This window comes from Aquila chrysaetos, chromosome 2, assembly GCF_900496995.4.
Source record: "Aquila chrysaetos chrysaetos chromosome 2, bAquChr1.4, whole genome shotgun sequence".
NCBI lineage: Eukaryota > Metazoa > Chordata > Aves > Accipitriformes > Accipitridae > Aquila > Aquila chrysaetos.
This window is the reverse complement of record NC_044005.1, coordinates 14,696,859-14,950,535: the sequence shown is the minus strand read 5'-3', so window position 1 is coordinate 14,950,535 and position 253,677 is coordinate 14,696,859. Positions and strand designations below refer to the sequence as shown.

At 43.2% G+C, this 253,677-nt stretch overlaps 4 protein-coding genes and 2 long non-coding RNA genes across 22 annotated transcripts; 4 read left to right on the top strand and 2 right to left on the bottom strand.

Moving 5' to 3' along the window:
* Positions 1-23,743: 23,743 nt before the first annotated feature.
* Positions 23,744-44,898, top strand: HHIPL1 (HHIP like 1). Its single transcript, XM_030040987.1, has 9 exons — positions 23,744-24,023; positions 28,891-29,537; positions 31,843-31,986; positions 32,271-32,599; positions 34,572-34,698; positions 35,577-35,722; positions 38,773-38,854; positions 40,698-40,780; positions 43,388-44,898. Exons 1-9 carry the CDS (start codon positions 23,748-23,750, stop codon positions 43,987-43,989), a joined length of 2,436 nt encoding a protein of 811 aa, XP_029896847.1. The 5' UTR covers positions 23,744-23,747; the 3' UTR covers positions 43,990-44,898.
* A 9,789-nt stretch (positions 44,899-54,687) lies between these two features.
* On the top strand, positions 54,688-70,588 carry LOC115352583 (cholesterol 24-hydroxylase). The gene is made up of 15 exons (XM_030040998.2): positions 54,688-54,874; positions 58,414-58,491; positions 58,795-58,876; positions 59,430-59,503; positions 60,188-60,274; positions 60,945-61,083; positions 61,690-61,800; positions 62,587-62,743; positions 63,067-63,129; positions 64,223-64,295; positions 64,731-64,815; positions 66,685-66,795; positions 67,056-67,144; positions 68,041-68,107; positions 68,994-70,588. Exons 1-15 carry the CDS (start codon positions 54,747-54,749, stop codon positions 69,153-69,155), a joined length of 1,506 nt encoding a protein of 501 aa, XP_029896858.1. The 5' UTR covers positions 54,688-54,746; the 3' UTR covers positions 69,156-70,588.
* Positions 70,589-77,702: 7,114 nt separating this feature from the next.
* On the top strand, positions 77,703-86,305 carry LOC115338402 (extracellular tyrosine-protein kinase PKDCC-like; the record flags this gene model as incomplete). The annotated part of the gene is given in 8 exon segments (XM_030006980.2): positions 77,703-77,789; positions 77,791-78,198; positions 78,412-78,534; positions 80,655-80,926; positions 82,065-82,144; positions 82,236-82,340; positions 83,858-84,034; positions 85,437-86,305. Coding segments are annotated over 8 exon segments (1,356 nt in total), but the record flags the coding sequence as incomplete, so codon positions are not given.
* Positions 86,306-121,496: 35,191 nt separating this feature from the next.
* On the top strand, positions 121,497-252,529 carry EML1 (EMAP like 1). 17 transcript variants are annotated; one of them, XM_030030912.1, is made up of 26 exons: positions 121,497-121,706; positions 196,269-196,451; positions 201,929-202,061; positions 207,739-207,789; positions 210,705-210,722; positions 211,089-211,223; positions 215,535-215,563; positions 217,023-217,049; positions 219,219-219,449; positions 220,260-220,389; positions 224,536-224,685; positions 226,564-226,633; positions 228,547-228,657; positions 231,049-231,144; positions 231,676-231,810; positions 233,189-233,288; positions 235,384-235,538; positions 236,717-236,842; positions 237,102-237,233; positions 241,414-241,481; positions 243,059-243,147; positions 243,679-243,776; positions 243,902-243,989; positions 244,176-244,271; positions 250,557-250,687; positions 250,962-252,529. In XM_030030912.1, exons 1-26 carry the CDS (start codon positions 121,679-121,681, stop codon positions 251,085-251,087), a joined length of 2,736 nt encoding a protein of 911 aa, XP_029886772.1. In that variant the 5' UTR covers positions 121,497-121,678; the 3' UTR covers positions 251,088-252,529. The 17 variants fall into 17 exon arrangements, with proteins under 17 accessions (XP_029886772.1, XP_029886712.1, XP_029886781.1 ...); XM_030030852.2 differs by lacking the exon at positions 121,497-121,706 and adding an exon at positions 144,537-144,764; XM_030030859.2 differs by lacking the exon at positions 121,497-121,706 and adding an exon at positions 144,538-144,764 and having other exon boundaries at positions 207,742-207,789.
* Positions 193,610-196,274, bottom strand: LOC115348396. Its single transcript, XR_003925809.2, has 2 exons — positions 196,192-196,274; positions 193,610-193,862 (listed from the first exon to the last, which is right to left on the bottom strand). It is a non-coding gene; the product is annotated as an uncharacterized LOC115348396 (long non-coding RNA).
* Positions 236,994-241,055, bottom strand: LOC115348393. The gene is made up of 3 exons (XR_003925808.1): positions 241,000-241,055; positions 238,166-238,258; positions 236,994-237,214 (listed from the first exon to the last, which is right to left on the bottom strand). It is a non-coding gene; the product is annotated as an uncharacterized LOC115348393 (long non-coding RNA).
* Positions 252,530-253,677: the final 1,148 nt, after the last annotated feature.

Here is a 253,677-nt window from a genome sequence, read left to right as displayed (position 1 = left end):
TAGGAGAAGTTGGTAAACAACATGCTACAGATTCCCTTTTGTTACATCTGGCCATGGGGCCTTCTGCAAGCTGCCAGTGAAAAGCACTTTTAATATGCATGTCATCTTAAGCTTTTGATGCCCATGTAAGGCAGCATCAAAGCCAATCCCTTGCATTGAATCAAATGGACACTTCCACCCTCTTCAGTCAGGGATGAAATTTTAAAGCGAATTATAGCATGATAAGAATTTTAGAAAAAAAACGACAACCTGCTGGGTAAAATTGCTCTTGATGTTAACTCCGGAACTCGGCAGGTGACGCAAAGAATGAATTTGGTCCCTGATACAACACAGCGATACACAGCCTCATTGAAGTCTTACCAAAGCATTCCCTCTACAGGGCTACATTAGTATTACAGAAGATGCCACCACGGCTCAGGTCTATGCTACTGCTTCCCCCCCACACACACACCAAGGGGAGTGGCTCTCCCAAAGCCCACTCATCAGGTGTGGGAGTGGGCAGAGGGGCAGGAGGAATCCCGGTGGGATTCTCCCAGGACCTTGGTTTTTCAAGGCAGCCTAGAAAGTACACACCGCTGAGTGTGCATCAAGGCCATGCTCCAGTTTATACGTGCTGAGGACCCATCTCGTAAAACATGTACTCCATGAATCATTTACATGGGTTATAAATCCTCTGTGGCATTGGTATTTTCTCATAGATCAGCACCAAGGACTAATCCTTGATTAATGTTTTGAAATACACCATCCAGATTGCAACAGTGGGAGCTCTGTTTTGTGCAACAAAGCTGTGCGATAACAAAAAAAGTGCAATGCTCCTAATCTCTGCTATCAAGATAGGTACCTCGCTTCTAGCCTGATTAAGCAGTATTTTCAGCCAGAACATTCTTCCAGGTAGCAGCTACCTGAAGAACTGCTATGTGTCATTCTTCCTTCTTTTCCCAGATCAGCTGAACCTTCCTGTGAAAAACCTTCATCCCTCCATTTCCCCATCTGGCTGAGCTTTGAGGAAAAAGCAGTTTCTTAGATTATGCAGCACTCCTTAATGCTGGCTTCCAGCAATATAACTGGGCCATCCAGTTCATTCACTCTCCTTATGAAAGTAGTATGTTTTAGTGGAAGGTTTCATCTTGTGTCCACAAAGCCTTTTTATTTTGTGCCCTGAAACTGCTAGTAAAATTCTAAAATGCACCAACTTGTTTGAAAGCCTTCAGGATATTCAGAGAAGAATTATGGCTGTGACCAGCAAACTCTTTGCCATGCCAGAAAATCAGGTCCTCCAAAAGACATAAGCAGTAGCCTCTAAACACCGCTACAAAAAAAAGCATCCAAACTGGACACCAGGGGAGGTGGAGAGCTGGTCACTGAAGGAAGGCATGGGACGTGTGTGTGCTCAAGGTGTGCCTTAAACTATAACTATTTTCCAGTCCCATTTCAAAGTGTCCTGCATTCACCCAAGAGCTCCACATTCACATGTTGGGTCCAGATCTGCTCCATGCAAGCACCCTTACAGGGCTGTTGGAGCACTACCAAGTCGGATCTTTTGTCTTAGTGGCAGCTACAGGGTAGGCATACGTGGCATGTTTGAGTCAAGTAGAAAAGAACCCATAAAAATCCCCTCACCCACAGCGTTCACCAAAACTTCATTTTCACAGAAGTTTCTAACCATTTCTTACAACGCAATGAAGTTGTTTTCCCTCATCCCTAATCTGTGTGTTTGTAAAGGACTGGAAGCTAAATCCTAAGAAGCAATAGGCATATGCTGCTCCTAGCTGGGAGCTGCAGGTGATTGACACTTCCCAAACTCATACATAATAGCTAGAGCAAAAATTTCACTGCTAATTTAGTGTGTGATGGGGATCCAACTTCATTGTGCAGTCAGAAGGTTGCGTACAATATCAGAGCAATTTTTTTCAAGTAATAAGAAAAATCCCCGAACTCCTCTTACAATGTTTGAATCACCAGGATCGCCACGTGCCTGTGAGCTGAGGCCACGTGCTGGTGAGCTGAGTTACCTCCTCCACCATCACCTACCCAAAGAGGAGTGCCACTGAGACCCTGAATCCAAGTGTGTGTCAAGAAATAAAAAATTGACGAAGCTTCTTCTGAATAGGCAAGAAATCAGCCAGTAGCAGGAATAGGGAGGCAGGCAGATTGGATCAGAGGACTGGCCCCTGTATTGTCTCTGCCAGTGGCAAATACCAGATGCTTATGAGAATACTGTGAAAAACCTGCCCATAGGGTGAGTTTCCTCCTCTCTGCCATCTGGTACCGCTTGGCTTCTTCCCAGAAGCATTAAGGTTTACATCCCTTCCAAAAATATTTACCATCCTATCTAACATGGGAAGAAGGCCAGAGGTAGCTTGATACATCTTTGCCTTTTGTAAATACTCCATTGTAAACACAGGTGGTCCAACCAATAGGTGGGAGAAATGGAAGGTAAAGTTTTACATCTGTCTTGGCATCACTAAACTGCACCCTTCAGTTACCCTGACATCAGAGTACATCACTGAGGACAAATCCTGCCCTGAGTTACATGGAGTCCTCACAGGAGGGGGCTCTATGTATCTGGGGGCAGAACTTGGTTTCCACAGCCTGGAGGTACTTGCAGGAGGTTGTTCCGCAAGACAAAAACAGTCCCAGGTTTTAGTTTCGTCTTTCCTGGGTGTGCAGCACCCAGCAGCTGCACAAGGCCCAGGAAGCTCTGGGGATTTAGACCTGCATCATTTAAGCCACTGGTGATTTAAACACTGGCTTTGCCAGGAGTATATTCATATTACGTGCGTGGTTTTTTTCTCTCGCTGCCTCTATTTGTGTTTTCCTTAAGACTCTAACAACCCCTCGCAGATGTTCTGGGTGAGGCAGAGTGAGTGCTGTTCCATCTGTGACAGTGAATTTAGACCAGTTTCAATTGAATTATCTTTGTCATCACTGGTTTAAAAACAGAAGAAAAACACAAAGATGGAAAAATATTAGTGCTGCTCCCAGGGAGCGTTCAGTTTCATGGCGAGCGGTCGCAGCCTGATCAGCCTCCGAGCTTGGCAGGTTGCCCCCGAGCAGCCCGTGCCCTGGGGGATGCAGCAGCCCCCCGGGCTCTTCTGGGTTCCCCTGCTGCCGCTCCACACCACGTACATCCTCCTTTTCCCTGGCACAGCTCTGTGCTTGGGCTTGGCACTGGTGGCTACAGAACAGACACCTCGCTATTCAAGCAGACGAGGCCATTGGTATTAGCAGCATGAGGCTGATGAATCCTGAGCAGTTCTGCAACAGAGAAAATAGACAATGTTACACTATCCCCTGTCCTCGTTACACTCTTATTTCTCATTTCCAAATGAACGAATGACCTCTTAAATGTATTGATGCACCAGGGACATACAGGCTTTATACTATAAGCTAGGCCTGTTGGTACCCTTCACTCAGTAGTAAAGCGTATTTTCTGCTTGCAAAACAGCAATGCTGCTGAGGACCTGATTTTGCCTTTTATAGCTCACTGAAGCCACTGGGATTTTATAGCACATGAGAAAGGAGAGTCATGCCCTAAAATGCTGACACCACTTCTATATATCATAGAGATATCTGAATAATTCATAGTGTCAAGCAGCGCAAGTTAAAGGAACAGTGGCATAAGTGACAACATCCACTTTTAGTACATCCTACGCAAAAATAAAAACTCCACAAATTTCTTTCTTATGCAAAAACCATCATCAGTCTTTCCAAGGAAGAACCACAATAGTGTTACAAGATGTGGGGTGATACACCAAACACAGGGATTTCCTTGTGATCGGGCACATCACCTTTAACCTTTGCCTTGTGTGGTATTTAAAACAAAATGAAATTGGACCCAGACTTGAAAAAGGGACAATGTGTCCTTCCCCCACACTCATTCTAATGCAGAGAGGTTGCAGAAGACCCCAGGTTGCTGTTGCAGGTCTTCAGGCTACGGCTCACTTTCTGTTCTGATAATGACTGCCTTTCAAAACAATTAAGTCCAAAGCAAAGGCTGGAGATAATCTGTTTATGGTGCTGGTGCATCAGAGATCCCTGGATTCTGAGGATGTTTTGGATCAAAGCCAGACTCTCCTTCTTCCAAAGGGCCCTCACCGTCACACCGAACTGAGAGAGAAAGCCCTCCAGGAAATCACGCTTGCAATTCAGGTATAAATGTAGCACTTCCAGCTCATCTCTTCTTGCACATGTGAAAATAAGAAATCCCCTGGAGTTTGCAGATCTGTTTTCTACGCTACGCTTCCCACTCCTTAGTTTGGACCAGTGACCCTCGCTAGGTCTGATATTTCAGGCCGGGTGCTGGGGAAGGGTTGCCTTGCGAACGCCGACACCTTGCCAGCAGCGTGGCATGGGGCTGAGGACTGTGCGATGTCCATCTGCAGACTTGAACCCAGCGGGAAGGCGGTGTCATTTTAGACCTCCTAACCGGCGCTCCTCTGGGTCGATACACCCGCTGGCTCGGCTGAAATCCCCTCCCTGGCCTGGGTGACCACAGCGGGTCCTGGCAGCAGGTGACTGCCGCCTCTCTGCATTCTGCCCACGTCCGCGGCCGCAGCCGGACAGGGACACCGTTACCAACGGGGATGCCATCTGAATACAAAGCGGAGGCAGGACACCACGCTCTCCCCACCGGAGCCCAAGGGAAGCCCAGGTGGCAGAGGGGTAATCGGATTGCCACGGCGAGGCTCGGCGCCTTCCCCAGCATGGCGCTGCCTGTCATTAAATTTCCCGCGCCCCTGTCACCAGCGTGATGCCGCTTGGCGTTGCCTTCCCCCCGAGCTCGGTGGGTCACAGCAGCGCTGGCCTGGCTTGGGCTTTTCCCTCCAGTTAGCAGGTTGCCGTGCCTTCGTATTCGCCACTCATTCTCCGCCGGGAGGTTGTTTACCTCCGCTCTGAACCCTCCCCTCTCGCTGACCCACATTATTGTCCGTGGCAATCCTCATTGCCACAGAAGTAAAGCTCTGAAAGTGAGGAATTAATTGCCTTAGGGCTTTGATCATTTTTAACGGTGCGGAGATAATCTGTCAGACCCAGGAACCACTCTAGTGCCGAGAAGCCGGAGCAGCTTCTCCGGCATAAAGGTGCCCATCTTTATGATCTTATTTTTAGTCTCTTCCCTTCGTTTCCAGAGCAGGCAAACTTGAGGATTCACATTTTGGGTACAACTCGCGTTTTGCTCTGCAGATACTACTTTAAACCATGATGTACATAGATTTTGATAGCATGCAGAATGTACCAGGCTTAATTGATCAGTTCTGCTTGCACATTTGAGCTTATTTGCCATACTCCCTGCTTTGCCTTCATTAGAAGTGAATGTAACGCTCGGGAAAGTTTCCAGAATTAACAACTCCGGAAACCAAAGTTCCAGCTGAACAGAGCGAATCAAAGCAAATTTATTATGCCCGTGTGCTCCCTGAGGTTTAACCCCATGTCCTTTAGGTCGGCCTTATTGCTGGGATCACCACCAGCACTGCCCGTGAGGACCAGCCCTATGGGTCAGGTTGCTCTGGTCTGGTCACCTGCCTGTTAAAATGTGCAGTGGCTTGAATAGCCCTCCTGCTGCTTCCAGCTGGGCCCTGTGGACTCCTGCTCTCTGCTGACTGATGTAACTGGTCTGCTACTGAGCTGGGCTGGCTTTCAACCAGTGGCTCAGGAATAGAAAATGTGGCAGGATGGTGGCAAATGCTGCAGTGCCAACAAGGGAGTAGCACACATTGCCACCAGCAGAAGATTGGATCCAGTTTGTCCATAAAGCTCTCAAAACTTTATCTTAACAGTGTTTATTTTGATAAGTCTAGCTTTGGATATTTGATTACAGAAACAGTCCCAAGCAATGAATTCCCCTGTGTCAAAAAAACAGTAATTACCGCTGTACATGGCACTTCTGTTTTGTTTGCAGCTGAGGGACCTGCAGAGGACAGTGAAGGAGAGAGGCTGTGGCAAAGGGAGTTTCATGCTACCTGAACTGGGAGGCACATTTTCATGCAAACCCTGTGTAAGTAATGAAAAGAGAGAGGGATGGGAAAAAAAAGAGGGGTAAGTTCACCCAGCAGGCAGTTTAGGGGAGGGGTCTAGGTTAGGTCTAACTCCATCACAGGGAGCCAGGAAAATATCCCCCAGAAGCCAGCCCAGTGCCTGGGGAACAAAAATAAGTGATCAGAGCCTCTCCTGATCCTCCTGTGCATGGGACAGCCCCTTCAGGCACTTGGTGTTTGCTCATCCCCTTGAGCCTGTCTGCTGCTGGCTGCTCCCAGAACCACGTCTGTGCAATATCTGTGATGGCACAAGAGCTGCACATCCCTTTCCTACCCCCTTGATGGCTGAGCACATTGATGTCTTGCACAGTTTACTGTACAGAAGGATTGCTGTTGCTGCTCTTGCGCAAATAATCAAGAGCAAGTAGTTCCTAGATGCAAGTCCGGTGTCCTTGAGAGAACTGCTGATCAGGGGAGGAAGCCTTTCTGCAGTCAGTGCTGTTACCCTGCATGGGCTGGAGTCTGCAACTGCGGACCACAGAAGCGACTGTCATACAAATTGTAATAATAATAATAATAATAATAATAATAATAATAATAATAATAATAATAATAATAATAATAATATAGAGAAGCTTTCAGAGACATGCCAACTCCTCTTCTCACTTACATCTCATCACCGACATCAGCAGCATTTCCTTAGATTCAACCCCTGAGCAAAGGTCTCTCCTTACTGCTGGGTGCCAGGACAAAGGCAAGGTGGGCTGCGGGAGCCTCAGGTCACTGCTGCCGCCCCTTCCCCTTCCCGCACACAGTCGTGCTTTTGTTCTTTGCTTCAATTACCTGACCTGACAGACTGGAAATGCTGCTGTGGAGCCTGGGAGGGGATCCTGCCCGCCATCGAGCACCAGCCCTGCTGGAAGCAGCATCCCTACCAGGGCAGGAGCTGTTCCTTTCCATCGGCAGAGCTCAGCATCGCCAGGTTGAAAGCTGGGGGGAGGGAGAGAGGAAGCTGCAAGGGCTATTTTTACATGTAATTTCTTCAAGTAATGGTTTATTGCCATTTCTATCCCAGGAGGAGGCTGTTTTGGGCCTTGTAAATACAGCCCGGCTAGTGCTTGCTGCTGAATACTAGCTGGATCAGACTCCTGATAAATTGAAGCCAAAACCAAAGTGCGTTCGGCTGCTGCTATTTTCATGTATATTCTTAGAGGCAGATTATTTTGCAGTCCTTGTACTTATCAGATATGTTAGACAGGTAAGCCTAGTCATTTTAGTTTCACTGGGTAAGCTGAATCCTCTCTCGGGATAAGTGGGAGCAGCTGGGCTAACCTGAATGGACTTCATACTTGCCTATGATTTGGTCCCCCTGCCTCTGTCCCCCAGCTATTTTAAAAGGCCACACATAGTGGTCTTAATAAGAATATAATAAAGACTTAAAGCCCTTTTCCCATTTGGAAGTACACTGGGTACTGGGATGCAAAGGGATGTGGGAGCACAGGAGCCCGCGCGGGGGATAGAGCCTGCAGGACGTCCCTGACACCCGGCAGTCTGCCCCAGCACTTTTCGGGTGCAGGACGGTGCTTTTAGGTGCTGGATAGATGTGTCTTTACAAACTTCTTCCAGTGCAGGTTTTCAGACACATGATTACCTCTTTTTGACTCTAATGCAATAGACATCTGCTGCGAGGGAATCGGGTGGCTCAAGGGACCGGCAATAATGAGATAGGAGCCCTTTGTCTCTGGGTTACTGGTTCAAACCCAGGCGAGACAGGCAGTGACTGGGAGTCATTACTGCCCGACAGCTGCTAAATAGCTGGTGTCAATTGGGTCGGTGTCCTTGGTCAACTTTCTCATTAACAGGTGTCTGCATCTCAACACCACAAAGAGAACCCAATTATCAGTCTCATCCCTGACTGTGATTTAGTAGATATAGGGAGACATGAATTACTTAGTCACCAGGATGAGCTTGGAAGTATGGTCCAAGCCAGGAGTGGGGTGCGCTGATGGAGGAAAAATGGTTTATGCTAAACTGCCTCTTCCCTTCGCTACCCCTGGGATAAACAGAAGGGTTAAGCCTGTGGAGGTACCAAGCCTACACTTTTCAACAACTTCACACAGTTGTTATTGCTCCTGCTCTTTACTGTGATAGTGCTAAAAGACTCTAAAAGTCAAATGTTTTAATGTCAGGGAAACTGTCCCTGCCCACCAAGAGTCTTCTGTATAAGGCAAGAGATAGCAGATCTGTATCTACAGCAGCCAGACAAAGAGAACACAAACTAAGGGGACTTTTTTTGATCAATCACTAAAGTGCTTTAAATATTAGGCTAATAGTTTTATTTAAAAAAAAAAAAAGCTAGAGGTTTAAAAATCTCAGAACTGCAACTTTTATATATTTGCATTTGACAACTGAAATGCAAAAGGCTTGATGCAGCAAGAAATGCAATTTAGGCTTAAGCGCACTGCAAATATTCCTTTGGATAAGTAAGAATAGGACTTGCTTTCACTCACAGCATGATCAGTATTAAATGAATCTTAAATTCATAGGTGGGAAAAGGTGAAATTAGTTTGCAGTTGATAAATGAGATCAGATCTTTTTAATGAAAAACTTTACATTAACCGGTTACATCATCATATAATACTAAAATTATGATGAGAGGGCAACCTGGTGCCTAAGAGAGCTTAATATTTCCCCTTCTCAGACCCTGTCTTACAATCCTGCATAACTTTGACTATGAACCCAACACATAGCAGTTACTGCAGGAAAAAACTGGACAACTAATGAAAGCTGTTGCCTATCCACATGTTACTTCATTAGCAGAATTCATCAAATGAGATCCAGGCTTCAGGTCAGTCATTGTCTTTCACCTACATTGTATGAGTGGTCAAACCTTGCTGAAGAATTGCAGGAAAGTGTCTCACTGGCAACAGGCATGGTTGATGGGTGATATTTAAAAGCCCGCTGCCCCTGAGCTGGGCAAAAGCAGTCCATCATATAGGGGCAGCCTAGGTGGACTGGATGATTGTTGTAGGTCCCTTCCAAATGAAATGTTCTATTCTATCACATTTTGCACATACCTGTAGCAGAGGTAGCTTGTGTCCAATGCAGGAATAATGTTGAACTGCTCAAAAGCACTTTTAAAATAAACTTTTTCTAGAAAACTAGGGGAAACGTTATTTCTGTTACAGAAAAATTAAGGAGGAGTGAAAGTAGAATGACCATTTGTACGTAATTTGTACAGCCCCTTTTTTTTTTTTGTCTTGTTAGCGGGAGCTAAGAGCAGTACTCTTGTTTTTAAATTGCTTAATCACTTAATCACTGCTAAGGAGGGCAACTTCCCCATAACTGGCATGGCCAAAGGAAAGCTGAATTCTCTGTGAAAATGTGGGCTTAAAGGAAAATAGAGCAGGGTGAGGGGAGAGGGTCTGTGTTACCCGAGGCATCTGGAGAAGAGGCACACTGAAGCTCACTTTGCAAAACAGGCTCCAAAAAAAAATAATCCTAAAGAACAGGCCAGCATGTGGTGCTGGCAGCACAAGGCCCCTGCATCACCATCCCCCTCATCCTCGTTCTCATCCTCACCACCCCGGCTGCACCGGCAGCCAAGCTTGGGGAACAAGACCCTCACCTGCAACTGGGGACTAATGGGAAAGTTTCCAGTTTGGATTTTTTTCTTTTACACACTACTGACGGTATTACTTCAAGGCAAATTGTCATTTTCTGCAGCCTTGGCAACACTGTATTTAGAGTGATCATAATACGATTATTACTGTATGAGAACATGAAATCAGCCATGAACCTGATGAGGTTGTTATCAGTGTCCAAGCTGATTATGTTATAACAACAGCACAGATAGGGAAAAACATACTTGGCTTTTTTCAAAGTGATTTATTTGGTATGATTTAAATTCTCTTTTTTGTAGTCTTAAAAGAAAGGCAAGATTTTTGTAGCTACAATTTTTGTCTTCAGTAGTGCATAAAATAATCCCTAATAAATTCCTTATTCTTCACAAAACCCCCATACTGCTAATTGGGTAATCAGATAAAATTCTTACTCACCTACACCAAAACAACTATAAAACCAATTTATTTACAACTGCAATGATATTAAAATTAAACTCAAGCGTGAGAGCTGCTTCTTTCTGAAGGTCTCTAAATGTCCTTCAAGTTTATAAGTAATAAGTTCTCATGGGACACATGAATTCATGCCCTTAATCCATTCTGACTTTAAAAGTCCAGCTTCTTTTATGCAATGTCTCATTATACAAGCTCTTGCTTCAGCAAATGCACTTCCATCACTTTTCTCTGAAGTCTGTTTAATATAACATCTTCTGAATTATTTAATGGGCAAACATATGGATTAAATAAAGCAAACACATCTACCAGAGCTTCTATATGCCTAAGAAACTTTTGACCAAAACTTTCCAAACATTCTACAGCTCACATACAAAATCCCTAAGCCTCAGACCTGGGCAGCATTATGGTCTCTGTGCCACGGCACAACCCTCCCTAAAGCTGTGGCGACAGGTCCTTAGTGATCCCTTCCCACTCCTGCAAGAGGGGCAAATTCCAGAAAAGGACCAAGTCAGGGGTCAGACTGAGGGAAACTGTCCTGAGGCTAACGATGGCATCAATTAGAGCAGCTTTCAGATTGCGCCAGTGCGTGATACAGATTGGCCGAGTACACTCAGAGTTCATGTCCACCCGTTTTCCCTGCCCCATTGCTCCCCAGTAGCCGCTGTCTGGTTTTCACCTTCAATCACAGCTTTTTTTCACTAGTTTACATTTTGTTCACCACTCTGAAATTCAGTTCTAGGTTATATTTCCGCGTTTGGGAGTGATATATAGCCCACGGTGAATATTTACCCATGTAAGTGTAAGCCAGTCTAGAGTCTGTCTCTGATTAATTTGAATTTAAATCTGCATTTCATTTCTCCTGACCTTTGAAATCTCCCTCATGACTACTCATCAGAAAACCTTGATATGATAAATTAGAAATTCTTTTAGATCTTGGATCAGATTGGAATAATAATCACCCTGCTTCCCAAATACCCATCTGAGGCTTTGTTAGTTTGTTTCCAGAAACTGTGGATAGTCTAAGTCACAAGAGTTGCAGAAATTAAACTGGGAACATTTCTACATGTGAATTTAAGTGTTTAAGTGTAGAAAAAATTAGCCTCCCCCTCCCGTGGCTCTCTCAGACTTTAAAATCCAGACATTCCGACCACAGTTTTAGATTATTAGTGACCCTTTTCTGAACTGTTCTGACACCGTGGCTTCTTTACATACTTTGATTAGTTTTATTCGTAGCTGAAACTGTGAAGTAAATGCAGCAGCTGGATGTGTCTGTTAAAGCTGAGAAATTGAACCGGTGTTTTATTATTCATAGCAATTTAGGTGCAAACCAACCAAAATCAAATAAAAAACATCCCCAAAGTAATTGCTGTCTGAGCCAATTATCAGATTTATTTGTTGGTGCTGAGCAAAAAAACTAGCTCAAAGTTTGACAAGGTATAAACTAAAACCAGGTTCCAGCCAGAAGGTGTTGGAATCTGAGCAAGATGGGCACAGAGCGGCCAAGAGGCTTGGGAACCTCTGGCAGCAGAACAGCTGATATTTATCTTAAGGTTGAGGGGAGCGGACAGGTATCCAGGAGGCACGTGAGCGGTATATGCCTTTTAAATGATGTCTTTTCCTAGTAATGGGATGTACTGTTTAGGAAGAAGTCTTAGAGCCTGTAGCCGATTACCACTAGCCATGTTGTTAATGCTAGGTTGCGAAATGGGCAGCGATACCAGCAAAAAAAAGACTTGCACAAGTTTAAGGTCTCATTAACTCCATTAACTAGAATAATTTGGATTCCCATTCATAAATAGTCCGTTAATGACAGAAGCATCTCAGTCTCCCAAACCGGGGGAGCTATGATCTTGTCAGTGACACTTCCCCCAGGTGCCAGCCCTTCCCAGCATCTTTGGCCTGCAAATTCGTGAAGGAGAGGTCAGGCTGTCTGCTGGCACCAGCAGCACATCAGTGCTTTGCTCTATGTCCTCTGCAGCCAGATCTTCAGTGTTCGGGCTCGTGCGGGGCTGGGATACCACAGAAAAGGGAGAAAGATGAGTAACGCAGTGCTGCCGAGCACAGCGCAGATCCCTGAGTCTCTGCTGAAGCAAGCCTGCCTCTGGACTAGCTAATGGCGAGCTGGAGCTAGCAAATCTAGCCAGACCTGAGCCTGAGATACCCAAAGGCTCCAGCACCACGGTCCCAACAAAGTGCAAGGGGCCAGCTGCTCCCCAGCTGGTGGAACCACCGCATGGAGGAGCCTGGGGCTGCGGGCTGAGCCTCTCTGCCCCCTTCAGCACCCACGGATGGCGGCAGCTGAGGAGGGATGTGCCATGCAGTCATGCAGGACCTGCATCTCGACCCTGTTTGTTGAATTAATGCTTTTTCATCTGTTCGTGCAGATTACTTTTAAAAAGCCATTATCTTCCTTAGCGCTCCCTTCTGCAAACTCCGCCTTGAATGCTCTGGGAAGGGTTATTTCCCACTCCTCCCAGTGTCTGCTGACCCAGGGAAAAGCAAGAATACTTCTGAATCCCGTCTCTGATAGCTTAATCAGCAGAGCTGCTGGGCAGGGCGGGGACGCAGCTCTGGGCTTGCTTGCACCACCAACCTGCAGCACCTACAGCATTTTCTCCTGAGCCCGTGGGCCCCCCACCCGCGTGAACTGCTGGTGCTCCTGTAATGTTTTCTAGGGGTATTTCAGCCCCACCGTTCATTTCATTTAAATGCTGCTCATCACCGCACATACATTGTAAAAACTCTTCCTAAACCCCAGTTTATGCCTGCTTTAATATTCTCTTTCATAACTTCCTTCCTGTCCACCACAATTAGGTTTAATATTTGGAGGCATTGCAGTAGCACCTGGGATCCATCCCTGGGAACTGGGGCCAGCTGTGCTGGGTGCTGAACAAGCACCCAACAAATGGCTTTTGGTCCCAAGGAGCACACCGGCCAAATGGCTGCGCTGTGGTTTGGAGATAGGAGCTTTGGCTTATGAGCTGTCTGTAGTATACAGCTGTACAGTCCATTTGAGTGATGCACCCTGGCTGCATTATCCATGGTCTTTTCCTTTCTTAGTGTGTTATTTTAAACTTTCTCACTTGCAAGCTCAGAGGACAAAATATCCTGGCTGAAATTCTGGCCCAAATGAAGTTGGGGGCTGTGCTGCCATTGACTTACATGGGTGAAGATTGTGTCTCCATGATCAACAGAAAACGGGTCTGAGTTCTCACTGTATTTATTTTGGATTTCTTTTCTTGTTCGGTGTCAAAATAATGGAATTATACCTGTGTTAAACAAGATGTTGGCAGTCCTTCATGTGGGTATACAGGAGACAGAAAATCATTTTCCCTCTAAGCGCCATGAAACAAATTTTCATAAATATATTTCACAGGGCACTCGGTTTAGTTTCAGCAAGTGTTCACGGACCACTTTGCTAATGAACTGTGCTATACAATTAAATTTTATCATGTAGAAGACCAGGTCAGCTCCAAAATTTCCCCTGTTAATACTAAGTACACACAATGAGCTCCTTAGAAATTCAGCATTCTTTGCCTGATTTGCCAACTAACTTTGCATCTCTACAAAGGCGGCTACGAGTCCAACATCCTGGAATAATGCAAATAATAAGAACAATTTAATTTGGAAGCTGTTAAAAAAGTAACTTCAGTTGATTTGCATCTGTGCTTGCAGCTAAGACATTTCCCATTGCTTTTGCAGCAGAAGGTTGCTCCTTTCTCACACACAATTTAATATTTTACTTTAATGTTTTAACAGTCATTTATTTGACTCGGGCAATTCCAGTCCCACAAAATACAGTGAAAAGGCAGATTTGAAAGCCATGTTTGCATCTTTGAGCTCAGTAGGAGTTTTGCAATAAATGTCATGGATTGGCAGTGGAGCCTTCAAGGAAAGACAGTATAACAATGTATTGTATTTACACTGCAAAATTAGCCAATTACTCAAAAAGGTAACTTCAAGCATTTTAATGTATTTTTTATTTTTTCTATTTTCTATTCTATTCTACCCTATCCTATTCTATCCTATCCTAAGTATTTTTTATCTTTCAGTGATATGGTGGATTCCTGTACCTTGTTAAGATCTAGTCTCCTGGACATGACAAATTTTTGACCCGGGTTGAGCAGATTGGGAGCCTGACTTGCATTTTATGCCAAGGTCCTAGTCCTGGAGATTTCTGATCAGCAATTATAAATGTTATAGAAATATTATGGAATTACTGACTGCATCAAAATTGTATCCACCACATGGTTTAAATTCATTCCATGGGGCTACAAAGTCTTTGAAATGGCCCTAGGTGATCTAAAAGCTTGACTCTGCCAAGGTGGCAGAGCTCGTGTGACCCAGTTTCAAAGGCTTGGTGCTGTGACAGGGCGGGAGGAGACTGGCGGAGCCTCCTTTCACCCAAGCCCAGAAGAATTCCCTTTGCACGGGAGGAGTTTCTCACATATAAAGGATGGCTCAGACGTATAAGCAAGAAGGATGTGAAATTAATAGGGGGAAATAGGATGACAGGAAGGGAGCGTGTGTTCATGTGCATGCATGCCCACGCGCAGGAAGGAGCGTGCTGGCTTTATCTGCAATTTTGAAGCATTGCTCTAATAGCAACAGACAAATAATCCAAGCATATATTACTGCTCCTCTGCTGTGTTGCTCATTGCACAGACAATGTGGTGATAAGCAGGGAAAAATGCCCAGGGAGAGAAATGCAGCAAAAACCCAGTGTCCTTTCCTACATTCACATCTATTCGGCAGTATTAGCCAAAGCAGACAGATGCCCAGGCATCACCCTGTATCAGCCCATCCAGTGATCTCAGAGCAGCGCTAACAACACAAGAGTAATTGTAAGGCACGAGGATGTTTTGTTTTGCATGGAGCGTATCTCCATTTGATAGTAACCATTTTAAAGTCTGGAAGAATTTTGCACTCACTAAGCTGATTTTACAAGCAAAGAGAAGTGCTTGTCAGCAAAGGTTAATGTAGCTGTCCCTGCAGGAGAGCCCTGTGGGTAGAAAGAGTCTCATCTGGCTGTTTTTTAAAGGGCAAGAGTCATCACTGTGAAGGAGGAATTTTTCCGTTTCTAGGAGCTTTTCACATCATTGTAGTGAACTGCTGCATAAGTTACCACTTCTCTATAGCTTCCCTATTTTCATGATTATCAATATTTGTTTCTATTACTTGTATTTTAAAGTCTTATAAGATGTTCTTGTCCAAAATGAATAAAATCTTTATTTGAAAAGATGAAAAGAGAACTACTGGGTGTTTTTATGGCTTGCACTGGTACAATATTAGAGTGCTGTGAAGTAGGGAAGGACCGTCTCCCCTCTTTACAGGTGGGAACAGGGGCAAGGAGAGACTAAATGCTGAAATTAGACTATGTGCTCCAAGTTCCTGCCTTGCATGTCACAAGCACCTTTAATACATGGTGGTCTCATTATGAGGGAATTGAATCCAAATCTTCATCATCCAGGCTACCTCTTCACCATTGACCAGACTCAACCTTCCTTAAAGCATCAAAGGTGAGATCTATGCAGGTATGGGGTAAATACCCCTAACTGGTGTATAGCAGTTGTAACAGAGAGAGGTTTGGCCATGTCAGGCTGGCCTGGCCATGGGAGGGTCTCGCGCTGGAGGCATCCAAGCCCTGAGGTGAGCTCCCATTTACATCCCCAGGATGTCACCAGCATGGCCAGGGGACACACGCGCTCCGTGTAACAGGAAAAGCCCAAGTGTGATCCTGAGACTCCCAAATAGCACCTGGCTTTATTTACCCCTGGTTGCCAGGAGATGGAGTCATGCAACATGAAGTATAGATGCAGACAACATTTTGCTTCATAGACAGGATCTTTAGTTGAGATATTCAGGAAATCTTCTCTCAGAGCTTCCAGAGAAGAAAGCTGGCAATGGTGCACACTTGGATGGAAGGGAGAACGCTAAGCATGGGCTCTCTCTCTCTAGTGAGGACGGTGCTGTGGACGAGCCAGTTGCCCATCTGCAGCAAGCTAGAATAAAGGCTAATAAAGATACCATTGGATACACCTCACATGGCAGCTCTTTGTATGGTAACAGCTCTTGGGTGTTACTGAACTAGATTTGAGGCAAAGACTCCAAGGTGAAACCTGGATTTTGATCCACGAGAGACCAAAACACTGTACACATGTTGCAAAAAGAACAGAAAAAAAGCACTAATACTTGACCCAGATCCATCCCTTTAGCTCTGCCACATCAGATACAGAAAATATTCGTATGGTAGCAGGCTATGCATTTTTGGGCATCTCCACAACCTGCCTGAGACTCTGCTGACAGAGGTGGTTGTATGCTGATGGAGCTTCATGCATGAAAGCTCAGCATGGCTACAAGATTTGCATTATCCCAACAGGTCAACCATGTTCTCTAGTGGCATCCGTAGACAACCCATCTTGGAGCACCTCAAGGCCTGCCTTGGGCTTGAAGTGACCCTGCAAGGCCACTTTCTCTGCTCCTCAACAAGAGCATTTAGGAGTAGTAAAGAACTGAGGGCCCCTGAGAAGCTGTTCTCAGTCAAGGGATAAATAGTGGCTGTTTCATGGACCATTGCCTGGGTTGCATAAAACAGGGTCAGCGTTTAGAAATGGCACTGGATCCTCCACAGCTGATGAATAGCCAAAGCACCAGGAGCAGAGATGCTTTTTTCACTGCTGATGCTTGCTCAGAGGGGATTTCCTTCTGCTCCTGACCCAGATGTTGGTACAGTGAACTAGGCTCTGCTCAATGTAGCTTGGATTACTGCAGCGTGCCCCAAGGGCATCCAGAAATAGCAATGCTGTGTGATCTCTAGTGACCTCCCAGTTATCTCTGTGTGTAATTCAGGCTGTTAATTTTGACATATATTAGCTGTAGTTAGTTCAAGACCTCCTTACCTGACCTCCCCCTTGCTTGGCTGTTGGGGCTGCGGGAGGTGACCAGACCATCAGTTCCCAGCTATGACCTGTTCAGGGCTTGTGGCAGGTCGCTGCTGGGGAAAATCCCGTCGCTCCTGAGCTTTGCTCCTTCCTGCCTGCAACGGCCAAAGCTGCCAACCCCTGCCACCCGTCAGGCCCCCGCTGAAAATGCTGCAGCCAAGGGGAGGCCAGGGAAGACCCAAGGGTAGAAACTACTTTAAACACACATACTGCTTCAGCAACAGATACTATTGCTTATGAATTAAACAGCAAATAAATATAGTTCTTATTTTTTAGTTATTTCTAAGGGGTCTTAGAAAACTCTGCAAAAATAAAAATTCTGTACAACACCTAGAGTTTGTACCTGAGCCTTGGACTGTTGTAGTCATGCCTTTTTGGCTTTCCCTGCTATGTTGTTGCATTGCTTGTAAGTGCCACATCTCTTTTAGCATTTTGAGCTACATCAGGTTGACTCATCAATCATAACTGATATACAGAATATGAGACTTTTTGATTATGGGAAAATAACTTTAATTGTCTAAAAATGCCATTTTAAAAAAACTTAGGGTTTAATCCCATGATTTAAGTCAATAAGAGTTTAGAGCTGGATTTGCAAAAGTCTAGAGGCACGTACGGCCAGTAAGAACGCCAAAGATGCTGAAGCACGTCAAACACTGAGCCCGCGTGGAGACCAATGGAAGGCAGGCACCTAACCCACTTGAGACTCTTCGTAAGAGGCTTTTAGTGATGAACTTCTACCAGAGTTAGGCTACGAGAGAATTTAACTGTCTACAGTACTGTTGCAGCCCCTTCTGCAGGGCAGAGCAGCCAACAAAAAGGGAAGCAATCTGAACCTGTTCAGAACTTCCCTCGAGTTGCCATTTATTGCACCTAGAGCAGGTTTTGTGTGAGGCTACGAGCCCCTCTGAAGCCAGTCAGCCCAGCTCTGCAATGTCCCCAGACCACTGTGGTACTTGCTGCTACCAGGACTGATGCTTGATGATACCCTATGGTGGCAGATAGCAGGTCTGGGGTCAAAGCCCTCCTCAGCTTTGGGGAGGGAAATGATGACACATGTTTCTTCTTGAATTTGCCCAGAGAATGCAAAAGAAAAGGCACCAAATCAGTGCATGGAGGAGCGTGATCCCCTTGGCCTTCTTTAAATGCCAAACTTCTCTAAATAAACAGAAAATTTGCATATTCTTTTAGCAGAAAATGTCGTTCCTCGCGTATTTCATGAAGACACTGGATTTGATTGGCAGCCAGTGGCAGTGTGGTTACCAGCTGCCTGCTAGTACTGGGACAGTTATGTAAGGGACAGAACTACTCCAGAGCTGCCAGCTTGGGTCAGGAATCTCCAGGGGTCCTACACTATGCATAGTCTGCACTTACATGGTCCCTGTCCCTCCAGAAGAGAGCCCGCTAGGTTGTCCACATGGACTTGTGTAACTTCTGCTTCTTTCCTTCCTCATTTGTCCTTCCTGAAAGATTGGTTGGTCCTCGGATATGTCTTTTATGAAACACGTCTGAGGGCGTGGTACAGCCGACAACATTACACGCCTCACTGCTCAGTCAGAAAGATTTCAGAAATACTAAATTTGCAATCTCTGTTTCTAGACCAGCATCTGTTCTCTTTTGCTGCAAGAACTGATTACTTTGGGGAAGAATTTTTCAAGTTACAGCTTGCTTTTATTGGCTATAACTGCTGTTTTCAGCTATTAGAAGATATCCGAACAACCTGTTTATTAGCTCCTTGTCCTTCGATAGGGGTGGAGTAATGGCAGCATTGGCTGCTGCTACCTTTGTTCCATAAAAGCGACATTTTTGTGGTTGTTAATCAAAAAAACCCCTTATTCTCTTCAAACTAGAGATGGGACTGAATGATCCTGGGACAAAGGCATGGATCCAAACTGGATTTTTCCTTTACAGTATGAGCTCAATCTACCATTAATCATCTTTTCTTTCAGTGGAATATACTTGCTTCTGTAAGTGAGCTTTTTCACCTCTCAGAGGGAACTAAAAAAGCAGGGTATTTTATTATGCCTTGAATCACTGATGAGGAAAGGCTCATTTGTACAATTCAGTGAGCAAGCCTTTTGGTCTATTTCTTGTTACAGACAAATTATATGGTTATATGTAATCTACAACAGAAAGCATTCAGATGTTACATAAAATCAATACAACACTTTCTGAAAAGGAACATACATTTTAATGCCTTTATTATTTCTTTTGTGACCAAAAAGAGGAAAAGATCCATGAGCTGTAAAATAGACAGAAGCCATTCAAGGATTGTTACTTATTGTTCTATTGCTGTTACTGCAGGGAAAATAGTAGTAATTTTTAAAAATCATTTCTGCATGATCTGCTGTTGTGTGAGCTGATAAGAAAATATGTTCTTTCTGTACGTGTGACACATAAGGAATGTTTACTGCCCATATGGTCTCTTTAGGGCCCTTGCAACAGAATTTCTAGGGTAGCAAGTTATGAAGCAAAAGAAGTGAGGGAGTTATCTGATTGCGGTAAAACTGTGATGTTTACATCCTGCCTGTGTATAAAATGAGCATAAGAAGGACAGGAAAAGCATTTAGCAGCGTGCCGCCTATATGGGAATCCTGGATATCATATGCTACGGTTGAGTTCTGCTGATTTACACTGTCTGCGGGGCTGCCCCAGTGTTTTGTACAAACATTCGCTGTGACATATGACACAAAGCCCAGGAATGTGCACGAGAGGGTATCGCTAAAGCAGGAGGAGGTGCTTCATCACAACAGGATTAAAGGATATGAGGGACTCGTGTGGTTCCATTACGAGGAGAAATCAGGGCTTCAGTGCTGCAGTGGTACGTTTCATTCCACATCTGAGTCATCCCAGCATGTCCAGAGGCAGCGGGATTTCCGCTTATCAAATCCTCTGACAGCATTCTCGATTTAGCACGTGATATCGCCTGCACTGGGCTGGCTCCTTGCGTTTCTTGCATTAAATGCTTCTTCAATATCAAAATGTGTCGGTAGGCCTATCGCAGCCAGCATGACTTCAGCTACTGCTCAGCACATACTTTTGTTCCTTCACAAATCACCTCAAATGAGAAGATGCCCCTTTGGTTTTGACTATGCTATAAAACTATTCTTCTTGCATCTTTCCAAAGGCTTAATATATTGTTTTCTATTGTTCTTGTAGAATACTAAAAGCTGTGTGAATGAGCATTCTCCATGCCAGCGGATCACTTCCACACTGCCTAGCATGGATTCTGTTCTCTGAAAGGCAGGCGTTACCTTGCTCACATCTGTGGGTTTGTGTGTATGTGCTGTGTACATGCACACACACATCTTTCTTTTGTTCTCATAATATAATCTGTTCTCAGCATCTCCGCCAGTAAGGAAAATAAAAAACTTAGAAGACAAATGGGGAACAGAAGGGTTTTACGATCAGATGCATAATGAGAAAGCAAAGCCTAATTTCCTCTACCAAGAGTTATAGCTCTGTATTTAATTCCTGACTGTTATGTTTTTAGGGATGATGTTCACAGTTGGCTTGGGTAGGAGCAGTACGTCCTTTGGCTATTAAAGCTTAGAGCATTAAACTCCTTGCTGTTGGCCCAAACTGCACTTGAGGATGGAGTTCCAGATACTGGGCCAAATATTGGTCACTTGAACAAATGCAATTTGATCACAATCCTAAGCAATGTGCCCACATTCCCTCTGTCCCACGAATGCTAACAAATTCTAATGTATGCAGGAAGAGTGAAAAAATCTGGATGCTGCGCATTCAAAGAGCTCATCTTGAGGGATATAAGACTGCCTTTTTGAGCTGCAGAGTATCTACAACTATCGGTTGCTTTAATTGTCTTAAGAATTTCAGGTTTGGTACCCCAAATCAACTGACATTTTTTAAATGTAGGCTTCTTCTGCCTTAATGTTGTGTTGTTTGCAAGCAAATACTGCATTTTCACACCTGGCTTCTTCAATTTCATCCATCAATGCAAACACTGATTTTGAGAATGAATTGAAGTTAACTGGTAAAATTCCTATGGACTTTGGCGGGAACAGGAGCAACCCAAGATCTTAACAAAAAAAAAAACCCAAAACCAAAACCAAAAAGACATGTTTCAATAGCTGATATACAGCACAAAATATTCAATTGATTGATTCAGGTTATTAAGCACAAGGACGAGTGTTCAAATTATCCATATTAAAAATGGGTCATTTTAACACAAAACCTCCTGTGTGGCAAGTTCTCAAACTACCATGGGATCTTGGTGAACACTGCCTACTTCAAACCCCATCCCCATTCTGTAACGGCTCCACACATGCATGTTATTGCCCTCAGGTAGCAACAAGAGCAACTTTAAATTTAGCACTTCAGGTCGAGGGCAACAGTTCCCCTCCTAAGCTTAGTCTCTAGCAATGGCTTGGCAGAGAACTCATAAAGAATAACAAAACAGTGATTAAAAATACCGATAAACTATACCTTGAAAGATTGCCATGGGGTGGGTGAACACGGACTATCCTCATTTTACAAATGGGAGGATACAGGCAGAGAGATAGAAACTTGGGAATGATCATGCAGCAAGTCTCCAGGCAGGACTAGAAAGAAAAGCTAGAGCTGTGTGCTCCTATCCACCGCAGCACAGATCCCTCACACACGGCCCATGAGCTCCTACCTGTGGTCTGGGAAGCCTCAAAATACAGCTCACAACAAGATGTAAAATACGCCATCCTTGACAGAACTAGCTCATTATTGGGCCGAGGCAGCTATGGTCTCGGTTTCAGCACTGTCTTGCCCATTAATTGCTGTGCAGTCCCCAGCCTGAGGGGTAACCAAAAAATTGCCCTGCCTGAATGAACAAAACACTGGGAGCTCTGGCATGGGGGCATGTATTGTAAATGCATGCAGAGGACTTCCCAAAGGGATTTTTATGCCATTTTGCAGTGACGAGCAGCTCGAATCTATAGTTCCTGTTCTACAACTCACCGCTAAATATGCGCAGCATTTAATTTTTGTTTCATTTCTGAAATGTTGCATGGATGCCAAACTAATCAAGAGCTGTAATAGCAAATCAAGAGGCTATAGGATAAATCCCATTATCACAGAATATGTTTGGTTACTGCGATCCATTCTTTGTATATTAAGCATTGTTGCGATGTTAATTAACAATGGCTAAAAATCATTACAAAAGCTGAGACAACAGCCAGTGTTAACCATAGGAAAAAAAGATTAACTGAGGTGAAGAGGGAGATGCCTTTACATCAGTTGTTTTTACACAAATATGGGATTGCATAACTGCATACTCATTTTTTTGCGTGGCATGCAAAGTTTTCAGGGGCAGCGGCTAGATCACGTGCTTTCCAACACGCTTATGAAGGTCATCCTTGAAAAAGTGGTTTTAAATGACCAAAAATAAAAGGGCAGAGAATTCTCAAGTGAGATCATCAGGTATTTTGGTTGCCTGCACATACGCAAAGTTTTTAGTGACCTTAACAGCAGTTACATAAGCATATGGAGAGAAAAACAAACTCGTATTAAATGCTGTAACCCATATGGTCTCCTGACAGGGTATTCCAAGCCATGCACTGATTTTACAGTCCATATGCACTGTGCAGCAGTTCTTTGGTCTCAAAGCAGGAGTCAAAAATAGCGTATCAGCATGAACTCCACATTCTTTGTCTTTTATGGGCAGTCTCTGCGTTAATATCGAAATACATAATACACTGTGGCTAGCTGCGTTTAACAGCAAAAAAATGCCATCTACATGGGACTTGATCTTACTAGCTGACAAGGTCACATATATGCTATATGATGTGCAAAAAACCAGCATTTGGAGTAAGTATTTTTCTGGGGTATGCCATGAAGGACTTTAAGGTAAGGAAAGTATCGTCAGCAGTTTTATTTTGTTTGGGCAGGGAGTGCCTGGACAGCACGGAGGGAGCACCGTTCTCGATGGGAGGAGCATCTTCCTAAAGGGGAGCATGTCGCCTGGGCTATCCAGGGCCACACGGCGTAGAGTCCCCACGCGCCCTCTCCCTTCCAGCCTCAAAGCTGAATCTAATCAGAATCTCAGCCCGGGATGAGATTGCCAAAGGATGGCCAAAGGATGTAGAAGCACAAGCGGTACCGACGCCGAGTTTTCTTGTTTGAAAATATGCCCGTCAGCCGTATAAACTCAAGAGTGCTATGCTCTCCCATGTTTTGCTCTTAGGAAAGACTGAACGGCAGAACCGAGCCCAGCAGCCAACACTCGAGGAGCCAGTCTAAGGAGCCTGTTTCCAGTATGACACGTTCTGGCCTTAATACCCTCCGCTGTGACCCACCCCCGGTGCCGATGGCACAGCCAGGGCCTGCCAGCCCGCGGCCCGGGTGGAATGGAACCTAACCCGCCTTTCCAAATCCACCACCGGGACGCGAGCGCGTTTGTCGTGACCGAAGCGGCGTCCCTCGCGGCCCGGCGCTGCCCAGCCGGCGCCCGCAGCCCGGGGCCGCGCGTCCCCGGGGCTGACCTCGGCGGCGGCGGCGGCGGCAGCGGGGGGACCGCGGGGCGGGCGCCGCGGGGCGGCCGCTCTCCGCGCCCCTTCTGCCGCGGGGCGGGGGGGGGGGGGAGCGGGGCGGGGGGCCGGCCGAGCCTCCGCGCAGCCGGGCCGCCCGGCAGCACCCCCCCCCCCCCTCCAGCCGCCTCCGCGCCGGCCCCGCCGCCAGGCTCGCCCGGGGAGCAGCGCCGCGCCGTGCCGCCAGCCCTCCGCGCCCGCGGAGCGGCCATGGGGGGGCTGCGCGGGGCGGCCATGGGGGGGCTGCGCGGGGCGCGGGCGGCGCTGGCGCTGCTGCTGGCGGCGGCGCTGGCCCCGGGGCCGGCGCGGCCGCACCCGCAGTGCCTGGACTTCAAGCCGCCGTTCCGGCCGCCGCGGGGCCTCGCCTTCTGCCGCCGCTACGCCGACTTCGGCTGCTGCGACCCGCGCCGCGACCGCGCCCTGCTCCAGCGCTTCTACCGCCTCAGCGCCCGCCTCGACGGGCCCACCTACGCCGCCTGCGCCGGCCACCTGCAGGACCTGCTCTGCCAGGTGAGGCGGCGCGGCGCGGCACGGCCCGGAATGGCACGGCACGGCACGGCCCGCCTACCGCACGGCGCTCCCGCTGCACTGGGGGCTTCCGCCGCACACGGGGATTCAGCCCCTGCCCCGTGCTTTGGTCCCGCAGGGTGCTCTGGCCCAGGCGTGGGCGCTTCAGCCCCGTCACGGCACTTTGGCCCAGGTGTGGGTGCATCCACCCGTGCAGGGCTGCAGCAAGCCCAGGTATGGATGCCGCAGCCCAGGCACGGGTGCGTTGGTCCGGGGGGGGTGCCCTGGTCCAGGCACAGGTACTTTGGACCTCGCAGGGCTGCGTGAGCCATGACGTGGGCACGCCAGCCCGGGAGCGCCTGCATGCACCCGTGCAGGGCTGCATCAGCACAGGCACGGGCGCTTTGCACAACCCAGGGGTGCGCGAGCCGTGGCGGTAGCGCCCTGCCCAGGCAGGGGTGCGGGGACCACCCCACAGGTGCGTCAGCCATGGCATTAGTGCCTGCGCCCAGGCACGGGTGCTTTGGCCCACATATGGCTGCACCAGGGATTAGTGCAGCAGCCTAGGCAAGTGCTCCCAGGAACCGCCGGGAGCGACTGTCCATCATCAGGTGTCCCAGTGGACTCCTTGTCCTTCGGCAGGTGTCTGAAAGAGAAATAGGGATGTTGCTCTGCTTTAATTTATGAGATGGGTATGCGGGCAGTTAAAATTTGCAGACTCCCCTCACCCTCGCAGGGTTAGATTGCTGGACCTGGTGAAGACCCCCAGGAGGGGACCTGCCTGCGCAAAACATGCTCCTTGTTACGCCCAGCTCCTGGGATCAGGTGTTTTTGTGTACTGGGTTACAGCATCCTGAGATGCTTTTAGCGTGTGCCAGGTGCTAACAGTCCTGATGATGGGTGCCGAGTAACGCCCGAGGACGTGGCCTAGAAACCTCTGTGGTGGCCATCCTGCACAGGGGAAATTTCCACTCAGGGTTGATGTTCTGTGGCCAGATATGATAACAGGATGATCACAGTCTGTGCAGAGCAAAGCATCTGACCCTATCATCAGCGGTGGCCTCGTATGTATGAAAATGCCCCTGAGACACAGCAGTGGCAGCTCTGTGCTGTGCAAGTGTAAATCTTAAATTAATTCAGACAGTGGAGTCTCGTCTGCTGTGCTCAGATGGGATCAAAGTGGCTTTTCAGAAATCCTGCTCTTAGCATTTTGCAGGGTACCTCTTGTGTTCCTGAAAGCGTGAAGAGAAAGACAACCCTTTTCCACATCAGCTTCTAGAGATATGACTTTTATTTCCTCTCACATTGTACTGGAAGCAAAAAACCTTTGAATATATTCCTGAAACAAGTGGTGTCCAAAAGTCCATTTGCAGATAGGAAACCAGTTAGCAGCGCCTGCTAAGCACTTCTTCTGCCTCTGGAAGCGACTAAGTAAGTCTCCTGCGTACATCAGAAACCCAACCGTTGAAAATTTGTTCAGAAGCAGTGAAATATTTCAATGTGGGAAAAATGATTCATTGAAATGTTCTGATGAGCTCAGTGCATCACCAGCCCAGATGCGGCTACAAACCACCACCTTTGGCCTCACAAGCATGAAATGGAAGTTCAGGCTTTGCAAACACTCCAGAACACTCTGCTTCCATTCATTCATTTCATATACAATTTATATCTTAGACCTGAATTAATTAGTGGGTTTCCGTGACTTATTCGGCATGCTTCTGTCTCTTTCTGCTCACAATTTGTGATTTCTCTCAAATGTGATCAAATTATTTTGACAAGTGTCTCAACTTGTACTTGCGGTGAGGATCCCTACCTTCTCTTAAATTGTGATTTGCTACGTGGTGCTGTTTCTGTTCCCTGTGGAAGGGCAAGTGGAAGAGCAGAAACATCCTCCCCTCAGTGCTGCCCATGATCCCCCAGCCCCAAAACAGGGTCTCCCCCCACCCAGAAGCAGGCTGAGAGGATGCCTTTGGCCGTGGGGGAGAGGAGGGCTGCGGTGGGACATCGCCCTGCCTGCCCCACAGCCTCAACACCCAGGGGGAATTTGGCGGGAGCAGGAGATCTCAGGGGACGTGTGTGGGTGTGGATTATTGTGCGGTGGGATACAGGACTCAAACTGCGGGAGAGCAGATGCCTCGTTCTGCTTCTCGGGGAACAGCTTGCTTAAAGGCTTGAGTTTCCAGATGGAGGTGGACAGGGAATGTCAGGGATTACGTGAAAGTTAGATGGTTTCCTGAAGAATCCTGTTGCTTCCTCCTGATAGCAGCAGTAAATAAGCCGTTGTTTGATGTGGGTGTTCGTCCACATTCAGACTGTTGCAATTCCTCAGATAAGTAGCTGCCACTGAATTCCTGGAACAGATGGGATATATTTGGCTAACTTGTCTTAATGTTACTTGTTTTATTTTCTGTTGAGTTTTTTTCATGGTGCGAGCTTGTTCCAGCCCTACTGAAGTCACTGATCGCCTGCCCGTTAGTTTCCTTGGTCTTGGGACCACATCACAGTTTAAAATGAAGGAACAGACCATGTCATTTGGAAATGAGAATTTAGATCTATTAGTGATACTGGGCTGTAATGAAGCGTCAAGTTTCTTGGTGTTTTGAGTTAGTGAATGTGACAAGACAATGCAAAGCGTGAAGGACCACAACATTTGATTCAGAAGCAGAGAAATTCAGGATCAGGCATCAGCCTCCATCTCTTGTGGAATAAAAGTTGGAAAATATTCCACATGTGTCTGGAAAATACCCTAGACACATGCTCGGGTACTGTCTGGCTAGTGATAGATCTCTGTACATGATCGCCAGTGTAATGCCACTGTAAATAGCCGTATGCCACCAGGAAGGTGGTAAGGAGTGAAGGAGCCATCCACAACTGCTATTCAAACACACCTAAGGCCGGGGTGAGCAGCCCGCAGCGGCAAAGGGACAGGGAAACCATACCTCTGTGCTATTTTTAATTCTGATGCTGAGGCCAGGACGTTGCTTTATAATGCATAAGATCACCGCTTGCTTTGAAAGAGGCTTTCAGAGAACCAGATACAGCCTGGTACTCAGGTGGTGGGCCTCCTCTCTCTGAATGTGAAACCTCCGTAGGCAGCGACAGACTGAGCTCTCATCCAGCCCTGCCTTCAAATTCCCTTTCTGTCTCATTTCAATTTGTCTTCTGAGGCCAAATTTTCAGTCATAACAACTGCATCGGCAAACGCTCTGGCTCTTTCTGTCCCTGGCACACCTCGTGTAACTGAGTGCCTTACCCAGTCTGCCCGTGTAATTTCAGTGCTTTGTGTCACGCGCAATCTCCTTTTTACCACATTAATTGCTACTCATTTGAAGGCATAATAACCTTCATTTTGCAATGAATGGCTTGACATTCCAGGAGGAAAGCTTATTGTACGCTAATGATCTGTTATATGGCCTCTCAGTTTATTATGGTATGTAATGGAAAATAAAATAAAAATTAAATATTGTGTGTACTTATCAGCTAATTTAAATACTTCAGTATCTCAGATGTTATATCTTTTCAGCTATTGAATACTGCTGTAATCTGCATTAAGAAATAGCTCCCTAGAGACTTAGAAACAGCTCCCTGTGTTGTTTTTTTTAACTAACCTGGTTTTGCTTGGAAGAAATGCCATCTAGGAATTAAAAAATGCAGAATTTATTCAAGAAGGATAGTTTCTCTTTCTACCTTTCTTCCCTCAGTTATTTATCTGCCCTGTGAAAATAACTGAGCCTCCACTGACTCACGTTACGTTATTTGGAGAGCACTTTTGAGATGCTTGTCAGAAAGATGCATTACAACTGGAAAATATTTTGTGTTTATTTCAAGGAAAAGCCATTGCAAAGCAGAACTGAGCCACTTTGGTCAGTTTGTAGTTTACAGACAGTTTTACTGGATTGCAGTGGCTTTTTACATAAGGAAAATGTGCCTGTCAGAGTTCTCGTAGTGGAGAATACAGTGAACTATGTGAACTTGATTCAGTCTTTAGGTAGATTTCCGAGGCTGCACCTTCCAGAAACGAGGGTTGTGCTGCAGCCCACTCCCAGTGGACCTTGCCTGGATTATGGCCATTTGGTGCTCACTGTCTGAAATCCTGCAGCCTGAGCATCCTCCGCAGAACTTGGTGGCCAGTGTCATGATCGTGAGATACATTTCACCGCTTCTGCTCAGGTATATAAACTGTGTGTAGGCAAAGATCCACCAGCAAAGGCAACTGGACCGGAGCGAAGATGGTGTATGCAGTGATAGCATCCCAGGGCTGGGTGCATTGTGCGGTACTAAGGATGGGTGTCCTTCTCCTTTCCTCCTACACTTTCTCATCCTGCTCCTTCCAACCTGTAAATCACATCTGTGTTTGAGGTGCGTGTCTGGATTATCAGATAATGAGGTATGAAAATTGCAGGCTTTGGCCCTGACGACCTTTCCCATTCCCTCCTCAGCCTGGAGATGCAGGACCTCAATCTTCTCAGCTAACTCTTTGGGTTCGCTTCTGTCCTGTGATGAATCTGCTCATTATTTCATAGATAAAGTCAGAGCATCCAAGATAGAAAAGTCTCTTTCTCCCCAGTACAGTCTACTAGGGTAATGTAGCAAGATACGTGTCATTGCTGGTTTCCTTGAGTTAGTGCTACGGTTGGAATAAATGAATAACAGCATGAGGAAGCCAGCTTTCACCAGGAGCATTGAAGATCATTTCCGTGAATGCTGAGATAAACCAACTTTCTAAAATCTTTTCCTCTGTTAATATATCTTCAGAATAAACCACAACATATGTTACAATTAAGGTGAAGTTTCTCCAATTAATATTGCTGCTCAGCTGTTTCAAATCTGATCCAAGAAATGGCTTGAGGCTTTTTCTCTCTCCCTCTAGGAATGCTCTCCATATGCAGCTCACTTGTACGACGCCGAGGATCCCTCCACCCCCGTGCGGACGATACCAGGACTTTGCCAAGACTATTGCCTGCAAGTGTGGCAAAAATGCCGCTCCATTTTTCGCTATCTGTCTGAAGACCAGGAGTTAATTGCACTGGAGAACAACATGGCAAAATTCTGCCACTACCTGTCCTTGGAGGACACAGACTACTGCTTTCCACACCTGCTGGCTAACCAGAACCTTAACCAAAACCTGGGGTTAGTGACCGCTGACGCGGAGGGCTGTCTCCAGCTCTGCCTCGTGGAGGTCGCCAACGGGCTGCGCAATCCCGTTGCGATGGTGCACGCCAACGATGGCACCCACAGGTTCTTCATTGCGGAGCAGGTTGGCCTGGTGTGGACCTACCTCCCCGATCGATCCAGGCTCGAAAAGCCGTTTCTGAACATCAGTGAAGCCGTACTTACTTCACCTTGGGAAGGAGATGAGAGAGGTTTTCTAGGCATTGTCTTCCATCCTAAATTCAAATTTAATGGTAAAGTGTATGTCTACTATTCAATTGAAGTTCGTTATGAAGAGAGAATCCGAATCAGTGAGTTCAGAATTTCTCCTGCTGACATGAATGCTTTGGACCATGGTTCTGAAAGGTACTGTACACACGTTTCTCTGGCAAATGTATTTACGATCGCAGAGCGTAGCTTGTGCATTTTTAAAGGCTATTAATGAATGAGACTTATTTAGCTTAATATTCTTCTTGCATGCCAGTGTGCTAGCATGTTAGTGCAAGTCCATGTCTAGCATATTGAGATAGGCAACACGCATGACCTCCGTGGATGAACTGCAAGTGCTCAGGGATAAAACATTTACATTTCTCTGTTCTGGTATGTCAGAAGATTTAACTGAACATTGATTAAACATTATTTACAGTTAATGTTTCAGTGGGGGGGGGTTTGGTTGGGTTCTTTTTTGGTATTGTAATAATTACTCTTTAAAATAGACTTCTGCAAAGCATGAGTGAAATTCATTCCAAAGCCAAAGGTTTCCAAAATCAGTATAAACAAACTCAGTGATACTGAACCAAAGATGGATTTGGCCCCACATTTCTTTATCTGAATGACAGCTCAACTCTGTGATATTACAAATTTAATAACAAATTAAATAAAATGCAAACCACTATGCTATTACTGAGTGCATTTTGACTGGAAATTTCATTTGTTTGAGTCTGATCCTGCAGTTGATCCACATTAATATGCACAGATAATTAGAGGTTTGTTTGTGGAGACAGTCTATAGAGTTATAACCTGGTGCAGAACCATGTAATAGAACCACTGGTTTAAGAGACCCTTGAATATTATTAATTTTAAGATTTTTGCTTTGTTACATGGATTATATTAGGGCTTTGCAAATACTCAGCAGTGGATGATTTTAGCTCAAAAATGCACATAGCGTAATGATAGAAAGGGGATGCTGGTTTACAAAGCAATGACAGCGATTCAGTGTAAGCAGCACTGTAGATGACAGGTAAGGGGAATTTAAAGGTGGTCCTCAGGAAAGCAAGTCAGGAGTTTAAACCTGCAGATGTCAAGGCCCACCAGCTCTCTCATTTAAAAATCCTCAGGCTCTATGCTTGTAACATTTTCTGTGCTTATTTAGCTGATGGTTAGTACAGCCAAAGCTAAAGAAAACAAAATTGTGGTCCTGTTGTGCTTGTGTAGGCATGGCTCCCACTGACTTCATCCTGAGATGCTGCCCAAGAGGCAACTTCAGCTGACACATGGTGTGCGTTGGCTTAGCAGGAAGGCGTATGTCTGTTTGCCTGCAGATTTTTGCTCAGTGTGTTTTGTTTTCTTCCATCTTCTTTGGGAGGTTGAGGAGGATTCACCTTTGGGTCCGTACAGGATCCTCCCTCGCTCCTTCTGCCGCCTGGAGTCTGTGCGTTGGTGCACAGTTACCGTATGTCGGAGGTGGTGACATTTAGCAGCAGGTGACAGAATAATTACATAGTTGTGTTCCTTCCCACAATTTACAGTCTGATCACAAACTATCAGTACTTTCAGAAGGGAAAATAACTTGCTAAAAATGAGGTGGTATAAGTGATTATTATAATTTAGTTTTGCAGGTATTAAGAGGCACCGTCAGCATGAAATCTGGACTTTTTTAGAAGCTGGATTAAAATAAACTTCAATTATTATAGCTGGGAACCTCCACTGCGTGTATTTGTGGCTTTACCTTTCTATAAAGTTATACTTTTATATATTTCATGCTTTCCTTATTACAAAAGGGATGCCAGGTACCTACAATAAACAGATAAAAGTAAGAGAGAGTTAGGTTTTCAAATTAAGGTAGAAGTTGTTGGTACTGCTTTGAATAACCTTTGTCAAAATGTTAATTTGTTGGTGGGGCTGCTTTTAACCACTCTTTAAGCTTGTAAAGTCGTGTCTATGTAATTATCATTTAAGGATTCTTCTCTCTTTAAGAATTTAACTATTACTTAATGTTTGAAAAGTTTTAGGTTCGCCTTGAAAGTGCCTGTCAGAATTGTGCCAAATGCTGTACAGATGCACAGATGGACTGGCGTCCTTTCTCTTGCAGTTTACAATCGGATTTAAGCTGAGATGCCTTTTTCTTAAAAAAAAAAAAGTTTAGCAAGGAGGAAGGAACAATCAGAGGAAAAGTACAATTAATTAAAAGTATATTCTGTTATGTGGTTTCCCAGATTTTCCTTATTACACAATTTGGCATTTCTGTAATCTGGAAAATGTGTTGGAATTATTTAAAGTTAGAACATCAGCTATGCCCAAGTAAAATTCAGTAACGTGGATATGGAGAAATTTGCATCAGACCTGTTCTGTCGCCATTTCCATGTGTCAAGGGCAACATTGGTGTGACGTTGCTCTGCCCTTTGCTTAGGGCTTGTGCAGCAGGTAATGCCTCCTCCCTGTTTTTCCTTAGGGTGATCCTGGAAATAGAGGAACCCGCTTCCAACCATAACGGAGGAGAGCTGCTCTTTGGAGATGATGGGTATCTCTATATATTTACTGGAGATGGAGGCATGGCTGGGGATCCTTTTGGGACCTTTGGAAACGCCCAGAACAAGTAAGAGCGAACCCTTCCCTACGGCAGCTCCAAGCCACCAGCATGTGTCTGCAGGGCAGCGGGTTGTGGGAAGTCGGTGCCACCTGAAGGCTGTTCGGTGGCCCGAGGCAAATGAAATCATCTTGAAATGGTTGTTTTTTCAGAGATATTGAAAGGCTTGTCTTTTCCAAAACAGAAAGAATGAAACCCTAGACTTTTCCAGAAAAGCTATCTCTGATGTTTAACCAAGGTCTAGTTTTTATTTCTTTTTTTTTTTTTTTCTTTCCTTTCTTCTCCCAATACAGATCAACCCTGCTGGGCAAAGTGCTGCGGATCGATGTGAACAACAACGACCGCGGGCCTCTGTACCGAATCCCTCCCGACAACCCTTTTCTTAACGACCCTAAGGCTCGCCCTGAAATCTATGCGTACGGAGTGAGAAATATGTGGCGCTGCTCTTTCGATAGGGGCGAACCTCACACCAAGGAAGGGAAAGGGCGGCTCTTCTGCGGAGACGTGGGGCAGAATAAATACGAAGAAATCGACATCGTCGAGAAAGGGAAAAATTACGGCTGGAGGGCAAGGGAAGGGTTCAGCTGTTACGATAAAAAACTTTGCGCCAATTCTTCAATGGGTAAATAGATGTGCTCTCTAAATTGCCTGCGTCTCCCACTGTGCAGTTTTCTGCACCATCATTTTTAATTCCTGCCTTCAAAGCTTGGCTGCCTGGTGGAAAACATACATTTTTGAGATGGAAATCTATACTGTTTTAGTCTAGAAGAGAACTGACTTGGGAATAAATATTGAAAGTCCAAATGTTACCATTTTTGAGTTAGGAGCAAAATGAAACATGCTAGCTCTTGTTTTTCTAGGCGATCTGTGTTGTTTGTCAAATTGCTTGGTGATTCTGTGATTTAGGGAGACAATTTCATCTTTTTCACATAAAATAAGCTTTCCTGCAGAAGAAAGAAAAATTTGGAGCAATTGTATTTTTCTCCATAACTCACAAGTAGTGTCCTTATTTAAAAAAAAGAAAGAGACGTATTGTGTAAGCTGGTCAACCAGTATGCACACTGCCTGCTTTGCAGGTAACTGGATGTATAGAGTATTGTTGTTTCTTTTAGCTATGCCAAAAAGGAAAACCTTAATTTTTTCTTTTTTCTTTTTTTTTTTTTTTTTACTTTTCAAGCCTGGATTCAGGGTATTTTCTGGCTGGCTAAATTCCAGTGCACGTGTGAAGTTGGAGTGTATTGTGTTGCGAGGTCTGACGTGGACCACATCTTGTGCTGGAGCATCTCCCCAGAGATCCAGGGGGGCAGTGGGCTGGCACTGATTTGCACTAGCTGAGATTCTGATTTTTTTCTCTTCTGCATGCTATGTGGTGTTGTTTAACTTCCTTCCTTTTATTAACTTAGTTTAACTTCCTTCCTTTTATTAACTTAGCTACAAGTACAGTGGTAGTGATTAAGTGTTTTTTATAAAAATTTCAAGAGCAGGGAGCAGAATTTTTGCACTCCCTTTGCTGAAGCAGTTGTCAGAGAGCCCGTTTAGTGCTCTCCTGTGTGGCAGCGCCTGCGTGAGCGTTCATGGCAGGCACTTTACTGAGGTCCCCAGGGATTCAGAACAATTTCTGTTGCCTTTAGAGACCCTTTTGTTAGAACAGTGAAATGTCACAGCCCCTTTAAAATGATAAGTGCAGCTGAAGTGTAGAAAACGCCTGCTTTAGGTGAAATGACCCTGGTGCAAGTTCCTCACTGGCAGAGCTGCCGGGTTTGCTACTTGAGGCATCTGCTACATGGGCAGGGAGAAAGGCTGTGAGGATGAGGAGGGGTGGTTACCACAAGAAGATACCTGTGACCCAGGAGTTTCAAAAGAAATGGGAGGAAGCATCTAATGGAGACCCTCAAAATCAGGGCATCTCCCTCTGTTTTGCCTCTGTCTTGTGTTTTAACTTACATTTTACAATGAATATGCCAGTACTACATCTTGCCTGTGCCACACCATAAATATTTGATGGCCCTTTCAGGTTAAGCTCCCCTGTCTCAGAGAAACGGAAGCTATTCGTGCTGACATCTGACATATCTTTTCATCAGTGCCTGCAGTCTGGAGTTACCTGTCTCTTTTTTTCCCTTTCACCACCGAAACAAAGCTGCATTGGACAAACACCTCCTTCATGGGTGCAGCGACTCTAAGAGGAACCTGCAAATTCACATCAAAACCAGCCAGGCTGTGTGGAAATGGGCCAGAAGCGGCTCTAACAGAGCTGGGTTGTGGCAGGAGGAGAAGGGCTCCGGAGGATGGTGAGGTGTCTGGGTGACAGAGAGCACTCAGTCTTATCAGGGATTCAGCTTATATTCCAAGGGAAACACTGACCAGTCTCGCTGAGCAAGCTTGTCTTTGGTTAGAACAGCCAGCTAGGCAGAGCGATCAAACATGGTTCTGAAAAGGTGAAAATCAAACTAAATTACTCCACTGGCACTTCATTTAATTAGAAGATGCTCAAGTGAACCTGATTGTATCCTGCTAGTCTCAGAACTATCTGGCTAAACAGCTATTCTGCATCATGTGTAAAACAAGGCAAGTCAGAGATCTTTTCTCCCCTACAGATGATGTGCTTCCAATTTACGCGTATCCGCACCAAATGGGGAAATCTGTTACGGGAGGCTATGTCTATCGGGGTTGTGAGTCTCCAAACTTGAATGGCCTGTACATATTTGGTGATTTTATGAGTGGGTAAGTAAATACTTCAGATAGATACGCATTAAGCTGTACCCCCAGCCAAAGTCCTCCAGCGATACTACATCTGCCTGCAAGTGCTCATGCAGTCTAACAACTGAGGACATGCTGCTCCTTGTTGGTTGCAAGTACTGTGCAAAGCCTGACTGCTCATTACAGAGAGCTCACGTGGCATGTTTTATATAACCTTTATTCCATGGTGCTGTGCAGGAATGCAATGTTTGCATTCCAGCAGCCCTTGATGTTGCTGATTCATATTGTGCCAATACAAACAAAGGGGCTATGATATGATGTTCATTTAAAGTCCTGGAAGTGGTGTAAAAAAGCATTTGAATACATCCTAAAAAACCCCCAACGCTCTGATGCAATGTTTCCAGACACTGAAGATATTGAAAGAAAAAAAATTGTCCAGCAGTGAGTCTGCTTCAAACCTGTGGTGAGGCAGGCATGAGACTGCTTTGTTTTCCCCCCACCTCCTCTGCCTTTGCTGCATCTGCATCTCCCAGGCCTCTCGCACGCAGCCCCTGCACCGCCTGCCCCAGCTGATGCACTGGTCCTGGGTGCAGGAGAGAGGCCACAGAGCTGCAGTGAAGCCAGGTGCTCTGCGTCTCTGGCAGGGTCCCCCCGCAAATAGTCTGAGATCCCTTAAACCCTCCACTATTGTTTTTTCATGTGCTTGTGTTGCCCTTGAAAGACAAGGTGTTGCGGGGGCATATATTTGTTTAATATTAACAATCCCATCATTTTTCAGAGGCACTGCAGTCCTATTGCAGCTAGTGTGGGTAGGAAGCATTAAACATCCTTTCAGGTGTCCTCATTAATGTTCATAAATTGTCTCCTTGGTTGTGTTGTGCAAGTGTTCTTTCGCCTTGCAGACGCCTGATGTCTCTGAAGGAGGATCATGCTACTGGAGAGTGGCAGTACAGTGAAATCTGCATGGGGACAGGACAAACGTGCATGTTCCCTGGGCTTATCAATAACTATTACCAATACATCATCTCCTTTGCTGAAGATGAAGCAGGTAATCTTTTAACTTTATGTCACACTGAATGGCATGCTTGTGGTTTCTCTTCGGAGTAAAACACCAGAGAAGGGGTTAGAGGGGGCTCCTGGGAGGCAGCGAGTGGTGGGGAGGCAGAGCGTGAGTCTCTCAGTCTTTAAAATGGTGGTGGGTGAGATTCCCAGCATCTCCCAAATATCAAACCAAAGTTACAATCCTAATTTTGAGGCCAGCGTGCCACACAGTGCCTGCAGGACTGAGTCTGGGTGTGCTGGGTGTGCTGCTGCCTGCACACCTACTTTCCGGAGAGATGGGGAACAGCGGGGGGCAAATACAGTAAAGCACACCTTAGAAAACAAACCTCATTCTTCACGATGCCATGCCATGGGGAATGCAGGCCCTGAGAAGCTGAGAAGGCGATACCCAAGTGAGAGCAAGTCTATGCTCTTGGCTAGTCAAGAAGGCTTTGAGCGTTATTAATGGATACAGGGAAGCAGATGTAATGAACAGTATTTATGAACCTGCTCACCCTGGCCTGGAATATTTGTACCTCTTGAGGTGAAGCAGAATGAAAGCCCTACATTATGTCTTGAGTGAGGCATTGGCAAAAGGCTGCTTAAGTCCATATTTTATTAGTGCCAGCTGGGATTTTGCCTTGCATAGAACTGAAGGATGTAGTCTCAGTGGAGCTTTGCATAGCTGTGTTTTAAGATTGGAGACATTTTGCTTTCTAGAAGGGAGCTGCTGCGATTTGAAAAGGAGGAGATAAAGAGTCCTGGGGTGAAAGCTGGTGGTTGCGCCCTTTGTTCATACAAGGGTATGGTTAATTGCCCAGCCCTGCAGTGGGGCAGGCAGAGCATGCAGCCCCTGGCTGGGAACAGGGAGTGGATGAGCCCTGCGATGTTTAGCCCCATTGTTAATTAGCCCCGTGTGCGACTCAGCAATGCAGGAGTTTGTGTTCTGCCCCATTGCGGGGAGGTTCTGGCTCGTGGTCACAAGCACCCACTTCTAGAATGCACAGTTTTTAAACATCTGTTTTTCCTGCAGATTATGTCAGGTGTGGATGTTGCACAAATGCAGCATCCGTTGCATATCATATAAATGCAGATTTTATCATGTACATGCAAATCATCCAAATTAAGTATTAGCTCGAAAGTTTGACTTTGGAATTTTATCTTTTTTTGAGTTAAAATCCATTTTCTTTGATGGTTAATGTTCATGGGAGGTAGAGCTGTTTTGCAGTGCTGTGCTGAGAAGGATATCTTACCCTAAAATCAGAATAACTTAGTTTCAATCAGCTTTATGCCAATTCAGAGGGCTGCCAAATGCAGTATCAAGCTGTTAATTGCAGCCCTTGCTCATGCACCTGGGGAGCGGTGTCTGCCTCGTCCTGCACCTGTGGGCAGAGTCTGTGGGAAGGGGGGGTGAAACGCTGCCACCCTTCTGCCCTGCACTTTTCACGCGTACTTTGCGTAAGTATAATAGAGCTGGGTGGAAATTTGGGCTGGAGTCTGTTCTCAGGTAGTTATTTGCCTTGTGTTTGCTTTATTACAATGGAAATAAATCTGTTTATAACAGTGTAATGAGGTTGCTTTATCTGCAGTGAACAGTCTTCTCTTGCACCTTTTTGGTGTGCTGGGAATCAGGTTTTTTACAAGTTTATCACACAGTTTATTTTAACAAGCTTTTCTTCACAGAAGCCTTTGTTTTTTGGGGTTGTTGCTCTGATGAATGTTAATTTTGCTGGTGCAGTGGATGTGTTCATGCAGTGGGGACACCTATATTTTTGGCTCATTGCACAGCCATTATAAAGCCAGCAGGCCCATGCCCTGGCAGCTGAACGTGTCGGGAACATCCCAGGCCCTGCGCTATGTCTGTGGGGTGCACATGTGATAGCCTGCGTGCTTCATGGCCTGAGCATCCATAATTCTACCCGATAATATCCAGGAAAGAGGGGTGGGATGTAAAGCACACATCACTGCACTGCAAAACACAGTGTCAGGTGTTTCCCGTCCCTGTTTGGACCAAGGCTGCCTCTGGCCTGTGGTTAATGGAGCCCACCAGAAAAAGAAAGAAACCAGCCAGGGGTGGCCAGAGGTGTCTGCCCTGGGAGAATCCGGAGGAGCTTGGCCTGCAGCAGCGCAGGAGAGCAGGGAGGAGGAGGGAGGCTCAGCAGCCAGCAGAAGCTGCGACCAACTGCCTGCACCTTCCTTTGCCCACTCTGACGCCCTCCACCCCTTCCCCTCTTCCCCTTGGGGTACCCATAGGATGCCCAAAGAAATCTGCCTTACTCATTAAAAAGATCTCCATTGTCTCTTTTTCTTCCTTTTTTTTTCCTTTTTGAAATACTGCAAATTTATTTTTCCATCCAGATCAGCTCTCTGATCCTTTTCATTGCACCACTCAAGCATTTGAGCTGGCAAAAGAGAAAGGAGAGGGCTGGATGGACTGCTTCTCCTGGCCTCCCCTGCACAACAGGAGGAGGATGGAAATGCAGTTAAGAGAAAATACGTCGAATACATGGTGATGGAAATTGTCTGGCTGAAGTTCGAGCCCTTTCCTATGTGGCCTGACAGAGAATCCCAATGCCTTTCTCACTCACTTTGTGAGTGTGCTAGAGAAAGCAAAAGCAAAATCTTGTTCTGTAATTCACCCCAAACGAGTGCTTCATCCAAAAGAGCAAAAGATGGTGTGAACAGTCTTAATTTCCTTTCATTTTGTTTCAGGGTTGAACTGTTTTGCGTTAGTGAAGTTAAAGGACACAGATCAGACTGAGATGACAGCTAAAGTCTGGGCAGCTGAACATGCAGTGGAAATTTGTCAAGAGTATTTCATGACAATATGTAAAAGCTCCCACTCACTAAGAGTATTTTATGCCATTGGACTGCAGATGAATGCTCCTTACAAACCCAAACACAACCCTGCATTGTTTCCTCCCATAACCAGATCTCTATGTCAGTCCTGGGTTTCCTGATGCTCTCTGACCTGTGATGCAGAGTTAATGCCCTTGTGCTGTACAGGACAGGAGCTCCACGGAGAGTTTTCATGGCTGTGTTTTGTTTTTTTCCCAGGGGAACTTTACTTCATGTCTACCGGCGTACCAAGTGCCACGGCTCCCCATGGAGTGGTGTACAAAGTGGTGGACACCTCGAGGTATGAGATGTTCCTGTTGCAAAGCCTAAGCGTGGTGCACTGTGTCCGGGTGTGGATGTGATGAATGATGCTGACTGACTAACTAGCTCTTCTCCCACACTGGGGCCTTCTTTGGAGCTTGATCAAGGGAAGCCTGGAGCAACCCGTTGTGGGTCTGCTTTTCTCCCGCAGTCGTCGGAGTCTACGCTGCCTGGTGATAACCAATTTGTTTGTTATGGGGCCTGTTGGTGTTATGTGGCTTGGGAGATTTGTTCCAGAAAGCTAAAGGAGTATTTTATGGGTGGCTTGTCTTTCTTGAACAAAGTTTCTCTAGATTCCTGCCCAGAAGGAGGCACTTTTTCTCAAGGTGTTTATTCTCAGTTCCTCTCCATCCCTTGTAGCCGGCTGCATCTCCTGTAAGAGCCCTGTGCCCAGGCAGCTGCAGCCAAAGCTGACCCAGCATGACCTGCAGTGCTTCCTCGGGCAAACCAGAAATGAATGTCAAAAAGTACGGGGGTTTTTGTGTTTTAAAGAGGAAAATGGCTTGGACAAGGAAATAAGACCATTATTACACCTTCTGGATCCCACGTGCGTGTATCTGAGACTGGGCAAGGCAGGGAATAGCTGTGTTTTATAGGAAGACTTATAGCTGTTTTTTCCATCTTCCTGGTTTTTAAGCATTACTGCTATTGGCTAAACGCCAGACTACTTTCAGCCAGACATGTAGATTGAGGCTTTTGTAGCTTTTATTTTTTTTTAAATGGATTAAATTTACAGCTTTAGCTATCTGAGCATTTTGAACCAGACCACTTGTCTGGTTTTATGTTGGAACCGGACTCCAAAGTTAAACAGCCCCCAGAGCTGCCACGTGTTTTCCTCCGGTTCTCCTCTGTCAGAAGCATTTTCCATTATCTAACACAGGGGAAGAGTTCCTGTAAACTGTGTATTAAGAGGCTGGTATTACGCAACCTTTGCAAAAATAAAGAAAGCAGAAGTCAAAAGCAAGTCTTAGGTTTAAGTTTAAAAAGAAGTTTCATGTGTAGAGTACAGAAGAAACTCACAGGAAAATTCATAAAAGTAGGGAACATCCCTGTCTGTAGTTGAGAGAGAAGTTCTTTGCCTTCCACAGAAATGCAAATGCAGACAATCCTAATTACAAAGGAGTTATACCCTCCAAATGCAAACATCATGCATTTTTTAATCAGTTTGAAAACCTCTGAAGAAGTGTGCAGATTAACAAGACAGGCGTCACAGGAAAAAGTGATGATGAAATGGATGTAACTTCTCAGATGTGAGATATACCTCCATGGCAAACAAATTTGTGTCAAAATAATATGCCATACTAAGAGGGAGCCTCTGTAGGAGACACTTAGAGCTCTTGTTTGAAACTAATGCATTTTTGGTACTACTTTTGTAGTAGTTAGTCTTTTGTTTGGGCTTTATGTATGAATAACAGTGTATTACTTTGCCTCTCTGAAGACAGCCTGAAAACTTACATGCACATAACCTTTATGTCAGATGTTCAACATATACTGTCTAGTTTTGTAATTTTTATTTTCAGTTTGATTAATCTCTTTCTGTAATGCTTGAACCTGCCAATGTTTTATTTCCTTAATGGATTCAGCAATGGCAAATGAAAACACAGCCAGAGGACTCCACGGCCTCGTGAATGTTTGGGCTTTGATCAACGGAGATATGTTTGTTTAATTATGTTTTCTACTGTAAGAGATTACTTGGATCATTTAAACAGACATTTTTTTTTTCCAATGAGCATTACATTCATAGAAAAACAATGGAAAGCAAAGGCTCACTATGCCAGGGGAAAGGAATTAATTGTGCACTGTATGTGTCCCTTTTTTCGCAGGAGAGCACCACCAGGAAAATGCGGAGTTGAGCCGTCGCCAGTGAAAGTAAAAAGCAAGCGCATCCAGTTTGTGCCAAAGGAGAGTAAGTGTCACTGTTGCTGTTTATTATTGGTGCATGTTAGCTGGCAGTAAATACAAACTCCAGGCTCACACTATCTCCATATGTGTGGAGACCACCCAGAACTTGACTCTTCAGAGTATCCTCAAAATTAATTCTTACCAGCTGTTCTGGATCTGAAGAGTTGGTTCAAATAAGGCATAAGATATTTCCCCTCTCCTGGCCATGTGAAATCTTCTCTGTAGTTTCTGCCCTTGTACATTTTCCCTTTTCCATGCTACATCGTACCTTTTTCATTACCACCAACTTGGTTTCCCCGTAACTGTTTCTGTACTGAGATTCTGTGCTCAATGGAGCTTTTCAGTGATAAGTGATTTTTTGCAGTGCCTTCAGGTAGTGAGGAGCACTTCAGGAGCTGAGCAATATGCCGGCTAAAGGGTTGGGAAATAGCTCATTGAGGAAGATGAGGGCTGAGTCATTGTTAGTTTTAAGTGAGAGAATGTGGGATGAGAAAACACTCCCAAAAGAATCGGTGTGATCAGCCATTCAGGTGACCTTTTGGCTTATCCAAACCCTTCAGGGCTTTTTGATTGCTTCATACTGAATGAAGTATTGTACTGCTAAAGCTGGAGTAGTCAACGATGTAGCTCAATCTGCAGCAAGCCAAGTACTACTTAACGTTAAGTGCAAAAACCTAAATACACTATTAGGATCTCAAAATTAGATTAGGCAGCATCACCTTTCTTTTCCTCTGTGCATTTTGCTTACATGTGTCAGTACCTAAGCAGTACTCTACCAACTTTTTCATAACGTTAATATTACTGCCTCTAATGTCAGAATACTTTCATTTAATTTTTCATTACATTAATCATGTTACACTGCATTTGAGTCATTGACAGTTCCTACAGCTTTGACTTCAGGGAGGAATGAGGGCACTCAGCACCTTGCAAGATTGAGTCTTTAAGATCTAAGGCTAATTATTAACTGTTGACATGCCTCAGCACTCAGCAGGTCTTCAGAAACATTCTCCTTTACAAGCTGTGCACGCACTTTCCAAACATTAGTAACTTGGTTCGCGTTCAACCAGTTTTGTCTCGGTTCCTGCTTATGCATTATTCTCCATGCAAGTCCGAAGTTCGGATTTTTCAACTATGCATATAACTAAATCTTTGGGTTTGTTTACAAGGTAGTTTTCATCATAAATTAAAACTTAGAAATGGTGGGAGAGATTCTGCTAAGTGTCTCAAGAACTAAATTCACTTTTAGGTAAAACCAGACATGAAAATTTCGATTCAGAAGCATGCAAACAAGGACGTGTAGCTGTAAATGTTTTGCTGTTTTGGTTAGTGTTTAGTGTGAATGTAACAGAACTGCCAATGCACGTGGCTTGCATTAGCTGGATGCATGCATTTGTTGGAAGTGTATTTAACAAATAGCTTGACAAAGAGTAATATATAACAACTTGATTCAGTGAGGTGAAAAGCACTCCCAGGTGACTACTGGCTTTCATGCAGTCCTACATATGAATTCCAGGATTTTTAAGTGCTGTGCCAGGTCAGGCTCTAGCAACTGAGGTGTGCACAGGTAAAGCTTTCACATCTATTTATTGCCTTCAGAACCTCAGCTTCCAAAGAAGGGAAATATTTTCATGCCATAAATACAATTCCTTTCCAAAGAGCGTTATTTGCAAGAACTGGACCACTGCAAGGGTTTGTCTTTTGGGGACAGTAGATATTAAGTATACATAAGACAGTCATATTTTAGCTCATCTCCGTACTACAAAGCAAATGATGAATGAGAACGGATAAATCTAGGATATAATTCAAAAAGTTCTGATGTCTTTGCAAATGTCTGTGACACTGTCCCAGCTCAGTTGATTGTTACCGTGAGCAATTCTGAATTGCTTCTTTCTGACAAGCTAAAACTTATTTTTAAGCTAAAAATAGAGCACATGTGAATAAGCAAGTCCAGTAATGCCTGGAAACTGTGACGGCAAGGAATTTTCAGCTCTTCAGAATTGAAGGCTCTTTTATTTTTTTTCATAAGGAAGAAAAAACCCAACCCCAAATCCTGTTTTATGTGTTGTCCTGGCAACTCTGTTCCTTTTGCACATTCCAGTTGCCAGAGAGAATTGATTTTGAATGTTCCTGATTTCAGCTCCTCGGAATAAAGCATCTGGCCCAGTGGGGAGGCCGGCGCTCTGGCTCTGGTAACAATCCAATCATTAGTAATGAAGAGAAGAGCAGAAATAGTGCCTGTCTTTAAAATGCTTTCAGCAGGGGAGAAGGGTATGGTGGGGAACTCCTCTTCTGACCGTTAAACTCCAGCGCCCACCCTGTAATGGCCAGGCTGAAGTTTTGCCAGTAAACTGCTTGGAGTTTCCTTCTTGGGAGAGGCTTACTTGTTGGCATTAAGCCCCGGAGTCCTCTCTGCTAACTAAAAGCAGCCGACATTTTTCGCTGAGGAAGTATTGGCTCACCGGGAGCGTTGTCGCTTCTCAACAGAACCAAGTAAGCGAATTCCAACAAAGGAATTAAGCAGTCAAAACTCAGCGCTGGTTTCGTATAGCTGTCTTCAAACACCGCCCGCAGAATGACAGACTCGTGGTTTCCCGGGATTTTCCCCCCACAGAGCTTATTGTGAAAACTCCGACGCCGCGGCCCCGGCCGAAGGCCACGACCGAGGCCCCCCGGGGAGGCGGGCCACACCCCGAAAGCCCCGGCGCGCCGGCTGCGGACCGGGCGGGCCGAGGCCCGCCGCCGAGGAACCGCAGCGGGACGCCCACCGCGCCAGCGCCGAGGGGCAGGACCCCCCAGCCCAGGAAGGGAGGAGAGAGGAGAGGGCAGCGCAGGCAGAAGAAACCCGCCGGCGCGGCCCCGCCGCTGCGGAACGGCGCCGTGCGGCTGACGGGGCAGCGGGGCCGCGGCCGGGGCCGGGGCCGCGTGGAGGTCTACATCGACGGCGAGTGGGGCACGGTGTGCGACGACGGCTGGAGCTCGGCCGCCGCCGCCGTGGTGTGCCGCCAGCTGGGCTTCCCCGACGCCGTGCGGGCCAGCAAGAAGGCGGAATTCGGGGAAGGGACTTCCCTCCGCGTTCTCCTGGACGACGTCCGGTGCTCCGGGCAGGAGAAGACGCTGCTGGAGTGCGCCCACGCCGACGTCGGCACGCACAACTGCTCCCACGAGGAGGACGCCGGCGTGGTGTGCAGCCGGGAGGAGGCGGCGGGCGGGTGACGGAGGGGCTGGGGGCGGCAGCGGCGGGGCTCGGAGCGCGGCCCGTTCTTGCCCGACCCTCTCAACCGGCGTCAGCGCCGGGGAGGGCGTGCTCTGCCCCGGGGACGCTGCGTCTGTTCGGAGTAATCGTGCGGTTTTCTTCGTGTTCATCCCCACGCATCTGCCTTGGAGGGAAAGAAAAAGTAAAACGAAGCGGCGACTTGAGCGTGTCGTGGGCGGGGACTGCATTTGTACAGGGCTTTTTTAAGAAGAAGAAAATGCCAGACATCAGCCGTTACAGATTAGAAAAGAGACGCACCCCGTTGCCCTTTCCCCCTTTGAAATACAGCATTCCCCAGCTGTGCTTCACAATGTTTTGCTGAAAAATAAATTCCCAAATGACCGTGTTTTGCTCTTACGGAAGTGCTTTGCGTTGTTTGGCTTGCTTTGCCACCTGCAGCTCTGAGTGGTCGTTTCTAAGTATGCGTAAATCTGTGCCTTTCTTTGCAGAATACAAAGCAGATTTTTTTTTTTTTTTTTTTTTTACTTTCCATGCACTAGTTTAAAAGAAAATTATTCTTCTGTAACACCTTTATTGGTATAAGCCTATTGGTTATCAAAGATAACTGTGTCTAAGCAAAATCAGGTAAATTAGAAAAAGTCTTAGCATACTGCCTAGAAAATATTTCTGCAGTTTACACTAGCCTAAGTGAAAAGAAAATCCGGGCTTTTTTACAGGAACCGGATCCTTATCCAGCTTAACCCTGAAGATACTTTGTACATGCTTCTCCGCTTTCCCAAACCTTGTGAAGCCACGTGTTTCTGCATTCAGTTCCCAGTTGTGAATGACTAGACAAGAGGTAATGACTGGGGTAATAATCCTGTAATATTTACCCCTTTTTAAAGGATATTAAAAAAAGTCAAAACTCATTTTGTCTGAAATGTGTTTTTCACCTGAGTGGTGATTGGAGACACATGTTCTTGCCTTTCGTTGTCTCTCTGCACTTGATAGCATTTTGCCTGGTTATTTTTTTCCCTGACATAATCAGGATAGGTTTTATCTTGCTGCTCACAAAAGAACATGAGAAATACAAAATGAAACAAACGTAAAATGACTAGTGCATCCAGAAAAGTTCACAAGCAAAACCTTGTATCTAAAGCTCTTACTGTGGATATTTATTTTAATTCCCCAATTTTCAAGTTGACAGTGTCCTCTTAAGCCTAAACCATTGACGTATATGGTAAATAAATTAGTTTTAAATATTTTTCCTGAACTTTCTGATATACCCATTAAATACTTTTGGTATTAAAAGAACACCTTCACTATACAAAACCAGACAATCAGAAAAACGGCACTGTCTCCCTACTTCTTATTAAGTATAAAGGGGAGAACAGACATATAAAACGCCTTTGGCAAAATACTACTTTCATTTCATCGGAAAACCTACAAATACCATCAGGCACCAGACTGTCATTAGGCTTTTCCCATTGCAGTGAAGGTGCAAACACATTTGTTTAAACTGCAGAAATTCATTTCAGGCACATCAAAACATTCAGGGAACAAGGGATTCCTTTGTAAATTCTTCTGTTAAAAGACTTGGCACCTGTTGAGCTGATGGGACTAGTGGCCGGGAAGAAAACAGAAAGTGGAGATACAATCTTTCTTCTTCCAAATTCCTCTTCTGCTTCTTTTGGCTCCTTAGCCAAATTTCAGCTAGCTCTAGCTGTGAGATTTTAAGGAGAATCCTGGTTGTAGTTATGCTTAAAAACTTCTGGGTAGAAAAAAGACCTGCACAACAGAAGTTAGTCTAAAGGAATTGAGATGATTCAAGGATGTCTGCCATAGACCAATTAGACAGGAATTTCACCATCATCTTCCGGGTACTTAAGTATTCTTTTTCTAATTTAACTATTGGTTACCCTACACCTGCTTTAGCCCATTTGAACCTCCTGAGCATAAGCAGAGGCCGCCTAACTCCTGCGTGTTGCTGGTGGTGACTGCCACCAACCCCCGGCTGGCAGCCACTCAGTGGCACGCAGTCTCTGGTGACAGCTAAAGGCATATGGAAACCAGCCCACGAGGAGCAGCGAGCTGTGCCGTGGCTCAGCTGACGGCAAACACAGAGCCGTACACCCCCGGTGTTTGCTGTCGGTGTTAACGTGGGTGCCGCCAGCTTCACAGGGGAAATATTTATCGGCAGAGGAAGAGACGAGACTCGCAAATAAGTTTTTCCCCCCTTATCCTTTTTCCCAGCCTACACTGAGTGGGGAAAGCATTCAAGTAGGTGCGTGCCAGCTCAGTATGTGTGGATGTGTGTGCATGTCTGTGCCTGCCAGCTCAGTGCGTTGGTATGATGCTGGGAAGATATTTCTGACCATTGTGGTCCCTTCCAAGCTTAAAACGTATCTGTTCTAAACCCTGGTATTTGTCAGTCTAGTTCCCTGGTATTTTAATGAGCCTGTACTATTCAAAGCACAGAAGTACATGGGCATTTAAATACCTGATAGATCATCTGCTGTTTAATAGGATTCCCACTGATAGCTTTTTTCTTCATTTTAAAATGCACTTAGATACCAGGATGTCACACAAATTAAGCTTTAGATAAACAAATAAACACTGCTGCTACATTTGAACATGCCAGTATACCGCCTGGATGCTGATTCAGGATAAAGGTCTTAAAATAGCCCAGAATAATGCTGGTTACCACAGTGCAGCTGCTCTTCTGCATGTGTTATGTGGCAGTCCCAGACTTTTGTCTAGTAGCAATATGGTTTATTGCCTTCTCTCCTGATTCACCTCTGTGACTGAGACTGGAGCATCTGCATTTTTCCTTACACATTTTTCCTTTTCTTATGTTAGCACAGCTGCATCACATGGAGGACCAGCATATCTCTAAGGGAACAGTGTAGACCCAGCCTTGCTACCTCTTTTTCTCTACCTCCAAGGCAGAGTAGCTCTGTGCAGAGCTCAGGGTTTGGGATTTTTTTTCATTCACATTGGTTCTGGTACCCAGCAGCCAGCCCGAGCAACATCACGCTGTGTTGCAGTCTGCGGTATAGACATTATCTTCAGGCCAAAATCATTTGAACTTCCCATGTTCTTTCCAAGGTGTCCGATAGACAAATCCTCCCACGAGTATCTGGGAAAAAAACTTTAGAGCTTGCTGCCAAAGCAACGGAGAGATAGTGAAATAGGGTGTTGCAGCGGGGATGCTCACTCAAATGCTGGCAAAACCCTTCTGGGTGCTGAGCCCTGGATGGAGCATGCCGTGAGGACACCCCCCGCGTGAGGGGGGCTTGGGCTCTGCCCGGCTTCTCTGTGTCAGGTTGCAGGGTATGAATAGCACGAGGCACATATATCACATTACTAAGCACAGCGGCCTGTAATTAAATAACGCTGAAGCCATGACTCGAGTTCAGAAAGCTCAGCGGTGGCACTGTGAGCGACGCTGGCACCGGGTGCAAAGATGAGCCTGGGGGCCCAGCTTCACATGCTGCCGTGGCGTTTCTCCTGCTTTCGTCTCCCCTGCCAGCCTCTCCCCCACCTCTCACCGCTTGTACCTTCATGTGGGGCCTCACTCAGCATGGCCAAGGCAGAACAGCAGCTCCTGTACCTCTGCCCCGCAGCCCAAACCCAGCAAAACACTCCCAGGAATGCACCGAGCAGAGCCTGCCTCTTCTTTAACCTGTTAGTGTCGATACGGTTTTATGGGGGGGGGTCCCCAGTACAAATCTGTCCTGCTGTGCCTGAGCTCAGCCTGGCACTGTTTGGTTATGATCAACATAGAAATTCAGAAGTGCAGAGGAGAAAACCAGTCACAACATAGCAATATCCAAGCCTGCTTTTCCTCTCTGAAAGATGCCAATAGACCTCTTTAAAAGGTCAGCTTGGTATGTGAGATGCACCGGCCTCCCTTAGATACTTTCAGACATAAACACTCATTTTCCTATATGAAAAGAGATGTAAGCATCATTTGATAACTAATAACTGCATTCCAAATTTAAGTTTTAAGAATTCATAGTTTTTCCTCTGTAAACAAACAAGATCTCAAGCCCATTTGACGTGTGTCCATACCTTGCCGCCTTCTACATGACTTTCCCATGTCTGGAAGGGCATGAGCGGTACGGTTAAATCTTCAGAGCAGCCCCCAGCATGCCTGTGGCCCATGCTGACCTGCAGCCTCCCAGATCACTCTGGGCTAGGTCAGGAGTCACTACCAGTTGGCCTTATAACCAAGGAATGACCCTGTTTCGTTTGCTAGTGTAGACAAAGCCTTTGTGAAATCTAAACCCAAGGTGGCTGGTTTTTCTAAAGGACTGAGCTTCCCATTGCAAGACCACGTAGGTCTTTTGATAATTTGTTTTTCTAGATGATGATGCAGAAATAAACATCTCTTTGGAGCTGATCAAAAGTAGAGGGAGACAAAATGATGGTTTTATTTCAGTTTTTTTCACCTGCTTTTGAAACACAGTGAGTATATCACTAGTATCTGCACCACTCACGTTTTTTCCCCCTTTTACCATGTACGGTGTATTGTGGTTTTAGGGACATGCCAGATGAGTTGCAGACCGCAATGTATTTCATTCCTATGTGTGTAGCAATTCTTTAAACCAAGATTTTAGACCATTTGTGCTGTGCCCACCTTTCCAGTATGCCACTTAAAGACATCTTAGAGAGAAAAGGAGCTTCTGGAGGAAGCAGCGTGGGCTGTTTTGGGAGCTGTGATCCCAGAGGCTTGTGCCACGCACAGGTTAACGGGGAAAGTCCTGAACTGCGAAGGTTTTCGAGGGCATCTGGAGTTCTGTATAGGCAGGTTGAAAAGATCTTTCATCACCCGAGGTTTTCTTTTGGAAGAGCGGTGGGAAAGGAAATTATCCTTTAAAATTTATCATGGAAGAAACATCTCACTTCAGTTTTTCACTTGCCTTTTACCTGCATGCCATAGCTTGTGACATGCCACAGCATGCTGTCATGCAGTCTCATCTCACACAGTCCCCTTGGCTGGAGATGTCCTCCAGCCTGGCCCAGCCACGGCCCTTGCACCCCAGCAACCACTGCTGGGGCAGCGGTTGAAGGTGCTCTGGTCTGCCCCAGCAGGTTTTGTGACTTGGGACTCTGTGCTCAGGGAGCTGATTTTCCCAGCCATCCGACAGAAGGTCAAGTGTTTGTTATTAACTTGAGGCCACTTTTCAATTTCCTGTTCCTTGATAATTAGATTAAAATAATGGCTCATTTTCTGTTTCCAAAAACATTATAACTGCCTTCACTAGCTTTGGCTTGGCTGGATTTAATTATTATTTACACTGATACAAATAACAGCAAAATTGGCCTACTGCTTTATATTTTATATCCATATATATATATGTATACATATGCTGAGGGAAGTTATGTACTTACTTTTGAACAGAAGTAACATTTTTCTTTTATTTATTAATAACTGGATTTAAAATAGGGTCACATTGAATTGTGCTGGTAACACAATTTAAGTCCCTATTTTGTAGAATTAGTTATAATATTGTAATTTGTTTGATATAAGAAAAATAACCAAATGTTTACATTAAAGTATGATTTTTTTTTTCCTTTGAGCTGGTGTATGAATGAATGCAACCGTAAGTACACAGCAGCAAATATCTCCCCATACCTTGCAAATTACTAGTAGCAGAGAAGCAATCATGGACTGTTTAAGGGGAGGGAGGTTAAGGTAAATGTCTCTCCTATATTTGGTAAAAAATTCTGTATGGTCTTACTTTAAATAAGTTCATCTGCCTCGCTACTTTTCACATTGGCTGTCATAATGATAGTAAAAACCCAGAGAGATCAGATATTATTACCTGGCCGTCAGAAGAACAAGGTGGGTTTTGGAGGTGTACTTCAATGAATATTTTGAAATCTGGCTATATTCCTCTGCCGGTGTTGCTCTGAGCCGGATAACAGCCTGCTGGCATCCCAGTGTTCGTATCCTGGGTTCAAAGATACGCAAAATATGAATTTGTCTGAACTCTCAGGCTATGGTAGATTCAATGGTAAGCTGAACTGCAGTCATGCAGCAAGAAAGCTTGAAAATACATTTTCTGTCCTGAACTTTCCAATCCTTGGAGCAGAGAAATTTATCTTTTGCACTATTAAAAGGAAATGATTATTTGCCACAATATAGCGATTACATGAGATGATCAAACGGAGGAAGGTGAAGGCACGCTGCCTACAGCCACAATGAACGCGTGGGGGACAGTGCTTCATGTGGAGTTGCCCACATGTGGCAGAGCTGCCAGAGCCAGCAGAAGGACCGAAATCCCTGAACAGCAGTCAGTGCTTGGATTCCACCTGGACAGTGTTTCTGCCTAGGAAAGGAGGAGATGCCTAGTAAAACCAGTCCTGAAGTTTGCATTTCTGCTGGAGATGAAGTGCAGTGCTCATGCTAGTCCCAGACCCCCACTAGTTCCATATGGACCTTTAGGCAGGGGGTGAGGTTTTAGACTGTAAATTCTCCAGGAGAAGTACTAATTTAATCACCAGCTGCACTTAACCAGTAGCACACAACAGATGGAGACATTTGACAACAAAATTAAAAGCTCTTTATTTAGAAATGTATTTTATTGGTAAGTTCAGACTGCCCCAGGACACCCAGCCCTCTGGCTAACTGCGTGCTGCAGAAGGCATTTCCCAGCACAGGAGAAATGTGCCTTCTCGTTGCTGTCCTCACCTACAGTCTATAGCATGCTGGACCGCTTGAGAGAGAGCAGTAAATGTTTTCAAATCTAAATAGCTATGAAAAGACAAGCAAAAGAAAGCAGGAGTTTGGACTAACCCTATGTCCCATCAATTTTTCAAATTCACCTTGTAACTTCACACCAGTCAATGGTTCCCAGCTCTCTGCTCTTCTGTTCCGTTCCCGAGTCTCTCTTGCTCTTCGTGTTTATGGGAATGTGCAAGTTGGCAAAATGTCCACGCGATGGCAGTTCAGTCCCCAGCAGAAAGGTGACAGACGGGGAAGTTCAGCGTGTCCAAGCCTGCACTCCTTCCCTCTTAGTGCAGTGTGGGGTCCCAGGCAGATAATAAACGTAACAGTGCGGTCCCTTGGTAGCATGTCCTTCACTCAAGGGCATAGAAACACCTTAGAATACAAACAAAAGTTGTTATTAGAGCTCGTTAGAATACAAACAAAAAGTTTTATTAAAGCTTATCTTTAAACCCTGAAATAGAAGGTAATTTATGCAATCTACCCAGGCTGATTACATAGGGAAGGGGAGTTACATCTGCATGAGATTTATTCTGAGAGCTTGCCCGTTCTAGACAGGGATCAGAACTAAATTACATGGCCTCTCTATCCCATGAAAATGTATAAAATGCCAAATATTTTATCGCCTCCCTTTGAGCTGCTCACAAACAAGGTACAAGCAGGAATTTTCCACAGGAATTATTCTGAGAGTGATTTCAAATGAAAGAACACCTTACAGGTAGTTACAATCTATTCTTGAAGTATGCTGAAAAAAACATTGATGAAACTCAGAAAATCAATGTTTCATCAGAAAGTTCACTGAGTGGCTTTAAAGATGGGGTTTCATTAGCTAGCTTTAGTTTTTAAGCACTTTCTCAAGGTGATGCTATTCTTGTGATTAGCTGTAGCTTTCCTAGTGATGGGTGTTCATATAATAAGATCATGATATATATTGCCTGACCAAATGGGAAGGAATGTTAGCTTTTTTCTGAAAACAAGAGGTTATAAAACCCTACCCGTAACAGGCAAAAAAAAAAAAAAAAAAAAAAAAAAAAATCTAGTTTCAATTAAGATAAACAGAAGTTAGATAATATTGTTGGTCTTCGAGAATATAACAACAATGTAATTTCCAGATTAAAAAAAAAATGTGTGTGAAAGCATGTGTACCCAAAACAGAAGGGAAAATCATTCCAGGGTTGTTACAACTATTTTGAACTAAAGAAGGAACTACCGGCTCAAGAAAAATCAATGTTAAGATTCAGTGTAACAGAAATCCAAACAATATTTTAAAATATACAACCAGTTTTTGCTCCATTCTATACTGACAAATGGTTTCTAACATTTTGTACCATTTGACTGTTATCATGAGTCAGTGTTTCTCTGAGGTTGTAATGTGGCATTACCACCAAACTCCTGTGCTATGCAATGTGAAGCCAGAAAAGTGATGCTGGCCACCAAGTATGCCCAGCAGAGCAGCCCTGCCCACCCCCGGGCTGGAAGTCCATGGATGAAATGATCAGGTGTATTTGTTCTCATAGGGAGCATCAGGTGTCCTTCCTCCCCTCTGCCGAGCATGGTAGCCACCTAAAAGTAAAAGCCCAGGAGCTCCTAACAGGCTTCCACAGCTTGATGACAAGTCTCTGGTCCTTCTGCCTCCCCGGGGACTCACTGGGCTGACGGCACCCAACCCCTGCCCTGCTCAGGCCGAGAAACCCAAACGCGGGCAGGCTTTGGCCATGCCTGCCGGGAGAGCTGCCGGTTCCTGGTGACTTCAAAAGAAAATCCCTGTCATCCTCTAGGGTCTGCAATACCAAATCTTTCTTTAGCCTAGCTCACATTGTAAAGCCAGTGCAACTTCTTTCATCTGCCTGGTTTTCGAGGATTTTGTGATCTCTGTTTCCATGGCAAGTTTAGCTGAAGTTGGTCAGTAGGTGTTAGCCACTAAGTTGCTAACGAGGGATACGTGGACACGCATCCACACAGGAAAGCAGTGTAAGTAAGACGCAGTCGCGGCTGCTACAGGTGCTCTTCAAACTCCCCTTCATCACTGACTCCATGCTGCCTCTCTGTCATTAACAGCCCATTCAAAATTATTTATAGTTTGAAACAAAAATGCAATAGAGATAAAAATCCCTCACCTTATACCAGCATGTGCTGTTGTTGCTTTGATAGCATTCTCTGCTCTCTCTGATCTGCTAGGCTCAAATGCAAGCAGAAATGACACAAGAAAACCAATGAAAACCTGCAGATTTTGTCCTTTTAGCACAGTCATTGCTTCCATTTGGAAACTGAAGTGAGCTGACCCTTGGAGGTGCCTGGCAGATGATTGCTGCATCAGATGGACAAAACCAGGGGGTGCCATGAGTTACATCCTCTCCCTCCTGCTGCGGAGAGGCACGGCCATATGGGAGCTGCCATAGGAGGGGAGCAGGGGAAAGGCACCCCATTGGAAATGGCAGGGATGAAAAGTCCTGCAGCAGCCTCATATGGTGCTGAGAAATGTCACAGACCCACAGGCAGCAAAACTGACATGCTAAAAATCCAGGTAGTTTAGTATCCTCTCTCCAGCCGGTTGAGTAAAGCTTGTATGGAGAAAGAGCGCATGAATGGAGCTGTCTTGTGAAAGCCTGACAGGCAGGTGGTATGCTGCTTTTCTTTAAAGGGCAGCAGGGTGTCACACTTCTCCTTCCCTTGCCGCAGTCAGAGCCATGGGGTCAGCGCAGAGGAGCGTCTGCTGCCCTGCGTGCAAGGTGGGTAACCTTCAAAGGGATGGAGTGGGCACAGGATCCAGCAGACAGGGGCTGCAGCATGGGGAAGGGGCCTCCATCACTTTCCCTGGCTCCTTGCGAGCCAATTTATTCATTTAGCCTCCACAGCAGCCTGTTGCAATTAGTTCCTCCATTTAACACTTTGTTGTAAAAAATCTGTTCCTCTTCTAGACCTGCGGCCTGATCACTTCAGTGGGTGCCTCCCTGTTCTTGAGGGACTTACACAAAGTAATGGTTAGTTTGTCCCTATTCATCTCCAAACCACTGATGGTTTTCCAGACCCCTGTCATAACCTCCCTCAGTCATGCTTTTTCCAGTTTGGAGGCCTAATCTCTTCCGTCTCTACTTCTGCACCTCTGCTGAGCTGGGAGGAAGAGCACATGCGGTATCCGCACACAGTGGGTGTGCTCTTGATCATAGAGTCTTCTATGCACTAACACAGTCAGGCATCTTGTTTTGCTCACTCTCCCATTTCTAATCACTGCCTATGCTCTGCTTGCTTCTTTGGTCTGTACAGAGCATTAAGCCGACGTTTCCTAACAGGTGCCACCACTGAATATATATAACTGGGTGGGATGTATATACATAGTTTATCATTCCCCATGCATTACTTTTCATTTACCAGAAATGCATTTTCACCATTTATGGCTTGGTCCCTTGCGCCCTGCGATCCTTATGCAATTTGTGGCAGTTGGCTTTAGATCGCCTATTTTGAATAAAACCGTATCATCTCTCATTCCTATGTCTGGATGACGAATGAGTACGCTGCATAACACAGGCCCCAAAGCAGACTGCTGAAAATCTTCATCTATTTATTCCTATGGGCACCAACAGTATGCTCCCTTTGCATCATGTATTGTAAACCCTTAAAAGTCAACACAGAGCCTCTGCCTTCCTTGTCTTGTGACAGCTTACTTTGTCTAAGAGCATTTAAAACACGTCTGTAAACAAACACGTGAAAGAGCAAAACCCTTCCTGACCTCCTCACGCACTTGTGCAAAGCACCACCTCCACCCAGGAAAGGATGCATGCATACACACACACACACATATATGCGTATCTATACACACTCCTGCCAGGCAGTTACCCCGTGTGGGTGTATTCGGACCTGCAGCGGGTCTCTCACCCCAAATTCCTCCACCCCCCTCGCTGCCGCCGGGCCCTTTAATGGGGCGGCCCCGCCCGCAGCCCTCCCGCAGCCGGGGCCTCTCCCGCCCCGCCCCGCCGCGGCCGGCCGCTGCCCGGGGAGGGGGCTGCTGGGGGCTGCTGGCAGCCGCCCGCCCGCCCGGGGGCGATGGAGGCGGTGGGGGCCGCGGGGGGGCTCCTGGCGGCCCTCGCCCTCCTGGCGTTCGGCCTGTACTGCTGCTACGTGAAATACATCCACGCGAAGCACGACCACATCCCCGGCGCCCCGCGGGAGAGGTAAGGGGCGGGCAGGGCAGGGTCGGGGTGGGGAGGTGGGGACACGGGGACCCGGGGCCGGTCCGTCAGGCGTCCGCAGAGCGATTCCCGCCGCGGGCCTTAGCCCCGGCGGCCCTTCCCGTGGCCGGGCGGAGCGGCGGACCTTGCACCCCGGCCGCTCTCGCTGCCGGGCCGGAGCCCTGAGAAAACGTCGGAGCGGAAAATGAAGCGCTCCAGCCCGCCTCTCTGCAGGGCGGCCTGCCGGCACGGGCCAGGACCTTGCCGGCGTGGGCAAGGGCAACGGCGAGGAGGCGCCGCTGGCTTGGAACAGCGCCTGCTTCCCGGGAAGGGCTGCCGCCTCCGGGCACGGCAGGGGATCCCGCTGCCCGGTGGGCTGCCGCGGTGGGACGCGCTGACCGGCGTCGCGCCGGCCGGTCGCCCCGGGCGGCCGCGGCAGCGCGGAACGAGCGGTTCGGAGTTGCCCGTCTGGGCCGCGCGTTTGCTTATGGTGCCGAAGAGGGACCCGACAGGCAGCAGCGGCCGTGCAGGAGGGGGTCTCTGCCCTGGACCAGCACAGCCTGCCGTCCCGCACAGCTCCGGGAGGCACGCTGACACTGACTCCGCCGGGCTCCTTCCCTGCTCTCCCTCATGAGCTAGGTGTTCGGTTTCCACCAAAAAAAAAAAAAAAAAGGTCATAAGTGATAAAGGGCAGTGAGAAAGCTGCCAGTAAGGCAGTGGTAGTGCTGTCACAAGGAGACGTGGTTCTTGCAGGAGTGTGGGGGCTTCCCATTCGACCTCACCTTTGGGTGCACGTGCCCTCCGTAGACGCCACACCGGCACGCTCTTACACAAGCAGTTCTGCAGGGACACTAAGCTTGGCCGCCTAACTCCAAGTCTCAGCCTACTTGTGTAATCAGGGTCAGATACTAAGCTCAGAGAGAGGATGGATCTTGTCATACCTGAACCTGCTTGTCCTTAGGTTCGTTTCTAGGTGTGAAGTAACACCCTAGAGTAATGGCAGCTTGAGGAACCCTGTGGCTGCTTTTCCATCCCTTCTTCGGGGTTTGAGGCTTGATGTTGACTGATCATCAGCCTAGGATCCCTCCCAGGAAGGTTTCTAGTACTGGTATGTCTAGGTGGAGGCTTGTATGTCATGCGAGCCCACGGTACTTGATAGCTTTGCAAAAGTGTAAATTGCCAGGGACAGTCTAAAACCCCCACTTCGGTACCTGTTGCACAAACACTTCCACTCCTAAATGTCCAAGGTAAGGAAAATCAAAGACTTCCAGCTCTGAAAAGTCATTTATTAAAAAAAAAAAAAAAGTAAAGCTGGGTGCTGTGTGTGGTGGTGGTCTCCCCGGTACAAGAAGGACATTGACACATGGGGTCAAGTCCAGCGGAGGGCAGCCAGGATGCCCAGGAGGCTGAGAGCTGGGCTTGCTTTGGGTGGAAAAGCATCTGCTGAAGGGTGGAGGGGATCCACTGGCTGTTTTCAGCTACCTAATGGGTGGTTATGAGAAGACGGAGGCAGACTCTCCTTGGAGTTGCAAAATGAAGGACAAAGGGCAACGGGCACGAGTTGCCTAAAGGGAAATCGCAGTTAAGTGTAAGGCAAAACACCTTCAGCATGAGGGTACTCAAATGCTGGCACAGGTGACTGGGTGAAGCCCTGAGCCATGTACCATAGCTCTGACGTTGACTGGCCTGGAGCAGGGGACTGGACCGATGGCCTCCAGAGGTCCTTGCCAACCCAAATTACCCTGAAATGGGTTTCATCCAAATCTGAACACTTCTCAGCTGAGACTGTATCTGGTAAACTGAAGAAGAGCAGCACCAGAAGCAAAGCATGGCTTGTGTCCAGCTTGCTGCCTACTGGGACCAGCCCCCAGGTTGTGGTCACCAGATCTGCTCCCCAGCCTGCCAGTCCACAGCCCGCATCCTTTCAAGGTGTTATTCTGTCCCAGATGCATGACTTTCCCTTTGCCCTTGGCTCTTTCCCTTTGAGAAAAGCTTAAGGAAGCCTTAGTTTGGGATGAAGTACAACAGGATCTTATAAAAACCTCAAGCTTTGTCTAAGGTCTTATGGCCACATGATGACAGGATTACATTAACGACCTTGATTTCCTGGGTTGCTTTATTTTATCAGAACTAACGCAGGACATCTCTAAAGGAGACTTGTGCAGGACAGGCTGGAAAGTGAGTCTTCGTGGCTTTGTGTCATTTTTACTGCATGAATGGCTCACCTGTGACAGGAGGAGGTCACCTCTTCAAAGGTTAGCTTCATATTAAAGATTTAATAGCAAGAAATGGGCAAAAGGGATTTCTTTGCAAATACATGTTTTCAGATTATAGTGTCACATAGTTATATATCCCCAAACAAGCCCTTGCTTATTTTTTTTCATGGCATGCAGTAAGTAATTGGGACTTCTCATTAGCAGATGAAGGATTTAGGCCTGTTGTAACACCTGCCTTAATTGGGTAGTGATGGGACAGGGGATGAAAAACATCTCTGAGAGTTCATGTGTCACACAAGAGGAGCCATGAGTGGGGCCTTGCGTCATGTGCTGCAGATAGAGTGGTTTCCGGAGCTTTAGCTAATGAAGGACTCATCTGTCATTTGGGGCTTTCACATCTTTTTGGAGTCCAGTTACAATGGAGGAGTCGAACAAGTGAAGGATTAAAAGTTTTTGTCAATATTGGGTAACTTTGTTGAGTGCTTGTTATTTTAAGCACGTCCTGGTTCCAACAGAAATAAAATAAGAGCCTGTTTTTCCTCTATAGTTGTTTATACCGAAAGGGATGATAGCACGGCTGTCTGTCTCTTGAATGGAAAACAGTTCTCGAGCACAGCTTGCTTCATTTAGAGAGGAGCTTGGCCAAACCTTCCTTCAGATGTATGCAAAGCCAGTGGGAATTCACTACTCGCAGTTGAAGGAAGGAATTGATCTCTAACTTTTTAATACAGCTATTGTATTTGAAGAGTTAACCTTTTTTATTAATTTCTGTGATTTCCATATTAACCAGTGATTATCCTTCTAGGTTGTCCTCTTTTTCTTTTTTTTCAGCGTTTGAGGTGACATGGCTTTAAACAGAAGGAGACCATTCCTAATCTTACTCAGTTTAACTCCATTGACAGAACTGAAGTTACGCTTACCAGGGCTGAGCATGTATTAAAGAATATTTAATGCAAGTGTCTGTTGCATGTACAGAAACATAATAGTTGCAGTCAAGATTCAGTCAGCTAGGCAAAGAACAAAAGAGTTTGCTGGGAGCTCCCACCCAGATCCAGTCATCTGCTATAATACAGCAGCAAAAGAGACTTTGTCCTGCGTCTCTGTGCTGGTCTTCCTGGCTGCAGGAGTGCACCAGCCTGACCCTGGTCCCCAGCTTACTCATGTGAGGGCTGGGCATTGGCACAGCTCGGTGCTACTTTTATCTTTCCTTGCAAGGAGGAAAACATGAGCAACACTTGTGTTGCGTCACCGAGCCACAAGGATTGTGATCCATACAAAACTCTATATTGGCATCCTCTTGACACTCTTAACCTTCATTTTCTGCAGCTTTTTATTTGGACATCTGCCAATCTTGTGGAGAATGGTGAGGAAACAGGAGTTTATTCATGATCTCTTCCTGCAGTGGTAAGTTGAGACACATCAATAACATTGAATGGGGTAGCCCTGTAGCACAAATTGGGAAATCAAGGCACAGAGGCCCTGAATTACATATTTAGCATCATTCAGAAGGTCGGTAGAAGAGCTAAAGAGAGAGCATTGATCTTTCTCTTAATGGCTTTATTTGCTGAAGACTGCAGTAGTTCCCAGTACATGCTGCTTTGGTCCTTTGAGGTTATTAGGTCTGAACTGTTATGTGTTGGTGGTTTGTACCATAATTCTCTTGTTTGTTTTTTTTTGTTTGTTTGTTTTTCCCTTCTCTTCTTGTAGGGCAGAGAAATATGGACCTGTTGTACGGGTTAATGCCTTTCACAGAGTCTCAGTAATGATTCTGAGTCCTGAAGGAGTGAAGGTACTGCGAAGTAAAGCCATATCGACAGTGGGGATTGGCCCATCCCTCCAGAAAGAGAGAGGTGGTGCCTGATGTTCAGGGCAGCGTGGTGCAGCCAGTCTGTGCCTGCGGAGAGGGCGGCTCTGGCCGGGTTAGGAGGGTGAGGTGCTCTGCTCTCCGGACTGTCCTGATTTATTTTCTTCCTTGATCAGTTGATTTACTTGGTTACCATTATTTAAACAGCAGATAGAGCAAGCATCCACCATTTCTGAAAAGCAGACTCTCTGCAAGAGCTTAATATCTCAAATGAGCGAGGCGCAAGGGACTGAGTTTCTTCCTCTAAATCTTTGCAGTAATCACAGAGTGAGATTTTGGGTCATTGGACAAAAAGTGCTAGAGGCATGCAAAACAAGCTAGCAGCACGGGAACTGGGGAATCAGGGCACGCCAAATAATTCATCTAGTCTTCAGAATATTGCTACAGGAGGAAAAGAGCAAACGTATGAGTGGCTTTTTATGTTTTGTCTGGGAAATGGATTGCACTCACTATTCACTGACCTGAGATTTGATTTTAGGAGTTCTTGATGTCACCACAGTACCCAAAGGATCGGCTGGTGTACGGTCGCATGTTCAACATATTTGGTGAGAGGTAGGCAAAACCCATCTGAAACCATTGTGATCTGAAAATAAGTGAAAGATTAATAACATCACAGGCATGGCGCTTACTTCAACTCAGACCATTTACCTTAGTGTGGGGATTAATGACTAATTCCAGACATATATAAGCAGCATGTACCTATTAAATTATGTGTCAAGTCAATCTCCTCCCTGACTAGGAAGACATTTATGTTGGATTTTTTTTTACCTTGATCGTTTTCCCCCCACCCTGCCCGTGGATGTTCAGTTAGTCTCAGAATAGTTTGGTCAAGACCATCTTGAAACTTCTTACTTAGATTTTAGAGCACTGAATTATTCCTTAATGCATGTGCGTTTCCAGCTCCTAAATTCAATAACAAAAAAGGTTTTTTTCCTCTGTTAACCTGAAGCTTTTAAAAATATAGTAGTCCAGTTATGATATTAATTATTTGCATAACAGCTGTAATGGACCAGCATCTTATTGGACTCAGCAGTCCACAACTACCAGGCAAAACATCTGCAGTGCAGTCGTTGTCCACAGTGATGCAACAACTGTGTACTCAAAGCAGCACAGTGCTCCCTACACGTGGGAAAAATACAAGAAAGTAGATGTGGAAGAGTTATCTTTGTGACTACATGGGGTTTGGCTGGCTCCCTTGCTGAAAACTGTTCCTTTCGTTGTTTTCCTAAATGCTAGGTTTCTAGGGAATGGCTTGGTAACAGTTTGCAACCATGAACATTGGCATAAGCAGCGGAAGATAATGGATCCAGCTTTCAGCCGAACGTAAGGCAAATATCTCTGGAATGATCTGGCTGTTATTTCTACTGTATTTGCACGATTCTCCCTGTCATTGATCCATTACTTGATATTTAGAAAGAGAAAAAAATCATTTAGTGCCGAAATCACTTTTTACTTGGAGTCCAACGCACCATTTCCATGACAAGTACAATTTGACCAGACTTCCTATGGGGCAGTGACACGCGTATGAGCTCAGCGATGGCAGAAAGGTCCCGGGGTTGCGTATCCAGGAGTGTGGTGATGGCTGCCTTATCCTGCCAGAAAACAGACCTTGGGGATTTGACGTGGGCAAGCCTCATCGTTCACCTGAGTGATTCCCTATGGGTGTGATTGTTAAACAGGGAGTTGGTCTGGTTTGCTCGTGTCTGCCTTGACGCATTGTGTTTAGGGTCTGAAGATAAAGTCCATTTGCTTCAGCATGCACAGGTCAAAGTCCTTTGCCACGACAGCCGTTGTTTACATGGCAGGACGGAGCAGGGCTGCTAGAAGAATTTAGCCATTATATCTGTTCGCTTTTTAAAGTATTAAAGCAAATTTATTATAAACAACAACAAAAAATCTTTACAATTTTCTGTGGAAAATAATGAAGGTAACTTTGCCTGAGCAAATATGTCCTCTCCAGAGCCCCCATCACTCATTTTTATTGATTGTTCAGCTACCTGATGGGTCTGATGGAAACTTTTAATGAAAAAGCAGAGGAGCTGATGGAGAAGCTAGAGGAAAAGGCAGATGGAAAAAAAGAGTTTAGCATGCTGACGATGATGAACCGGGTGACTATGGATATCATTGCAAAGGTACCAGCTGTCCGCTTTCTTGTTTCCTCTGCAACTGGCAGGAAGGAATGGAAGTAACGGGTATCGGCAGCAGGATGGGATCAGTAGCTGGAGCCAGGGAACAAGACCTTTGCCCAGCAGTGCCAGAAGAGCTGAAGGACTCGTTGTGCCACTTCCATTTGGGCTGAGCCATAGGAAGGGGCAGTTAGGGAAGGGTCTGCACAGCACAGGTGTGGCCTGCAGGATGGGCACCCTTTGCAAAAACCATTACAGCCTCATACCTCCCACCCCTCCATGGCTGAAGGGCACACCAGTGCTCATTCATGTGTGGATGGTGTATTATTACCATTACGTGTCAGCGTGAAGTCTGCCTTATGCTGGCTTTTCCTTTCTCTGTGGAAAACAGTTTGGGATGAGTGGAGAGTAATAGTAAATTATTAATCCCCCCAATAAGGAGGAAGCATAATGTAGATATTGCCCTTCCCTGGCAGCCTCCTGCAAGGCAGGATCTAGCTTGAGGTATTTTTAGGGGAAAAGGTGGTGGTGTGAGGCTGTTCTGCTCTTTCACCCCAGCCCCAGGGAGCCAGGAGGACGCAGCGAGTTGCCTTTTTCTCTCCTGTTCCTCAGGTAGCCTTTGGCTTGGAATTAAATGCACTGAGCGATGACCAGACACCTTTCCCACGCGCTGTGACTGTGGTTTTGGAGGGGATGACCAAGAAGCACATCCCCCTCATGCAGGTCTGTATGCTCCTCACTTCGGTCCCCTCCTCCTCTCTGACTGGAGCCTCTGCTCCTGCATGAGTTAGGGGGCTGGAGCTGTGTAAGGCCAACATACGATGGGGAAAGCCAGCAGCAGCTCTTTCCCTCCAGTGCGCATTAAGATAAAATTCATTAGTACTTTAAAACACTTGCAAAATTAACATTAATATTTAATGCTTCCTTTATGTCTTTCTGCCTTCTCTTCCCCCCTGCATGTGTTTTACACTTTCACACCCATCCCTGCAAAAATTGAGATTTTTGCTATTTGTCCAAGAAGGATGGCAGCCTTCACTCAAGATAGAAGAAATTTGAACTTTTACCATAAAAAAATTACACTTTCGACCCAAATTCATATACGAGGAAATTATAGATGTAATATGAAATATTTAAGTTAAAAATCATTCCACAGTTTCTCATGAAAGCTGTAGTTCAGGTTTTTAGAGCTCCCGTTTCCCTTTTTGGGCCCGGAGGTGAGATCCTGTATTGCATGCTGCAGTTTCTTTCTGTGGAGAGGTGACGAATTTTGCTCACGGTGCCCAAAACATCAGCTCTGACAAGGCAGGACATCAGCATGCACAGATTGAAATATTTCTCATTTCAGCCCAAACCCTTCACCTTGGGGATGTTCACTTTGTTCTGTGGAGAGCCGATGTTTTTGTGACAAATGTCATTTAGCAGAAAACAAGGTGCTCGCTTGAAAAATAACACTGGCAATATTTTTTACCAGCAAAAGGAATAAAATGACTGAAGAAATTCTATGTTCAGTACATGCCAGGGAAACAGAAGCTGGTAAAGGAGGTCAAGGAGAGTGTGAGGCTGCTGCGGCGTGTGGGGAAGGAATGCATTGACCAGAGGAGAGAGGCCATGCAGAACGGGAAGGAAGCCACGCTGGATATTCTCACGCAGATACTGAAAGGAGATGGTAGGGGACACGTTGCTGTTTGAGTGAATTTCTCTGTGACATGTTTTGCCATGAGATTTGGGGAGGATTTTTTTGGGGATCTGAACTTTGATCCTCCTTTAATGTCTTTTTCACACTGAAGATAGTGAGAGTTGCTTTGAAAATTCCGTGTTTCTTTGTGTTGGATCAAATACTGGTTGCAAGTCACCGCTGAGTTGCTCGCTCAGCATCCCCTCCCGATGCCACCTCAGACAAAAATGTGCAAAACAGGGCAGAGCATTCTGGCTGTTCCAGCTGGAGCCTGGGGATGTCTTCTAATCTTGTTTCCTTTTCTCTCTTGACAGCTCTGGAGGAAACTAGAGATGATGAAAGCATTCTGGATAACTTTATCACTTTCTTTGTTGCGGGTTGGTAGCTATTTTAATGCTTGGATATGTCATGTGGGAAGCTGTACTCGTTCTTGGGCTGTCTACAGGGTCGTGATTAATGTCCTTGCTCACTCCGTGTGGTGCTGCTGTAACCAGCAGTCACTTGGAAGACAGCAGTATTACGCTGGCCTAGGACCAGCTGGGCGAGGTCTGAAGAGAACTCTTAGTTTTCTCATAGGCAAATGATATGTTATCCTCCTTCAGTCATATCAACACAGCAAATCATGCCAGGCCAGTGGTTTCCAGCCTGCGGTGCAGAGGGCAGCGCTGCCTGCTGGGGTGCAAGGCTATTCTTCCTGGGGTTCTGGCCCTGCCTCCCAGATCCTGCTAAACCCCACTGAAGGCATCTTTAACATATTCCACATGTCTTCACGTGACCTCACCCACATGAGCAAATGCCATTCTTGCTGTAGGAGCTTGGCAGGAGAGGGCACTGTCAAGCCTATGAGATAAAGCAGGGGCTGAGATGGTATGTGAGGTAAACAACGTAGAAAGATAATCTTGCAAGTCAGTAGGATTTAGGTTCCTAAGAAGGTGACATTATTGTCAAGAATAGACATTATTGCAACAAATACCTCTTTGCAGAGGTCTTGTTTTCTGTAAGTCTTTAAAATAATGTATATGCTTAGCCATGAAAAAATTAAAACTATCCACATAAAGCAGATATTTCAAAGAAAGACAGCTAGAAGCTCTGTTTTCCCTCAAAACCAGTAAATCCTCACTTCTCGGCAGAACCGTGTCCCCCATAATATGACAAGGCAAATACTGAACCTCACTGGCCCTTCTGTTAGGGAGCTCATGACCAGTAGGTGCCGTATGCAGCCACTGCAGCTTTGAGTTGAGCAAGGTGGCTCATATCTTTGCCAGCTATGTCTTGTTCTTGTCATTCTTGAAAGCTCCTTACGTAGAATTTACATCCCTTTTAGTGTTTCCTTTAATTTCTAGCATACTTGAAATAAAACATTTGGGCCCTGACGCTTAAAGTTTCATGTTCACAATCACACTAGTAGACTGTCTTTGTATCATGTTATTATTTCATACTAAACTTTAAACCAATTTTTTTTGTTGTTAGGGCATGAAACCACTGCCAATCAGTTGTCATTTACAGTAATGGCACTGGGTCAGCATCCTGAAATACTGGAAAGGTATGTGCACTCCAATTTGCAAACCCAGCTTGCTGTTAATTTCAATGTGAACTTAATTATAAGGATTATTAAAAAGCTAGGATCAATTTGCAATAAACTCTAGCCTCCCTTCCACAATAGTTTCATAGTCCCAATATATCTAAAATTTAAAACAACCTTAAGATGAATTATTTCAATTCCATCTAGGTGATTTTTTTTCAAAGCCCTTATACATACTGGTCCTGAATCCTACCTGATTCGGCTGCACTGTAAGCACGTTGCTCCATCCTGATACAAGGCACAAGTTCAGGCAGGCTAGCTGGGAATCAGTAGGCATTTTGCCTCGGGATGGGAGTCAAAGTCCAACTCAGTGTCTGGAAAGTAAAAAATATAATTTGTAAACTTGCCTAGCAAGAAATAGGCATCTGCAGCTAACATTTTTTAATTTAACTGCAGGGTTCAGGCCGAAGTGGATGAAGTTCTTGGTGCCAAGAGAGACATCGACTATGAGGATCTTGGCAAATTCACCTACTTATCACAGGTACTGTAGGAGTGAGGTAAAATACCAGTCAGAGCTGTTTGGTAGCACCTCTGCCATGTTGTGGAGGAGCCCCATGCTTTTAAAATTTTAAGACCAATGCCAGTATTTGATCCTGATGGTGTTTGTCCCCAGAAGGTCAGCAAGCAGGTACCGTGAGCCGTTTGCAGCAGCCCAGCCTTGTTGGGAAGGATGCTCCTCAAATTTCTTTCCAAAATGTCACATGATTCCTTCACTGCTTTCCTTAATAATTACCAAGCTGGGAGTAGAGAGGAGTTGCTTAATCCCTACCTGTTTAAGCTGAAACCAGAGCCACATTTTAAGGAGGGTTTGCAACTTCGAGCCCCAACCTGTGTGTGAATCCCACGCACTTCCCAAACTCACAGGTCTATTTTTGTTGGATTATTGTTAAAGCATTTCCAGCTATGATCTCACTATGTGAGATATTTATGTGCCATAAATTCAGTGGGATTAGAGGGCATCCAAAAATAATGGCTAGTTTTTTTGTAATTTCAATTTTTTATTATTCAGCCTTGAAACCCTCTTCAGTCACCTGGGGGGGCAGCGTAGGGAGGGAGTTTGGTCCTGTGTATAGAAATGCCAGTTGCTGATGAACTGCAAAGCCAGGGCTTGGCTACTCACCAGTGTTTGTGTGCGTACCCTTTTTTACACGATGGGGGACACCAGTAGCCCTCAGGAGAGACTGAATCACAGTCCTGGCAGTTATTCTCCTGCTTAAATTTCCCTGTGTTTTTAGTAGTCTGCCACGATCGCTTTTCTCTTAAATTGCCCTGCCAAGGTGGGTGTTGGTATTTTACCGTTTGCCATATCCCATCCCACAAATCACTGTGCTTTGACAGCGGATAGATTTCAAAGGTGTATTTCTCACAAGGAAAAGGCGTCTCTGTGTGATTACAGAAATCAGCGGGTTTCCTTAGCCTTCTGCAAACACCATCACAATTATACCACTCCAATTAGGATAAGGTATCTAAGCCTTTCAGTTTTAAGACAGATCACATGAGAGCCTCTCAAAGCAGACCGTTTATTTAACAGAACAAGCTTGGATCTGTACAACCAAAATCACAGTCACCCTTGGTCAGAGCCAGTCCATCACTGGAGTATCAGAGACCACGGGACTCCTCTCCTGTCACTTGGGCAATTCTGAATCCTTTTGTCCATGCTTCTTTTTCATTAATCCACTCGTGCATACATGCTGCTAATTGCACTTGCAGTGCAATGCTAACGTGCACTGTTAATTAGGTTTCACTTTGATGAAATAAGCCATTCTTACAGCTCACTGCCACCAAAAGAAATGGTCTCATTCCATTTTTTCTCACTGTTCCCTATTCATTTTCCTTTGCCAGGTTGTTTTTTGTCTTTTTGGTGCTCTGACCTGGCTCAGCTCCCCGAGCAGCAGAAGCAGGACAAAGGCAGGAGTGGGAGCACAGTGCTGAGAGTGGGAACGAGGTGGGAGCAACCATCCATCCTCATGGCAGCTGGTGCCAAGAACAGCTCGTTGGGAGCATGAGATTTCACCCTTGGATATTCCCTTTGAATTTGCTTCCCAGTAATTTTTCACTTAGTTGTTGACCTGACTTGAGGTGTTAGATCTGTTCAACACATAGGATCTCTTGTGGTTTTTGCTTCTTTTTCTCTGTATTTTACCAGTCATAAGAAAGAACCAGGCCTGAAGGAGCTGACTTAGCCATATATTTTGCCCACAGGAGTCCAAGGCGGATACACCAGCATCTGTTCTGCAAGTCAAAAGCTCCCATTTAGCCAAAGCGAAAGGCCAGAGGGAGGTAATTAATTTTATTTCTGCTTCCTACGCTGTATTAACTAACTGACCTTTTGTGCTTTTCGCTGACACAGGTCTTGAAGGAATCGCTGCGGCTGTACCCGCCTGTCCCAGGGACGGTACGCTGGATGGAGAAGGAGCACATCATCAACGGCATCAGAATTCCTGCAAACACGACGCTCGTTGTGAGTCCCATCCACCATCAGCAGCTTTTAGCTGTTGCAGTCGATCCAAATATAATGGATCTGTGTATCAGAGGGCCAAAATCCTCCCTGAGCACATTTCTACTGGCCTGTCTGAAATTTTGGCCAAAACTGGGGTATGAATTGGGACTCTGGATTGTTTTTGCCTGGGGGAAGGCAGTTATGGTTTTGTACCTGTGACAGTGAAGAGGCGTTTTCAGTGTGCTGCTCCTGACTAATGCAAATAAACTCTCTCTTGACAGTTCAGCACTTATATAATGGGAAGGATGGAAAGGTATTTCAAGGATCCACTCACTTTCAATCCAGACCGATTTAGCAAAGATGCACCTAAGTGAGTTTCTTTGTACTCCCAGGTTATTAAATATGTAATAAGGAACCATTACAGGAAGATTTCAAGGGGAAAAAAGTAGACTAAAACTATTTTTCCATTCAAGTATGAGTAACACTAAATCCTTATCTAAATGCAAATAGAGAGCAATAATGTGCAGCTTTTGTTCAGAAGTTCTTTAGACCACATGATACCTTATAAAAAAGACCAGTACTAATGTTGTTTAATGTTTATATTGAGGTCAAAGCTTTGGGCCAAAACCAGGTTGAATATTTGCCTTAGTGCAATACAAACATTTAGTGTGTGGCAGCCCTGGCCCCAGGATGCTTGAAGTGTCTTCACATTAGAGAGGGGACAAGGGACTGAGGGACAGAAGATGCTGTTCAGCCACGTGGGCAGGCAGCCCAGTCTAATCAGTAGGCAGGAGTGCAAGAGGAGGGACCAGTGACCCAAACAGTTGGTGCTGATCCCTACATCTAACTACTTCATGAGTCAGGGGTTTTACTTCAGCCTGGAGTTTGTCTGGTCTCCTGAACCAAACACCCCCTCATTCACATAATTCAGAGCTGCCCAAAGGAGCAATAATTGGATGGATCGTTACATCTTCATGACAGGCTGGAGAGCATTTAGAGTACACTTGACATTCAGCTTGGAAATAAGGTTTGCATGCATCAAAACAGCTCTGTCAGCTGAGCCATATAAGTGGAGATGATAAGGAAACTTGCTGCAGAGCTGTATTGCTGCTGTGGAGCAAAAAAATGTTAATTTGGAGATGGTCTTAACAAGTCAGCTAGGTGAGGTCGTGGTTAGACCATTTTCTTGCTGCCATGATGAAGTACTTGCTTGTTTCTTTACAACCAAGCTGTCAGAGTGACAGTTTTGAACATTTTCCTTTGCAGGCCGTATTACTGCTATTTTCCATTCTCTCTGGGACCCCGGTCCTGCATCGGGCAGGTGTTTGCACAGGTAAGCAGAGGCCTGGAAGGATACTTCATTAGCGAGCAATGGGCCAGCTCAGGGTGTGCTGGCCATGGCTGGTGGTGAGGGACCAAAGGCCACGCTGATGGTGCACTGACCCTCTTCCCTCTAGAGGGAAGATCCCCACCATGCCCATGACGGGGCATGTCTCTCAAATGCTATCACGTGAGCGGACATACATGTACCAAACTGGTCCCATGTCACCCGTGCACACGTGCAGCCAAGGTGCCTGCAGGGGAGAGGGCAGCAGGCTGTTCTCCCTCTGAACCGTCCTGGGTCACCCTGCTTGAATGCAAACCCCTTGGTGGGAATCGCAGTCAACATCCCTTTGCCAGCCGAGGTCAGACACACAGGGCTGTGCAGGGGCTCTTAGGGACTATCCCGTGGCTGTAGCTGGCAGACTCAAGGCAAGGAAAAGATCAGCTGGCAGAAGGGCACAAGCCAGGACTGGCACTGAGAAGGTGAGGAGGGGGCTGCGTGGATGGGAGGAACAATTTAATAAAGTATACAAGCATGGCAGAGACCGTTTCAGAAGGACAGTAGGAGGCCAGCTCTTTGGGTCTGTGCTGCAAGTTCATCTAAGCACCAGTGCTCAAAATCTTTGGATTAAAGTGCTTAGTTTTACACTCTGATTTCCACAGTGGGGTTAATGCATAAACACAAGGACCGATCTTAGTGCCTGTCAGTTGTCTTCAAATCCAGGAAGCCCCAGGCAACTCTGTTCTTCCTGCCCAAACTCAGCTGCATTAACAGAGTAACATTTAACTTTTAAATCTCTATATTGACAAAGCAGCATGACATAATACACTGACTTTTAAGTAGCTGAGTCCAAGCTGTATTTGCTGTCACTGACGATGAGTTTGCTTCTTAACAGATGGAGGCGAAAGTGGTGATGGCAAAACTGCTGCAGAGGTTTGAATTCCAGCTGGTACCAGGGCAGAGTTTTAAACTCTTGGATGCTGTAACCTTTAGGCCACTAGATGGAGTAATGTGTAAATTAAAGCCAAGGAGCCTTGCAAGAGGCTGCCAGGCATGACTCATGACTACTCAGGAAAGGAGCATGACACAGTAGTGCTAGCATTTCTTCTGACTGTGAAGATCTTCACACTAATCGAAGGCTAGATTTTGCAGGCCCCTGTAGAGGATTACTAGACTGAAATTATTCCTAGTCTTCCTCATCATTTACTGAAGAAAATCTTAGGAGAGTCACTCTAGATATGTTTGAGCATCTTCGATCTGGAAGCGTACCTGGAATTGCAAAGCCTGTTATTTTCCTGGGGGATTATTTGGTTCTGACCAGACTTGGAAAAGAACATCCTTTCACTGGAGTGTCCCTGGAGCTCCACGCAAACCTGAACTCAATTCCCAGCTGGTAGTTTCCACTAGATTTACAACACAATGTGGGCAAAGTAAGCCCGTGTTAGGGGAATTTCATAGTAGAGCTCAAGATTTGGGCTGAACGTGGGAAGAGAGGTTTAGAGCTATTCTCTTGGTCAAAGCAATTTTCCCATCCTTCCTCTAAATGAGAAGAATAATTGATAGGAGCAATCTGAAACAAAAATCAGAGACTGTGGCCACTACTTTTCCCTGTTGCTTCTGCCTCATTTTTCTTCAGTCTCTCCTACTTCCAATATTTTTCAGAGTGTAGATTCCCAATTCATGCTGTAGAAGGGGGCTTTCCTGCTTCCTCCTACCCCTCCCCATAGCCCGTGCTCATTCTCCTGAGATGCTGTTCTTTTGGGCAGAGTCTTGCTGGGTTCGTTTTAACGTGGTTCATTTTCCCCATCTGTCTCATCACAAAGCTACATGAACGCTTGGACCAGATGGTCTAGTAGGTACAGCAGGGTTGGAAGTAAGTGCTTGGAACCAAATGCTGCTTAAAATTATATTGCTGCTGAAGAAACACCTGTGCAACTTGAGCCAGAGGCAGGAGAAGGTCCTTCATCCCCTTTTTCTGCAGCTGTGCCAAAAATTCCTTGCTGCATGCAGGCTTGCAGCCTGGCTGCGCTAGGGAAAAAACAATCATGTGAAAATGCCACCTTCTAGAAATAGGTAGATACTTAATATGAGTTTGGAATACAGGGAATTCAAGACATTTGGTGCTGCTACTGTTATTTCTTACCTTTTTGAATTAAAATGGCAAGAACCTGGTCTGTACGTGGACAAGTTCCCGTGGTAGTTTCCACGCCAGGAGAGTAATGTCCTAGAGCTTTCCCTGGTTCTGCTACTGTTGTGCACCACCTCCCTCAGTGCAGCAGTGGGATAACAGGGCGATAAGGTTGATGTGGCTTTTGATAACATAAGCAATGTCATACAGTGTATTAATATGACTTATACCCAGAGGTACCAATACTTGTATTGCTAGGGAAGGTTTAGTCTATCTATTGGTAGACCAGCTCTTCGATGCCTTGCACTGGAGATCTGCTTATATCCTCCTAGACATTAATAAAATCTGATTGAGAAAACTGAGGACTGTCCAGCTGGTCATGTGTTCCTGAAAGCTGATGTGGTTGGGAGCACGATGCTCAATGCCAATTGAGCTAGATGTGCTGGTGGCATAACAAAAGGCTGAAGCCTGAGAATATGCCAAAGGGAGGGAGCTATCTCAGCAGTGCAGGGAGTGGTGGGGGAGGCTGTGAACAGCATACAGACAGCTCGACGGACATGCTGGCAAACCCTGCTGTGGAGATGCAAGACACCACCATGTCAACTCTCTGCTCTGCCCTACTAATGAATGAGTCAAGATGCATTAATTGCACAAACACTCCCTTCTGCTACCTCTGCGATGGGGATGGGCACCTCCAAGGAGGGCTCAAGGGAAGTGGTAGCACATTAAAACCCTGCAGTGAATTTTGTCATACCTCATCTGCTCGAGACTGGTGCTTCTTTCCCTCAGAGTATGCTCTTCCTGCTCTCTCTGCAAGCCCAAATGCCATCCAGCTCTCCAGGGACCGCTGACACAGGCCTTTCTTCTGTTCCTACCTACACCCAAGAGCTCTTGCCAGACTGTTGCCTGTCAGTGCTGATTGCTTTCCAGCAGATGGCAAGCTCTCCTTGTCCATCCACCCAACAGGAGCAGCGTTCCTGAGCCTTGACAGCTCCTCTTAGGAGACAAGCCGTCCTGGCTCCTTCAGGGCATTGTACCACAGGAGTAGATGATGCCCTGTGATGTTGTGTAAACATCCTGCAGTGTTCCCGTGGTTTCGTCTTGCACCCCCAGCCAGGAGCTGATCCCTTGTCCGCCAGAAAAAAAGGAGCAGGTTCAGGAAACCCTGTATGCCAAGCAGGTGCCGGCACAGGCTCTGCCAAACCCTACTGAGAAACTTCAGGCCAGAAGTGCCCAGGGAAACACAGCTGTGCCTGCCATGGGCTATGAAGAGACCTGGGGGCTGCAGCTTTCTTGGACACCACAGAAAAGGACAGTTTCTCCTTATTCTGCGGAAGAGAAACATGTTATTTCACTTCTGGGGCAAGCAATCTTTATCTGCCCCAAGCACTCTGCTAGGGATTGTGGCCGGTAAGGCAAAAAAGCAGAGTCTGTCTCCCAAGTGCTCTTCCCAGCTGCTTGTAGGAAAGTATGATACATGCAGCTAATTTTCTTCTTATCCTTTTCCTGGCTCTTGGGCAAAGCAAAGAAAAATCTGGAAATGGCTGGTGGGGTGATTTTTCCCTGGGTGCCACCCAGGCAGGGCCCAGCGCAGCCCTGTGTGGCATGCCTGGAGGCTGGATGCAAAAAGGTTTCTCAGCTGAGATGGAACTGCAAAGCCAGGCTGCTCAGTATGGCTCCTGCCCTGCACCCTGCAGGTATGAGCCTGCCCTCCAGCAGCTCCTCTTGCTTTCACCCTGCCCCAGATGTGCACACTTGCAGACAGAGAGGAACTGTCTGGAGGCAGCCAGAAGCTCAGCTGGCAAGAGTGAAGGTAAGCAAGCAGCTGCCCCCAAAGGTGAGGGCACCGGTGGTGACACTCATTCCCAAGAGTCCTTATTAGAGGTGTCTAAGTCTTCCTCCTGTTCTGACGGATGGCTGCTGCAGGTTTCTTTAATCCCCCTCACAGACCTATAAACTCTTTGCCTCCCTCTTCTGGATTGATGCCCAGGACTTTCATGTATGTGCTCAGAGTCAGGAGTTCCCCCCTGCCAGATTTCTCCCCAGGTTTTTTATGCTAACCCAGGAGCTTGATCTTACCCCTTTTAGATCAGCATCATAGACAAGAAACAGGGAAAACGCTGCTGCGCTCTTGGGTCAGGAGAGAACCAGTTAGGGGAAATACACCCAGAGGAGCCTCTGACTTTCAGAGGAAGGCAAATTCCTTCACCGCTGGCATGGGAGAAGAGGGTGCTTTCTCACCCCAGCTAGTCTGGAGCACAGGAGACTCCCAATTTTGCATCTACACCTCATGTACAGACTCACCTACATTTCCAAGGAGGAGCCCAGCTAGCAGTGCCAGTAGGGAAGTGGGAAAAATAATCACAATTTTGCATGAGAGGAATCTCCTCCTAGCCCTTGCAGGAAGCCAGGAGAAGCTCAGAAGCACAGGATTCAATCGCAGTCATTGCAATTATAGCACAGCCTGATAACTTCTGAACAGTGGACAGCCTTCTGCTCCATCTATAGCCTCTGGGAGAATGAATCTAGGTAAGAAAGCATAAGATACTGTCCTGTATTGCTGGAGCCAGGTATGCAGAGCAGGAATTGGGATATTTCATTCCCTTTCAGGCTCATCTGTCTAGCCATGGCCAGCTCCTAGTTGCTTTCTTTACCACAGCAGCTTTAGAGTGCTGTGCTAGGGGTGTGCAGTACATGTAATCACTGTATCTTCAGAAAACCTGGTGCTCCTAGGACATGGTGGGCCTAGTGCAAGCACACAGGTTAACCATAGATGCATTTGCACTCGATCTGGTTATACGATGAGAGCTGCAACAGGAGGCCTTCCCTGAATCTAACATCTGCTATTGAGACAAGACAATCACAAAGCAGGTGTGCAGAACACACACCCAACCCATCTCCTCCACACAGTGCTCACATGCCAGCAAAGGCAATAAAGTCAGGCAGAACTTCCTTCTGCTGTGTGACAAGAGAGGGATGGGATGGGATGGGATGGGATGGGATGGGTCTGGCAGGGCTGTTGCATCTCCTGTCAATTTCCCCCCCAAATTACAACATCTTGTGTTCTCCTGGACTTAAGGATAAAAGAAGCACTTTCAGAGAAGGAATAACATTTCCTCACTGAGGCAGTGTGCCTGCTCTTCTTCATTCCTTCAGTGGTATCGGAGACAAGGGAGGCACCAGTGCGGTGGGCAAACTGCCTCCGTGGGACACTACAATCCTGCCAGCATCAGTAGGATCATTTTAAAGTTTCTCCATCTTCCTGCCCATGCCAATGCTTTGGTCTGCTCTGCAGGAGTCCTGATGACATTATTTGTAATTAATCACTGCCTGTCTGTTTTGTGATAAGGTTTCGAGGCTGCACCTGGGTGACACTGAAGTCGAAGGGGGGCCCTTTACTCTGTTTTACTCCCTGTGAGCTCTGTTTCTTGCTGTAGACTCAGCCCCTCAGCTGCAGGTACTGTGAGTCAGGGAGGCTCCGAAAGTGGAAAATAAAATGATGTAAAGAGGTCAAAGCTAGCAAGCTCAGAAAAGTTTTTACAATGCCTTCCCTTCTCATGTAAGACCTCCGTGTGAAATGTTTGGTGGCAAGCCCTGCCCTGCTCACCATGCCCACGTGTGCCCGTGCACAGGTCCATGCGAGGTAGCGAGTGAATCAGTAGTGATGGGTGTTTAATGAAATGGGAAGTACTGACTTGGGTATTTCCAATTCAAGCCCTGAAGTGTCTCCTGGCCTTGTCTCGCTCCACTATCTCAGCAGGCTCCGGAGTGGACATGGTCAAAGCTATCATCTGCCTTCCACTGTGGGGAGCACCTAGATTTCTGCCTGATGGGAGTTTGCTCTCTCTACATTTGGCACTTCTTTGCTCGCTCCCAGGGCCTACAACACACACGAGCTCTGCTCTGAACTTCTCCAATGGTTTTGCACCCTCAGAACAAAGCATCTTTTGATCCTCCTTCTGGTTCAGCCAGCACAGGCCCCCAGTGCTCCTAGGAGCAAGAGAGTGCTCAGGAGCAGGACCTCCCCCTCTTCTCAAGGACTGGTACTGTTTCCCCTTCTCGCTTCAAAACACTTAGGTGACATCTATATTAATGAAGGAAATATGCCCCAGACCTTTCCCTGGCACTGAGGTGGACTGGTACAGAACAGCCATGTCTATTGAGTTCTCTCATCCTTCAGAATGTGGTGATCATGTGCAACCTGCGTATCAGGAACGGTCTCTGGCACATCTTGACTCCCAGATCGTACCAGGAATTGTCAGGAGAGTGCTAGTGCCAGGGGCTGCTCTAATGGGGGAGATGAAGTGCCAGTGCCTAGGAACATAGCTGGCATCTCAACTTTTCCAGCCTGTACTAGTCTGAAGACCGTCTGTCTTTAGACCCAGTCTGTACTGGTAGGCTTGCCCTGCTAGCAGACTGTTTTGCTCTAATAGTGAACTTCTGCCTATCCTCCTTTAGCTCTATGCCCTCCTTCTCTCAGCAGTGCTGCTTTCCACACATCCCCCCTCTTCCGCTCTGGATACATCACCACACTGATGTCTCACGCTCCATCTGTCCTTCTCCTCTTTGATCCATCTATAGGATTTGCTTCCTATCTATAGTGCCCCCATGCTGAGATCCTAGCTGGGGGTTTTGGACTGTTTACCTCATGCCAGTGTCCTCACTGGACTGGTGCCGGAAAATTTGTTCCTCCAGTAGAGACCCATTGTAAAAATACTGAAGAACTGCTTCCTTCTTTTCAAATGGACTTTATTTAATTAAGCCTCACTCTCACCCTGTTTCCTCAGAAGATCACAGCGCTGTAAGCTACAAGCAGACACTGGAGCATCTCCAGTGCTTGAGGCACCAGCGGCATCCAGTGAGAGATGATGCTGGATCCACCCTGAGGATCCTAGCAGGGGATACTGGTGCCAAGCACCAGGGAAGACTCCAGTTCTGTGGGGTCTTTTCAGCTTTTCTGGTAAGGGTTGATCCTTGTCTCCCTCACCTTCCATCTCTTCCCCCGTTACCTCCTCTCCCCTCTCTTGTTTGCACAAACCCTCCAAGGAACTAAAGGACACTCAAATGACCATGTACTCCTCTGCTACGTCCTTGCTGCAGCACTTTGCTGTGTTTCCCATTCAAGGTGTCAGCTCTACCAGGCGAGGCCACCTCTTGCGCCGTTGTCTGCAAGAAGCCTTGCACAGCAGAGCCGTGATCTTGGCAGGAATCCTTAAGTGCTACTATAAAGCAAATAAATAATCAATCATTATTATTTTTATGTATCTGTGAGTCTTCTCTAATAGGTCTTGATATTATTACGGTGCTGAGGACAGGCTGAAATTAGATAATACTACACTCAGCTGGCATCTATTCCCTCGGAAACACAGGTAAAAATGCATTTAATAGCTCTCCAGTGACAATGAATATTCATTAATATGACACAGATGTATACTTGGTTTGAAAATAAGGACAGTAATTAAAGAGCTATTAAGGTTAAAAAGCAACGAAGGAAATTCAGCTACTGAAAGAGCTGTTCTGGGATCAGCCTGTAACCTATACGTGCATGGATAAGCACAGGCAGACTGAGATTTTCTACTTTATTTTACATATTGGCAGACCATGGGTTCTGCCTTCCCTCCCCCGACTCTGTCATCTGGAAATGTCCTGAATTCAGAGATGAATTCAGAGTTCATTTTTCCTGCTGTCCTACAAAGCCACTGCACTCCGCTGCAGTGCTGCCGCTCACACCCTATCTCACAGGCTGCTCCAGTGATGCTGAACTGACAAGAAGTGGAGGGGAAACTTTCTGCAGGCTTTTGGGAAGTAAGCTATTTATAAGGGATCGCTTACATTCATTATTTCTATTAAAATAGTCTTGGGGATCACCGGTCACGATAGCTGCTTTGCTGTAATCTCTGAAAATCTCCATCCCGGGGCCAGTGATATTAAAGTCGAGTTTCTCAGGGTGGTTTTACAAAGGTTGCTTTGCAGGGGTGGCTCAAGAAAGCGACCCGAGCAGCGCGTGCTCTGTGTTACGGGTGAGTCAGGAGAGAGGCAGTGGCACCGCTGGCTGTACACGGAGGGAGGCAGGGAGGAACGGATGTGTCCAAGGGCAGCGACAACACTGCAGGAGCGAGTGGTCCCACTGCTTGATCGTGGCCAGGACAAACCCTGTGTAATCTCACCCACCATGTCCCGCCAGTCTCCTCCTGGTGCAGGCAGAAGCTGCAGGCTCTCAGCAGAGCTGGGTCCCTCAGGGACGGGGCAGTGGTTGGGAAATAGCAGCTGCCCCGGCTAGCAGAGGAAAAGCGAGGTGTGCGTCCTCCGAAGCCAAGTGTGCTGTCAGGAGGAGGTTCCCGCATGGGCCGTGCATCACCCCGCTCCCTTTCTGGGGAGCGTCTCTCGGGCTGGTTATGCCATCAAAGATACTACGGCAGAAACTGAAGCAAACCAGGCGGAGAGGCAGACCATTACTTTAATTTCTAACCCAGTAGCATAAAGGTAAATAGAAAAGTGAATCAACCCATTGGGCTGGTGTTTCAGGCCACTCGGTGAGGAGAGTTAACTGTGTATCGCCTAAATTTGAAGCAGATAATCCGCATCTGCCTTTGCCCTAAGCTAACCCGACTGACTTTCTGCACAGCAGCGCCCGGTGCAGACACGGGTACGAGACGGGTGACAGAGCCGAGGCAGGCACCCCGTCCCGCTGCCTCGCAGCCATCTCGGCAACGCTTTCCTCTTCTGGGCAGGTACGCGTGTCGCAGAAAGCAGCCCTGAGCTGGCTGTGTGTCACCAGGCTGATCGATTTCCTCACAGATAAATGATAAAGTTGCGTTTTCTGCCTGGATTGGCTGGTTTTGGTGGAGGAGGGTTTTGGTGAGGTTTTTTTCTGGAAACAATTACAAAATTCCGTGCTTTAGCCAGTGTATCGCTGTTTCAACCTAATAGCCTTCTAGTAAGAGAGACTGCCAGCGTTTGCTTTTCTGAGAAAGCTAACCCGAGACTTTTCGAAGGCACGGGAACGTGGCATCTCGGTTCTTACTAATTGTAATCCCTCGGCTGCGTTCCGCAGCGACTTCAGCAGGGCTGACGAAGCTGACGCCCGTGAAATCGGCGTGTTTTGCTATAAACGGCCTCCGTCGGAGGGGCGGGCGTCTGCGGGGCTGCACCGCTCACTCCCGGCGGCTCCGATTCCCACCCGGGCCCCCTCTCCCAGAGCCGCTTCGGCTCCGCCGCCGCCGCCGCAGCCACCTCCCCTCCCCGGGCGCTCGGTGGTGCCGCCGCTGCCCCGTGCTCCCGCGGGCCGCCCTCGGGAAGCGGCAGCCGAAGGGAAGGGAGGGCGGGGGGGGAGGCGGGGGTGGGGAGAAGGAGAGGGGCGGCCGCCGAAAGAAAGAAAAGAGGAGGGATCGCGACGCGGGGAGCGCGGGCGGCAGAGAGGGCGAGCCCGCGGCGGCGCAGCCCCGACTCCCCATGGCGGCGGCGGCGGCGGCGGCGGCGGGGCGGGCGCGGCGGGGCGCCCGGCTGAGCGCGGCGGCGCTGCTGGCGCTGCCGGCCCTGGCGCTGCTGGCGCTGACGGCCGGCGCGCGGCGGCGGCGGCGGCGACGACGAGGGGCAGCCGGGCTCGCCGCCGCCGCCGTTCGCGCTGCCGCCGGGCTTGCGGGAGGAGCTGCGGCAGAGGCGGCGCGACCTGCGGCGCCTGGCGGCGGCGGGCGGCGGGGAGGCGGCGGCGGCGGGCGGGCTGGGCTGCGGAGACCTGAGCCTGGCGACGGGCGTCAGCGTGCTGGGCTGGGGCTTCACCAAGGTGGTGGCGCGGGCGGCGCTGGCGGGCGGCGGCGCCGTCGCCCTCAAGTCGGTGCACGGGGCGGGCCGGGAGGTGCGGCAGTGCGTGCTGCGGTACGGGGCGCCGGCGGGCTGCCGCCGCCTGGCCGCCTACAAGCTGCTGAAGGAGGTGACGCTGCTGCAGCGCCTGCGGCATCCCGGCATCGTCCAGGTACGGCGGGGCGCGCCGGAGCGGGGGGGGGGCTGCGCGATGTGCTCCCTCGGCACGGAAGTTTGGGGTTTGGGGGGGGGGGGCTCGGCGCCGGGGCTGAGTCGATCGGCCCGTGTTGCCCCCCCCCCCCGCCCGTCCCCGTTCCCGGGCGGCCCGGACCCGCGGGCGCTGGCAGCGGCGTCGCTCTGAGAATGGCTCCTTCCCTCCCGGCAGCTGCACGGTCAATGCTATGATAATAGCGGAGATCCTGAAATACGGGTCACGGCTATGCTGGAGCTGGGATCCCCCCTGGAGATGATTCAGCTTCTGCAGACCCCCTGGGAGGAGAGATTTAAAGTAAGAAAACAAAGCAAAGGGCGTTTTGCCAGTCGCTTTTAGACCGCAAACTGGGTAAATGCGACGAGCCCGTGGTGGCTGCTGGGCCAAACGGGATTGTCGTGCTGGCTGACGCCCTGTTTGCTCCCGCAAGTTGTCCTTAAATCGTTTTGCTTTCGCTCCTTTTAAATCACGTTAAAATAGCCCCAGCCTGGCGTCTCACAGTTCTATTCCTTCTCTCTAGAGCGGTGTTAAAAGAGCTGCATCTGGGAGGAAATGGACACAAAACCGTGCTCAGGGCTGGGCTGGTGTTTAATACCCAGTATTACACTGTGCTGCCGGTTTTCCTTCTATATTGCTCCACTCCACCGAGGGGCTTTTGTAGCGAGGCCCCTCAGCAGGCTGGGTCTGACTCGGGAAAGCCACCTCGCCGCGCTACGAGTCTCTTGTTTTCTGCATATTGCCTGTTCTAGGCAGCAAGCTGAGCAGCCTGTCTGTCACCACGTGTTTGTATGGTGTTTCTGATCTTAGCCCGTTAGGTATTACTGTAGTACAAACGCTACTAAATTGCTTTCCTCCTGCTGTAGGTGCTAGAATCACATCCCCGTTAGTGAGATCTGCCTTGTCACCTAAGCATCCCCCATAGGGACTCTTAAGCTCCCCAGGAACATAAATGACTTGCGACATGGCACTTATTTTGGTTATAGCTTGTATTACAGTTTGCCTCGAGGTCTCAGCTGGGGGTTCACTACTACTTGTTTGGTTCCCAGGAGGAAAGAGAGCATCAAGTAGAAGCATGGGTGCCTTAATATCAATGAGAAATGCTTTGGGAAAAATAAAAACACAACAGAAGTCCCAAAATAAAATCCCTGCCTGCATGCGGTCCTTAATGTTAAAGAGGAGCCTTGCCATCCAAGCCAGAGGGGGAGTGTGGCAACTGTGCTTGCTCAGCTGCGGGACGTGAAGCTGGGATTCTTACGATTGCTTCACTAATCAAGTTAAAATAGCATCAGAGCTTCCAGAGTCATTTCTCTTGGCCTGTGGAGTTCTACTTCTGCTTACAGACTATTTCATACTGGCTTCTACGTAGCTTTCCCAGCACCTCGTCTTCTCAAATGTGCCAAAGCCTCCTGTAGAGCTAGAAACCCGTGATGCTGGATTAGCTGGTGGTAAGGTCTGGTGTGGTGGCATTAAGGTTTTAATAATCTTTTGACAGATGAAGACACTAATTCAGAATTTACACTGGTACTGTCTGGTCCTGTTTCCTAATTAGGGCGTCTAAACGGATGGGATTCCCCTCTGATGAGCCACATCAGATACCAGCGATTCTGTGAGCTGTTCCAAGTGAACAAACCCTCGCGCCTGCACAGATCACTATCGGAGGCAGCGAGGGGTGGTGCGGGTCTGCCTGGCACACCTAGCTGATGATACAGTTTGATGCCAGGGCTCCTGATAGTGAATGAAAACTGCTGCAAAAAGCTACCTGAAAAAAGTGCTGGCGCAGTATAAATGCGCTCTTCTAGCTCTAGTTTGTTCAAAAATTGTTTACCGAGCTTTCTGCTGGATCAGGTATTGTCTGACCTTTCCCTGCTGCCAGAAAGTTGACATAAAAGCAGAAAAGCTGGCAATAAATACATTGCATGCTTTGGCTAAGTCTTCAGAAGCATGATTGTGTGCCCAAATTCATACTGCTGAGTGATGCAGCAAGGCATGGATCTGGTATTAATGACCATGGAGCCTCAGTCTGTGTGGAGCAGCATGGGGGAAGGGAGGGGAATGTATTAATTCTATGCCAGAGTGGGAAAAAACCCCTTCTGATTTCAGCTAGCAAATCAATATAGCTCCTGAAACATGAAGGCTGCTATTGTTTTCCTCACAGCTTTCTCATCTAGTTCCTCTAACTGCAAATGTCTCTTTTTGTATATGCACGTTTTTAAAAAAATGTTGCTAAACTACTTACCAGTCAAATCCTGTGGCAACGTTGATAATAAATTTTGTAGCGTACATGTAATTACCTTTTAAGTACTATATGCTTTCTTTTTCCTTTAATTTCATTGAATGCCCTCTCCTTTGTTCTACTTCCAATTTAATAGCTGTTTTTCATCTGTTTTTCCCATGCATATTCATCTTCTCTTTCTCAGATTTGCCTGAGTCTTGTGAAACTGCTGTTTTACTTGGCACATTCCCCTTTGGGTTCAATAGTCCTCTTGGATTTCCAGCCGAGGCAGTTTGTTATGGTGGATGGAAACCTAAAAGTGACAGACATGGATGATGCCAGCACTGAGGAACTGTCATGCAAGGAAGATAAAGACTGCACACTCGACTTCCCTACAAAAAGCTTCCCTCTCAAATGCTCTGCGGTTGGGAAATGTGAAGGAATAAATGAAAAGAAGAATCTTTTCAACGCATATCGGTATGTCCAGTGAGACTGGGGGGAAAATCTGGGGTGGTTGAGCTCACATACTGCCACGTAGCCTCTAGCATCTTGCGTTTCTTCCACGCAGTGATTCCTCCTCACCTCTGTCAAAGGGTAGTTAAGGATCGCTTTGAAGCAAGCTTATTTTCCTTCTAAGGCAGGAAAGTAGCGTATTTGTTGTCTGGTGAGAATGAAGGCATCTTTCTTCTGCTGCTCCCTTTCCCCAACGCCCTCTAGAAACTTGCCCCAAAGGCTGCACCTGTGAATTTATTGTTTGCCAAACAAGCCCTGGCACTTGACATCCATGCGCTGCGTTTGCTGAAAGCACTGGCAGCGCGGGCTACCTGCCAAAGCCCACCAGCTTTGAGCCCCCGTTGTTGGGAAGAGGCTGGCTAACTCTGCCCTTGAACTCCGAGTCTCCCTATGGAGACTATGGGCACCTATGGAAGAGCGATGAAACAGGTGACGGGCAAGGGGCCGAGACTGCTGCAGCACTTTGTGTAGGCCACCAGCTGAAAGCACGATGGCTTCCACTCACCGTTGATGCTTAGCACGTCATGTACAGGTGGAAGTCTTGGCAGCTGGCTGTTTACACAGAAGGACTTAGTAAGGGAGCCTGAATTTGCAGGACTCGGTGTTAAAGGGCAAATCCCTGCATAGATTATTGCAGCCTTGCAATAACGCACTTGTCTCTTGTAGAACAGGAATCTTCTAGAAGGTTCAGGGAATGAGTAGTCCTGCCTTTCCAGGGCTAATAAGAATGCCAGACTTTTTCAGGGCAAGGGAAAGGTCTTGCATGAGTTGTCTTTTATATAGGTCTTTTTTTGATGGGAAATGCATTGCTTAGTGCACAAAAATGGCCCTGGGGAATGAGGGAAAGCTCCACTGCGCGAAGCCTTTGCAAGATAGATTTCACGCCGCGCTTGGCAGCATGCTGTACTGCAAGGATGAAGCTTTCAGCCCAACTCACAGGAGCGGTCTGTGAGATGCCAATGAAGTGCTCAAACGTAACTTAATAACCAAAGCAGACTTACTAGTTCATATGGATAATCGAGTCATGGGAAAATGTGGACAACTTAAATCGCTAGGGAAATTAAGCAACTGTATTCTAATCAGTCTGTGGGATTTTTTGCAGGTATTTTTTCACCTATCTTTTGCCACACTCTGCACCACCAGCTTTGCGGCCCTTTTTGGGCGATATTCTGAATGCAACAGGTACCAGCTAAGAGTCATAAACTTCGTTAGAAGTCTCTAAATGGTATTTCGTGGAATTACTTACCTTTGTCATCTTCTTCTTTAAATGTAGGTGATTTACGTTATGGAATAAATGAAACCCTGAAAGCTTTTGAAAAGGTTTTACATCTGTACAAGTCTGGGCTCTATCTGCAGAAAAGACCTCTTCTCTTAAAAGGTATGTGATTTTGAATGCTTTAAGTAAGTAACTACTGAGGGAGCAAGGAACTTGGTAACTGGTCAAATTCTGATCTCCCATATGTTCAGGCAGTGTATAGTCACTAGGAAAAGCACCAGAAGTATCTTTTTTTTGAGCAGCCTTTTGTTTTTTCATGGGAGCTATGCATGATTGCATTGTTTTGCAAAGTAAATGCAGTGCAGGCAATCTGGCCTACATATGGACATATGTTTGCACTGCTTCTAAATACTGTCCTCATAATGTGCATCAGTGTTTCCAGTGAATATATTTGGGATAGCTTAAGCAACTAGACCAGAGCAGCAAACTAAGTGTCTCCTATCTCTCTTCGGGGTCATCTTATCCTAGGGACCAATAGGTCAGTTTCCTGGGCTGATATTGAACCTTCCCGTTTCACTTGGTGGCTTCTGACTGTTGAGCACAGGTTATTATGGGAACGTACAGTGGGGAGGTGACAACACTGAAATGAGTGTGGCAGAGTAGCTGGGGCCTTGGTGCCCTCTAAATTTATTTTTCCTGAAGACCATCCTATTGGACCTCTGGATGGGTAAATGAGCCTTTATAAGGTGCATTCCTCTGAAGAGGACCCATTTGTTGGTAGAGATGAGGCTAATCAAAAGGCAGCTTCAAAAGTCCAGCGGTTACTGAAGCTTACATTTTTGTGAGCATCCACTTGAGATGGTGGGGTGGTGACGGTGGCTTGCGGAAGGAAATCTCTTTACGTGTGAAAGAACTGGAATTTGCACCGTTATAAACAAAGATATCCAGTCATTTGCACTGAAGGACCAGCAGCTTTAATAGGAATTACTAGTATTTTCCAACAACACCTGCCTGTTGGCTTTGCAACTGGCCCAGCAGCAATGTGCCAAAATGCTCACCATCCTAGAGCTGTGGGAAGGTGGGGAGAGACTCTTTGCAGTCAGTGAACAATAGCCTGAACATCGCCTGCTCAGGCTTGTCAGGTCTTTTGTATCCCACTGGAGGAGGGTCTGGCCTCCCTTTCCCCCACTGGGGTTCCTGAATCTCCTGTACCTGTGGGTGACACCATGATGGCTGGGTCAGCGCCTGCCACGCGTAGCTCGGTGCTGGATCTGTGATGAGCTCGTTCTGCTGTTGGGGCTGAGGTGTAGGAAGGGCCGTTGTGAGGTTGGCTTCTCTCGAGAAGAAGTGGAAGGTCTGTGGGTCTGTACAGCAGTCTGTCCTTGTCACCCACCCCTGTGGTTGCTCTCCTGTCCCTTCACCCTTGAGAACTCTGCCCCCTCTCTTATATCCTTGGCGGAATTGCTGTCCAGTGCTCCATAATGGAACCAAAAGTCAGGATTTGGGTTTCTTATAACTTTGCAGCTCCACCCACTCCATCTAAGCAGGTCAGTTCAATCTATCACTATCGCATTTCCTTTAAGAGTTTCACTGAAGTGCAACGTACCAAGTGTGTAGTGTAACTGGTCTCTGAAAGTGCACTTAAAAACTTTCCCTAAACACCCTCCTTCCGTTCCCAGACTACATCTCCCTAAAGGGCTTCCGAACGGTGGAAGGCGAAGACTACAAGTGCTGGCCCTCCTACAGCCACTTGGGATGCCTGCTCTCTGTTCACAGTGCCGAGGAAGCCGCCGCAATTTGTAACTCCCAATCGCAGTGTCAAAGTTTTATCGTCACCCAGCGGAGGACGTGGACAGGTGAGCTTGGGCAGCTGTGACAGGACACTGCCATGGGGTGCCCCTGCTTCCTCAGGCGCGAGTGGGGACGATGCTGCTGCCCTCCGCCGTAGTGCCTTGAGTCTATGGGTGCGTGTAAAAGCTGCTTTCCTTATTCAAGATCGGGTGGCTGCCATGGTGGGCATCCAAGGATCCCCTGAGTATTCGTAAAGAGACACAAGAGAAATGATATTCTCCTGCGCCTTCTTTCCTCTACAAATTTTGTACTGGACTGCTAGGTATTGTTAAACAGTTACTTGTTTCATGCAGAGATGACTTCACTTTGGTGTGAGGCTAAACAATTCCTGTGGTATATATAGCTTTCAAAAAGCTGTGGGGTTTTTAGAGATGAAAGAAGCTATGTAAAAGAAGGTGGTTACTATTGTTATAATTAAAAGAATCATAGCTTACAAGTTGTTATCCCCTTTATCAAAACTAAAGCCCCAAACCAATGGATTTCCAAAATGTCCCTGTAATTAGCTCTGATTATAGCCTCTTACAGTTAGCATGTTTTCAGAATTACTATAAATTACCTCATTTAGCTGACACTTCAATCGTGGGCTAAATTGTTCCTTATAAAGTGAAACACCAAATGAGGTAAATGAGTGTTTTCAGCAGTGGTGCTGAAGAATCACATCTTGTCGGCTCACATGACATTTAAAAAAAAAAACCCAAACTACCAAACGCACAGCTTTTCCATGGATTCGTGTGCAATTGGCATGTGGCTAACTAGTGACATAAGAGCGCTTACACGGATGCAACATAAATCTCTTTGAGCCGGTTTCACACCAACAGTGGATTGTGTGAGTTGTGCCTAACGCATCACATCTGGCTTCCTTACGGGACGGCTGTTGGTTGCTGTGTTTCGTGCCTGGCTGGAAGGAACCCCGCTTAAAACAGTGGTGGGGATGCAGAAGCAGCACACAGGACAGAAGACCTTTTCTGCAGCACCTAGCTCAGATGCTGATCCCTGCCATCCTGCACCGTGCCTGCGGTCTGTTAAGGTTTCCCTTCCTGACATTTTTCTTCCTCAGATTTGTACAGGTTGTCTTTGCAGCCAAAGATGTCAAAAGTGTGTGGCTGAAATGCCGAGTGCCTACCTTTGCCAGCTGGGTTAATGAGAGCTGTGTGAACGTGCTAGTCCCTCTTAGGGCAGCTCTGTATAGCAAAGCAAGACGTAAAAGCCTCTGGGGCTCGATTGTGCATTCCTTGTGCACACTTGGTGAGCATCTGGAGTTTACTGGGAGTGTAAAACACTTCTATGGCAGGGTGGAGTGACCCTCCGCTGAGCAAGCAGTGTATTCCTTTGTCTTTTGCAATAAGTAGCATGGGTCATGGTGAACCTATCTCCTCTATTAAACTTGCATTTTTATTTCCTTTCCAGGACGCCCACTTGCCTCGTTTCAGAGTAGCCTGACTGACTTAATACCAGATGCTAATGCTGTAGTCTATATTAAACGATCGACTTCCTCAGGGGAAAGACTTTAAAGACAATGAGATCACATAAAATGATCCTGGGAGGAACAAACCACTGGGGAGAATTTCATCTGCTGAAAAGAATGGCATACTTTATTTTGCTTTGGGATGGGATCTTCCTGCCAGCTCAGATAGAGTCAAATGCTGCTGTCTCCTTGATCAAAGCTCAGATTTCTTACTGCAACCCCGCTAGCTTCTTTATCTGTTCCCACGCTGCTGTTCCGCATAAACGCTCCCAGTTTTAGTCAAATGGTGCTAGACTGTGCAATACCTAGCCTTGCTGCTTTGGTAAACTGCTTGTCAGCCAAGAAATAGAAATAGCTGCAAGGGATCCGGCTTGGGTAGGCTTAGTTCAGTCACCTCCAAAAACCTATGGATAACACACCTTGGAGAAGGCAATGGCTCCTTCTGCAGCTGCTGACCAGGATTTCATACCACTGCAAATGTAAAGGACTGGATTTCAGCTATGGGGCCAAAGTTGCAGGATTGGGATCCATAACCAGAGGTTGATGATGGGGGTGGTCTTCCAAGGAGGGTCCTGATTCAGTTCCTTCAAGGGCAGGGGAGGGAGGTGGTGTATAGGTCAACTCTGGAACCAGATGTCTGCATGTTTGGATGCAGGATTTGGCTTTGACCCTATGTGATTTGTAATGTCAGCTCCCATGTATCAACCTTGAAGGTTTTTCTCTGTTACTTTCCGTGAAAGAGCGAGACATTCAAATTATTTATGTGTAAGGCGTGACTCTGTATGATAAAGAATGACTATGTTTATTCTAAGCATGCTGTGAAAACTTTTTCTCTTTAATTGTCTAAGTCTTTACTGCAACCAAATGAACAAATGGAAGTGTTTCCCACCTTCAGCTCACCTAGCATCATTACCTGCTCCTGAGGACAACCTGTGAGTGGTCTAAGCAGTGTATGAATGTGCCCAAGCCCCTTGGACCCTTAGGTCTTTGTTGTGGTTTAACCCCAGCCAGCAACTAAGCACCACGCAGCTGCTCACTCACTCCCCGCCCCCCCAAGTGGGATGGGGGAGAGAATAAAAAAAAAAAAAAAGTAAAACTCATGGGCTGAGATAAAGCAGTTTCATAGGACAGAAAGGAAGAAAATAATAATAATGACAATAATAAAATGACAATAATAACAATAATAAAAGAATTAGAATATACAAAACAAGTGATGCACAATGCAATTGGTAACCACTTGCCGACCAACGCCCAGTTAGTCCCTGAGCAGCAATCTGCCCCCCACCCCAGCCAACTCCCCCCAGTTTATATACTGGGCATGACATCACATGGTATGGAATACCCCTTTGGCCAGTTTGGGTCAGCTGTCCTGGCTGTGTCCCCTCCCAACTTGTTGTGCCCCTCCAGCCTTCTTGCTGGCTGGGCGTGAGAAGCCGAAAAATCCTTGACTTTAGACTAAACACTACTTAGCAACAACTGAAAACATCAGTGTGTTATCAACACTCTCATACTGAACCCAAAACACAACACTATACCAGCCACTAGAAAGAAAGTAACTCTATCCCAGCCGAAACCAGGACAGTTTCCTAGTGCAGGATCTCACCTTTCAGCTCGTTAGTACTCTGTTAACCCACCGCAATGCCATTGCGTGGGGGCTTTCTCATGCAGTATAACCCCTGCTGCTTACACTGAGGCTCGGGGACTCTGATAGTGATATCAATTAATGAGAATTCCTAGTTAGCACAACAAGAAGGCTCTTCTTAGTGATGGCCACACTGCTGCAGGCTTTGTGAAGGCAAGGCTTTTTAAATGGACGGCCACAGACCACTCTCTCCATTACAGTGGGTCCTGTGGCAGGGGTCCGCTATTGTTTTACATCAGTCCCACTGAGCAGGGCTTCAGGCATCTGCTGTGTGGTGCTTTACATTAGCAAGGGGTAATGAGAGTTTATTCCATATCTCTTGGCCTCCTGAGATACAAACCAGAAGTACATTCCCCAAAGCAAGGGCAAGGGCCAGCCTGGGGTCATTTCAGAGAGGAAGAAACGGAATGCAAGCATTGAAGTGATTCCAGTTTGTGTTAGAAAGATCTTCCCGTCTTAAAAATCTCTCCTGGTAAAAAAACACTGTGTATTTTAGTCATGTGATGCTCCTTTCACATTGCAGGTTTTTCCATCAAGTTTTTATTGTATGATTGCCTGCCAGGCAGTCAGGTCCAGCCCCTCGGCAGATGGTGCAGGGTATGGCAGTGTTGCTTGTGTAAATGTAGGTTCCAGCATCAAACCTGCAGTTAGAGCCTGGGAGCAGAGACCATATCATCGTGCCTTGAAAGTTTTGAGCAGATGGTGCTTAACTAATAATAACAATAATAATACAATAAAAAGGGAAGCCAGGCTTCAAAGAATCCCAATGCTCAGTCTGCTGTTGCCACAGCAAGTGGCTTTTGTAGGACATTTAGACCACCCCCTGCAAACGAGCAGGTACATTCTTAGAGCCTGGACCCCCATGAGCACATTCATCAAGCTGGCGCAAACAAATAACTAGGGCATAGGCATACATTTATGTCCAATTCTGTTCATGTGCTAGAGACTTAGAAGATGCCACAAATATGCTGGTAAACATGTATGCACTGATTCTTCTCATACATCTGTGCAGCTCCCCATGGCACATAACACCTGGTGGGCATGCTGGCTTCAGTCTGATTTGGGGTCACAGCCCACTGCAGCCCAATGGTGCCTAGCAAATGCTGGGTGAGGAAAAATGTTTTATCAGCCTGCTGCATCTAGAGTTATAGTCTGACATGTGTTTGAGGAAACACAGGTACTGGAAAAAGTGGTTCCCACCCTGCTTTTTCCCAGCTTCTTGCTGTTATCGTCTGCTAAGAAACCTTTTCCAATGGCCATGCCAGTTTAAAAGCATGTAGAATTAATTGTCTCCTAGCCTACAGTGAGCAGCTTGTGACTCCTAAGCTTCAGGCAGCTCGTGAGTGGCTCAGGTGCAGCTTCTGTGCTGGGTCTGTGTGGAGCACCCAGGCTGCTCACAGCCTGAAGGGGAGGCTACGGGAGCAAGCATCTTCTCTACAGCTTTTGGGCCTGTGTGGCTGTTTTGTAGTGCACTATCTTTATGTCCCATCTCACTCAGTCAGTCTTTATTCATTCTGTCCTTTTATTAAATTATAACTGCCTCAAGCAACTTTAGACTTTCAATGCCAGTGAAAATCTCAGTGCACGCCTAAAAACTGTATTTCAGTAACTACGGTACGTACAAAACTTGAATATAAACATTTGCTGCCCTTAAAACTCCCAGTTGCTGGAGTCAATTTGTCTTTGCTATCACTGATCAGTATTTCAGCCACCATTGTGGAATATGTAACAGAGGAAAGTGCTTGGAAGGAAACAGCAGGGGATCAATTGCAATGGAAACCATGTGTGCTGGAGGAATAATATTTACCTAAATGTGTCTATCACATCTTCCCAAAGGATGCTGCCATTAGGAGAGAATGGATATGAAAATGTTGCCTCCATAGATAAAAGTTAGGAATACCATTTTTTTAAACACAAACTTTAATATTCTTAATTAATTCCATATTGTAGTAACAGAGATAAAGCCACATCCATGAAGGATAATACCGTGTACTCCAAAGATATAAACCACAGTTTAATAAATAGCAACAGATGCCGCATGACTCATGTTCAGTATGTTTGCGCAGGCATTTACATGACTGGTGACTTCATGGCCGATTGAGGAGCAGAGTGAGGGGGACAGAGCCCAGTAAAGAAAAGGCAACTCCTGGTGCATCAGACAAGGTTCACATCACAATGAAAGTCACACTTGTATTCTTACATGACATATTCTGCAAACTTCAGTGATGCTCTAAGCAGCACTCAGATAGATAGATGAACTTTCAGGTTAGTTTTGGGAAAAAGCAGGAATTTATTACAGGCAGCTCTAGGCCCAAATCACACATCTGGGTTAACATTAATTTCTGTAAGTTCTCCTATAAATTCATGTACCAAGCACTGATCTTCGTGGCTAGAAGTCAGAGCACTTTGGTCCTACTGGGCTGAAAAAGCTGGTTTGGGTTCCAGTTTGAGGAATTAGTGAAGTATAACTCCAGTATCCAGAATAGCCCATCACGATGGCTTGGTAGGACTTCAGAGTGAATCTTCCCCCCTAACTATAGCACTTACAGCCATCTTTCTCCTTGGTTCCATTGTCCCAGTGTACCAAAGTGCCACCAACAGCAGTGTGGAGATGGTGGTGGTGAAGGAAAATTCACAGAAGAGACTTTTATATGAGAGGTAACCATGAGCCCCTCTGCCTCCTCGGTAGCACGTACTGAGTCCAGGATGGTGGTTTTGCCCTGAATGATAGTTCTTGGCTAACGGGAAAATGTATCAGATTACATCAAACAGGTCTGGGTGCACCAAGGAGGGGTGATAGCTGGAGGGAATGGCTGCCAGACACCTCGGCTTGAAATTCAGCTCCTGGCTCTCTGTGAGAGCTCCAGGCAAGGGCTTGTGCTTTGGAGCCCGTGGACCCTCAGCCCTCCTGGCTGGCCAACCCAGATGGCAAAGGACTGGGTTTACTGGTAGGGGACACTTCTTGATGTAGCTTTGGAGGAGATGGAGATGCCGACGGCTTTTTAAGAAATGTATGCTTGGCCTTTCTGGGCACCAAGTTACGTCCCTGCACTGTACCCGCTACAACTGCCCTAACCTTACCCACTCCCAAGTACCGTAACCGCTGTTCTTCCCCACCCCCAAATCCATAGCTGATGGCTGCACACTCAGGTCTCTCCCTCCTGTCATTTACTCACCACCCCCCTCGCCATGTGCCAGCCCAGCCCACCTGCTCGTTAAGCCCTTGTAGACCCACACCCTCTATATTCACGCACGGCCCCACGGCCTCTTACCCTCATAGCCAACACATAGGTGGTGGTACGGCTGCGGAGCCCTTATTTCGATACTGTCAGAGGCAAAATAGTCCTGCGTGTAGCAGGAGGCCACATCTGAAAGGTGTAACCACAAGATCAGCCTGCCTTTGATTTGTAACCTCTCTTTTCATTTACCATCCATGATTTCTAGATTAGCAAGTGCTAAATACAATGTAGTAATAGCCTCCTGCGAACAACCGGTGTTAAAGCTGTGCATTAAAACCACAGTGCCTTAACTACATTGTGTTATTCACATAGTGCATCACACCTTCCAAATCCAAGTCTATACAAGGCTTAAGAAAATGCAAATTCCTACATTATGTGACGTTTATCAGTATTTATCCTCAAACCCCATCAAAATCAATGCGAGTCTCTCATGGACTTTTTGGCTGAAATCTGTTGCCGTACTTACAGTACTGGAAATGTAAGATCCAGCCTCAAAATGAAGTAAAACATCAGCAACCCCCAAAGCTACAAAACAAACACCCAAATTTCCAAATTCTTGTATCTGTAAGTTGTATCTCCCACATAATGTCTTTAGCAAGTGAATTGTTTTTCTTTGCTGGGAAAAACCCTGCTGCAAATTCCCTCACTACTTCAGATGACAGATCAGAGAGTTCAGGCTTAGATTAAAAGCTTGATAATGAAACCTGGGGATACAAGTTAATCATCACATTGAGTAGCCAGAGAGGCGGTTTATGAATGTCTTGGGGACACCAGGGTGCAAAGGAAATTCTCTCAGACCTCAGATGGAAAATGCCAAGAAACATTTCAGCATTGGTGCTGTGTCTTGTCCAGTGCTGTTCCTCATTCACTTGGAGAGGGAGTTGTGAACTCCCACTCCTAATTAATCTCGCCCTTGTTTGTTTCTTCTGATTCTTTAAATACACAAGAAACAATTCACAGTCCCTCCCAGTGAAGTTAATGCCCTGGTTTGCATTTTTCAGGGCTTGACTATTTCACTTTGTCTAGCAAAACTATTGTTACATGACTATGATCATTAACATTACCTCTGAAACAAAGCAGCTGCACCAATTCAGTGCCTAAATTCACTTGTACTCCAGAGCAGCGTCAAACCCCAAAGCTTTATTGGCACCGCTAAAAGCCAGTTCAAGACGTACTCTGAAAATTGCCTAATCATTGCAATTGGCTTGTTTGTTCATTTGCTGTATGGTAACAACAATTAAAGCCTCTACCGAGAGACCCTTATAAATCAGCAAAATATTCTTTGCTTCACCCAGGGAATCCTAGGTAGAAGCTGCTTCCAGCACAGAATAACTAACTTTTCCTTTTAAAAAAGAGTAATAGTGTTTAAGAACTGCATCTCATTAAATAGTCTTTATTTTATTTTAACCGAGTGCTTCACCTTTGAAAGAAATCAGTGACGTGTTATTTTAACAGTGCTTCCTCCATCTTACTAAGATAACACGGGAGCATAAAGATTAGTCTCATCCTCACCTTCTCTGTTTCCCTGCTGATAGCAGCTGTCATTCAGCGCTAATGGAAAAGCCCACGTGCCCACGCCGGGGGATGCTGCCAGGGAGAGGGAGGACGGTCTGCAAAGCCTCACTGTGAAACACCCTGCAGGATGTCACCAAGGCTGTCAAGGGAGCTGCCAGCCATAGGCAGGGGAGATGGACACGGCATCCCCCTTGTCACAGCCCCTCGCAGCATCACCCTGACACTGCCCCACCAGGAGATGGGGCGGTGGCTGGGGCAGTGGCCAGTGGCTGGTGGCCGGTGGCCAGCGCAGGACTGTGCAGCAGGCTGGCAGCGCTCAGGTGCTGCCAGGCTGCATCTGCTCATGGGAGTAGGTTGGAGGCACTGCACGGAGCACCCGTCGCTGTCTCTGGCAGCGTGTGCGGAGGCAGAGCTCCAGCACCCGCAGACCCAGACTGGGACCAGCTCTCCACGTTTTGACATCTTTCAGCCCATGGTCTGAAGCATCGCCGTCCTCGGGCTGGACCTGAAGGTGATTTGCTAAGAAGTGCAATGGCCAACGTGTGCTGTAGCTTCTGTTTTAAACACAGGTATCAAGAATTCTTTGTATGGAGCCATTGTTTAGCAAAGGAGCTTCAGTCCTGCCAGTCTGTAGATGAGCTGTCTTGGGAAAGGGGAATGGTTTCCATGCCAGGAACTAAATCAAAGTTATACCTTCACCCTTAGAAGTGCAGGTTTACCTTGCCTGACCCTACCATCCTCCAGAGGACCCTGAACTTGACAGGATGGGCTTTGCACGTTCATGCACAGGAAAAGAATAGGGAGAACAAACAAAACACCCCACCCTCTTCCACTTATGTAAGATCAGAAGGAGAGTGTAGGCTAAGCCCAGAGGACTGGATTTATGGATTCAGAAGAACCTAGTTATTAAAATGTTATGAAAGTTTTCCTCTCCTTTAAATGCATAAATATGCAGATGAAAGGAGCCATGTGATCTGGCCACTGGCCATGCTGCTGCAGGCTCAGCCTAATTATCAGCTGCCAGCTCCGTTGCTTTTTAAGTGGTGAACATGATTAAAGATGCACAGACAATTGAAGAAAGTTAGATCAGTTCTTACAAGGCCTGCTTCTATTTTATAACCACATGGCAGCTTGGCCTTGAGACTGAATCTGCCCTTACAAGCTGAGGGAGAAAAGTTCTGCTGATCAGACGGTTTATTTTCAACCACAGGCTCCACGTGCTCTTGAATTCATCATTTTCATAGCAAGCTATTTGCCAAGGCAAACTGCTTTCCTCACCCCCTCTGAGAAAAAGGGGGGTCTGAAGCTGGGGGAGGAGGCAGGTAGGACCAGGGGGGGGGGGGGTGTCAAACACTGCAGAAGCTTGGCCCAAACATTCAGACTCTCCCAACCAAAGAGGTGCTAACTTGTTCCAAATGCATTGCGAAAACAGCATTTTCCGGGCCTTGTCCTTTCTCTTGGGACGGGAGATATCGTCAAGAAACCCAGATGGCCTCATGCGTTTGGGGGAGAGCCGCAGTCCTGCAGGCAGGACAAAGAACTGGGACTCCTCTTCCAGAGCTGCCCGGTTTCGAGTCGAGTTGCGTTGCTGTTGCAGCAACAACAAGGCCAAACAGTCTGGCAGCATCTATCCTTTTGTCATCTGTATTTGCTGGGGGACGGAGCCTGGCTCTGCGAAGTGACAGACCCGTCAAGTCTCACACGCTGGGTGTGAACCTCACACCATGGGTTTTTGTCTCAATGCCTCCCACAGCTACAGCTGGGTCTTGTGCCTTCCCCGAGCCTTTTCCCCGTCCCAGGGCTCAGCGCCGTGGATGTGACTGCTTGGCTCTGCCTGGGAGCCACTGTCAAGCTGCATCATTGCCCAGGGGCTTGAAAAGTGGCAGACTTCTGGGGAACTTGTTTTACTGTTGATTTATGGTTTTCCAGAAAGACACGTTTTTCCAAAAGACGAAGATTTGGCTGGTTTTTAACACCACCGTGTAGTGTGTCACGCAGCTACCCCATGTGGTCCTGGGAGAGAGTCGGTGTCTGCACAGCCACCGCTGGAGTCACTGCACGCCTGCACATCCCTTGGATGAGCACAGCAGCTCCGCGCCACCTCGACCCGCCGGGGCTGTGCATGGCCGATCGGTGCCCGCGCATTCGTCATCTCCAGAGGAGGCTGTTTCTTAAGCTGGCCAGGTAGCAATTTGTGCTGGAAGGGTGCACCCTCCTGCAACCTAGTCAAGAAATCCTGTTTCAAGCATGTTCTCCTACTGCTTCAGCAGAGCCCCAGTTTCAGCTGGGATTTCAAGATGCCTTGGATATGCGGTGACTACCTGTGCTCCCAGACAGCAGGTTCCCTGAAGAAACACCCTGCCCCGAGGCACCACGTGCGCTCCAGCTCCCAAGCAGCCACCGTGGTGCTCCCACGAGCTTGCTTGGCGAGGGGCACTTGCTCGGGTGCCACCGTGCTGTGCCCCGGGGCGCTGCCACCTCTGCTACGGAGCTGCGGTTCCGCACGGCCACGCGGCCGCAGCCCCGTGCCGCAGCGGCGCCAAGCTGCCGGCACGCGGGATGCTGCGCCCAGCCACCTCTGCCAGAGGGGTGAGGTCTCATCCAGCGTTTCGTGAGTGGCTGCAACAGAGGCAGCAGTCTCAGCTCTCTTTGTAATCAACAGAGAGAAACAGGCCCTTTCTGGGGCAATGCGTTTGACCTCTGTTAGATATCTACTCCTGCACGGGATGAATTACATCCTCAGAGAACCTGTTGATTATAGAAGCAGCCCAGGGTGACCAGTTCAGACACAGACATGTGAAATGAATCCTACTCAGGGAGCCTGGTGCCGATACTCAGCTGTGTAAGCTAAGAGATACGGGTGGTGCGCTCCGTGTGCTGCTGGAAATGTGACTCTATCCTTCTGCTGAGCTGAGGTCTTCACGTCAGAGGCTAGGGAGAGGGGAGCCAGGCTGTCTCCTCGCCCCCCTGATTTACGAGCTAGATACTCAGAGTCACTTCATCCTTTGAAAAGGAGCAGCAGCGCACAAATGAATGTAGCTCTATCTTTCCAAGATTAGGGCCTCCTCCAGTTTCTTGCTGATTTAACCATCTTCCGACGGATAAATCGATGGGAGACAAAGCTGGAAGATAAACCTGATTATTATGTCTCATACCTGGGCAGCCCCCGTGGCCCCCTGCCCTACTGTGCTGGCTTTGGTTTTTTAGCCTTCTTATGTCATATTATATTTGTCAAGACATAAACCAGTTAAAGAAATGTAGCTCCTCTGTGCCAAAGCTATGCCTTAGGAAGCCCCACTATAATTTTGTGTTCCCCTCAAATGTTTCCTGTTTCACTGGCAAGACTGCAGCACTGCTGTTGTGCCCCGATATCCAAGGATCCCTAAAGACCCAGTTGATGATTACAGATTTGCTAAGGTGGAGATTTGCATTTTCCCTATTATGCTTGCCATGCACTTACCAGATCACGTTCTCTCTTTTAAGAATAAAGCAGTGTTGGGCACTAACTGCTCATTAGAGCTATTTCAAAACATAATCTCTTTCACTGTTTGACAAAATAAACATGCCTCATCCTGGAGATTATTCTATTGCAAAAGATAAGCAAAATGGGCCAGTTATCAGTGCTAATTATCCTATAAAGGCCACTCCATACTGATCCAATATATACAGTCAGGCCACGGAAGTCTGTTTTTTTTTTAAAGCATTAATAATGCATAAGCATGCTGCTCTTTCTAGTCTCAGCCAGATGCCTCTGTATTATAAGCCCACTCTCACTAATATATTCTCTGGTAGAGGAAAAGAGGATTAATCACATGCAGGGAACGGCAGGAATATATATATTTTAATAATTCTCTGTTTTCTGTTCCTGGCATTTGTTTGCATTTAAACATGAGGACAGGGATGGGAAGGAGCTGCCTGTCAGCCTGCTGGCTCTTCTCTCTGCTCCTCCAGGGTTGCTCCTGAGGTACCGTACAGCCGAGTGTTAGGACTTCTGAGAGCCTCTTCCCCACAACCGGCTCCCCTGAAGTCAAATGTTATCTGTAGATTTGCATCTCAACCCTGATATCAACTCACTATTTATCCACACTCCAGCCATATAATAGCGTTCCTTTTGGGCTAGTGAGCTGTTAAATGGATTGGTTCGGTGACTGGGAAAAAAAATGTGATTACATTTACAAGCGCAGTTCACATACCCTTTTAAAAACCTCCAATTTTTATCAGTAAAGTGCAGGAAAGAAGGCAAATAATTAAATCAGAGAGTGAGAACAAACAGGAGCATCTGATTCTGGCTCTGCTAAGCCAAAGCAGTGTCTCACCACTGCCAAAATGGTCTCACAATCTCCTTGCCTGCCCCTGCCTCTGTGCTTCTGCCAGGTACCTTGAGCTCCTGCTACCTGGAAAAACCAACCTCACCCACTAAAATGGCAGAAAACTTTCCGAGCAAAGAAATGAAAATGTGTACGCGAGGTTAGTGAGAAAAAGCTGGCTGGATAAGTGCCAGAGGAGGGGAGAGGTTGCTGAGGAGTTAGCATATAACAGCAAGGAAAGGCTGGAGAAGGGGCGGGAGGATGTGGAAAGGACAGGAGGAAGGGCAGAGCGGTGGCAGGGGTGGCTCAGGGCACCATGGTACAGGACCATTGCCTGTGTGGTTTCATGCTCTACTAAAGCCAATGCGAATATGTGTTTCTGGAAAAGCTTTCCCACCACTTCCCTTGCACCATCCCCTACAGCGGGGCTGCTTCACAGCCAGCCAGACCAACAGGCATTAGAGAGCCAGAAACTGACCTGAAAAATCTATTAGTGTTAAGTCAGGGGAGCTCCCTGATGTGGAGCATGTGGTTGCATGAGTGTGGTCAGGAGGCCAGGGAGGCAGTGAGAACATGGCTGAGAACCAGGGAGCTCCACAAAACCCGCTTTTCCATCAATCACCAGTGCAGACTGAGGCTGACTCACGTTAATTAAGAAACTGCACTCTGGCTCTCCACCCCGGCGGCTGGGGCCTTCCACCCTGAGGCTCCTATGCTTACAGCTGCTTCTGAACTATATTTAATGGGACTTTAACACAGAATCACAGAACGGTTGAGGTTGGACAGGAGTTCTGGAGGTCATCTTGTCCAACCTTCCTGCTCAAGCAGGGCCACCTGCAGCCAGTTACACAGGACGATGTCTAGATGTTTTTTTTAATATCTCCAAGGAAAGAGACTCCTCAACCTCTCCAGACAACCTATTTGCAAACACAGTGTGAACAACACAAGTGCACACGCAAGCTCTCTTCTACAAGGGGTTTCAGGGAAGGCCTCAAATTTTAACATGTGGGATACTCCATTTTATCACGATGCCTCGACTCCTGTGTCTACTTGTCCCTTTATACGACAGGGCAACAGAACCTGCTCTGACATATCATTTCAAAATTACTTTGGTCAGCACTAGGCTGGTCCCCCTCCCCCCAAATGAAGACACGTCCTCCACGCCCTGAAGGGCACTCCCCAACTCCCTGACCCTGCAATGAGCCAGCTCAAGAGCTTACCTAGCAGAAGGCAGTTCTCTTTTTTTTGCCAGGTCAGTTTTCTGCCAGTTTAGTTTCCTGAGCTGACTTACCCCATGGTCAGATAAGCATCAGCGCCAGCAACCAAGCACACAGGAGGGACTGGGAAAGCACACCAGATGAAACACCCGGTTAGGGATGCTTAACTATTGTGTAACTACAGCTTGCGTATTCAGGTGACTACTAGTAAAGCTCTCAGCCTCAGAAAACCCCAAACCACTAGATATAATACTGCACAAAGGGATTCCGCAGACCCATTAACCTGTACTGTGAAAGCATGGGGAGGAAGGCCAGGATGATGGAAGTGCTAAATATTTCGCATGACCCCAGCTATAGGAGGTTGCGTGCATCTTTTCTGTATTGACTCATGGCCTGGTTACCGATGGCAGCATTCTGCTCTCTCACAACAGCAGCAAAGGCAGCCATGCTCTTCCTCAGCTTCCCCAGCTGTGCAGGGGCTCTGCCAGGCTGAGGTGATGGCTGTTGGGGACGGGGCTGTCACGTGCTGTCCTCGGTGAGGCCCCAGAGGAGTTTCCATGTGCCTTTGGATGCTTCATGCACTGGCTATTGTATTGCTCCGTGTTGCTGAGAGCTTTCTTCTGAGGAAGGGCTGTGTTCTCCACAAGTCCTTGGACTTGGTGGAAAGAGCCAGGCATACGGCTTCCAGAATCATAAGTGTCCTTTTGACTTGTTCCACCCCTTGGTCACCTCTGCCGGTGGCGGCTGGTGGGCAGCTTTGTCACCGTGAGGCTTCTTCCGAAAGCTGGTCCCAGGGCTGAGGGCGGCTAAGGCTCCCCAGAGAACTGGTGTGCTCAAAGTCACTCACAATGGGTTTCATTTCTTCACAAGACATTTACAATTTGGGTCTGTGTGACACACAGTAAATTTTAAAGGGATAAATGCGTGACAGGTATAAATCATTTTGATTACCCAGCTTTCTACCAGAGATGAATTCTTCCCCTCATCTGAGTCAGTAGAAGAGAATCCACAGCCATGACTCAAGCCCACAGCTAAAAATTGTGAGGGAAATATTCAGCAGTTTAAACAGGCAGAACTCCAGGTCCTTCTAGTATTTTCTGGGGGAAAAAAAAAAAAAAAAAAAAAAAAAAAGGAAGACTAGATCACAGGGTGGTGCCAGGACAGCTCTGGACTAATGGTGGTGGACCAGCTAAGACCTGGCTGGTAAGGGAATAGCACCTCAAAAAAGTTGTAAAACTGAAAATAGCACTCTATGCAAATGAGAGAAATGGGTGTTGGCAATGAATATATGGCAAAAAGGCACTGGGATTTAGGAAGAACTTGTCTTGCATGCCCTGTTTTATAGCCCGTCTTGCAGTAATGGCACCAGGCTTCCTTTCAGTGCCGATGAAAAATTTTAATGTTTCCTTTGTGTTAACAAAGGACACCTTTTAGGACAACTTCCAAGAAGACTTGCTGGGATTTCCAAGCTTTCCTTCTGGCATCGCTGGCGGAGGCGATGACCCCGAGCTGCATCGCTGTGGGCTCCCCTCCTCGCCCGGCTGGTTCAGCCCCACCTCGGTGGAGCTGGATGGAGCTACGCTGGCTCCGTGCTCTGCTGTTGTCTACACAAGGAAAATAGTGCCTGCTATGAACTGATTTTAAGCTGATTTAATTAAACTGATACCAATCTCGCTAATGTAAACACAAAACAAGAAAAAAATGTATCCCTGCTTTAGATCCTGTGTAATGTAGCAAATGGATGGTAAACAGAAGGTCGAAAGAAGGGTTAGCTGGCTTGTGCATGTTTAAATTTGGAGGCTGCATTTAAGTGTTTGATTTAAAGGCAGGCAATGTAAACTGCCGCCTAGTGTTGCCAGAAGGTAGGACAGCAAAAAGACAAATTTGCAACAGTGAAACCATTCTTATTATTCCTGTTGAAACTGGCAAAATTAAATACTCAATGGATTCTAGTGTGAAATTAGAAAGTTACCTGGAAAAGGTGGGAGAAGAAAAGAAGATGGTGCCTGTGCTGATTTAACTGCATTTATCCTCAACCTGAGGAGCACAGGCAGGGCAGCGTAGGAGGAAGCCTGCGGAGGAAGAGCTGCCGTGGAGCAAGAGCTGGGGCTGGGAAGCGGCAGGAGAGGTAGGGACAGGGCAGCGCTGGCGATGCTTTGGGGAGAGGCTGGGCTGCCTGAGCTCAGGAGGTGGCATATTGCCGGCGGGAAGGATGTGGCAGGAATTGCTGTTGTAGATCCATCCTGGAGGTGGTCAGACTCTCGGAAATGCTACTCATCTTGGCCTCAGGTGCTGGGCTGGGTGAATATTTCAGGTATGTGAGGTCCCTCTCTGCAGCTCCCCTGAGATCACGGAGACTCCGGTAAAAAGTGCGTATGCAGAAGTGGAAAGCAGACACTCGCAGACTTTCTCCTGCACTGTCTGGGATGAGGTATTGTGGGAAGCAACCACATCTTGCTCCTCAAAGACCATCTGCTGTGCTCTCCAGACAGTCTCTTCATGCCAAACGCACCATATGGAAGTTTGATTCATCGACCAGACGTGCTGGGAAGTGGGAGAGGCCACAGGACAGGCTTCCCTGCGAGTGCTGGGAAGGACAGATTATTACGTGGGCCGTGCCACTGGTGTAGAAGTCGGAGGAGCATGCGGGATGGGTTGAGCCTGTTTGGTCAACAGATTTCCTTGCTGTTCATCAAATTGAACTAATTCATAGCGCTCATTACTTCAGGTACTGAAGCTATGCTGATGTTGGTTTTGCTGGCTCCTGCACGCCATGTCTCCCGTGGAGCTCTGGAGGAGGAAGAGGATGCTCCAAGGGGGCTGCACTGTGGGCTCCCAGCACTCAGCAGCTCCTTCCTTCTGCTGCCGAGGGCAGTGCCAGCATTGTCCATTGCCTGGCCACCTTACTAAGGCCTAAGGTGGAACTACAGTGTGTATCTCTCACCAAGATAAGCCTCACCTGATTCAGTGGACAAAGCGGTGCTTCCTATCCTTATTTTCAAGTCAGATTTGGCAGATACAGCTGCCACGTTGCTATTAGCTCATGACATACCCATATGAAAATCCAGAATCAGAAATGAGTTGCTGCATAGTCCAACCAAGGAGAAAAGGGGGGAGTTTGGGGCACTTTCTTTAATCGCTATAGAGAGTTAAATACTATGAACTGAAAATTTACTTGTTCAGATGATCCTAACTGGTCTAGCCAGGCACAAAAACCGAGGCAGCCACCTACCATCACTGACTGAATTCATAGCAGAGCTAGATATAAAACACTAAGTGCCTGAAGGTATTTTTGCTGGTGTTTCCCAGGCTGACTATGAAAAGGGTTTATTAACTTCAGCACAGAGCAGTGCTGGCAGTGGCTGCTCAGCTCCTGACATGGAGCCACCTTGTATCCACACAGCTTGAGCATATCCCCTGTGGCACAGAGAAAACAAATCCATCTACAAAAGATTGGACAGATACGACAGATTTCTGGTCTTGCACCTTATCTGTTAATTTAGGTTTTATCCCCATTGCAGGTGGGGTATTCAGAAGACCCTGATATTGTCGGTAAACTAACACTTGAACATGTACTATCATAACTGGTTACGCTAGAGAAGAATCATACCTTATCCTGCAATAAAATATGAAGACAGTATACACGCTGGGGAAGTCATATGCTTACTTAAAGTCTAAGCAGTAGCACATCATGGGAGTCGTACAATTAAAAGATTTCACTCTTTCCACCTTCCATTTAGCAATCAATGAAAGTTCTTCCTCCAGGGAAAAGCTAGATGAGGGGGGAGCGCTCAGCCCATTGTTTTGCCTGGAGTGCCAAAAAGAAATACATCATAATTTATATGTTAATGAGTAATTCTCGTTAGGCAATGCATTCTGCAAGGTGTTGCAATGGGGGACTGGGAGGTTGATCCATCAGAGGAAATTAATTCATCATCAAAGCAAGACAGGGAGCTCCCTGGTGAGAGCTGTAAATAGGGCACTGGGAGAGTGACAGAGTGCTGGGTGGCATGTCCCCCCTTAGCGCTCCCATTGACAGTCCCGCCACCGCCCGCTCTCAGGCTCCAGCTCATGCACGTTATTTATAGAGCATTTCACATTCCTGGTCGGTATCCAGTCGATGTTGGTTTCAATTAGAATAAATGCTTATTGATTGAGAGGAGATGGGCCGGCTGATTAGCTCCTTGGGAAACAGAGCACGCTTGGCAGAGGGCAGGCTGGGCTCCTCGCAGAGGCAGGAGTGCGTGGCGCTCTGAAAATCTGTCATGGAGGAGAAGTCTTCTAGATTAAATCAATTCATTGAAGAGTCCATCTAATAAAGATAAATGGCTAACTTCATTAGGGAATTAATGATAGGCCTGATTAAAAACCCCAGTGGGAGTCCTGTTGACTTCAGTAAGCTTCAGATCCAGCCCAATATTTGCCCTGAAGCAGTGGTTCCCAACCTTTGTTTAGGCTACTGAAAGATAACGTGCCTACAACCAGGCAGTAATCAGAGCAGACACACTGTGCCTGTGCTTGAGCTGTGGATGGAATACTGTGGAGGGAAACCAAGCATCTAGAAATGCCTACCAAAAAAAAGACGAACATCTTTCTTCACGTTAACGAGGAAACATTTTTTTAGATACTACGGGGAAGAGTCTTAGCTGGGTAAATGCTCCAGCAGCATGAAATCACAGCACATTTTCCCCTCCCCAGTCCTGCACGCGTTATCACGAGCACAGCAAGATCTAGACGCCGCGATTGACTTTGCTGCGTGTTTGGGCATCTGAACCACATTTAACTCGCTAACAGTCTCGTGCTACGTACGACACACACCGCTGATCTGATTACACACACTTCTCTTGCTCAGAATAATAGCGGCGGGTCGCCTGCATTTATTCAAATCATTTACACGTGATTAAGCTATTAGGATCTTCACCGGTGTGCTCTCGGGGATCTGGGGGTCCGCACCCGGCCAGCGGCGGGGGGCGGCCCCGGTCCCCTCCGCCCTTCCCGGGGGCGGCCGCAGCCTCCAGCCGTGCCCCCACGGCGGCGAAGGGCCTGCGGGTACCGCCTCCGCTTTCCGTACGGAGTGACTGGGGAAACCGCCGGCTGCGTGCTGCAGCGTTCCCCTCCTGTGGCCGCCATCGGCCGGTGCAGGCAGAGCTGCCTGCGCAGGGGCTGGGGCTGCCGCCGGGGCAGCGGCTCTGAGCGGGACGGGCAGGGCAGGCAGGGCAGCACCGGCAGGGCATGCAGGCAGGGCAGGGCAGGCAGGGCAGGCAGGCAGGGCAGCACCGGCAGGGCAGGGCAGGCAGGGCAGGCAGGCAGGGCAGCTCTGAGCGGGGCAGGCAGGGCAGGCAGGGCAGCACCGGCAGGGCAGGGCAGGCAGGGCAGGCAGGCAGGGCAGCACCGGCAGGGCAGCTCTGAGCGGGGCAGGCAGGGCAGAACAAGCAGGGAGCACGGGCAGAGCAGGCCCGCGGGGTAGCTGGGGGTAGCAGAGGAGGCCGGTCTGGGACCCAGGGCGGTACAGGGGCTGGATGGGAAAGAGGGCTGAGGAGGAGATGGGGGGTCCTGCGGGGCCCCGGCGGTTGTGTCCTGCCCCGGGGGTGGAGAAGAGGGTGCGGGACGGAGGGAGGAAGGGAGAGGACGTGCTGGGAGGGCAGTGGAGAGGAGCGCGCTGAGGAGACAGAGCACCGAGAGGTGATGGATGGAGGGACGGTTACATTTTTAAACATGAGTTTTCTTTTTTTTACTGTCACTTTCACATTTCCTTCTGTTATTCGAAGAGTGCACATCCCTTTGGGTTCACGGCCAGTCTGTACTCGGACCAATGCTGTGATTTGTAAGCTAAGGCAGGGATGCCGAAGCAGCTGAGCTGTGGGCTGCGAAACCTCCTCCCTCTCCCTGATGAGACTTTCCCCGTCCTAGGGACACTGTGACCTTGCCGAGCACAAAGAGCAAATGCTCAGTGGGATCAAAAGAGAAAGACTTCGGCATGAGTCTCTAATACCAATGAATCCACAGGAACAGCAATTCTGTAAATGATTAATGAGGCCCTGCATTATTCATGTCTGCGTCAGGTGCTGCCAGGGAAAGTCTCATTGCAATCCGCCATTGCCTGCGTGCTGCCTCGCCAGAGCTGCTGCTGCCACGTGTGCAGGTGCTTGTGGGATGTGGTGTCTGTGCAGTTTCGCTTTGCCAAATGCCAGATGAAACATCAGTGGCACAAAAGTGCTACTGAGACACCACTGCCTTTTTATGGGTCTTTTTTGCCATAGGCCATTAGTGGATAGGTTTCAAGGTTTAAGACGGTCAGGCACAGAGGCTTGTGTTATAGCCATGCAGCATGTTATGCAGGATGATAAACTGAAGGATGATAATGATGTTTTCTAGTGGGTAAAATCTAACAAAAGTCTCATCTACCATTCTGTCTGTGGCCAGCAGTAAGGAAGGAAATTCCCTTGGAGTCCACACACAGAAGAGAAGGAGTCAAATCACTTGAGCTGGACTTTCCCTCAATCCCAGGGTTTTCACATCTGGCTTAAGCCTCTGGAGATGAGGCTGGGATGCTCTGCCCAGGAGGCAGGCTCACAACTGACCTCCATGGCTCTCGTATCCTGCAGCCAGAGCTCTAATTACCCACATCATTATCTCAGCCTGCCCTGCTGGAAGTGTTATCAAGGAGTACGGGGATTCACTAGGAACACTCCTTCCGATGTAGGACGATGTAATTATTACTGCCATCAGAGAAGGGAATGACTAATAAGGACCTTCAGAGAGTGTTTCATTCATCCTTTACTCCATGGCTTCAAAGACAACTTTAAAAGGCATAATTAAGTAGCTCAAGTGCTAAAACTGCCTTGGCTCTTTTAGTTAATTTCTTTCCAATATCAAGACATAAAGTGGACAATAATTTCCCAGCAGGCCAACATCTCCACTCTTAATGAGCTAAAGGAGCTTACATCTGTCTGCTCTCCCATTTTGCTCTTGCTGTGCATTTCTACCTGTTGTTCACTTTTTTCCCCACTGATTCCAATGATATCGCCCAGAAGAGGCGACTGCCCCATTTCCATCTCCAGTGTCTCTTTGTGGAGTAGCTTCTCACACCCACCCATGTTTTTTGATGACCATTTGCATCTGCACGAAAGATTAGCCTGATTTGGGAAGAGACTTGAATGAGCCAGAGTGTTCATCACTCAGCACCGGCTTTTTCACCAGTTTGGTAGAGCATGGGATGTTTTTCAGTCTTTCTGTGCCTGCAGAGGGAAAAGCTAGACATCAGCATGGGTGACTATGGCAATTGCTCCCCCGTTACCTTGACCAACCATCTCTGACGTGACCCCATGAGCTGACACTGTTACACAGGCTCCTTTGCTTAAAATATTCTACTTACAACATTTCCACACAGTTGAGAGTTGGGTTATTTTTCTGTGAGGATGACTAAAACAGGGAGAAGTCTTATGTAACACATCTATCAGGCTCTCAGAGCATGACCATGGCGGCCTGCCCCTTCCCAACTCACCGATGTTCACACCATCAGCTGACACCAAGTGGCTTTCCCAGCACAGCCACTGTGTGGGTGGAAGCAGGGAAAGGGCTGCATCTGTTCTCCCATCCCACGGGTAGCAGCATCCCTGCCTCTGTGCCTCTTTTAACAGGGAATGAATGATTGCAGCTCATCCCTGCTTCTTCTAGTGAATTTGTCCTTGTAGCAGTCCCTGTAGTATCAATGCCAATTTTTTAAAAGCATGCATAAACCTAAGACACAGCCAGGCCTGTAATTCTCATTGAATTAAGTGCTTTCTAGTAGAAATTCTCAAGTATGATGCTTTTTTCTGTTAAAGCAAATCCATCTGCTTTAGGTTCTTTCTTCAGTAAAATGCCTTAAAATGAGTTACTGTAAAAAAATTTCGAAAGGTTAAAAAAAAAAATTAAATAAACCCACAGATGCTTTTCTGACCTTTCTAGATTGAAGTCAGCTTCTAAAAATAGCAAAGCAGGTGTCTGGAATTCCTTTATACCTGCGTGTGTCAAGGGAGGCTGTTAAAATTAATGGAGTAATACCGACATAAAGGAGGGATAATGAATTTGATTAGTTTTATTACTTCCTCCAGTGCTACTGAGAGATGCCAACCTGTTTGCAGGAAATGTTGTGACACACTTTCGGGCGTTTAAAGACCTCAGCAAATGCAATACTGGATATGGGGCAAACCTAATGAGCTTCCTAAATGACTAACTACACATCCTCTTTCCCACACTGGAGACTAATTAGCGACAGCAGACATTTTCATAGGTAGTCAAAACTGGGCCAGACATTTTGATCTGAGGGGTAAACCCGACCTTTCTGCTGCACGGCTGTGGGTAGGTGAGCTGTGCTGCTGTAAGATGTTACAGCCCTGCTTTTGCCTTGTTCCTCCATCACACGATACCAGTCCTGTTTTAAAGTGGGTGGCTGTTATGTCTGTTCCTTGACGCTGTAATGCCCAGCCCAGCAGCAGCAGTGTCGGTCAGTGCAGCATCGGTCACCGGCGAGGGGGAGGCTGAGCCTGCAGCCAGCCCCCCCCCCCCCGGGACTCTGCTGGGCAAGGTTTGTGCAGCCCAGGCAGCCACTTCAGTGAGGATGGAGCTTTGTGCTATGGGTTGCCTTTGAAATCTGCCTTGGCAAACAAATTTTCAGATGGGAGCTTTCTGAGTTGCCCAGAAGTAAAGCTCACCTCCACACAAAATGATAATGCTTAGTAAAAACAGTAAGAAATTTGCTGCTCTTGGTGATCTCTGACTACCTGGCTGTAAGGAACTCTTTAAAAGTGAATTTGACAGAAACCAATACACTTTTCTGCACTCCATTAACATTTATAAAAACATTAATTTTTTTTTTTTGTTAAACCCCCCTGTATTAATTACTTAGTTCTTTACAGACAGCCAAATTCTGTTTATGCTTTGTGATGAAACTCCTAAAAAAACAGGTGGTAACTTTCAAAAGCACAAGAAAGCTAGGTGTATCCTTCATTTAAACTCAGTACAGTCATTGCTATGTCATTGTCCAGGTGAGAGAGGGAATGTACCTTAGAGACAGGTGTACCTGCACCGGTTACTAAAATGCTTTTCAGCAAATCTAGTGATATGATAATATTGGTAGCCGAAAAAAGAGCAGGTACATTTATAAACTACTGCATGAAAAAGAGGTAAATCAATTATAACCATGCACTTAGAATTGCAGAAAATTCAGGTATATGTGCCTTTGGTTCATATATATGTATGCCTGCGTATGTAATATACATAGCGTTTAGATTATATTTATGTGTTATATACATACGATATACATGATGTAACTCTAAAACAGCAAAAAGTGTAATTTCCTTAGGTCTAACGTTCAGCTGGTTGGAAGAATGCACTAGCAACTCCATCATCTTCCAGGAGAGGGCAGTCATATATGTCCACAAGGTTTATAAGGCGTTTATAAACTCAGAGCATACCTGGAGAAACGGGTCATCTAAAAAATGTGAACATTTATTTCTGCTTTCAGGGCCTTACTGATTGCAGTGCTGCTCTCAGACTAAAACACGTCCCTGAGCTTTCTGAACCACCAGCCTGGGATCAAAAATACTCTCCCTAATGCTACAGCCAAAGTTTTCACAGACCTCCTGAACAAAGTCTCATTAAGCAACTGACAGATATTAAAGCACTGTATAAAGCTCAATATAAATACCGCAGAGCCGGTAGTCAATGGACATGTCCCCTTAGCATTGCTTCTTTGGGAAGTCTTGTGCTTGTGGAAGAAGGACTGTGTTGCACCTTCCCTGCAGCCCAAGCATCCCGGCAGCAAGTCGGTAATAGTCAAACAGCAGCTACATCACTGGGAATCATCTGAAAGGTGTTATTAGTCTCTTTTGTTATGCTAATGCCAGGTGGAAGTCAACACAAGTATTAATTGCAAACCTGTTCAGTCGAAGTGCTTTGAGCCAAGCAGGCATCCTAATACAGCTGAGAAGCTTTGTGTTTTATTTTAATTAACTCAACAAGAAAGGCAATTGAAGTGAAATGTTTTCCGTTGTGTTCTTCAGTGCTAATCAGCAGCTCATTATCTTTAATCACACCGGCATTGCTGTTCTTTTCCAGCGCCGTGATAGAGGGATGGAGCGCTGGCAGGCTGCAGGTGGGGTGAGTGCAGCAAGGAGGGGGGGAGAGGGGAGCGAAACCCCGTGCCCACGTGGAAAGAGCCGAGCCCCGTCACCAGATCCACAGGCACCGTCACTGGCACCCACCAGGCGAGCAGATCCAGCTGTTCTCCTGCCGTTCCAGCAGCCTGTGCTGCAGCCGTGTTGGGCTGAATGGTGAGCGTGCTCCAGCAGGTCGTGTGGGGCCGTGCTGCCGCCAAGAAGGGGGGTCCTGGCCCTCCCTCTCCCACTTCATCCTCACAAGGCTTTCGCCACTCTACGGGTGACGCTGCACTCACAGAGATGCTCAGATCCTAATGCATGGTTGCAAAATGCTAACTCACCTTTCTAAGGGCCGGTCAAGGCAAAAGGACCTGGTTTGGCTGCGTCTCCTTTCCAGGTCCCTCCAGGCCTGCAGCGTGCAGCATGCTTCAGGGTATCAGCACCTCCGGTCCGCCCAGGAGCAGACCCGGTGCCTAAATAGCTCAACGGTGCCAACCCTGGGGAGGCGATGGCAGCTCCGGGGCTCTCTCAAGGCTCTAGCCCAGTGCAAGGGGCCTCTTTCCCTCTGTGCACCATGCAAGGGACCTCCTTGCCTCTCCAGCTGCAAGGCCAGCATCCCCGGGCCGACCAGAGCCAGCACCCACTTATCTATAAAAATGGGAGGCTTTGATTTCTTAAGAAAATATTTATAGCTTGTGACTGCCTCCAGTTCATTATTATCCTTCATCTTCCTTTCTCGCCAGCACAAGGTGGATAACTGGGAGAATGACAGCTCTGGTAGTTCTTTCAGGTTTTGGGTACCAAGCCCAAATGGCCTTTTCTATCTTGAAATCATGGCTTTCTGTTGCCTTGCTTCTCTGTCCTCTAAGAACCCCATGCCTGATACTGATGTGTCTGTCTCCTTTACGTTTTCTTCATCGCTGATTTAATAACCTGTGCCACCTCACCATAGAGTTGAGTAGTGCCCATGTTTTGGGAGTAATTTTGGAAACATCACGTACCTATATGAGTCTCAGAATTTCAAGGTTTGATTGTTTCTCTCATTCTTGTGTATTGCCAATCTTGCAACATTTACTACAGATAAATTCAATGATGCTACTCATAAAAGGACTATTTGTAGGGCTGTAGATATAAGCATGAAGCAATATTTTGCAGTATTATATTATATAGTAAGAGAGATGTAGGTAGTGGATACCAAGCTGTAGATAAATTACCCCAAAGAATGAAATCCTTGTTTGGAAGATCCAAAAGCCAAATTAAACTCAGATGCAATCTAGAAACAGAGCCAGACAAAAAGCCAAGTTTTGGCTATGGTTTTATAAAACCTCATCCAATAGACTGAGTTTGCAGAGCCATCCCACCTCTGAGTTTTTATATATCTGGATCACTGATAAGAAGAGCTAGCAGTGTTAGCTGTTGCCAGATTCCAGACGAAATAATTCAATATAGAACAAATGCAGATGATCAGCAGGGTAAACCTTTGAGCCAGAACACAAAATTCTACTTTTGGGTGTTAAAAGTGCTCAGGGGCATGGACAAAGTCTATAACCAAGCTGTAAGTATCACAAACTATTGGGTGTTGGCCCGGTACCCTGCGAGCTGATGGCAAAGCTCCCACTGACTTCAGTGCTGCCGAAGCAGGTGCTGTGCGGCTGCCCGGCCCCTGGACGAGCAGGAGCAGAGTCTGTGCAAACTGTCTGCGCCGAGCCTGGAAACAGTCCCTGCCACGATGGCACGTGTCCCTGCGGAGAGCTGCTGGGTAACACTGCAGTGCCGCATCTCCCCTCGAACAGAGAAAACGGGCTCAGCAGCTTCAGCTTTTAGATGCTACAAAGCCCAAGGAAGAAGCGAAACCAAAATTCTTCCCTGCTCATAGCCTAAGATCTGTCACTCAGTGTCCGAAAGCCTTTGGGATCCTATGGTTCGTATCACCTCGGTTCTTCCCAGAGTTAATGTCTGTACGTCTCCATCTTGCTGCAAGCTGATTTGCTTTGTGATGGATTCAGTACACATTGTATGAGCATGTGTTACATTGGGCTGATCTTGCATAAAGGCTACCACTTTTTTTTTCCTTTTTTCTTTTTTTTTTATTCCCATTTGAATTGGTTAGAAAAAATACAGCTCATCCAATATTTAATAGGTACATAAACCCAACTGCTTTATTGTTCCTCATATTTTCAGAGAGCCATAGAGGTGAAGGTAAATGACCACCATCATTATGAAAAGTATGGAGGTAAATGACCACCAGAAATATTTATCGGGGATGACAAGGTCTCAAGAGCTAACAACAAGGTACATGCGTTAGAGCACCAGCCACAGACAGAACACCCATGTTTGGATGCGTGTGATGTATTTCAGGTTTCCTGGCTGTACTGTTAAGATGCCATGTAACTCTGTGGGTCAAGTTGACTCCTGGCGTAAGCTCAGTGAAATCAAATCATCTGCCTTTGGGTTACTGGTGCTGCACCAGGGACTCACTTGGCCCATGGTGTTTAATTTCGATCGTATTCAGTTTGAATTAGCATTGGTTATTTCACACAGCAGGCAGGCTTTACAAACAGGAGTTTTTTCTTCACCTCCTGCTGTGTGTGTCCCAGTGCATCTTCTTCCATCTTTGAAAAATTATTCTCTTTAGACCCATTGTATCTAAGGGAAGTATTCATCAATGGAGAGAGAAACGTGGATTAGCCCCACATCTGCTCGGCTCTCTGCTAAGGAGTGGGGCAAAGCTGAGGATGACTTTTGCCAAGGGAAACAGTAGCAGCGAGCACTGTTGATGTAGATAGAAGTAAAGAGTCTGCCCTGAGGACAACTTGTCAAATGAAGCCTCCTGTGCCATTAATTACAGTTCCAAGGTGCAGATGAAATATGTATGTGATAGAAGAGGTTTGCTTTTTAATGTATTGTTTGAGCAATTTTTTTAAAGAGACAGCATCAAGCCAAGTCTTCAGCTCATACATAGTGGGTTTTCTTTTCTTGTTGCTCATAGACTCTTGTCATTTCATTCCCAAAACACAGATGGTAGCTCTGGTTACATCTCCAAAGGCTGACTTCTTCCTGGGGAATCTATAAGAAGGACCCTAAGACTGACAGACTGTCTGTGGCCACATCAGCTCTCACATCAATATTTAGAATTGTGAGAGCAATCCCAGAGTAATTTTATTTGTCAGGCAGTTACAATTTGAATGGAACTCCATACAAAATAGAAAAGCATAATGTGAAGAATTATAATTCAGCTCTAGTTAGTATTTTTGTATTTCATACCAAAAGCGTAACAAGACCTTTAATGAAAACGTAACAGAAATGTACTAATTATAGAAGTACACCAACACCTTGGCCAGGACAGGAGGTCCAGTGATAGGCACAGCGTAAACAAGCAGTATAAACCAGGTCCTGCCCCAGACAGGTTACAAGGGGAAACTTTGCTATCTACAGAGGGAAACTGAGGCAGGGAGAAATTTAATCTTTGATTAGTGTCACAGAGGCGATCCCTGGCAGAGCCAGGAACTAAACTTAGCCTGCCAAGTCCTGGCGGCAGCAGCCCTTTCCCCGGGACAGGCTGCATTCCTCCCCTGAATATCGCCGAGCAATAAATAGCAGCGAGTGGGGGAAATGGAAAGGAGAGCTGGGGGCTCTTGCTCTCCGCTGAGGTTGGTGGTGACCTGGCGAAGCAGTGAAATGGCCAGGGAGAATTTGCAGCTGGGAAAGCTGTGCCTCTTGCCCTGAGCGCTGCCGGGGGGTGGGCGGTGGAGGGGGGAAGGTCGGGGAGGAAGGTGAAGGTGATGAAGGTGACTTCCAGAAACAAAGAGATGTGTTTTCAGTTTCCTCCTGAAAGGGCTGAGCCCTATGGGGATGGGTTTGAGGCCAAGGGCAGCCCTGCTGGGTGCAGGGAGTCGGTGGGCAGCGCGCCCTGGGCAGGCAGCCTGCCGGGATGGGAACAGCCCCTGCACCCCTGGAGTGCTAACGAATGCTGGCTTGCTATGAATTTTTTGTCCTCCCTATTTTTCTAGCTGCAGTGACAGCTGTTTTTTCCCCCCAGGTTATCTGTAGCATCCCAACCACATCACAGCATTCTCCCACCACCGCTCCAGCAGCCTCCGCTGCAGGTCTGCCTGACAGCCCAGCCGCCCCTTTCGGGTCCCCACCTTCCTCCTATGTCCCCATAACCCTGCCCGTGCCGCTGGCAGGGATGGAGGTGGCACACACGGCAGCCTTAAACTAGTCCAATCTCTCCCCTTTAAGAGAGTTCCAGATGTTTTCTGGAAACTGCAGGAACTTCAACGCCTTTTGGACCTCATCGTTGCTTGGGACTAGCTGGTGGGTTGAGGATTTATTACTGAAGGGACTGCGCAAATCTTGTTTCTTGAGGAAACAGCGATGAAAAGGAACATTAAACTGGCAAGAAAGCACCGGGCCAGACTCTGCCTGTAGATGGGTGGATGCGAGTCTTGGTTATTTCAGTGCCAGCAGCGTGTGCCTTTCCAAGGGCTTACTTTAATCCAAGGAACCTCACAGAAGAAGAATGGAGACCTTAGGAAGGAGGGACTGGTGGCCAGGCTGTGCCCACGGGGAGGAGCAGGGAAGGGAGCCATAAACTTTTAAAAATGAGCAGCCAGGTTTCTGAACGCCTGTGTGCTGAAAGGAAAAGCATACTTTGCTTTCTCTCCCTACCCTTCCCCCACTGAAAAACTTGGCTCAAAGGAAAAAACTTCTCTCCAAATGGAAATACGATTGCCACATTGCCCTTTGCAAAAGAAACAACTTGACATTTGACCATACGTGGAATTTCCTTAGATGTGGGCTCTGCTGCGAGACACATTTCTTTTAGGCTTCTGCTGCTTTCTAAATTAAAAGAAAAAAAAAAATCAATGGTGGTTTAATTTTCAGCTCTGCAGCCTTTGGGCTTCTCTGGTCCGTTCCATGCAAGTTTAACATCTCATTATTAATAAGGTTTTGTAACCTTTACGTATAATTTTGTGATAAAATGTAACTAACTATACACTGATACCGTACTTCAAGAATGCCAGGATCCCTGATTAGTCCACATTAGCTGCTGCAGTGATGGCCGGGAGATAGCACTTCAGCACATCTGACTCTGCTCTGCACAACATAATGATGATTTTATGTGCAGGGCCTGTTGGTTAGCTGTATCCCAGGGTTTCAGAGGCAAGCCTTCACCTGCTACTACTAATTCATGTTATTTCTGTGGATTAATAAAGTGATAGGTAAGGAACGGGTCCAGGATATAGCGGGAATACTGACTTGGGTTTGTGCCGAAGGGGAGTGAAGGCACGGTGCGGACAAGGCATCACTGAGAACTGCAAGAGGGGCCCCGGGGGATGTGGAGAGGCAGCAGCAACCCTGGCTCTGCCCTGAGATGGGAGATCTTGGGTTTGTTTAACTGCATGTGGAAATGCTGGGATCCTCCTAACTGCTCCTCTCCAGGAAGGGTAGGATGCCTGTGTGCAGAAATGGCAGCAGCAGAAATTCAGTCCCCAGATTAGCCCTGGATGAGAACTGGAGAGTGAGAGGGAAGAAGCAGCTCCATGCATCAAATTAGGAAATTGCAAGAAAGCTTATCCCTACAATTTTAAAGCATAAAACGTTCGGTCTGTGCTTCCTGAATGCCTCCAGCTCCCAGGGCAGGCTGGGACATTTGCTCATATATTGAAGGAAACACTTGCTGCTGGACTATTAAGTTGGTTGAGAGAATGGTTGTAAGATATTTCGGTCGCAGAACTGACTGCAGCTTACCAGAGAGCTGCCCCAGCCAGGTGGACACAAAGCAAGTCACAAAGCTGCCCCAGCTCTGTGGCAATGCAGCCAGCTGCAGCCGGGCTGGTGAGTGTACAGAGGGGTCTCCTGGACTAGTTGCATCACTTCAGTACACTGAGGCAGGGGTTTTGGTCAAGTGAAGGGATGTCACATACTTAAAGCCACGTTTCTAGCAGTCCTGCAGCAGCTGTTCTTAACCCAAACCCCAAGAGATCAGTGCCAGGTGCACCATCAGTCTGGCACACAAAAATATTTTTAGATTCATTGAGACTTTTAATAAGAAAGAAAAATAAAGATTCTCATGTTTTTCATGAGCACTGAATGGAAATACAGATTTTTTTTCTCTTCCCTTTTTTAGATAACAATAAGAAAATTAGCGTTATTGAGACTTTCCTGTTTGCAAGCAGCACTCCAATTTGACAGCCTGATTTAGTGAATTCTCCTGTTTGCCCCTTGCCCACCGTGGAGCAAGGACCAGGCTCCCTTGCCACCATGCCACGGCCTCGCAGGGTGACCCTGGGAAAGTCACTTCACCCCCTTCCAGGATTTCTTCCTCTCCATGCTGGCAGGGGGGAACATCAATTCCCCCGAGGGTCTGAGTGTCTGTCACCCTGCACTGCCTGGCTCAGCACCGAGGCACTGCAGCCCCCGCTGTGCGCCTTAGCCCAGGCTTCCCAGCACTGGAGCTGAGAGTCTAACCACACCAAGGCGGTCTTGAATTTCTCCTTGAGGCAGCTGGAGTGGCGTGTAGTGAAAAACATCGATATCGGAGAACCTAAAACAAATCCAATCCTGTTTTCAGAGAAAACTTCTTGGAAATACTACTTATGTGCTATTAAAGTAGTCACAAGCGAGCTTTCCTTTTGCCCCAGAAATGTGCCTCACCCCTGATGTGACTTACAGAGGTCACTCACGTGGTAATAACCTGCTTTATTCACTGTTCCCAAGGAGTCTTGTCCTCTTTGCAGAAATTGCCAACAAGGTCACCGCTTCCGTTAATTGTGACTGTGTTTATTGTAAGACGGAGGTGGCTCCAAATGACTAAGAATGAAAACTCCTCCCATATCATTCCTGCTGTCAAACACCAGTGACGAACATTTGCAAAGAAGCAAATGAAAGTGGGTTGTAAAGTACACCACATTACAAGTTTGATAGATATCCTAATGAATAATTTCCCCCGCTGTTCAACTCTGTTTCCATTAGCAATTCCTTAATTAATTTTGTCTCCTAGCACAGCAGACTTTTGCTTGGTGTTGTGGAGACAGCAGTTGCTTTGGTAGAGAAGATCAGCTGGACAGATGATCAGCTGGAGGATTATCAGATCTCTCTCGTGCTCTCTTTCTGCTGCCAGTCATTTCCAAAAGCATAGTTTGCTCCTGTTTCAAGTTTGGGATGAAACTCTGATCTTTTGGTTACCTGTTGTGGCTAACCTTGGCCAGTGACAATTTTAATGATGTCTTTTCAGCTTGGTGAAAGCATGTTGCTATCCTTGACATAGCACTGAGCAGGGAGAAAGTCTTGGAGATGAGAACGGAAATGAGATGTCAGTTATTTGAAGGCAGGACTGTGTTTGGCTGTTGTAAACATTCTGCATTGGTAATGTGCTGTCTGGCCCTGGTTTTAATAAAGGCTGAAGGTAGGTGAAGGTGTGGTCTCTCTCTGGCCTGCGGTGGAAGGAGGAGGCTTTCAGTTCGTCAAAACACATTTCAGTGTTCACAGGATGAGCCAATAATTCAGAGTGTCTGACACCTCACCTTCCTTTATCACCAAACCGATATCCTTGATCACGGACGGCTGCAATTAGTCCCCAGAGCACTGATAGTACATGATGAACGCTGTGGCTTTTGCCTTCCGAAAGGACAATACTGTGCCTCCATAATTCCTCTTGGGATTTTCCAGCTTTGAAGCCTTTGTCAGCTAACCTTAGATATACAAGCTGTCTAGGGAAGTTATTGATTCCTCTCGTCTCCACCTCCCTGCCTCTCTTCTCAGTTAGGCTGATTTATAGGAATTTTGGTAGGAACCACTAAAAACCTGGCAGAGCTTATTAATTTGTGAATCTTTTGAAGACTTCCCTCTTTGCAGAGACCATCTGTTTGCCTGAGCGTTATTTTTGCAGCTACCAAATCAGGTTTGCAAGACTCTCACCTTCTTCTCCTCAAACCCACCACTTGATACGGTAATATTTACATTCAGGGCTCGACACTCTTTTTTTCCACCAGATCTGTGCAGAGCAAATGCAGCTACACTCAGCTGTGCAAGACTCAGTCTTAATCCCACTGAAATAAGCAGCAATAATGCCATTAAAACCAGAAGCAGCAAGATCAGATTGAATTGTATAATTTTTCTTGGCTTTTTATGTTCACCAGGAGACTACTCAGTAACGCCTAGAACATTTGCAGAGGGAACTCCCATTAACGCTAATTGCAGCTGTGCATGAAAATCTGCCATATATCGATGGGAAAACGGCTTCAGCCTCAGTTCCCCTGCGCTGGGTGACTCCTGCAGAGCCTGCCAGCAAAGAGCCACTTGTGTTTATCAGCAGACGCCGAAAGCTGGGCTCACGCTGTCGTGCTCACCTTCTCTCCATCCTTGTGTAAATGCATTTCACTTGAGTGCTAGGGCAGGCTCATTTTGATACCTGGTGTGTTAGGAGACATTGCCAGCAACAACTGCGACAGCTCAGAAGCCAGTTTTGTCTTTTGGATGTAGTTTTTCTATTTCCTCACATAATTTCAATGGCCTTTCATAACTCCTCCCCAGAGAATGCAACTGCTTACAAATTAGATGAGACTAAAATGCCACTGAGATTCAGACTATCCACTCATTTCTTCTTCAAGATAAATCCTCTTCCAAGTCTTTGATCTTCTTATTTTATTTACTGTATATCTGCACGTTCGCATAAAATGTTTTCTCTGCGAGCCAGCAATTATCACTGGTAAGGTTCACATTTCTTGGAGATAGCTGGAATTTCTCCCCCATTTTCTCTTTGAATGTGCAAAATTACTTTCCTTGCTGCTGGATTGGTGTCACCTGACATAGTTAATCTTCTAATCTTCTCTCTGGGGTGACATCAGAGGAGATGATGGAGACGTTTCCTTTCTTGAATACAAAGCTCAGAATCAATTGTGACTGGTGAAAATCTTGTTAATAAAATTTAAAAAAATACAGATTAGTGCAAAATTATGATATACCTAGTTATTTTGGGGGGCTGCTATTACTTTTGTATTTGTTGTTTCCTGGAGGACTGTTTTAGCTGTCAGCTGTATCTTGCCTTTTTTCACTCGCTTTCCCTTCACTGGAGGCACCCTCATGAGATCCTATCAGTGCATCAGCTTCTCTGGTGATTGCGTTATTACACTCCCCATCCATCAAGTTGAAATGTGAACAGAATGTGTCAGAAAACAATAATGAAATAAAATCCCGATTACTGGGACTTGCTGGGTGCTTGACTTCCAGTCTGAGCCTGGTTGCTTTCCTCAGGGCAGGCTTCTGCTGATCACCGTGCAGAGGTTCAGGCCCATCTGACCAGCAGCTCTGGAGTCATTTCTCTGCTGCATGTGCACGTGGCACAGCATCCCACAGACCCTGGATGTGGCCCGCTGGTCCCATAGGTACGGCCGGGAACACACCGAGGCCCCGCCAGTGACTCAGAAGATGTGGGGCTGGCAGTGGGGAGGGTGGTGGCTGGCCAGCGTGGTCCCCTCTTGCTTCTCTGCACTTTATCTGGGTGCAATTGAACCGCTGTGGTTAATTTTACCCCTTACACTAGAGGACAGAAAGGTCTGTGCTATCCTCACCAGCCGCAGGGCTTTTCAAGGGGGGAAAACCAGTCTTTTTGCTAACAAATTCCTAACCACGACTCCCAGAGGAAACCAGCAGTAGGAGCAAAAGACTTAAAGCACATGCTGAATTTACTCAGCTCGTCTGTCTGTGCTGGCGGGGATGTTTAGCTTGTCTGAGTGTGGGTCGTGCTCCAGAACCGTCCCAGTGCCTGGGGACCGTCCCCGCCTGCAGGACTGCATTTTGGGCTTTTCAATGCTCTGAGAGAAGGTCACCCATGTCCTGATGCCAACCTGCTTATATCAGCATGCAGTTTCTCTTCTAGCCCTATCCCTCCCCTCCCCCTGCCCAGGCTGGGAATCCTCCCGTACCCAACAGGCAGAAATCTCTTCACACGGCAGGAAAAAACCCAAGGGAATTTGCATAAATTAGAAGGGAGAAGCGCATTTCAGCCATTCTCTATTCTCTATTTCATTCTCTATTCAGCATGGAAATCACACTGATGTGAGATATAAATGCCTGCCGAAGCGGGCAGTAAGGCGCTTGCTTCAATCTCATGGAAAATTGCAGATTTAATAATCAGATCTGACTTGGTTAGCTAAAGAAATTGTTCTTGCTTCTCGTGATTTCTCTCTGCCAGGAGAGAGAAAGGCAGAGGGAAGGAGAACAATTCATCCGTGCTCCTACAGCGGTGACAAGCTTAGCAAAGCCTTTCCACCAGTAATGTTTGCAGGAGGCCGGCGTCTGGCAGGGCCTGACATCCCACAGTGAGAAGTGCAGCTCCCTACTTTTCCTATGAGGTTTGAGTGAGACTGGCTCCATCCGTGGCTGAGTGAGACGTGAGTCAGCAATAAGAAAAGCCCTGGTGCAGCTGGGAGGTTTTGGGTGGATCTGGCTCTATGCATGGTCAGATGCCTGAGCCCATCAGGTTGTGGGGAAAATTATGACCCCCCATGGGATTTAAAATCTTAAAGTCCAGATTTTCTAAGGCATTTAGGCACTTAGATCAGGAGCATAATAGGATGTGTAAACATCTAGGTTAGAAACTAAGCCCTGCTACCTGTCTTACTCGTGTAGGTGACGGTATTTGGGCACTAAGGTGACTGTGTACTTGTACTGTTGTAGGTGCCCTGCACCCACGTTTCCTCACATATGTCCTCTTTCCCCAAGCATATCAGCTCAGTTCCAGGTTCTTGGTATCTCAAAAGCCCTTTGCACAGTCCAGGCTGTGGGTTATCTGCAGGATTTGTGGCATAAACAGCAAACAAGACATTTATATTTCTTTCTGGAAAGCTCCAGAGACAGGTATGGCCACTCTAGCAAGAGCTTAAGTATTTCAAGATGCGTAAGGACAATGCAACTGTCTTCCGCAAACAGGAGACCAAATGAGTCCAGCCAAACCTTCTTTAGGAAATACCGCAGTGACTTCCTTCCATACATTACATTTACCATCCCACTCATGGTATTTGTCATGGATTTTATGCAGAGGACTATCTGTCGGGTAGTAGTATGAAGCAGACAGATTCATGACCAGTTCTCACTGTGTGCTGAGGTATAAGCATCCTTCAGGTCCCTTGGAAAGCCCAAGTGAGAGCAGTTATTGACAGACATTTAGCACATTTCTCACATTAGTTTAATACCTCCTAAAATAATATGTGCTTTACTTCTCACCTTTTATTGTTTAGTTCAGTTTTTGGCTTTTGTATTTTTTGCCATGACAGACACCAGGTTTATTCATAAATTCCCCAAACTTTCTCCTTTCAGACTTAAATTTTCCAGGCTTGGCCTTTCTCCAGGAGTAAGCATGGCTCTTTTCAGGCTGAGAAACAGGGCAAGTTAAAAGAAATGCTCAGTTTTACTCCGGAAAAAAGTCTTATAATCTCCCCCAAACCAACATTATAACTAAAGTATCCAGGGATCAAAGCTAATTTTTTAAGTAAGTGGAGTAGCCCTCATCAAAGGAAGGTGTTCGTGAGTATCATTGTAAGAATTAGGTCTGATTTGTTCAACTTTTGACCCCATGGATAACTTCATGCTTTAGTGTTTCACTGAAGAGCTCTCCCAAGGCCAAATCCTAATAATGGCTCTGGCAGTCAAGCTCTTGCCAACTTGACTCTAATAGTTTAAGATGTATTTGTCGTCCCCTCAATCTTCTCTGCTGGCTTCTTTGCCCCTCTTCCGGAAGATGTTGACCCGCTGTAGCAGACCTGGCCAAGGATGACGTAACAGGGGTGACTGAGGCAAAGGTTTCCTAAATTGCTCTTGAGGACGAGTTAGAGCTAAGACACCAGTCTGTGATTTGGCACGCCTTCCCTGCAGGCACTTGTCCAGCTCTGCTGGAGGGCTCGAACCTTCAGCGGAGGAGCACCAGCACACAGCTGTGAGAGGTACCTTCAAAATCAGCTGCAGCTGTTTGCTCCGTGAATACAAGTAAGAATGGTGAGCTCTTGATCCTGCAAATACTTAGGCATGTGTTTAACTTTGTAACTGTGAGTAGTTCCAGGAACTTCAGTGGGGCTTGAAGTTAAATTGGCACGTAAATGCTTGCAGAACTGGGAGCCTGCGTTTGCACAGGGTTGAGCTAAGAAAGCTTTGATTCACACACGTTGGAGCAAGATGTTTCTGCAGCGAAATTGCACTGGAAGAAAAGTCCTCCGGTCTGGTTTAGGCCTTCTTCCCTTCCCAGATGCGTACTGAGATTAAGACCAGACATCTCCACGTCTCCCTACCCTCCAGAATAGCTAGAGACCCCTCCTTGAGTCTGTGGGCGGCAGCGGGATGGAGAGGCTGAGCATGGTGCCCTGCATTTCTCTTTGTACAGCCTCTTTGGCAAAGAGCACAGCCTGAGGCTCTCTTTCTCCCCAGAGCCACCGCCCAGGTGAGCCTTACACCAGTGAATGTCCCCGTGCTGTTGCATGAGCAGACCTGGAAGCAGGTGATGATGCCGACAGATCTTCATGCTGGCAAACCCCAGCAGCCATGGGACGCCCCTGGCCCCGCTCACCCGACCCTGTGCAGGCAACCCAAGGGATGGTTTTGGGAACATGTAACTATCTACATTTGCAGCTATTTTAGCTTCTTAGTCACCGGCCTGACATCCTGAATTGAATCCATGGCTAGCTATGCTGCTGAGTAACCAGCAGAGTATTAAAAGGCTTCTCTTCAGAGAGAAAGCAGGTAGATCCAGCAGTGGCAGCCTTTGGGTGCTTAGACTGAAGCCTCTAAGTAAAGCCAGCCCAAATTTTTCAGAGGTGCTGAGCACGCTGAGCTCCTAGTATACTTCATGTAAATTAAGCCTTTTTTTCTTCAAGGCATTTTGAAGAAAGGCGTCCCCTGGGGCTCCGATGGCTCATTTCTCCAAGGGGCTGTGTCTGGCCACAGGGTCTGGAAGCGCTTCCCAGAGCCCCTCCATAGACACCCCCCCCCCCGCCTCCCTCTCCTCCCAGCACTCACACTGGTTCTGGGTCTGAAACCCCATCATTTGTAAAGGGCTCAGACACTAAAAGTCTGTGTCTGGTAAAGCCCAGGCTGTCCCTGACTGTTCCCGGGGAGAAAAAGTGGCAGCCAACCACCCCCCTGGGTGCCGAGGGCACCCACCAGGTCCCGCACGTCTCTCTGCCAAGCCTACCATGGCTCTAACGCTGCCAGAGCCTTCGCCTGCACTTCATTAAGGTACCTAATGAACACACCAGTGTGTAGGGGTACCCTCTACTGACTGCACTCGTCTGGAAATCTCATACCAAGCAAATCCCACATCAACATTTCCAAAGATTAAAAAAAATGAGTTGTAGGAGCAGCCACAAAATGCTCCACTAAGGCAGCATTAAAGTGGCATATTTTAAGCAAGCAAAAGTCATGAAGTTACAGAGAAATCTGCACTCACAATAGTATCATACCATGAAACAGCCTTTAGTAACAGTGTCGCAAAAACTATTTCTCACATATTACAGTATAAACAGAAGGTCATTTTTTTCTGTCGCCCTTAAACAGATACACCCTTGGTCCTGCCCCCCCTTCAGCAGCAAGTATTTCTGCTTGGACCCTTATTTAACCTGCAGACCAAGAAGGTACAGAACAAGATGTCAGAGCATATCCTCCAGCCCACCACCCCCCCGCAGCCCCCCCCGGGAAGCAGGAGTGCCCCGGCGGTGCGGCTCCCACCGCCAACCCCACCGCACAGCAATTAGCCCGGTTCTCCAGCACAGATTTGCAGCTTAGCTCTTAAAAGCCGTTTCATAAATATTCGATGGCCTTTCCGACAGGGTAATGTGCCTCTGTGACATTAAAGAGGAAACTCTGTGAAGGGGAGGGATGACAACAAATTTATCCACCAATAGCACACTCTTTTGGCACAAAAGCACATTCTTATCTTTACATCCCATAATGAGAAGGCAGGGACGGGACTGTTGCTACAGCTCTCTGGGTGGGTAGATGTACAGCGTAAGAGAAGGGTGGCTGTAAATTGTTAGATATTTCCCCCCCCCGCCCTTGCAAGCAGAAGGACCCGTGCTTGTGTTCCTGCTGTGGTTTTCCTAAGCCCCTGGTGAGGAGGACTTCTCGCACGATGTCAGACTGCGAGGGACTGCCTGTGGGTAAGCGCCAGATTTATATTTACCCCGGTGTCCTGCCGACTAGTTCACATTCTCAGATTGCAAAGTCACACGCGAAGCCGCTTGCTTTCGAAGGGAGCCGGAGCCGCGGCAGGGAGAGGAGAAACTCCCTGCAACCACTGCAGATCCTGGTGCGGTTCCTTACGAGTCCGTGGCGGAGGGCTGGCGCGGGTGGTAGTGCCTGGATTTTCTCTAAAGGCGCAGGGGCTGGATAGGACGAAGGGTTCGGTAATTCAGGCAGATGGTCTGAAGTGTCTGTGTCCGGAGAGATGACGGTATCGATGTGTGTTATCGAGCTCGTGAAGGAGAGTTTCTGCAGATGGGTCCTGCAGGACCAAGTGCGCCGTGTATGTGTCCTGTTCGTGCCTTGATAAACCTTCCCGGATGGTAACGGACACAGCAAGGGCAGATAAATGTAACGCAAAGGGTTTATTTGCTGAAAGGAAACAGAAATGTACCTTATTTTCAAAATAAGTGCCTTACCTGTTTTGCCTATATCTGGGAAGGAGTCCTTTACTAGCACTTATGGCTGTATATGTCAAACTTCACCGAGCAGGAGAGCACGTCAGCAAGAAGCATGTTTCTCAGCTGTTTTTTTTAAACTTCTATAGGAATTGTAAATACTCACTAGACTGTCTGCACAAAAGGAAACTCTTGTCAAAATGCTAGAGTAATTCTCTGCCAAGGCATTTTACTAATAAAGAGATGGACCACTGAAAACATCTTTTTTTTCTTTTTTCCTTTTGCCGTGGCAAGCATTTCTCTTTTCACATATGTATATACACATACTGTGTAGCACTCATGCTTCACTGGCCTGTGAAGGCTGTGTGTCAGAGATGAGGATCTGGGCTAAAAAGTGGGGCTGGAGAAGGAGAAGGCTGCTGCAGTGCTTTTTTTTCCTCCTCTCTCTGCTTCCATTTTACAAAAACAATGCCCAAGTCCAAAATGCGCACTCAAAACCAGAGTGGAAAAATATAAATTATGTATACAGTGCAGAGCGAACGCACCATGCGCAATTCCCTGTGCCATTGCTATCGTTGCCTAAAGAGAGGAGAGATGAAGATGAATATTTCCTGCTTACTTTCTCAAAGGGCTGATCTGTTAACCAGAAAAGCTTCCCTTCTTCAGGCTTTGATTTTAAGGGCCTGACCTCAGTTTGCTTGTTAAGCACTCTGAGTTGAGGGTGGGATATTTCAGGGCGACAGTGACAGTATTTAGCTGGCATCTGATATTAATGATGAAACTGATATTGAGCATGCATGGCATGTTGCGTGCAGAACTTACTGATATCTCAATTACCTTTGCTGCTGAAAGGACCTAGGAGGTTTCCTCCAGAAAAGCATTTGTAGATGCATGATTTGAGGGAAGGAAGCAGTTTGTTATGGGCAGGAATGACAAGTAAAGATAAAGTGATGTTCAGATGCGGACGTGGATCAGAAATGTGCCAGCATACGCAGAGGAAATGTTCGCTTCTCTCTGTTCCCCCAATAATCCTCCCACGTCGCCCAGCCGGAGCTGGCCCTGCCTCCAGCCCAGCTCCCGGGCAGCAGGGCTCACCCTGCCTCCAGCCGCTCTGCCCCGCACCGGGCACAGATAACCCGTCACAGACCAGTGGTCACCCGCTGCACGGACCTCGCGTAATTTTCTGGTTCGTGTTTGGATAGAAGTGTGTGTGCTTATATAACTATACACAAAACCAGCACTGGAGACAGAAATGGTGGCACTCCTGTGCAGTTATTAAGCAATTTTAGTGAATTAGTTGATGACAGCTTGCTTTTCATGTCAAGGTATTTTGAAATCAAGTCATTCTCTTTGTGGTTGTTGCTCTTTTACTAGCTAGTTCAGATTTTAAAACTTCAGCAGTAAAAGATCCATGAAAAGGGTTGCAAAAAATCAGCATCAAACTTTCTAAAATAATGATTAGTGTCCACTAGTGCAGAAATACCATTTTGCCGGATCCAATGAGCATAGCAAGGCTGGCATTGTACTTTTAAAATCCTTGGTTTTGAATGCAGCCACATAATATAGCTGCAAAAAAGTTGTTGCAGTGACAGCTATCATTAGCACCGCAATGTGGCTAGGATCCAGAGCCCTGCTTATAACACAAACCGTACAGACGTATACATGCGTCCGTGTATACACATGCACACAGCTATAAATAAGTTTAGCCAAAGCACAATATTAGTGTCAAGTGTATGTATTGCTTCACCATCCTCTTTGCAAAGGGTATGCCTTATGAACAACCTGGAGAACTGCAGTTTGTAGTTACAGTAAATTAATGCCAGAATTTTTAGACTGCTTTCAGCCTACACAAGAATGTCGCATGAACAGCTGTGTAATTGTTCCCTCGGACAAGCAACTCAGAGGGAACTGCTGAATACAATCTTTGAATTAAATAGCTGGATATGAATGGGTCGATATACCAATAATTTTTCAACAAGAAGCTTTATTCAGTAAGAGTATCCTACTTCTATGCTGGAAACGGTTATGCAATTTTTCAGGATGAAAGCATTGGGTGCTTTTAAATCTCTGTTTTATGTTCAATTCCAGCATGGCTGCACCCTTTTGCTGATGTGCAATGGAAAATTAAACATGTGATGCAAACAAAGTTTTATTTTGTTGTTTGAATATAGCACAGAAGACATAAAAAAAGGATCCTAGATGTCAGACTGCAGATTATGTAAGCAAGTGTACAGTTATTTTGGACTGTATCCATACCAAAAAAGGCACTTGAAAGCATCGCTATCAAAATGATCTATTAGTGAACAGAATTCTAAAATTTACACTATTAATTTCCCATTGTAACACAGGGAGATAAAGAAAGAAAGATCAGTCACTTCAGGACAAATGCACTCCTATTTCTTTCTCATTAGCGATTATTGACATACTGATGCTATCCATTAGTGCCAGCTACATAGATTTCCTGTCATTCCTACATGCAGATAAAAGAAAACCACATCAATTATTTAAGTGCTTCCTCCTATGTGTATTATTTTTCTCTTGTAAGGAGACAGTTCAGTCTCCGTACAACTGAACAGCTTTTCACACACCCAGCATTTTGATTAGGAATATATGAGTCATGATGGTTCTGGTTCTTAACACAATCCTTTTGACTTCAGAAAAACCTCTGAAGTCATGCAAAGGTTCTTAAAGTGGCTCTTTCCTTATTTTCTTATTTCTTAATTCAGCCACAGACTGAGTTTGAATGGCATGGGTAACTTTTTCTGGATAATACCACTGCTGCAAAAACACAAGGTACTGAGCCATAATAGATGAAGATTATATTTCTGAAGAAGGAGTAGCTATTCAGACGCTGGGAGTCTCATATGTACATACTTTCTCTGTTATTTACTACAACAGGATTAAGAAAAGAAGATACAGAATTGATGTAGCTTGTTCTGCAGCAGGTGGCATGCGAATCTAACTGAATTTCCTTAAAATTCCTCCCAAACTTTTATTGGCCTCATTTCAATAGAGGAGGAAACAAGACCTTTCATCTGAAATATGTTCCTGACTCTTTAGCTAAATACTTCCTTTCAAAGCTAAAATTACACATTTCAAACATGTCTTTAAGACAGAGTGGAGCCAATTTGCTAAAATTGGTGTTTTCAGAATCAGGATATCCCAGAAACCTACAGGAATTTGGATTTCCTGAAATTCAGCACATATTCTGCACTGTCATCGGGAGTCCATTTAGCTCAGCCAGAGAGGCTGCTAGTGAGCGAGACCTCCATCTCCCACGCTGGGCTGTCTCTAAACAGCAGCTGGGAATAAAATACAGCACAAATATATTTTTGTAACAAAAAATCATTAGCAATGACTCAGCAGATGCATGAGCAGTACTCCTGTCAAATAAAATTGCCCCACTTTCACATACTCATATCAGAATAGGAGTATGCTTTAAATTAATCTTTCATCAGATTTGGTAAAAAATGTCTAGCTTTTTGCAGATAACTCTGTGTCCCCCTTAGGGCTTGAGCACCAGTTCTGCTTTGCAGTCTAGACCTTAGATAAAAGGTCTTGACTCAGCCACTAATGTTGCTATGTGAGTGGTCCCACTGAATACTACTGTTTGCAGGGTGAGACCCTAAGTAAAAGGCAACACACTGAAATCATCTTGCGGGACTGCTGTACGGACTGCACTTAGTGCTCTGGGATAAGCAGGGAAGTGGCAAGGTTTTTTCAGCATATCAACCCAGCTACCTGCTGCAGGTTAGGAAGGTAATGGCATGTCTTAAGCATCTCAAGAGAGTGGTCTGCAGCATGAAGGACAGCTCCTGACCCCACCAAAATCACCAGCACTGGCTTGTATGCTTGGAACTCCCCAAGAGCATCCCCCAGCCAGGGGAAGGTGAGGCCAGGGTGCTGGAGCTCCCATGCCCGCAGATCTAGCTTTGCACAGTGAGGCACAAGCAATCTTGCAGTCAGTACTCTTAGAAACAATGGAAAAAAAACATATAAAGCTTTTGGCTTCGGGAAAGAAAGGTGTGAAGCCTGAATGAAGAGTGACTGTGAATGACTGCCGCTACAGCACTATCAATGAAGCTGTGCAGCCTTGCTCCGGTTGCTGGAGTTAGGTGCCACTGCACATTGCCTGAAGTCTGTCTAGGGATTTCATCTGGAGGTCTACGAGTCCAGCCTTGCTCTTGGCTAACTTGCCAAATGCCACCGCGAAGTAATTTAAAGATGCTCTGCAGCAGCAATGGACATGGCTGAGTCAAACGTCTTAAAGAGGGAAAGCAAAAATGTCTGACGGTCAGTATAAATCCTCAGGAAAGAAGCATTTCCAAATGCCAGCATTTACCCCATTTAGAATCATAGAATTGTTTATGTTGGAAAGACATTTAAGATCATCAAGTCCAACCGTTAACCTCACACTGCCAAGTCCACCACTAAACCGTGTCCCTAAGCACCACATCTACACGTCTTTTAAATACCTCCAGGGACGGTGACTCAACCACTTCCCTGGGCAGCCTGTTCCAATGCTTGACAACCCTTTTGGTGAAGAAATTTTTCCTAATAGTGGATTGTGCTCTTGCTTCAGCCACTGATTGATCCAGGCTTACTGGGGAAGACATCATCTCTCTGCACGCAACTTTCCATAGGAGAGCATCCTATCCATGAAGCAGTTTCATCTGGTTTGGCTGAAATCCCAGGGGATTTCCTGCAGCCCACATGGCTCCCTCCCGCTCTCCCCTCTTTTCCCAAGAGCTCTGTGCCGTGCTCACCCGGGCCTAATGATCATAGAATCATTTAGGTTGGAAAAGACCTTTAAGATCATGGAGTCCAACTGTAAACCTCACATTGCCAAGTCCACCACTAAACCATGTCCCTAAGCACCACATCTACACGTCTTTTAAATACCTCCAGGGATGGTGACTTGACCACTTCCCTGCTTTTTCTCTTCCAAGGCTTTGCTTAGGAGTAAGCACAGACCTAGGAGCCCCGGCCCTGGCCCGCTGGCTCAGCAGCCCGGCTGGCCGCTCCTGCCCCAGCTCCCCGTGCTGGCTGCAGCTGCACGGCAGCGAGGGACGACAAGCGATTTGGGTGGGTCGGGATGGGTGACACTGAGTGGTGTGTGTCCTGTGAGAGTCCCTAGGCTACATTTCGGAGGTTTATTGCAGCAGCGGGACACGGGTGTCCTGTCCCTGGGGCTTGGCGGTTGTTAGGTGGGAGCTGACTATGTTCCAGGAGTGTCCTGAGCAAAGGCACAGGGTTAGGCTGCATCTTCAGGGTCTGCATTTAATGTGTAGCAGGTGAGATGTCCTTCTGTGGATCAGGCTAAATATTTGGCTGCCAGGCAGGCGGGGGCTGCGCCTGCTCACTTGTGTTTCTAAAGCAAAATGTGAGTATGTGTGCTATGCACTACTGGGGCTCCAAGTGGGAAGTATTTGAGCTAGCAGAGACATAAACACCCATTTTCTGAAGTCTAAGTTTCCAGAAATGTACTGAAATCATATCTGGGAGTATAAGAGAGGATCTTTTCTTTTCTTTTCTTTTCTTTTCTTTTCTTTTCTTTTCTTTTCTTTTCTTTTCTTTTCTTTTCTTTTCTTTTCTTTTTTTTTTTTTTTTTGTGAGGGAGTGCTGAAGAAGGAGAGGTCTTTCAAGCAGTCATTAGAGACAGCTGAAGTTAGCATGAAAGTTTGCAGCTGGGATGCTGGTTGGGGAAATACAGAAGATGCCACATAGTTCCCAAGTGCTCCTCCTCTCCGCCCCCGCCACCGACAGGAGGATTTTGCTTATCTGTAGAAATACTTGGAAGCTGTAGTTTGGCCCAAGGTCTGTGAGCAAGAGCACTTGCACAGGCTGTACAGCACATTTCTGAAGAGTCTTATTCCATGATGTTTACAGTAACTTAAGGCATGCAAAAAGCAACTGATGTGTTTTTTCTCCTCCTCTCCTCCATGCCTCACAACATCTGCAGCATTTCCAACATAGTCTGTGTTAAGCCATCGGCATTTAGAAGCCATAATTGCATTTGCTTCTTGCTGTCGGGAGCCCTCTCTTGCTGCAGACCTGTTTTACAGGCAGTAATTTAGAGGGTGGGGCAGCCTTCCCTTATTTTGCCATTCAGACTTCAAATTAAATGCCCAGTTTGCCCTCCCACCAAACTGGTGAGTGCCCAGTCTCTCATCTACATATTCAATTGCTTCTCTGTCCCTGTCATTTCTTTCCTTATGGTCTGTGATCAGCTCCCTCACCACACACTAATGGTTTCCACAGTTCAATTTGTAGCATTCAGGATTCCCTTAGATCTCAAACGTCCTCTAAAACTCACCTAAAAGACTGGCAAGATCCCCAAAATGCTTTCTTCCTTGTGGGAAAGAAACTCTGGGGCAGAGGAATGGGATCCTGACAAACGCCAGGTGCTGGGTATGGACCCGTTGACAGTGCCCAGGATCAGTTCCCCAAAGGAGTCCTGGGTTTCATGGAGCAGCTGAAGTCACCGTTGAGTCACTGGGGCATGTGGGGACTGGTCAGAGCTGCTCTTTGGTTCTGCACACGGTCTGTCAATCACAGAAATTGCTTTTGGAGGAAAAGCCTGGCTCTGCAAGCCCTTGCTCAAATGACTCCAAACTGGGCTCAATAAATTGGCTGTGGCGTTTGACGAGTCACAACAAATTCCAAGAAGATTTAGGAAAGCACAGTGCTGTCCCCATCACAGGTAACAGGGAGCATTTCACAGAGGTGCCAATGGCTCGTTCGTCTCAGACAGCTCCTCCTGACCGCCCCGCAGGAACGTCCCAGTGCCCCGTCACCGCTCTCAGTACCGTTTGTGTGGCTCATGTTTCCATCACTTCAGAGCTCCCTGGGAGAGCAAAGGCTTTCACCCACATCAGCTAGTGTGAGGGCATGAAATGAAGAGTTTGGAGAGATGTTTGACACGTTTAGGTCCAAAATCCCCTCATAAATCCATAGACACTACTTGCCAAACTTGGCATTTCACATAGTTCTCCTCTATTTTGCAGATAAATACATTTACTTGCTGCCTGCACAGCACTCGTGCACACTTACCCTTTGTGATGTGCTCTTTGTGGAGCTGCAGGATATGCTGTGGCTTTGCCAGTACCCCTCAATTTCACAGCACACTCAGAACACTTCCCAGTAACTAATAAAACTACCGTGAAAATGGTAAAATCCTTGCTGCTGCAACCAGCAGTGGGAGAGGACCCCCAGGGCTGTTGGCTGGGGCATATTTGTGCGAGTAGCAGCTCTGCTAGTTCACTCAGATGGCTACGGTTGTTCCTGCTTCTCCCCAGAAGCTCTGATGAGAGAATGACCCTGCACTTCAGCAGCTCCATGTGTTGTAAAAACGTGTCAAACCCCAGCAGGCAGCCAGCTACCCAGGCAAGGGGTCTCCAGCCTGAAGCCAGGGTGGGGTGAAAACTCCTGTAGCTAAAGAAGTTGACTGAAGATGCCTTGCTGACACAACAAAGGAGTAAAAGCACACAAAAAAGACCCATGTGCAACATCTGAACACCTAAGTGTTATCCACAGATACTCAAAAATCTACAAAGGTGACAGCAAGCTGCAGGTCTCAGGTTGTGCTTGATCATATCACAGGAATTAAGAAGGACCTAGCTTCAGGTTAAACTTAAAACTTGTGCATCTCCTGCTTCCCCCCACAGGGGGAAAGAAGAGCTTTAGAAGCCTGATCCAGACCCCTTGGAGCCAAGAGAATCATAGAATCACAGAATGGTTTGCATTGGAAGAGACCTTAAAGATCATCTACTTGCAACCCCCCTGCCATGGGCAGGGACACCTTCCACTAGACCAGGTTGCTCAAAGCCCCATCCAACCTGGCCTTGAAGACTTCCAGGGATGGGGCATCCACAACCTCTCTGGGCAACCTGTTCCAGTGCCTCACCACCCTTACAGTAGAGTTTTTTCTTAATATCTAGTCTAAATCTACCCTCTTTCAGTTTGAAACCATTACCCCTCGTCCTATCACTACAATCCCTGTTAAAGAGTCCCTCCCATCTTTCCTGTAGGACCCCGTTAAGTACTGGAAGGCTGCTATAAGGTCTCCCCGGAGCCTTCTCTTCTCCAGGCTGAACAACCCCAACTCTCTCAGCCTGTCCTCATAGGGGAGGTGCTCCAGGCCCCTGATCCTCTTCGTGGCCCTCCTCTGGACCCACTCAAGCAGGTCCATGTCTTTCTTCTGTTGGGGCTCCACAGCTGAACACAGCACTCCAGGTGGGGTCTCACCAGAGCAGAGTAGAGGGGGAGAATCACCTCCCTCGACCTGCTGGTCATGCTTGTTTTGATGCAGCCCAGAATGCGACTGGCTTTCTGGGCTGCGAGCGCACATTGCCGGCTCATATTCAGTTTTTCATCCACCAATACCCCTAAGTCCTTCTCCGCAGGGCTGCTCTCAATCCACTCATCACCCCGCCTGTATTTGTACTTGGGATTGCCTCGACCCATGTGCGGGACCTTGCACTTGGCCTTGTTGAACTTCATGAGGTTCGCACAGGCCCACCTCTCAAGCCTGTCAAGGTCCCTCTGGATGGCATCCCTTCTCTCCAGCGTGTCGACCGCACCACACAGCTTGGTGTTGTCAGCAAACTTGCTGAGGGTGCACTCGATCCCACTGCCTGTGTCACCGACAAAGATGTTAAACAGTGCCGGTCCCAATACCGACCCCTGAGGAACGCCACTTGCCACTGCTCTCCACTCTGACATCGAGCCATTGACCGCAACTCTTTTGAGTGCGACCATCCAGCCAATTCCTTATCCGCTGAGTGGTCCATCCATCAGGTCCATGTCTCTCCAATTTAGAGACAAGGATGAGGCGCGGGACGGTGTCAAATCCTTTGCACAAGTCCAGGTAGATGATGTCCATTGCTCTTCCCTTATCCAGCAATGCTGCAACCCCATGGTAGAAGGCCACCAGATTTGTCAGGCACAATTTGCCCTTAGTGAAGCCATGTTGGCTGTCACCAATTACCTCCTTATTTTCCATGTGCCTTAGCATAGTTTCTAGGAGGATCTGCTCCATGATCTTGCCAGGCAGAGAGGTGAGACTGACTGGCCTGTCGTTCCCCCGGTCTTCCTTTTTTCCCTTTTTAAAACTGGGGGTTATGTTTCCCCTTTTCCAGTCAGTGGGAACTTCGCTGGACTGCCACGACTTCTCAAATATGATGGAACAGTGGCTTAGCCATTTCATCTGCCAGTTCCCTCAGGACCCGCAGATGCATCTCATCAGGTCCCATGGACTTGTGCACCTTCAGGATCCTTAGATGGTCTCGAACCTGATCTTCTCCTACAGTGGGCAGTTTTTTATTCTCCAAGTCCCTGCCTTTGCCTTTGCCATCTGCCTTTGCATTCACTCCAGTGAATTTGGATCACAACTCTCTTAAAATCTCAGAAATATCTCTATCCACCTGACCCGCAGTTATAGACTGTGGCTCGGTCAGCTTGGTTCTTCTTCTTAAGACAGACAGCCTGAGCCCTGTGCTGTGTGGCTGGTGAGGTTTGCTGGGTGAGACTCTCTTGGTGCGTGGGAAGCACCGTGCATTAGTCATTCTTTCTCCCAGCATGATTATTCAGAGAAACGTATTTATATTTGCACCTAATTAAAACTCAGTGACTGTTTTGTATTTCCCCTACTGAAACATTGCTAGATAGGACTTAGCAGTACGTCACAGCCACATGTGTGGTATTACTCAGAGTTTATGTATGAGGGACTGAGGCACAAGAAGATTAAGCCAAGACCAGTTCCCACTCATATGGGTGTCTAATCCAAGATGCTGAGGAGCTCTTCTTTCAGAGCACCCAGCACAGCACCGTATTGCATATTTTCAAATTTCATTTGCAGGTATGAGTGTTGGGCATGTCTGTAAATCAGGTCCGCGGTCTCTGGTCTGGCACAAGGAGATGAGGAACATGCCATCAGTGACCGTTTGTGAAAAGCTTCGTTTCCACAGTTGCTCCGTGGAGCAATTCTTCTCTTTTCGAGAGCTGCTCTACAGCCGAGACACAGATGCAATCCAGTTCCCAGCAACACTTTTCAAGCTGACTTAGCCTGAAATCATCCTTGATCTTCCTGGAATTGCATTCCTTACCACGTTCAATATATCTAACAGGTGAAGCTGTGATGTTATGATAAACAGCTTATTGGAAACACTTATGGCATAAAATACAAAATAATCTGACACCTCATAACTAGATCTCTAGCAATAAGTATACTTGTAATAATAACTTGATACTTTACCAATTGTTTGGAGATGCTCTACAGTGTTGATAGCCTCACACACAAGCACCTGTCCACCCCAGGACACTAAATCTGTCATTTTCTACAGCTCTTCTACTGCAGAGCAGAGGCTGCCAGGTTCATCCTCTTGCTACAACAGTCAGCTGGCCTTCTCACACCCATCTGACTTAGGCACAAGATGGCAATCCGTTTGTGCTGCAGGCATATGGACCGCATGTGGAAAGGATTTTGAGAAGGAAGCTATTATTTCCTGCATCTATCATAAATTCCAAATGGTATATTCAGGCATAACTGTTTGAAAACAGACAGTACACTGATGAAATGGAAGCAATTTCTCTGGGAAATTTCACCTAGATTGTTTGATTCATCTCAGTGCTGCCAACTCTTTGAAGTTTAGCATGAGCCTCATAAGATTTGTTTTAATTTTTTTTCTAAAGCCAGGTTTCTTGGGTCATGAGTTTTTGGGGGTTGTCAAAATGTCTATGCACCGTCTGTTTGCACACAGTTAGCAACATATGAGGAGTCTTATGCCACTGGAGAGTGAGGATTTTTTTTCAAAGATGTTTTGGTCAGGTATTTAATCATCTAAGGCATAGGGAGAAGCATCATGTGGGAAAGTGTGAGTGAATGTGTAGTATCTGGAACAGATATGGAAGGCTGAGGCATACAATGCTCACATGTGTAGGCTGGAGAATAATATTTCTCTAACAAAAACTGTCTTTTTAAACACCAACCACATATTTGCATGTTTTCATTTTGAGTCATTTAATGAAAAAATTGGAAAACTCCAGGGAAAGCATTCAATCTGCTCACAGTTTTTCACGGGAGGAGTGTTTGTTTTCTCAGCAAACTCCTCTCCTACAATTATTTGGTTTCTTCAGACCTTTGGGGAGCGTCCCTGCACATAAAGTAGCTGAAGAGTCTTTTTGCTGTCCTTTACTACTCCCTGCCTACTCTGACATCCTATAAAGCAGGGGGAAGTAAGAAGACAGCTTTTCAGTCTTCTCCCACTACACTGGAAGGAGACTACCACTGAAAAGTGACCAGATGACACATTTTTGTCGAGGCATGATGAGTTTCCCCTCCCTACTGTAAGTGCTTCACTGCTCAGATCAATCAAAACATAACCGACACCAGTGAGGCTTCAGAACTGTTTTAGGCTCTGGAGATGCAGAAGGACCATCAGACCCTGAGCGTAAACATCTGCCTGTCCTGTGTGGCCATCGGGACCTCACTAGGACAGAGCCAGTTCCCAGAGCAGCTCATGTGCTCCTGTGCCATGTCCCTCGCTCCTAAGGTCAGGTGTCCCTGCAGGGGAGAGGAGGCAGAGGAGCACCCCAAGGTGCACGAGAAAACTCACTACTCTATGGCTATGAGACACAATGGTAGCCAGGAGCCGAACATCTCCGTTTTGTCCAAGGAGATACAGGATTAGAAAACACTCAGTTTTCCTAAATTGGTTTTACTTTCTCCCGCAGAAATGTGCCTCAAAGTTGACTGTGCGTTTAGCATTTGTTTCCTTTTCCTGATGAAGTTCAGCAGCTGGGTTATCCTAGATAATGGTGCCAAATCTTTAAAGATTTCCTTGTTCCGAGGCGATTGCTCTATTGACAATCTGCCTCGTTAATTAAGCTGCCTTCAGGGACAGAGGAGAACTGGAGGCAACTGGATGCTTTAATGAGTTCACGTGAAGGGCAAGACAAGGCTGTAGCATGAGTCCATCCCAGCACGGCGCCGAGCCTGCCCAAACAGCTGTGTCTTTGCCACTCAGAGCGCCTGCGTTCTCGGGAACGAGCTCGAACGGCGTTGTTTGGAGTGAGGAGCCGGCACAGGGAGATCAAATTTACTTTCCACTACTCGATGCACTGCCTTGCCGCAGGCCAGGCTGTTTACAAGTTGGCTGCCTGGAGAACGCCGTGGAGCGAAGGCAGCTGGGCAGGCGTCCTCTAGTACAACTTCTCCAGGCTTGGTCTTGTTCCTCTGTGTGAAATCATTACTTGCAATGAGTCCCAGACCTCTCCTCTCAGCAGTTAATAGCATCTGATGAACCCAGGTACTCGAATTTCTGTGTGTTGATCTGGTGTCAAACATCTACAAAAGGTGTGAAAAATCAGCAGGAATGCTAATTCTTCAATAAGCTTGGTCTACAGTCAGAGATACCCCTAGGTTTCTGCCCGGAGCTGTAAGTTAACTTTAGTTCACTAAAAGGTTATTAGATCCTTGTTTCTGCTTCCATTATTTCCCAAAAGCCACTTAGCAGAACTGAGTTACCTTCCTTGTCTAAATTCTCTGGCTGCTGATGACGCTTGGCTGCCTTCTCTGTATTTTCAAGGCCTTATGCTAAATTTAGGCAAGGAGGAGAAATTTCTCCTCTGGACCTTCATTTTGTGGGTTACCCATTGACTGCTGTGGGCACAATGGGATCTAAAAATTCCATTTACTGCACAGCCACGTAGGTTTGGGCTAGGAAGACTGATTTCTTCTTTCTACCTACTGGAGCTCCACATGCCCTTCATGTGAATGGCACATGCCCTGTGCCCTGAAGGACGCTGATGCAGGTTTCCAAAGACTTTGGACCACCCCTTCCCTTCTTATGTATTACCTTAGGCAAGTGCTTCTTAAAAATGGTCTCTCTTCAACTGCGTATGTGGTTCTCAAGAGATCCTAAATAAGTGATGTCTTTGCTGCAGTATGGTGCTCCCCGGAGACACCCAGTCTGAGACCTCTCCAGCCCTTCCTCGGTTATTCCAGTCCTGCCCATCTGCTGCTGCCTTCCTTGCTCTGTCCGGCAGCAAGTCCTGGGAAAATACCTTGATTTTATCCAGAGATGGAGTAGGAAGTGTCAAAATACCAATCATAAGAGTTTATGTGAGTAAAGTTTTTGCATCTGAATACTCATGAAGTAGAAATGCAAAAGTAATTTTCTGCTTGGAGTGAAGATCAGGAGAAATTTCTTTGCGCTTATTAGAGGAAAGCATCTTCTACTATTTTCACATCTTTAATAAAGGCAGCTTTCTCCAATTCTTATGCAATAAAGGTGGAATTCTATAAGTATCCGATGATGACCCAAACCACAATAGTGAAATATGAGCCACTTGCTCATGTCACTGAAATCTCAGAAGGGAATTACAGCCTTTAGCAGGGTTCATTTGAGGTATACTACTTAAGGTAATAGGGCTGGACAATCTCATTAAGATTTATTTCCACCTCATTTAAACATGGGTTCAAAAGTACAGCTGGAGCTGTACTGGCTTTATCTTTGGCTTATGAAAGAGATTGGAAAAAGAAGTAAACAGAAAACACAGTCAAATTGCTCAATTGGCTGGGCCAGGAGACTGCAGTATATAGCGAATACAGACTTGTGCCCAGCAGGCTTTGGGAGGTTGAGGAAATCAGAACAAACTTTTATCCTTATTATATTGCATAGGCTTTTTTTTTTCCCCTCCCACTGAATTTAAGAGATATTGCATCATTCCAGGAAGGAGGGGGTAACAAAACAATTGCCTCTGTTCTTCCCTAGTGGTAGTTCATCATGCTCACTGGACTTGTTCCAGACCCAAATTTGTCCATACTCATTTGGGAAATGCATGGTTTATGAAAAATACATTTTCAAACGTTTCAGCTTGTGTTGCAGCTTCCCTAAGTAGTCTGAGATGTTTACAAAGCTTCCAGCTCATCGGGCTTGGCCTCCCCCAGATAATGATATGTGGCAACAGTAATCCTTCTATCACTCTCTAAGTGCTTGTTCTTGCTTCTGTTGAAGTCATCCATATTGTGGGTTATTTGAAAGCATTTATTTTCTCTGCTTCTTCAGTACAAAAGAAGCAGAGGATCTTTCCACCTGGGAGAGGAGAATTTGCTAGATAGCAAATGCAGAAGCCCACTAAATTTGCTGCAGTGTCTTTCTGGTAGGTGGGAATAGATACACTCAGATGCTTCAAATGCTAGAGAGAGGCTGCACCTACCAGAAGAGACTCGTGGTGATCGTGGTCTGAAGCCCAGGGGCTTTGGGGATCAGACTCCCTGTGATCCACAGGCCAAGCTCCGGCTGCCAGCACAGTCCCACTCCTCTTACAGCAGGCGGCGGGGGGGGGCATCCTCGGGCTCACCCTCGCGGGAGGGTGGACTGCAGGGCTGCAGGGCTGGCACCAAGGGGGGCTTCAGCAGGCAGATGATGCGAACAGCAGAGGACATGACCTCAAGCACGTCCTTGGTGTTGCTTCCACAAGGCAACATACCCGAGTCCTTCAGTCTGTGAAAGGATTTTCTTGTTTGGGCACAATCTGTTGCACTCTCACCCTTCTCAGATTCGGCCCATCCTTTGTGGTTTACCAAACCCCAGGGTAAATGAACACATCCAGAGCCCCCTGGAGATACCAAGGCAGAGAAATGCATTTGGCCCCCTCCCACACTTTCTGAGAGGCTCAGCTGGGAAGTAGATCCAGCATTGCTATTTTCTAAGTATGATTTCCTTGGCACTTCTTTGATGCATAAAAATGCACAATCGACACTGCCATGTAGGACAGGGCTAAGATCTGCATGTTTGGAAGAAAACTAAGGGATTGAATAGAAAGAAAAATGGAGTCGGCAGTTCTAAGGACCCATCACCATAGTATCAAACCACTATTTACAAAACTTCTTTGTGAAGAAGTTTCCACAGGCTCTTTCCTTCAGTTTCAGTTAAACTCAACATAGTCACTGCTCTGGATTTAAACTCAGCTCTGAAAGGCCTGTAATCTAAACATGGAAACATTTAAGTCATGCGCTAAAACAAGAAAATGAAGCTGCTCGGTGCGATCCAGGGCTGTGTGAGGACCCCCAGGCTGGTCCTGGCGGAGCTGCAACAGCCCCATTGCACAGAGCAACACCCAGGGAAAACCCTCCTGCAAGCCCCGGAGCTGCTGTGCTGGGGGGGAAACCCTCCTGCAAGCCCCGGAGCTGCTGTGCTGGGGGGGGAAACCCTCCTGCAAGCCCCAGAGCTGCCGTCCTGGGAGCCCGAGGCTGGGCCAAAGCTAACAAGAGCTGCCCAGGCAGCTGGGCGAGCCAGGCCATAACATGGCCCCGCTGCATCTCTGCAGCTGCGTTTCCAGCGCTGCCTGGGGCATCCATGCACTATGATCTCTCGTATGATGTAGGTGTGCTCCAGCCTGAAAGCATCAGAGGAAAACCCCATCTGTTTTCAGTGGCTGAGTTGCGTGAAACACTGTTCAGACTCTGGTACGAAGAGGGAAAAAATTAATTGGGTATTCAAACTTCATTCTGTTTTAATCTGGAATTATTAAGGACATTTATATTTTTAAACACAATGTTTAACCTGACAGCATCCCATTAAAATGCTTTATATAAGCTCATTAGAAGCTTCTGTGCAGTATCATATTTATTGCAATTAGCAAATATCAGTGGCTCAGCTGAACTGCAAGATATTTTTTCTGTCCTGCTCCTCTTTTGTTCCTCCATCTCCTGCCTGTCATAACCTAAGCATAGCCTAGATTAGATCCTTTCACACATCAGCCTTTCTGTCTGACAAGTCCTAAAGAAGGAGAAATAAAAAAAGGAAAAGGAATAGAAAATTAACCATTAGGAACCTCTGAGAAATCAAAAGAGCCTCTTAGATTAAGTCCCTCACCAGTGTCAGGGCTAGCAGCAGTGCCAGTGGCATTAGTGGCACTAAGTCACTTAATTCCAATATGATTCAGAATCATTTGTAGATATCAGCTTATTCAGAGTAAATCCTCTTCCTCCCAGGTCTTTTGTTTGCCGTCTCTTTACAAGCTACGTTGCATATAAATGAACTCGTAAGATATGTGAAGGAGGGTTATATTTTCATTTGTACTGAAGTTTCATGCATGCAAATGCTACTGTAGAAATACTAGTAATGAATGGTATTAATAGTTAATGAATCCAATCCTTATTTTGGTTTTGTTTTGAATTTTTTGAGCCCTTACTCAGATATGAAATATGTAAAATGAAAGGGAGGTTTCCCTGAATAAGGACAGAGGCCCATTTTTAGAGATACTTAGACCTTGCTCCAGTTAGTGGCAAAGGGTGGCCCAGCTGGCCTGTGTCCCAACCTGGATCTCACGGGATGGCTGGAATTTGGCCTCTGAGGTCTTTCATGGTACGTGAGTGAATCACAGGCTGCTAAGCCACTTCAAGCCCACAGGGAACTCAGGTTCCCGGGAAGGAGCAAAGGTTTGGGTACCCGCATCTCAGATCCTATCGTGAGCACTGGAGCTCCAACATAAATGCCAGTTCAGACCTTTCAGCCCAACTTGCCACTTCTGTGTGTACCCACAAATGCTGGAGTCCTGACATTGCTGAGCAGATAAGCACTGCTGCTTATCCGACAGCTTCTTGAGAGGATTCAAATCCTCTAGCAGAGGGCATCCTAACTAACTGGGCTGGGAGGCTGTGACCAGACGGTGTGGAGAAGCATTTAGGAAGCGGTGTAGAAATCAGTACTAGCCCCTCCATGGCAGACCTCGACCCTTCCCCTGGGGCTGCGCAGGGGAAGGGCTGACTGCTGGTCCTCTGCCAGGCTCCAGCCCTGCTTGGTTTGTCAGGGGTGCTTGATGTTAATGCTCCTGCTGCCCTTTGTGCTAGCCTGCACTGCCTGTGCTTGATGGCAGCTGGAAAAAAGTCCAATTTTTTTACGAGGCTGTTAGAGGTTGTTTTTTTTTTTTTTCTGGAAAGGGGTGACATAAAGGTGCCCATGAAGCTCACTTATTCACTTAACATTTATATAAAAATGCATCCAATCATTATCTTCTTTATTTGCAAAGAACTTACTGCAACAATGTCACATGTGGAGCAGCAATCAGAAAAATGATTTTTCATTTACTGTAAACATCAAAACTGTCCCATCAGGTTCAGAGATTAGAGTTTAGACAGTTCATTTTGGGGACTTGGGCAATGAAGGTCCATGTTTAAAGGAGACCCATTCTGCAGCTATTAATAGTCTAGATTTAAAGGCCTAATTCACAGATGTTTTCTAGTTCTGTTCTTTTCTATTGGAGTTGCCTGGGTCTCTGTTTCTTTTCCCAGCTGATGTCCTTTCCTCCTAATGCCCTCCAGTGGGACAGCCTGCTGCTCCACCACTTGGAAATCAATCCCAGAGTATCTCTTGCAGGAGAGGTACTGCATGTGCTCGCCACTGAATAAGCACAAACCCCTGAAGGCCATTGAATGGTGCTATGTGTCAGTGCCACAAGCAGAAATTATCAGTTGCATGATGCCTGGATGTATATGCACCCTGAGTCTGTCTCATTCCTCTTTTAAATCTTTTTATTGATTGCAGGGAGTTTAGCTTGGTCTTACTCGGTTAGGACGGAACTTAGGTTCCTAAAATCTCAAGATCTCATCTATTATTTTTCTTTTAAATTGTTTTATCCAAACATGCATCAACTGACAAGTGTATCTTTGTTCTGGCATGTCTTGCACAAATGTAATCTTTATGGCATGTACTGGTTGAACTGAAAGATATCATTAATACCTACTTCCATCGCCTTTCCAGGAATGGATTTAGGACACAGTCTAGAGATTAATGCCTTGGCTGATAGTGAGGAGCATTAAGAGTGGGACTAAGATAGGGTCAGATTACATAAAAAGAGAAACACTAGCTGCAAAATCCACTACTATGCAGAAAAGAGCAGAATAACTCACGGATGAATTTATCAGTATTTCAGAGGTGGTCCGTCAGAGATGAAGCCAGCTACAGCACTACAAACTAGAGTCTGTGTTCCAGTTATGTTAGCTGTGATCTTGCACTAGTTGGTTCACAGAAAATTTGAAAAGCAGGAAAAATATTGTCTATAACCCCCGTTGCCAAAGAAAATGTAAGCAGTATTATTTTCAGCTGCTTACTCATTCAGAGGGAGCCACAGCACATGAGTCTTGCTGTGCTTTTTGGCTGCTGGGAGCCAGCAGCTTTCCTCTTCGAGTGTGGAACTGTGCATGCCTGGCTCTTGAGGGAAAACGGGGATAAATCACAAGTTTGCCGATGTTGCCTTGCTAACGTGATGTATGTAGTCTAAGCATGTGCGGTATGGATCATGAACGAGCTGTTGGAAGGGAAAGTGTTTGGGGAAACTTTTACAAATGGGAAGACAAATATGCTGGTATGTCTTGTTGTGCTCAAATAAGGACACGTAGTATTATGTGTAGACTGCCTAAAGAAATCACTACCTTCATCAGTGGTAACGACATTTCCTAACAAAGACAGATTGTGTCTACAGAGAAAAATAAGAAAAGGGACTGCCAAATAATATCAGTGAAGGTATCAAGAACATACTATTTTGTTACCAAAAAAAATAATGACAATAAAATCTGGTTACGTGGCTTGTCTAAACTGAGGAGACTAAATATTCAGTAACTAAGTATTGCTACACAAAGTATTTATTTATTATTCCCCAGTTATCCTACTGCAATTTAAATACCTCACAAAATCACTCTTAACAGCAAAAATTAAAACCAGCTATATTTTATTAGTTATCAGCAAGTCCCTGCATCAAAAGATAAAAGATGTCAAACATGAGATCCCATTAGAAGAAAAAAAGCAAGAAATAAATTTAAAAAGAAGGCAAGAGCCATTAATCACAGCATCCCAGATTCGTTCCCTCTGGAGCCGGTGTTCATGGGCACACCGTGTAGCGAGTGACAGTTTCAATCCTGGGAAAGGCCTGACTCAGCCACGTGCAGCTGAAGGGATGCTCTGGAGGAAAAGCAGGTTTTAGGTGCTCTGTGTTTGGGACTCATGTCAGTAACGTCACTATACACCTGTTGCCCTGCTCTCTCGCCTAAACCACATCTGATTTACCTGCCCTTCGCACTGGAGCAGACATAAAGAAACCTGTAGTGCAACTGAAGAAGCATTTTGTTCCCTCATTCTTCCTAGGGATTGTGATGGGTAGAGCTTGCTTACAAAAAACCATGGGATAGTTCCAGAAATATAGTGATATTGTAACAGATACTAAAAGATCCAACAGCTCCAAACAGACCCTGTTTCAAGTTCAGAACGCCTATCAATAAGCTCAGTTATACACTTATAAACAGTCACTTGCACTACAAGGACATCACCAAAGGGCCCAATTTCATTTTCTCCCAATCCATGGCAATTTACAGGACAGTGATTTAAATCCTGGTCATCACCCTGACTGTGTATGTTTGGGGGATGGGGAGTTAAATCACACAAAGCTTGCTTTCTCACACGAAGCCTTCTTTAGCTGTACCTCAAGAAGTCATTCAGCGCAATTATTTATTACTTGCATAAATCAGAGCAATGCAAAGAGGTCTGCCACTGAAGTTTAACAGCATATTCCTGTTTCTGTTATTTTTCCAACATATCTAACCTGAGAAAGGGATGATTCCTTGGGTTTGTTTGTTGTTGTTTTTTGTTTGGTTTGGTTTTTTTGTAATGCTATATGCTCCCAGGGAAATAATAGACAGTGATTTATTTATGAAATTCCTAGAGCGGGAGGAAGTCATGCTTGGGTCTTGCTGCCATGGAGGGAGATAAATAGACTGTCCTACTATATTTAGCTAAAGAAGATATAACCCATAGGAAAACAGACTGAGCAAGACTGGAGAGACATATACAAGCTGGCACAGGAGATACTGAGCCAGAGAACAGACTGTTTAGATAGAGGCACTTATGGGTACTCCCCATCAACAAATGAATCATCGAGGGCATAACTGGCTATTTTTAGCAGCAGTGCCTACATTTCTTTTGCCTTTTACCTCAAGCAAACTGTGAAGCACTACATAGGAGCCACTAAAAATCCATACGGAGCAATGCTGGGCTTCCTTATATGGATGGGCAGGGCTGAGTACCCTTGGCTTGGCTGTGCAGCAGGGCCCACAGGCATATATATGTGTGTGTGTGTGTGTGTGTGTGTGTGTGTGTGTGTGTGTGTGTGTGTGTGTGTGCATCCATGCAGTGGTTCATTCTCCCAATGTGGGTTCTCATGTGGTGGGTAGAATGGGGGGGCTCAGGTACCCTTTGTGCTGCCACCCCCCTGCTCCCATGCTTCCCCTCAGCTCCCCTGTGGGGATCAAGGAGATTGCATCTTCTGATATCCTAGTCATTGCTCTGGGCAAAATCCTTTGAATTCTGCTCTGGGGACCATGATTTAATCCAATAATTTAGCCCAATAATGGAAACCAGTGGGTAACACAATATTTGTTTTTATCATTATATTCACCATTTGGAAGTAACGGGCTGCAAACCCCTTATGATTTGTGGCAGGGCATTCCATTAACGCATCTATAAAAAAGCAAAGATGTCTCCATTGACAGCACTTAACAATTTTCTCTATTACTTTGATGGCTATTCACTTTGAATGGAAAGTGCTTTTCTGCACCATTGAAGCATAGCTAGTATATAACCTTCGAGCACTCAGAAATGCTGAGATGCTACAAGAAGGAACACTTAAGAGAGCACACCCGCTCTTTGGCATGTGCTGCCTGGCTTCAGAGCCCGTACAGCTCACTGCCTGCAGTGCTGCTGTATCACGCACAGGTTGGGACAAAATGTGCCCCGTGGCATCGAGAGTGGAACAGAGCTATTTCATCTGCCTTCCGGTTTTTCATGATTACCAAGTGGATTTTACATTCAGTTCCTTGTATGAAATTGGTGGTAAAATCTACGCGGGTCTAAGCTTGTTTCATAAGCTTTTATTGGATAGCAGAAACAGTGTGTACTTGTCTGGCGGTGGGGAATATAGAGGCTCTAAGTTGAGAGGTTGATGTTCAAATCCAGCAGATCAGCATAAAGCCCTCAGGATGTTATTCTTGCTGCAATTACAAGTAACAGCTATCAGGAAAAGAAAGGGTAGGAGATTGCCATGTAGTGAATAGAAATGTTTCTCTTCAGTTGTTTGTATGAACACTGCAGACAAGGATAAATAGTTGTAACTGTAAAGCTCTCAGTGACAAATTGATCCCCATCTGTGTCTCTAGCTGCCTCTAGCTTTTCCTTATGGGAGGCAGTGGTGGGTCATCAGTGTGGTCATTTTAAGCTTGGTACAAAAAAAAAGATCCTAATTTAAGAGTCTCCTTGTGTGACCTTTACTTATATTCACAAGTGTTTCTCACACAAACAGCCCCAGTGATGTTGATGCTAATAGGTAGATGGTAGAGACGATTTCACTGTGACTGTTAGAGACTGGAGACGAGGAACAAAAGCTCCTTTCTGAGAGCTGCCCATCCATCTCGAATGCTCTGACTCACTTTACCTCGTGTGGGACTGACTGCTTAGAAAAACCAACACTGCCATCTTTTTACCGTGTTTACAGGATCACAGCTTTAGGATACACAAAGCATTACTCACTTCAGCTGATTCCATTAATGCTGAAGACACAGGCTTGCACTTACTCTGTACGAGCTGTAGAAAAGGCTTCTGTATGAGAGGATTATGGCTACAGTTCAGATGCTCAACATTTGTTAGTAGAAATATTTCACAATGAAGCAATAGCATCATAAGAGCTTGCAATGCATCAGCATCTGCTTTGTTTCTTCTGTTAGAGTCTCCCTAATTTTTTTTTTTGTAAGGCAATGAAGAAAAGAAAAACTAATTGCTGCTGTTCTTGATTTTTACAAAACTAGTTACTTAGGAAATAGAGAAAAAAAATCTCAGGCTCAGTTGTACAACATAATCAAACTATTAGTGCAAAACAGCAATGCAATGCCATGTCAATGCAAGTGGTAAGCTGAGCAGATTTCTGATTGCCTGACATGTGCCTATCTGAGCATGCTTGTATGCAAACACAAACTCAGTTCTTGCATCAAAATATTTTCCAGTTCTGTGTGTTTCCAAATGTATCTATTTTACGCATTTCTGAGTATATAATGTGTGTTGCTCACAGTTGAAGCAGGTGTACCAGCTCTTCTCCTGTTTAAATCAGAGATGCTGTTGGATGTTTCAATGGATAGAAAAAGTACTTCTCCAGGTGGTGCCAGGTTTGAAAAATGAGCCCACACAAGGCATCCCACACAAGCCCTCCAAACTACAAATTCTTTTATTGCAGGACGTGTACTCTCCCTTTCCAGTGACCTTGCCATCCTAAGCGGGTTCTTATGACATCACCTTAATGCTGTGGCTTAAAAACAGCTTAATTAATTTAGTGTCTATGCATTGCTGTCTGCTGTCATTGTAACCTTCACATAAATAAAAAGAAGATAAGGCACCCAGCTGCCTCTCATGCAGAACCCTTTGAGTCCTGGACATAACCCACCAGCTGCTTTGGGGGCATCGCTGAGGAACATGAAGTCCATCCCCGAGGAACCGGCCCAGGCAGACCACAGTGGAGCACCAGAGTTCTGTGCAGGTCACTTGTTTCTTCCATTACTTAATTCCACATTGCCATTGGCATGAGGATTACCTTGTATTTTATAGCAGCTGGGATTTTAACTCCATCTATAAAGTAATTAATTTTCCTTAAGTGTGATGGTGGCTTGGTGTTAAGTAGTAAGTAGTCGGGGTTACTGCAATGATGGTTTCCGTGGTCTGGATATGATGCTGTAAGATAGCGTTTGTTTCTGTATTGTCTGATTTTAAATACCACACTACAGCAAGAGAAATCGTTCTGACTCAGTGCTGAGCTCTGAAGACCTCATAGACTTGTTTCCTTTTAAGTATTACCTGTTCATGGTCAGTGTTTTAGTGTGAGTTTAGAACAGAAAATAGCTTTCCTTTTCCTTCAGTACAGTCTGGAAAGTAGACAGGTGGCAGTAAAAAAAGGACTACAAATCTAAAGCAAGCTATAATGCCATTAATGGTTTAAGTTACTTTAATAAGAAAGGATTTGTTGCTTACCGTCTTGAGATTATACATAACTGTAGTTTCAGTCAGCAAGGAAAAAAACAAGATAAGCAATCAATATACCTGGTTTTAAATATATTTCATTTTCCTAAGTAGTAGACTTGTAGATCTTTTTATGTCATTCATTAGCTAACAAAACTAACCCCCATCCTGAGATCTAGCCAAGAAAATCCAGGATTGGATTCATACAGAGACTAATCTATGTAGATTAAATAGCTGTATTGTCTTTCTCCCTGCATTGTACAGCTTGGCAGCATACCCCAAAACCAGATTTAAAAGAGAAGAATGTGTTGTATTTCTACCCAGCCCCAGAAATACCAGCTCTCCCGTACCAGGGTACAGGGACCTCTGTTTGCACATGGCAGTGACTCTGTGGTCTGCAGGTGTAATCCCGGGAGGTGCTGTAGGCGATTGCTGTACACTGCCAGTGTCCCCAGCAGTCCTCCCCTTCACAGCGCTTGATCCCACAAAGCTGCCCGAGTCCAGCAATTGGCATCACAGCAGCAAACGGTATTATCTGAATTATGCATGTATCAAACTGGGGCTCTGCACAGCGAGAACAGGTTCAAAAACCCTTCTGACAGCCCCATCGCTGTACTATATAGCATGTGACTCATTAACTGTGAGCAGCTGAGACAGCCCAGGTAGAAAGATGCTTTTGGAGCTGGCTGCTTTGTTCAGAGAGAGCTTCACAAAAATGTTAAGCTTGCTCTTGTGGAATAGGCTCATGCACAGTGAAGATGCAGAAGATCTGTTAAGAAGCCAAGGCACTTCATCCTGGCACAAGCCAAGAGTAGGGCTGTGTCAGACATCCAGGAGCTATTGAAAGACAGAAGTACAGTGAGATCTCTGAAGCTATTTGAAGCTATCCGGCTGGGAGGTTGAATGCCAGGGTTTGTGGAAGAGCAGATATTTTTCCTTTCTATCAAAAATCTTTGAGAAGATCCTGGGTCATGTATTGCCTGTAGTCTACAATAGATTGAATGAGGAATCCATCCTCATGGGTTCTTCTTTGTTCAAAATAAAGAGATAAGAGAGAGAGATGTGGATAAATGATACTACTTTTAATCATACTGCTGGAGTTCACATTGCCCAGCATGTGCAGGAAGGGAACCCCCAGCGTGCCAGGCACCTGGGGGAGGTGGGGACGGTGGCTTTTGGAGGGTACCATGAAGCTGTGCAGGGAACAGTCGTACTGGGTTGCCTCCTGCACGTGTTCTGCTGCCGACACTGAACCATGCGTGCACCCAGGCACTTCCCTGGCTTTTACTGCACACTGATCTTCTCCCCCCAGACATGTCATCCTCAAGATGTTTTTCCATCTCCTTTAATCAGATTAACCAGCTGCTCATGCTCTCAGGACGCTGACTCTGTGGGATGTACTTCAGACCTTGGTCTGTCTTGCCTTCATATTTACCCCCTCGACAGCTGTGTGCTCGAAGCAAGGGGATTGTGTCCACCTTGACTTGCTGGGGCACCTATATTCTGTTTTCTGTGAGAGGGGCTCTTTTCATCCCCTTGCACACGCTGCACTGCACCTGTGTTCTCTCAAAAATGGGGCTCGAGGTGGTACCTTCCCTAGGGAGATGGCAGGGGCAGACCTGTCCCATCTGCTTTGGACTGGTATCATCTTCCAAAACATTTTAAGGGATGCTTGCTGGTAGAAATTAGTTTTTTACATCCCTCAGGGTGACATTAGGCACTGTGGGATGGTAGCAAGTGATTGAGGTGGTACCTCTGAAGAGGGCAAGCTGCCACCACAAGTTGAAGCTCCTGCTTCTTAGCAAGGACATGGCGAGGAGCTAATTTGCTGCTAATTTGATGTAAATAGGAAGCAAAATGGGTATGTGAAAATGACCATGAAGATTTCACATACATACATAGAGTCTGTTCTCTTACTCTGATTTTAAGATGACATATCTCTGGCAATGTAAGCCAAATTTGTCATTTGTGTCCACAATCCATATATAGAACTAAATGCGTACGCAAGCCAATGAATGAATGTTTCCATTATTGTGTTTGCAGTCTGGAAAAAAGAACCCAGTAAACCTCTGAATAGCATCAAATATATCTAAACTAGAACATTAAAGGCTTTTCCATAAATACATGCATTTTGGGATGCCTGCTACTCTGTTCTTAAAACAGAACCAGAGCTAATTGCCAATGAAATCAGCAGTCGCTGTACCAATCAGATGTCAGCAAACAGCCAACACAGTGTTTACAGGACAAAGTCTGGGCTTTGTTGTGCTCCGCAGCACCTAGAAGCAGTTGCCATCCCTACTTTTCTTACTGTTATTCTCCAAGATCTTCCAGCTTTACTGCAGCTGGACTTGTGAAGCAGTAATTACTATGAATATGCATGTATCTTCCCTCATAAATTATTTCTGACACACGTGTTTTAAGTAGGGCAACAAAAATATATGAACTAGACAGGCTATAATTGTTTGTGTGGAGTTATTTTTTGTGAAGTAACTTGGATTTGAATGTCAAGTATTTTTACTGTGGTATTCACTACAGCACTAAAGTATTGATTTTGTCCCCCTGGACACTAAATACCATTTTTAATAGAAGTTTATTTGCATGGAGCTAATATCTGTGATGCTGTGTTGGTTGCTATATTGTTTCTACAACAAACAGTAGCTGCAGAAGATGAGATAAGGTACCTGTACCTAGTTCCTACCCTGGCCATACCAGCGCTGAAAGCATGAACTGGTTTAGATTTACTGCACTAGTTTTGCATAGCTTTTGCACAGTTTTACATTTACTGTTTGGTTTTACATAGCCTTGCGTGTGCTGCAGGTATATTTGCACGTTAGAAGGGCTGCATAAATGGTGATGTGGTCACTACCATTTGCCCTAATTACTAATGATAAAGCTGGTCTATTTTTTAAAAGGAAAAGTAGTATTAAGCTAGCTAGTCTACTGAAATACAACTGTCTATATTCAAGATTTTCTTTTTGCCTAGAAATTATGAAGTTCAATATAAAGCTACTTATGAAAAAAGTATATTTTTATCATTTCTTCCTCTAATAATCACCAAATATGGTTGTCAGAAACAAACAGTGAGACAGAAATGTTTTCATTTTATAGACTGAAAGGCCTTCTGGAAACATAGGCTTGTGTTGGAGCATTTCTCAGAATATTTCTTTAGATCCATCTGTCAAAGGAAGATATTAAAACCGACGTTCTTTTATCTTTTTATATATTATGGGCCTTATTTGACAGCTTTTTCTCAAGCACATTTCCTGTTGTTTTCATTGCCCTTCTGAAACATAGACGATACCATGTAGGAACTCTCCCTGCTACATTTATTTACTATTTTTGGCTGATAAAATTTTCCACATCACAATTTCTAGGCTTATGAGCATTGGTATTTAGAGGTACCGACTCCTAAGTGTATTTGTGCTGACATACTATCGGCACCAGCTCAGAAACATTTCCACCTCACTCCATCTTCCATACTCAAGTCACCCTGCCAAAATTCAAGTTTCTTTCGTATTCTGATTTGTTTACTCCATATCTCTTTTTAGCATGCTTTGTTCACAGATGGTGGGGCAGTGTGTCATTATGTCCCTAAAAAGTGCTCAGTCGACTGGGGTGGGAAGGAAGCTGGAAAGCCCTGCCTGCAAACCTTGCTTCTCTACCGCAGTACAAGGGAGCATCATGACGTCCTCCCTTCTGAATGGAGCCATACCATCAGCCTGAGCACATCACCTCATTTGAACTCTTACATTACATAGAATGAGGAAAGAGGTTTTAATTTATCCAAGAACATCCCCATGAAAGGAGTTTTAAGTCATTTCACCGATTATGAAATCTCAGCCATGAAACTCTTATTCAGGCAGAACTATTGATGGGAAGATCCCTATTACAGCTAGAATATTTTTTCTCCTAATAACAATGAAAAACCTGCTACATATTATTACATTTTGAATGAGAGCTTCTATGCAGTAGAGTTTTAATGATCTCACTGTTGCCAAGTTTTGCTTTCAAATTCCCAGTGGAACATTTTTACCAGGCCTATTAGGTAATGCACACAACTTTTGGGCACAAATTCACTATCTCCTATTCAATGTCCTCGCGCTAGACCTTGCCAATGACACAAATGTTCTTTTTCCATAAATTCCATCAACCATGGTCTGGAAGCCATAGTTTTTGCTGTTCTGTTCATCTCTGCTTTGTATGCATTTGTTATAGCTGGTCATTACCCTCTAACAAAAAACTTTCTGTCTAATTTAGCGTCTCTTTAAAATAAAATTTCTGAGGCAAAGATCATTCTCTGCTGTGGGCCAGTTTTGACCCTTTTGTAAGTATCAGGAACATCTTCAGTATTTAAGATGGGAAATTTTGTATTGTCCTAACCAATGAATAAGGAAATATTTTTTTCCAAATCTCAGAACATGCCAGTTATACAGACTTTGCAATATTTCCTTCTTATAGCCTTATTTTCAATGGGATAGTTTACATTTTGTCAGGCCAAAAGTGGAAGTTTTAAAATTTATGAATCTTTCAAGTGCTACTTTTCATAGGGCATTAACCACTTCGTATTTTCCAAAGGTTTGAAGATCCCAGGGCCGTAATAAATACGTTTGACTCCAAACCAGTTTCATGGAAGTCTTGCTCTAAGAAAAGACATAAACCTAATCAGTGACTGAAATCTGGGCTGACTCTCCAATCCTGAAATAAATGATTGCCATAGAGCGTCTCAGTTGGGATGGGAGCCTGAGGGCACATCAGGGCTGCTGTCACTATTTAAGACTCCTGCTGCGAATCCTCTGCCAAGGAATGGCCAATTGATCTGTTTTAGCAGATCCTTTGGTCATTCCTGTTCTATTGCCTTTCTTTCAGTATTGCTTAAGAAAAAGTCCTGTACTAACCAGAAGATTAATGACATCACCTAATTGGTTTTGCTATCCTTAGAGATGATGGGCCAAATTAATCCCTGTTAGAGCTCCATTAATCTTTATGGATTTACACCCACGATTAATTTGTCCCCATGATACTAATCACTTGCTGTGTGGTCTGTGGAAAATCACTTAACTTTGCATGTTGGTTTTCCATCCCAGCTGGAAAATGGTGCAATAACTCTGAGTTCAGTGAAGACAAATGCTCCAAACACTCCTAGGATTGGTTAAAATGGAAGACACTTTTTAATAAAATGCACATTTTATTTCTGAATGTCAGTTTCAGTTTGCACTTGTTTTCTTGCTTCATAGTGAAGCTTGGGTAGACACATTTCCCTACAGGGGTATGGATGTGCCTGGGATTTATACTGAGTAAAGTCTTGGTACTGTAGATCTTGGTGGGAATTTATGTGCTGATTATCCCAGGCCCGGGGTGTCACGCTTCAGGTTTTACAGAAGTCACACACACACACACACACAGAGGCGGAATTTGGCCTTTCTCATTTCTGCTTCATTTAGGCCAATTTCTACAGCTGTTCCCCGGTGCGAATCTCACTGAAGATAGCAGGAATTTTGCTTAAGTAAGGATTACAGGATTAATCCCTCAATCTCCACTCATGTTTATTTTGGCAGTCATTTAGATCGGCGATCTCCCGGAGCTCCCTAGCTCAGGTTCTCTCCATTCTGCTCACAGATATGCATCTAAACGCGCCTCTCATGGATTAAAGTAGCAATTGCATTTACCAAGAGTCTTCTATATTTGCAGAAAAATGTTCTGGTAATGCCACCAATTAGATAAAACTGGGACTTCATGCAGATAATAGAAAAGAATCTGCTGATAAGGATTGCAGCAATTTATTTTAGCTGGGACCCATGCTAGAGGTGAATAACAAGCAATCCATCAGTTAGATGACAAAAAGTACACTTGAGTTTTACAACTCATTCCCTTTTAATAACCCCAGGCACTATTACTCAATCAGAAAATATGTATGTTGAAATCTGTTCTTCTCTATTTATGCATATTTAATGTGTTCAATTGCTTTTATTAGCAAATACGTGTATAATAAAGAAGTTAAAGAATCGGTCATTGTAGTCTTTTCTAGTAGGAAACTATACAATAAGATTTAATGATCTTTGCAAAAAAGAAGGTGCAGTGTGTTCAGTAAAGAAATAATTACAGGGTTTTGACATTTATTTGGTACAGCTTCTTTGAGCGATTTACAAATTGCTATGTAAGAGCAAGTATTTTTCAGCTATACATTTTATTTTACAGCCACTATTAGTTATCTCTTCTTGATTCTAGAAATATAAGAACTGTTTTACCTACTTCCTGGAATTCCAACAGACATGCTAAATATACACTGAAATCATTGTCAATTATTTATTTGAGTTGGCAAGGAAAAATATTTTTAAAGTTTAATGAGGCCAGCAGTGATACACAGTTTCATGTTGCTGAGCAACAATAGTGGTGGCCAGCATTTTTAAGGTAAAAGAATACAGTATAATCATGTTGATGCCTCAGGGCTCCGTTGTACCTCCCACAGTAAAACTCAGGGGAGCAGGATCAAAGGGCCAGCGGACTGCTTCAACTCACTGAATTTCTCATGAAGAAGCATCAACTTGCAGGTCAGGAGGGGAAGCTTGGGGACAGCCCCCAAACTCCACAGGTCCCAGAAAACCACGAGGAAAGAAGCTCTCGCCTCCTCCAGGGCAGAAATGATTGAAGGATTTGAGTAAATTGAAGGGGAAGCTTGAGAGGGATGTAGGAAAAAATCGAATGCTATAGAAAGAGTACTTAATCTGGTGCTTCTCAGAGTTCAAGGATAAAAAGACATTAAGCGAAGTAAAAGGCAGAACATAAATTTGATTAAAAGAAAGGCTTTTGCACAATGCATAATTGATCTGTGGGACTCACTACGTCAGAGTGCTACTGAGGCCAAAAGCATAAACGATTCAGAGAATGACTAGCACTAATACAGGCCATGCAATCATCATTAGCTATATGAGGTAGATTTTTTTTTAAAAAAAGGGAAATAAATATATATGTATATGTATCTCTCCCTCTCTCTCTCTCTCTCTCTTCATGCTTCCTGGGGCCAAATAAATAAATAGAAAAACTGGGGAGAAGATTCTACTGAGGACAAGCTATTTTATAAATGCCTGTTGTGTGGCAAGCTGAAGCCCATCTGGTACTGGGCCAGCCAGAACACAGATCTGGGTTAGCCTGGTAGTTCTTGCTCATGTGATGCTCTGTAGAGATGTCTCCCCGCGGGGTGGCTCTTGCCTTGGGCTACTGCCTTTGTATTCAGGACAAATCCCAGTTTGGTGGGACCACGGTCAGTGAGACTGGAGACTTCATACAGGGGCTCCCACAAGCCTCTGTGGCTTCGCGAGTGAAAGGAGAAGCCTTCCCACTAGGAAAGGCCACGGAAGTCGCACACTGACTGACTTGACTGAGTCTGTCCAAACATGTCCGTTACCGATAAACGCAGTTCCAGCCGCATGGCAGTCCCGTGGGGAAAGGTGCAGGGCTGGAAGGAGCGGAGCAGGCTGCCGTTGTTTCCTTCACCGCCAGCTTCTGTTTCCCCCTGATAATAAAGGGGCTGAAAATATGCAGCACTATGGCTCGTTATTTATTAACCGCGTTCCCCAATAAACATATCGGTGCAAAGCGGTACCAGATTATCATGCTTGATTTGTGCATATTTTTGAAAAGTGTACTCTGAGCCTACTGGGAGTTATGTTTTTGAATGTTCCTTTTTCTGTACTCTCTGAGTCATATTCCCATCATTCCTATACCTCACAATATTTTCCCATTGCCATAGTGACTGCCTGTGAGGGAGGCACAGCTGAGTAACTTCAGGTTTTTACTGAGCCCAAATTGCCTACCAGACTGGACCTGTGCTTGAGTTTGTCTTACACCAGTCAGGCGGTATGAACTAACTAGTGCTTTTTATTTTTAAGAGAATCATTTTCTGACACAGAGATGATATTGTCACCTGTCTGATCTAAAAGTCCTCCCACCAAATCATCCCAGTTGGTCTGATCCTAAATCTTCCGAGTAGGTCTGACTCTGTAAGTAGGCAATGACTCCACACCTGTATTCTCACAGAGCAGCTCGATGAATTGAATTGCAATAGTAGAGTACGTGTTGCTCACTTGCACATGTGTGTCCCCCCCCTTCTGTTGAATTCCTTAAACTTAGAAAGAGTTTGGACCAAATCCGTGTTTCTGAACACCTCCCTCTGTTGGACACAGATCCAAATGTCACAGCTTTCTCAAATGTCACACTATGACACCTAAGCAGAATGGCAAACCTGAGTTTCATAAGTGTGAAGATATCATTTTAAACTTTGTGGTTTAGGTTCTGGAATATATAAAAGATTAATATATTTTATGGATTTAAATGTGTATCTTAGATAATGTAAAAGTCAAATTTATCTTGTAGAAGCTACTTTTGTTAGCACTGTGAAGGGCAAGTCCGGAAAATAGATAGTCTAGCCTCCAAGGTTAATGATCATTTTCAATGCCTGTTTAGGAGACTGTGCCACTGAGAAATAAATCATATTAGATTATCACTCTTTTGTGGGGGAAAAGGAGGACAGTTTGTACAGAATGCCATTACATAGAATCATAGAATCATTTAGATTGTAAAAGACCTTTAAGATCGAGTCCATCAGTACATGTAGGTGTCTGTGAATGCAGAGAAAAGAGAGGCATAAATGCTTTTCATCTCATTCAAGGGAATAATATAAACAGACCCAAACATTCGATTCTTTCCTTATCAGTACTTTGTGATACGAAGACAAATACAGGCTGAGCTCGCTTTATAATGTTTTCAGATGTGCTGATTACAGATGCTCAGGAGCATCAAACCCAGAGAGAGCTCTCCTTTCCGTAGGTGTACGTGTTTGCCTGCTAAACAGCAATTAGACAGTTTTAACTGAAAGCAAATACTGCAGTCAGTGTGAATAGCCTTTTTACTTCATCAGCCTGTCCATATGAGCATCACAGGAGTGGATCCAAAAAAGGGAACAGAGTAGAAAAATGAAATCCCAGGCAACCCACATACTGTTTTGGAAGCGGACAGTGAGGACACCTCAGTCCTGATGCCTACTCAGGCTTTTGGCATTTCACTATTGCAACTGTGATTGATAGTGATTTTTTGCCAAGTTTTGACTCTGCTTTGTACCTTCTCATAAGAGGGAAAGGGGCATTAGCTCATTTTATAACGAGCGCTAGTGGACTGTGACTGCTTCACGTTGACCTGACTTGACACACACCAGTGACCGTGAGAAGAAAGGCTGATTCTCCACCACTAGCCCCCAGAATAGTAGCACCATACACATGAGTGCTCAGAAAAGTGACTCAATTTTTTGGTGTATCATCAACTTTATTTTCTGGTATGACATCAACTAAACTGTTTTCTTCATCAGCTGCTCTTGGGGGTGGTAGGAATATATTGCCAATGACTTAAATGGGGGCAAGATTTGATCTCCTCAGAAAAGAAAAATGGAGCAGTGTCCTAATTTATATTACTCCAGCTTGATAGCAACTGAGAGAGATTTTGTAAGCAAAGCAGGATTATTTGAGGGACTCCAGCCAATTACTTGTGAACCTCATGTGAGAAGAACAACAGCAAAATGCCCATGGAAGTGGCCCTGCAGCTACTGTTCCCCAGAAAGCTTAATGGGCTGGACAATAACTTGGTGAGGTGGCTCTCAGGAAACCTAGGCTGGAAAAGACTTTGAGAGTTCATCTAGTCAATCTGACCCAAGGCAGGACCAGCTATATCACATCAAACAGGACATATATCTGTCTAAAATGATCTTAGAGATGTTCCATGGATGCTCTGTAACTTCCCTAGGGAACTTATCCCAGTGCTTTACTGCCCTTACAGATGGAAAGATTTTTTATTCTAATGTCTAACCTGAATGAGAATCTTTCCCGATACAACTTAAACTGGGCTTAAATGCTCCAACTGAGGCATTATCAATGTGAATAGGGTGAAGGATTTCTTCATACATTTTCAGGATTATTTGTCCATTGCAGTGTGATGCTTGCCTTTTCCACTCTGCATAACATAGCTCACTCAATGTGTGGTTTGTGGTCCACCCTTGGTCAAGTTATTTCCTAACCAGTTATTACCCACCTTCCAGCAGATAATTCCTGTCTAAATGTAGTCCCTTGTACTGGTCCTTAGTACATTTTATCTTGCTTTTATGGATAGTTCCTTCAAGCTGCCAAGATCTTTTTTTTAAATTTTAATCTGCCTATTGACTAGCATACTTGCAGAGCTCCTAAGCTGTGACCTGCACATTTACTAAGTATGTCTTCTGCTCTCTTTTTCAGTCACTAATGAAAATGTGGACTATAATGGGGCTAAGGACAAAACTGTGCAGAATCATATTTCACACATCCTTCCATATTGTGTCACTTTTTAGGTATAATTACCTGAACAGTCTTACACCTGTTAGAACAGGTATAGCAGGGTCAGCAAGGCTGCTTTTCCTTATTTGCTTGTGAGACTGCCATGAGTGTGCAAACTTCAGCCTTACTGAAGTTGAGTTATATGACACCAACTGCCTTTCCCCTGTCCACAGCACAATACAGTCATAGAAGGAACTAGACTGGTTTGACAGACTTTGTTCTTACAACTAAAGCTGAATGCTACCCACTTCTCCTTTATCTTCTAGGGACTTATAAATTGTTTAAAAAATCCTAGAATTTGGGGCAGGAATTGAATTTAACCAGACTGATCGATAATCTCCTAGCTCCTTCTTTTTTCCCCAATTTAAAGACAGGCACCATGCTTTCCTATTTCTGACACCCTATACATCTAGTCACTCAGAGACAGTAACTACCCGTCCTGGGATCAGTCTGCCTTTTAAACATCACAGGATGAAGTTAACAAGTCTAGCTAATTTGAAAAAAATTATTTGAATACAGTGCAGCCATGAGATGAATCAAACCGCAGAACTCATTGATCCTAGTAACAAACATCTATTTGCTAGGTTAATTTTCATCTGGATCAGCTCCCCCATCCAGATCCCTGCATGCCCTTACAAATCGCTGTGGCAGCGGGATGCAGGAGGAAGCAAGGAGGTGGGAACAGAGTGGAGCAGGGAGAGTGTAACTGCATTTTTCAGCAACAGCACTGGCTTAACACATTTGTTGAAATACAGCTTTAATGAAGACGGATACAAAAAAGTCATTAACCATTTGTACCTTCCCCGTGTCATCTGTTGATAGTTGTCTTGCACCTCTGAGTAGTGGACCAGCACTCTTCTGGCCTTCTTCATATGCATTTGTAGAATGACATCTTGTACCTCACTGTCCCTGCCTGTTATCTTATTTTGTGTCTTTCTGATTTTACCTCAACATACTTTTGCCATTCATCTATACTTATCCTGAAGATTTCAATCCCTTTCCATATACTTTCTTCCATTCAGGTCAGAAAGGGGCTTGTGATGAAGCCAGGGACTTCATTATTAGATTTCCTCTCCTTCCTCTACACTGGGATAACTTGAGTTTCTGAGCTCCAAGGGAAAATATGCAGGGATGGAAAAATCCTGGGTTTCAGTCTTCATATGCCATATTTCCTAATTTCACATGGAAGGAAATGGTGAATGAATGACAGAGCAAACACTCTTCATCAGGCCAATGGAAAAAGTACAAAATGCTAAATCGTATCAAGACTCTCCCCTAATTGTATTGGTTGAATACCATCTAACTCCAAACAGGACATAGCCCATGGAGGACACCGGCAAGAGAAAAGGACTTTTTTTCTGCAGTCCTCCAGCAGTTCCCATCTGCTCAGCAGAGCTGAATGTAAACAGATATTTTGCTCTGCTTCTGGTCTCCAATTGCATCATTTTCCACAAGTTCACATGTATGACAGCTGAAAATCATGAGTCATATGTATTCTTTTCCAGCACAAAGTATTTTTTACTCCTTATTCTTGGATGGTCACCAAATGACATTTAAAAGAGTGAAGTTGGCAAATGTCCTTTTACACAGTCTTATAAAGGTTTTCTTTAAAACATCTTACTGATATGAAATGAATGCCATCAACTTCTTTGAAATGCATTTTTTTCTTAATTGGTCATATGACACTAAATTGCATCAGTATTGCTAAGCTTTTTTTCCTTGCTGCAATGATTGCTGAATAAGAAAATAGCTGCTGATGTCTTGAAATAAAAGATGTCATGAAGGAATGGGGAGATATTATAGATGTGTAAATCTGAGAAATCTGGATCTAGAGTTTTGACTTTGCCAAAAACGTGTTTAGTTGACCGAAGTCTCTCACGAGCATTAAGCAGCTAGCTAGGTTATTTGTAATTATTTCTGTATATAGCACCATAAAGCTATATAACACTTTTTCTAACAAATAAAAAGTAATGAATTCAAGACTTCAGCTGAAGCTGATAGTGCTGTGCAAAGTTACAGCAGATGAAGACTTGGCCCTTGGCCTATTCTACCTATCCCTTAGTCGATGGGGATTCATTCACCTTCATGTGGGAATATCTGTCTGAAGGGATGGTTTGGGGAAAAGATGCAAAATTCTTCATCACAAGATTTCTCAGACATCTGTAAAATATATCACAAGCTGGTTATGGCCAAAACATTCATTAAACAGCTACTGATATGCAAAAGAGCTGTTTAAGAGGAAGAATGCAAAGGAAAAGGCAGCAAGCCCCTGCATGACAGGGCTGCAGGCTGATGTTTAGAGCAAGACCCTAGCTTGGACCGCATGGTGGTCACGCAGTGTCCCTTGGCAACCTCCAGCCCTTCATCAGCCAGTGCGCACTGCAGGGGTTTTATGTTCTTAATTCTTTCATTCATGGCTGCATCTGCTTGTATAATTTATGGCACACAATACATATTTTTCTTTTGAGATTCATTCTATTCTTTATTCCAGCATTTATTCTGTTGGAAAGTGGTGGGACAAGAAGGGGTTATCGGGCATCAAAAAGTTGAAAAGAGCTTGTCTTCTTACCCTTTTTTGCTTGAATTATGACTGCACTAATGACAAAATCCTTTTAGTTTCCCTCCTTTCCCTTATCTGTAGCTCTGGTTTTCTCTTGCTTATTTGAAAGCTTGAGAGAGAAATGTCGGGTGGTGAAATACTTAAGAATTAAAGGGCTGCATCAGGAAGCATTTTTGAAATTAGGTGACTCGGTATCCAAAACAAATGCACGATTGTTCTTCATGCTTGGATGGCTGGCAGCCAGGCAGCAGGGCCTGGGCTATTTCTCAGGGCTTCATTCAGAGACTGTCATTATTGCCCCTATTACTTTTTCCTCCGTCCAGGACTCTCTTGAATGCCACCACCAAAGAGAAGAATGCCACGCATGGCTTCCCCTGAGGAGGATTAGTAATCCTACACCTTGCACTGCCTGGCAGAGGTGTTTTAAGAACAACCGGCATTGTCTCCCCAAAAGCCAAATGTTTTATTACTGTATGGACCTGATCCTGCAATTTAAACCCTGATGTCTATTCATGTTCCTGGGCAATTCACTGAAGGCTTCTTTGGTTCAACTACTTACTTTGTTGCATTTTATTTCTTAAGTTTTATATGTCAAAAGGAGATGAAAAGTGGAATTTATCTAAATTTCTGGATACATTTGCTATGAATCTGTAGAAAGAAATTACTCTGAAAAAACACGTAACACAAAATTGCTTTGATCACAATGTGGGCCTTGGGTGATTGCACAGACCAGAACAAGAAAGTTTCTTCCAAGCCAAATTCTGTTCCAAAGTAAACAAAAAAGTTTAATTCAAAACAAAACTGTAGTTACCCACAAAAATAAAAGCTGCAGTCCGTGCTGGAAATTAGTGAAAAGTAATGTTGAAAACTGTAGGAAAGGATTGTTCCCTATTGCTTTTTTCTTGAGCCAGCCAAGTTTAGATTAGCTGATGATTTAACTGTTTTCTTCCATCCCCAGGTTGTGTCTTGGGATCTTGTACTGGGAAAGCAGAAATGGGCTGAGGCAGCAAAAGCAGTGGAGGGATGAAGGTCTCAATGTAGGTGGTCTCAGGCTCTGGCAGATATCAAAGGAATCTGCGAGTGTAGTGGGCTGAATTTCCTGCCTGTCCCTTGTAGGTCATCCTGCCTTCCACCCTCTCGCTCTTCCACCCGCTCTGGAAAAGCTCATGGAAATTCAATGAGTTTGAACCAGTGGAATTTCTATTGTCCCCTGCAGAAATAACTCACACCATACAAATGGAATATTGTCTTCTTTCTTCCCCTACCTCTTTTGGTATAATTAATATTGTATTTGATGAAAGACACAGGAGGTGGATAAGCAAAACATGAAGCTAGGTTAGTTGAGGTTGTAAATGGGCATATGTGATGGCAGGAGTTAAGATTACAGGTAAACTCTCTATGACTTTTTAGTAGTGCAAATTAACTTTTCCAATAAGCCCCTAACTAAAAGCAAGTATAACATATGAAATCACTAAAAGAAATGCAGTACTTTTCCCAACTACCTCTCCGAAGACGTTTGCCATAATTCATTTTCCATACCTGGGCAAATTTCCAGTAACATAAATTACCAATTTTAGCTCTTATTGCAAATGTAGGAAGTAACATTAATGAGATTGGCTACCCCCTTCTAACATTAATATATTGAACGGATGTGGTGCTTCATCTTACACATACGTTTTTATGTGTGCTTTATTATTTACATGGCTGACAGTAAATTTTCCTAGTATGCATCAGTTCCCATGAGAGGCCCTTAATTGTGCTGGATCCTGAAAACAGTGAAAGACTGATATGGGAAGGTGGGAAATTATGAATATCAGTTCTGATAAGGCACAAGCTTAAACCACCATCCTACCGACCGGGGAACATAAGAAATAGTGCTGAGATACCTCCCTCTGTCCATGGCCACTGTGGGTATCTGTTTGCAGAGGAGAGAGACTGAGAGACTCTCACAGTGTAGCTGACATATATCCTTTGGACATATATCCTGTTTTCTACTTCTGAGGTTTACGCATTCTTGTAAATTGTTACAGTCAAATTAAAATGTTCATTCTAAAAATTGAACAGAATGACTATTTTAGTACCACTTTGTTAAAAAATGGCAATTTTTGTGTACACCTTAAATGATCAATTTGCTATGCTGTTATTTAAGTACTATTTAAAAAAAATATATCTACATTATAGTTTGCTCTGCTCTTATTCTTCTGTAACATAATTCAGAAGGCATAGATTTATATTGCTGTGGCTTTGTATAAACCAGATATTACATTGTAATAAATATGACAAATATATGCATAAAATAGACCTCTGGAATATTTATTGTCACAGTAACATGTTTATAATCATAACATAAAAATTAAAACAAAATCAGTGATCTCAGCCATGTGCAGGAGGAGCGTTGATGTGGTGCTAGCCACTCAAAAGCATGTCTTTTTCATACTTGCTGAAAGCATTTCTCAATACCTACATGCCTGGGGCTCCCCGAGGTTTTAGTGGGTGCAGGAAAGCTCCTTCTACTGGGACGGAATTCCCTGTGGGGAGTGATACAGACCTGTAGGGGTGACCCTCCTGTGCCTTGGCTGATGAACTGGTGAGCCTGTGCCAAAGCTGTTGTACCTGAAACCAGAGAAGGCACTCTCGCAGGAGGTAGGATTCCTGCCCCTGAACACACAGATCTCAAAAAGCTCTGCTCTAGTGGAAGCTTTCAGCCTCTGTTGAGGGCTGAAGCCACCAAAAATAGGGTTGCAGAGCTGAGCTAGAATTGAAAACTTTTAAGGAGTAATTTTGAAGAGTGGATGGATCATTTCCTTGTGTGATGCCATCCATCACTGCGCCTCTTCACATCAATCTCTCAGTATTAATATCTCAGAAATGCGTTTCCCATCCACACAGATTGCACAGAAGGTGGAAAAGGAGTTGCATTCCTGTGTATCTGTAGTGTATTTTGCTTCCCATCGGTTTAGCATCATTATGTTATATCTATGGATGTAACAAGTCTGCAGTTGGCCATTACATACACTGAAGTGCATTGAACCCAACTTGTTAGGGGACCTTACAAAAATAAGGGTATTTCTACTGCAGGCACTATGCTTGAAAGCATTTCATAACAAACTGTACAAGTAATACCTTCAGAGTTTGCAGGCAGGGTAGTCTAATGGTTAGTGCACTCAACTGGTAGTTATTCTGGTTTGATTCTGTCACTGCCTTCCCAGCATGACTGGCTGTCTCATGTTTTCCCTCTCATTTTCCAAATATGTAAAATAAAGACAACATTTAGTTCAAAAAGGTGATGCAAGTCTGAAAGCACCACTGTTTGCTGAGCAGCCTCCTATCTTTGAATGGGAAGAGTCATAGATGTGCAAAGCATTATTCTTTTCATCTTCAAAGGCTTCTCTTTGTATTTACAAATTAATCAATCTGCAAAGCAGTATTTTTTTCCCTGGGCAGTATGATTAAGAATATTCTTATTAATTATAGGGAAAATTCCACAATTCCAATATAAGTCATTCGAAACAACATGATGTATATAGACATATTGCAACATATTTTCATTTGGATTGTAAAACATGCATACCTTTGATGGTTTCATCCCACATTTGTTATATTGTATTTTTAATGTGCTCAGACTGTGCTGGCATAATGGTGATCCTCCCCTTAAACCCCATCTTTCCCACATGCATGGAGCGTGCTTTGTAGTGACATTCATGAAGACCCCTGCTGTGGCTGAAATGCTGGAGTCCTGCTATTTAGAATGAACGATTATTCCAGCGGTTGAAGTGTTTTCACAAAGGAGACTGGGCGGCAAGGCACTTCGTCCTTTCCTACCCCACAGTAGGAGAGGAAATCCTTATTTGAGCCTATGATAGAACTGTGACAGAGAATCCCACCTGGAGATAGTCTAGCGGTGAGGAAAAGCCACTTCTGAAGAACAAAGACAATTTATTCACTGCATGAAATTCTCTTAAAAACCCCAAACAATCATCTCTGCTGCTGCTCACTGAAAAGAAAGTGCAAACAAACAAACAAACAAACAAATCTGTCTAAATCAGGATTTCAGCAGACTTTAGGCCGCTAAATCCAAAACTTAACCCAGAGGCCCCTCTGCTAAATGCCGATCTCATCCTGTAGTGCCTAAAACCCTGTCGCTGGCTCTTCCTTCCCTGGGGCTCCTGCCATGCGTAGCCTGCTGCTGCTTCTGGGCATCACGGCTGCCCCGCGCTGGCCCCCCGGCTCCTGCCGAAGCACCGTGTCCTCCAAGGTTGAGGTAGAGCACCTTGCTATTGAAACAAGGTCTGTGCTCCAATGCCAGTTTTCAGACCACCTAACTCCCAGTGCTGGTGGTGAACGGCTGCAAGAGGTGCCCATTTCTTCTGTTTTGAATGAGTGATAGATGATTCAGGGAGAAGCGCACGCGTGGTACCTTGTGTTTTGGATTGTACGCTGAGGCCAGGCACCAAGTGCTGCGGTGCTTCAGTTTTTCAATAGATAAAACCTCTGACTCAGAGGAAAAGCAAAACTTGAACAAACATGCAATTTAAAACCTTCCAGGCTCGAGCAGGGACTGACTGCTGCATTGAGACAGACTGTAAATGCTGAAATGGACTCTTATGTCTTAAATGGAAACACAGTGAGCTACAGAACTGGGCTCAGCTCCCTTTGATCACGCTGCAGTAAATGTGACCTACCAAATGATTGCTAAAGAGCTTGAGGGGCTTTTCAAAAGTTAGTCACAGTAAAACACGTTATAATTATATCCACTGATAAATTTTAGCAAAACCAGCACATTGGCTGATGGCACTAGATGCTTTGCCCGACGAAGATTTCTCTAGTTACAAAATAGGTTCAGCGTGCGCAACAGCTGCCCAAGCTTTCCCTATCTGTTCAGCAGACACGCACTGCACTGACCTGAAAGAAGAACCTTCCAGCCTCTGTGGTGAACTGAGCCTTCCCCTCCTGCAAACTCTGCAAAGAAGGGCCCACTATACCTGTGCCGTTAGCAGCTCTGCATGGCAGGCTTTGCCACCGACATCCAAATCCCAACATCCTTCCCTTACCAAGTGCCATCACCTCTTTCCCCAAACAGGCCTGCTGAAGGCAATGGCATTCAGCACAGACCCAGCCTGTCCAAACTATCACCAAATGGTGAGAACAGCTTCACACTGTCAGATGACAGAGCCACAGAAGTGAACCAGAAGGGAAAGTCCCTCTTCAAAAGCCTTTCTCTACCAGCCAGGCAAAACGTGCTCGTATCGGGCTGTTTCTCTCAACATTATTGTTAAATGTAAACAGTACAGGGATAAGATTTATATAATCAGTGTCTGCTATTTTAGTGGATTTTAAGAGGATACTGTAACTAACTCAGATTTCTTTGTTTTATATTAATATGGTGACTGGGACAGCTCGCTCTTGACTTGAGAGTATTGTCAGCTATAACATTATATTATAATACTATACAAATCTATACTGTTGAGAGTTATGAACTACAATACTTCTGATATGAACCTGCTGCAGGGTATTTTTTGTATTTATTAGTAATACAGAACAAATAGAAATAAAAAAGGACCAGGAATACATAAAACATCAAAATTATTTTTTATAGCCTATTAACAGGAAGTGAAAGCAAGGCTTCTTTGTCCTAAAATTGGAGTATTAACTCCTGAAAATTCAGCTAGGGATGGGTAAAAGCTCTTTTGTTCTCACTTAGCAAATAGTCACTTGTATTACACCACCCAATACAAATGAAACTTAAATCATTAGTTACAAAATACAGCTTTCAAAAATGTAACGTCACACAGTTTCTGACACTGCCAACAGTAAGCGTGCACAAACATACAGCAACAAATCCCCTACAGTTACATCAGTCCCCTATATTGCTCAGGATGCCACATTCCCATCGCTATGATTTCCCATTTTCTGATACACTAGCTCTGATTTGTACAAATGATTAAACCTATATTTTACTGAAAAATGGACAATAAAAAGAAGCATTTTCATCATTTCACCATACCAGCAGACTTCCCAGAGACATATTAATGCATCCTTCTGATCCATTGTCCCATTGTTCCCACAGCCAGACAGAATTTTTCATTTTGTGCCTTGTGGTGCGGTTTAGCGTAATAAGATTGTAACAGGTCTCAAAATCATTGCAATTAAATTATGAAACTGTTTTCCTTTTCTGACCCTTGCCCTCAGAATATAATGGCATCATAACAGCATCTAGAGACTGGAGCCAAGATAATCTTCTGTCACATCACCGAGCTGATTTGCAGCGCGGTGAGATGATAGGCTTCACTGACACCTTTACAACTAATTTTGGTGGGTGATCTGTTCTAAGGTTTTAGATGTTGTATCTTCCTTTAACAATGCTGCGTTCAGATCAGGTTTAGATTTGAGTTTCTAAGTGACTTTTAATTTCCGCTCTCTGAAATGGAGCTGCATTGCCCCTTTTTGTCCTTTCTTCTGCTTTGCCAGATGTCATAAAAGTTATTGGGCACTTACTTCTCTTACCTTTGTAGCACTCTCACTGACAACACATTTTTTACTACAGACATAATACTTTTAGATAGCATAGATTTCATAGATTTATTTGCCAAAACTCACACATCCGAAGGAGGTATAGGTTAAGCTAACATCGACATCTTATGGCAAGTATGCTACTTGTGCTGAAACTGTCTCAGGCTGGTGGGAAATCAGCATATTAAAACACTTGTCAACCTCAAAAAGAATAACCTAATCACAGCAATAACATTTTAAAATGAAGGAAATTCTTGATTAAAATTTGTATTAAAAATGAGCTTCATTTTTCTATTATTGTAACTTGTCTGCCAAAAATCCCATGCATGTATGTGTTTCTGTGTGTACAATTTTTTAGAACAAGATGGTATCTTCAAAAAGTTTGATGGCTTATGAATGAAAAGGTCATGAGAAAACCTAAGGGCTCTGCATTAATTTTAAAGATGAGAAAGAATAACTGCTCATTTAAAACATTAAGAAAATCTATTGTCTTTAGTATTTTTTAAGTAATTTTCTCTTCCATGGTTTTTGGTTTTTTTAAATATAATTAAACTACCACAAATCTCTGTTATTTTATAGCCCACAGCTATAAAAAGCAGTTGTTCTTGTCAGATACAAGTTAAGCACCATCAGGCTGGGTAAGTACTTGTGTTGGAGATGACTTCAACACTACCGATATTGGCAGTGGCAATTCAGGAGGGAGCACTTTTCACTCGGCTTTAATATGGAACTGATATCTCTGCCTAATTTTATAGCATATTTCTGTGTTAGCACTACCATGGTTTAGTGGTTGGTGAAAAGACTCATATATACACCGAACCCATGCCTGTAAATGGATCCACATGATGGAACTGCCCTGCAAAAAGCTCCTGAAAGGACTGAGACCCGAAGACGTGCTTTGTTAAGTGCTTTGGCATTTTTCAAGATGAAAGGTGCTATAGATACGGAATGCACTATTTTTCTTGTGTCCCTTGAGGAGCTTGAAATAAAAATGCCTTTCAGTCACTTGACACTTCAACATCCCTAGCACAGAAATCGAAGCCCGTAAGGTATAAAACAATTTTACAGTATTACCAGCCACCAGTTTTGTACCACTACCCTCAGCTCTCCACGAATGGATGTTATAAACATACCTAGCTAAAAATATTAAAAGCAGCTGAAATTATTTCAGTGTTCTATATTGGAAAAGTGTATAATATTCTTCAAACTAAGTAGTTAAAACTGTATAAAATGCCCTAGCAAATTACAGTATTTATCTTTTTTTTTTCCCTGTTATTGTAAGAGAGCATCAGTTGCAGTATTATCTTGACAACTCTATCCTGTAGCCAGCTGAATCGCCACTGAAATCCGTGGAGGACGTAAGGTGCAACTACACGCAGTCTGTTGCTTCAGTGGAAGAAGCAAGGGAGCGCCAGCTAAACCAGCCATAAGCAGAGTGTTGCTGCAGTACGGAGGGATGCCGAGGCTGTAGGTACCCTGCGCTCTCCAGCTGACAGCCTGCCCCGGCACTTACTGCGAAACTTCTGCCTCGAATTCAGAGATAGTCACTCCCCTGCGCGGCCGCGCTTCTGGCTTACCCTCGGAGCCGCTCGGCGGGCATTTCCCCCCGCAGGGGCGGGCGGTGCCGCTGCTCCACCTCGCCCCGATGGGGGCACCCCGTCTCGCCGCGTCCCGCCGTCGGGCGGGAGGCAGGGCCCCTCGCCGCGGCACGGGGGACCGGCGCTCGGCCCTCTTTCAGACGGGGGCCGGGCTTCGGCGGCGCAGGGGCGGCCTGGCCCGGCGCGGGGGCTCGGCGGGGCCGCTGAGGGGAAATGGCCGCGCCGGCCCAGCGCCTAGGCGAAGGACGCGGCTCCCCGCTGGTCCTGCCGCCCCGGCGTGTGTCCCCGGCCCCCCCGCCCGCCTCCGCCTCCTCTCCCCGCTCGAGCTAGCGGTGCCCCGGCCCTCCCGCCGCCCGCGCCCGCCCGCCCAGCGGCTCCCTTCCCGCGAGATCCCGCCGGCCGCGCGTCCGACGGGGCTGCTCCTCCGCCGCCGCCGCGGCGCCGGGATCTCCCCTCCGCCTGCCAGCCGCCGGGCGGAGGCTGCGCCGCCCGCCCGGGAGCCGCAGGGCGAGCCGCCGCCGAGCGAGCCGCCGCCGAGCGGGGGAGCAGCCCCGCGGCCGCCGCCGCCGCCCCCCCCCGCCGCGCCGTGACACCGCCCCGCCCCGCCCCGCCCCGCCCCGCCCCGCCCCGCGGGTCTCCCCCCCTCGCCTCAGCGGCGGAGCGGAGCGGAGCGGCCGCCGCCCCAGCCGCGGCGGAGTGAATGGGTTGCCATGGCAACTGAGTGAGGCAGGCAGCAGGCCGCCGCGGCCCCAGCCGCCTCCGCTCCTCAGCTGTGTGGGCGAGGAGGCAGCGGGCGGCCGCCGGGACAGCCGAGGGGAGGCCGGGAGCGCAGCGGCAGGATGGAGGACGGCTTCTCCAGCTACAGCAGCCTCTACGACACCTCCTCGCTGCTCCAGTTCTGCAACGGTAAGGGCGGGGGCCGCCTCCCGCGGCCGCCCCCGGCGAGCAGCGGGGTCCCGGCGCCCCGGCGGGGCGGAGGCGGAGGCCGGCGCGGGGAAGGCAGCGCCGGGAGCGGGCCTGCCTGAGGCTGCCGGCGGCGTCTCCGCAGCGTAACTCGGGGACAGGAGGAGGAGGAGGAGGGAGGAAACTTCACCCCCCTCAGCCTCCCCCGTTATCCAGCGGGAAACCTGCCGGCCCTCGGCGCCGGGGTGCCTCTGCGAGGAACTTCTCTGCACCTCCTTCACGGGAATATGTATAGACATGTGTGCGTACGCGTATACACTGCGGATACGTGTGCGTGTCTGCCTCAAAGGCAGATCTGGTAGCCCAAGCCATCACCCGCCGCTGCGTGTCTCCGCTGCGCGTGTGCCAGCGTACATATATATATATATATATATGCATATACGTATGTATGCGTGTGTGTGTGTACCCGACGGAGCTGTGGGCGCACGTATGCGTGCGTGTGTGTACCCTGAGGCGCGCAGTGGCACGCAGCGGCGGCGGGAGCCGTCCCGGCGGCGCGCGGTGGGGTGCGGTGAGGCCGGGGCAGGTGTCCTTCCGCCCCCCTGCCCGCGCCCCGCTCCGCTGCCTGCCCGGAGAGCCCACCCAGCGGCTCTCCACGGGGGCGAAGGACGGTTTCTAGCTGTCGCATGCCTGTGTGGAGTTAAGGTAGTTGGGCTGCAGTTCCTGGTTTTTCTTTCTGGTATTTTTTTAAGGTAGGGGTTATTGGGGTGGCGGCGTGAGAGGGGAGCTGCTGGGCTGCAGTGACAGGTCGTAAAAAGGGAAGAAGGAGGTGAGGAACTGCCAGTATCCTCAGAGGAGGTATTTGGAGATTGGCCTGCATAGTATTTGGGATTATTCAACTAGCTGGTGTTTACTGTTATTTGCGGGGAAATAAATATCTGACGTCCTAAATGTTACAAAGAGTTCTTCACGGTAAACTTTAAGCTCAAAATACCTTACTGTGATTCTAGTTATTGCTTTCTAGCAGCAAAATTGCGAGCATTCATAGTCTCGTATTTCATCCAAAACTCATTTGTGGATCTCTTATTCCTCCAGATTTTAGTAGCGGTCTGGCTTTCTACTGCTGTCTGAACAGCTGGAGTCAGGTTCATGTTAAATTGCCTCATGACAGCAACTGCATCAAACATAGCTGCCTCTTCTCTTGGAAGAAATGAAGATGATAAATTTTACGTGATTTTCTTTGTGGTGTGGTGCAGGAAAAGGACAGGTTAGCAGAAAACTAATGTGTGTGGACCTTGAGATTGTGGGAACAGTTTTTCAGGGCATGACGAGTTGCGCGTGTGGGCTGTGCATTGTGTGGTGACACTGTATTCTCAGAGCTCTTCAGGAGGGAAAACTATGACTATGTACGGGGGTTGTACTCTAATAGCAGATGCCTGTTTTGCCTAAACTTAATAAATATTTCATTGTAAGTATTTTTAAAAAGAAAACATACAGCAATGTATTTCAAAGTTTATACTCTAACACATTTATAATCAAGCTGTCTTCCTACCAAAATCCCTGGGTTTTGCTTTTACAGTGTACATGATACTAGCATGCATGTGGGAGCAGTAGGAGTAGCAGCACTTTCTGAAGAGTTTGAATAAGCAGAGTAGCTTATTTCTGAGAACTGTCACTCATGTTGATTTTGTAGCTCCAAGAACCTATTATACATGATGGAAATAAGCCGTATGTATTTATGATGTACATAGGTTTTAAAATCTTAGTTAATCCTTAAGTATTACGTTCTAGAAGGTGTTACTGATGAGATCGCTTGCCTAGCTGTCATCTCATTGTAGATAGTGAGCTCAAGGGCTGTTGTAAACTTGTATTATTTTGTGTTTATAAAAGAAAGTGGTTGAATTGAGAAGCCTTTCCTTTTATGAGTTAGCCTTCAGTGAGACTGTATTAGATGAGATGAGGAAGAACAAGAGAATCAGGCCTTTGAGTACTGCCTTGGGGTGATCAGATATTTCACACAGACACACATGACCCATGAGGAAAAAAAATACAGATGGAGGATGCCAGTGAGGGTTTTGAGGTTGAAAGAGGAAAAGAAAATTGCTTTACAGGGAAGTGGAAAGCTCTTGCAAGTGTAATGGGTAGTATGAAAGACAATGTGAAATTGGGAGTGGGACAGGCATAAAGAAGAACGAAACAGAGCAAGCAAGTGGTGGAGATGTGAAGGAAAATTCGATTTTGATATAGGGTCAAGTGAAATACAGAAGTGGCTGGTAAGCACTCGATGTGATCATCACTGTATGCTGTAAGGTTTTCTGTTCTGAACATAGAAGAAAGGATTAATTTAGTTTTACAAGTAAAGTCATGATGGAATTTTCTGATGGTCTCGAACTGAAGAATGATGAAGAGACTGCCTGTATGTGTTGTGTTTGGAAAGATCGGGACACAAAGCCTGTGCTCCTGTAAAAATAACTGTGGATCACCTGTAGGGTAGCAACTGAGCTCTAGTCTGGGCCCAAGGATGGCTGGAGCTTCTCCCACTTCCCGGTCCCTTCTCCCTGCTTGGGGCAGGTGGCAGCCGCGGAGGGGATGGGGGAGGAAGGGAGCCATGGCAGACAGGAGGTTCTGATGGGGATGAGGGAGCCGGACCTTGGCTGTTGGCAGATCTGGTCAGAGAGGAAAGGAGGAATAGGAGGGCAAACTTACCCCAAGCCTCCCTTTCTCTCTAGAAGGGACTCTGGGTTCAGGAGAAGAATTTGGGTCTTTGTTTTTTTTTTTTCTCCCTTCTTTACTCATATGCAGATCTAGTCTGCATGATTGTTTAGTAATGTATTTTTGTGGCTTGCAATGCGTAAAAAATATGGTAAATGGAGAAGGAAAAGGAAGGGAGAGAAGAAAGGGGTGAGGAAAATATGTTTGCTTTGAGCTGCATGTCTAAAATCTAGGGCAAATATTTAGCACAGCTAGTTCAAAGACACCTACTTTCTTCAACTCTGTTTTACAGAACAGTAAGGGTAGGTTTGGCATTTGAGAAACATGTTAATGAATGCAAGTGTCAGTCTGAGATTGCAAGTTAGTATTTCTTGCTTTGATGCTAGGTGATTTTAGGCAAGTTATTTCCTTCTTGTTGCCTTGGTTTCCTTAGTGGTAAACTCAGAGGAAAGTACATACCTACTTTGGAGGAGTTCATCGCATTTGTCTGAAATCTCCCTCTTGATTTTCAGAGGACAGTCTCTTCAGACACACAAAATGTGTACTTTCCTCTGAGTTTACAGCTCGGTATTTATATAACTTTTAGGTAGTTCTTGGGTAGAAAGCCATTATGTTTATCTACAGTCAATCAGGGTGTTGGTAATGTGCTATTTAAGCTGAAGGTAAAAGTGGCAGAATATTGATAAGGCAAGATAGTGTCGAGATTTTTAGCGTCTGCTTAAAAACTGATGGAGAGAACCGTGCTGGACATGAAACTCTACAGAACAAGGCACAGACTGAAATTACAGACAGTGCTCATCTCGCCTCCGGCTGATTTACTGAGCTGCAAGAGTGATCAGTAGTGATTATAGGCAGGCTGGGGGAGACACGTAGGGTGTGGGCAGGGCTTTGTGGGTCTTCTGACCACTATTCTCTAACCATTTTTAGCCATAACGATGACCTAATAAACATGGCCTTCACCACGCTAATGGCTGTGGGCAGGATTATTAGGCATGTAGAATTTAAAGAGTGAAATCTTTGATTCCTGCATTCTGCAAAATGCCTGTGTGGACCTAGAGAAGGAAGTGAGAATTTATCCTTGATTCATTAACAACTTGAGGCATCTCTTTAGTATCCTTCACTTGGCTAGTGGGAAAATTGTAGCTGTCAAATGGCCATTTCTGCAACCACGGATGCCTTGTTTGACAGAAACTTCAAATTTAGAGTATCTAGGTAAAGCAGTAAAAAAAGTGTAAAACAAATTCTTTCTTAATGGAATTGATTTATTTGGCAAGGGATTCCGAAATATTAATTACAGTTCTGTTTAACTGATTACCTGAAGTGTAATTGCTAGTAGAAAAATTTAGAGTTTGAGAAAATTTTGAAGTAATACCAACTGTATTAGCTTTTATTAAAAAAAAAAAAAAAAAAGCAGAATAATAAAAAAACCTGTTAAAAAGTAACAGATCCTTTTTGCTCCCTCCCTCTCCCCTAAATCACTAAATCATTAAGATTTTTGACAGGTAGTAGTTTTGATAACTGTCAGTCACTGTTTCTTTTAAGTCATGAAAAGTAAATTGTGTGAATCAGTTCATATACTAGTTTTGGCCAGTTTATTTCCAGTTTGACTCTTCTGCTTCTGTAATTATCCACCACAAAATAAATCGAATATATATACCTTGTCTCTCTGACTCATGTATCTACAAGTGGAGTGATGCCCTGTCAGTGCGGAAATGAACGCCACAAACAGGAAACCTTTATGGACAGTATTATTCTGGCAGTTGGCTCTTCTTTCCCATTTGACTCTCACACTTCCTCTCCCTAACCTTCTGAAATACAGCCAGTTACCCTCTTCCTACAGCTGGACCAAAATGACACAGTATAATATGGATTAGGGAAGGAACAATGGTAAGTTGAGCTTTCAGGTCACTAGTTCAAATCTGTCAAGAGTTGGAAGAGACTGTAATTTGTTTTACTGTGATCACTTCTAGGAATAATGCAAACCGAGATTTGATTTAATTTGGTTCTCACTGGGCAGATTCATGCACTGTGTGTATGAAAAGATGTTGCAAGCATGTTCAAAAAGATGTTGCAAACATGTTAATAGCATTACTCATGTTTGTTGTTTTTCTCAAAAGCCTAGAACAAGAGAGACATACAAACCAGGCTTTCTCGTGTTTCATCTCTAGACCTGTTCTGTCCAGGACAGCAGCATGTTTTGAACTCGGGAGTGGAGGAGATACCCTACATGAAACTTCTATCAGTTTTGTAGGACAATAGAAAATTTTATTGCTCAGAATTGCTTGGACAGCATTTTCTTATTTGTTTCATTGAGATTTGTTCTGGCTCTTACAAACTCTTAAATGTAATGATGGATTGGACTCTACATTAAGTGTCTGTTTTGCACATTTTGGAGCTATATAGAATACAAGTTGATTTTTTTGATCAGCTTGCTTCTAGAACTTATTTCCTTCTATCCTGGAATAAAGGGGAGGGGTGGCATACAGAAACCCATTTTTTCGTATGTGCAGTAATTGAATGCAGAATAAATCAGTACACTATGAAATAAAAATAACTTGCTGTAATGGACACTTTCACAATATATATTGTTAGCCTATTAAAGCTCAAACTATTATTTTTAATAAGACACTATATAAGTAAAATGAATTTGTTGCCCTTTAATTAGCTATGTATTTCCCAATCATGAATTATTAAAGCTCGTTTTAGTTATGGATAGTGTTAATTGTAGTTACTGGAATTTAATTTTTTTCTTTTTTTTTTTTTTTAACTAAGCTTTTAAAAACAAACGAAAATGTAGACCAGTCATGAGAGAATCCTTCAGTGACAGTCAAACCTCAATAGAGAATCTGTGTCAGTGTTAGCAGTATAGAAAGAAACTACAAGTATCAAGTATTTTATCATGAATAAAACAACATACAGAATTGCAAATTAAAGCATTGGGCTCTCAGCAAAAAAACATGCTTTATCTGATCTTCAAGGAGTTTTTTAAAAATTTAATGATACTTTACAGAGCTGATATAATATGTGTTTTAAGTTCTAATTCAGTATAGCAAAACTCAGATTATTTTATTGACGCTTAAACCACGTGCAAACAATTCAAATAAGGATTAAAATTATATTAGAAGTACATCATTAAAAAGTGAATATGTGAGGAGGCAGTGAGGGAGTATGCCAGTCAGCGACATACATTTTAATAGGTTTTATCCGGACTTGCCTCCTGTTTCTCCTTTCATTAGAAATTTAAGATGAAGATTTTAAAGTTGATGCTGCAGTTCTTTTGTCAAGAGGAATTTTGCAAAGCTCTAATGAAGAACCTGTCTTTTGATCATTAAAATCTCAAGGAATATGTGAGAGAATAAGTAGGAAGGTTAGGTGAAATGGTATAATGACTACATTTTTTGTGGGGTGCTTGCTGTTCACAAATGACACTAATTGGGCAACCATAAGGAATTGTGAAAGCTTAGAGGGAGTGCAGAAGGAACTATGGGTGATGCTCTTCTTCCATGAAACACAATTTAAAATGTTCATCCATTACATAATTAAAATGTGGAAGTAGCTCCCTGAGGTTTTTTAGGGAGATGGGGTGGGGATAATGATATGTTAACATGATTTCACTAAATTAATTCTTTGGAAAGTAATTAAGTGAGATTGTCCACACTCCATTACTTCCAAAGAGTAAAATCTGACATGGTCCATCATTTTCTTGTCTTGCTTTGAAATGACTGATTATTGAATAAATATAATATACTAATTTTAAAAGTAGTATTGGAGGTCTCTAGCAGTGTTTTTAGATATTGTGGAATGGAGTAACTAATTGCCTTTTTGGATTTAAAATCTCAATTAAACACCTCATTGTGATAAAAGCAGTTTGCATTTCTTAATAGCATAGACTCTGTATTTGATTGGAAACTTAGGTAAGTTTCCTGCAAACAGGAAAGAAGAAATATTTTCTGCTTTTAAGTATAACTTCTATAATCTGTTGCAGGTCAATATATGAAACATTGCTACTGGCTTGTAGTCATCTGAGAATTGTGTGTGAACAGGAGTCTAAGCTAAGCTTTAAAATGTGAGGTTCCTAAGAGACAGAATAGGTGAGCACATTTCAATATGTAAATAGAAAAGATGGAGAATCAGTCATTGTTTCAAGCTAGTAAAGGCAAATATTTTTTAATGAAAACTTTGTAAAGAACCTTGTATTTCATGAAAACTAGATATTTCTTTTTCTTACAACTGTGGTGGAAAACACAACAAACAGAAACAGCTTTTGAGATTTCCAGCTGCAGCTCCTGTACACCCAAGTGGGGATGGCTGGGCAGTGGTTTCTAGAAATTCCCTGAGACTGTGGAATGTTTTGTACCCTGAAGTCAGCAGCATTAGGAGCAGCTTTTAAAAAAAATCATCCCGAAACCTGAGAAAGATGCTGACAGTCAGTTTCATATTTATGTTTACTAAAACCAGTTACCACTCTGTTGCTTCCTTTCCCCTTCCCTGTCCAGCATTTCCCAGACTGTTTTACCCAGACCTATTGCTGCCTAGAAAGCATCCTTCCATCTCCCAAATGGAGATGGTGCTTTATACAACTTGCAGGGTCCGGCAGGTGGGTCCTTCTCCTGACCCTGAGGTAAGCACATCAGGCTTAATGAGTTACATCACATGGTCCTACCGCTCAGTGTCCGATTAATTGCACGCTGGCAGAGGATGGCTTCTTGGAGGTGAGCGAGGTCTGTGGCTAGATGGGTGGTCTGGTGAGGCTGGCTGGGCTGCAGGGGGGCAGTGGGGTCTTTATCTACACTGATAAAAACCTGAGAGGCATTAGCATATCCTGAGACTCAGGCCAGTCTTTATTTGAACCAGTGTCTGCACTTCTGCCTTTTTGCTTTACATCTTCCAAATATAGGCCAAAATAATAGGGCAGTGACAGCCAGGACTATACTCAAGTGATATGAAAAATCAGGCCATCTTTTTTAGGTTCCTAACTGTGAACCTAAAAATTGAATTTTGAATTGAATTTTAAAACTGAGTTTGAGGAGTTCATGTCCATGGATTATATGAGGCATGGATATAAAGCATATTTAAAATAGATCAGTGTAACACAGTAAACAATTACTGATGTGATCTGGGTTAACAGCCGAAATCGTGATGCAGTGCAGCTCATAGGAGTTTGGCTGCGGACTTCAGTACGACTGTGATTTCAAACTCTGAAAATGTTTGTGGCAAACTCAGTTGAGTCTAAGAAAATGAGGATTCTTAGTAATTTTGGCTCTCATAGTAAAAAGTATACACCACTGTAATTTAGCTAAGTCTGTATAATACCATGCATGGAGGGAGGTGTGAGGGTAGGTTTTTTCTTTTTCTCCCTTTTATGCTAGACAGTGTGTGTGTGAGATCCCTGTGGTGGCTGTATTTCAGTTTGGAAATAAGTAATTTCCTCTGTGTTCAGATGTTTTGATGAACTAATTAGGGATCCTTTGGGACAAAAGATTTTATACATAAAATTTTTAAGTTAAGCATTTATATGTTTTGCAAGGCTTGAGGCCTTTCTCTACTGAGAAGTGAGAAAAGATCCATTTTTAAAATTTGGGGTTTTGGTGTGTGGTCTGGCAGATGTGTAGGCTAGGGTCAGCCACTGGTGGCGTACAGATAAACCTTTTCTCGAATGGTGTGCTGCAGGATCTACAGCTGAAGGGCGGAATACTTTAAAAGAGGTATATCTAAGATGCAGTAGCTCCGAGATGCTGTATTTTAGTGGTATGTCTACATTAGCAGGAAATGTGGGACAAGAAAAAGAAATCTGTAAAGCAGAACAGTTTGTGGTGAGGACTCGGGTGTCCGTATGTCTCTGCATTTACCATGGACTGGTTCTAGTCTGACGCCGTGCGCTAAACACACATCATTAGTACTCAGGTGCTCCTGGTGCACTGCTGGAGTGCACTTCCAAGACTTGGCCACGATATGAACCAAAGAGGGGTGAGTGGTGATGATCACTGCACGAGCACCCTCGGGGTCCAAGCTAAAATATGTATCGGGAGCCAGTGGTTATCAAAGTTGGCGGGTAGTGCTGCTGTGGCAGCTAGAGCTGGGGCCGTTGTGCTGTCGTCTTCTTTGAGTGATGTTGTCTCCCAGTCTTTAGTCTCTTACCATCATTCTTTCTAATTTGGGAAGAAATATGGTCGGTACACTACTCCTGCAAAGTTGTTTACTCGTTGTTCCACTCTGTTTTTCTTGAGAAGAGATTCTTAATACTGTGAACAAGGGACCATAGGACTTGTGTTGGGCTTGAGCGCTTCTGTAGGTCTGAAGATTTATTAAGGGTTTGTTTATCAAAAAGCTCATTATGGACACTGACAGTGTTCAGAACTGAAACCTAGAAACTCTTGACTTCTTTTGAGCAAAGTTTAATGGATCAGACAGAGCTAAAATCAAGGCTTTACATTTACAAGAGTTCTGCTTTATTGAAGCATTTAAGACCAGTCATTTTAAAGGGAAGGAGCGGGGGGGGGGGGGGGGGTTACCTGGCCTTTTTATTATTTAATAGCTCAGTGTTTCCACCTCTGTTTTTAAAGCTGAATAAACAGGATACAAATAGTAAGGTTTCTGGTTATGGGATTCCCCACCCCAGTATGATTGATTACTGTACGGTGGGTTTTGCTTAGATTGTTTTTGCTACATTTGACAGTCTGTTATCTGAAAGACTTAGAATAAGCATGTTATTTGCGCAAGTCTGAAAAAAATGTTTCTGACTATCACACCAGTAGTCTTTCAGAACAAATTTATAGCTGAATTAAATCATTAGTTATCTGAACTGTATTTCAGCTTTCTTTTATGACCTGGATGCTTTGTTTTGGTTTTTGGAAACAGTTAAGAAATGGAGTCATGGCATTGAATGTTCAGCTATGGAGCTGAAAAGTGTTTGCCGTTAAGTGAATGCTTCATAACTAAAACTCATGGAAGCTGGAAAATGTATTTGTTGATATGGTGTCCCAAGACCAATATATTTGTATCTACTCATTTTTTTTATGGAGTTCACAGTTGTAAGGCATTAAGGTGAAACTTCACAGCAGTTAGCAGAGTAGTGTGGTTTATTCCAGCATTGTCTCATGTGTAAGTTATTTGAGAGATTCCATTCTGTAGCTGTCATTCCTAGTTAGGATACTCTTGCTGGGACCCTAACCTCTTATGTGAAGACATACCCGTGGGTGATTGATATGCTTACTTCTAAAATTTGTTTAAACAGGGGGAGTCAATACCAGGGCAACCTACCACTTTTTTTTTTCCTTCCTTTTTTTCCCCAGGGCACAGCTAAATTGAAAGAACGCTTTCTCCTTTTATCTGCTTCTTTTCATAAAATTTACCTTGTTTCTGATGCATATTGATGTAATAAAATCGTTCTAACTACTAACTTTGAAGACGAGTAACACTATGTGATAATGTTTCAATTTTTTCAATTAAATGAAAGAATATAATGTAACATAGTTGGGGGAGACTGAATAAGGGATGTTAAAGATGACAGGCTTGGTCCTTCAGATGTTAAGCGATAAGAGGGTGTATAGGGTTGCTTAGGAGTAAAGGTTAACAAACCGGAGAGCTGTGGGAGCTGGAAGATAGCAGTATAAAATTCAGGAGACTGAGGTTAAGTGGATTCTGGTCTTGGGGGCAAACCTGATGCCCCCCCCCCCCCCCGCTGCCATCCATTCCCATTTTCAGGCTACAATAACTCGAGCAGATAAGCTAACATACACCATGTGGCTGCTCAGGAGGAAGATCTTGCTTCCCCTTCCCTCTCTTGCTCTCTGTGGTTTTATGCACTCAACACTTGACAGACTAATTTGTCAGAGTTAATTTAACATGCTAACCCAACAGAAAAAAAAATAAAATCTATGCAGTGTTTGTGTGTGGTACTTTGGTTTTGCTTTTGCTGGGTTAGTTTTCTGCCAGGTTGGAGAATTAAATCAACTTCCAGAGGCAGCAGAAGATAAATTATAGGAGTAGCGGGTGCTGCAGGCAGACTGGGGTCTTCTAGATTGGCCATTGTGTCTTGTGGATCTGGACCCCTGCTTTTGTCATTGCAGCTGCTTGTGGCATCATGTGTTGCATGGCATCAATAAATTAATCCAAGTTAGAAGTGATACCCATCTGTTTTGTATTGTAGCAGGTAGAAGTGATCCCCTTTTTTCTGTATGGTGCCAGGCATAGTGGTGGTAGGCAAAGTTTTAAAACAATGCGTAAGGCAATACAGGCGAGAGGCAGGCAGCTGCCAGAAGACTGTAATAAAGAGGAAAAGTACTTTTTGACTGCTACAAATATGATTTATAATTGAATTAAAAGTTCATAGAGGTGGAAAATTACACATGCATCATAAATTTCATTTTCAATCCAGTTACCCATTCAAAGCAGAGTGTACTAACATAAATTTTTTACCATTGAGATTCCTGCATTTCTTTGGTGAATGGTTAGCTTTTGTGGTTGCTTTCATGTGTGTCTGTGTGTGTTTTGTTGTTGTGTTTTCTCCCTGGAAGCTATGAATCTCAATATTTTTTGTAATTCTTCTTATGTTCTTTGCAGAATATGACATCACATTTGAATCAAAAAAATTTCATAGGTAGCCCCAGGCACACAGGTGTACTCAATATTTTTATACACAGAAATTTTAATTTCTAATTGCATATCATCCACTTTTTTTCCTTGCACTTTAAAACTTTGTAACTATGCATTTCTTCAAAATTTTACTTCTCTCTCAGATGTACAAAAGAAAATTCTGTAAAAAGAACAATGATCTCTTCTTTGTTATATTGTCTACCTTGGGAACATACTGGTTTCAGGGGCATGTTGATGAGATTATTCCATAATTTTGCAGGAAAAGGCATACCCTAAACCCAGAATTAATCAGTAACAAACGTTATCAGTGTGATGCTGCTGGACTGTTCTCAGAATCAAGTTTGGCTGACTGCAGCTGAAGCATTTCTTTGATTTCAGCAGACTCGTTGCAAGGGGAAGAGGAAGATCCACAAGACCTCTGTGCGTTGAGGAATTTAAACAAAAATACTCTTGCAGGAGCTAGCAGTCATCTTCAGTGGTCCTGTGTAGGAAGGGCTGGATTAAGAGCCTTGCACTGGAGAGAGCAGCTGTGTGTCCTGTTTGTTTGCTCTTCTTCGCTTCCAAAAAGTTGAAGTAAGCCTAAAGCAGCTCCAGTGATTCCTGCAAGGCTCTGTAGGATTTTGCGAAGCCCAGAAACCGTTTGGTCGGTGCTGGGTTATTAACCCTGGTTGCTGTGACTCAGAAGGTTATGAGAGATTTGTGTGCATGTTGTTCCAGGAGGGTGTAACTTCAGGGTTTTTCCTCCTTTCTAGTTTTTATTTTTGAGTTTTTAATTTAAAAAAATGTTTAGCCTCGGGGAGCCCTCTAAATCTAAGCCTTTTACTGCCTCCTGAATTTGGCAGTTGCTTCTCTTGGTTTAAGTCTCTAGGCATGTGTGATGTGAAGCTTTGAAGTAGCTGCTGCCTGGCTGATACCTCTCTGGGGGCAGGGAGAAGGATAATAAAGTTCATGCTTTTGACATTTTCTTTCTTTACAGCATGTAGATATTTTAACACAAGAATAAGTGAAACTGCTGATTTTTAGCAAACACCCTAAAATTACAGAATTGCAGAGACTGTGTATCTTTTGTGGTTTGGTTTTATTTTGGAACAGTCGCTAAAATCAATGGTGGGGAAAACCACATACATTTTTGTCAGAGTTTTAATATCTAGCATTAAGAACTGGTTAATCCATTTAAGAAGTGGAACATGAGATTCAAGGGGGAGATATTTTGTTACAGCCCAGTTTTCTTAGATGATGCCCCATGGACCACTGACAAGTACCAGAAAAGGTGAGGAAAGATATTTGGGAAAACAACACAGGCTTTTGGATCTTTGTAATTCTGGTTCTACATAGTGTCTGTCAGTCCCCTACTCGGCTCAGCAAGCAAACATTTGCCAAGTCCATGGCTGTCTATATCCCAAACAGCAAGCATGGGAAAAACCTCTCTGCCTTCACCTTTCCTAGCAAGGCTCTTCAGATGCTACCTCAGCACTGCTCAGGTACTTCCCCCAAGAATAAAATACATATGGACTACCTTCTCCTGGCTATTCTGAACTTCTTCCAGTCTGGCTGCCTTAAAAAGAAGTGTCTTGAGGGACTGGATTAGAAGTAGGACAAATACATCAGGGAGAAAAAAAAGGTATTTCAAACATCTTGACTGTGGCAGGATGAAGGTCTTTCTCTTTGGCTGTTCCCAGCTGTGGCATAGAGCACTTCCTGCACTGCACAGGTTAGTATTAACTAAGGTTACTAGATTTAGTATTGGCTAAAATATATAAAGGGATTTTAAAACAAGTAGAGTTACGCACCCATTACTCAGTTTACCAGGCTCTCTGGGTTCGTCTGCTGCGGAGACCTGAGTGGCATGGGGTGCCATTTCAGCTGTAGTCTAGGGCACAAACTCTGGGCAACAAGGGGAGCGTGCCCCATGGTGCTCTCTGGAGTCACCAGTGTTGTTCACACTTTAGTTTGTTTAATTAATTTGAACCATTTGCTTCCGGGTTGAGCGAGGCAGCTTGTTGGGGTTCTGGATCAAAGTTGTTTAATCGGTCCTTACTGATCCCTGATGTTCAACAGGGTAAAACCTCATTTTATAAGCCAAGGAAAAATAACTGTCTTTGCTGTTATGACTTCTGTGCACTGTGGAAGCGTTATCATTACTGTAAATGTAGTAGTAAGTTTTTTAGTGGAAACTTCATTTATCTTAAACAATAGTGTAAATGATCTGGTTTTACTTGCAGTTTATTGTAGTACCTTTTGTTCTGCTGCATAGATATTTATTCAGTTTCTCTTTGTACATAACCCTTTGTTGTACTAAAATTAAATGTTAGACCTGTATAAAAATTTAAAATCATTCTGTTTTGGAAACAGCAATTCTGTGACTCCCTTGACAAGTCAGCAACTTGCAAGGTTATGAAATCTTTCCTCTTTTTTCCAGTTACAGCCTGGAAGAATTGACATGTTGTTGATCTTATGAGTCCCTTTTACCTGTCCTTTAGCAAGCTATGGTTAAGAGTTGCATACTAAACCTCAGTTATCGTATGTTGTAATCTGTATGAGCTGAATGCCCACTTCCACGGCTGTGGGAGTGGAAACATGGGGCAGTAAAATAAGCTCAGTCCTTCAAGGCTCCTCCCAAAGTGGCTGGTGCAGAGTGCAGTGAAGTCTAAGGGGTTCTTTTGACCTTTTCTAGGCACAAACCTTGGGAAACAAATGAGCATTGTTAAAGTGACTATGTCTTTCAGAGTTTTTCATCCTTTTTTTTATTTCCTTATGATAAAAGTAGCAGCTTAAAAAAAAAAAAAAAGCTTTTGACACTTTTGACAGGCTTCCACATGATAATTAGATAGTAAAAAGAAGGTGTGCGTTGGCAAGGCATTAAATATGAATGATATGCAAGTTTGTATGCATTTTTCTTTAAGCAACATTGCACTGAAGATGAAGCCCTCTGAACAGTTGTGTAAAGCACAGGTTTTAAAGTGAAAACGGGTTGTATCCATTTGAAATAATCCAGAAGAAGCTGGAGAAACCTACTGGCACTCTCATTTCTATTTCTGAATCACTCCTTTGTCTAGGTAAGAAGTTCTTAATACACCATGTTATGCATATAATCTTAGAACTGTGTGCATTAGCTTCCAGTTACACCCAGTGTCTTGTTCACTTTCAAATTAACTTTCTGGAATAATAACCTTTTTCTTGCACAGTATATTCTGAGTGCTACCCTTTCTGCCTTTGCATCCTGTTAAGGGCACAGGAAGGAACGGTTGAAGGAGAAGGTGGGTTCTGTAGTTTGTGTTGAGGAAGAGGAGGAATGGACGGAGGGGGGGAAGGTGAAGCAAGGCCTTGACACAGCTATAGTGTATGAATTTTATAATTAGTCTGCAGGAAGATGAATTATGAGGAGATATGCATGAGACAGAAAAAATACATGGCATTTAATATTCCTGTGGGATTTTGGGACATCCAACATAATTTGGCAGGGTATCAGCAGCAGGTCAAAGGTAGTGGTGGCAGCAGAATTGGGATCAGGTAGCGGCAACTGCCCATTTTCCTTGTGCTGTGTGTAACTGCATGCTTTGGATATTGTGCATATTCTGGGTGCTGTGCCTGCTAGGACCCTAGTTCCATACTTTCCACCTGCATACCAGATCCCAGCTCCTTCCCGTGACAAACAGGGACCCACTCCTACCTGCTGAAGCCTCCTGAGCTCCCGGCCTGGCAGTGCTGCCAGCTCTCTGCAGTAACTACTGGTGGGAGGCACTCGCCCCACGCCCTGGAACTGCGACTCCCCAGTGCAGCTCACAGAGGTGACTGCATCCCTGCGTGTGCTGACTTGAGATGTGGGGCAAGCTCTTCCATAAAGTTAGTAGCAGTGACAGCTGCCTGCATTTGCAGGGACTTGTCTGTGGGCAGTTGGGAGGCAGTTGTGAGGGTCGGGTAGCAACTCGCTGCTGGCACCGTGTACAGGCTGTGTACGGGTGACATCTGAACCCTTGGGCTTGGTGCATGGGTCCTGCACACGGATGTGTTCCTCAGAGTCTGTTTCATAGGCAGTTTCAAACTGTCCAGCCCTTTCTCAAAACAACGGTAAGGGGAAAACGGTCCATGCTGCCAGCTTTTAGATACTAATTTCTCTGCAAATTTTTAGCACTGTTTTGGTTTCTTGAGAGGTCAGGCTGAGTTCTGGAGGACTGGGCATGTCAGGATACCCGTTTCCCACCACACCGCTGTTCTGTCCCATTTGCCAGGCTGCAAGTCTTTCAGAAATGATACTTTGCAGCAGAGATGTGAGCTGCCAGAATAGCAGATGATAATTCCGCTCTGTGTGCTGTAGTGTCTGATAGCACCAGTGTTAATCAGGCTTCATGTACGGGTCTTGGGAGCACAACTGAATGTCCTCCAGCCCTTGCCCCACCTACCCTGCAGAACAGCTAAAGAGACCCTGAGTGAGGGCTGCAGGGGTAGGGCTGGGTATATTTTACCTATGATGGGTGCAGGGGATGTATCTTCTGCTCTGCCCTGGCCCCTCTGCAGCTCACGGGCTGTGTGGAGGAAGCAGGAGGAGCAGAAGCTGGAGGGGGGACCTGGGGTGGGCTCAGGCAAGCTGGGATGAGGGAACGTCAGAGCAGGTTGGTGGGGAGGCTGTGAGCTTGGGCGGGGAGCAGGCTGGTGTGTCTGGTGAGGGATGCTGGGAACCGGGAAAAGGAGGAACGGGGCAAATGGAGGGGGGGGGGGCCGGGCAGAAAGGGACTGGACTGTGAACAGGTTGAATCACAGAATGGTTTGGGTTGGAAAGAGCCTTTAAAGATCATCTAGTCCAACCCCTCTGCCATGGGCAGGGACACCTTCCACTAGACCAGGTTGTTCAAAGCCCCATCCAACCTGGCCTTGAACACTTCCAGGAATGGAGCATCCACAGCTTCTCTGGGCAACCCGTTCCAGTGTCGTAACAGACGTGGAAAAGGTTGAAGAGCAGAAGCCTCCAGAACCAGCACCATGAGAGCATAGTCCTTGCAGAGTTTGTAAGGAGATGCAGATTTCTTGGGTCTTGTCTTTACTTTGCTGTAGGCAGTTATCTGTTAAACAAAGTATTTTGTTATCTTCTGGTATGGATCCACAGATACTAACACACTCTCCTTGCTGTCGGTTATTTCTGTGGATGAAGTAGCAAGCAGACAGAAACTTCTAACAGCTCTGGAAAAATTAGGAAAATTATTAAGCTTTCCTTTTTAAGCTCTGGGAAGTTAGAAAATGTTAAAACTAAGGCTGCATAATGAAGCTTAAAACACGACTGTTTTATTCATGTGTTACAAGATTTTTTTAATTACTTCATCACCCCCTATAATTTTTGTTGGAATTCTGCCTCATTCATTTCACAAGATAGACTTTCCCCGAGTCCAATAAATCTAGTAAATGCATTTAATGTAAATTTGAAATCCAGTAAATATAAAGCCAGTAAATTTGATGGCCAGTTCAAAAGCCTGTCTTTTTCCGGGAAGGAGAGCTAGAAAGGCATTGAAGTACTTGCAATACAGTAAAAGATATATATAAAAATTAATGATATTTTTCTAAGAATTTTTTTTTTTAATTAATAGGGGAGTGGGAGCTATCACACTGAGAATGACTGCTCAAAATGTGTTTTTCAGTAAAATACTTGGGTTGGGGTTTTTTTGTGGGTTTGGGGTTTTTTTTTACTTGATAGTGTGCTTATGAAGCTGTCTTGTTTCCATTAAAAAAAAAAAAAAAGGGAGGTGTGGGTAGAATATAGTTGCTCGAGTGTGTGACTCCTTTGCCTTAGTGGCACTCACTGCTATAGAGGTTGCTTGTTAGCTTGAGCATAACTGGGGATGCCTGATCAACCAGATTATTTTTTATTTCTCTTTACCTTTTGACTTTACAAATATGAAATGCTGTGTTTTGGTGAAGAATCAACTTTTGGAAACTTTTACAAATAAGACCATTGAGCATGAGGAGTTGGGTCACTGGCACTGGGTCACTGGGAAGCTGTAGCCCTGGGCGTGAGACTTCTCTGCCATGGAGAGAGACTCACATCTGGGGGTTTTCCTAAATGGTCATGTTAAATATTGGGAATATGACCTTCTGCTCTGTGTATCTTACCACGAGATTGTTTATTATGTTTGTGTCTTTTACATAACTAAGTATTCACATGCTGAAGCATTTCTATACTAGACTTTACTTTTGTCTTCTGCTAAACTGAAAGGTATTTTGAAACAGGCGTCCACTGCTTGCCTTGTCTGGCTTAGAAAATTGATGTGCTGTAAGCAGATACTGTTTCTGAACTATCTCTTCAGTGCAGTAGGGAGAAATGTTTTCCAATCAGTTTCAGCATTTTTCCCACCTCTTGTAAATCTAGCGATATCCAAGTTCAGTATGTTGCTTGGCTTACTGCCCATGGAAATCACTGCTCTGTGATGTGTTGAGGAAGTTTACTATGCCTGGGTGCCATTTTGGGCAAATAAATCTTATCACTGAAATAATCTTTACATACTTGGAGACCACTAATCTGTGTTCAGGACTGCTTTTAAAAATGTACCTGTTTGAATCGTAAATAGAGACTGTAGTGTTAAATGGTGTCCTGACATGTTTTGAATTTGACTTCTGAAGTTGTAGCCTAGGAAGAAAAAAAAAAAGAAAGGATCAAAGAGGGGAAGATAGGTAAATAAATAAATTCCAGGTTCACAAGTGAGAACCCTGAAAAGATTAAATTAATTTAGTTCAAGTGGCTATACTTGCCCTACCTTGTGTCTGTACACTTGAATACAGAGGTCTGACTTACGTGAGGTCCACCCCCATCCAGAGCTAAGACAGCATAAGAGAACTTTTGCCCTAAAGCTGTATGGCCGTATTAGCCTTATGGCTAATATGTTTGTCTTTGCTGGTAGACTCCACCTTATCATGAAGGTTGAAGCTCAGATGCTTGGTAATCACAGGGCTACAAGAGCTTTATCAGCCAGGCTTTCTGCAGCGTTTGTTCACACTAGTACTTCAGCTCAGTGCCAGTAGGAGACGGCTTTTGGAAAAGGATTTGCACCGCACAGCCTTCGCCCATCTAATCTCTCAGGTGAAACTCATACGGGAGAAGTACTGACTGCCGCCAGAAGGAAATCAGTCGCAGAAAGTCCTTGAGGGAGAGGAACGGTCATGAGCCAGGCTCTGCTTGGACCTTGGCCCAGGGCTTGTTCCCAGCCAAGGGCGGATCAGGCATCTGCTGGCTCTCTCCCTTTTACTGAGGACTCTCTGCGTAGCCTTGGGGAGATACAATACTACATTAGTTGATCAAAGCATATTTGTAAACTTTTTTTGACAAACATGAAAGCTATAAAACATTATCTCTGTCTCCTCCTTCCTCTCCTCCTGCATGAACACTTGAATTTCTTTAAAAATAGGCAGCATGCATGTCGTTGTAGCATTGCCAAATGCTGTGGAGGATGGAGCAAGCCTTGGAGAACAACTCCTTTGCCCTCACAGGGCAGCAGGACCACACTTGCATAGTGTGCTGGGAATGGCATCACAGCTAGGTGAAATTTGTGACAATGCTGTGCACCCCACTGGTAAAAATAAGAATATCATCTCATGCTAGGGAATCCAGTTAAATATAAAAAGAATGCAGATTGTCTTCAATTAGAGGAGTAGCATTTTAAACCAAATAATTTTTCAGATTATGTGTGTTTCTCTGTTTCCTGAAACAAACCTGAAATATTTTTTTTCTTTTTAAGGATAGGGAATAAAGGGATTTTCTTCCTTCTCTGTATCCTAAAAAGCCCTAAAGCAGTCGTCTTCCTGGTTATTACCAGGACATCTAACACTCTATTAAATACAGTGTCTCTGGCTGTATTTGAGTCCTGGCAAGGGCAGTTTGTTCTTTCTGCATTAATGTCAGTAAAGATTTTTTGCTGGAAAGTGGGAATGTGTGATCTGAAGATTTTAGAATAAAGAATTGTATTACTATTAATTATATTATGATATTATATCTGTCAGAATTAAATAAAAGGAAGACTTAACCCTAATGGAAGACAAAGATGGACCACAGGAAAAATTTCATTCTGTTGTGTGCATCCTGTGTGCTTTTTTTCCTCTTCCATCCAAGCAAGGCTGTCATTAGTTAATTCAAGTACTTCTCATTAGCACTAGATTAACTGGCAATAGTGAAAAAAGTTGTACGCTACTGTGAAAGACAGTACTGAACAAGACAGGTTTTAAAAGAAGACTTAAAATAGTTTTCTAAATTTGAAATAATTTTTCCTTTAAATATTTAGATTGTGATTTGTCTTTGTGACAACCTGTAATGAAACCTAATGTTATACTGTATTAATTTCAGAAACTAAAATATTCACGAGGTACAGAATTCTGAAGAAAAGTCAGACTACTGCTGGAAGTGAAGCCATTAGCTGAGAACAAGTAACCGAAGTTTGCAAAAGTGATAAATCTGCTTTTGACATCAATAACCCCTTGTGCAGGTGCAGGAGGAATGTTTTGTTCTTTTCCTATTCTGTCGCTAGAGTTTGAGTCTACAGAAAACAATTTAAAAAGCTGATAAGCCTTTAAGAAATGTAAATGCAGGATGTTTGCAGTTTTTTATCTTACAAATAAATGCTATTGATTAGAGGCTGAGATTTTCCAATTCTTAATTCTCAAAGGATACAGTTTTTGAAATAAGACAAAACACAAACTATTTCAAATTGATAGCTATGGATTACTTGCTATTGATGTAGTCTCAGTTTTTGTAAATTTTTAATTTCTTAAATGGAAAAAGTGTTTTATTTGCTTATGTATTTCTGAAGTTTAATAGTGTTTTCAATTTGTTTTTTAAACCCTTATGCATATATGATTATAATTTTCACTAAAATGCAGATTATAAGAAATTACAGGTAAAAAGTTAATGGTCCAGGTAAATTTGAGTATCAGTTGCCATTCTAATATCAAATATGGAAGTTAGGAAAGTGAAGAAATGTATAGGTAGTATAGGTGTAGTAATAAGTAGTTTTAAGTGTTTATATAGGGCTATCTCTAATGTAACGTAAAGGCCGCATTTAATTGCGGATCTAGTGGCTGATAACGTCTTAGTGGTTTGTTGCTAGTGTGAGTCAACTTTTCTCTAGTAAAATAACTTAAGAAGTATGCAACAAACAAGACAAAATAAAATTGGTTTGTAATGCATTATCACAGGCTAAGATCAGTAACTTTTAAAAGATGTTTTAAATCAGTTTTCTTGCCTTTTACATCTGTCCTGACTGCAAGTAAAAGTACATCTTTCAGCTTTACTTGCATATGGCATAGTTGAAGAATCCAGTGGAGGCATCCAGTTTTTTTAAAGGCAGTGAAAATATATTGAACTAAGTACTAAAAAAGTTTCTAAGAAAATGTTTTGTGTGTACCAATGTGTGGTGTTTATTTGCATGTGGTTTAAAACACATTTAGGAGAAGCAAATCTTGCATCTAAGTTGGTTGTTTTTGTCTAACAGTGCTAAACAAAAGCTGAAGTCTTACTAGCATACATCATGTGATGAATTTGAATTCATCCCTTGCTGGCTTTTGTAGATGACTTGGACATTGAGCAGTACCTGTGACGTGGAGATGAGTCGTCGTAAATGTTCTCCAATGTTCCACAATCTGCTTTTCTTCTCTTGTTCTTAAAGGTGTGATACAGGCACATCCTTAGCACATCACTGAGAAGATAAGACAGTAAAACTCAGCCCAACTCTTCTGCCCTCAGATACCTCTATTAATTACGCTACCGGTTCCTTTCTCTACAGGTTTGTGTTAGGGTGTAACTTCAGCTTCTTAACTCTAGGCAGATCCCATGGTGTCACTTTTTTCAGACTACTATCCTTGCATTAATTTTATGCTACAGAAGGTCGTCTTTACTCTCTTGGCTTTTGTTCACAATGTTATTCCTCCGGCGTAATGTGGAGGAATGATAATTTGTTAAAACTTTTTCTATTGATTTCTATGCTCAACAGAGCCAGCACAGTAACTCTGAACTGTAAAGCATTTACATCGATAGACCTCTTCTGGGGAAAATTCCTCAATTTTATTGATGTGTCAGAAGTTTCTTCCATCTTCCACTTAAGCACTGTTGGGAAGATCATTTTTAACTGGTTGATTTCCAAGTAGAAGCTCATCTACCATCTGCTGGGGAAAAAATAGTAAGCTGCTGGTTATAGCTTGACAGCTACAGGCAGGTCAAGGGCACATGCTTATAATTTTGCTACAGTGATTGCTGACTAATTAGCCACAAGGAACTTTCTGAGACTTTTCTGTTAAGATCATTTTCTTCTCTCCCATTTTGTTAATGAATACAGTGCACCCAGCTGTGAGGCTCTGAGTGATGATTGCTATTATGGATTTATCCTTTCAAATTCTGCTTCTAATTTTAGGAAGTTATATTCCTTGTCTTTAAGTTTCTAGTGGTAAAACTGTAAAAGGACAAGTTATTCCTCAGCAAATGTTGGGAAATACATTCGCAAGATTTTATAAATACTGGACTACAATAGCTAGCTGTATTAGAGGAGGGAAGATACTGTTCACAAAAATAACCATCTGTAGTCCACATATAGTAGAGGAACAAATGTTTGGATTACAGTTTTTTTGTTAGAGTGGTTTAGAAGTGGTCTGTTCTCCCAAGATGATGCTTTACATTACTGTTACTGTGGTCTATTTTAGATTACCTATCTGTTGCGTTCCCAGTGCAGTCCAGAGTATGGCATTAGGTAGATGTGTGGGATAGACTTGTCTTCTTCCCGTTTCCTCCTACACATACATACCTTGTGAGGACATGGAAAAACTAATCTGGTCTGTTCAGATTACTTACTGTGAGATGTACCTGATTGTACCAAACTAGGGCATCTCCTTGCAATGCTAATCACTCTTAAGTACATCTATTAGAATAGGGATTGAACTGAAAAGTTGTCCTACCTGTTCAGAGACTGTATGCATATATATGTATATAAGCTTATAGATAGGCATGGTATCCTATTGTTCCTGTGGCTATGGAGTTTAAAGATTAGATGTGATTTCTTGTTCCTCACAAGCAAAGCTTTCCAGCTAAAAAAGCATATGCGGTGCTTGCACTTTTATCCTATTATATAAACTTTTATAACAAAATGCAATTAGAGGATTTGGCATAATAAAGGCCATTCCTTTAGTGTTCAGTTGGCAACCAGTTTTAATTTCCAAAACTTCAGGTAGAGCAACACGCTTTTACAGTTTTAACTGTTTTAACTGTAGTTAAAAATTTCTGTCTGTTTTTTCCCTAACTGCACAAAATAACAAGATTAAATGGGATAACATTATTTTGGGCTTTAAATCCACTTGCTTCTCGCAGTGGAAAGCTCTAATCTGGTCAAATCAGGGTCTAGCAGACCAGTCCAGTATGTACCAGACTTTATGATAAGCTGTTGCCCATATGTGTTGTCATTGTCCCCAGGAGACAAGACTGGAAAGCTGCTGCTGTGTTTCAGGTATGGTACAATGTTTTGCATTAGAAAAGTGGATGGAGGAAAGATATTTAGTCTGTGAAATACTGTGGACACTAATCTTTTAAACAAAGAAGCTTGGCGTGGTGTTGTCAAAGGAAACTAAACCTGCTGTTTTATTTTCCCATTGTTCTCTTGCACAGAGAGTCTTTTGGTCTGCAAATGACTGCTGACATTATGCCACAGAAATTGCTACAAGGAGAATACTTGGTACTTTCCAGATCTTGCACCTAAGCCTGGCAACGATGTCGTGGCTCCATTCTGCTGTTTATGTGCCACAGCGAATTGCTTGTGTTCATTTTGCAAGATGTTTTCATTTTAAACCTTGGATGGTTGTCTCTCTTCCTAATTCTCCTTTTTCTCTCTGTTGCTGTCAGTTCAGACAGACCGTATCTATCAAATAGGTTGTCTGGCTGACTTCTGTGCCCCAGACTCAAAGATGCATGAAATGAACCAAAAAGGGAGGACAGGATTTTGAAGACGTAGGAGATGCCTGCCACAGAGGGATGTTTTTCTGCACTGTTAGAGTTTCCAGCTAAACAGATGGCATTGAGAGAGGTGAAGCGGAGAGGTCATTTGAAAGTTAGTGGTAGTGTGACTCCCAGGGAGCTTGAAGAAAATAGTTTAAGTAACTCAATTACTTGCATGAGATCTCAGTGATGATGTGGGCAGGAGAAGGGGAGGTTCCAAATGTACCAAGTGACATGTGCTACATCTGACAGTTTTGCAGAGTTAGTGGAGTCTGAAAAATGTGGGCCTTTACGGTGGAAAAACGTTTCTGGAAGTGTAGCATCTTCAGTGTTCTTACCTGCTTTCTAGTATGCTGGGTCAAATCCAGTCTATAGTTCTCCCTATCTAAATTCAGCTGCGGGATTGTGCTTTTTGGTTTGCCTTTTTTTAAATAAATGCTACTCTTAACTTTCTCTCCTTCGGTGTCATGGGCTTTCTCAGCAGCTACTGTGTTCTGCCATACAGATCATTGCATGCTGGGGATGGAGAACTCCTTTCTGTCCGTGTGCATGTTTCATAAGGCTCTAGTAGCAGTCCTGAAGTTCATAGTGATTTCCAAGGAATGTGAATAGTTGTACCAATTAATTTCAGGAGCAGTGCAGAGCATGATGTACTTACTAATATCCCTCAATGATGGAAAGTATTCCTACCAGTTGAGCTCAATTCAGCCTTGTTGGCACAATCTATATCTTTATGCTAGAAGAAGGGCATCTCTGTGTGCAGGTGATGGTGCCTTTTCACTGCCATCCTTTGCCATATTTTCCATCATGTGCGTTATTTTTAATTTTTGCCAGAGACCAGTGCTGGAATTTGCTATCCCCAGAAGGCTTAGATTTTCTTTTCTGATATCTTGCAGTGTCTAAATCTGAGGACAATTCTGGCGAAGACTTTAAGATGCTGCTTTTAAAGTGTATTGTAATAGTGTCTAGCAACAACACCCCCATTGTGCTAGGTAGTTTACAAACATATAATGCACAGAATATATCCTGAAAAGTTTTGGAAGTACTTTGGATACAATTTGGTCCTGTTAATTGGTGCTCCAAAGAGACCAGGTAGATAGAATAAACTCAAATTTGTTTTCCAGTCTTTTGAGTATCAGTACCTAATGTTTCCACTACTTAATCAGCTACCATGGTCTGAGTTGGACAAGATTAGCCTCAAAATTAATGTCTGCATAAGGCAAAGGTGGAATATGTTTAATGAAGTAGTTCTTCTGAGGGGAAAATGCCAAGTCTATTTTAATTGTAATTATTTCCTACACCATTAATGTACAGTTCAGATTTAGGTTTTCCAGCGGGTAAAATCTATAGAAAATAGTATGCATTTTAATATGCTTCCTTCTAACTAATAGTGTAAGTATGTAATTTTGCTTTAGCCTACATACAATGAAATAATATTGAAATCATTCTTGTAAACAGCATACACATCCTGTTGTTGGCTTTGCTTCAGATGTTTCTTCACATTTGGCTAAGTTCAAGTAATAAATTGCTGAAAAACTGGAAGACGCTCTGGAAGCAGATTAATCATCTGACTCAGTATTGTCTTTTAGTTTGCCACAAGAAATCTTTCCAATCTATGAGATCATGGATTAACTGGTTGGAAAATTTAAAGAGAGGCATGAAGAACATTCCCTTTTTTTGCTGCCTTCTCTTTGAAACCTGCAGAATCTCAGCAAAGCATAAATGGCAAATGACTCTTCTTTCCAAGCTTTACCACAAATATGTATTATGATGAAAAATCAGGCATCTGAATTGATACCTCCTCGTTTTATCTAATTTTGGACATTGTAGGTGGCATTTATCTCGTGAGATGTAGATTTACATGTTTGAGACAGTGATGTAGACTTGCATTATAATCCATGAAAAGAAATGAACACTTGTAGAAAGTGATTAATTTCAGATTTCTAAAAACAGATTGCATAAATTTCACCTTAAAAGTCCTTTCTCTTCCCATTGATGAAAAAGAGGCAGTGATTAATTCTGACATGCTATCGATGCTACCCATGTAGGTGATGTCTGTTCTGTCTGTTCACGAGCAAAAGCAGTGGTAGTGACTGATAAGTAGATCTAACGCTTCAAGGCAAATTGTTTGGATTTGTAGTCTCCTTCAAAAGCCTTTCAAGATGGTGAACATTTGTGGGTTTTATGACCGCTAGATTGCAAAGAGGTCACCAAATCTAAGTATATTGACACTGTTAAAGAGTCACAAAAAGTAACATATATTGACATAATGGTATCCTTATTATATTGTAAAACTGCAGTAAGGTTTGTGTATTATTACTGCAAATTTCTATCTACGTGGATTTCTTTTAAAGGCATGCTTTTTATTTCCTTGGATTCACCTGAAGTGTTTTGAGGATCTTTACATTATTAGTATAAAGCGCTTTTCTCTCAGTTACTGTAACTGTACAGCCAAAGCACACTTGTAATCCAGCTGCTGTGCGAGTGCATTTGTGGACCCTGTGAGGGAAAATTTAGCCCCACACTGGACCACCTCAAGGCACAGCAGTTGGTGGCCTCTTGGCACTCCCCGGCCGCCTTCCTCCAAACCCCCTGTGCTCCCCTCTCAGCCCACTCTGTGCAAGTTCCTTAAGGATATGCTTTATCCATGAGAAAACATGGAACTAGGTGCTATAAAATGTATAGTCACTTTAATATTGGCTTGGGAACAATAATAATAAGATGGCTCTACTCTGAGTCTAAATTGTATTACAAATGTGTGCTAAAAATTTCCTTGCAAATGTTCTTTGCTGTGAGGATGAACTGTATACTGCAGAGGCAGATCACAGTTAGGCTTACAATATAGCTTTTGCTCTTGTTGGCAGAGTAGATGACATCTGTTGTGACTTTTTTTGTTGTTATTTGGTTAGTTTACATCATTAATTATTTTTTCTTTTCTGATACCATACCCCTTTGCTTATTTGGCTGCATTGAAGTTGCAACTTTATTGCTCAACTTACTCGGATGTAATAATCTCAACAGCAAGAACATTCCATCCTCTACTTGCATAACAAACAGGTTATGCTTATTTTATAATTGAACTTTGGATTCTTCAGAAAACATAGTTTTATTATATACTGTGTCTTTTCTAGCTTACTTGTATATGCTTGCAAAGGGGAGGCAAAGTGAAGTGTGACTGGACTCTAAGGAATCTTGTTTTCAGTTGCAATCTTACTGAAAGTTATTACAAATTTTATTTTTTTCTACATCCTTGGAAGGGAACTGCATCCAGCGAGGTAACCACCATAAAAAAGCAAATTGTAGGTTGCAGCAAGGATGAGGGTTACGTTCCCAAGGACCAGGAAGAGCAGTGATGGTGGAAGGCGCAGACACGCTGTGTCCAGAGGAAGGGTTTGCTGGTGCCTGTTGGTCAGCAAGGATGCAAGGGGAAGAGTCACAGTGGCAGCTGGGAGAAGGGGGAAGAAGAGAGAGAGATGTACATCTTAATAGTTGTTAGTTGGGAGTGTTTTCTTATGGGACTGTAAATAAACCAGTGCCACTGATTTACTACTTGAAGATTTATGTTTGGGCAAAATTACTGTTTCTACACACTTAAAAATTAGTGAAATTGATACTTTAATGAGGATGTTTTCTTCGGTAACAAGGGCTAGATCATTTTAAGACCAACCAATTTCTCCCTGGGTTTCCTTCTCCACCCTGAATTTTGGAATTGGCTGTTTCTTGTTGACCGAATTCAGAAGAAAACTATGCCCTGTCGTATTGAATTTGGCTGAATGGCTGAAGTTTGAATTTGGCTTGTATTGGTTAAATCAAGCTTTTGATTTGGTTGCCTATTGTCCAGTATGCTAATCCATGTTATTTCCAGCTGAGTTAAAGTGTAAAGTCATTAGAGCAGCGTGGGCCTTTTGTTTGTACAAGGAAAGGTTAAGTTCTGCAGGCAGCTCATACTGCTGCCAGCATGGCTGCTAATCTGAGTTTGGGGATTAATTACCTGTAACAGCTGCAGGACAGAGTCCTGTGCTGAGCAAAGTCTGATTAGGCCAAAGTTTGGAAAAGCTTTGTCGTGGGGAAAGTTTTTCAGCATTTTTCAGGAACTTGAGTTCTGGTTTAGTTTGTTCAGAACCAGATACTTACATTACCACTATGTTCAGCCTAATAATATCCTAATGTTGATATTTTAAATATGCTCTGAAAATCCTATAACAAAATTAACAAGCAATTTAAACTATATTAGCCTGTTGCTATTTATGGAGGTCAATATCGTTATAGTCTTTGTTTCTGAGTTGTTTCCAATTCAGCTTTTGGTAAGCACAAATAGCTGTTGGGGGTGTGAGGGGTAAGGAAGCCAAAACACAGTTTACGAACAGATTTCAAAACCAATTTGTATTGGGGTGGTTTGGAGATGATTTTTTTTTTTTTTTTTTTTTTAATGTAATTTTTCCCCAGACCCTTCTGATTGAGAGTTTGTGTGTATTAACATTTTTGGACAGGCTTTTAAATGCACTGAGAAGCTGTTTTTTTCCCGGTTTGAAACACTTACTTTGTTTTAAAATTCAACACTAGTTATTATTATGCATAAGCCATTTAACTTTCCTTTTATGCCCTTGTACAAAAGAAGTGGAAAACTCTAGTTTGGAATGGAGGAGAATTATGTACACAAGAAATGAAAACAAATACTAGCTTCTTCACAAAGAGAGATTGGCTTTAACAGGAGAAATACGTGCTGTGGACTTGTGTTAAGAGTGAGGGAGAAGTCAATTATGATTATAGATAGTAGCATTAATATCCGTTTTTGCTAAAGTATAACTTATTAATTCTTGAAATTAAAGCTATAATCCAATCATCATCATCACTTGACTAACATTACTTAAAATGATCCAGTGAGTTAATACCCAACTTTTTTTTAGGTTTCAAGTCCACCTAGTTAAATAAAACCTTGCAATTCTCTTTAAAAGCTGCACAATTTTTTTTCCCTAATAGATACTGACTTTGACATCTTTGGCATTGCTTTTGTCTTCCTTTCTTCTTCTTTTTCCTAACTTAATATTGTAAGAAATTACAGTGTTTCTATGTGATAGGAGCTGCAGTGGAATTAGAGTGCTCATTTAGGAAAAAAATTCTTATTACTAGTTTTGGCTGGAAAGAATGTGTAGTCCTCCTCAGGGAGTTGCAGGCTTTAAGCTTCTGTGGGTTATTTCCAAATAATGGGTGAATTGTATGCAAAGTAATGACCCTTTTAAGAATTTGCAGGCTAAGAGTACAATTACTGAGTAATTCTGAATTTATTTAATGTTTCTATTTCAGTCCGAGGGAATGTTCTCATAAAGCTGCTGGTATAAATTAGGAGTTAGCAGATGGGCTTAGTATCTATTCTCCAGTCTGTGGACAAACTTGAAAAAGTGTAAGCCTATCTGTTGCTTATCTATGTCTAATGTATACTTTCTATCACATGCATGAGAAAGAAAAATCTGGAAGGCTGTGTAGCATATGAGAAAGTATAGCTCTTTACCTGAATGCCTGCCAGTGCTGGAATGTTGTGTTGAGCAGAACAGTAAAGGGTGATGGTTGATCACTCCGGTTCAGACATGTAGATAATTGATAGTGGGGCCCAATTAACAATAAGTAGCCCTGAAGCCAACTTCATAACCACATCTTACTTAAGTACTAATCTTTTTTATTTACTTATTTATTTTTATTTCCATCTTTTCCTTTTGGTCACTTAAAAACTTTCTTCCTCAAGAGGTCATTAGGTCTGAGAAAAACCTTGTTTTTACCTGCAGCCAGATATATAAGGTATTCCTTGATGGTTATACGTTGTTGATAATGCATCTTTTTCTGCTGTTTTACTTAGATGACAGTGCCTCTGCTGCAAGCAGTATGGAGGTAACAGATCGTATTGCCTCTCTGGAGCAACGTGTCCAGATGCAGGAAGATGACATCCAGCTGCTCAAATCTGCCCTTGCCGATGTGGTTCGACGCTTGAATATTACAGAGGAACAGCAGGCCATGCAGAACAAGAAAGGACCTACCAAAGGTTTGCATTTCAGATATATGTAAAATAAGTAGTGCAATTCAATGAGTGTTTTATATGTATAAAGTAGGTTTTTCTTTAGATCTTTGAAATACTCAAAATCAACAAATCCAACTCAAAATACATTTGCAGTCTAACCTGTTAAAGAGAACACATAAAAATCCAAGTGGGTAAATCTGTGAGCCTTCTACAGTTCCCATGAACCAGCAAAGCATTTGCATATTCTTAGTGCTTAGTCCACTCTCTACATTTAACCATGGCTACCACTTCCTGACTTTTGATCAAGATTAGTTTATAAACTCTTTAGGGAATCCATTGTCTTTTGTGGGTGAAACTCCTAATAGCTTTGGGGTTTTTTAATCCAAAAAATGAATTAAATATAAGTAAAATGTAATTTTAATTTAATTAAAAATGTCCTAAGTGTCTTTGGATGGTGCAGACATAACCAAAGACAGAGCTATGAGGTAGCACAGAGGTGAAATGACTGAGGAGATGGTGCAACAACAGCTGCTCAGCTACAAAGGAAAGGTAGAGCTGCGGTTGGTACCTGACCCTGTTCCAGCGCAGCAGATCCAGAGCCAGCGAGGTGGCAGATGTGACAGACGTTGCTACTCAGCGATATGCTGCGCCCATGTGCTGCAGCGTGCTTTCTCTTGGTTCCTGCTCTGCAAGATCGGCTTTGTCTGTACACACATCAGAAAAGCTGGAGTTGAACATCCAGTGCTTCACAGTAGTAAAGGTTTATTAGAACCCAACTGGTGTGATTTACTGTAGTCTGTGAGGCTGCAGAAGCCTGGGTGACTGCCTATCTGCAGTTTAGCAGAAATGCACGAGGTATTTTTGAGTAGTCTTAGGAGTAAGAGTGGTGGCAACCTAGGTGTGGAATGAAAGTATGGCTGACTTCACAGGCTCTCTGTTATCTAAATTAAGAAATTGTTTCTTGTGGGGTCCTGCTAGGTATTAATATAAATTAAAAACTTAATTCACATCAGAAGTATGATATGTAATTATAGATTCATAATTTTCTCAGCTGGGAATTAGGACTTCCTTTCATCTCGGTTATATATTTGAGCCTTTGCAATAGATATTTACTTCTAGGCATTGATTTAACAGAATAGGTACGAAACTACTTAATTTGCTGAACTGACATGTCGTATTTGTTATAACGTTTTGTGTCTGGAGATGAGGAAAGGAGAAAGGGACAAAATTACAGAGCCAGATTAGTTGATATCTGGCCAGATTAGCCAGATATCATACTATCTGTTGGAAAGTATATGCAGTAAATGTCTGTGATCCGGTTTTCCTGTTCTCTTCCCTTTCTGTTGTATTCTCCTCATTTTATCTTTGACTGCAAAAAAAAAATAAAAATCAAATAAGTTAAATGTTACTAAAGATAACCTCCACTGTGATAAAATGTTCCATCAGATCTGGTTGTACAAGGGATTAAGAGGCTTTATGTTGCTTGTAAAATAGATATTATCTGATGCATGGAGGAAATAAAGTCTGGTAATTACTACTGAGTTGTAACCAAATCAGTTCTTCTTGCCTGCTGGCTTTACTTAGGAAAATACAGACCAGATATTCATGGATTCTGTGAACAGAGTTGAACTAAATCAGGAGATGCTTTCTGGGTTGTGGCAGATCGTTAAAGCCATAGTTCAATGTACAATGAAGAAAAGCTGCTGTAAGCCTATCCCTCTGCCTTCTATGGCTGTTTTTTTGTTTGTTTTTTTTTTTTTTTCTTTTTTTTCTTAAATGTATATATGGCATGGATACTTCTTAGTGTGTGTGTGTGTGAAATGACAGTGTAAGAAGTTTTACTTTGTGATAATGCAAATGGACGACTACAGATGTCAATTGGTCTTTCACTACAAATTACTGAAATGAGTCCTGATAATTGCCAACTAAATCCACCTAATTTCTGGAAGTAGTTGCTACTGTAACAATTTATGTAAAGAACTTTAATTTTACTCTATGTTAGTCATATCATTAGTGTATGGTCAGCCTTATTAAACATCCTTTATAGAATCCTGATCATTTGTTTCTTCCAGCTGCTTTGTCGAGTATGATACATTTCACATGATGGCCTATTTTTCCTATAGTAGGCACAACTACTTTATAATGAATTGCACACAATTACTTGGCATAAGACTAAGCTCAATTTCAGTATTTTAACTTGGAATAGCATTACAGAGGCTCCTGATGGAGACTGTTAGAAGAGGGGTTTGCTTAGATGAGTGAAACTGGCGTGCTGGCTTCTAGTGTTTTAACCCCTTGGGCTGCATGGACTCAATCTGTTTTCTTTCCATTTATCATTTAATGACTAATTCCACATTTAGAATTGTAAAAAGTGGAATTTGATCTCACAGTGTCACAAAAATCTTGTCCATGCAAACTGGGGTTTGAAGCCTATTGTATGCTGCTTCTTTCATTTGATCTATAGATGAAGTAGTTCAGGATTAAAAGTGTGTGTGTGTCAGGGGGAGGTTGTGACTTTGGAAAAACAGGATCCCCAATGTACCATTTAAAGTCTGAAACAAGAAGTTTCATGGGACCAAAGAGTACATTTTTTTCTGAGTACTTCAGATTTAAAATTGATTTAAAGATTTCAGGTTTCAGGCTTTCAAACCTATAATGGAAAAAAGCTTGAGCTTGTTTTCAGTCTTTGCGTTCTTATTTTAGACTTGAGCTAGGCAGCTTAATAGCAGCATACATCACGGAAAGCGAGCTGCTTATCTTGGCCATTTGCGGAGCTCCTTCACTAATGGTGTTTTGGGTTTTTGTTTGGGTGGGTTTTTTCCCCCTTCCTTATGTAATTCAACTACTTGGCGGAGTTCAGTATGGCTTCCTGCCTTTGTTTTACTTGTGTTTGTTGTTCTTTCCTTTTGCAATTATTGGTTTGTTTGTAAACTTAACAGCCCTATTAATCCATAGATCAGAGTATGATTAAAAAAGCTGCTGCTGAGGCTGATAAACATGTCAGTCCTGCTACCACAGGTAAGACCTCGAAGCAACAGAACTTCCAAAATAAATGTTACTGACAAAGCAATAATACCAACTTGTTTGAGTTACTGACTTCTAACAGCAATGACATGTGTGGGGTTGTTTGACCGTTATGTCAGTTACCACTGGTGTGAACTAGCTGTTGTAAATAAAACTAAATAGCTCCAGAGTAAATAGTGGATTAACTGAAAAATGTATAGTTTTTCTGTGTGCTGTGTAAGAGTTTCATGAAGTTGCTTTCTACACTAGCTAGATTTTTAAATCTCTAGTTGCAGAAGCTTGGGTTCTGGGTTGGTGCTGGATTTGAAGCAAAACCTCTGTTAAAGGTTGCACGATTTATTCCTGGCTGCTGCTAGTTTCGAGTTAATAAAGTTAGGAGAGTAAACAGACTCCAACTAGTTCACTCCAGCTACTTTTTAATTGGCATTTTTTTATATAGCTTTAAAGAAGGAAAATATTTTAATCATTTATTATTTAACTTTAATTATTGTTCTAATTTGTGATCTCAACGCCTCATTGAAGTTTTGTGAGCTACAGAAATCTTGTCAGGAAACAAGTCCACAACTGCTCAACTGTAGCTATCTGTGATTCTGTAGTATGCAACAGAATCAGTTTTATACATACAGATTAATTACAGCATTGCAGCAATTAGTTAGAAAACAAGCAGCAGAGCATCCAACATGAAACGGTAGAAACAATTTAATTTGGAAGAATGAAAACTGTAGAAGTAAATAGGATCATGATATCTGAATCCCTTAATTAAAAAAAAAAAATAGAGGCATGAGAAGCCAAAGTACAGTAAATTTTAGGTTTTTTGTATAAGCTCTAAAGACAGCATTAGTCTGTTAAAATACATCATGGAAGCCAGGGCTGGAAGGCACCATGAATTCATTTAAGTCTTGTTTAGCCTTTCCTTAAAGCTTCCCATAAAATCAGAGAGCCCTTGCTCTTCCTGTCCTCGGTAAGAATGATGCTGTCTCACCCTATCAATCTTCTGTGGTTATAAGATCTCAGATCCTCAGTGAGCATGGAGAAAATTTTCTTCTTTTTTTCTTTGTTGACTTGTTCTCATGTCATCCTTCAGTCTTCTAAGCTAAATAAGCCTCATTTCTTCAGTATTTCCTTATAGGTTTTTTCTAAATTTCTCTCCTCTGAACAAATGAGTGACGAATACATAACAAGTAAGTGTATGTTCTAATGAAGTTTCAAGACAAAGTTTGTCTTGAAAGTTGCATTCCCAAGTAGACCATTACTGTCCTAATCTTCTCACGGCACAGGCTTTCACATCTATCTTCTTTTGTTCAATATATGAAAACTTCAGGTGAACAAGTCAATAAATGCTTGCCATCCATGCTACAATAAGAAGTTATCATAATATAACCTAGAACTGTATACAGTTGTTAATATTTTGGTTTAGCTTTTTAGATTATTTATTCTCAGCAGTCTTTTTTCGAAGAACATTTCATAGGTATTCTCTCTGCCATCCTCTCCCAAGTTCAGTGAAATTTTATCTTGTGTTCCTTAAGTGACATGTGACTGCTGCCTTCTCTCAGGTGTTGTTTCTCTGAACCCAGAGACTTTTGGCATCTTTACAAAGCTGGCTTGTGATAAAGTTCTGTCAAATTCCAAGTGATTCAAGCTTTCTTCCCTGCTGCAGAGAGAGCACTAGCCATGTTTGTTTCTGTGTTTTTAGGCTATGGTCCACTGTAGTTTTCCATGTACTTATTGCTTGCAGTTTTAACCACTGTTTGTTTTTGCAACTAATTTCTAACGTACTTGAATGGGACTTTTCTGTTATTCTTATGTTAATTATAGGTATGACATGTATATCCTTTTTTGAGCCAACATTTGATCAAGAGAACGTAGGTAGATAATGTTAGCTCATTAAGTTCACTCTTCTGCTGATTTCAGTTGCTTTTCCTGACTGAAGGGTGAAATTCCTTTCTGTCAAACATAAGCCCACATTCTTTGAAAGAAGACCTTTTTGGGGCAGTAGGGATTTCTTAATAGATCATTTGCTTGTGGAAGACCTGCAAGAATGTTGAGGTGTGAAGAGCAGGAGTTTCTGAGATGGCAACCTGCTTTCATTTCTAGCACTCCTCTGAATGCTATCCAGGTGGGCAAGAGACTGATGCTCTTGTAAGAGAGCAAGATTGTTTTCGGTGGCAACGACTACCTTTCCACTTACCAGTAAGCTCCTTGAGCTAAGACAGAGTTTTACAGATGAGAGAGGTTGTAGAATTGTGTGCTTAAGCCATATGCAGATGATTTGCTTGATACTATTATTATATAATTATATTATAATGTAATAATAATAAAAAAAATCTTCCTTGTTAAAACCCTCATCTATGGTGAGTTTGGCAATAGTGAAACAAAATTGGCATACTGCACAGATACTTTTAAGATTCTAATGTTTGCTCGGGAAAAAAAAGAAAAGCAAATGAAAACAATGATTTCATCTTATGCTTGTTTTACAGCAAGACCGCTGGTACAAACCCTGCCTTTAAGGACTACTGTTAATAATGGAACTGTGTTACCAAAGAAACCAAGTGGCTCTTTACCTTCCCCATCAGGAACCAGAAAGGAAACTGTATCACCAGCAGCAAAAAGGTATGCATCTATTAGAAACCTTATAATTGCAAAATTGAAAACATGGTATATCTCCTCTTTTAAGCTTCTAGACATGTAGTTTTTCTTACTTGCAAAGCAACAGTCTAAATATTTAGTTTGAAAGGAAAAGGAGAGATGGATATCATTCTAAGAGGCTTTAAACTTATTTGTCCTAATTAGAATTAAGGTTATTACTGTGAATATTGGAAGAATGCACAATGCTTGATGTCCTGGTTTGTGTTATTTTCTTGTTACTACTGTCTAGCATATAGAGAATAAAGCATTTCTACTGTGCTGTTGCACAGCATGACATGAAAAGTAGTGCAAGAATTCTTTTAGTAGCTAGTAGAAAATATGTAGTCTGTAGAGAAACTGTGCTATCCTAACAAATCAGTATGTTACCTTTGGTGGTTTTCTCTCACTAAAAATTATCATAGAAACTGCATGCGCAATGTTAGAAGCATCTCAGGGAGGGGGAAAATTCTATGCCTAGCACATATTTATGCAAATGAAAACATCCGTCTTAAGATATCTTACCATTAGCATGTATTTAAGTCCTTTTAAAAATTACTGCTCTCAGTTTGCTTTGTGTGTGTTTAGTTGTTTTAAGGGGGCTACATGTTTTATATATCTAGATTATAAGGAACGCAATGGATCGGGTGCATCAAGTTCAAGTTACATGTGGCAGTTATTGTGGTGCTAATCTGCTGTATGGTTTGCCTATAAAAGATAATAGCTTGGGTTTGGGTTTTTTTTTTTTTCTTCATTTCTTTTGTTGTGTGTCATCCTCAGCTTTTTGTAGTGATGATGCTGTCAACTCCGAGGAGGGCAAGTTGTGGAGATGAGAGCATTAACCTGCTAAGATCTGAGGTCTCTTTTGTAAAGAGAATTTTTCCTTAAAGGGGGGATGATTACTAAGGATATGCCACTCTTTGTTTACTGTGTTGAAGGGGACTGATTTTCCAGGAAACTTGAGGTTTTGTTCTCGTAGAGAAGAGAGAAACTATACGGTGCACAATTAAAATTGGAAAATGCCATATTTGTTTGTGTTGCACAAATTAACTCCTATGAGCTCCTAATGAACTGCGGCTCACTGCAGCTGTAGGTTTTGGCAGGTTGGCCTGAATCAGCCCTTAAGATAAGAGGAGGAAGGCAAATACTGTAATAACTGTTCCATTATCAGAATTTTGAAAATGGGTGAGAGAACTTGCCTTTTAAAAAAGAAAATTTATTAGTGTTTAATAAGGAGTACTATTTTGTACGTGCTGAATTTTTAAAGAAATTTGTTCTTTACAAATTATTTTTTCTTAATAATTCTCATAATTTCATTCTCACTAATAAAGTTTCAAGTGGTAATTATAAAACACAAGAGCACAAGCATTGCCAGACTTCACTTGTGTACAGAGGGTGCAATTCTTGAGTCTCTACACTCCATCTCTAAGGTTCAGCGTAGGACTTTCTGTCCCAGAGTAGGGTGGATGAAATGCAGGTCAAGGTCATACCTATGCTTTCTCTGTTCTGAGAGTCCTTTGCGTAATTCAGGTGGTCCATGAGGTATTGCCTGCAGCCTGTAGGCATTATCCTAGCTCAGGATCCCCGTAGATAAGTGAGACCCTGCAGCCTTTCCACCTGACCCATCTGTAGTCTGGACACCTGGAGTGCCGGTGGGGAAGTCCCTAAGGGGCATCCTTAGAGAGCATTTTTGGACTGTCTTCGTTCCTGTATGAGAATATCTTCCACAGGATAAGGATTTAATGTCCTTTTATTATGCTTTATCCCTTCTCTTTGCTGAAGAGGCTAGACTGAAGGTGCTTTAAATAAGCAGTATGAAAATATATATTCAGTTTTGGAAAAGAAAAAATACAAATGGGCAGTTTTGCTGAAATAGATGGACACTTACTAAGAGTGCTTAGGAGAGCAGGCTTATTCCATGTCCTTTGAAAAGCAGTTATAAATCCAGGTGCTGTGGAATTCCTGTTCCCTTCAAATGCTCTAAAATTCTGTATTGATTGTCCTTAATATGGAAATTTTGTTCTTTAATTTTATTTTTTATTAAATTATATTAAAGTATATTTCTGTGCCTTGCCTATAAATATACTTCAAGAGGAAGAGAGTGGAATGGTAAGGACCTCACCAATGAATTACGGTACAAACCTTTTTTTTGGTAAATTATTCTTTACTCTTATCATTTGATAATGAACCTTAAAATAACTGATGGGGTTTCATGTTTTTATAGTAAATCGTGCTCCGAATATTCAGTGTTCAAAGATGATGTATTAAGTGTTCCAAATAGCTTTCTTGCAAATAGTCAAGTGGATTAATTCATTATGCATTCATTAAGATGAATTCATTCATGCTTTGTATTTATACTGGACCCTTTTACCTTCAGGAACTGTATGTGTGTATGCATAAAACAGTAATGGAAATACATCAGCAAGATGAAATAGCTTCCTTTTATTTTAAGGGGTAGGACTTGTTTATTTGTGTTAAAAACTTCACTTGGTGTTGAACAGTTTATAGATGGTGTGTAATTTTAAATAATTTTTTTAGTTCTGATTTCTGCTAAGCAGTCATGTTTTTATAGTGCTCCTTTCATATAAACTGATTCCAAAACTACTGCTACTTTGTAGCATAGGTATTCTTTAGTCCAAAATACGGTAATGTGGCATAGCAGCTCTAAATAGTACTAAATGTTTATAGATGTTTTAAAACTTAATTTCTGCTTGGATACTTTTAATAGTTTTCCTATACAACATAGGTGCAGAATTGAAAAATTTGAAATTTTTCAAAATATGAAAAAGGTAACATTTGAAAAGAAAAGTTTAAAAAAGTAAGAAAAAAAATTGTATTTTTTTCTGAGTTATCTTCTAAACCTTTGGTCTGCTGTTGGGAATTACAAACATCTGCTAGGATTACTATAGCAGAAAGTATCATCTTCAGTTTTTTTCTTACCTGCAACCGTATTTTCAAGAGAGGCAAACATCCAGGTGAATGGAGTCCTTCCCAAATGTTTTACCAAACAGCCTTATGAAAAGGGGGATTACAAACAAATAACTTCTGATTCCTCCATTCTCTGATACTTTCACCATTTAGGTTAGGAAGCGTATGATGCCCAATTGAAATGACATTAGTCTGTCCCTTGAAAGAGCATGTCGTGCATATTTATATAAATACATGCAAATAATCTCCGTGGGGACCAAGTGTGCATCCATACATTCCACTGCTTAGAAATAGATGTGCTTACTGATACGTCTGCACACACAATCTCATTTCATACAATAGCTGTATTTAAATGTGTTGGTTAATTCATTTGAACCCACAGGTTGGTATACGGCTTATCTGCCTTGCTGGATTACCAAGGAGATGCGGTTCAGAGTTCACTATGTTTTCTGATTTCCCATTTAATATTTGAAATGGAAATGACTTCTTCTGGCAGGAATATAAAATTGGAGGTAATAAAAAAGGCTTGAGGCTGAAAGGGTGGAACTAGCAGGCTTTTATTTGAGTTCTGCCACATATTCTCTCAATGACCTTATGCAAATCATTTAACCTCTATGCATATTGGTTTTCCATATGTAAAATGTGTGTCTCTGGATATCACTAGGTTGTTATAGGGCCTAATGTGATAATTAGATCCAGTTCTTGCAAAGTGTTGAGTAACCTCAACTGACTCTGACTTCAGTTAGAACTGAGGGCACCAAACCCCCCTTCAGCATTCAGATCTCATATAGTCAACACCCAATTATCCAAGTTAAGGAAGGAATGAAGTAACCTGAATAGAGCAAAAGCACAAATCCAAAACGTAGGTCAATTGGATTATAAAAGTATATAGTGGTAATACAATGCAAGACAGAAAGCCTGGTGATGCTTGGTGATACTGGGACCAAAAATTCTGGTCCAGCACCAACAGGCGCTGCTGCACTCAGGTGATGGGGTGCCATGTGAACACAGCTGGATGGCTTCCACCTGCAAGCCAGCTAATGCAGAGCTGAAGTGATTTTGCAATGAGCTGGATAATCACCTGACATAAATAATCAAGAATTGCCTGCCTTTGTAAAGTGTTTCCAAGTCATCTTCGCAAAAAGCCTTTGCCCAGAGGATCTGAGTTTAAATTTAATGTATTTACTACTTTTGTACTGTAGAAGTGTATAAGCTGTTTTGAGTACCACCTTTTTGAATGCTGCCATATTTTTATTCTGAACTTTGTGCTTAGAATAATTATTTGAAATTTTCATTCAGAATAAGATGAGTTTAGTGTATTATGAGCAGAACTTTTCCTTCCCCCTGCACTCTTCCTTTCTCATGTAATGTGGCTTGAAGTTCACTGCTTAACACTAAATTTGTCTTTGGAATTTGGCCAGCGCACAGTAGTAGTGTTTTGTGTTCGCTATTAGAATCTAGGGGTTTGTGACTCGTCTAGGATAGCTTTGTTTCCACTATTTGAGGGGGAAAAAGAAAAAAAAAAAAAGTAAGGGAGGAGAATGCAGACAGTACCTTTCCCAGTAGGGATGCTGCTGCAGGCTGCAGGCTAGCACATACTTTGCCTTTCAAAAGGAGACAATCAGTCATTCTTTCTCCCCCAGCAGATTGCAAAGTATTACAATGGTGCAAAACTCTGACAATGGAGATCAAAAGGAAGAAGCTGGAACAAAGAAAACATAAAGAGCTTTGTTTGTAGGGAGAATAAAATACTTTAATATGATAAATTCTTGTTCTTCTAAACTAAACACATGGCCCCTAGGAAATTGTTCAGTCGCCTGGAATTAATGTTCTGTGTTCTGTTCTGGGGGCAGCGATGGTTTGTAACTGGCACACACACAAACTCTGTATCGAACCTTCAATTAAGTCTTCTATTTAACACTTGAAAGAAAATGGTTTAAAATAAACAGAATATAAATTAAAAAAGAAATCCCTCTCCATTGAACTTTGAGTGGCAAAACTATTATGCCACTTCACTATATCTCTAACAATTAAAGTTATTAGTGCATTTTGCTCAAAGGCATAATGAAATTAAAGTCATATGTTATTCTTGAATTTATTCTAATTGATTTAAATGAGGGTCAGAAATAGTGCTAAACAAGTTTCAAAATATTATTAATATCATCAGTTAGTGTCTTAAGAGCATTGTGTGCTATTTTAAATTTTATTTTATTAAAATTTTTATATTTACCCCCAAAATTTTGGTAATTAAATATATGGTCTTTTCAATCTTGGCGAGGTTTGTTCACCACAATTCAGTAATTCAACCATCTGAAACATACATGCTATGCAGTGGTATATGTATGTATATATGAGGATTTATTTTCTTGTCTTTATTGTTGCTTTTTTAATAGTCTTTGTCTTCTAGCTGGATCATCTGTCTTGTTTCTTCAGATAGCCTCTTTGATTTTAATTTTTTTTTTTTGAGTCGCTTTACAAATGGTCAGTGTATTGGAGCATTGCTGAGATTTTGTCATTCAAAGATACATTGGTGTTCCTAAATGTATGGTTTGAAATGATCAAACATCTAACTGAGTCAATAAGCACTGTGTTGTTAACTCTTGCACGTGACTTCATATCTTGAAAGCATGCAATTATGTCTTGATGTAAGTTTGTTTTAAATGTCTTGTTTCCACATTTTATTGTTGCATTCACTTTTTATTCTGCTTTGTTTATGCACCTCTCAATCTGGATTAAGCAGGTCTGTGAATCTTCTCAATGCATGCAAACTGAAAAAGCCTGCTCTAAGGTGAGGGATCCTTAATAGCTTTGTAGTGTTGAAGCTCAGTTGTTTTTCCTTTCTGTTTCAGTTCAACACATAGAAAGTGGCTGTTTTAGTACAAGCATTAACATGGTAGAACTGTAATTATTATTCCCATTTTTAACATTTTCAGAAGTACATGTTTAAAACTTTCTCATCATTGATAAATGCATTGCAAAACTTAGATAATAATTTCAGTTGTGATATCTGCATAATCTCATGCTAACATAATTTTTATTATAGGATGTTTCATTAGACCACATTGCTGTCTTAAACAAGTTAAAAATTGTGTTATCAAATGTTACCTTTTTAAATAACTGAAAAAGCTCTCCTTTCATATCACTAACGTGGAAGCCAAATTCTGGAATCCAGTTATACTCTTACAAACCTGTAAGTTAAATGAATATTTTCTGGTTTAAATCCCTCTTCAGGTGACAGTGTATCTACTGTAGCCATGGATATAATCACTGATGTTTAACGCTATAGCTACCAAAATGTGTGTATGCCAAAACTGAGTTAATATAATGGAGTTATAATACTCTTTTCCAACCACCTGCTAATACTTCTTACTGGGCTTTTGTTGTTGTTGTTGAAAGTTTAAAATAAAATTTGTCAGAAGATACCATTGCTAATTAGTTTAAGCAGTAATGGACATAAACCAAAAGAGTTTAAAAGAATTTTGTTCTTGTGGTAAAAGTAGTTTTTATACTGATATGAGACTTCATTATTCAGAAAGAGGATAGCATTACACTTTTAAGTTTTAGTCCCACCCATTCGTTTTTTATCCACGAGTTCATCTTTTGAGTGTTGATAGCTATAAAAATAAAACCCCAAGCAATATTAAAATTAATTTAAAATTGCTTCTGTAACTTACATTTTTTTCTAACATTAGTATAATTTGGTGATTTCCTTAATTTCATTTCCGTGTAGGCTGATATAGCCTCTTCTTTTCCTTAACAAGGAAAAGATGCCAAAGTAAAGGTTTGATACTGCAAAATCACAGAGAGAATTTTTATGCAAGTACTGTATATAAGGTAGTGGAAGGACTCATGCTAATAAAGCTATTTTATGTGGAGTAAACATTTTCAGTATCAAGGCTTTATTTTTTGACTGGAGTAGTATTAAATCAGATGATGTCATGAGATGCAGGGAGAACAGTTAAATGTTAACAGTATATTATTTAATTTACAAGAAGAGGTTTTTTTCATGCATTTGACATTGAGATGACTTGGATAGTGTTAGGCTAGTATGGGAGACACTTATTTCTGAAATGAAGACAGAATTAAATTCTTTTTACTGCCTTTTCCCTTCTCCTGTGAATGTATTTGTTCTGTGCCTGTGTGTAACTTCGCGTTCTGCTTGCTCTCTCCACAGAAACAGTATTTTTAAAATTTTTTTTAATTTCAGCTTAATCATTTGGATCGTGCTTGGTTTTAATACAAAAATGCAGCACTGAACATCTGTCCTACCATCACATGTTCCAGAAAGTTTTTTGTCAAGCTACCTGAGATGCATCTTAACATGCATCTGCTCTGCAGAGCTCCCCCTGGATGGGGGCTTCCTTCCTTTCAGAAGGGCGGCTGCTTTGCAGAAAGACTCTGGTTCGGTTGTTCCCGTCGTTTCTGTAACTGAGCCTCAGCTGAGGCATTGAAACATTCCCCTCCTCACTGGTAAAAAGACATGAGGGAGCAGGAATTTTTTTTTTTTTTTTAGTGTATCAATGGTGGTGTACAGATGATAAGCTGAATATTTTTTGACCAGACAGAAGAGTCTATCTCTAACCCTTTAGTTATGAAGAGCCAATGCCTCTCTTTCTTACACCACACACAAAGTGGGACAGAGCCTGAGGAGCTGACTGAATTAACAGGGTAGGGATAGTTGTTAGGGGCTGAGGGGGAGTTTTGGATTAGTCCTCAAGGATGCTTGAGATGAGCGTTACGGTAAGCAGAGCATCCCTGGGGGTTTATGGATGTCAAGGGGGAGCTGGCTGGTGATGGTAAAAAGGGTGGCTGGGATGAGACTGAGCCTTGAAGGAGCAAGAACAAAAAGAACTGAAGTTTTCATAAAGGGAGGGAACTTGTGGTTGGGATTTGGGTAGAGGGGTGTGAGCTTGAAAGTGATCATTATGTCCATGGCTTCTGGGGTGAGAGAGCTACTGAACGTGGTCATTTAGTTATTGGGGATGTTATGGGTAAAGGGGATGTCCATTCTGCTCTTTGGAGGGGAGAAAACAGCACAGGACTGGGGTGAGGGGAAATAAGACCCTGACACCGAGTCCTGTCATTCAGCTGCTGCTGTGGGGGTGATTCCTGCCTTGGTCGGGGTAATGCTGCCTGCACCTCTCTGCTGCACAGGGAGTGCAGCAAAGTAAAAATCATCGCCCAGCTCAGGGCCTCACCCTTAGCTGCTCCCTCTCCTGCTAGGAAGCACTGCTCTAGGGAGAGGTGCTTTGGACTAACAAATAACCACAGTAATTTGTCTCCTATTAGGTGTAAGCTTTGAGTGGGCTTCTCTTAACTTACTAAGCAATACTGCTTGTGTTTTGGCTCATGTTTTTCCATCAGAGAGAGCTGGATATCTAAGGGGTGCCATAAAGTCATACAAGAGCTCCCTGATAGCTATCTTGGCAGGAAGGAAGGTTGAAGAGTGAGAGAGTAAGTCAAGCTTTAAGCCTTTGAGAAACCCCTTGTCAGGAGATGTGGGGAAACTAATGTATTCATACATGTAAGTAGGAAGCATACATTTTTGACAAGCTAACGAAAAAATGCAGGCTAGCTCACCGTTAATTGCACTTTGGGGTATGTTAAAACTAGCTTTGAACCACAGAATAATTGATACTGAATGAAGACAAAAAGTTAGCTTGCATGTGCTCAAATTTTGACCTACTTTTGCATTCTCTGTAGTCTGGCTGGAGGTGTCAGGTAATATGCCTTCTCTTTAAATCTTTCACTTCTTATTAAGAGAATCTAAAAGTCCAGAAGTGTGGAGTGGTAGTCAGAGATTTGAAATGTGACCTGGAAAATAGATACTGCAACTTACTTTATGATATTGGTTTAGCCCATCTTCTATTTTATGATTAAGGAAAAAGCAGTATGTTTGTCTCTGTTGCAGCAGGTACTCAGCAAAACTCTTACGTAGGTTCTTTAACAAATGAAGTTATGATTAAAAACAAAGTTGTAGTTATTTTTAGGGTCAGCATTCTACTTGATAAGTTTCTCAAAAATATTTGTTGTAGAGATACGTGCTTTTACAAGTGCCACTGTAAAACTTGCTCCTCTTTTTATTAGCACTGTTAAGAGAACCAGTTCAGCTGAGCGTGTGTCCCCAGGCGGTCGGAGGGAAAGCTATGGAGATTCCAAAGGAAGTCGCAACCGCACTGGATCCACCAGCAGTTCATCTAGTGGTAAAAAGAACAGTGAAAGGTAATGTTATCGAAATATCATCTCCTTTCTCCGCCTACTGCCCTAATAATGAAATTAGTTTCCCTAGTTTAGCAAACATTGGGAGCTTTTTTTTTTAAAGCTCCAACAGTTGGACAAAAATATATTTTAAAACGTTTCCAATAAAACAGGTTTTCAAATTTAGATGAAATTTATTTGCCTTATTTCCAAACCATAAACAATGTGAGAACCTTGAGTTGCCTGGAAAAGTTTGTCATTATTAAACATGCCTTTTCTATTATCTTAGTGGTTTCCCTTGGTCTTCAAGTTCCTGAAATGTACTTCTTCAAGTTCCTGGTTGTGGTGCATTGACCCCAGCTGGCAGCTAAGCGCCACACAGCCACTCAGTCCCTCTCCCCCAGTGGGACGGGGGAAGAGAATAGGAAGAGCAAAAGTGAAAAATCTCATAGGTGAAGATAAAGGCAGTATTAATAAGTGAAGGAAAGAGGAAAAGAAAACAAAACAAGTGATGGAAAGCAATTACTCACCACCTCCCACATGTAGACAGATGCCCAGCCAGTCTCTGAGCAATGACTGCCTCAGTCCGAGGGTCAGATTAATGAGAAGTGGAGGGAGAGGCTTATGTGCAAGTGCTATCCAAAGAAGTGGAATAAAGTGATGCCTATCTCTGTGTATCTCTGATGATGCTTCTCTGTACGGCTGACAGTCCAAAGAAAAGAGAATGTCTTGTCCAAGGGTTTCAGACTTAGGATGGTCTTGAATGAATAGCTGATTTATTGAGGTTTGTCACTATTGTCAGTATTGGTCAACTGGTTCTTTCCTGTATTTCCTAGACAGATTTTAGTCTTAGCCATTTCACTTGACCAGTCCTATTCCAGTTTCCTATGCAAAAAGTGGTGTTGATGGTACTGTTTCACTATCTCACAGATGATGTGACCATAGAAACACAATGTTAATAAAGATCACATAATAACCTAATTTACCTGCTCTGTCTGGGCATCAGTGCCATCATAGGAGTCACCAGGCTGCTCATGAGCTGATGGTGTGGCACAAAACATCCTTTCCTTTTCATCCCTTCAGTATCTTTGCTTGATGTAAGGAGTGACTGAGGTTGTTGTGTACTAATGGACAGCCTAAATATGGGTGATTACATTATTAATGGTTTGTTTTCTGGCTTACGTTTTCAGCTATGAAGCAAGACAGCAAGTGTGCAAAGTTTATGAAACTTGTGAGAGGCTTAGAAAATTATGGGAATAATGAAAAAATTAAGAAAGCAGTGTGCTTTCTCTGTGTATTTTATCTTGTATAATAAATTTCATTAGAACAAGTCCTCCAAAGGTGAATTCTGTGTGTGTTGTGCTGTGGGAGATATATCTGTCAAAATCTAAATACAGTGCTTTGCAAAGTCTGTGTTTTGAAAATATCCCTGAGTTCCTGCTATCTGCATAAGGTGATAATTATCTGAAATTAGTTATATGTTAAAGCAACTACAGAAATAAAGTGACAATATTAATTAGGTTGTCCATTTAAATTAAGGAAATGTATGACTTCTAGTAGCTACATAGAGGTACTGTACACTTGAAAAATGGATTCCAAAATAGCTGAGAAATAAAAACATTACGACATAATTAATTATCTGCGAAATTGTTTCTGCTCTAAAGTTGATCACGGTGCTTGAGATGCATTTTTTATTTTTACATACTATTCTAACAGAAACCCAATGGTTATGTCACTCTGCAGTTGTTAGGCCACAAAGGGTTGAGCAACAGCATTGATTAGAAATCACTTACTTTGGACTCAAGGAGGAGGTCCAGCACACAACTAATGCAATGCTTAAATAATGTGCAAGTATCCCAAGGAACTGATCGAGCCTTAGCTGGAGCTAGTGATGTTGGTGCCACTATGAGAGCAACCATTGTATGGCTAGAGAGTTTTCCCTGATTTCTGTCACATGCAGCCTGAGGGTGTTCAGCACCACAGCTCTCACCTCCTTGAAGAGTGTCCTTATCCTGTGGAAGAGGCTGGCTAAAGACTTGCCTCATGTTTCTTCCTGAAGCCGGCCCACCATGCAAAATATAAAGGAAGAGTCATGGGACTAGAAGCAGAATTAGCATGATTCTATATGCTGGGGGCTAAGGCTGTCCTCCTAGAGCTAACTGTATGTGTGAAAGAGTGAGGAAGAGGGTGTTACTTAACCATCTACTCACAGCCTTATTATTTGTATCATTGATAATTATGGGTCCCTACCAACTTAAGATGTTCTATGGTACTATGTGATTCTGTGTCAGGTCTGTAGATGAAGCTTAAAGCAGAAGGCATGCCAGGAATCTAACAAGACAATCGTAAAATTATTGTTTTTCAAAGTATATAGAGTTGTAGGCTGTTAAGCAAAATCATAGTGCTATAGAAAGCCATTTTAAGAAGCTTTAAGCATAAGGAGTAAGGAGGTGACCATAATCTCCTGCGCTACTATGGGCTGTCCCAACTCCTGATGGCTATGAGCCAGGGGTAAGCCTTCCTAAGGGTTAGATAAGTAGGAAGTGACTCATGTTCACAAAAAAGAGAAAGGGTAGCCAGGCTTCTGAGCTGTGTGTGTGGTTAGGGTTTGTATAATTAGAAAGTACACATGATTTGCTTTATAACTGTCATGAATCGGCCTTTCACATTAGCTTGATCAGCTTGAGTAAGTCAGCATGGTCTGTTCAGAGCTAGGGACTCTTTTGTCTCTAATATGGCAATGTTTCTCACTAGTGCTCCATCCCATAAAGTTTTTATTTTCTAAAAATATCGTCATTCATAAGAAAAAATGTTAATCTTGGTGTTAACAATGGCAACACATCATTCTATTTATATGGATGAGATTGGCTGCGTGTGCCAGCTTGAAGCATGAATTTTGATGCATGATTAATACCAAGGCTGATATTATGAAAAGTTGCTAAATCAATGGGCAGGATCAATAGAATTCTTTTTGGTTTGGTTTTATTATTAAGTAAATGTATTATTCTTAATATAACTGTCAAATCAAGGCAAAAGGAAAAACGCTGTAAAATTATTTGCTACAACTTCTGTTGTAGAGGCAAAAGGAAAAACGCTGTAAAATTATTTGCTACAACTTCTGTTGTAGAAAGAGAATCTTTTATGCTTAGAAAAATATTGCGTGCAAAAATCCAACCCAGTTTCGTTTCTCTTTTTGGTTTCTCTTTATCTGCCAACTGCAGTCTAGGAACGGATGTGGGGATGGCATCACAGCTCTAGGGATACTTTATGCTTCAGTATTTCTCCATCAGAATGATAGGGCTTTCAACCCTTTTGGGATCACCCTAAGAAACATACAACAGTAATCTGATATTTCAGAAGTCTTACTGGATAGAAAGAACACGGAACGGGGAGGAAAAATAACTGCATAATATAGCTTTGTGTCCCTTTCATGTTTCATCAGAAACAACACCCTCAAGCCTGATTATACAGGGGCAAAGGACAAAGAAAACAAATGACTGGCTTTTCGTGAAAAAGATTGCTTCCTTCTGGCCAGGGTAGTACTATCCAGAGAGCCCCTCAGCTTTTCTGCCTCTTCCTTCTCCACACGCTTCATGTATTTTCCCCTCAAGTTTTGCCAGATATTTTCTCAAGACAAAAAGACAAATGAATTTCAGGTTGTCTTCCAGGCAGCTGTGCAGTGAGAAAGAGAAGACTCTTTAATCATGATGGATATGTGCTTTCTGGGTTTTACCTAGTACTGTCATTCACTGAGGAGCAATTGGGCAGTTCCATGTCTTATGTAAACTCTTTGGAAAAGCAGGATTCAAACTTCGGTTTGCTCCTTAAATCCAGAGAGAACAAAGCCATGAAGTAAGTGAACACCCACACATGCACTGATACAGTAGCCCCCCCTGCTCCACATATGCAGAGAGATGTAGTTAAGAATATATTCCTAGCTTTTATTATAGTTGTAGACTGCTTTAGAGTAACAAATCTCACTGACTGGAAACCAAAACTGATGCAGCTGCTCGTAACTGGACTAACTTTGCAGAAGAAGAGGATTCTGTAGTTAGTGGAGGAAAATCTATAGTTTTGAGAATGTAAGGAGAATTGAATGTAAAAGTTTTAACATCTGCCATCAAGGAGCCACAATGTATACTGGTTTTAACTGTGTCTGTCTGGGGATTTACCTTGTAAATAATTGAATTGAAAAAGTATTTTTGTTTATATGTACACACAAAAAAATATTTTATATCTTTTCTATTTTTAATTTTATATTATATTGATACCTTTATATGTGTAGACAGTATGTGCATGCTTTTTAAAATAGAAATTTCTTCATTATTTTCACAGCAAACCCAAGGAACCAATGTTCAGTGCAGGTAGGAACTTTTAAAATTTTTAAGGAGGTAACAACTGTGATAACACAATAGTTTGGTTTTTGTTTTTTTTTTTTTTTTCCTGTGGATGCCTAGAAACTGGTATGGGAATCTGAACATGATACTTAGAGGCTGCTGATGACGTATTTTTAAAAAGTTGATCAGTTTGCTTGAGTTTTTATTGGTCCAATAGATTTTATTTTACACTTAGGATTCTTCGTAAGAAGACAAAGAAAGAGGCTGTGTCTTCTTACCCCAAGTATGTCTTCCCTTTCAAAGCACTATTAAGGTTTTGTTAATTAAAGCATATGCCAAGTTCCAGCTATGATGCTGTCATGTTAATTTAGTCATAAAAGGGAGCCCTCAACTACTGTTAAAGAATGCCACATCTGTCCCAATGCCTTGTAATAAAATTTGTCAAATGGCAAATAAAAAAGGTGTTTTGTTACTACAGTTTTGGAAGTCTATCTTTAATTTGAAAATCACTTTAATGTTTTCCTGCTTATGTATTATCCCTACAAAAAGATTTTGAAAGTGAAATAGTAGGTAAAAGTGAAAGCAGAGTTTGTCCTTGTCATTAGACAGTTACAAACTTTTAAACACTCTTGATAGAGGTATGAAGCTGAATAGTATATATAAAATTTTATTTTTGTTCTGAAAAACCAAGGACACTAAAATAAAATCTTTCTTTTAACACAATAAGGAAGGAAAAAACCCTGTTGATTTATCAGATGTATCATACTATTTTTGGGTATAGTTCTGTGACAGTAATCATACATTAAGCTGAAAAAGTAGAAAATCTTTTGTTTACTGTGCTGATTGATCCAACAAAGCTCATAAGCCATACTTCACAGTTTAGTGTAATTGATTTTGAACTGAATAATGTATAAAACTAAGTACGTACTTAAGTCTCTTGTGATAATACAATCACAGTTCATGTTCCTTTCATGAAAACTGTTGGTTTAGAAAAAGAAAATTTCCGATTCACACAGAATATACTTTTCTTGTGTAACAATTCTCCTTCCCTTGCACCATGTAAGCAAAGGTATTTGGAATAATTTTTCATCTGACACTTACCCTGTAGATAAAGATCAGTAATTAAACAGATGTGACAGTACTTCTACCCTTCTCACCTGGACAAAATTCCTACTGAAATTAATGATTTTTTTCTAAGAAAGTTATACTTGGTATTTTACTTACTTAAAGCATGTAGTTGCATAATAGAGCTTAAGCTAGTATTTTAATGATAGAAGAACTAAACAGAACCCCTAGCTGGAGGAAAAGGATTTTGACTGTGATTACCCAACGTATGGCATGGAGTATGGCTCAGTGTTTTGTTAAGCACCAGGTTAGCCTCCAGCAGAATACTACTGGACATTCGGTAGAGCAGGTATTTAGTGAGTTTATTGTATTCAAACACATCTTTATCTAGCCCTTCTGTCTCTGTCTCTGTAATCACAAGGGAAGCGCCGTGTGACACACTGCAAAGGTAGGTTTCACTTCCAAAACCTCATAGCTCTCGAAGCAAAATGGTACTGGTGGGATAAAAGCTCAAAGTATAAACAGCTATTTTCTAACGTGCGCGCATTTTTGCAATGTTAAAACTTTCCTAGTTCTTTTGAATGAAACAAAAATATTATACCATCTATTATACAGTCTACTGAATTATAACCCTCAGGTGTACTTTAATAATAATAATAATGGGTTATAATTTAGATTCCTGTGGACTTTTTCAGAAGAATTTGAATTAGAAAAAATATGTTGAGAGAGCTATATGGCAACACGTGGATGTTCACTGTGTTTGAAATGGTGTTCTGCACTTTTACTGAAATTTGTATAGAATCTGTCCCTTTGTTGGCTGTTTTGCTGTTAGCCTAACATGATTATAGAAGCCTTGGTTTTTCCCATGCTTTTTCTTACTGAGTAGACTGTAGATTTTTCTGAATGTTGAATAAACAGACCTAGGCCTCCAACTAATTTCTCAGTGCTTTTTGGTCAATGTCATAAAGCAGAGTTACATTTGGTAAACATACCATATTGTTTTCTAAAGCTTTAGTTAAATTGTAGTGTAAATATGCACATTTTTGATGCATGTTTATATCTGTGATATAATCACAGATTTGTCTTGCTTTTTAGACATAGCTAAATCCTAACAGTTTTTCCACTAATCAGCATCTTTCAGCTTTGCAACAAATCTAAAATTGAACAAAGCAAAGATTGTTTGTTCTCAAGGCAAAGTCTTTTAGAGAGTCTCTGCCTCTCTGTATTCCTTGTACAATTTTATGCCTGCAATCAGTAGCGGTCTCCTTTGCAGATCCTACTAGCATTCACATGCCTTCTTATTTCAGTTCAGTAACTTAATTTTTGCAGTTACTTTCAGTGACAATTTCAAATTTACAAAATTGCAGATGTAAAAGATACATTTGTCTAGAAGTTTCACCACTGGTCTGTCTTTGTAGTTTGATGATTGTCTGTCTTTACATCTATATCTTCACATTTAGAACTTTGCTGTCTTAAAAACTTAGTTAAGAAAAGTACAAAGAAAGGGATGTAGATTGATTATGTAGATAATACGTTTGGATTACTAACAAAAATGAGTACAGATGGAATTAATATTACCAAAAGTTAGAAATAAATACACAGTATGTATTTCTGTGCCTGACCTGGTCAGCCTAAGTTCCTCTTTATGGTTAGTAGAGAGAGAGAGGCATTCTGAAGGCACAATTTATACACTTACTATAATATACTCGGTATAATTTACTATATTTGCTTTTGGACATCTGCTTTAAAATGTGATTAATTTGTCCAAAAGTACCTGTTTCTCCCTATTTACTCTAAAAAGGAGTTTTGAGTGATTAGGTCAAATACTTGGCCTGTAGATGGCTAAATGCAAGTTCTATGAGTCCCATAAGTTTCAGGTGAGAACAGCGGTTCAATGAATTAAACTTTTGTTCATTCCCAGCCTTTGATAAGCACAGTCCGTGGTTGTTGCTGCTGAAAATCTATTGCCTTCCAGTGCACCAGTATCAGTAGTATTGGCATGTGGTTCAAGCTCATTAAATAGACGCTGCATGTGCATACAAATAGTGCTGTATTGCTCTGCTATTTAATGCTCTACCCCTATATTTTATTTTCCAGTACAGATCTATTGGAGTAGATTTTTAAAAACAATTCCAGTATTCTAGCACTTTAACAGGCATCTTAAACTCCAACCATCTGTCACCATTATTTCAGCATTATTATTGCTTCTTTTTAGCATTCAGTTTTCTGTTGTTTTCATTATATGTATGATTTCTGTAAATGAAGCTAGAGAGCCCTAGCTGTAACTTTACTGCGACAGATCAGGTAGATCTCTTTCCCAAATGAATTAGTCTAAAGGCAAAATACACATATATTTAGGTAATACAGCATAGCAATGATGTTTATTTGTTCAACCAATAATTTTTATTCATTTAGTCAGGATTTGTAGCATATGCATATTTCCAATTAAAATAAAGCCTTAGTTTTCAAATTAAAAAAATAATGCTATAGTTGTATTGATACTTAACAATTCATAGCATAATTTTAACAGTCCTAAATTGTATAATTTTTTTTCATTTACATGATTTTGTTACTTCTGCCCTTCCATTTCCTCTGTGCCCACGATTATTCTGTCTAGTAACTCTACAGATGTCACTGACTCCAAAACTGCTTGATTCGCATGAGAACAAGGCTGAACCCCTTGATCTGCCGATGGAGCAGCAAGAGCCAGCACGTTCTGAATCTGGACAAACTTCACCAGAAGTTCACAGGACACCCACTTTGGCCTTGCCAGTTCCCAAAAGTCCTAGTCAGACCTTCATGGCATTTCCCAGATCTCCTAGTTTTATAAGCCCCATGAAGTCCCCAAGTCAGTACTTCCAGATCTGTTATTAATCCCTGCTTCTCTCCCCCAAAAATATTTCTTACCAGTTCAACACATTACTTTTAGTATTTCTTCTAGAAATGTTTACTTCTGTCAGCCAATTCAGTTTTTGTAGCTTCTCTCCTGTATGTCATTTTCCTTTCTTTTAATGTGCTGTCAATGTTGTCATTCCTTTTTCAATGTTTAGTAATTCTTAAAGCACATATCTTTTCTGCATGTACATCAGCATGATTCCTTTTACTAATTGTTTGTGTTCCTTATTTCGAATGTATCTCTAACACTGTATCAAGTGTAAAGCATATCTTTACACTGAGATGCAAAGAATGCGACTGAGTGTTGGAAAATACTTTAGATGCTGATGCTCAACTGTAAATATTGATTAAAAAATAAAATTAATTTTAAGTGGCATTTCTGCGTTAATTGTAATCTTTGATGTTTTCCCCTTCATTTTTAACATTTAAAAACTGTAATATTGTAATGTTATTTTTCACAGAAAAAGGTTTCTATTTCAGTCCTTTCAGTTTTGTAGTTCTTCATGACATTGTTTAGTTCTAATTCTGCTGCTCAACATATTTAGAGGAAAAAGGGACTTTGTATGTTAAAAAAAAAATTCTGCTTAGTGATTATGATTTAGGAAAAAACCCCAAAACCCTGCTTAATTTCTAAGTTTGAGATTGCATGTTGTTCTTTAACTGTAATGCACCAAACTGTTAAGTGGGAAGGGATGGAGGAGCACTGGAGTTCTCCACTGATGTTTTTTTTTGTGTAACATGAAACATTTCTGACCTTTTGTAGAGGAAGGATACGTAAAAATGTTTCTTCGTGGACGTCCTGTTACCATGTACATGCCCAAAGAGCAAGTGGAATCTTACAATTTGGAAGCAAAAGTAGAACTACCAGCCAAGAGGCTTAAACTGGAATGGGTGTATCCTTTCTGCGCTAGAGCACTACTGGAAATCAATCATTTCTTAATTATTTGTTTTAAATAATTTTTTGAGCTAAAGTATAGCAGAATTAAGATCATAACGTTCATTTCATTAGTGAAACGACATTCCATTGAAAATAGGTGTTAATTTCTTGAGGCTGCTGTTCTGCACCTTGTGAAGTACAGGGTGGCAGCTTAAGAGAGATGTTGCTTAAATGTTGCCTGAAGGTTAAGTCTGAAGCATACTAATTAGCTAAAGATTAAACTAGGCATATTGTAAGAATGTAGTGAGCTGTGATTATTAATTATAGTATGCATAAAACAAGCTCAGGTTTTTTTGCTCATTCTCAGCAGTAATTTATCATTTTAAACTGTGTTTTATAAAATGTGCACTATTGTCCTTTAGAGGATGCTATCATCAACTTCAGTACTTGAATAAGCCTGGAATTGAATAGCACTTTGCAACTGATAGGTGCTTAGCAATAAAATTCATAAGATATCATATATAAAATAATGTTTGAATTTAGATTTTAACTGTGTTTAAGCACCATAAATAGCGAACAACCAGAATTTTCCACTAACTTCTGTGAGTGGACATAATTACAGAATTCTAACTTGAAAGAAATCAGTGTTTCATTACATACAGAAATTTTCACATTTCACGTTTAAATATAATGGGAAAATATATTCTTTATTGAAAAAAGAAATGACATTTCATTTTTGTATAATCTTAGTATATGTAATAGATGATTTAAGATAAAATATAAAGACAACAAGATCTGAATCTACTTGTAATATCCGCTATCTTTAGAGAGATTAAGTCTTCATAAGGTTTTCTATTTTAAGAAAAAGACTTTTTTGGGGTCCCAAACAGTGCAAATAGGAAGTTGCTTTGTCTTCATAAAAAAGAAGACAAGCCTCATATAGTCTTTTTCAAAGTTGTATAAATAGAACTGCATGTGGTTTCAGAATACACACAGAGAGTTTCCAAAAGTCCCATTGTATTCACAAGAGATTAATGACAGATTTAGTAACCGTTCTCATTATTCCTGTTGCAGCTGAGCTTGTGGGTTCTACCCCACTCTGCTGGAACTGCATAGATAATGCATACAGAAATAACTGAAGATGAGTTAAACAAAAAATCCACAAAGTTTATAAAAGACCTGAAATAAGAGTGCTAAATACTGCTTGCAGCATTTTACAATCTGTTGTACAGGCTCTCACCACGTATCACAATAGAATTGAGTGACATCTTTTTACACTTGTAAGGTGCCCCTTGCTTAGGGGGCCTAAGGATGATACGGGAGAAAGTATTAGGATGCTTGCTGAAACAACAAAAAAACCCAACCACAAAAACCAGATTGTCATTAGCAGTGTGTAGGTGGAAGCTGAAGTTAATATTTCAGACTATTATAAGAAATGATAATTAGAGTAGGTCATGATTTCACTCTCCTTAGTTTCTCACTTAAGCTTACTTAAATGACTGAATGTTTGCCAGATGGAGTATTGTTTTTAGTTTGAGTATTCATATGTCCTTCCAGATGTGTGTCTGTATACCCAGCAGAATCCTATATATAAAGGTTGTCTGTGAATAAAAAAGGTATGAATTAATAAAGTGATCTAACTAACCCTAAATGGTTACTGAGGAGGATGCATATTTTTCCAAAAATACTGTGCTAGCTTTTTCAGATTTTAATTTCTTTGCTGTTAAACCCAATCATGATATCCATGCTTAAAAGTTACACCAATGACTAGGTATATGAAAGACTTTAAAAAAAAAAAAAAAAAAAAAAAAAAGGGAGAAGATAATGCCCGATATACAGACTATAATGATGAGAAGAAAAGCTGGGAGCAGGAGCTTAAAGTAATTTAAGGAGAAAGACAAAGACAGCAGAAAACCAACCAGTGTTGCAGGCATTCATTCCCGTTAAGTTGGAGAAGCTGAGCTGTTTGATTGGAGGGTAACAGAGCTGGAGTAGGAGAAAACATCTTTGGAGTGGACAAATCAGCCTGGCTGTGGGATTACAGCCAGAAGTGCTTTCTAATGTAAGAATGGGGATAGAGAAACAAGATATTGCAGGTGAAGTGGACAAATGGAAAGGGCAAAGCAGACTATGATGAGAAACAGAAGGAAGAAAATCTAATGTATGTAGGTTTCAGGGCATACCTGAACCGTAAAGGGGTTTTACAGTCATGTTAGCAGGTATCTGGGTAAGCCGAAAAAGGTTCAGACCACATCAGATATATTCAGACATGAAGAAACAAAAATGCTGAGTGATGAAACCTGAGGGAGGGCTAGAGCAGAGGTGGTAAAACCCGAGCGAGAAATCGGCACTGGGGACATCAGGGAGGGAGCAGTGGTCTGCACAGATCTGTTTGAGACCAGCTCACTTGGCAAGCAGGAGGTTTGAAACAAAAGCTGCAGGCCAAGTGAAAAGAAAAGGTCAAGATAACATTCCCTGAAGTGCCAACTCTCCAAATCCAAGTTGAAGCCACCGAATCTGAGTGTGGGAAACAGTGAGGAGAAGGAGAGATCAACCCCAGGAGTTTACATCTGAGAAAAAAGGCTCACACAAAGAAACTGAGTGTTTGACAACAGCAATCACGTGAACAGTTGAATGCAGCATTGTTCCCCACAGGAAGAATCATAAAGAAAGGAGATTTTCCCTAAAGAATGTAATCTTTCCCACTTAATAGCTATTTTTATGCACAGAGATTTGTTCCTTATGAATGTCTGAATAATGCTTTTACTTCACTTTTTAAAAAAGTGCAATTCCTTACACTAACTTCAACTGCTAGTTCATTATGAACTTGATTATACATTGTTGAACTAGGGAAATTTTATGTTGGCTTCCGTTGGTAATGGTATCTGGCCTCATAGAGAAAAATAAATATAAACAAATAAAGCATTGTCCAGGAATCTGTAGTGGTTTCTCTAATCTTTACAGGCAGATTCAAAATTGATAGTAAATGCTTTGTAATTTGAGGATACTGGTTGTTTTCCTGTCTTCAAATTTTAATGTCTGAAACTTGAAGGAACTCTGGCTGAAATATTTCAGTTTGGGAGTCCAAAAGCTGTATTTTTGAATGCACATTTTGATGGTTGTGTATGCAGCACTACTTCTATTGCATTTATTAGGAAAAATCAGCAAGCTGTTACTTGAATTCCTATTTTAGAAGTAAGATAACTATTGACCTTACTTCTTGGATAATGTTAACTGGAGTATTTTAGTTTGACTGGGTTATCATTGACCGTAGACAATAGTGCACAAGTATCTTTTTAATATTATATAATAGGGCTTTCAGTACCTCCCCATATATTTATCACAGCCAGTTTCTCCATATTGACTGAATTAGAATGCACTTTTGTTTTGCCAAGATTCTTCTAATGCTCTTTCTTTCTGTTCCCATAAAAAATGAAAGCCAAAATAGTTGTAGTCCCTAATGACTCTTCAGAAGAATAAAACTACATAATTTGGCTGAATTAACATTCAGTCTAAGTGAGATTATTTCTGGATTAATTCCAGTTATTTCATTAGATTAATTTTAGATTAGCGTTGATATGACTAGCATCAGAATCTGGGCCACTGCCTTTTAAATACTACAAAAATAAATGGGAACGGATGATGTAACCCTTTTAAGGTTTCATATCCATCTGGCTGGTAACGCCCAGAATAATGAAATCAATCAACCTGCACACAGGATAATGCAATCAATCCTAATGTAATGCAGGGAGATGTACTGAATGACTTACTAGTGTTTCCATCAAGTCTAAATTTTTATTTTAATTAGTCAAGCAGTGTAAATAGTAAATACACTTGGGACAAAATTAATACTGCCTTAGTCTGTATTTAGCAGATTCCAGAGGATACTAAAGGGATAGTATGTCTACAAACTCCCGTCTTCTTTACCATGTATTTTCTGTAGGATATGTAGGTTTTCAGTAACTCAAAGTGTGTGAAACGCTTTAGCTGTCTACTGTAGTAAGGGAGGGAGTTCTGAAGGCTGTCAAGTGATAAAGCTGTGCTCAAGGCAAGAGATGCCAACTTAAAGGAAATAGAGGGGCAGAAAATCCGGTTCATTTTTCCTTATTTTTAACATTCTTAATTGGTAGATAATGTTATTGTAGCTTGACCAACATGCTAGCTATGGTTATAGGGGTCGGGACTGTCGCAGTAATCTCTATCTTCTTCCAACGGGTGAAACCGTATATTTCATCGCATCTGTAGTTGTGTTATTCAATGTTGAAGAGCAACTTCAGAGACATTACACTGGTCATAATGATGATGTGAAGTGGTAAGTCACCTAATAACCCCTCTTTTTTCTTCATAAAACAGTATTTGGGAGGTAATGTTGTGTTCTTTTAAAGTAGTTTTGAAAATTCAAGTCATGAAAATTCTAAGCCGTGCATAGGTTGGGTCCTTATGCCTGACAATGCCTTTGCACAATCAAATGGAGGTCTGACTGTAGTCGTGATAAGGATGTCAAATGTCTGTTATAGCTCTATCCAGTCAGCACATGAAGCAACTGCTGTCAGGGTGTGATGGCACAGACCTGAGGATATCCAAATATGTCCCTAACAGAGCCTGGGTTTGCTTGTGAAACCCGCCTTGAAGTCTGTGCTGCTGTATATGCTGTGCTACCTAGTTTGGATGTGTCTATATGCAGTTGCTGTATTGATGTTCTTCAAGTTTCTGCTTTTTTCTCTCAGTTGCTAACATTTTCTCCTTGTATTTAGTTGAGAAAATTTATTTTCCATAACTAATGTACTTTTTACATTGAGAATACAGAAAAGTAGAAATATGGCATAATCTATAGATCTACTCATTTTCATTACTCTGTTTTTAGGATGGTTTAACATTAACTTCTTCTTTAGACTCTTTGCCTTCCCCTTTTTGAGTAGGATTGAATTATTCATCTTTACCTGGGTCTGGGTGCCAGATACAGGTCCCTTAGGTTCACTCTAACCAACAAAACAGTTTTAATGTCATTTGTGGTCTTCTGGTAGTCTTCGCACATGTCATGGCAGATACCCTGTGAACTAGCCCTGAACAGCCTGGTTAGCCTGCTGCCATGCAGGCATGCCAGCTTGGGCTTCAAAGTGGTTCAGCTATGTTGAAGCTTAGAGGATACTAGGTATCAGGAAATAGCAGTATCATTAAATTGAAATCTAAATAAACATATGGTTTATCTTGATGGTATCTGTCTGTTTGCAGAGTGTAGCTGAAAAAGAGTACCCGGATTATCTGAAGTGCCCCAATGTATGAAACGAGTTTGATATCCCTTCTTTAGATTAAGCATTATGAAACACCTGTTGTCCCTCAAAGCCAAAACCAGACCTGATTACCAAATCTGGTTGCATCGTGAGCATGTTTCATAAAATTGAATTATTTGTATAATCTAGTTGTTTTACAAGGAGATTTTAACTTGGATCTGTTCCATCTCATTTCTTTCTTTCAAATTTTCTGACTCTCTAGATACTTTAAAGCTTTCAGGTTCATTGGAAAGAAGATACCTTTCTGCATTATAAAGCTGGATGAATTATTGCCACTGTTCATTTTGCAGGGCACTTGGCCTGTAGAACTGTATGCAAAGCAGCTGCAGTGAAAAAAGAATTGAGAGGATTTAGGGCAAAAATAGGCTGTCCTCCAGGCTTTAATACAAATTTTAGGTTGCTTTTTCTTAGAGACATCAGTTAACATTGATCACAGTTTTTTAAATCTCAGTTTTAATTTTAGAATCAAACCTCCTAATTTCTGTATCCTGTTCTTACTTACTAAAGGACTTTTTTTACCTTTTGAAAAGTAGTAGAGAGAAGTTGGTATCTCCCTATAAAAGTCACTGAATATCTGGTCAATATAGTCTGAAGAGCAATATTTGAGTGGATACATACGTTGGTCTGGAGGGTTGTCACTAGACAGCATTGACTATATTGAGCAGATCTCTGCAACCTCTGATTAGAGATAACTGAAGTTAAGTAACTTGCTCAAATTGTAAACTCCTTATACACTGCAATCATTTAAATCTAGGTGAGATGAATCCCAACATGAGTGAGACTGGCGCTTGTTTGATACATGCTAAAATAGGGCTATGTATTACAAGCTCATGTAAAAGTTTGATGAAATAGATAATAAATGGCTTTACGTTTGACCTCCCTTTCTTTTCTTTTTTTAGCCTGGCCGTCCATCCTGATAGGATCACTATAGCAACAGGTCAAGTTGCAGGGACATCCAAGGATGGAAAAGTGAGTGACCCCTTTGCTGCTGTATAGTTGCTTATGTTTCATAAGAATATGTTACTAAGAAGATACATGCTACATTCTTTTCATGTTGCAGTTAAATTGGTCTTACATTTTAGGACTGAACGCAAGCAAAACTTAATTTGAGAGTGCCTATTGCACACTATCAAAATCACCCAGTTCCATTATCAAGAGTGGTCAGTGGTTTCTGGTTCCATTACTTACAGAGACTGAAGGTAAATTTGGAGCTGGTCTCCAAAAGAGATGCGGAAGGATGAGGCTACAGAGGAGACCTGAGAGGGCAGATGGATGCGGGGAAAAGGCAGAGAAGCAGCGGAGATTAAATTGTACAATGTACAACTTCCTTTCTGACCACAGCTACCAAAAACAGAGGACAAATAAGAATGGCTTTGGGTTGTTTGCTGAAAAAAATAAATGCTTACTCTTGCCATCATCGAGGCAAGAATATTATTCTCTCTATTATTACCTGTATTACCGTAAAGCTTAGCTGTAGGCTAGGAATTTGTTTAAACGCAGTAAGATGAACATTGCTCCAAAGAGCTAAGACAAGTGAGAAAGAATGGGTACAAGCAGAGGCAGGAAAAGCATGATGAAAAAGTTACTCATCAAAGTATGCAGCTGATGTCACAGCCAAAGTATTGCAAAGTTTTTGGTAGATGTCAAAGAAGAATTTTAGGATAAAAAGGGATTATCTAGATGCTAACTACTTTAAATGAGGAAAACAAAATCCCAGTTATGCTATATAACGTTTATGTAAAGATAACTTAGTTGAGTAACATAACTATTAATTTTTATTGTGTGTTGGAAAAATGTCTGGTATTTATTTTTTTAACTTCATAAATACAATTACCATTGTATTTGTGAAATAAAATCTAAAGGTTTGATGCCTATGCTTGAGGGGAATGTGGTATATAGGTAAGCTTATATAAAAGCCATTTACATAACACGTACTGGGATGGCCTTGATTTTTTTTTTTATATATTTATTTACGTTAAAGGGCAGTTTCACTACTTATGGACAAGAAAGACTGATGGCTCTTGCTTCTCTTTCTGATATTGTAATAAAACATGTTCTTTTCATTTGAAAGGGCAGGGAAAAAAGGGGAAATAAAACATGGCCCTTGTTTTCCTGCAAAGGTTGATGCTGCTGTGTTAAACCCCTACCTATTTTTAAAATAAACCTTGATCAGCAAGTACTTCCCGGGATTGCCCTCTAGTGGCCTTGAGAAGCAGTTCTGTCTGCACGGGGTTGAGCCTGTGCTGGGGGGAGCTCTCTGTGATGCGGCAATCCAAGGCAGAGGGCAGGGAGGGGGAACCACGTAGCTTTCATAGGGAGTTGATCTTGGGCCATTATGTATACCTTCAATTTTATATACAAAAAGCAATCTAGTTCCGATTAGAGTTGTAAAAAGGAGTCTGAAGATACAGTTCTTTTCCACGGCCGTTTTCATGACGTTGAAATTCATTACATTTTAGAAATTCTTAAGCTCCTTTTTGCACTTGCTGTTTGACGTTGACCAGAATTATCTCGGTTGCTAGAGTTCAAACTGATGATCCTGGACCTACCTGTAAGTCCCAGGTTGCAAGGTCATCAACAATTTTCACTTAATGAAGAATGACTCAGTGCCCATTAACTTCAGTGAACTAACTGAGGTCAATGAGACCTGCCGTGCTGTATGCTCTGGATAGCCAGTTCCAGATATTGGTCCTAGGCGCGGTAATCGGCAAATCATTTGTATTGTATCTGTGCTTACGTGGGTGACTCTAGAGAAGTTCTGGTAATTTTCACGCCTTAAATTGTGATAAAATGGGGTTTTTTGGATGCATTCTCATTTTTTTAAAATCCTGGTGGTTTTTGCCACCACTGCCTCAGCTGTTTTTTCTGTGTCTATTTTATAGCAATTGCCACCACACGTGCGTGTCTGGGATTCTGTAACTCTGAATACACTGCATGTCATCGGAATGGGTTTTTTTGACCGAGCTGTCACTTGCATTGCTTTTTCTAAATCTGTAAGTAAAGTAAATGAATAGTCATATTAAGAATGTTCTCTGAACAGGTCTTTGAAGTCTTTCAAATTTAGCTTCCTTGACCAAAATAAACTTCCAAGCTGTCTTTTCTCTCAGCTTCCTCTTTAGAGGAGGAATGCTTACAAACCGATTGTTTCCAACAGTTTATGTTGCTATTAAAGTTACCAATGTCTCAGCAGTCTCAGAGGTCTATTGTATGTTTACCATAAAATGCAATTAATTTCTTCAGGGACAAGCGGTTGCAGAAGTACTTGTGTTCTTGAAATTTCAGTGTCCTTACTTCTTCTCTTTAGTCATCCCATTGTGTTTCTCCCTACATGAGAAAGATACTCTCTCCGCATCTTTTAACCCCCTCACTGTGCCTAAGAATGACTGATGAAAGACCTTTACAATGGCCTGTTCCACTGATTTTGGATTTAAAAAATTGGAGCTCCCATAGGAGAAGCAAAATCTTTGGCTTGAAAGCAGCAAAGGCATCTGCATAAAGGATGGTAAAGAATTAGAATCCTGTTGTTAGCCTCTCGGCACCATCCTTTGAACTCTAGGCTATCAGGGAGGTAAAAAAAAGATGACATAGGCAGCGTTCAAGTCCCATATAAAAACATGAGTCTGTAACCTGACACGCACAAGTCTAAAAACTCTCTGTGTAGAACAGAATCCGTAAGCCGGGTGTGTGGTGGTGTCTGGTTGTCCTGACAGCATTTTTAAAAAGGAGAGGACTAAACGGTGTATACCCTAGGCAAAATGTACTTCAGTTTCCACAAACATTTGAAATCTATTGATGACATATTTTATAGAAAGCAGAGAAGAGAGGAGTGAATTGGGGAGCTGGTTGAAAATACAAAGGTGAAAGCCAACACAGTTCAAGATCAGCTTTTGAAGGATAATTAAAAAGGAATGGCAAGCAAATACTCTGTAAATATCTCCCTGGAGGAAGAAATAGGTACTTAATAATGGGGGATCGCTGGAGAAAGCAAGTGTTTAGTATGTTTGCTTTATGCTGTGATTTCAGTCATAGCTTAGCCTCCTCCTAAGCATCACTTCCCATCCCATAGCAGTACTGCTTATCTTATTTTAGAAAGCCCTCTCTTCAGGCTGGCTACTCAGTCCTGTCTCTGTCCCACCTCTTGAGTTGCCTGGGTGCAGTTATTTTTGTAGCTGTGTCTGAGATGTGTATTAGGGGCCTGGTGCATCAGGAAATCAACCAAGCAACCTCATATATAAACAAAATGAAGCAGAGTTTGCTTGGGTCTTCTTTTCCCCCAAAAATTGATCTATTCCCCAAAGAGGCTCACTCTGTGATAGCCCAAACTTTTGCAGAGTCTCAGCTCAAGAGGCAGCAACAAGTGGCTGTGCTGTGGGTGGCAGAGGAAGGACTGTTTGTGTCAGCGTTGCTGCCAAAGGAGTGCTTGTGTAACCACAGCCTCGGTCTGTTCCAGCAAGCTCATCTGCAGTCAAAGCTAACGTAGCTCATGCCAGGAGCAACAGGATACAAAAATCATATTTGAATGGGTTGGAAAGCAATTGGACATTACTTGAGGGTTTATTCCACTGTAGACGTGCAGCTAGGAATGAACACCAAAGAGATTAGGAAAAATGATCCAAAAAGTACCTTCCAGATAGCTACTGTTTGGAAAAAGATCTGATAATTGTACAGCAGTTCCCATCACTAGTGAGACTGATGTCGGTCAGCTCCCTTCAGTTCAGGTAGAGTCTCAGTTGGAGCTCCTCATCCAGTATTTGGATTCCCACATCAGAAAAATTGGTACCAGCTGGAGAAGGTCTAGGAAATATGATGCATGAAGAAAGACTACAGGAATTAGGGCCAGTAAGATTAGAAAGACTGATAGAAGACATAACTATAAAAAAGAGACCTGTCAGGAATAAGTTGTTTTCTAATTTCTTACTGCGTTCCCTGGTTTGAATCCATTACTCCTATATGAAGAGGAAAATTGTTCCCCATGTCCATAGCAGATCTGAGAAGAAGTAATTGGTTTAAATTGCAAAGAAAGAAATTCAGTATAATTATTAGGAAAAGCTTTCTTAATAGAATAGGTAATGATGTGTAGTTTGCCTTTGGAATTTCCATTACTGAATGTTTGAAAAGAGATACCTACCTCATTCCTGACATAGTCTCTTTGTCTACAGTTTGCAAGAGTTCCTCTTCTAGATCCCTTTTTAACCCTATTTTTCAATGACCCTATAAATTATTATATTTCATCGAGATCTATGGGATAACTAAAAGTATAACAAAGTGTAAATATGTATAAATATTTTCACCTACAGATAAGTATTTAATTATTTTGAATATGTATTTATATGTTTCTCATGTTGGTTGGGCAATGCATTAATATTTTCCATGTTTTGCCTCAGAATGGAGGAAGTAGCCTGTGCTCCGTGGATGACTCAAATGACCACGTGCTTTCTGTGTGGGACTGGCAGAAAGAAGAAAAGCTGGCAGACGTCAAGGTGTTGCAATAAGATATTTTGTACTACTTGCTTGTATATAGATCTGGATTTCTTGTCATAAAATGTCTTTCTATATTTAACTTCTTGTGCCTTTTTAACACTTTCACTTTATAAAAGGCAAAGAACATGAAGAAAGGGAATATTTTCTCTCTGTTGAGATTATCCCAGTAGTTTGTTTTTTTTTAAATTTTGCTATTGTTGTCATTCTAGAATTGATTAGAAAAGTCTAGGCAGCAATGATAGGAGCATGCGCAGAAATGAAATGTCTTAAACTAATCTTTTATGTGTAGAACTCCTCATTATGTGACATGGTTTTGAAAGATAACTTTTGATGCTAACTTATGAAAACATAAAATCTTTTGACTTCAAAGTGTTATACCGAAAGTATTCCAGACTACATTAATAAATTAATAGCTCAGAATTTTTCTTATATCAGGAGTATCAGTTTATCTAACTAGAGAACGATTTAATACTGTTTTGTTTTCTTTGAATTTTAAATTTTGATACAATGTTTTTCTTTTTCCTTCCAAGTGCTCTAATGAGGCTGTATTTGCTGCAGATTTTCACCCTACTGATACAAATATAATAGTTACTTGTGGAAAATCACACCTTTATTTTTGGACACTAGAAGGGAATTCCCTTATTAAAAAGCAAGGATTATTTGAGGTAAAATAAAATATTTCCTTAATTTTATGTTTATAGTAATTGTACAGTCATACAGAAATAAGGGATAATAAGGTTTGAGTAAATCAAAACAACTGATCATTATTAAACTTGAATTTTTGCAGAAACTCAGGTAGCATTCATGGTATGGCACAGAGAACTTTTCCAGGGGTAAAACTTCCACAATGAAGTTTTGAAATGCAATTACCAATTTGTTCCTGCAGAGTGTTTTGTTCCTTCCTAGAGTGATTCATGCTGGGTTTTATTTTGTCAGAGGAAAGACTTGCAAAACCCCATAAATTACGTGAATATGAATATTCTTCCCTTTTCCTCTGTTCTGCTCAGATACATACACATATGTAATTCAAATACAGATTGAGCTGGCCACTATTTGGTAAATAGCATTTTCATTTCATGGTCTTGATTTGGTTTTGTTCTTAAATACAGACTAAGCTCTACAGCAGCTGCCTGCACAAATGAGGGATGTTTGTGGTGACTGCAGATAACTCCAATAAAGCCTAGTTAACTGCTTGTGGAGTCGTGGCTCACAAGTATAGTCAAAACAACTACTTTGCAATGTCAATTAATATACTTCATGTGAAATCAGGAGGAGATACTGAGATAATGCATTTAATTTTTGTTACATTTTATTTTTCATTCATTTTTAACATCTAAGCTACTTGGGCAGATTTCTGCCTATGTTATGGCTCTGTTATTCTCGATGGTTGTTCCAGATGGAGAAGTGTGGTGCCTCTAGTTGAGAACAGTTCTTAGTTTGAGGGAGAAAGAGGCTGTACGCACTGGTAGACAACAAACATTGTAAATAGTGTCCTTAGAAGCTACTAGCTAGTGAATTTTTTTTCTCCCCTTACACTGTTTTCTTGCTGTCAGTATCTTAAATGCAGGGTCTCAAAGCAACGTTTCCATTACTGAACCTTAGGATTCTTTCAAGAGATGATTTCTTAATTCTTACACTACAGCCAAGCTCTCTAATTTTGGAGTTAAAAATTACAATAATAAAGCTTGTTTATATCTTCAGCCATTCCTAAATACTTAAAGCCTTTAGGATTATGTGGGAGTTGGGGGATTCGGTTTATCTCAGAGCATTCCTGGTCTTGTGTTAAAAGTTGGCAGGCCTTCTCACTTGCTCTGTCCACAACTTGTAATTAAAGGGTGCAGGATTGGGCCACCAACCTCAGCTGATACATCTTTTGCCCTTGCACAGATTAACTGTTTAGACTGTAGGAACGTGTTTAACTCCTGTGTAGATATTTAAGTAATAATAGAGCTGTTTAAGACTAAACTAATTTACTCAAATGCAGACAGTTAAAATGAATGGGTTGTGTGTTGCTGTGAGTGTATATTTTTCATAACCATACAGAAACAAGAGAAGCCAAAGTTTGTCCTGTGTGTGACCTTTTCTGAAAATGGTGATACTATTACAGGAGACTCAAGCGGAAACATTTTGGTTTGGGGGAAAGGTAAGACAAGATTGAAGTTAATAGTGAAATTTTAATATAAAAGACTGTGAATTTTTACATGAGTGTAGCCTCACTTTAAGAATAAAAAATTTTGTTTATCTTGAGTTCTTTCTCAAGACCAATCCAGCAGATTATGTCTGGATTCTCCTCTATGAGCACCTAAAGAACATACTGCTAGAGCACAAAATTCTATAGAATGTGTTCCCTATGGTCAAATGTTGAATCATACAGCTATGCCACCGTGTATGGCTTTTACTGACATAAGAAAAGGCAGGAAAAGTTCTTTTCCTTAATCATTGTGTGATAGTAAGAAACACTGTTAATGTAATTCATGATTTCCGGTCTCCTGTACTGTCACTCTGTAGTGTTTGCAAAAATTATGCCTATTGACATACACTTTAAAAAAGACAACAAATAGCTTTATTTATTTTCCTAGGAAGCCAAGCTAAAATATATGCAGATCTAATTGAATTCCTCAGCTTTATTTCAAAAGAACAGATGGATAGGACAAACTTCTTAAAAAGCATTTTCTAGTAGGAAAAGACTTTTTTTTTTTTTTTTTTTTAGGCAGCAGAAGGCAATGCCTGCCGGAAGGCAAACAGCAGCAACATCCTAAATGTTTACTTAGTGCGTGAGATGCCATGCATAGGAATAAGGAGAATCCCCTAAAGGAGGCCTTATTAGTAAAGGAAGAAGGGATATAGATGACAGCTGCTTCTTATTTACTCAGTGCCTTCTCCCAGGATACTCCAAAGGATATAAGACCTGGGAAGCAACATGGTGAATCAGTTACACAGTTGAGCCTTATTGAGCTGTTTTTTGTAGACTTTTTTTCATCCAAGGACTATCAGGCAGTTATGTCCTTGTGATTTTGACCAATACGCTACTGTTGAAGAAAGGGGTGGAGATGGTGCTTGTAACTCACTTCCTCTCTTATTTCCCTTTTCTTTTTCCTATGATAGTTTAAAGCAAGGCACTTGAACACTTTTCCTTCCAAATGGAGTTCAGAAATTGCAGAGTCCCATCTCCTCCCTGTTCTTGGTTGTTATTTTGGACTGCCAACAGACAAGGGAGACAGTGGCAGCTGCTGGCATGGTAGGGTCAGTGCACTGCTCAGGAGCCCATTTGCCTTCATGCCGGTAGACTAATTTCTGCCTTGACCGCGAGCAGCCTCTTCTGCCCTTTCTCCCAGGAATGAAAGGGAATTCTTTGTGTGCTGCAAGATCTCCTCGCCTCTGCCAGTTCTTTTGGGTTGGACAAAAATGTTGTTCTTGTTTTTCTATATGTCTTCACTGCTTTTGACTCAGAGCTCTATGTTGAAGTGAGGGCTCCTTCCACCAGGTCAGAGTACCCTTAGCAAAAGGACAATTATAAAGGAAAAAGCAGTTGTTTCTTCCTAACTTGCATCAGCCCCTTGCTTGAGCTAAACATAAAGTTAGCCAAGCCTTGATGCACATTTCAGTCATAGAATTACTAGTAATAATTTCTTTATACTTCATAATAGTAACAGTTCATCAAACTAGAGATACTTAAACTAATGTAGCTGGTTTTGAAGGTGTTTGGAGCCTAAGAAGGTACTTGAACAAGCCAAATTCATCAGTAAAGTAGTACAGGCTCTTTGGGAGGGTGATTCAGCACCTTCTGCCAGACGTACAAAGACCTCTAGCTTACTTGGGTTTTGGTGCAAGTTTGGTGTCTGGAGGCTGTGGAATATCCTTGAAGGATAACAAGTGACTGGGTTATGGTTTCTTTGTTGATAAGGTGCGTAGTGCTACTGCAGGTCAAATGTCATGTCAAACGGTTTAGCTTAAACCCCCATGAAAGTTTAAATGAACCTATTTTACTTTGTGTTTGAACTAGGCTGAGCGAGTATGTATACTTGTCATTTTTGAGATGGGGAAATATGTTCTTAAGATGTACTAATTCAGTCTCTTTTGTGCGTCTGTGCATTTTGGTGCAACACTCCATGCTGCCCATTACCATTGTTTAGGTATAATCCTTGACAGGTAGTAGAGAAATGGAGAAAAAAACCTGGGGAAAAAGGAGCTATTAAGCTGAGTATTTCAGTAGTAATGTCTTTTCTCCTTCTGTCCAGGTACCAACAGAATAAGCCACGCAGTTCAAGGGGCACATGAGGGTGGAATTTTTGCACTGTGTATGCTGCGAGATGGCACATTAGTATCAGGAGGAGGAAAAGACCGAAAGCTGATATCTTGGAATGGAAACTACCAAAAACTTCACAAAACTGAGGTGATATCACCTATCTTGAAATTACTCTGCTACTCAAAATGAAATTTTAGCTCTCTTCTGAACAGAGCTTTTTAAATCAATTTTTTTCTTATGGATGTGTATTTAGTGGGAAAGCAAATCAATGGTAAAATGCAGTATCATTTGAGTCATCAGGTCATTCCTATGATAGCCTATTCATTAACATAGCATTTCCTTTTTAAGATCTACGGTAACTGGAAAACAAATCTTGTATTCATACTTTTTCATATTATTTCTTCCTTTCTTTGTAATTAATAATGTGAGGTAATTTTTCACTTTGGAGTATTACAATATTAAAAAGTTTTTGTACTTTCCTCTTTTCCAGAATGATGTGAGGGCTTCTGGGGGTTTTTAGTACTTACATTTTTCATTAATTTCTTGGTTAGTGTTCTTTATTTAAAAAAGAAATTCTGAAAATGAATTCAGTTGCTATGTAGGAACTTGAAAGATTAAAGCAGAATTTGTTTGGACAGAACTACATGACTGTTTACATACTGAATGTAAGAGAACAATCAAAACTCTGAGGAAGGGTTTCAACTCTACTATATATTATTAAATGTTGCAAATATATATGGAACTGGAATGGCATGTCTGTCTTGGTAATTCAGTTTTTAACACAGCACAAGGTACATGCTTATGCTGTTTCTAACCATGGTGTCCTCCTTTTTCTGTTATTTGTTCGTATAGTGGTATTCCTTGTTGTTTTAAATTTCACATCTTCCCTTGAACTTTATATTGGAGATTTGCACTGACTCTTTCAGAACCTAGGCTGCAATTAAAGAAACATTCCTTGCAAGAAAGTACTATAAAGCTTGACACTATCTGAGTAGAAATGCTTAGTCTGATACCATAGCTGCAGTTAAAATATGATAAAGTTAGCACAGCATGATGGAACCTTTTCTGTTTGTTGAAATACTTAGTTTATCTGTACAAACTGAGTATTCTGCAGATAAGGATGTCTTTTCTTGTAGTGTTATAAAGACAGTTACTGAGCTGATGCAAGTTGTTATAAACTTTTGAAAGTCAGACATATATATTCATCCATTTCATTTCTTCTCTGTGCAACACTTATTAAAATGCATTTGCTATGCCATATGTCTTTAAAAATAGCAACGCTTGAAAAATTGTCTGACTTATCTGTTTGTCTGTTATGACCACAGATTCCAGAGCAGTTTGGTCCAATAAGAACAGTAGCAGAGGGAAAAGGGGACGTTGTATTAATAGGAACCACTAGAAACTTCGTCCTACAGGGCACGCTATCAGGAGATTTTTTCCCAATTACCCAGGTAAGCTGTTGCCTTACAAGAACATTTCTAAGTGCGTAATAGCAGTAAAGGTATTGCTTAAAGTTAAGTTTCATAAATATGTGTCTATTTGATTTATTATTACAGTACTTTTGGCAGTAAATAACATTATAAATATGCATCTAAGCCAATATATTTTTGTAATGCTTTAATATATAGTTTGGTCATTTTAATCCTGTTTAAACATGTTTAGTTTTGATGGTACTGTCCTTCTTGTCAAGAAATGTTTCTGCTTGTGTAGGGTCACACTGATGAGCTTTGGGGTCTTGCAGTCCATTCCTCTAAACCTCAGTTCTTCACTTGTGGACATGACAAACACATTACCCTCTGGGATGCTACCACACATCGTCCTATCTGGAACAAGATTATAGAGGTATAAATTTATTAAACACAACTCTACTCATCTTACAGAACTTCTCAAGTAATTTGAGTTTTTCATGAGATTATTAATTTAAAATATCTTAAAGTATTAACTTGAGGAAAAAAATGAGAGTCATAAAATTTGTCTTTCTGAAAATGGATGTAAAATTCTTAAAAACAAGAATTTTAAACCCTTAACCCAGTTATATGGATCTATATGCTGTATCATATAGAAGTGTACAGTGCTGCTGATGTTTTTATTTTTTTAATAGGAAGAGAACCACAAATATAAAGCTAGGAAATGTTTATCGTTTAGAAGTAGTTGTGATGAGGATTACTACCATCCTGAGCACAATAGTCAGAATTCAGAAGGAAAAGATTTTTTTGGTGACATTTTTGGCCTTCTTAATTTATTTTCTATAATTTATTAGTATTTTTATACATCCTGTTCACAAATAAACAAATGTGGTTTTTGGATTTCACTTCCTATCTCTGGTATGAAACTTGCTGTTTAGGTACTGAAGGAATACTGAGTGGAGGTTCAGTTTTATACTGTGTTTAAGCATTCAGTTGTGTATCTGCAGACTCCTAATAGCTTTGTGGTAACATGTGGTCTTGATTACTACATGTATCACTAGGAACTGATTTTTTAGCATACATTTTTTGACACCTGATCACTTTTCTAAATATTTACCCATAAAAAGACATTGGCTTATCTCCTAGAGACAGTGGTCTTGCTTTTATATCTCTACTTTGAGATGCTACTATCATTTTTTTTGTTTTCAAACAGTCTTCTCTCTACATTTTTTTTAATAGGTGTGAGAGTATGCTTTTTTGGAGATACATGTACTGATCGCAATAAACAAGTTACTTCTCAGTCTTTCTTATCTGCCCTCTGTACAGTGGAAAAGTTAAAAAATTACTTCAGGAAAAAGAAAACAGTACCTGGTGTAGATATGTATCCAATACACAGGTTTGCAGATCAAATTGTAGCCAGTAACTTATAGATGACCCTCATGTTGCTGACAAAAGTGCTTTCTGTGTGATATAGTAAATAATCCTTTAGTAGTTTACATGAAGTTTTGAAAATCTTAATTATGCAACTTCTTTTCATAAAAAGATTGTTCATTTTCAGGCCTACATAACACTTTAAGTTAAAGCTAGTAGTGATAACACCTACTGAATACAATGCATCTGCAGTAAGTATATGCTGTCGCATCAGGTTGATGCAGTCTTAACAGAATAGTGTTTGCCAAACTGTCTCATAGTATCCCGCTCCAGTTGTATGCACTTGTTAAATCACGCTTGCTTGGTGAATGTGGAAACTGGAATTTATTCTGTCTAACCGAGGTCATGTTCTAAGATCCATATTTTTGTTGACATGGGAAGCTTCTAAATTGACTGGAGAGACCAAATCACTAGTTACTGCCCCAGAGATGGAGCTGTATTTTCACAGTTCAGTGCCTGGGCTATCAAGATGGATTGGCCTGTAGTATAAGGACTTAAAAGAAAGGAAAACAAAAGTAGTTTTTTAAATGTAAAAAAATGGAAATCAATAATACTAAGAGTTTGGCCTGAGAGGCAGGCAGATAATTGCATTTTCCTACCTCTTGAACATTTTAGGCTTTAAGATATGTTAATATGGGTTGGTTTTAAAAATAAGCTCTCTCTCCTTCAGTCTTTAGGAATCCTGTAGCTGGGCCTTAGGGGAATGGTCAATCTTGAGACGCACCAAAATCTTAACGTGCTTGCAAATCTCTTGAACTGTTACCAAGATGCCAAATGCAAGATAAAATAAATGCCAGCACACTTGGGCTATGAACTTCAGTGATAAAACGTATTTTTAAAAATCAGTGAGCAGTTATAAACCAAATTTTCCAGGATCTGTCTTGATAGACTCTCAAAAAGAAAGATAAACTGGTGCCTTTTTTTGTTTTAAAATACAGCAATAGCAGTGTACTATATTGTACTGTATGGAATATGAACGCATTCGATTGCAGCAACTCCTTCACATGCAATTCAGAGTGACAAACAGTGACACGACTGGAAGCTTTTACATAGGCCTTTATCATAGTTTTTTTGTGGAGATTGATTATTTAGAAATGGTGCATGACTGGTTTTGTGCAGGTCTTATTTATAAATATCCCGAAGTGGAAAGTAAAATCATGGGTACCATTTTTTATGCTTTCTTAATAAATTTCTTTTTTGTTGGAAAAAAAATCATCGTGTAATTCAGTTGCAGGTACTAATGTGATCCTTTACTCTGCTCACTGTAAAGGTGTATGTTTTTGTATACTTGCATATACTTTCAAAAAAGCTGGGAGAATAAGAAGTTAGTACTTCTGATATATTTCTCATTACAGGAGGAGGGCCTATAGTCATGGAGAGAAGTGCAAAATTTGGCCCTTTGCTCCCTTGCAGTCTAAAGAAAAGAGCATTTAGAAGTCTTAAGTTGATAGTGAAACATCATTAGTGGAGATAAGTACAATATGGGGAACAGGAACAAATCTATTAATCAGATAAGGTGCTATCTCAGAAATAAAGTTACTTAAGTAATCATCAACTCAAAAAAGGACATAATTTCCACTGTTCTATCCTTGTCCTCTGAAAAACAGAACTGGAGTTTTGCTGATTGACTTACAGTGAGCTTCAATTAATATTTAGCTGTGGTTTTGCAAATATAAGACACTCTCTAAGAAAGTGTTGTTATTGAAACATTTAAGAAACTGCTTTATTTACCTTGATGCTTTTGAAAAGGTTGATGGCAACAGCAGTAGGACTATTAAACTAGATTTAGGTTTATTTCTTTTCCCCTCCAAGTACACACCACTTCATTAAGACAAGATTTCTATTATCAATCTTGACAATAATCTCCTTATTAATGACTTGAAATGTCTGAGATTGTTTCATGAATCAGTGACTGATTATCTAGAGTAAATAATTCATTTCATGTTAGACTATTTTTGTCATAGAGATCTATGTAAAAGCTTTTTAATGTAGTTATGAGTACAAGTTACTGCTCATTAAAGTCACAGTTTGAACCTCTGGTTTATTCAAGAGAATATTTTAGCACTTACTATGAAATTATACCTTAAAAAAATCAGCAAATTTTCCTTTCTGGACTACTGTAGTGGTTTAGAACATGTATAGAAATCCTGGATCTCAACAATTCTCTGAAATTTCTTCAGAGTTAGTAATGTCTTTGAAATTAGTCACTAGTTTAAAATTAATGAGAGTATCCCTTACACCTAGCTTCTAGGGCTAGTAATTACAACTTGCAAAAAATGTGAACAGGCTTACTAAAATGGCTACAATGTGATACTATTTTAGAACATAGAAAATCCATACTATTTTAGAATATAGAAAATCAAGGACGTTAAGTGTTTCTGTGAGATATGTTACTGGATTTTTTTTTTTTTTTGCTTACATTTTTAAATTATTTTTGACAGGTATCAGAAAAAATAAGCTATTTATTTTGGGACTTTATGCTATAACCTGAAAAGTTCTGGAGTTTATTCTTTGTAACTGAACAAGTATTAGAAAGAAAATGCTTACCTTGTTTTTTAGGCATATGCTTAAATTGCAAGAAGAACACTGCAATTCTACCTGTCTCCATAATAATACACCATACAAAGTAAAATGTTTTAAAATTGCGTATCAAAATAAGAAACCCAGTTTCTGCCCTTAATCTCCCACTAAGCTGCAACAGGCAGGTGCTGAAAAAGGTGGTGGTGTGTGTAGAAGTTAGGCTTTAACCCTCCATGCAAAGTGATACCTACCTTTGTTGAAGAAGGTACTTGCTTGTCCTTTAGACAGTAGGTAAACTGCAGCTTTGATACTTAATTCTTAGGTCAGCTCTAATTTAATAAGTTATTTTTATCTCTTACTTGTTTGTGATTTGTTGAGAAGCTGCCTTTGCCAATGTTATGTTATGAAATCACTTGCCAAGTTATTTTTAGATAGTGAAGAAAAGAAAACAGTGGCCTTATGTAGAGGGAAAAAAATCTATTGGGTAATACTTCAATCAGTTAAAAATGGTTTTTTTCCCTCAAGTTTGTATTGAAAAAAAAAAACCCAAAACCCCTCAAAATCAACAAGAGAGACTTACTCTGTTCCTGAGACAGATAGTTGAACAGTGTTTTTGTGATAACTTGGACTGGTAAAAAAGTATGCTTCCTTCTGAAACATTTTAGGATCCTGCACAGTCTTCAGGTTTTCATCCTTCAGCACCTGTCGTTGCAGTAGGGACGCTGACCGGCAGGTAAGATGCGCAGAGCTACAGCTTGGGCACCAACAAACGCTACGTGATTTTTCCAGCTCATGTCCAAGTTCATGTTCTTGTTTTGCAGATGTATGCATGACATATATTCATCCCCTATTGATTTCTATTGAATTTCAGAGTGAAATTTATTTGTATTGCCTTAGTGCCTAGAAACCACAGTCTTGGACCAGTACCCCATGTTTGCCGAGGGTTGCATGAACACAGGACGAAGAGATGGTTTCTGCCCTGGGAGAGTGGCAGTCTGAGATCAGTGCCAGGAGATGGATTTGGACAGGGCAGGAAGCCTAGGTTAGCAGTGAGACCATGCGTGGGAGGTGCTGTCACCGTACCAGTGACTTAAATGTTAAATCCTTGTGTCCATTGTGGCAAAGGGAGGGCTAAGAGGGGTCTGAGCTAATGAATTAACTTTGCAGATGTGCACGGAGATCTTCTCTGAGGCCTGTAGGGCAGCATAGAGGAAATCACATAGAAAAAAGTTGCTCATTAGAAAATTTAGCAAGTGGTTTATTATCTCTAATGCAGTGACAACCAGAGGTTTTAACAAAAATTTGGCAAGTGTTCCACTGTGCTAGACATAGTGTAAGAATGCATATTAAGAGACTTGTTCTGTCTGAAAAGGCATAAACAAGACAGACAAAACCGAGGTGAAAGATAGTATCTCCTTTTTACAGGGCAGACTGAGCCCTTGGTCACACAGTGAGTCAACGGCAGATCCTGGGTTTAACCTTGGTTGTCTGTCGTAGGAGGAAGGAGTACCTTCACTGTGACTTCGTCCTCTCCTCTAATGTCACTTGAGGGCAGACTTTGCTGTTAGTATTGAGAACAGTTCCGCTTAACTGAGAACATATAGGATGCTCACAGGTTATGAGCCAAGATTATTTGGGATTGCATATCAATCCTAAATAAAGAAAGGATTTACTTTAGTTACAAAATTTACTTTATTTACTAAATAAAGTAAATCAAAAGGAGAAGCTTTGAGAGGAATCTTTACTTTGTCTTTAAGAATTTGATGCAAGTATTGAAATGCAAATTTTATCTTTGTCCTTTCTACACATTCCCACAAATTAAATTTTGGTTCATTAAAATTAATTAATTAAAAATTAATTAATTAATTAACTTTAAAATAAATTAATAAATAAAGCTAATCCTTCTATCAAAAGAGAACGGTCCTGATTCTTGCTTGTGTTTTCCTTTGCTCTGGGGTTTAATGTAGGCATCAGTTTAAACATCAGCATAGCATAGAGGAGGGTCATTAAAGGAGAAAGGTCATCGTATGTAATGCTTACTTTATTCTAATGCATGACACATAGTAAAATGACTAAAATCTGAAGATTGATATCAGGGTCAATGTCTGATCATTTTTCTGGTCAAAAAACATGGGAAAGAAACTATCCTTGTGTTAAAGTAAAAATAAACCAAACAAAGTAGCAGTTGCTGTTTTTCTTTTCTTGGTGTAAAACTTATGCTATTTTGACAGAAGAAAAGTTGGTCAAGATTACAGTAGATTTAAATTCCTTATGGAACGATTTATTGGCCTCTTTCTGTATTTACAACAGGTGGTTTGTGTTTGACACAGAAACAAAAGACTTGGTCACTGTACACACAGATGGAAACGAACAGCTGTCTGTAATGCGTTACTCACCAGGTTTGAGAGTGTTTATTTACCGGTTAAAAAAAAGCATTGAATTTTTCTATTAAATTTGGGGTTGGTTTGTTTTAAAATAACTCCCCACTTGCCATACTGAGGTTGAAAATAAAAATGCCATGAAACATGGGCAACACTGAATGGGTGGTGTCTTCAGCTCTAGTTTTCTTCTCCCTCCCTCCCCTCCTCCTTCTCCCACATGTTCAATATGGTTTCACTGGGAAGAAAAAAAACAAATATGACTTAACTGTGCAGGTTGTTGCAGTCAGGTTAGCCCTAAATGGACTGTAGCTGCTTCCAGACATGTCATGTGTTTTTAACAGTAATATTTGCTGTGTAAACTTGCTGTTTTGTAATCTTGAAACATGCATCAATATGCAACTGAAAAAGAAAAAGCAGAATTTTATTTTTTCATTTTTCTGTATCAAGGCCTTTAAGAACAGTTCCTCTTGTCTGTGACACACTAACTTTTCAAAATTAGCCTAAGTTCTTTCTTACAGGAATAATTATAGTTCACTTTTGTGTTTATAGATGGAAACTTCTTGGCAATAGGTTCCCATGACAACTGTATTTATATATATGGCGTAAGTGAAAATGGAAGAAAGTACACTAGAATTGGCAAATGTTCGGTAAGTAACCTTCTTTCCTCCTGGTTCAATATTAACAACTTAAGTATGTTTTGTAGCACTGTATTAATACTGTCACATAGAGAGATACTGTTAGTGCAGTTAATGCAATATTTTTCTCTTTGTAGGGTCATTCCAGCTTCATTACTCATCTGGATTGGTCTGTTAATTCACAGTATCTTGTGTCTAATTCAGGAGACTATGAAATCTTATATTGTGAGTAAGAATTATATTTAGTCCTTTTGTGCAAAGTTCAGGCAGTCTAATACAGATTTAAAATTTAAATGAGACCATATAACTGCCAAGATAAACCATATGTTTTAATTCATCTGGTGCAATAAAAAAATTATACAATTTGAGAATTAAAAATGTTACTATGTGGTTGTTCTTTTTCTTTTGTAGGGATCCCCTCTGCTTGTAAACAAGTTGTGAGTGTTGAAACAACTAGAGATATAGAATGGGCCACTTACACCTGTACTTTAGGATTCCATGTGTTTGGTAAGTGTCTTTCTTCTGACAAGCTCTTACCATTCTTGTTATTAACAAACACTTGGATTGCCAACTTTTTCTTATGAAACATGACTATTCATATTTCAGGGAAAAATACAGCACTTCTGTTCTGCCATTTTTATTACAATCTGTCCTCTTATTTCAATCCAGAAAGACTCTGATTTAATATTCTTGCTTCAAGTACAAAAATCAAATTACAACATAAGTGGGAGACAAGGAAGAAATCACATACTGCCCTTTCTGTCACACTAGAGCTGCTTCTCGTCATTTTTAGCAGCTACTGGGCCAAATCCCCTTACCAGGACCAGTTTCTTTTGCACTAGTTACTGTGTAAACACAAAATGGGTGACAGTCTCTGTCATTAAGTACTTATAATGTATTTTGATACAATATATAGCAGTTAAATTAGGTGAAAGGAATGCAAGAAGAAAGAAGAAAAACGTAACAAAATCAGGATAGTTTGTTTCCATGGGACTTCTGCCAGTTTTGAAGGAGCTGCTTTCCCCAGTGTACGCTGAAGCTTTGTACTCATTCCACAATGCATGCAGAACTAGACAGATCGTTATAAAAGCTGAGTACAGGAAGCTTCAAATTTCTTGAGTCCTCATAGTAAAACAGAAAGCCATGGTAGAAGTTCAGAGAAGAGTCTGGTTTAGTATAAGCAATAAGCAAGGAAGATTTTCACCCATGTTTCAAGTGGAATAGATGCAGTGATGTGTTTGAAGACAGCCAGAAAGGACATGTTGTTAGAGCCTAAAGATGGGATGGCAGTAGCAATATGCTGGGAAGACACATTCAAATTTTGTATAATTTAACTGACAAGAAGTGCTTGGGTATCACTACAACATGCAGATTTAGTAAAAGGAGGAAATCCTGGAAGACTGGCTGCATGTTGGCGTACTGTGTTTCTCGTATGAGGGATGAAGGCCCTTATAGAACTATTAACATATTCCTGGGGTTTGAGTATACCTGACACACAGTTACAGAGCTGCAAAGTCTTTGCATTTAGCATCACAGGTTTAGGTATTCTGAGATGCTAAATACTTTAAGTGAGTATTCCTGACGTTATAATTTGGATTTATGCAAAATATCATGCTATTAGAATATGGGGCTGCTTTTGGTGCATAGAGAGTCATAGGAAAGGAGTGTCACACCTGAGAGGGTTTTTTCCCCCACCTTGCAACAGATCAGCTTTTGGAGCCAGACTGTGGAACAAAATGATCTGCTGGGCTAATGGGGAATTTGTGGAAACTGCGTATACATTTTTATACTTACAGTCCTCCATGCTGAACTGATTTATTGTAAGCTAAAGCAACAAGGATGAGGAATAAATAAAAGTAGCTGCTGGTTTTAATAATTATCACAATTACCATTTTAGTAATGTCGTAGAGATTGTGAGGATGTTCATCAAACGAATGGAATTTTAAAGTAAAAGGTTGTAACTTACTCAGAAAGGATATGCAATGCACAAGGACAGAACATGGTGCCATATATGCTGAGGATTCATAGCTATACAGTTAGGTTCAGACTGGGAAGTTACAAAGATAATGCTTAATAATTATAGATGCAGAAAAGAATATTAATGGTGGAAGGGTTATGCTGTTGTCCATTCTTCCAGAAAGATCCAGAAAGATCAAATTAATGGAATTTTTTTAATAGCTAGCAGAATCAGTCAAATCACAGGGATTGCTGAGGATGTGAGATTTTAACTATTCCAGTGTCTCTTGGGAAAGGAATTGCAGTACAGTGGCTAACCATCAAGTTCTCAAAATTCTTCTGATACAGGAAATAGATAAGCACCTAGAGGGGAGTTTCTTCCAGATTTGATTCTGGGGAGTTGGAAAGAATTTGCTGGAATGTGAATGCATCTTGTATAGGAATGACTGTGGAATTAGGGAGGTGTGGTCCTTAGTATAGGAAGGAAAAAGAGCAATGAAATAAAAATAATGGACTTCAGGGAGGCAAACTGCAAAAATGCAAAGCCCTGTTAGGGAAGATCTGAATCTGGAGAAAAGGCAAGATCTGGTAGTTCCTTAGATAGTATGAAGCGCACAAATTCTGCCAGCCCAGAGGACAGATGGGAGTGGGAGCAAGACACAAATTTGGTTAAACCGTTGTTGACCTCTCCTACAAGGAAGAGGAAAGCAGAAAGTAGAAGCTGTCGGAGGACCAAGGACACATAAACAAAGCCTAAACATAAATGCATACTTGTGACAAGTACAGAAATAATGGAAGGGCCAACGGCAATATTGGTCTGCTATGCGGAGAGGAGAGATGACACTGCTAAGGCTGAAGTGTTAAAAAACCTGACACTTTTTTTCTTTTTTAATGTGTCTTTATTAGAAGAATTACTACAATCTGATGGCTAACCCAGTTAGTACCAGTAATGAAAGGATAAGACCTCTGCTTTCAGTAGGGAAGGAGTAGATTGGAAAGTAGTTAGAAGTCAGATATCTTCAAAGTATCTGAGTGTAATGAACCTTGTTGTATCTGTAAAAACAACTGGCTAGCATTATCTTGAGACCCTTAGTACTTATTTTCAGGACCTCACAGAGAACAGGAAAAATTCTGGACAAATGGAGAAGAATGAATGCGGTATCCGCAGAATCATATGTTTACCTTTAGAGCCCATATGAAGAGGATAAAGTGCAAAGTTAGTGGCTAGAATAATACATTGAAGAAGCTCATAAATTATAAATTGGAAACCAGTCTGGTAATGTTGGAAGTCACTCCACTGTTCAGTACTTTGGGGCCTCAGAGCAGCCGGTATGAACAGTCTTCAAATGCTTGCCGGGATTGCCCCACTGGACATAGAAGAACCAATGGCATCATCAAGCCCATGAGGCTTCTACTATATTGATTTTTCAGCAGCTACTGGCTGACTGAAACTAGGGATATTTTCTGACTCTAGTAGAATCACATAACAGTCACAAATAGTATGCATAGCACTCGCAGATCAACATAACCAATGCAGGGGGGAAAATGAGCATTGATCTGTTGAACACCTGTCTTCAAGCATGGGAACAGATTAGCCAGCCTGGAAATGTTTAGAGATGATTCAACTGAAAATCAGCAGCATGTAAAGAAGCGCGTTCAAGGGAGGATATTTTAGTGATACAAACACATGTAAATGTGAAGAACTAAAGACTTTAAAACACTTACTGATCTGTATGCTCTTGCAAGAGCCATATGCTCTGTATACACAATGAAGGCATCGGTTCATATCACATGCCCAGTTTTGGAAAAATTAGTATTTGAGGTGAAGAACAGGAACAGAAGAAATCTAAGATGCTGTGCAAAGCCTAACAACATTGCAAGCAAAGCAGAGCTCAGACTGGTTGAGTTCAAAACTGACTAGAAGACTGTACACTGAATATTATGTTTGTTTGAATGTATTTATTAATAGCATGGATGATAAAACAGCGTGTATAATTTGTAGGTGGCATGAAGCTGCAGGATTAGCAAGTTGTCTTGAGAAATAGAGGAATGGTATGAAAAAAGGAGGCGATTCAATGGAGACAAATAAGAGGTTACACACTTGAACAGCAGAACCCAGTTGTACAAATACAGAATGGAGAAGCAGGAAAGAGAGCAGATCTGCACAGAAAGATCAGATTACTCTTGCATGCAAACTGAACGTGATTCAACAGCGTTATGCTGTTGTAGGAAAGGCAGATGCATTAGTGGGATGTATAATGAAAAGGATGCCATGCAAAATGTGAAGTAATCATCCATTTATCAGTATCTGCTTCAGTCACAGCTGGAATAGCTGCTTCTGGTTTTTGCATGTTGGACCAACAGATACTGTGCTGACTAGCAAGAATAATTATCCATCTAAATCTTGTTCTGGGAGAAGAGATGTAATGAATGAATTTTAGAGGGGGAGAAAAAAAGCTTGACATCAATCTTCAAATGAGAGAAAGGAAACGGTCTCTTTCCATGTCTGCAGAGGATGCGAAAAAAATGGACTAATTTTTCAGCGAAGGGGATTCAGTTTACATATTCGGAAAAACTGACAGTGAGGGACTAGAGTAAATTTTGAAAGAGTACATTCTCAAAGAAAAACCCTGATATGATCCTTTACCCATTTCAAAATGGCTATCTTGTCTCTTAAACTGTTTCCTTTAGGGGTTATCTCCAGCTTGTCATAGTGATGTCTTGAGAAGACTTCTGCCTCTTTTCAGCTAGCATTTGATGTTCATACAGCCTCCTTTTTGTCAAAGCAGTTATTTAAAACAGCTTTTCTGTGTCTCTTCATTCTACATGTTCATAATTCCACAAGTAGCAATTACTGTGTTTCTTCCTTGCACCTTCCTTTTCTTTAAGCCTCTTTTTTACTGTCACTGATCTAGCTAAGAGGAGTTTCCACACACATCAGGAGAGTTAGGGGCAGTCCACAAATCAGTACTTTGTGTTTCATTTTATTTACAACAATTTGTAATTCCTTATAAAGACATGGGATCACTTCCTCTTAGTGCTTTTGAATTGCCGTGCAATGATATAAAGACTGTATTTGGGAAGAATTACATGAAGATCGAAGGCTAGCTGTTTCCACAGTGCAGGGCAGATGCCCACTTTGGTGTTCTCAGTAGCCCAAGGAAGGGAAGCTGGAGTGTGCCTGCCCTGCCCGCAGGCATAGGCAGCTTTCCAGGAGATGGGCGGGCAAGCAGGGGAGTAGCAGCTCTCTCATCCTGACCTGTAAGAACAGCGAAGGAAGAGCATGCACTCAAGTGGTAGGACTTCAGGGGGACACTGCAGAGGATGTGTGACATAGGGACAGCCATTGAAAATCGTAACGCCAAGACAAGGCGGGGTTTTTGCCACATCATAATGGCAGAACACACGTTATAACTGACTATGTCTGTGGTCTCTGAAAGTTAGGTATCACCTAGGTCGAGTAGGGATTAGATAAAATCTGAATTATGAAAATCATAACAAAACCCTCACCGTACTGCATACAAAAAATTGAAATTTCAATAAGTGGTTGGATTTTGTTACAATTACAATTTATTACAGGCAAGTATTCAGAGGCTTTAAAGAAGTGGTGCTGTCACGGTTTAACCCCAACCAGCAGCCAAGCACCACGCAGCCGCTCGCTCACTCCTGCCACCACCCAGTGGGATGGGGGAGAAAATTGCAAAAAAGTTGACATAAAGACAGTTTAATAGGACAGAAAGGGAAGAAAATAATAATAATAATAATAATAATAATAAAATAATTGAAATATACAAAACAAGTGATGCACAATGCAGTTGCGTTCACCACTTGCCGACCGATGCCCAGTTAGTTCCTGAGCAGTGATCCACTTCCCTGGCCAACTCCCCCCAGTTTATATACTGGGCATGACGTCACATGGTATGGAATACCCCTTTGGCCAGTTTGGGTCAGCTGTCCTGGCTGTGTCCCCTCCCAACTTCTTGTGCCCCTCCAGCCTTCTTGCTGGCTGGGCATCAGAAGCTGAAAAAATCCTTGACTTGGTATAAACACTACTTAGCAACAGCTGAAAACATCAGTGTGTTATCAACATTCTTCTCATACTGAATCTAAGACATAACACTATACCAGCTACTAGAAAGAAAATTAACTCTATCCCAGCCGAAACCAGGACAGGTGCCTAGATTTGGTCCTTGCATTGATGAACCTACAGTTTAATTTTGGAACACCACTTTGTGCAAGAACAGCAACGAGTAGAGTACATGAGGAAGGAGGAGAGTTAGTTATAGTAAAACAAAAGCATTTTAAAAATTTATAGTAGGTTCAGTTTCTTTTTGAGGGATCTATTAATTACTAAATAACATTTTAAACTAATTTCTTGTTTCATAGGTTTTAGACTTTAGTAATGTGAAGAAAGTATGTTGAATCATACATAGGTAGTTTTTTAGACTACAGTAGTATGAAGAAACTATGTTAGCTCATACATAAGCAGAAGGGAAAATAAAAGCAGTAACTGTTATTTTTCTACATAACCATATGAAAACTCTTTTAGGCTCAGACACGTGACTGTAGTTCAGCAGGATTCTTTTTTTTCAGAGTAAAAAGCACTTTGCTGACTAGAGGAAATAAAGTATTTGTTTATGTGCTTGATTTCCTGTTAGGATCGGGTCTTTTGCTGGTGCTGAAGTACACATACTGACTCAGCTGCAGTTATTTTTATAGATTTATCTTTTTTCTTTTCTTTAAACAAGTAATGCTTTCTTAATATTTTAACAAAAACTTAAGCTGTCACTTTTATTTCCATTATAAAAACCTTTAATTAGTTGCTCTGTGTTTCAGGTGTATGGCCTGAAGGTTCAGATGGAACAGATATCAACGCTGTCTGTCGATCACATGGGAGAAAACTGCTATCAACAGGGGATGATTTTGGCAAAGTACATCTCTTCTCATATCCATGTTCACAGTTTAGGGTAAGGTATTTCAAATACATTTACTTTGTAACTTGCACAAATGCCTTAAATGTTGTTTTCCTATGTACAAAAAAAAAAAAGGGAAGAATAGGAATATGTATATGCCTAAGGGATTTACTTAAAGTTGATGCAGACTACAGTTACATTTAAAATTTAATTTAATATTAAAATACTTTAAGAGAATGATGTAATGCCTTAGTTTCATTGTTGCATGAATTTTATAACGATATGTTTTTATGACAGTTTATATCCTCACTAATATGGTGTTTTCTAGGCTCCAAGCCATGTGTACGGTGGACATAGTAGTCATGTAACTAATGTAGATTTTCTCTGTGAAGACACCCATCTCATCTCCACAGGCGGAAAAGATACAAGTATTATGCAGTGGCGAGTCATTTAAAGGAAACATCAGTGTGAACATACACAGTTGAGTCGACCATGCACAGAACTTATGTATAAACTGTATATTTAAAACTTAACAGTATGTTTGCAGTTTAGCCTGGTCACTGTGATTTTTGTTTAAAAAATTCTTACAAACCTCAGGAAAATTAAGCCCTGTGCTGGTTACCTTACTCAGTCTAGTGATTTTTTTTTTTTTTTTTTTCATTGTGTCACACCTTAAGAATGATCGTTTTCTCTTCTGTTGTACGATATACAATGCAGTACAAGTTTAATATAAGAAATGTGGCTTGACAGTTTGCAATACAGTGGTATCAGCGGAATGTGACTATCTTAAATGCTTTCTATAAACACTGCTAAAATGGTCACAAAAATGCCTTTCAAAGACTGTATATATGTGCTTACTTGTTTCACTATCTACACTTTGTACTGTATATCTACTTATTTAGAAAAATCTATGACAGTGTCTAGGTACCGAATTGTTTCTGATGGAGGATGATGAATAGGTACAAAAAGTATAAACCGAGATGTAAGATGCAAAAATTAGTGTTCTAGACCTGAAAATGTGAATGCTGGTAAATTTGCATTCTCTTGGGAATAGCACACCTTGGGTATCACCTGTGAGGAGTTGTGTTCCCGTTCAAGTGAATCAGCAGGTTATGCCCCAGTTTGACCTGAGTATCTCAGCAGGGTTTACAGATGTCTGTGTGGTTCAGGTATTCCATATGAGTTTAAATTAAAAATCTTTTTATTTGTATATGAACAATTTCTTTTTGAAAACAAAACAAAAAAGCTTGGCCACATCCCCATTATTGATTGATATATTTAACTAATATGTATATTAATCAGCATGATGCTATATTGTACATGTATAAGATTTTAGCAGTTCATAACAAATGGTAAGGCAATCTAGCTTTACTTTTTTATGCTTATGGATATTGTATATTTGTATTTTAAGACCAAGTAGACCAAGTCTAAAGATATCTTTTTAAGTGTACCATAAACCTGCAGAGGGTAAAGGAAGTCTTGGAAGCCTACATGAGATATTAATGTGTTACTTCTGGCCCCTGTGTTTTGTGCATGGATGGATATTTATAGTATGAAATAAGATTGTGTTTTGCAATGAAGTAATAGTGGAGGTGGTATAAAATGGTTAAGAAGGCCTTATCAATGTTGATTGTGACACAGATTGAAATGTATTGTTTACTTTGAGGAATGTATCCGAAGAATTTTAAGGAGAGGAGTTCTAAGCCGACTTGAAAAAGGTAATATTAAAATTTTGCTTGTAATGGACAGTAAACTTTAATTCTCTGAACTCTAAAGCACTGGTTGTTTAGAGTGATTTAAATGAAATGGAATCAATAAATTTTGAAACTTTTTTATTACATCTCCAACCTCCTACACTGAAAGTGCAGGACACCAATAAACATGTATTAAAGTGAATTTTCAATGTATTCTTCCTGTTCAGTAAAATATCTTTGTTTCAACGTGAAATACCTATAGAAGAGACAGACTTTTACTTAACGACACACATTTGTGATTTCTCGATTAGAGCTGCATTTGAAAATATTTGGGAATAAAATACTGATTTGGGGGTACATAATTTCATGCATGAGCATGACCCTGGAAATGTGAACCCTAATGCACACCTAGAGAGTGAAACTCCAGCTTCACGGCAGGGAAGAGGGACACGCCACATGCTTTCATCTGCAGACTGCCTTGGTTCTGGCTCCTAGTACAAATCACTTATTTCTGAGCTCTCGGCTGGTGGAGGAATGTCATTCTACTGCGCAGGGTTATGCTCATGGCAGGAGCTCCTGACAATTTCTCTGTGTTAGGAACTTGTCCTCAGGCAAGACTTTTGAAGGCCAGGGTTTCAGGGTCACTTTAAGCTGACGTTATGTAGCACTGTCACTGAAGGAAGAGGTCTTGCCCCCAGCTGCTTGTTCCCATCCCGTGCAGCAGCACCAGAGTTACTGTGGCCACAGGGAGAACCCAGCTAGGGGATGGACCCAGGTTAAAATCAATTCAGGGAAGAGGCAAAAAAAAAAAAGGCCAAGCAAGCAAACAACAACTACTACAAAACAGAAAACCCGTTTTCTCATCTGATTTAGCTGTGCAGCTGTATGAGTGCTTGTACTGAGCTTGTACAGAGGAAGGAGCAACGTGGAGAAGAAAATAAATGGACAGAGGAGCACTGGAACAACTTCTTTTGATGTCGATGTCAATCTCCCTGTGCTTGAAGTGTGTGAAACTAAAGGCATAATATCCCTACCCTTTCCAGGGTTAATCCAGTCCTAAGAGGTTGTAATACACAAGTGACAGGTTCTCATCTTGTCTGGATACTTGATTATGCCACGATACCTTCTGTTTATTAATTTTTTTTTTGCTTTTGCAGATGGGGTGCTTTCAGGTTTTCTGCTTTCAGAATTGTAGGTGATTTGTCATTACTTGCAACAGAGAAAACAGGAGCTGCAAATTGGGTTGGCTCATTCCCTTTTCATCCTTCTCCCATGGTGCTACTGTTGGGATGTAATAATGTATTTGTGATCCCTTTCTTCATTTTAAACTATTATCCCTTACAAGAAATA

Excerpts from the sequence above, each read along its gene's own strand:
- HHIPL1 (XM_030040987.1), top strand. The coding sequence starts at position 23,748 with ATGGGGGGGCTGCGCGGGGCGCGGGCGGCGCTGGCGCTGCTGCTGGCG. Across the intron at positions 24,024-28,890 it reads TGCAGGACCTGCTCTGCCAG|GAATGCTCTCCATATGCAGC; the intron begins GTGAGGCGGCGC and ends CTCTCCCTCTAG. Across the intron at positions 35,723-38,772 it reads CTTTGCTGAAGATGAAGCAG|GGGAACTTTACTTCATGTCT; the intron begins GTAATCTTTTAA and ends TTTTTTTCCCAG.
- LOC115352583 (XM_030040998.2), top strand. The coding sequence starts at position 54,747 with ATGGAGGCGGTGGGGGCCGCGGGGGGGCTCCTGGCGGCCCTCGCCCTC. Across the intron at positions 59,504-60,187 it reads TTCAACATATTTGGTGAGAG|GTTTCTAGGGAATGGCTTGG; the intron begins GTAGGCAAAACC and ends CCTAAATGCTAG. Across the intron at positions 64,816-66,684 it reads AATTCACCTACTTATCACAG|GTCTTGAAGGAATCGCTGCG; the intron begins GTACTGTAGGAG and ends TCGCTGACACAG.
- EML1 (XM_030030852.2), top strand. The coding sequence starts at position 144,638 with ATGCAGAACCCTTTGAGTCCTGGACATAACCCACCAGCTGCTTTGGGG. Across the intron at positions 215,564-217,022 it reads GGAACCAATGTTCAGTGCAG|GGAAGCGCCGTGTGACACAC; the intron begins GTAGGAACTTTT and ends TGTAATCACAAG. Across the intron at positions 235,539-236,716 it reads AAAAACTTCACAAAACTGAG|ATTCCAGAGCAGTTTGGTCC; the intron begins GTGATATCACCT and ends TTATGACCACAG.